Raw genomic sequence first — 288,358 nt, forward strand, 5'->3', positions numbered from 1 at the left:
AGCGCGATCTAATTGCGTGAAGTATTTAGGGCTGCTTCGGTGTGTCCATATTTGCGAGGCAAAGCACCGCTGTCGTTTACTAAAAGACTATTTCTGCAGCGATGCTTGATATAAATCATACTAAACCCATACACGACTAAGACAACGGCTGTGATTCTACAGTACGATCTCTTTCTGCCATGCGAGTATATATCATCCCGGACTGTTCTTTATGGAACAATTTTTGTCCAGAACGCAGCACGGGATATTACATACATGGTTGTTGTTAACCTCACATCGTTTCTTATTGAAATATTGGCTGGGAAACGTACTGTAGTACAATCGCCAGCGCTGCACTGCCGTGACGGTCTAGTTTCGGAATGCAAAACATAACGTAATTAAGAATCGAACGACAGGACACCTGTGAAACATTGTTAGGATACATCAGTATACTGGCACCTTACAAAATTGTGTGATGACAAACAACGATCAACGCCTGCAGCGCAATAAATACTCACAATCTCCGTTGCCTCCCATTGTTTTCTATGGGCGCACACTGCGGTTTAGGGCCTCCCAACATGGCGGCCCTAATGCACGCCTCTCCCCCATAAGCCCCTCTCCCATGCGCGATCCAGCCTTTATACATAGAGATCAGTGGGTGGGATTGAAATGGATACCTCTCGCAATCAGCAAAAGTGTGGATTGTTGGTGCAAATTTGATGAGCGCCACCTAGGGAGCGTAAGGCACGTCGGGAATTGTCGTCTGCTTCCGTGGTTGTACCCGAGATCAGTGGTTGTACCACTGATCTCGATTGTAAAAGGCTGGATCGCGGATAGGGAGCGCGATCGTGCGGCAACCGGCCGCCATCTTACTGTACCCAAAACAGTCGCCGCAGCGATCATGGCAACTTCTTGCAATTACGGTCGTACCAACCGTACCGGCAATGATACCGGGCCGAAATTTCTACAGGTGAGTCATTCTTTATCAAGGTATAAATAGGCGTCCATTCTGTACATTTATTTGACAATTATGAAGTGTTTTTTTTGTCCAAAACCAGCACTGGGTGCAAGTTGTTTGATCGCTCTTCCGAGGTTCAATCGAACCCACTTAAGTGGGTTCGATTGAACCTCGGAAGAGCGATCAAACAACTAACGGGTAAAATGTAATTACATTTTACCCGCCGGCAAATACAGTTTGAGTGCATAACATGCTGGAGATAACATGTTACACTACACTGATAGTGGTGTAATCAATATGTGCGAGCACTCGAGCGCTTTTCTGCATGCATTGCTAGCACGGTACCAAGTGTTCTCTACGGAAGCAAGTGCACAGTCATTTCTTTGAACCACCTTCGCGTATAAGTTCAGTATTACGTCATAATAAGACCAAGATAGTCACCCTTTTTCTTGTATTGGTATTATTTTGTGCCTGGTTTGATTTGTGACAAAGAATCCTACGTAACGGTGGTGTGGTGTGACTTGGATACCGCCTTTGTGTCTGAGCTATGTTGTCAGCTTGTTGCGATAATAAAGCGGTAACCGCATACGACGAATTCTCGACGGAAAAACGGCCAACTTCCCCACCAGCATGACAACTCGACGGAAAAACGGCGGGATGAACCGCATGCACAGATTTCCACTGCGGCGGAGGGTGGCGTCCTAGCGGGCGTTTCGTTACTCCGTGTTAAATTTTGACTTCAAATTTACAGATAAATATTTTGCTACACATAGAAAAGTTATAGTGACACACAGAAGAGTTCTTGCGGTCAATGCATATTCTCGAAGCAAGCGCTACAAAAGCGCCCTCAGACAGCAGCGAGCGGGCGACAGCATCCTTCCCACTTCCCAGGTTAGCCATACGGGCATCCGAAATTCCCGCCACTGGTCCTGCACGTCCGCTCGTGGAACGACAGCGCGTGGAGCGGTCCTATTGGCTGCCGTCGACCGGCCGCTTCCGCTCTTCGACGAATTTTTCTGTCCACCGCTGTCGTCGAGAAATCGGTGAAGTTCCCATTGCTCGCGCCGGCTCACCGGAAAAACGGTGACGGTGGCCGTTTTTCCGTCGAGAATTCGTCGTATGCGGTTAGCGCTTTATAATTTGTATCTTGTCGTGTTATTTGCAGCAGTGTGGTCCCTCAATACAGGTTTCCTCACGGGGGCTACCCGGAGGATCGTCTGTGTCATCGAGCATCACCTGTGTCATCGTCTGATGCGATCGAGCTTACAGATAAGTATCATGTTCCTCATTCACGGGTTCCTACTGTACGAGGAGGAACCACCCCAGTGCACGCACTGTGGTGATCCTCTCTCAATTTTGTACATTCTCTTTACATGTTCACATCATGGAACACATCACTTCAAAGAGCTTTATATACACCTTAGACCCCTTCACCCAGCATTGTGTCTTAGTGATGAAGCTATAATTTCTTTTACAACAGCGTTTAAACGTTGAAATTTTTAAAAGATATCAAGATTGTAAACCCTGTTTTAAACTGATGTTTTAAACATTTATGCGATGCTTTTACTAAACAACATATTTATTTTTAACTAGTTGCAACCTAACAAATGTTCTCTCCTTCACAGCTGCCTCGACATACGCAAGAAATGGGTGCAAAACCTGAGCAGTGCAAAACCTGAGCAGTGCCCACAAACTTCGATCACCGCAGCACCTCCAAAAAGTAAAAGCATATGTGTCACATGAGATTTTTAAAGATATTCATAGCAGTGAGGGCCAGTAGTTAACTACATGTAGTTAAACTACCTGATTGTAGTTAAAAAGTAGTTATCAACTACTTGCAGAAATGTAGTGTGCAACTACTAGTTAAACTACTATTTCGAGTAGTTGGCTACAGTAGTTAGGTTACTGCAGGCGCCAACTACTTCCGATTTTGCCGCAAGCTTTACGGCATGGCTGTGCTTCCGATTTTTACCTTGAGCTACTTGTTTGATGAGAACGGAGGTGCAGAGCAATTGTGCCGTGCATGTGTACTAAATTTTCACTTTTATCACTGCTTGTGATTCATATTTAGGGGTCTTAGAACGCTATAGAATGGGATTGGTGTTGATGGACAACATTAAGTAGTTATAGATGTAGTTAAACTACACTGCAGTAGTTAAAGAAGTAGTTTTAACTACCCTGCCTGAAAAGTAGTTGAACTACTAGTTAAACTACTCCATTGCAAAGTAGTTAGTAGTTATAGTAGAAGTACTTAGTGGCCATCACTGATTCATAGTATATAATACCTTGTATTAACTGTTGTAGATCTAACCCACCTCTACAGTGTACACCCTCAGGAATTAAAACTCGTTGCGGAACTGTGGTCATTGTTTCAGTTACTAGGCATGCACATATATGCTATAAGAAGAAAATTATTTCTTGAGAATGCACTACTGTTGATCAAACTCATGCAGCTGTAGGTTTACCTTCGGCCTCTTGGAACTCTCTGTAGTTGCCTTAGCTGCAGGAGGAGTGTCCTCCAGCATGTAAACTACTTGCAAAAATATTGACGTATTTAAGGTTATGACACAGTTTGAAGGGTTTCAATTCAGGAAATTTGCAGTGGCAGGGCCTGCCAGAGTGAAACCTACTGAATATTTATGGTGTCGAAGGGGCGGTTCCTTCAGGACAGGAATATCTTGGATGGGAGCAAAAAGCTTGAAATTAACAAAGTGTTGTTTGCATTACGTAATTTGTAATACACTGAACACATAGGCAGCAAAACAAAAATTTAAAATTCAGCATGTATGAAAATTGGGTGCAACAAATTTACATAGTGTACCTGTACGTTGTCATTTCTGTGATATATATTGTCATTGCAGGGAGGTCACAAAACAATAAATGTATTGTTTTGTCACTTCCCTGCGCATTCATTGTATCTTGAAATGCGTATATGCCAGAATAAATGTTGAACTTGAAAAATGTATATTTTCTTTATTCATAGAGCATAACATCACTTATCTTTACAAAAGCATATCGTGTTAATCTTTGTCACTCAGAATGCACAACCAAGAAAGCCATCTTCCACTAAACATCACGTTTGACAAGATTCAGTTGGTATCATTTCATACACAGGGAACACCAGGGCTCCAGTTTCAAGCTCCAAATCGTCATGTTGCAGTTGGGAAACCGTACATGTGTAGTGCAAGAGAGCCCTCGCACATGAAAATGTAAGATGGGAGTCACTGTTAATGCAAAGTGACTCCTATGAGAGAGACTGACGCTGAAGAAAAGTGTGCAAACTGCGGAAAGTGCCATAGAGGGTTTTCAGAAATCGTGCCTGGTTTCACAGCAGTGCTCTAATTGCGTGCAGTAATTGTTTGGGATGCTTCGGTGTGTTCATATTTGCGAGGCATTACATCGAAGACACCACTGTCGTTCACTAAAAGACCCTTTCTTGCTTGATATCAATCAAATTAAACGCATACGCCTGTTTGAAACAACGGCTGTGATTCTACGGGGCGATTTCTTTCTACCATGCGGGTATCCCTTCTGGGACCGTTCTTTGTGGAACAATTTTTGTCCAGAACGCAGCACGGGATATTATATACATGGTTGTTGTTAACCTCACATCGTTTCTTATTGAAATATTGGCTGGGAAACGTGCTGTAGTACAATTCCCAGCGCTGCACTGCAGTGACGGTCTAGTTTCGGAATGCAAAACATAACGTTATTAAGAATCGAAATGCAGGGCACCTGCGAAACACTGTTAGGATACATCAGTATACTGGCACCTTACAAAATCGCGTGACGACAAACAATGATCAACGCCTGTAGCGCAATAAATACTCACAATCTCTGTTGCCTCCCATTGTTTCCAATGGGCACACGCAGCGTTTTAGGGCCCACCAACATGGCGGCCCGAATGCGTGCCTCTCTCCCACGGGCCCCTCTCCCATACGCGATCCCGCCTTTATTGGCGACGTGAGCGGCCACTTGTGGCTCTGCTGTCGCGGCGCCTCTGACGTCACGGATAGGATCGGAGCGGTGGGTCTCTCCGTCTCTCCGTGCTGTTGGCGTCCCAGAATGGTTGTTTACTGCTGTGTTCCGCAATGTAATACGTATGCTGGGGAAAAAGATGTGAGTTTCCACTACTATCCAACTGACAAAAAGCTCCGGAAGGCGTGGCTAGTAAAGTTAAGGATGGGAAAAGGGATTTCCAAGACGTTTCGTGTTTGCAGCAAGCATTTCAAAGACGATGACTTCGACTACCCCGTCGGCAGCAAAATGTTCGGTGAGTGTTCGAATGGAGCCCTGGACACCGTCACAGTGGCCAGAATGTCGTATGGTCGTATATTAATTCATAGGGTGAAAGTCACGTCGGCTGGTACGAGGTGCCGTCCCCAGTAAGAACCTTCCTGTTCGTCCCATCGACGCCAAACGGCCGCAGTCGCAGCCTCGAGTGACACGACAAAGGATGGGTGAGTTCCTCGTACTTACACATCATCTAAGGCATATACATCGTGACGCAGTATTGGCGCACACGCCTGCTTCAACATAGGGCGGACTTCTGTTTGTTTGCAGAGACGACGCAGCCACTTCGGGAGATATTCTTGCCGGACTTCCGACACAACATGGACGCGACTGTAGTGTGTTCTACCACCCAAGGCACTGACCAAAGCTCCACTTCTGCCGTGGATGCAGCAGGGAAGAGCAGGGCTCCATGCACAAATGTAGCAGTGACGACCGAGAGCAGCTGCACTGATAATGCAGGCATATCCTCAGGCATGAGCGTAGCAGACCCCGAAGCAACATATTCTGATGAGACCAATTACGGTAAGTTACCTGTACTACGTCTCGCTACTTCTACAGCCTTTACTACCACTCTGTTATGTGCATGTGTGGTCTTGTTAGTCACTTTTAGTGATTTTAGCCACAGGCTTAAATGCTTTTAATGTGCAGTCTTATCAAATTTGGGGGACACTAATCAAATAATGCATATTCTCATCATGTTCCTTGTAGTGCTGCTTACAACACTTGTCTCATGCACCGTTTATTTATTCATTTATAATACCCTTGGGGCTGGCACAGCATTGTACAGTTCATTGTTTGTTCTCTTTCAGTGCCCCAGCACGTCGAAGCTGCAGCACGTTTCGAGTCCATTGAGCAGGTTCCATCACAGCAAAGTGAGTAGGGTTCTTCGTTTCTGGTTTTCTGATTTTTCAAATTCGTGTGTGTGTGGGGGGGGGGGGGGGGAATGGGCGCTATGATCCCTCTGGCAGCTTGTTACAAATTTTTTCTGCTTCTTGTGCTTACAGATTTACAGGAGGAACTTCAGAGCCTTAAGCAAGATGTAGCAGTACAGGCTAACACTATTGGTGAATTGAAGAAGCAACTGATAAGCATATCTACAGTGAAGGATGAACAAGCCCTGTTAGCCATCACTGGAATAGCACACTTCCAAGTATTTTACAACATCTGCGACCTCGTCACAACTGTTCGAATCAAGCAGTCTAGCAGGGACTTTTCCCTCAGCAACGAAGATGCTGTGTTGCTTACGTTCTTTAAGCTGTACCATAACGTCTCATTTGCACTGCTTGGTGTGTTATTTGGCATCCACAGAACGACGGCATCCAACATTTTTAAGGAAATAGTTCCAGTCCTGAGAACAGTGTTGCAACATGCAGTATTCTGGCCTAGGAAGGAAGCAGTTCTGCAGTGCTTGACAAAATATTTTGATAAGTACCGTCAGACGCGTTTGGTTCTGGACTGTACCGAAATAGAGATTGAACAACCAAAAGATCTAAAATCTCGCATCCTGACGTACAGTCATTACAAGAAAAAATACACTGCAAAAATCCTAGTGAGTGAGACACCGGGTGGCCTAATTAGCTACGTCAGCCAGGCCTATGGAGGTAAAGCCTCAGACACGTACATAACGCGTGAGAGCAAGATCCTCGAGAAGTGCCTCCCGCATATCGACAAGGTGATCTCTATGTATAAAGGCTGGATCGCGCATGGGAGAGGGGCTCGTGGGGGAGAGGCGTGCCTTCGGGCCGCCATGTTGGTGGGCCCTAAAGTGCTGTGTGTGCCCATAGAAAACAATGGGAGGCAACAGAGATTGTGAGTATTTATTGCCCTGCTAGCATTGATCGTTGTTTGTCATCACACAATTTTGTAAGGTGCCAGTATACTGATGTATCCTAACAGTGTTTCACAGGTTCGACGCCGTTCACCGTTCACCGACGCCGTTCACCGACGCCGTTCACGCCGTTCGATTCTTAATTACGTTACAGTGCCCTAGAAGAGTATAGTGGAAAGAGCGGAACCGGTTTCAGCCCGATAGCTGAGGAAGGACGAGCGGACGGCCGCTGCTGGATCTCCTGGCGCTGCTGTCGAATTCCCGAGGAGAAACTGTGAAGCGCCTATGTACGCTGCAGCGTTTTTGCTGTTTTTGCGTGGTTTCCGTGATGCTTTGGTGACTCCGAACGAAGGCGATGTGTGACGCTTCCTGTGTGTGAAGCTTCCTGTAAATTTTGCTGGTATTTGAGTGTGCTAGTCCTCGATGGAGAAGAAGAAAAAGAAGTTAGAGACACATTGTTTCGCGCCCCGTTGCAAGACTGGCTACCCGGGTAGCTTTCTGTCGAGCTTAAAGCAGCTGTGGGCTTAAGGGTCACCATTGCCACCACGATATCCCTGATGGACTACTTAACAGGGCACGTCGGGTATAAGTTCATCGTGACATCACGAAGTCAAGATCCGCTTGACAACGTTTTTGGCATCGTGAGGCAATCCTCAGGCTGTCACATCCAACACCACAACAGTTTTTGATAACTGTTTCTTGCCTTAGCTTTTATAGTATGGCAAAATCTGTTGCAAATGGAAATGCGGAGCCTGGTGTGTTAGATGCTCTGCTCAGTACAAACGGCATAGAGGAATACAAATGCGCAAAGCAGACTCTGATAGACAAGTTCATTGGAGATGGTGACCTCAGCAGCGCCGAACTTGTAATTGAAATGTCAACAGACCATGTCGCATATGTATCCTCAAGAAGCGACCAGAGACTAATTTTTTATATAGCTGGCTATGTTGCCAGAAAATTCCTGTCTAAATCAAAGTGTGACATGTGTAGAAAGTTGTTGCTTCGTGACAAGAATGATGTACAGAACCTGCAGGCAGCTCAGCTGACTCAGCTGAAAGATAAGGGGGGCCTGTTGTATCCATCAGGCTTTATGCTTAGGTTCGTGGAAAATTTGGAAAATGTGTTTACCAGCTGCTTCAGTACGCAGGAACTTCACCATGAAAGCATTATGGACGTCATTGCACTTCTTCATAGAACTCGACAGGATGCCATTGGTTGCACTGAACATAGCAAGCAATTGAATGCTGAAGTTATGGTATTTTATGTCACCACAAGGCTTCATTTTTTTGTTAAGTCGCTGAATCGAGCCAAAGCACAGAAACGCGACTGTGCAAAATATCCGAAGCTCAGTCGCTGCACAAAACTTGTCATTTTTACCTGCCAGTAATTAATTTTGTTCTTTACATTATGTGCATCCAGTGTTGCATTTAATTGCAGTTTCATTGTTTTTCTATATATTCATACTCTGTGGTCGTTATAATCTTGTGTCTTGTACTTATCAGCCAACTTTACATCGTCATAGCCTGCGATCATTCCATAACTAAAAGCTTAAACCTGTCTCTCTCATTGCGTGTGCTTCCTGTTTTATGTGGCATATGCCGGTAGAACTGTGTCGTGTAGTAAAAGTTTTTGAAAGAAGTAACAAGGAATAATTCACAGAGAGACACGCACACACAAATAACAATCATAGGAAGTGCGCACCTTGCGCACCAAAGCGTCTATTAGACGCTTTGCAAATTTCGCCCCGGACCAGCGCCATCTATGTGCAGGTAGCGGAAACTAGCCCCCGGCCGCCATTGTTGATGAGCGTCGCGGCGCGCCAATATCGTCTTGCGTTGTATTTCCTTCGTGGCTGTTCTCACATTTAGCTTTTCTCCGTTGGTCATCATGCCCGTAAACTGTTGTGTGCCACTGTGCACGCAGCATGGCCGACTTGACAAGTCTGGACAAAAGGTAAGAGTGTTTTTCCCTACAACCACGCTCTTTAATGCACTCATTCGTTATGCTTGGACTACAGAACTTGTTGCTGTTGAACTGTGACTGAACCGATTATTGTAATTTCCATTGTGCGCGCAGGTGACCTACCACCGATTTCCTAGAGATCTCGAGCTCCGGAAGAAGTGGATCGTTGCCATCAGGCGCGACGAAGGGACATTTTTTACCGTTTCCAATGCCACGAAGGTGTGCTCTCATCACTTCCTTGAAACGGACTTTCTTGCGAACGTGGCAAACGGCTACCGGCACCTACACCATTGTGCTGTGCCGTCTATTTTCCCGTTCTGCAAAACGAAGACATCAAGAAAGCCACCTCGTGAAAGGGAACCACCACCAGCTACACACCGGAAGCGAAGACGGCAGGATATTACAGACGAGGAGAACCTTGTTGAAGAAATTGCAGCACAGCGTGTTCAGGTACCTGAGCGGCAGTGTAATGAGGAATGTGACGTGCAAAGTGGTGGAGAACAAGCTGATCCGAATTGCAACGGTGATGATGAAATGCCAGCCGATGAAAACTTCACAGCAACAGTGGATAGTAGTTGTGCATGTGGTGAGGTTATTGCTCAACTGAGACAAGAGCTTGCTGCAAGTAGAGCATCAGAAATGGCAACTAAAGTGGAACTTGAACGACTTCAAGAGCAGCTGAAAAGCCAAACCAGTGAAATACACTTGCTTCGCTCTGAGCTTGCGATAGCACAGGCTGAAAACCAAGAGCTCGAACAGGTGACACCCTTCGGAATTGCCAAGTTTAAGAGCGACGACGACGACATCCAGTTCTACACAGGCCTTCCAAGTTACGGCCACTTCTGTGCTCTTCTGAGTTTCCTTGATCCAGGAGAAAATGGAAAGAATATTATAAGAAATGAAGGTACCAGACGTAGTGAACAGAGTGGCCGTCCACAAAAGGTCAGCGTGGAAAACCAGCTCTTTCTAGTGCTCGTGAAGCTGCGGCTTGGTCTGTTTCACAAGCACCTTGGAACCCTGTTTGGCATTTCTATCAGCACAGTGTCAAGAATATTTTCAACATGGATAGATTTTATGTACTTGCAGCTGGCGCAATTACCACTGTGGTTATCACGAGAGGCTGTGGACGAAGCGATGCCACCTGACTTTAGTGAGAAATACCCTTCGACACGTGTCATTCTGGACGCCACAGAAGTTAAATGTGATGTGCCAACCTCATTTGTAACGCAGTCTGGCCTGTACTCTCACTACAAGTCAGCGCACACGTTCAAAGGACTTGTCGGTATCGCCCCAAACGGACTGCTCACCTTTGTGTCCGAACTCTTTACAGGATGCACCTCTGACAAGGAATGCGTGATAAAAAGTGGATTCTTAGAACTGCCATTCGAGCCAGGGGACTCCGTAATGGCAGATAAAGGATTCAAGATCGATGACCTGCTCCAGAGCAAAGGTGTGGGACTCAACATTCCACCTTTTCTCAGAAAAGACCAATTCACCCCAGAAGAAGTGCAGGAAACACAGAATATTGCTGCACTTAGAATACACGTAGAAAGAAGGATTCAACGAATTAAGGGATTTCATATATTTGATCGCTCTATTCCCATATCATTAGCACCTTTGGCAAACCAGGTGTGGACTGTCTGTGCAATACTTACAAACTTCCAGTCGCCACTTATGAAAGACTGTTGTGACTAGTAAGGTATTGTGTCAATAATTGTTGCTGGCTTGCTGTATAAATAAACGTGTTGTATGTTACCCATATGATTTTGTAATAGGTACTCTATGGGAAGTAGCATAGCAGAAAGTACCATCAGATTTATAATTTATTGCAGTTATGTTTTCAGGGCATATAATACAGGGGGTTCAAAATTCCCACAAGTGCATATGTACAAACTAGTTTCATGAGGTCTACATAGTGGTTTCTAAGTATGGCAGCAGTGTGTCAAAATAAAAATAGTCCAGCGTTTCCTTCATGGTGGACCACTCGCTTTGGCTGAACTTCACCCGTTCAATCAGAATAAAATCCTTGCTGTAAACAACAAAGTCTCCCCAGCTTAGCCCTGATATGGCCATCTGTCCTATCAGCTGGGCATAGTACTGGTGGTCTCGTTTTAGCTTTGGTCCATTTTCATCCACCTCACAACAGAAATTGAGCCCTGGAAGGTTGCACGCTTGCTGGTCACGTAGCGAATACGGGCACTTGATCTCTACCACTCCATACGAATCCTCCACTGGATCAAACACGATCCGGTCAGGAGAAGCACCAAGCCAAGGGCAGGAGGGGCTGACTAGAAGCCCGCAGCTGCTGATGACCGCATCGTGGCCCATGTTGTGTAGAACCTCCTTGTACCTCTGTGCCGCAACGGGTTCGTTGGATATTCCGTACCTGGGCACACGAAATCTTGTCAGAAAATCTCAGTTCCATTATTATACTATTTCCGTTTGAAGTGTGCCAATACTAGAGTTTTAGTGTACCGTACGCAAAGGCGATAACGTACGATGCAGCGGTGGTTGTGCGCGCGCAAAGCAAAAGAAAGCATCTCGCAGTGCGCAGAACCACCACGCTATCCCTTACGTACGCAAAGGCGATAACGTACGATGCACTAAAACTCGCTACTCCTTATGATACACAAAAGGTAGTGTGCAACTCCAGATTCCCAGGTTAAAGGGTCAAGAATTCGTACTTGACTGCAGCCACTTTCGAAAGGTCCCTTTGCCTTGTCAAGTTCTCCAGTCCTTTCAGAGACCACTCTTTCCGGATTAGAACAGTGCCAAACTGTGAAGATGTTAAACGATGCCTCCGCTCTTCGTGCCACGTCGGGCTTTCAGATTGCTGGCGCGTGTTCCTCTCGATCGCTTCCGCTGTCACACGTGTGGTACATAGTTTCTGTAATATGGAAAAGCAAAACTAGGTGAAGCAAATTTCGCTATGCCAAGGCACGGACTATAATGTTATTGCAAAATGGCTAGCACAACACATATCAAAGTGCATGCAAACGACGTTGTGATATATTTAAAGGCCAAGTAAATAAAGAAATCCCTCGCAGCATCAAGTAGTTGTTGCAGCTGTTGCCGTCTGAAGATATAGTGATAAACCTCTGACCCGCACAATACTCTTTGCCTTGAGCTCCAGTGGAGGATCCCATGTTGCGCAGGCCTGAAAGAAGGTGACCAGTGGAACAGGTCTTGCAGTGGTCTGGCGAGCTGGTGAGATTCCAGACACTTGAGCTTTAAAACCATGGGGCAGAGTCGACTGCTGATAACTCATAACTGATGAGATTGAGGCTGGGCCAAATCTTGATCTCTTGTGCTGTGGCTGAAGTGTTAGAAGAAGGCCCCTAGCAAATTCATTCGTAGGGTCCATCATGAGCAGGTCATCTACAAGACTTCGCTTTGCACTTGCTTGTTCATGTTCATCCCTTGGATGTGCACGACACTCCTTTGGTCTTGTCACTTTTGGCAGCACTTTACCGCCTTCTCTCACCTTCCTCCAGTCCACGGACTGAATAGAGCCACCTTTAATCTTATTACCACGGGGCACCCTCCACTGCTGTGGTAGATCAGTGCAGGACAGCTGATCAGGTGCCTCCGAATACCCTTTTGACTGGAGAAGCAACACAGTCCTCAGGACTCCTACATCGTGGTTGCAGGCGAGCTTTCCTGCAGGGCATTCGCAGATTCCGTCAACAACTCCAACAGCCTTGTCCAGCGCAAACATGACAGGATAGGCACCTGCATTCTTCATCTTGCTCCTGAAGCACCCAGCCTTGATGAAGACAAGTCCACTATGTCGAGGAAATTAGGCGTTAACACAATATCATTTATGTACGCTCCATCGCCCGAGCAGCCTCTCGAAAAAGTACACGGCGACCACCGCGCTTAGTCTTCCACGTTTTCGCAAACAAGACATCGCAGGAGAAGGAACATGCTTTGTGTGGGGGGTAAAAGACTGACTGAGAAAAAGAGATCTCACCTTTTTTTGCATTTGTTTGTCCACAGTGTTTTCAGGTCGACGTAGGCTTCAACGAAGAAGTTATAACTTCGGTCGAAGCTTCGCTCCGTGCCCGACCTACTCATGTAAAAGTCCCGAATGATCTGTCGTGACAACGGGGGTATCACTGTAAGGTCCTTTTGCCATCCTAATATAGGAAAAACCACGGAACGCTGTGGACATTGCGCCATCGTCATGCCCACTGAAGCAACACCTTCCCGGACTCTCATCAACAATGGCGGCGATCGAACAGGGTTGCTCGACTGACCCGGCTTTGCACAGGGTTGGCGACTACATTTTGCAAAGCGCCTATACGCCGGCGCCAGTTTCTGCTCGGGGTAACTACGCCAGCGCCCCACAGCGGCATCCGCCTCAAGAGCCTCACAGAGGGAGCGTCGCATTTTCCACTACAATCTTCTAGGGCACTGTAATTACGTTATGTTTTGCATTCCGAAACTAGACCGTCACCGCAGTGCAGCGCTGGGGATTGTACTACAGCACGTTTCCCAGCCAATATTTCAATAAGAACCGACTTGAGGTTAACAACAACCATGTATATAATATCCCGTACTGGTTCTGGACAAAAATTGTTCCGTGAAAAGATATACTCGCATGGCAGAAAGAGATCGTTCTGTAGAATCACAGCCGTTGTTTTAGCCGTGTATGCGTTTAGTATGATTTATATCAAGCATCGCCTTAGAAAGAGCCTTTTAGTAAACGACAGCGGTGCTTTGCCTCGCAAATATGGACACACCGAAGCAGCGCAAATAATTACTTCACGGAATCACACTCGTTAGGACAGTTAATCAGGTAGTGATGTAAGCTTAATCAATTAAGTTACTTAAAAAGTGGTAACACCTCCTTGAGACACAGGACTTATCTCTTTTTGAAGTACAGCCCTTCTTTGTTTGCTTCTTCCTTTATTTGTTCTGATTATTTGCAGGCGCGGTTGTGCCAAACTGAATGTCCTTCTGCAGCACTCGCATGCTTTTGTTGAACACAACTGCAGCGTGAGAAAAGCTGCTTGGGGACGGGGTCCTGCTATCCAGTGCTCACTTTGTCATGCTTGTTATGTGGAGCATGTTCCAAAAAACGCAGCTCCACATATGGTCTTCAAGTTGCAACAGGACTATTTGGAGCTTGAAACAGTTGTGATTTTGTCATTTTGGCCCTCGTGTACCCAGTCTGTGAAACACAAAAAAAAAAGTCTAACACGGTATGGTTTTGTAATGAAGATCACTGATGATGAGTAAAGAGAATATACGAGTCCAAGTTTATTCAATATTTTATATCATTCATTATATTATTCAACATTTTATGTCAAGTTTATACAACATCAAGTTTATTCAAGTTCAAGATTTATTTCTTGCACTTATGCGTTTCAGGATACAATGAACGTGCAGGCAGGTCGCAAAAGACTACATTTATTGTTTTGTGACCTTGCTACAATGGCAATATATATTTTAGGAATGACAATGGTCAGGTACGCTCTCTAAATTTGTAGCACTCAATTTTAGGTTGGAATGAGCAATGAATAGCAACTTCCCTCCTGATATTTTCTCATATATGCTAAATTTTAAATTTAATGTGAATATGTGATAATATAATAATAATATATAAGAATATAATATGTGATAAATGAATGTGATCAACAGTAGATGTAAACAACATGAGTAGCCAGAGAAGTGTATTCACAATAAATAATTTTCTTCTTATAGCGTATGTGCATGCCTATTAACTGAAACAATTATCACAGTTCCCTGACAAGTTTTAATTTCTGAGAGTGTACTGTAGAGGCTGCTTAGATCTACAACAGTTCATACAAGGTATTATATACTGTGAATGCCTTTAAAAATCACATGTGACACATATGCCTTTACTTTCTGGAGGTGCTGTGGTAGTCAAAGTTTGTGGGCATTACGCAGGTTCTGAACCCATTTCTTGAGTATGTCGAGGCAGCTGTGAAGTAACCTGCATTGATGATGATTATTCCAATTTTTATGGTGCATCGACAACAAAAGAAATAATACATCAGAACATTGGTTTGGGTGCAACCAGTTAAAAATGAATATGTTGTTTAATAAATGCATTGGACAAATGTTAAAACATCAGTTTAAAACGTGGTTTACAATCCCTGTATTTTCGAAAAATTAAAAAGATTAAAAACTATTCTAAATTAACTATTCTAAAAAGAATATGGGGAACTCTTCTAAAAAGAATTATAATCTCTAATTATTATATTGCTGGGTGAAGGAGCCCAAAGTGTAAGGTGTGTTTCTGATGTGAACATGTAAGAAAATATGCAAAACTGAGAGAGGCTAACCACAGTGCGTGCACTGAGGTTGTTCCTTCCTGTAAAGTAGAAACCAGTGGATGAGGAACGTGATACATACCTGTACACCCAGCCGTATCACACTGCACAGATTATTCACTGGGTAGCCCTCATGACGAAACCTGTATTGAGAGACCACTTTTGCCTTAAAAACTGCTACAAATAGCACGACACGCTACAGATTATTACTATCGTAACAAGCCGACGATACAGCTCAGACACAAAGGCGTTATTCAAGTCGCGCCACACCACCGTTACGTAGGATTCTTTGTCACAAATCAAACCAAGGCACAAAACAATACCAATACATGAAAAAAGGTGACAATCTTGGTCTCATTATGACGTAATACCGAACATGTGCGCGAAGGTAATTCAAAGAAATGAATGTGGCACTTGCTTCCGCAGAGAACACCGTGTACCATGCTAGCAATGCATGCAAAAAAGCGCTCGAGTGCTTGCACATATATTGATGACAACACTACCTGTGTAGTGTAACATGTTCTTTCAAGCATATTATGCACTCAAACTGTATTTGCCGCCGGGTAAAATGCAAGTGTGCTCGATTGAACGTCGGAAGAGCGATCAAGCAACCTGCATCCAGTGCTCGTTTTGGGCAAAAAAACACTTCATAATGGTCAACTAAATATACAGAATGGACGCCTATTTATTCCTTGATGAAGAGTGACTCACCTGTATAAATTTAGGCCTTGTAACCTTGCCAGTACGGTTGGTACGACCGGAATTGCAAGAAGTTGCCATGATCGCTGCGGCGACTGTTGTGGGTACAGTAAGATGGCGGCCGGTTTCTTCACGCTCGCGCTCCCAATCCGCGATCCAGCCTTTTACAATCGAGATCAGTGGCCCCAATACATAGAGATCTGTGGGTTGTACCGCCGCCGGCAGAACCACCTGCTGGGACACATTCTGTTGTCGGTATGATTTTTAAACAAATCTCCATGAATAGTTGAAATATAAGAGGCAAGAATGTTTATATCCATGAAATCCAGCAATGAAATATAAGATTGTACAGCACAGCGCCGTTTTTGTTATGATTTCGTTGCGATCGCCGTGTTCACTAGGCCTAACACCGGCGACAAAACGTATTATTTTCAGTTAGATATCGATGGATGAGCATAAGTTGAAACGTATTTCCGAGAAACTTATATTAGGATGTACATTTGCAGCGTAAAATCAGGTTAGTCTGTGAAAAATTTTTGTCACGAAATCCCCGCTTCACTGCGTTTGTCTTCGTCGCCGCCATTTTGGGTGGCAGCATGGTGTCATGGCGACCCCCTTGGTAGAAAGCAAACCAATCAGAGGAGCGAAATTGTGATTGACAGGTCGAGCCTCTTTTTGTGACTCCTCCCGATGGCCAGACTCCCTTTTAATATACGGCTCTGACCACCCCCATCGTATAACAGAACTGTCTAAAAAATGAGTTAAACATTTCATTGTTATGGCATTTTTGCTCACTGTGTAGTTGTCAAATGCAAAACAAAAAGGTGGTGGTACTAAAGCAAAACAAAAAGTAAAAGCATCAGACAACTGGCTCACCAGCCGTCACAAAAATAATTCGGCGGCGGCCGAAAACCCGAAACGCGCTCTTGCCGGCGGCGGACACGCAAAGCACAATTTTCTTTTGTTTGTTTTTGTGCGTGTGGGATGTGCGCGTGTGTGTGCGGGAAGCGGGAAGTAGTGATGGGCGATAGTCATCCAAATGCTATCGATAGTACTATCGATGGTTGAGACGACTACTCATTTAACTATCGATAGTTTTGCTCAAAACTATCGATAGTTTGAACTATCGATAGTAAGCTGGACACAGTCCAAAGCCGCTTGCTGCGAAAATGTAGAAGTCACTGCTCCAAGTTGTATTATCAATCTAATCAAATGCCTTTATTTATAGTTGCACAGTATTGATATTTTTGAAATAGTTTCGGACCGTTAGCATGAAGAAACTGATTACATAAAACAGAGGAACTGTTCCGAAAACAGACGAGAACCTCTGTTGTGCACTACGCGTATAGTTAACATTGGGGCATTGGAGCATTAATCAGAGCTGTCGCATACGCTGTCAAACTATCATTAGTTTGTTACCGTCATGGTAATACGGGTTTTTGAGAATTAACGACCACTAATACCTGCTCAGAAACGCCCACTTTATAGCATTGTACATGTATAGTAATACTCCGATATTTCATATTTCATGAACTCAATAATTTATTTCCCATTATCATATTTCGTTCTTTCTTTCATTTTCTTTTTCTTCCCCACCCCCCCTCCCCCTTTGATAACCTGCAGGAGCGAAAAGCAAATTTAGAAGGTTTCGTTTTGGAAAGAAACGTGCTAACATTTTAAATTCGCAGTGAGCGAACTATCCCTTCGTGTTCCCTTGTCTCGGGGTTTTTACATTATGCATTATTGAAAGTTTGCAGGAGCGAAACGCGAATTCAGAAGGTTTCACTTTCAAAAGAAACATGCTGAAATTATAAATTCGGAGTGGATAAACTATGGATACTTTGCAGGAGCGAAACGCGAATTCAGAAGATATCGTCTTCAAAAGAAACATGCTAAAATTTAAATTTTTAGTGAACAAACTATTGGTAGTTTGGAGCAGCGAAACGCAAATTTCGCGGGAAGTTTCCCTTTCAAAGACAGAAGCTAAAATGTTAAATTCGGAGTGAATACAGGGTGGGTGCAATAAAAGGTCAGTCACATTTTCGCCTGTGGCGCTATATTTACTTGAGAGACAGACTTCTGCCACCACACAGTAAATAATTTGTGCCAGAGAAATGTACAAAAAAATCGTGGTTGCCATGCACTGTGCAAGAAAATTAATACGACCACGCAAACTTTCGTCTTCATGTATTTCCTATGCGCTATACCGATGGATTGGAACGAAAGTTTGCGTGGTCGTATTTATTTTCTTGCACAGTGCTTTGTAACCACGATTTTTCGTAGGTTTCTTGAGCATAACTTCTTTACTCTGAGGCAGTGGAAGTCTGTGCGTCAACGAGGTATCGGTCAAGGAAGCATCGCTTCACGCACGAAAATATGACTGACCTTTTAGAGCACCCACCCTGTATTTCGGAGTGAATTGGCAAATAAATAAATCTCAAACACATAAAAGTATCGATAGTGTGGTGTGCTGGATTGGCTTGGCTCAAGCGACGTGAAGCTCGGTGAAGTGCAGTCACGACACTACCGATAGTCCGAAAAACTATCGCGATACTATCGAAATTTCGGTTCACTCGATAGTTGAACAATCGATAGTCAAAAACTATCGATAGTATCGAATGTTTCGATAGTATCGCCCATCACTAGCGGGAAGGTTTGTTGTTGGAAGCCCTGCGTAAAAGGTGTCGTCTTCTGAGCCAAGTACAGCACTTTTAAGTCTAAGATTGTGATTTGGGTGTACCAATAGTTGTGACAACCTCTCTTGAAATCGACTGATTGCAACGTGTTTTTATGGTTAATGTGTGTGTTCGGATGACATAGATCTTGTTTGTGGATTTCAGTTGCTGTGGCGGGTATATATGTTAGTTTGAGATCATACACGTTCCTTGAAAACTCCCAGAAATGAGCAACAGAAGTCTTTCTGAATTGGGGAAGGCAGGACATAGAGAATATTAAGCCGTGCAGAGACGTCTGGATCAGATTCAGCATTCACTAGCGTCTGGCATTCAGAGCATTCCATGGCCTGTGAAAGGTGGCACATGCAGAGCGAATTGCTTGAATTTCAATGCATTGTCCTCATATTTAAACCTGGAATGCTTATAAGACTTCCAGTAATCTCATTTTTAACATTGTCTCACTGAGAACACACATAAACTAATAAGAACTGCGTAATGTGTGTCGTAATGCGTGTCATAATGAATGTATAATAACTGTGTGGCAATAGCCTCTTGCGTGTTCATTGAATGACATTTAGACATTGCTGCGTAGCAGTAAAGCGTGCAAGTTTCATGTCAAACTGAATGTCCATGTGTTTGCTACACGATGGAAAATTTTTGGAAGTGTGCGAGAAATTTATTTTCTGCAAAGTGCAAAAGATGCGCACATTCTTCAGATGGCTCTGAGTTGTCATATGTTCTGTAACTGCTGCCTATCATGTTTTTTGCAGAAATTTTGTAGTATGAATGGTGTTGGGGAATCCTTGTGTCTGTGTCTACTCAACGGAACCATATTTTTCTTGCCTTCTTGTAGGTCGTTCAGCTATGTGGATCTTGTTTCTGTACGCTGTGGCATTATAGTTGCTTCTTCAGTGTGTGGACATGATGTCTCTGTCAAGTTCTGGACGTATCCGTCAACACGGGAGCTGTTATCAGGTACTTGATATGACAATTCCGCTTTCTATGCCTGCTCATTTGGTGTAAATGTTTGTTGTGTTTCGTGGTACCTATAGGTACTGGAACAAGTGGCGTTGCCATGTTTCCTACTCCCAAAATGCACTACCAAAGGTACCATTGACCCCCACACCTCCCATGCCAGTGCGTAGAACATCACATATTCTAATATATGATTGTGGTTGCATGTAGTTCATACAAACATATCTGCTCCTTAAGTTTACTGAGTGATGGAGCATTGTTCATTCAATCATTTGTCACAACACTGCTGACATCACAAGATGACACACACTGGGGTGGAAACCACATACATACTGTAACAAAAACAAGGTGCCATGTCTATTTATTTTATTTAGAAATACTACTGGCTGCCCGTTGGAGGCCCAAGTAGGGTGTACAAAATATAGAGAAATTACAAACAGCAGTATTATACAAAGTTACAAGTTCAACATACATCTCGTGCGTACATATTTGGATACATCTTCAAGTACAAGTACAACATACATTTCATGGATTACCATGTAAGAGAACGTGAGCAACGTTGTTAACGAAGCAATTGCAGTAAAGCATGCAGATAGTAAGATAGCACAACTTCTTCTGGTAGGCTATTCCACTCTTGGACAGTGCGAAAAAAAAAAAGAATATTTGTCAGAATCATTTTTGGCTGGAACACATCTAACCTGGCGATTATGCGTAAATCGAGTACATCTCATAGTAATTGGTGTGACATAGTCTTCAGGCATTACCTTTAAGTTTCCATTGACCAGAACATAGAAAACTTTTAATCGATTTATGTTGCGTCTAGTCCTCGGTACACTTAGCCCTGATCTAGTCAACACTGTATCTAGGGGATCCTCCCTTCTGTACTTATTAAAAATAAAACGCAGTGCTTTCCTTTGTAATTTCTCAAGCCTATCTATGTTGATCTGTGTGTGGGGATCCTAAATAACGTCAGCATAATCAAGCAAAGGGCGTGTATACAGTGATTTCACGCGTATAAGCCGCAGGATTCGTTTTTAGGAACATTTCAAAAATTTTCGGGCAGATGAGCCGCAGTCGCAGATAACCCACAGCCAGTATGACGTGACTAGTTTGTGGGACAAAGGAGACCATACAGAAAGTCATAAACCCTGTGGTCCATACTCCGGGGTCGGCATGGTGTACAACAAAGGAGGTCAGTTCTAGTGCTCTACCAATATCGGAATGTGCCCTTGTTGTGTGTTTTTCATGGATCGACGGGTCAGTGGCCTTCCAGAAGACATGAATCACTGTCACCACTTTCGTTAAAGCTGCTTGGTTGAAGGCACTATGATAGGTCAATCTACTTGAATGTTGACGCGCCACTGTTACACATTGTTTGTGCATTGGAAGGGCGATGCTGTTCCATAGACACTGTCGGCCCTTTCGTTAAAACCAGCGTATGGTGAAAATGCAAAGGAAAAATAGTCATCAGATAAGCTGCAGAGCGTCCGTGAGAAAAAAAAATGTGCGTAAGCCGCGGCTAATACGCGTGAAATTACGGTAAGTCCTGTTGGCTGTTCATTTTGTTTTCCATGTTGCATGCCTTAGCTCACAATGTAAGTACCACAATTTCGATGAGGCATTCTGTGATATACGAGGGTGGTTCCATAAGTTTCCGGCCCGACCAACTTTTAATAGTCATAGAGACGAAACAAGTGCATCACTTTTCGACATAGTCACCTTTAACTTTGATGCACTTTTGACACCTTTCAACCAGCATTCTTATTCACTTGAAAAAAGAGTCCGAAGTTTTGTAAGCAAAATGCTGGAAAGCTGCCTCTTGCACCTCACTATCGTTTTGAAATCTCCATCCCCTGAGATCCCTCTTCAAGTTTGAGAACAGGAAGTAGTCACTCGGTGCCAAGTCTGGACCGTAGGGTGGGTGGTGGATTTCTTCGAAGCCGCACTCCTTCAGTGCAGCCTTGGCAACAGAAGCCGTGTGGACAGGGGCATTGTCCTGGAGCAACCAGGCACCTCGACTCAACCTGCCGCGCCTCTTTTCCTTGATGGCGTGTTGCAGTCTGTGCATAGTGAAGGATTGAAGTGCATAGTGCGCAGGAGTGAAGCATAATAATTCGCATTCACTGTGGTGTTCCTCTCTTTGAAGTTGATTAGGAGGATCCCGTGACAATCCCAAAATATTGTTGCCATGATCTTCTTTGTGGATTGTGTGACCTTGGCTTTTCTTGGGGGTGCTTCTCCTGGTTTGCGCCATTCCATCGACTCATTTTTCGAAAGGGGATCATAGTAGAGCACCATAGTCTCATCCTCTGTGACAATTGACTTCAATATTTCTTCTTCGTTCTCTTGACAGAGCTCCAAAAACTATTTGGCACAGACGACGCGCTGTTGCTTTTGAACTGACGAGAGAAGTCGTGGCACCCATCTCGCACTGACCTTTTCCATGTGAAGTCCCTCGCCGATGATGCGAAAAACGTCTGTTTTGCAAAGCCCCAGCCTTTCTGAAATTTCTTTCACCTTCAGACACCTGTTGCTCAGCACTTCCTCCTCGCCAAGAGACAAATTTTCTTGTGTCACCACTTCCACTGGACGACCATCGCGTGGATCATCTTCAATGGACTCTTGCCCCAGTCGAAACTGCTGAACCCAGTCTTTTACCGTTGTGTATGACGGAGAGGCTTCTCTGTACACGTTGTCCAGTCGCGCTTTAATTTCTGTAGGCGAAATTTCCTCTTTTGTCAAGAATTTTATCACAGCGCGGTACTTGATTTTTTCCATTTTAACTGACGAGTGCACCCTGGCTGTTTGAAATGCCGCTCTCCAACCGACAAAAGCATGAAGCACGGAGAGGGTTGAGTGTGGTGCTCTGGCCCTCTAACAGATGGCGCAACGCGTCCTTAATCGCATTTTCAAATTCGTGTGCATTTTCTACCTCGGGCCGGAAACTTATGGAACCACCCTCGTATATTCAGTATTATGTTCAGTATATATATTCAGTATGTATGTTCCAGCGCAGATCATTAGAAATGATAACTCCGAGATATTTGAAAGAGTCAACCTGTTGCAAGTGCTCACCATCAATATGATAACAAAAACTGTGGAGCATTATTTTCCTACTTGTGTTCATATAGGCACATTTCTTGATGTTCAGTTCCTTTTGCCAGTCCCTACACCATTTCTATATTTTCCCTAAGCAATCATTCAAAAGAAGTTGGTCGTCACTATTATATATAGTGATTATATATTATATTATATATAGTCATATAGAATTAGAGAGAACAATATACAGTCATCCGCAAACAGATGGAAATTTACCTCAATATTGGAAGATATATTATTAATATGGAGAAGGAACAAAAGTGGTCCCAGCACGGATCCCTGTGGAACTCCTGGATTAACAGTAACAGAGGGCAATCTGTCATCACCAACCTGTACAAACTGTTGTCTCATATGCGAATAATTCTCAAGCCATGTACATATTTTAGAATTTGGTATAACAGATCTTAATTTGTATAACAACTTTGTGTGGCAAACTTTATCAAACACTTGATAATGAGAGGACTGAAGTTCTGAGGCTGGAACAACATAGAAAGGACAAATACATACAAAGCCTAGCTCAATTTTTAGAGCCCTGGACCGGTAATCCAGAAGATGTGGGTTCGAGTCCTACATCTGGCTAACCTTTTCAGTGACTTCCATCTTTCATCGTTCACTTTTGATTAGTCCAGAAAAATCACGTCACCTTGACCCCTCGAGTTAATCACTTTTGCAAAGAAATCGGTGGTGTCCAACAACTGAGTAATAGTAGAAGTGCGCCGAAATCCGTGCTGGCTCGAATCGAGAAATGATGCACTTTCTTATGCTTGTTAATTGTCTTATTAAATGCTTTGACAAAATGTGCTCAAAAACCTCAGCACACGTGGATAACAATGTAACAGGGTGATAATTGCAAACATCAGTGGTAGGACCAGATTTATGAGTTGGAATCACTTCGCCCCAGATTTTTGGTAAATGAGGGCAAGGAACTTAGCTTAGCACCACATTCAGCGTGTCTTCCTAAGAACTCATTTGGTAAACCATCTGCTCCCGGTGCTTTCTTTGGATCAATATTTAACAACAGGGCAAAAGTACCAGTCTCTGCAAACTCAGCATCGGACAAGACCATTTTTCTAGGCAATGTGTAGTGTAGGAGAATTTCATTATGAAATGTAAAAACTGAAATGAAGTGTTCATTAAATATTTTGGCAATCCTTGTGTTGCCTAGTATAACTGTTCCATCCACACAGGTTTATCTGTTGAAAGGAACCTCCAAGACTTTGACGGACATTCCGTCATAAAATGTAGTAGGGTCTCATTATGGAATTTGAACTTCTCATTCCCTATCTCGTTCCTTAAAGCGACACTCCGGACCTCTGGAGGGCATTCGGATTGAGACTCCATTTGATCGTGCTCCACACGTATATCATCCACGTAAAGTAGAAAGGGTGAAAGCTTCCCCGTTTTAGAGGAAATGAATTAAATCCTACGGTTAACCCATATCTGGTTTCGGTATCTCCGTGACATCACTGTTGTTTTCGGCGTCACAATTGTGCAAGGCGACGTAACACTCAGCGCTTGTTTGAGGTGCAGAGTGAGATTTTCAGGTGAGACTTGACCCAATTGGGATTGGCAATTTGTTTTATACCTTATGTTATTCCTAACTACAGTGAACCCTCGTTAATATGACCCCCGATAATCTGACATACGCGCTTTACGACCATACTCCTGGGAAACGATGCAGTGGAACCTCTGCAAATCCCTACCCATTAATATGACATTTCCGCATTATGACCAAGATTTTTGGGAACGACCATGGTCATAATAACAAGAGTTCACTGTATGTAGCTTGTAACATTTTCTATGCAGGTGTTGGTGCTGTAACTCAGAGACGCGTGCCTGACAAATGTTTATGCTGTGTATAGGCCAAATCTGTGACGAGAATGAGGTCGAAACTCAACAACACTTACTTGTCTTTGCAAAAGGCATTGGTAGTGCACCGAGCTTTTATCCAGGACGGTGAATACTGGCTACCCCAACTGTTTTAGGGGTTCAGTCTCCGCAAACCCAAAAAATGACACGCACGTTGTTTTCATTCTTGTTCTCTCGATGCGCTAAGGAACCCCTATGCTTCATCGCTCAACATACACCGTCACATATACAGTAACCAGTCACTGTTAATAAAAAGCAGGAATGCCATGCGTATTGAAAGTACAGGAGCCAGGAAGTGCAACGCGCAAAGAACACACAGCCCGCTGAGAGGAGCCGAGCGGACGCCGCAAAGGCCGGAAGAGAACGCTCCTGGCGTCACGACTGTCCAAGTGCGGCTTTCAGTCAGGGGCAAATGATGCAAGTTGAAAGTTGCATTGCAAATTCTCTGAGCCGAATATAAACAAAGTATTTTGCATGGTGGCTCGGAAGGATATAAGGAATCATCTGATGAAGCCTATTTACTTCACATCTGGGCTCCAGATTATCTCTTTAAGGTGTGAGAGAAAGCGGACAGATATTGTTTATTGATGACTCTAGATGATGGCTGACACAAACATTTTATCTTCCACTTTAGTTGTAAAGTATTTCTGGTAATCCATCTGATTTCTCATAATTTCTGATGGTTTCTAGTAATCATTTTTTTTTTGTTTTCACTGATGAACGAAATCAACAAAATGAACCCATAGTACGTCAACCGACACATTAACATCATTATGCAATGAAAGAAAATGATAATAATTTAGTTAACTAAGCGGTCGAGTATACGTTCGTTAGAAGCACAATTAAAATCTGGAAAACGACCTGTGTCTCGCAAACCAGATCTGCCTAAGACCAATCTAGTCTCAAAAACAACCATACAATGGTCAGATATACTGGTCATGTATTACACAATTGTATTTTTGTCTCGAAACATCGTCAGACGCCATAACCAAATCTAGCACAGTACCCGAGCCAATGCTAGCGGTCTCGTAATATACTCTACTACTCGGTACATGTTTGTACTAAACAAGATGTCTAACATTCTTTCAGAGCACTCATCCCCAAATTTGTTAGTAGACAGAGTCGTCCAATCTATGTTCGGGAGATTAAAATCTCCAGCGACAATAACTGTATCATGTTTTTAAAGTCAACATAGAATTATGCAAAGTCTCTAGCACCATATTATCACTGCCCAGGGGCCTATGAAAGGCACCCAAAACAAGAAGGGGTGTTAAAGACAAAAATCTAACCCACACAGGTTCCGTGCCCGGTAAATCCGGCAGTTTAACATAATTCGTGTTGTGCTTCAACAAGATTGCCACTCCGCCCCCACGAGGGCCTCTACCTTTCCTGATAATTTTATACGAAGGTGGTGTAACCTCTGCGTCAAGTATGTGTTTGTGGAGCCAAGTTTCAGTTATGACAAGCGCATCAGGTTTTTGTTCAGTCAAGGCATTCTCTATTTCCACAATTTTATTGATCACACTGCATCCATTTAAGTTAATCTGAACTTTAGACTGGTTGGTTGAACAGGCGACTGTCACTCCACCGGTTTATCCGTCCTGGACACAAGTTCAATTCTGGCATCAGTGGCGGTATCCCAAACATAAAGCTTGTCATTGATCCTGATCTTGTTAAACTTGAGTGTTACACTTGTGCTGTCTGCAAGCATTAGTGTGCACAAATTTCAAAGCCAGCACATACTTTGTGAACACTTGTTGTGTCAGAAATAGAACTTGTTTAATAATTGTGCACACAGGGTAGTATATATCTACATATAAATAGAGTGAAACACTCAATTTTGCATTTGCAAGTCCTCGTGTAGGCACTCCAGATTATTCCTCACGAAGTGCACATGCATCCCTATGAGGTCATTCATGCGCATCTTGCTCTGTCACATGTAAAGTCACCTGCATGAGAATGGTATTTCATAGACCACCCCTGAACGGCAGTCCACATATTGTAATTAATGTCTTGTTCTAGCATTCTCTTTTGGCAAGTTTACCTATTTCTGCAGTATTGACAGCATGATGCATTGTCTAGTGAAATTTCAAATGTTACGGTAAGGTTAACTGATGTAATAATCTCAGTCAGAGAGCGGAACCGAAAATGTTACCGGTTCGGAATTGACCATAAGGGTTCAGTTCCGCCTCACCTTCATAGTATGTACTCGCCTCCATCAGAGTGTCGCTGTAGCTGGAATTAGCCGCAGTGCGTGTATTTCTATTCAGTTTTCTACAGTGGTCTGTGACTTAAGATTGCAATGCTCCTGGCAGATTTTTGGGACAGTTTCACATGGAGGGCAAGGAATGTGCACTGCTAAACCAGATGTTCTCCTCCTACCAGGATAAGAGTGAACTGCCACATAGAATGGTAGCATTGTTTCATCTGAGCTGTTGAGAACAAGGGCTGTACCATTATTTGACACTTTGCAGATATTTTAATTGTAAGTGGAAAGCGTACGCACTACATTCGTAGCAAATCACAAACATCACTTTCATTCTTCCATTTTGCACTAGCACCCCAATAACATGTAACTTTCACTTACTGTATTTTCTGGTGCATAGTGCATGCCCCTAAAAATGGGCTGCATTTGAAAGACAGTCCATGTATTGAACGGAAACATCTCCTTGAGTCTGAGGAGCAACGAAGGGGGGAACTAGACAGGACGGACCATCATCCGTCGCTACGTCCACGACATCATTCTCTTTGCATCCAATTCTTCCGTTTTAGAGAGACTGCTCCTCTACGCACAACATTCTTGCCCAGAACTCCATGTCACCGCGGAACATTCCACCCAAGGTACCCTAAGATTTCTGGACATTACCTTTTTAACTAGCCCATCCCCGTGCTGGGAATATGGCAGACAAAACCCCAAACCCCTGCTCCCTAAATATAGCTGCCACTTAAGTCAGTAAAGAATCGTCTAGTGAAAAATGTTTTAACCTTAGCCAGGAGGAAATCGTGCATCCACAAGATCCCTTCTGCTTTGTCACGCCAAATATCGCGGCTCGTCCAATCTGGCTGCCAGATAGACAGTATCCAAGGGCACTTATACAGTCTTCTTTGTCGCCAGAAAGCAAGACCGGAACAACCTAGGAAAAAGCACCCTATCATCCTCCCCTTCTTTCACTTTCCTTTTCGCACTTGCGAAAATTGCAGCTGCCCATGGCATCCGTGTCATTTTTTTCTGTCCAACATAAGCTGTCTCTTCTTACCCCTTTTTTGAACTCCGTTAGAGACCAAAATTGTACCACGAACCACACTACATAATTTGTCAATTGTAAGAAGTCTTGTGTATACAGCATTCCACTAACGTGTGGACGTGCCTATATAGGTCAGACAGGTCGCTGTCTCAACGACAGGATTAGAGAACATGCAAACAACGTTAAAACAAATTTAAACATTTTGCAACTCTGTGCGCATTTAAAGTCATGTGCGGGCTGCCATCCAGCTTTTAAAAAAGAGCCTTTTTTGCTGCAACAACCAGTTGGGAGGCCTCTTGCTGGAGGCTTCCCAAATTGCCACCACACCTTTGTGCGTCAGCCGACCTTCCGTTGCAGTCCCCAATGACCTACTCGCCCTACTTTACCCTGTGAGACCTGGCTAACCTCCCTCCTTCTCCTTATCGCTTCTTCCACTTTCTCTATGTTGAATAAAGTGCTCATTTGCTGGTTTTGAGTCGTCGTCGTCGGTTCTTGTCCTGTGTCTGTCCTGCCTAGTTCCCCCCTTCATTGTTCCTCAGACTCAAGGAGATGTTTCTGTTCAATCGTATACACCAGCTCGCTTGTCTACTCTACTTATGTTCAAAGTCCATGTATAATGTGCACTGGTGCATAAGGCGCATCGCACTGTTGCTTCAAGCTTCCGTACTGCCACCAGTCACAATAAACCGAGGCAGTGTATCATGTATGCATATGATTTATTTGAAACAAGGAGTCTGTGTCATACTATACTTCAGTCTCCTCTCTGCTTTCGGATTCGCGCCCCTTCTCAATCATGCCAGCCTTCTCAAATGAATTCAGGGTTATTCCCTGCTCAACAGCATCCTTAAGCAGCATCATTAACTTTTTATGAAGTCCAGTGCCCTTTCACAGGTTTTGTCAACAGACCCTAGATTTCGGAGGAAGTTACAGCACATCTTGGAAGAGGCTAGAAATTGTACATCACCGACCTGAAAACGAACTCTGCAGAAAAATATTTCCGTGTATAACATGCAGGACCTCTTCAGAGCACTTTTGTACTGTATAACGCGCATGTTATGCACCGGAATGCAGCATACATAGTGATTGGGCTGATCATACTAAATGGTGATACTCTGCTTACAACCCAACCAATGACAGAGACCACCACTATCTCCTCAAAATTAGCACCACATTCACCCTTGAGTTAAGAGAGAGTAGAAGGCGGCATCGACTACATTCTTCAGATGTTCTGAGTCATTGATTACTTATTATGATATTGTTCAGTCTCGGTTAGTTGAAGACTTTGGGGTGCATACCTTTTTGTAACACTGAATGTTTATGAGCAGCCACAAAGCTGGTCCTTTTGGGATCACAGTCACTGGCCCTGCATTTTGCGGGCAAAAAATAACTTTGCCACTTCAGGTGAGATCCCCCTTTCGGAGTATTTTTCCTTTTCTTGCGAAACACACAATAAGAAAACAAAAAGTAGTGATATGGGGAGTAACTGCAATTACTGCCCATTTTTTGTCCCCTGGGCCTCAAAGTTGCTCCCTAGCACTTCAAATAGTTACTAAACCTCTCAACTTGCTCAAGCAATGTGCTCTTTGCGAATTTGATGGAATTAGGCTATATAATTCACATTTTTTGCCCACAGAGTAAGAAATAGTGGTTTCTTTGCACGTTGTGTCTTATGGATGCCACAAGGTTTTATCTTACTCGATATATTACGGTTGACTTTTTAATACAGAGTATTTTCATTCATGCACATGGATTAAAGACTGTGAATGTAAAGTTTGAAATGCGGTCCCCATTCTGTGACATTCACTTAGCTCCATGCATTTAGTCCAGGAAAGGTCTAATGGTTGCGGCATTTCATTTAGTCCAAAAGAGAAGTAAATTCACTCGCACAGAGTAAAGTTGGTCTTGTATGCACCATCCTTTATGACACTCCTTTTTGATGCTACAGTATGGCATGTCGAAGTGGTTGGCATACATGGTCACACCCTACATAGTACAGACGGTTCAAAGAGTAAAGGAGGTGTGTCGTGCGCAATGGTGACAGAAAATATCACGAAAGTGCATCTCCTAAGCCAGGCTTTCTAAATTTTCAGTGCAGAGACCCTTGGTATTATTCCTGCATTACGTTGTATTCTTGAGAAACAAATCGAATCGTCTGTAATTTATACGAACTCTCTCAAGAGCTTGTATGTTGTCTGTGGCCTCCAACCAACAAAAAACTCCTTCGCCCAGCAGGCACGTAGCCTAGCAAGCACTGTACTCTGCAAGGGTCACAATTTGATTTCCTGCTGGGTACACAGCCATGTGGGTATAGCAGGGAACGAGAGTACTGACCGGGCTGCTGCGGCTGCTCTCGCAGGCTAGGTCGCTCCAGTCGACATCCCTTATCAGGACCTTAGACCTCTGGTGAAGAAAGCTATCAACTCTAAGTGGCAGGATTTCTGGTACACACAGAATAGTAACAAATTGCACATGATCAAACCGATCACAAAGAAATCACCACACAACTCCAACTGGTTATATGATGTTCTGTCATCTCGCTTCAGAATAGGACACACTATTTATAACACACGGTTTCCTGCTCAGGGGAGGAGATCCGCCTGAGTGTCCTCATTGTGAGGAACATCTTTCAAAACGCCTTATTCATAAGTGCTGCCATCTCGTGGCGGCGGCGCCATGTTTGAGTATTTGGGTGGTCGTGCTATGTGCTATTCCCTGGAACGGGACCAGCTGGACAGTCGGGAAACTTGCCATTTAAGCTTTTTAGGATGGCAGGCGAGCAGGAAGAATGCACAGCCAAGCTCACGAAGCTAACATTCTACTAACCTTTCTTTCTTCTACAATGAGCAAACAGCATCGCATAAGCGGCGTAGCTACAACTCCGTGGCTGAATCTCACGTCGAATTGCGCACTTTTAGGACCCTGTCGCTTTTGCACATATGACTACTCAAATACTTGCCCGAAGCTTACAGCAGAGTGTTCTGATGCGGTGTGTTACGCAGTTACGTAGCAGGTCCCTATATGCGCGTTTGTGCAGCATGGAGTGGTGATGGATCATCTTACTACAGGACTCTTTGCTTAGTTGCTGATCCCGTTCAGTAACTGAATAAAAAAAGCATTTGAGCACCTGTGACTAGACACATTTTGTGTACCTTCAGTAAAATATCAGATACTTGCACATGTAGCTGTTTGGTACCAGAACCCCAACAAAAAGTTAAACGGATGCATACTTTTTGAGATGGAAGCCATGTGGGGCTGACTGTTCACACAAAGAAAGAGGAAGAGCCCCTTTCTTGAAGGCACAGAAAACCAGACTTTCTGTGATGATTTGACGATTTCCTCGGATGTCATGCCGTTTTCTTTGTGATGCAAAGGCAACAGCACACCAGAAGGAGCACATTGCCTTTGCTCTGAAATCTGATGTGCCGTACTTGGTTATCTGCTTGGTGCACAGCTCCTTTTTAAAAGCAATTATAGCAACAATGTCCCAAACGGACATGTACCACTGAGAGAGACTGTGCACAATGCTCATTTTCTCAATCATCTTCTAAATGCTGGTCTGGCAGCACGCTTCCACTAGAAATTCAACAGTGCTGCACGTAAATGAAGTCCTCTGTAGCTTGCGCTTAGAATAGGCCTACTTCTGAAAGAAGCTGCCGTCCCGTGACACTCCAAACAGCCTCAATCACGTGTCACGTGCCTTTTTAATTATTTTAGAGGCAATAATAGCGAACTGAGGATTTACCTTCTCGGTATTCGGGCCAATATTGCCCTTTTAGGTGCACTGTGGCACGAGAAGTAATAGGGAGTTGCCAGTCAACCTCTCGGGGTGCCGCGTTGTTGGCGATAGGCGATGTGGCGGAAACCGAAACCACAGGCAGCTATACTCAAACATGGCGCGTAGACGTAGTCTCCGTCTCCGCACATAGATGGCGCGCACTTATGCATAAGGCGTATTGTGCACATTGTGTGTGCATGCCCCCTGTACAAGACCCAGCGCCAGAAACATTTTAGGAAATTTTATCGGTATTGTTTACGTCTTCACCCAGAACTTTTGCTGGGTGACAAGCCTTTTGAGAAGGTTTTTAGCTTTTCAAGTGAAATCAATGTTTTAAACAGTATTTAAGATCTTACGGTCAGTATAATCCATCTTAGTGCTTCAGTCACTAATATCACTACCAAGTAATCTAGCTGGATTCTTAACTTTTTGGGGTATGTTCTTCCCATTGTATTGGTTTTAATTTATATTAGTATTCATTTAAACTAATAAGTTCTTACCTTTGTATGGCGCTGCATGGCCAAAGTTGCTTTTGTGCCACAAAAATGCAATCATCATCATCATCACACTCTGCGTAGCACAACTTAAATTTGTCCCACAGTCGACAATTTGGACTGTTGTGAACCGTTATTTGAACGGTTACCAAAATCTTTTTAACGGTTCAGTTCCGATTCAGCTCCAAGATGGCGCAAGTGACTTCTGTTCAGTTCCAGTTGGGCCCAAAATAACTTTTCGATTTGGTTCAGCTCTCTGGTCATGGTTAGTATGCGCAGTACATCACATGCATATCGGTGGAGGCAGTGGATGCCAATAATCTAAGTAGCTGGAAGAAAGTCCATTAATATGACTGCTAATATTTCTGAGTCAAGCGTGCTTTGTATAGCTAGAGTAAATTATCAGTAGATCTCAAAAACCAACAGAGCTGGCTCATTTCTTTTTCAGGAAAGAACCATTTGTCTGCAGGAGGAGGGCATACACATGCAGGTTTCATACAGGTCCCTGACATCCTTGATTGCCCTTGATTAAAAAAAAAAAGCTTCTCAAGGGCCCTTAAACAGAGTCTGATTCCTTGTATTCACTGAAGCTATAGGCAGAGCTAGTTAGTCTGACCGAAATCAACACCCTCCTAGTGATACGAAACTCTAGAGCCTTTGTACAAAGGAGTGCTCCTTTTGCTGTTGTTTGCAATGAAGGGAATGAGGGTAGCACATTTTCGGTTATACACACACAGAGGCTTATGTGTCACGGTTCGTGTCTTGCTTCAACTTTCAATACGTCTCATAATTTGAAATCTGGTCTATGGAAATGCTGTGCAGATAGTGCAAGTTCCAGCCTGCCTGTCGAGGACTTGTACAGTATTGCTGCATGGTTGGACCAGACTAAGTAATCCCTGTCGAGCAAGGTGCATGAAGACTATCATCATCACGAAAGTGGATGAACCGTTGTTGAAATCATATGCGATGCTCAAAGCACATAACCTGAGCAGCGTCAGATGAAGGCTCAATAACAAACCAAAATTCAGCATTGGATATTTCAACACACGTGTGAGTTTTGGGATTTTTAAAATATTCAAAAGCTTTCAACAAGGATTGTCTCTCATTCTGCTACCTCATGTTTGCCCAAAATCCCCTAGTTAAAACTTCATTAATGAATTTTATGTGATTGGTTATCTTGTAGTTATACTCTGTTTGAGATGTCCATCTGGCCACATAACTCAACTGCAAAAGGCAGATGGTGTTGAACGTCTCAAAGATGCACGTTGCCTGCGATAATCTATTCTGTGGCCTGAGGGTCCTTGACCACAATCAAGACTCAATTATGTTCTGAAAGAACAACAACAACAACGAAAAATGATAAAAAGAACAAGGAATTATGAATAAAACTGGTTTCTCCGGCATTCTTTTTACCTTTGCCCGGCGTAGTGCTGCTCTAGTGAGGGAGAATATATATGTGAGCACTTCTTGTGGCTCATGAACCTCAGCCAGTTACGAACACAGGAACCTAGTCTTTGCATGTGCTTTTTAAGCTAGCACTATAACTATTGTGAGGATTAAGATGGGCTCACCTTGCTAACATGCAGAACCCGGTAGTACGAGGGGTGTTCAAGTCAAACCGGGGCTTTTCATCTTTTGCAAAAGTAAAATGAACTTACAGGTGAAAAATTTGTTTTATTTTTCAACGTTATCTCCAGCTGCACTAATGCCCTTGTCCCAGCGTTTCATGAGGGCTTGGAGTCCAGCAGCGTAGAAATCCTTACTGGCCCGTAGCAGCCATGATCGGACCGCATTCTTGATCTCGTCGTCGCAGCTGAAGTGGCAGCCCCCGAGGAACGCCTTCAGTGGCCCGAAGAGATGGAAATCGCTGGGGGCAATTTCTGGGCTGTAAGGGGGATGTGGCAGCACCTCCCAGCAAAGTTCCTGTAAGGTGCATGTCGTGAGATACGCGGTATGCGGGCATGCATTGTCCTGTTGGAGGAGGACTCCTTTGGTGATGAGGCCCTTTTGCTTCAGCGCCTTATGCACATCCCCATATGCACAACCTGACAGTAATATGCACTATTGATGGTGGTACCACAGGGCAGAAAATCAACATGAACAACGCCAGCCTTGTCCCAGAAAACCGTGGTCATGACCTTACCCGCAGACGGGGTGCTTCGGAACTTCTTGGGAGCTGGCGAGCCCGGATGCTTCCACTGTTTTGATGCGCAAACAGACTCAGGAGTGAAATTGGTTTACCCACGTTTCATCGCATGTGATGATCCGATCAAGGAATGGCTGTCCTTCAGTGTCGAAACGGTACCTTAGCTCGTGGGAGATTTTCAGTCTTTTCTGCCGGTCTAACACGGAGAGCTGCCTCGTTACCCAACGGGCACTAACTTTCCAAAACTGGAGGTGTTCATGAATGATAGTGTTCAACGTTCCCACAAAAAGGTCCGTCTTTCGAGCCAGTTCGAGACATGTTATCCGTCGATCCTTGAGGATCAGGCGCTCCACAAGTTGGATGTTCTCAGGAACTCTGACACTGGACTGTGAGCCGCCCCAGCCGGGATCGTCCTGCACTAATGTACTGCCGTCTCTGAACTGTTTGCACCACTCAAACGCTTTGCTGTGGCTAAGTATATTGTGGCCATACTGAGCCTGAAGTCTTCTGTGAATTTCAGATGACTTTACGCCTTCATTCACGAGAAAGTTCATGACAGTTCGCTGTTCGATGTGCGCGCTCACCTTGTTGTCGGCCATTTTGTCCAGCACGTGTCTTCTGTTTTGCGCAAACTTTGGACCACCACGTGGTGAACGTGGAGGCCTGTAGCATGTGAAAATGACGAAAAAGAAGTAGCGCGAGCCATTTGTACACTCAGGAGACAGAAAGTTCCTGTTTGACTTGAACACCCCTTGCAGTATATCGTCATGTTGTACTCTCAGCAAAAGACGGCGCAGTAAGGGACAACGACACAACTTTAAGCTCTCAACTTGTGCCTTCATTAACATATACACTTAAAGGTACCATGAAAGGATATATCACCACCCTACGACCATTTTCGGTTTTCGTTCCTGTATGCTAAAGCATTCACCTTGTGAAATATCAAGTTGGAAATCATTAAAATAGGGAAAATATTCTATACTAACCACAGCTGTGAACGGCAGCTGCTACTACCTACCTGCAAGGTGAATTGTCCGTGACGTTAAACACAGGATGTTGCCAATTGGTGGACAGTCTTTTGCGAGCACGCAGCAAAATTTGCAAGCAAACTTGCAACCTTCGTAATGAAATATGTTTTAACGTGACCTGGAGCTATGATCGTATCTAATTACTTACACAGAAGCCTGCTGGAAGTGTAATATAGCTGTTGATTGTCGGCATGGTTACTGGAGCATTTTTTGCTCTCTGAGCTGCTTCGTCAGAAAATGTCGTGTTGGTGGCCTCTTGGTAGCTGCTACATACGGAGCGATTCCTAGACGCTGTCTATGTCACATAATCTCTTCCTCCAATGTGTCAATCGGTTGGCTACTGACATATCCATTATCTCTATGTCTGTGACTAATTGGTCATGGTAGGCCGCTTCTATGGTGGTTTCATAGAACAAGGTACACAACCACGTGTTCTGCAACGCATTAGCAATTATTGTCCCATAATGTAGGATCCCATAACACGCGACAAGCAACACACTGTGTGAGCAACAATCCAATCCATTCACGAGGCGGCAGCAGTTAACGACAAGGCTACCTGCGAATGTAATCTGCATACTTTCTAATTGATTATGCGACATACCAGTCTCATTATCATAAAATATCAACAGGGAAATAAACACAGATAAATTTACACTACTGCATTTTTGTTATGATTATGTGTGTTTGTGGGGGGGGGGGCACTGTGTTGCCACACAATATGAAGGGACGTTGATCACATGTGGTAATAACAGCCAATGGGTGCTTCCCACCTGCAAACTCAAAATTACATTTTTATAAAATTGACTTGCCATGCATGCTATGCTGTTGCCCCACACCTCAGTTAGATATTGCAAAATCTAGTGGTTTTGGGCAGACCCCAGGCCATGGTCTTTGGCGACAAGAGACAAATATCTATGGGAGGTAGATACACAATTTGCATCCATGTCAGAGCTTACTTTTTGCTCAAGTGGTGGTGCCGCCACCATCAAATTTGTTGCTAGAAGCATGTTATGGAATACAGGCTTTACGGCTTTACTGTGTCATCTGTCTGTGTAGAGTGCTACATTAGGGCTCATCTTAATTCTGCCACTAGGTTAATTAGTGACATACAAAAAAGTAGGGACAGAACAATTATTTACATAGGCCATCGTGTTTTAATTTGTTAGGAGTCACATTAAAGAAGCAAACCCAGCCATCCATTATCAATAATGTCAGCTAGTTGCAGCTAGCGTTTTCTCTGTCTTTTTCCAAGTTGAAACTGTGAGCAAAGGCAACAGTACAGCGCATAAATAGAAGGTAATATCAAAGCTCCTGAACATTATCATAATCATTTATGAAGGGCTACATATTTTTCCCGCATCCTTTTTCATATTGTCAATACCCAATTTGGAAAGCAGCTTATTTATTTCTCTTGGTGTGTCAAGTGGGGCCTTTCCGTTATGAATTATGCGCACATCGTGCGACTCTACGATATCTACACCACACCTATATTGTTATTTTATGATATATTGGGGTATTCTATGGTGTTCTGTGGAGTGCTATGCAGCATGCTATTGCAAATTATTTTTAAAAAAATTGAAGTATTCCCATGGCGCAATGCCTTTGCTCTTGTTCCTGATACTTTCGTGCTCCTCTGCTCATATCAAACCTCGAGTTATTAATGATTCTTGGAGGAACGTTAACCATTAATGAATTGAATATAAGTACTATGTGCCTAATAGGAGATATGCGAAATAGTGCCATCTGTCGAGCGCGCCGCTCCCGACCGCCATGGCGCTGCTAGAGGGGGTTCTGCAAAAAACGAATCCACGGCCTAATTTTTGAAGCACAATTCCTCGGTGGAATACCGAACATTTCGGCGGAATGTACGAATGACAAACTGTTCACAACTCTAGCCTCAACAGCAGAAATAGTCCTACAGTTTTGCACTCGATTCCATTTTCAGCAATTCTCACACGGCATTTATCATCGATGTTCGGCATTTGTATTTACTTTGTTTTGTGCAATACTTCACTTTTTAGCTTTAGCTGCTGTTGCGATGATAAGATTAAATGAGATCCTGGTCTTATAAATCTTTGCATTTTACCACGTCACAGTAGGGGGCAATTTGATTTATTCTCCTAGGGGAATATTTTCTTAGAGGAGTTTTTCATACCATTTGCCACACTGTACCGAGCAGTTCCTTCATGACTTGAGATCCTCGAAACCACGCCACAATTGTAGTGCTGCTGCACTTGGTAGTTGTGATATATAATCAAACGATTTAGTACTAGGCTTCAGATTTAGATGTTGGAAGGTATCTGGTTCTATCATTGCTGCTTGTTACGACTTCACCCGTTTGCCGAGCATGTGACTTCATGACCAACATTTATTTATTCATGTTATTTAATAAATAAATATTCGATCAATATAAATGCTATGGTCCTTAACCAGAAATAAGCCTGGTTTTGTTCTATGTAGTTCAACTTCAAGAAGGGATTTTCCTTTTAACGGTGTGAGGCAGTTCACACACGCACACACAAATAAGATTTTAAAAAATATTCATAGATGAAGTCCTATCCTCATGTTCTGGCATATATAGTGGGTCGACTAATTCCTTCTCTTACTTTCCCTTGTGCACGAAGAATGGTTTTCTGAGGTGCGTGCGTGTGTGTAACATATGTGGAATATGCGTGGTCAAATATGACATGCAGAACACGATGGAAATTGATGTTCTGAGGCTGGAATACAGTAGAGAACACATTTAGAGACAGCTAATTATTGTGCCTTTGCTTATTTGGAGTAGGTTGTACGTCATGAGAGCAGCCTAGGTAAATCTGCAACACAATATTCCAATATATCACACTTGACAATTCACCTGACAGTTGTGACATAATTCACCATACGTTCAGTGATTTTACAAGGGAGTCAAATCAGGAACACTGATATCACATTAGGACCGTACCTCAGGTTCTGCATCAGTGGTGCATGAACGAGCGGCAAATGTCCGATTCTAAAGCGGCAGATATGAGAGACTGCATATTAATTCTGAATGAATTAAATTACTGGTTAAGCTTTAGGCTGCTCCGATAGTAGCTTCAACTACAGAATACTATTTCAGGCGCTTCCTAGTGTTCAGTTACAGCGATTCATGAATACGCACCTTTTTCTTGTTTTATTCCTCTCTGCTAGCACAATTTGACGCAGCAATGCGGTGGCACCTTGATCATCACTAAATAAAGTTGTGTTCTCTTTTCAGAGTTTCGATATACACAGCCCTCTTCATGGCAAAAAGTTGTGGTATTCAGACGATTCTTTACTAAGCAGAACAGAAAGCTTGCAGTGTCGTTTATACAAGGCTGCCGGCTGTTGCCTTGCTACACAACAAACCTTTACTAATGTAGTGGTAGATGAGGCACTTGCACATAGGACAAAACAACAGAAGCCCTAAAGAGCGGCGAGAAAGCAGGCGAGCTGGTGATAATTGATCTTCATAACGAACCCTGAAACGGGGGAAAAACACACTAAACAGGAGTCTCTTCAGAAGCCCTCTTCAACTGCCACTATTCAATCAGACTTACTCACGGGCAATGCAAACCGTGTACACTGAATAGCGGAACCATGTTTTCCATAGAGTTAATATATGAAGACTCTAGAGAACGTACTTGGAGCGCCGTCAGTGGGATTCTCCTATCCCCGAGCGTGACAGCCCGGGTGCAAGCCATCCCGGGCACAAGCCATCCCGGGCACAAGCCATCCGTTGGTCATGGACAGTGTTAGTGGACGAATTTCAGCCCCCTAGCTACAGCGGAGCTGCTCCGTTTGTTGCCAACCCTGTGCAGTCCCATGTGATGACATACGGGGGAATGAGCCGATGGACGCAACGGCGTCCACCGTAGAAAGCTAGGCCAGCCGTGTAATTGCGTTGGGTACGCACGAATCTTCGGGATACGTGCAGAATTGAGTAGTGCTATCGCAATCACAAGGTAAACGTTGCCATATCAAACGTGAATCATATTTCGTCTATGAGATTACCTGCGACACCTCCAACCCTTTGCTTTCCACTGACACAGATGAAGATGTTTACCGCCTATGATGTGTTGAAGTGGCATTTGTATGCTTTGCGAGCGAAATCAATAAATCGTTACCCATCGTAACAAATTTAGGCATGTATTTCCGAAGGCAACAGAATTCCAAAGATGAACACACACTGTAAACCGCCATTTTCATGCTGCTCTGCGAACCATGGAGGTACCGTAGGTTTCCTACCTTCATGCTGCGAACCAACGGGAACCGGAAATGGCAAAAACGAAACCACCCGCCATTTCATGCTCTGGTCTGTCGAGTTTCGTGATATTAAAGTGACGAACGAACTGCAGCACACAAGCAAGTGATGTACCCAGAAAATATTCACTCCTTATTTGTTTAACGAGTACATATGAGATATGGGCATTGCACGCCGAATTTAGATAGCAAGTGATGAATTTAGGAAAACGAGCACGTCAAATTTAGCGGAATGAAGCGGGGGGGAGGTGGTGATGTCTCAACTCTCCGATATGGTCGCCTAGGGCAGTGGTTCTCAACCTTTTTGCTTGCATGTGTACCCACTTGCCATTCATGAAAGCATTACTCCCCCATATAAAGTCCAAAGCAGTATGTGCATAAAAGTTGTTGGGGGTATTTTGTTGCTTGTTCAGAGTTTCTTTAACATATTTTTGTTTGCGGCATGCGACCTTACTGCTAGATTGCCCTTCCAGTACTGTGCACTCCCAGGAGCCATCGTGACATGCCGTCAAGGCATTCTTGTCAAGGGAGATGTCCTGTGGGTGGTATACTCCCAACAACACACTGTCGTCCCAGGTACATCCTAAGAGCATCATGCATGGACGGGGGTGACATCCTCAGGAGGGTGAATCTGATCCTAAAATCATCCTCAACATGTCATTTTGGCACTGTATAGCGTCCCCACAGTATCCTCACAGCAACCACAGATGCTACGTGAGGACAATTTTAGAACAGTGCTAGAGCACTCCTTGGATAAACCATTCTTTTATATTTATATCCCATTTTCAGTGTGCACACTTGTAAAATATCCTCCAATTAGTCAGAGTGGACAGTGAACCCATATCAATTTTTTTATTGCTTAAAAAACAGTTACATACTGATTCCAGATATCTTGGTTAACTGTCACAATAAAGTCTGGCTGTTCGTTTCTAGTACATTCCATAACATACAATGAGCACAGTGGTTTAAAAGAAAGCAGAGAGAAATCTAGAAGTCACAGAAAAAAGTCCAAGAAACCAACTCTGGGAGGCACTAGAATTCTCTTTCGAAGCGAAAACAGATACTGTTTATTGCTTATTATGCGACCCTCCGTAAATTCGATAGTAATACTTGCCTGCGACACAAAACGAAGGGTGAGCTGTCCATGTTTCTTTCAATTACCCAAAGAAAAATTCACAAAGCGAGGAATTGATTGAAGCATTAGCTCTATACCACTGCAAAGTCTATGTTTCTTACTCCTTTTGGTTTGAAACATTCAAGTAGGACTTTTGAAATTCAAAAGCAGTTCGATAGAATAGCGTGTTCCTGTCATTTCCACAAGAAATGCTCCATGTCAGTCATCCCTTTCGGAGGCAGTGAATTTTACGCTGGATCACCCTGTATTTCAGAAAAATGTCAATCTGGTTCAATGGTCGGACCAAAAAACAAAACAAAAATGTGTTTTGGGGGTGTGAGCATGTACACTAAACAAAGTAATATTTTTCATCCCACTAGCTATCCACAGGGACGGGCACAGGACGTATGTGAATGACCCTTCACGGACAGTTAGCGAGTGTCACCCTCACGACGTTCTGGGTATACACCTCGAAGGACAAGGACACGAAGACACTGTGGGGACATCCTGCGGACCGTGTGTGTGCTTGGGGCTATGGGAAGGGGCCTCAAACTCAAATCCAGTCATGGGCTGCATTGCCATTGGGCCACGTCATGGAGGGTCACACAGCAAAGAAATGGTGGTAATTACAATACCATTACTGCTATAAACACTGTCCTGTCTATAAATACCATAAAATAAAAAAAATATGCACAAAAAAAAAACAGGAGCGGCATAGTATTGTGCAGCCGGGACAGTGAATGCAGCAAACGTGGCAAAAACGTGGTAGCAGGCACCAAGTTCCATTTTGTTTAGTCAAGGAAATTTGCTTGCAGTAGTTAGTGAAAATGTAGAAAGTCTTGAAAAGTAAAAAAATTTGAAAGCAGTAATTCAGTGGACACCGTGTCCTAACCCTCACTCATTTTTAAGACGGTAGCTTAGTTCTCCTTTGGTGGTGAAGGGGCAACGGGTCACGTATTTGAGAGCCCTGTACAATGCAGAGCGCGCACAAGGGCCTATTGGAAAATTCCCCCATGGGGGAATTCCCCACCAGTTGAGAACCACGGCCTATAGGATCTGTGACAGGCGCCTTTTTATAGTAATTCCATATATACGTATGTAAAAAATAAACATCTTTGTGTCCAGCACGAGAAGGTACATGGAGCATTTTGTATTGGTGTGTTAACAGATTGCAAGATCAGGAACTCGCAGTGAGAAAGTCGCCCATCCTACTATTCTGCTTGCTGGACAACTGGGGTGACCTGCCACTGTGACTACTTTACCTGCATAAGGGCATCAACACTATCAGAAATGCAATAGCCTCACGATCTTCCTGGACAATGTGTTGCCTTACCTGAGTGTGCCTTCTTCTGTCAGCTACAGTTCAACCTGCAGGGCAAAGGTGTTTTCAGAGGCGAGGAGATTGCCAACATGCTGGGAAGCTTGCGATACCTGGGGATAGCTACGTGGTTGGTATTTATTATTATTACCTTTGGATCAGTCTCTCATGTCCCCCGTAGACAACAGAGCACTTGGGAAAGTTGTCAGCTGAGTGAATGTTCACAGATCCTAACGAGACGCACAACTATTGCCTTCTGCCAAAGGTTGCAAATGACAGGCTCTTTTTGATGCTACCCGAATGACTGAACACATGCATTTGAAGGAATTTTTTTTTAAAGGTGTTTATTCACAATTGTTCTTTACATAGCGGAAGTTGGAGATGCAAATACTGGCACTTGAAGGATTACTATACTTAATGAGCAAAGAGCATATCACAGCTAAGCAAGAAACACAATATTACAAAACCTTAATTAGTGCAAGCATTATAAGAAACAAATATGGCGTCAGTTAGACGGCTGACAGATAGACACACGTTAGATAGATAGACGGCGTCACAGAACTTTACAGTATTCTAAAGCATCTATCAAAATTTAGATAATTGGAAAACAAAAATAAATATCCGTACACTGCGTAACAGCACCTTAACAGCAGTACTACATCTCACATGCATCCATGCACCTTTACTTCATCGAAGTTGCAGTGATTGCATCCAGCTTAAATGGCGTGGGTGGTTTTGTGGCATTCCTCCAATGGGGAACGTTCACTGCGGCCTAGCTGTAACCAAAGCACCAGAAAACATGTGAAACAGGAGTGTTCATGATTGAAAGTGGTAAAAGCTGAATAAGCACAGCACTGAATCATTACCAACAAGCCCAGAATTTCACACTCACAGAGCGTTCTTTGCGAAGTGAAGGAAACTCAGCCCTGTTCTAGTTTAAAGGTCCCGTGAAGGGGTATTTGACAAGCCTACGATCATTTTCAATTCGTTCCTCTGTACCAAAGCATTCGCCCTGTGAAATACGAGGGTGGTTCCATAAGTTTCCGGCCCGACCAACTTTTAATAGTCATAGAGACGAAACAAGTGTATCACTTTTCGACATAGTCCCCCTTAACTTCGATGCACTTTTGACACCTTTCAACCAGCATTCTTATACCCTTGAAAAAATAGTCCGAAGTTTTGTCCGCAAAATGCTGGAAAACTGCCTCTTGCACCTCACTATCGTTTTGAAATCTCCGTCCTCTGAGATCTCTCTTCAAGTTTGAGAACAGGAAGTAGTCACTCGGTGCCAAGTCTGGACTGTAGTGTGGGTGGTGGATTTCATCGAAGCCGCACTCCTTCAGTGCAGCCTCTGCAACAGAAGCCGTGTGGATAGGGGCATTGTCCTGGAGCAACCGGACACCTCGACTCAACCTGTCGCGCCTCTTTTCCTTGATGGCGTCTCGCAGTCGGTGCAGGAGTGAAGCATAATAACTCACATTCACTGTGGTGTTCCTCTCTTTGAAGTCAATGAGGAGGATCCCGTGACAATCCCAAAATATTGTTGCCATGATCTTCTTTGTGGATTGTGTGACCTTGGCTTTTCTTGGGGGTGCTTCTCCTGGTTTGCGCCATTCCATCGACTCCTTTTTCGAAAGGGTATCATAGTAGAGCATCATAGTCTTATCCCCTGTGACAATTGACTTCAGTATTTCTTCATTCTCTTGACAGAGCTCCAAAGACTCTTTGGCACAGACGACGCGCTGTTGCTTTTGAACTGACGAGAGAAGTCGTGGCACCCGTCTTGCACTGACCTTTTTCACGTGAAGGCCCTCGCCGATGATGCGAAAAACGGTTGTTTTGGAAAGCCCCAGCCTTTCTGAGATTTCCATCACCTTCAGACGCCTGTCGCTCAGCACTTCCTCCTCGACAAGAGACAAATTTTCTTGTGTCACCACTTCCACTGGAAGACCATCACGTGGATCATCTTCAATGGACTCTCGGCCCAGTCGAAACTGCTTAGCCCAGTCTTTTACCATTGTGTACGACGGAGAGGCTTCCCTGTAGACGTTGTCCAGTCGCGGTTTAATTTCTTTAGGCGGAAGTCCCTCTTTTGTCAAGAATTTTATCGCAGCATCGTACTCGATTTTTTCCATTTTAACTGAAGAGTGCACCCTGGTTGTCTGAAATGCCGCTCTCCAACCGACAAAAGCATGGAGAGGGTTGAGGGTGGTGCTCCGGCCCTCCAACAGATGGTGCCGCTCGTCCTTAATCGCATTTTCAAATTCGCGCGCATTTTCTACCTCGGGCCGGAAACTTATGGAACCACCCTCAATAATTTTCCTTGTTTGCCTGTTTTGTACTTACGATAATCGCCATTGTAGATTTAGTATTTCATTTTTGCTAGTTGGCTGTTTTCCTCACTCCCAAAATAGGCATTGCTTCGGTTGTAATTAAATAGATTCCCACATTAGGACATCCGATCCATCCTCACGGAACGTAGCTGCTGAAAGAATCAAATTTTTACAAGACCATATAAATGTCGATAAATACCCCCTGAGTTTGCTAGGTAAATGCCGAAAACCACAAACCATGCGAATAATGAATGGTCACTGAGTGTAAAGCGGGAGCGGCCAGCAAATTTAAACACGTGCGGCACTGGCAATATTCCTCAATCAGCAGGAATTTGCGTCTGTCACCGATTTGCCACAGTGGCAGGGATAAATTTCAATTTCCAATTTTAACATACTCCAAATTCCACTCCAATTACTCCAAATTCCAATTTTCAATTCCAAGGAAGGGAAGACTGGTGTTTTCAACACCAGTTATTTTCTGCTAAGATGAACTGGTGTGCGAACATTATGTGCAGCAGATGACGTGTGTACAGAACTTTTAGCTCGATGATTTTGATAGAGCGTAGTAAAATAAATGACATGCAGATTGCAGAAATGGAGACGTTCACATTTACTATGAAACAGGACGCAGGTATCACATGAGTAGAATTTGCAGGAAAGATCATACTTCATTGTCGCGCCAAATGAATTGTAACCAGCGTTGCCTGCGGCCGTGCTTGTGCTGCCCTGCAGGGAAACGGTAAAATCTCATACTTCCCTTGGTTCTCGGAGCTGCCAATGACGCAGCAATCCGGGGTACCCGAAATGTGCTTGTCATTGCAAAAGTAAAGAAAAAAGACAACAACAAAATCAACAGCAGCTGCATACGGGAGGAAGGCGAGAGCGGATTCGCCCTCAGTGCGGTTTCGCACCTCCTTGCCGCTGGGGTGGCTTGGGGCACTGTCGTCGCCCCCTCGAAACACTAGCGCACGCTGCCTATTGGCTGAGGGGACTGGATGTTGATGACGTAAACCCTCTTCAAAGAGCTGTATCCAGTGGTCACGCCCCACTATTTTTGCGTCATAGCTGCACCCCTGCTGCACTGAATACAGTTAAAAGTTGACGTGTGTATGATGAGGGGATCACGAGAACCATTTCCGGCAGGATGCTCAGAATTCGCGAAAATCATTTCATGGTCCCTTTACTTAAGGCTTTGCCCTGTTTGAAGAGTTCACTGTGCTAAGACTGCTATCAGGTGTCACAGAAGAGTGCAAACATATCCATGTGGATCTTTCTTTTCTGTGGATGCTGAATTTCTTGTGTGCCTTCTTTTGTTGTATTTTCAGGTTTATGTTTGGAGATTCATTCACAAAATCAGTCATTTGTGGATCATGATAAAATGCTACTACTGACTGTTTATTTTTCAGTAAATATTACAAAATGGGACATTCCTTGACCATCCACTCTGCTCTCTCATGCAACATCTGTCAGTAACAACGACTTTTGCAGCAGTTGCATTGCATTGACAAAGGTTGTTTTGCTTTTAGCCATGTACCTATCAAATTTTTGTTTACGTTTATTGCATTGACATGCTGTAGAATTACATAGTACAAAGACCAGCTCCCGTGGCATAATGGTTAGGCTGATTGCTTTCCACGATTATTCTCAGAGGTGATGCGGGTTCGAATCCCCACGCCGACAGTGCTGTCAAAGGTTTTCAATGGGTTTTCCAGCAGACTTTCCAGACAAATGTTGGCACAGTTCCCCCTGAACTCGGGCCAGGGTGCATACTAATCCTCCTGTCCTCCACTCCTTCCTGCTGTCCTCTCTCCATCTGTTCACATCTGTACGCCGATCATAGCCGCAGATGCTTAGTGGTGCTAACACGGAGTAAAAAAAAAAACACACACACACAAGAAAAACACTGCACAAAGATAATGCCTCCTTGCTATAGACTTGTGTACAATTCGGCAGTTTCAGACTGAATTGTAAGATCGTGAGATCTCAATTGCTCATACGTATATCCAGTCCGTTCAGTATATCACCCAAACAAATCTATTATAGCATGATATTGTTGGTTGTGTATGACTGAGACACTCCAAATAATGTTGGGAATCTTTACTCATACATTTTTGGTCTGACAATGTCCTATCTTTTTCAGTGCTTCACGAGGGACAATCTAGTGAGGGTGACTGCGGACAACTTTTGAGAAGGAACAGTGTGGTGGCCTTTGGCGCTAGACATTCATCTTTGTGCTACATATATGTTGTGTTGTGTGTAATCGACGTAGAAGTTCTATGGCGGAATGGAAAGAAAACACCAGGTAAGTGCAAAATCCTCCTACCTTTAGTGTTCCAGGAAGCATTGTTTTCAATATGCAGCTGTCTTACCCAAGTTGTTTGCTAACCATAGAGGTGAGCTGTGAATGCAGCAGACTACTGTGACACAGCTGCTGTTACAGGGAGGTGGGGGGAAGTAAATTTTTTAATCGTAGCGTTGCATGTTTTAAACTTTGTGTTTTATGTGCTTATTATAAATAAGGCCACCCATTTTCTGCTGCGGCAGATCTTAAATTCCGTGGCAGGGGATCATGAATTCTGCGTTTTTCCGCGGCACATGCTCAATGGCGTTGAGTTCAATCAGAAAGCTCTTTATTGGGCCCCCAAGATACAGAAAAAAGCTACAGCATTAAAAAGCTGTTGTGGCTAAGCATGAGATGGTACTTCGTATTCTCATCTGACAGAGAATGACGTTTATCACTGACAATCATCTTATATCTGCTGAATGGTCTCTCTGCATCAACAGAGTTTATGGGTACACACAGGTGACTGCAATTGATGCCAGTGCCGGCGTCAGTGTTTTCATGCCATCCCAAAAGCCAATGATGTCAAAGGGCTGTGGCGGTGGGTCGACTTGCTTCGAGACAGATGGGGCCAGGTCACGGTCAGAAGACTCGCAGTCTTTTGCAGTGTTGATTTACAGCAACCACTCAGCTGCAAGGTTTCCAGCATCCCTTCCTATGCCCGAGATGTTCTCATAGTCACAAAATTCATGCGACATTGACTTTAGTTGCAGTGGGTCTAGGGCCCTCATACTCTTAAAAAAGTTTCCAGGTGTCACTTTTTCTCCCAAGAGCTCTTGTGCTTTGCGGGCAGCCTGGCACATTCCGCTTCTTATTTGTTTTCCTACATAAGCAGCTTCATCGTCTTGCACACCCTCTTGCCTCATAAGGGCTACGTAATCTTCCAAAGATGCTGCTTTGAGGTATCCCCAGAGTGCAAACAAGGCATTGTACACCTTGTGTGCAGCCACTTCCTGACCTTCTGCAGCCTTCAACAGGCTGGCCACCTTTTTGCCAAAAATGGCAATACACCGAGTGGTGTACTTCAGCTCTGTATATATTTCTTGCATCATGGAAACTAAACTGTCAGCATTGAACTGAACTGAAGCAACTCAACTGAAGCAACTGTCAGCAGCATTCCCATACCTTTCTTGTACTTTTTCCAAAAGAGAGGGGTAGTGCACGAAGTACTCCGAGTGGAGCTCCACAGCCTCAGTCCATGAATTCCATCTGGTTTTCACAGGGGCTGGTGGCGCCCTGGGGTTTTCCACGGCAAAAAAGCGGAATTCCGTGGAATTCCACGCGGAATCTTGTATTCCGTGGCAAAGTCGCAATTCCGCGCACTTTCGCGGAATCGCGGAAAACGGGTGGCCTTAATTATAAACAACTGTTCTGACCAGTAATGAGTTTGATGTCGATCGTATTGTCACAACCACTTCATCATTCGTTCTGCAAGTATAGCCTACACCACTGATCTCTATGTATAAAGGCTGGTTCGCGCATAGGAGATGGGCTCGTGGGAGAGAGGTGTGGCACCCGGCCGCCATGTTGGTGGGCCCTGTGGCGCTGTATGCTCCCCTAGGAAACAATGGGAAGCGATTCGATTTGGAGCATTTGTTGCACTTTAAACGCACCTCATTCCTTATTAGCACACATCTTTCTTAGGAATCAGTGTGCTGATGTATTCCAAACGTGCTTTAGTGGTGTTCCTGAAGTGTTTAATGGTAATTGCCTTCTTTCTCTTCTCCGCTGCCTGTACTCTGAATAGGGGGTTGTAAGTGTCGTGCACGGGGAGCATACACATGAAGAAATTCGGTGAATGTCAGCCTATAAAATTGATTCTTTTTGCTCAGAAAGGGTTCACACTGTTTGTTATTGTAAGGTAGTTCCATTATTTTTGTGTAGCTTTCACCTGTTGTTCGGTTTTCGTGTGGTGTTCTGTGGTTTTCGTTCATTATTGTGTGGTTTTCCTGTGTTGTTTGGTGTTGTGTGGTTCTCGTTTGGCGTTTTCCATTATCGTATTATGTTCTACGAGTCTGTGTGTGTGTGTTTTACAATAAAACCTTGTTCCTTATTGTGAAGGGGATCATTATTTTATTCACCACACCACCACCAGCAATGGGGTGGAGTATTGCCCCTGGCAATGAAGCTCCCCATTTGTTGTTACGAGTGTGTTACAGTTGTTCAGCTGTCAGCGCAGTTCATTACAGAAATTCGAAGCGCTGTGTACGAAGAGCATGCACATGCATGACTTATTACACATGCTGTAGGAGCGACTCTACTTACGAGGTTAACACAGCTGTTTATTTACTTCCACCCTACCTCACAAACTACAAGAAAAGTGGAACAAATTGGCATATTTAGCTTCGCATTGCTGCAAGCGATACTGAGATGAAATTGGATAAAACGGCACAGTAACATCACTGTAAGCATGACATGTAGAAATTAAAAATGAATATTGAAACACATGACTTCTACGTCCATGAGTCATCGTCATTGAATGTTGAATACTATGATTCGTGATAACTTCTTTCGTAGTCCTGGTCTGTCAGTCACGTTCTCTGTGTGCTCCTTTGCAAGATGGTGAAGTCGAATCTTGCCATAGCGGTTAGCTATAACCTTCATGAGGTGAATGACGTGGTTTTCTTCAGGAGGGCACTCAAACAGGTGCTCGTACAGGTCATGATGGATGTCAGTGGGCACAGCAGTGAAAACCTAGAAATTATTATTTTTCATTCATTCATTATTACCGTATTTTCTCGAATCTAAGACGCCCTCGAATCTAAGACGACCCACCACTTCAGGACATGCAAATTTGGAAAAAAATAAAAAGCAGTACAAGAGGGATAAAAATACGCAACACGTGACCAGCAAGTTGACAGTACAATGATAACTGTTTATTCATCATCGTCAGACTCACAGCAGCTGTTTTCCTTGTCACTGTCACCCCAGAGGAATTCATCCTCTGATCCATCCAGTGCGTTGGATATTGCGCACTTCTTGAACGCACGCACAACGATGTCGTCCGGCACATCCCTCCAAGCGTCCATCACCCACTGGGCCAAAAGGCTAAGGGGTGCACGTTTCAACCGTCCGGTAGGCGTGAGTTCATGATCCCCCTCGGCCATCCATTCCATGTACGCCTTTCGTATCCTGTCCTTCACAGGCTTGTTGATGCAAACGTCGAGGGGTTGCAGCTGGGATGTCATCCCTCCCGGGATAACAACAAGGTCGGAGTTGTTGGCGGCAAGCAGTGCCTTGCTGGTGTCAGTTGTGTGGCCCCTGAATGAGTCCACAACGAGCATAGAGCGGGGGCTTAGCAGCGCACCGGGTCGCCGAAACCACACTAGTCGGAGCCACTCATTGAACATGTCTGCAGTCATCCAGCCTTTGTCATTACAGCGAACGATCATCCCCGCTGGAAAACGCTCGTTCTTCGGTAGAGTATTTCTGTTGAAAACGACATACGGGGGAAACCGTTTGCCGTCCGCTGTGCACGCCAACATCGCTGTGATTCTCTGTTTCTCGTTGCCCGTCGTCCGCACCTTCACCTCCTTCGCACCGACAGAGTCAACTGTGGTGCTCATGGGCATGTCGAAGTCGACGGGCGTCTGGTCTGCGTTACCTATTTGACCGAGCACGTACCCGTGCTGCTGACGAAGCTTAATCACGTAGCGTTGAAAGGCCACCAGCTTCTCCTCGAAGTCGGCAGGCAGCCGCTGGCAAACCGACGTTCGGCGACGCAGTGAAAACCCAGCCCTCTTCATAAAACACTCGGCCCAACCTCTGCTTGCCTTGAAGGCCAAGTGGGGTATCCAACGCCGTCTTGCGACTTCTCTAGCTTTCGCTTGTATCGTTTCACACGTTACGGCGATGCACCTTCTTCGCTGCTCTTTGACGAACTCTTCAACTTCTGCTTCCACCTCCGGATGATGACCACGTTTCGGACCCGTAAATGGCCCATGGCCCTGCATTCTGCAATGCTGTCCCGTTGTTTCAGCCATCTTCTGACGTTCACTTCGGACACTTTGAATTTCCTGGCAGCTGCGGTGTTGTTGCTGGTTTCAAGTGCAAATGCTATCACTTGACGCTTAAACGCAGCAGTGTAATGCACACGCGTCGACGTCATGGCGAAACGTAGAGTGACAACCACACGATTTCGTTTCGTCTCAGCACAGCATGGTACAGGTTGCTCCGCCCACATGATGTCGTGGCCGTACCACCATTGGCGTCTTCCAGAAATGCCCCGCCCCTCGCACGCTTTCTGCTTCCTTCTCTCTCACTCGTGGCGCCAATTTCGAATCTAAGACGACCCCCGAGATTGAACTTGCCGATTTTGGAAAAAAAACTTGTCTTAGATTCAAGAAAATACTGTATTATTATTACTTTTTTTGCAGTGCATGAGAAACACATAACGAGCTATTATCTATTGTCTACATGTCCGAATATTACTCCACAGGACCCCGACCTTAGACTTCGACAATCTTGAATAATTAAATCGTGGACCTCACTTTGAAGGTTTAGGTAGTGAATGTAAAATTACATTGCGAGGAACCATAAAAGCAAAAAGCAGTGGTGTGTCAGTTCAGTCCAGCGAGTGCAATGTGATCGCGTTCCTAAAAAAAATGTATAATTCTCTGTGACTTTGCGCCCAGCCTATTCAAACCTCGTTTTACGGGATGCACAACTTCAGAGCTGTTGTAATCTCCACCAACTAAAATTGAGAAATTGTGGAACCTCAATATAACAAAATTTTGTTAGGAAGCTGTTTCTTTCATTGTCAGGAGCCTTACAAAAGATGACACATAGACTAGCAGGGAATGTAAATTATTTTGTACCATTAATTTTGTTGCATATAATTCTGCCATATGTATGTTGACTGATGATATACTTCTGAAGATTTGTAGTGAGCTTGTTGGATCAAGTACCACATCTAGAACTACCGCACATTTCCACAGGTACCCTAATTCCCTACCCAGCAAATTCTAATGTGTTACTATATTGTGTTTTCTTTTATGAGGTGCTGCGGAAAGTCAAACTTTATAGGCACAGCATCACTCTAGAGTCGCACAATTTGCCCTGTACGATCGAAACAGATCTCCTCAAAGTGTCTACTGCAGAGCACCGAAGATTTAGATGGGGCCCCAATTTTCGTGACCCAGGTTCTGCAACTGCTTCTTCGGCGCAGCTGAGCGACTGTGAGGGAACCTGTATAGCACAAGCACATTGTTTATAGAAAATACATGGTTTTGAGATTTATAATAGCAGCCAAACGCAATTTCTTACTACTTAATGGCACCATTGAAGTAGCAGTGCAAGCAAGTCCAAGTTGTCAGATGCATGCGATACGAATAAGCACGATTTTTCCTCAAAATGAAGAGCTTACCTGTGAAAGGTTATCCCCTTTCTCTGTCCGTGCATTAAGTGCTCCCAAAACTGCAACAACAAGCTGGCATGGCATGCCCTCTAACTTAAAGGAAATCTAAAAAAAACGCGGGCAGCCCCGCTTGAACTATAAATGCAGACGGCAGGATGCGTTGGGCCCGCCAATATGGCAGCCGATGACCATGCTGTGGCGCACCCTATGCGCGGTCCAGCCATCTATAGAGATCAGTGGCGTACACCTTGTTTGAGTCGGAATGGAATGGGCCTCGTGAGAATGGAAGTGCATAAACCTGACCTGTTGGATCAGAAGGCATTAAGCAGTAGTGATGTAGTTTATACACGTCCCTGATCCATCTGTATCTCTTATGGTGAAGGTCGATATGCCAATCTGATGCACTTTGTGGATACTTGAAAATTCTATATCATGAAACATTATACTGAGAACTACCATATTTTTGCAATAGTAAGGACTGCTTTTTTAAAAAATGAGGCTGTCAAGGTCAACAAAGTCCTGACTTTGGGAATTCAGATGGCTGATGCATACCATATTTTTTTTTTCAAATCTAAGTTTACCCCTGAGGTCGGGATACATGTACATGGAAAAAAGTAAACAGAGAGAGGGAAGCAGTATAACAGTTGGAAACAGTGTACAATATTATTATTCATCACCGCTTTCTTCCCCACTCTTTTCCTGGTCATGCCCACAGTTCATCGTCGCTCGTTCAGTCCATAGAGTTAGATAATCCACACTTTTTAAGAGAGAGCACGACAATTTCTTAAGTCACATCACACCACGCCTTCAAAATTCAGTGTGCTACAGGCTCAACAGTGTGTGTCTTATCCGGTCTGTTGGCATTAAGTTGTTGTCACGTTCCAACATCCATTCACTGTACAACTTGCACACGCGATCTTTCACTGGCTTATTCATGCATACGTTCAGCTACTGCAATTGAGAAGTTATGCCTCCGGGAATCACAACAGGATTGCAGTTGTTCTGTAACTGTTTTGCGTTGCAGCTGTCAGTCGTGTGTCCCTTGAAAGAGTCAACAAAAAGCATATAACTGGGACTAAGAAGGGCTTCTTGTTGCCGGGACGAAACAAGCCGAAGCCATTCATTAAACATGTCCACTTTCATGCCGCCCTACCCGTTGCAATGGATGATCATGCCTACAGGAAACTTTCATTCTTCGGCAATATTTCTCTGCAGAAAACTTTATATGGGGGTAGTCGCTGTCCTTCTGCCGTGCACGCTAGCGTGACACTTGCCCATTGCTTCTCATTCCCTGTGTTCTGTATCTTCACGTCCTTGGCCCGGCTCATCAGCATATCGAAATGATTTTCGATATGCTGATTTTCCGATAACCGATTTTCCTTGTCCAGAAAAATGTCTGAATAACACAGCAGTCCCGAAAACCTGACAATCACTAAATTCAACATTTTTCCACCACAGCTGCACTAAGGAAGTCTATAATTGTGCCCTGTCACATGCATGTCCCTGCATGTCACGATACAGTAGTAAACCCTCGTTAACTTGAGACCCCATAGTGACACTCTCAAAAACAAACTTTCGTGTGTGGCGATCTTGCCCATTAAAGCTTAATGGACCTCTACTCCAGTCTTAGTAATGACTGACGCACTGCCACCTCGTGAACCTCTATCACATCTGTATAATTGGTAACCCAAGGGTACAATCACATCATCACTTATTCCCTCGTGCAACCAAGTTTCCGTAATTACACAAATGTGGGGATCATGCAACAACAGTATTGTTTCAAGCTTTTCTACCTTGTCGACAACACTTCTTGCGTTTAGTGAAAGAAGGCAGAGTTGGCACGACTTTAAGCACTAGCTCTGAGGTGACGAGGGCCTACTCATCTCCATCAGTCTCCGAGAATTTGTCACCTCATCCCATGTGTACAGTCTGTTGTCAATATGAAGCCGGTCATGTACCAAGGACACATTTTTCCCACTTTCCCCGTCCGGCTTCGCCCCAGTCCAGAGTAGTTTGTCTGCGTGTCAAACTGCTGCAACCCTGACTCTGTTGTAAGGAAAAAGGCCTCTACGACGAAGAAAAATGTGATGTTAGCCTCATGTTTCCTTGACACTTGCTGTGCCCACTGAAGGCACTTGGATGTACCGTAGCTCTTCCTTTATAGGGATTGATGTTAAGAAAGAGGACGAGGGGCGGGGCATCCTGCTCGTGTATATGGCACAATAAACGTGCAGTTGTTCTGCAACCACGGTGACGATAGGCCACGTCTGATTACTCTTAAGTAACATTGGTGCCGAAACCCGGGAGATTGGCCCCTTCGTCTGCCCTCGTCGCAACGCCTGGACCTTCCACTTCGGCAACGAGGCAGCACGCCAGCCCGGGATTTCGCCTCTCGTCATCCGGAATTGAATTCCACAATGCCTGTGGACCACTTGGATGGCCTCCGGCGCAGCAGAGCAGGCGCAAGAGGCGCAGTGACCCGCGTCGTCAATCGTCTGCGAGATTGTCCTAGCGCAGAGGTCACAGCCGAGGGCATTGAAGTGGACCTCGACTTCTTGGTCGCACGAAAGGCCGCGCTTCACGACTTGGACCTCCAGATCTTGGCGCTCACGGAGGATGACAAGTACGACGACGAGGTGCAGGGCATACTCGACTGTGAGCAGCAGTTGGAGGCCGCCATCACAAGAGCGAAACGAATGCTACGAACCACGTCAGCGGCAACGGTGCCAGCGCCGGGCGCCTCCACGGTCGCGCAGGGCGACGCGGCGCGGAGCTGCCCAACGAGCCGAGCTGTATCGTTGCCAAAGCTGCAAATACCGAAGTTCGGGGGCAAGATGCAGGACTGGGCCCGCTTTTGGGAGCACTTTCAGGCGACCGTCCACGACAACCATTCATTGGCCGCGGTGGAGAAGTTTAAATATCTTCTATGCTACGTCACCGACGACGCCAAGCGTAGCATCGACGGGATCAGCCTAAGCGGTGCAAACTACAACGTGGCCGTCGAAGCTCTAAAGCAACGCTTCGGTCGCACAGATCTTCTGGCAGCGAATCACATCGATAAGCTACTTGCGCTTCGGGCGATCCACAGTAGTGATGTGATACAGCTCCGGCACTTATTAGATGAAGTTTTCCGCCACACACGTGCTCTGGAAGCGCTGGAAATTCCGCTGTCCAGTTATGAAGTGGTGCTGTACAGGGTCGTATCTCGATGCCTGCCTCCAGAGCTCTTCGTGCAGTTTCGGCAAAGGAGAAGGGAACTGGTCGCATCTGCCGACGCGAACGCTACGGCGCCGCCCACGGACGCGACGTCAGCCTCACCATCAGCAGCAACAGAGGTTAAGGCGCTGATGGACTTCTTGCGCGTTCACGTCGAAGCGCGAGAGGAGGCTGCGCTTCACCGACCACGGCCTTCCCATCAAGACCACGCGGATGATGAGGTGCCAAGCCCCTTGCCATCGGCCGCTGCACTCCCAACCGTAGTGAGCTCTGCCCCCGCCACCGTCGTTGCAAGCTCCTGAACCGCCAGCGTGCGCCCTTTGTCGGACCGCGGATCACCGCATTGCGGCTTGCTCAGCAGCTCTCACACCGGAGGAGAAGCGCCGGCGCCTCGCTTCAGAGCATCGCTGTTTCCGGTGCGCGAGGCGCAATCACATCGCCCGGCGTTGTCGTTCGGCTGGAAGCCTGAAGTGCGGTAAATGTCAGGGGAAACACCTGACGGTGCTCTGTGATATACAGCCTCAGGCGAGCGGTCGGAGCGCAGCAGCCGCGCCAGTGTCGGTGCCAGCAGTCCAGGCCACAGCAGCCTCAACGTCCTCAACCATTACGTTCTTGCAAACAGCCACAGCGATGATATCCGGTCCCGGTGGGTCTGCAGAGGTGCGAGTCTTGCTCGACACCGGGGGCCAAAGGACATTCGTCACCGAAGACCTACCGGGTCCGGATATCATCGCTGTGGCTGTTTGCAAGAACGTAATGGTTGAGGACGTTGAGGCTGCTGTGGCCTGGACTGCTGGCACCGACACTGGCGCGGCTGCTGCGCTCCGACCGCTCGCCTGAGGCTGTATATCACAGAGCACCGTCAGGTGTTTCCCCTGACGTTTACCGCACTTCAGGCTTCCAGCCGAACGACAACGCCGGGCGATGTGATTGCGCCTCGCACACCGGAAACAGCTATGCTCTGAAGCGAGGCGCCGGCGCTTCTCCTCTGGTGTGAGAGCTGCTGAGCAAGCCGCAATGCGGTGATCCGCGGTCCGACAAAGGGCGCACGCTGGCGGTTCAGGAGCTTGCGACGACGGCTCTGCGGCGACGACGGTGGCGGGGGCAGAGCTCACTACGGTCCGCTCCGTCAAGGACGCCCTGAAACGGTGTCTGGGAAGGCAGCGCCTTACCTTCGAAGAACTCACCACCGCCCTCTGCGAAGCTGAGTGCATAGTGAACTGCCGGCCACTCACTTACTTAACGTCCGAGACCGAAGACCTGAACCCTTTGACACCGGCGGACTTCCTCGTAGGAAAACACCTGACTCTCCTCCCAACGCCGGGCGAAGTCACCCCGCCACCGAGTGCCAAGGGGCTCCGGCAGCATCTGAAGGTCCAAAGGCGGCACCGCTCGCAGTTTTGGAGTAGATGGCGAAAGGAGTATCTCCTTCAGCTAAGATCGGCGCACATGACACGGCATAAGCCAGAGTCACAGCTACAAGTCGGTGATGTGGTGGTCATCCACGATAAAGGGCCCCCCCTGATGTGGAAACTCGGCCGCATCACACAAGCCTTTCCAGGGCGCCACGGCGTCGGTCGTGCCTGCGCGGTCGCGCTCGCCAAAAGAACTGTCCTCCACCGTCCAGTCCAGTTGCTACACCGCCTAGAAGGGGACGTGGAGCGACCGGCGGCCCGCGGAGGATGTTAAGAAAGAAGACGAGGGGCGGGGCATCCCGCTCGTGTATATGGCACAATAAACGTGCAGTTGTTCTGCAACCACGGTGGCGATAGGCCACGTCTGATTACTCTTAAGTAACAATTGAAGTTGTCAACGTCACGAACCCTCTGCCTGATAATAAAACCCGATTGTTGATCATCACAAGGCTGTTCACACTGAATACGTTGCTCATGTTAGACATGGCAGCGATCGGCGTGTCAGAATGTTGCAATCCTGACTCTGTTGAGGAGAAAAAGGCCTGTACGAGAAAGAAAAAACGTGATGTTAGCCTTATGTTTCCTTCACATTTTCTGTGCCCACTGACTAGACTGACTGGACTTTGGGGCTGGATTTAGCACTTTTAGTGGACTTGGTAGGGCATTCCATGTTTTCTTTCTTTTTTTTGCATTTACCATACTTTGTGAAGTTCTCGTGTCAACAGTGGTGTAAAAAGGGGAGTGGCGCCCACAGCCGATGTTGAAAGTGCTCCTCTGTCAAAGTACTTGAGCCAGGTTGATCAACGGTGTGGCAGATTCAGAGAGCAAAGTATAGTGCTGCGTAAGACGCCGAGCCCACTGTCGTGAACGATGGGGTACAAGGAAAGCGGTGAGGCCCAGGTGATCTTCGTTTATACATAGGGCCTCATGTTTTAGAGTTACACCCGATTTTGCCCGATATTCACCCCCTGATTCAAATAAGCAAACACGCAGTCTAACCTGGTATTTCCCGAAAACTGCTGAGCCAAGGGGATGCGAAGTCATTACAATTGACACAGGCCTTTGGAAATCACGTTGTAAGTGCATAAATATGCTCATACAAACTGTCAAAACAGACACCCTGCTGCCTTTTAGATGCATGGACTAAGTATCGATAGTCTGTGCCTGCTGGTGTGTCATGCGTATTATGCAGAATAAACAGAATATTTACACGTGATCCAATCTAATTAAACCAGAATTGGGTTGAATCAGGTTCAGTTCAACCCGATTACACCCGAATTATTGAGGCAAAATATAACCTGGTATGTGCCCCTGATGTTGCTGAAAAATATAACCCGAAAAAGTCGGGCCCTATCTATGGTATACATTATAAAGGCATGGTCAGGCAACACAGGAACAACTGACACTGGCGAGAAACCGTGGGCGAGAGCCACATGTGCTCCCTGGCCCCGCGATAAAGAAAAGGAACCTACAAATTGTGTCGCGTTACTTTGTCAATGCTACCTGAAAATGTAACAAATTCCTTATTAAGTCACTGAAACACAAAAGTAACAATTTAAGAGTGAATACCAGCTCCCTCTCCCATGTGCATTCTCTATGACGCGGGATTTAATGATTTTTTTTTTCAGCAATTAACCTGTGGTATCGTTGGAAAGAGGACGACAAGATCTGGGGCGTGTAGGGCCTAGAATTTTAGAATTTGTCATGGGCTTCTTGTGGATACCCACCAAACTTTGATTATAAAATGACTGAGAACAATTTGTAGAATTCCGAACCCCACACTTATTCTTGTTGTCCCCCTTTCCAGTGACACCACTCACATTAAAATCTGACCGCTGGTTACAGAGAAAAAGCTTCAAATGTACACCACACAGAATGCATGTGGGGAGAGGGAGCTGGTATGCCCTCTTAAGTTCCATGGTAAACGACCATGTGCGATGGGCAAAGGCTGAACATGCTTGCTCAGGCTTGTTTGCTATGGAGTTAGTCCACTGGTTTGCCTGCATTTATGCTGTTTTATCAGTATCCAGTTTTAAGTTAGAAAAAAAGTAGCTTAGTTACAGTACAAGTCACCATAAACACTGCTTGTAATGCAGTCAGACAGTTGCCTTCTTCTTTTCACACGTGCACCAGCTCCCGTGGCATATTGGTTAGAGTGATCGCTTTCCACGCAGAGACTGGGAGGTGACACGGGTTCGGATCCTGTCACCGGCTGTGCTGTCTGAGGTTTTCCCTGGGTTTTCCGAAGACTTTCCAGACGAATGTCGGCACAGTTCCCCCTGAAGTCGGGCCCAGGACGCATACTAACCCCCCTGTCTCCCACTCCTTCCTGCTGTCCTCTCTCCACCTGTCCACGTCTGTACGCCGCTCATAGCCACAGTTGCTTCACAGCGCTAACACGAAATTAAAAAAAAAAATTCACATGTGCACATATATTTTACACTGGTAGTATATTTATACATCATGCAGTGCTGTGAAGAGGCTCTGTCAGGTATTGCCCACATAAAAAAAGCACATTGAAATTTACGCCATGATGCCTTCCACATGCTCCAGCCGCCCGACGTGTATGCAGATTGAGGACAGGATGTAGAGCCAGTAGAGCGGGACATGCATTTCATGACATAAAAATTTCAATACAGTATGCAACTCATTCGTTGCCACATTTTGTTTAGCGAAGAAATTTGCTTTCATATTTCAAAACCACCCAAACGAAGTCTTTAAAGTGTCACTGAAATACAAAAACAAGTTCACCTCAAACTACTTTACACACTATGTTAATTTCGTACTTGTTATCATAGTTCAAAACTTCAATTCCGTTTCAGAGCTACAATCGAAATTATACCGGGCTCTTTCTTGCTTCGACGCTAACCAGTGAAAGTCATTTCAGCTCGTGCATCGGTGTTTTCAGTCCATAGTGCGGGCCACGCCATGGAGCAGTCCGGCGAAAAACATAGTGCGCGTTGCGAAGCAGACTGGCGTCACTGTCTGGACTTGAAGATAAATGGTATCAGTGGAACATTCGCGACACCTGTTGTGGAATACAGTTCAGTGAATCGGTACTGAAAAATGGAGCACTGCGCATCATGCCGTGCATATACAGAACACTACGATAGGACCCGTTCCAAATCCACATGCCCACGATAGGTATACGCACTCTTCTCCTGCTGTCTCATTGGATGCTGCCAATCTTTGCCCCCTGGGGATACCATTCGTTGCCGCCAAAGACGGCTCTGTTTTCATTGCGTTTTTCTTCTATAAGGTAGGACTCTGTGAATTAATTTTGCTTGCATCGCACTAATTGAAACACAGGCTTTCATTTGTGAGCAAGTTGTTTTTGCATTTTAGTGCCTCTTTAACACGTAAATTTTCAGGTAGGCTCAAGAAGATTCCTGTCATCTTCCTTACCTTTGATCAGTGCTCACACTTTCGTATGTTCCAGTACCAGCTGAGCACATGGGCGCTGTCACAAGTTTATACCACATGGAATGACTGATAGGAGACAAATGTCTTGGCGAATAGTTGTTTGCCTTTTCCCTTCTGATCACGGGAGCACCGAGCATCTGCAGTGATGCAGCCCTATGCTATACAATATTGCTGTACTTTGACAGTGGCATATAACTGAGAGCAACAACCCTGAACAGTTTCCACAGATACGCTTAGGAAAGGCATATTATCACATTATATTTCCTTGACATACTCTCAACCGACTTGTGGTCATACTGCCAAAGGTGCCGACAGATTTAAGCACTAACAATGTGCAGAAAAACGTAAACTGAGCCTTAGTAGAAACGGTCTTGGACCTGGCCATTGGTAGTTATTGACCATTTCACACATTAGTTGTTCTTTCTTTCCTGCACCGGCCACTCTAAAATCCTGCCCAATGACACTACTCTACTCTGCATGCTAAAAACATCAGCAGTGACATAAGTAACAGTGTGATGTGCATCAAAGCCAGCTTACTGCGTGCTGTTCCGAATTAACTTGATGAGATGCAGAAAGTCCGACATGAAATAGAGGAAACGAGTGGCTCTACAGTTCCATGGGGATATGTGGATTCCTGCTCCCCTATAACTGAGCGGTCTGTCTGCCGGTATGGCGACTTGTTGCTCGTTGTGACAGCGTGTCCTGGGCCAGCTTCAACGGGAACTGTGCCAACATTTGTCTTACAGTGTCTGAGGAAAGCCCAGGGAAAACACCCAGACGGCACAGCCGGTACCAGGATTCGAACCGGGGTCACCTCCCAGACTCTATGTGGAAAGCCACCATCCTAACCACTAAGCACGATTCTAGATGTTGCATCTAGATGTGAGGTTTTCCCTGGGTTTTCCAAAGACTTCGGCACAGTTCCTCCTGAAGTCTGCCCAGGACGTATACTAATCCCCCTGTCCTCCACTCCTCCCTGCTGTCCTCTCTCCGTCTGTCCACATCTGTACGCAGCTGATAGCCGCAGTTGCTTCGCGGCACTAACACGCAGTAATAATAAAAAAAAAATTCTAGATGTCACATCACTTCTACTCTTGGCCTTGAGGTTCAAAGCATCAATCGATTCCATGTACCACAATCGAGAGCTGAGAGAACTGCGGCCAGCTGTTTGGAGATCCATAGCATAGCAGAAGCCCAAGCTTGAGGTAACACAAAGAAGATGCAGTTCGTGTCGCATGCACTTTGTGTCGTTCTTCTTCGTGTTCTCTCAAGCTCGAGGTTTTGCTGTGCTATAAAAAAATGTCATAGTGTTAAAAGCACACACAATACTTTGCCACCAGTAATCTAGCTTTGACATTTTCTTTAACTGTTTTGCTTATATTTGGCACTGTAGCAGCAAAATATCAGGGCAAAAAATGACAAATGAGAAATTCTTCACAGTAATCTGTATTCTGTTCTGTATGATATTCCCATTTTGCTTTGCATTTGAAGCACTTTGTCACTGTTTGTAAATATTGCTGAAAATCTTGGTCTAAATTTTGTTAATACATTGTGAAGGCTGGCTGGCTGGATGACGGGGTGACATAACGAGAGAATGACTTTATTTTGTAGAAAGCACGACGCTTACACGGCAACGCGCCATGGTTAGACAGGGAACACACGAGGCCGCGCACATAGTTGCCAGACGCTCGAAAGAGAAAGGGTTAAAAGGAGCGTTTGCTCACATCCGACATCCTTCTACCCACCACGTCCCGTGGTGTACAAGGAGGTAACTGCTGCTACTACAGTTAAACCTCTATGTAACAAAGTCGGTGAACACATCGCAAAACTTCGCTATATGGAGAACTTCGTTATAGAGAACGTTAGGTAAATTTTAGTGGTTGTTACTACAGTTAAGTAGTCTGAAGTTCCCGGGAATATAACGCACGAAAAACAAGACTATGGAAGAGAAAGAAGCAATTTATTTGGCACAGAAATAGTCAGTTACTCGCTTTTGCACAGTCTTGAAGAACGTCGGTGTCACAGACCGTTCATAGTTTGCCAGCGCCGCCAGAGCGCCCTCCTGGTCCTTGTTCGATGCCGCGTATCGTCGAAGCACGCCAATAGTCGAGCACCTCCCTAACAGATGGCACACACATGTCCTCTTCAGTGTCGCTCTCGCTGTCCTCGTGTGTATCCTTACGCAGACCGGCGACGATGTTGGCCTCAGTAAGCTCCTCTGTGCATACTGCCGTTGAGTCGGCGTCCAAAAAGTCCTCCAGTGCAACATCATCCGGCACCCCACCTTGTTCTCGAAGTTCTTCCCATCCGAAGTTCTTCCCATTCTTGTCAGAAGTGTCTTCCAGAACGCTGGAATTCTACGGACAACGATTTCCGCTTGAGCACGTTTGCCATGGCGTCCACTTTACCCGCTCACACGCGTAACCAAAAGTGACAACTGACCGGCGGGTGTAAACTGTAGGAAGAGAGGAGGGGGCCTAATTCCTTCTCACTCGTCAAACGCTGGTTGCGCACGCCGGTTGTGCCGGTCACCGAACCACCGGTGCCCTCCTCTCACCACCTCTCCTTTGTACAGGCTTCTCCAACACAAGGACGACCAGGATATGATGCGTCCGGCATCCCGGATGGCCCTGAATTCCAGAAAGTTCGGAACGTCGCACTATTTCCGATAATCGGAGCGGTGTTCAGCGCGCGCGGAACTTCGTAACACAGAGAACGCGGGCAAACGCACTTCGCTGTACGGAAAACCCAAATACATGGGCTTCAATGGGACAAATGTACAAGCATTTGAAAAAGTTTGCTAAATAGAGAAATTCGCAGCATGGAGAGTTCGCTAAGGGAGGTTTAACTGTGCTAAAATTTAAAGGAAAACATGACATGAAGTGCACAATGCATGAACAATAAAAGCACCAAAAGTCACAACTGATGGTAGAAGGCAATACAGATGCAGTAACGGATAGTTAAATGTCATCAGTGAGATCGAAGTCCTGTAAGTGAGCCGGGAGCCGCCTGTTCCGCGCAGGCACTTGTGGGTGTACGATGTCAGGCGAGATAGGTGTCACGGAGCTTGGACCCGATGGGTTTGCAGGTGGAAGCTCAGGAGATCTCTGTGGGGGAATTTCTGCAGAAGTAGAAGCCGACTGCAATGTAGCATCGATGTATGGAGGCGTGAACCGTCTCATCTGACTACAGTGTACAAGCTTCGTCGGAGCAGGTACAGTGGACGGAGATAACTTGGCAACCAGATACGTTGTCGGCGCCTTCTGCGACAAAACTTTGTAGGCGCTCTTAAACGTCGGTGCTAACTTCGTGGCACCTGAGAGGACAGTTTCCTGCTGCTGGATCCAAACTGTCTGCCCGACTGTGAACTTTGAAGTTCGATGGTGGTTGTCATACCGTTGCTTCCTTTCTTCTCGAGCTGTTTCTGAGTGCTCTAAAGCCAGAGTACAAGCCTCAATGAGATCCAAAAGACGATTCTCCAGAGATGTGTTATCTGGATGGACGGTCTGTTGGTGAGGGAGTCGTGGAGTATAGCCATGAAGTAGTTCGAATGGAGAAGCCTTTAAGCTGGCATGAAAAGTAGTATTCACTGAGAATGCAGCCTTGTCCACATTCTTTACCCACGACTGACTGTCGGGGCTACACAACTTGCGTGGTACTGTCACCAGAGTTCCATTACTTCGTTCTACCAGGCCATAACTGGACGCCCGATATGCGATGGAGTAGTGAAGTGTCACACCGTGGTGGGACATAAAACGGCAAAATGCATGACTTTCGAAAGCACTGCCATGATCTGAGAGGCGATCGGTGGGGACTCCGAAGCGGTGAAACACAAGTGAGAAATGTCCAAGTCCACAAGTGAGAAATGACTTCTTGAGCTCCTGTGGAGGCGACAGCTTTCGGTACTACGTAACGGGTTGCGAAGTCGATGACGTTCAAGAGATAACGGTGAGGACCATCTGGCGACATCGTGATGTGGTCCATCGCGATTGTACTAAAGGGAATCTCTGTGGTTGGCATTAATCCCATAAGGCCAGCAGACTTTGAAACTGGTCTGTTGTTTACTTGGCAGGTTGTGCAAGCAGCAACATAAGATGTGACATCTGTTCGCATATGTGGCCACCAGAATCGTTGGCGAACTTTTTCATATGTGCGTAAGGCGTCCATATGCCTTGCATAGTCATGGGTCAATTCCAGGATGGACTGGCGCATTTTGGCCGGTATCACAAAAACATACGCGTGCGGAGACAGCTGCCGATACACAACATCGTTGATGAGGACAAAAGACTGACAGTCATTCTCTGGAGAGGACAACTTTCTGTGAAGAGATGCACAAAAGCCGTCTCGCGCCTGCAATTCTGCAAGCTGAGCCGGGGAGAACGTGGCACATGTATATCGAGAAAGCATATCTGCCACGACATTGGAGCGTCCAGGCTTGTGTTGTACCGAAAAGTCAAATTCTACCAGATTCATTAGCATGCTGACGAATCTGCGTGATGGCTTCAGTGATGATGTCAGACATGCGACAGTCCAATTGTTGGTAACCAAGATTAGCTGACGACCAATAAGGTAGTGTCGGAACTTTACAGTCACTGCCCAATGAACAGCAATGGCCTCCCATACATTGCTGTGAAGACGCTGCTCAGGCTCTGTCAGGGCGCGGCTTGCATATTCTACGACATGCTCTTTGCCATTGTGTTGTTGGGACAGTACTGCTCCGAGAGCTTTTGCCGACGCGTCTGTAGTGACGAGTGTAGGAGCAGACTCATCAAAGTGTGCTAAGACTGGAGGCGAGACGAGTGCTTCTCGAAGAGTAGTAAATGCTGCTTCACAAGCGAGGGACCACTCGTAGACACCACTTTTCATCATGGCCTGCAAGGGCTGTGCGATCTGGGCGAAGTTTTTTATGAACTTCCGGTAGAAACTCGCGGTTTGCAGCCAAGAAAGCACTGCTTTAGTTGTGGCGGGTGTAGGCATCTTGGCTATAGCTTCAATCTTTGCCGGGTTGGGTAACTTGCCATCTTTAGACAGTATGAAGCCCAAGAACTTGAGTGACTCCACAGCAAAGGTGCATTTCTCCAATGACACCTTAAAGCCTGCTTGTTGCAGAAGAGACAGGGTCTGGTCCAGGATGTGCAAAAATTCCTCAAAATTGGTAGCAAACGCCAAAACATCGTCGAGATATACGCGTACACTACATTTGGGGTGACCTGTTACAAGTTTGCTGAAAATGGTGTTCATGGCTTGCTGGAAGGTTGAGGGTGCATTCTTATGGCCAAAAGGCATACGGGTCCACTGATAAGTACCTTTGTGCGTGACAAATGATGTTTTTATCTGATCTTCCGGGCGGAGAGCAATTTGCCAGTAGGCAAATTTGAGGTCTAGGGAAGCAAAGATGCATGCGCCAGAGATGTCATCAATAATATCATCAATTCTGGGAAGAGGTTGCACGTCACTGACGGCCTGCTTGTTTAACGGCACATAGTTCACGCACAGTCGCTTTTTCTGTTCGTGTGAGACGACAACAACCGGGAACGCCCAAGGGCCAGAGGCTGGTGTAATTATGCCCTTGTCAAGCAATACACGTGTTTGTTCCTCCAGAAACGCTCGATCAGCTGCCGTATAGCGGTAAGGCTGCCTCCTGTATGACGTAGCATCAGGTAGCAAAGTAATGGAATGTTGAACACCCGTGTACAGTCCCAGGTCTTGGTCATCATTGGCAAACAAATTGACATGCTGAAGGAGCACATCCTCCACTTGCTGGGCCTCAACTGAAGAAAGCTGTACGCCTACCCGTGGTTTGTCAGGCAGGCATGGCTGCCTGAATGCTGATCAAGTGAATGCTGGTCAAAAAGTGTTGTGCTAACGTGCAGAGCTGACTGGGATGTTGTCTCCACTTCTGTAGGTACAGGCTGGTCTGGAAGGCTTTCAAAGACTGCCCATGCTGGAACTCTTGATGAAGTAATGGCTTGGTCTGAAGTCCGCCTTGCTGGAATGCGGCTTGCGCTTGTGCAAGAGCTGAGTTGTGCACAAACACTGCATGAGAGAACAGTGGAAGGAAGTGTTCAACACAAGTTATTGTGAATCCCGTGGGGCGATGGTAAAGTTCTGTGGCGAATGGTGGCTTCGCATGGAGTTCCATATGGGCTGTGGCCAACCAATCCTCACCCAGGATGAGGGGCACAGCATTCCTTGGAAGGACTGCCACGTGTACAGGGGCGCTGACAGCCTGTATCGATATCTGAAGCACAATCTGTCCCGATGGGTAAACTTTTTCTCCACCGACGACGACTAACGGAGCTTGGGTCCATGGGGAAAGTTGAAGATGTAATACGAGAGACTCCGAGAAGATAGAGAGCTTTGATCCACTATCGGGGAAGGCCACTACTGAGCCAACGTCTTCAGCTTGTGCTTGAATGACATTACACGAAATAAGAGATCCAGTGGTGGACTCTGAAGAGTGCAGACACGAGAAGGATGGCTGTACAGGTGGTCCGGCTGGCGGGGACGATGACACTAATTTTGGTTGTGGGGGGGGGGGGGCAATGCGCGGCGAGGTGACCTTTTCCTTTGCATTTGTAACAGACAGCGTCTGTAAGGTCTTGGCCAGTACGATATGCAGGTGCACCATACTTATTTGTGATAGCCTGGTAGCGTTCTTCTTTCTCAGCAGCTGTTCGAGGGGTGGCCCGGTTACGCGAAGCCAGGCTTTGAGGTTGGGATGCTGGTGGTGGAGGCTAGTGAGGATCTCGTGGAATTGGCATTGGCAATGGCACCACAGGGTCTTTAGTATGCATACTCTGCATATGAACGAAAGTTTTGTCCAGGTCTGTGCAAATGCTCAAAAATTCTTCCACTGTCGAAAGCCGCTGGGCTGCGATGGCCGTTGCTACGTTCTGACTTTTTAAGCCTTGTAGAAGGTACTCGATTTGTTGTACGTCTGAGAGCTGAAGCGGGCAGCGTTTGATAAAGCGAAGCTTTGCGAACGCATAGTTGCAAAGTGTCTGGTCCTTCAATTGTAAGACAGTCACCACCTTGGTTTGCCATTGAATAAGCGAAAGGTCCACGTCGAACTGTCGTAGAAAGGCTTTCCAAGCAGACCATGTTGAATGCGCATCGCCGGTTGCAAAATGCCAGTTTTTAGGAGTGCCGCGAAGCTTCCCAATGGCGATAAGACGTAACCTAGCGTCGCTCCATGATGCCAAGCTGCGAATGCGTTCCAAGTCTTCAATTCATGTGCGGGCCAGGATCCCTTTAGTCTCATCGAAAACGGGAACTGCGGCTGATAGATCAGGCAGAGTAGTCACTTGCACTGGAACTGACAACCCAGGTACAGCAGAAGTTGGGGCTGATGAGTCGGGTAGAGTCTGTTGTGCGTCTTGCATGCTCTGTGACGCAGCACTTGTTTGCGCGATTTTGGTTAGAAGGTGATTGATGAGGTCTTCTTTCGACCCGGATGGGTCTAATTGACGCCGGACAAGTTCTTCGCGGAGGAAGTCCGCAGTAAAGCCCGTTAGCTCACCGGGCGATGCTTCCGACCAGTTGATAAGTGGCATATTGGCGGGAAGAGAAAGTAGGCTTAGCTGTGGCGATGGCTTAGTCAGTTGCTCAAGGCGGAAGGCTGAGGTGAAGGGCTTACGCGTTCTTGAACAGGCTCTGAGTTGACTGCGCCATATGTGAAGGCTGGCTGGCTGGATGACGGGGTGACATAACGAGAGAATGAGTTTATTTTGTAGAAAGCACGACGCTTACACGGCAACGCGCCATGGTTAGACAGGGAACACATGAGGCCGCGCACATAGTTGCCAGACGCTCGAAAGAGAAAGGGTTAAAAGGAGCGTGTGCTCACAACGTGTAAGCTATGTACTTCAACTGATTGCACCCACTCAACAGTCGTCACAAGGAGTTGGCCTGGTGCTCCAAAATGGCTTGGGCCAGTCACATCACTGAATAAAAGAAACTACGAGAACAGCAAACGTCCTTTAAGGTCATTTTTCGAACACTAAAGGCTTGGTAGGACCAGGATATTTCCTTTTCGGAGGCGTTTATGTAGCCTAAGACCCTTGATGTGCAGCACTATCAAGTCAAGTAGCCACTATTGGCTGTAGGTGTATCCCTTCTGGGACTTCCTCATTGTGCTGTTGATACACTGGTGGACACACTCCTTCGCTTGACGTATCTCCATCATACCTTTTAAATGAAATACAATGAATCTCTGTTATAGTCAACTCGATCGTCATTCCGAATGAGTTTGGTATAACCCAAGTTCGTTATAATTGAAAATACACGGGAAATCGCTCGCGTAGCAGTTTAATTGAAAGTAGCTAGTAATTGCACTTTGCTTGTACAGAGTGGAGGCAATGACGGCGCTCTCCAGCTCACTTAAGTTGTCGATGTGGGACGCATCAAGTGCCCTTGTCTGCACAAACTGCCGCAGCAGTTGAGCACGTCTGCCATTGTGATAATGGCGGGCAAAGGCAGTACCTCATCCTCATCCTTAGCTTCTGACAGCTCACCACTGCTGTCGACACAGCGCGCACTTCGTCTACAATAGCTTGTTCGCAAATCTTGGACACACCTTGAGCATCGTCATCAGCTGTTGTGAAGTCATCGAAAGATTCACAGTCACCAGTCAGCTGAGCAACCACAGCCCTCTCACACAGAAGTTTGTTGCTCTCGCACCTCCCGAAGTCCTTGTGACAGTCGTCGCAGGTGCCACCATCTGGGGGAGCTAACCTAGCTTTCTTGAAGCAATTCTGGAGGGTCTCCCGCCGGATTTCCATCCAGGATGTTTTTATCGCGTGTACGACCATCGACAGTGGCAGTTTCATACCATGCAAAGCAGCTGCCGGCTGATCAGTGCTGAGTAGCAGCCGTTCCACCAGCTGACGGCGGTAGCATACCTTGAAGTTGCGGATTATCCCAAGGGCCAGTGTCTGTACCCGCGAAGTGGCATTCGGGGGCAGAAACAGCAAAGTGACCACTTGGAGAGGTGGAGTCACCTGATTGCGCCATACAGTTGTCCAGCAGAAGTTAGATTCTCCTGCCCTGTCGTGCAACATCGCGGTCCAGCTCCATCAGCCATTTACCAAACAGCTCACTCGTCATCAATGCTTTCGTATTGTGCGTATAGCAGACACGCACGTAATTGGTGAACCCACGTGGTTTCTTCGATTTACCAATCGCCAAGAGGAGGTGACGGTCACTTCCGTCCATATTACCCGGAGTTTACTGTGCTTTCCGCCAACGAACCTGTCACCCTTTACCGCGTGCATAGTCATGGCAACATGTGAAAAAAAAAAAAATTTAAAAAAACGAAAAAGAAAGCAACCAGTTTCATTGGTGTTATAAACGTCCCAAGCACTGTACTGGCTGATGACTTTGATGTGATCTTCAAGTGCCGGTCAACATTGGCCTCATTCACAGAAGCGGCCCCCCTGACGATGGCCTTGCAAATGACGTCATGGCGGGCCTTGAATCGGTGCAGCCACCCATCTTCTGGTTTGAAATCTGGGTAGTCCAGGAGGAAAATTTCAGTTGTTTGACAGAAATTATCGAGTATGAACAACACGTGAACACCCAGAGGAGCTTTACCTTTAAATCTACTACGTAGTTATCTCTCGAACAGGAAGCAGTATGTCACCGTAGCGGGCCATGGGTCCAGTTGCCTTAACATCAATGCTGGCATACCTCAGGGTTTCATTCTGGGACCTCTGCTGTTCCTCAGTTATATTAATGATTTGCCAAGCTTTCTTGCAGAGTCATGTCTGTTATATGCAGATGACAGTAATATCTTCATCGAAGCAAACTGCATTACGACTCTATATTCGAAAGGAAACACTGCTATGGAAAAATTTTATCATTGACTGTCGCTGAACAAACTAGCAGCTAACGTTCAAAAGACATCCTACATTATATTTCATACTCCTCAGAGTCACATAGACACGTGTAACCATCACCTCTTCTTCGGCAGCCACACCCTTAATCGTGTACAGAGCACAAAATTTCTCGACGTGATATTTCACACAAAGCAGACATGGCGCGATCACGTTCAGTTTATTCGTGGGAAAATTTCTTCTGGCCTGTATATCTTGGTGCATCTTCGGAACTTAGTTCCAATTAACATCCTCGTTGCAGTATACTACGCTTAGTATATTCTCAAGTCTCATACGCTAATGAGGTTTATGGTCTGACATACCATTCCATCATTAATCCACTTCTAATAGCACAAAAACGGGTGCTTCGAATAATACTGTCACATGGTCCTCAAGACTCCATCACTTATGCATTTTGCCTGTTAAAGGTGTTGTGACAGTTGGTTTCCAGCTTTCCCAGATAAATACGAAAAACCATTCCATCACCAGACATCACCCCATATTCAAGTTTTCAGGTCCATGACTTGAGCAGGTACGGAGAAAAATGGCCCTGAAGAAGCGACATCGGTGACGTCACACAGGAGCAGCGAGGGAAGAAGCGCGTCTCCCAAGCCAAATGGGGGCGAGGGGTCCGTGAGGTCACACCGTGGGTCGTCGTTTTGTGGCTGCGCCTATTTTCCGAACCAATTTAGCGACAGGAAAAATTCTTTTTTCCACGGTGTTCTCATAATGAGTACGATGCATATATATTATGCTTCAACACATCAGAGAGAGTGTCGCAACACCTTTAAGCATCTCTGATATCTATACCCTGATTAATTACAAGACTGTCGTTTTCATGCACTCGCTTTATCACAATATCACCGATAGACTTTCACTTTGCCAACACAGCACAAATTCTCCTTCAGGAGTGTGCTTGCAATCGCTGCTCCAACACCAAGAACAAACTATGGTCTCCACTCTCTTATTTACTTTGGTTCAAATATTTGGAATAGGTTGTCTCTTGATGTTAGAACTATTACTTGCTGTCGCTCATTTCAACTAAGAGCAAAACAATATCTTTTCAACGAGTAGTGACACCAATACATCAAGCGGTCATCCAAGCGAGTCCTGATTCTTACTTATTGCCTCTTGTGTGTGCCTTCCCTCTTTTCTTTTGGTGTTCTTTATAAGGCTTAACTACCTTTGTTTATATTGGTGTGCAGTGTTCATAGGCTATGTAGTTGGTGTTGCCAAACAGCGTAAATCACAAACTTCAGTGATTTATTGTGTACACATTGTTATATATATATATATTTTTTTTTTTCACATGTCCATTTATTTGCAGGACTGTGTTGCAGGCTTGCCCTTTCAGTCCAGATGTAACTGTGAAAGAAAAGAAAACTGATCATGAATTAAATTTATCATATCTGAGCAACACAAATTTTCAGTTGTGCAGCAATGACATTAGGTGTAAATATTTGAAATTACTCATGAAACAATCCAAAAGGCAATAACATTGTGCTGAAGGAACCGGATGCACACAGCATCGACTTGGCTTGGATCGTGAATTGTACCGCTTCGGGTGTTTATGTTTATTTGCTCAGAGGTGCTCGGACTCATATCGAATACATGACTCAACATGGCTGAAACACCAATACCATGCGAGAGCAAGCTACTTACCATAAAACACGAGCAGAAATTCACCAGTGAACTGATGCCGCAACAGCACACACTAAGTTACAAGACAGAGGTGAGATTACTAGCTCGAGCGGCTTACGTGAAGTAGCAACCTTTACGACCGCTGACACTGTTGCAAATCAGAAAACAACTTTCACAAGGAAGCTACGATGCTTACTCTCTTTTCATATGTACACTTGCCCAGGGTTCTGCTGAAGTGAAGTCGTTCTATCCAACTCGTAATGGCACGCATATTCCAGTTGACCTGAACCTAACCCTGCTACTGTTGCCAAATCTCATTCGTGGGGAGTCGCTAGTGCCATCCCATAAAGTTGCTAAAATTGAAGCTGAAAATCGATAAAAAAGTCGCTGCCACTACTTTGCTCTTACTTACCTTACCTTAGTTGTTCGTGTACCATGAAAACCCGAATCATCACCATCATCATCACCACTTTGCCCTTTTTGTGTGTTGCACGTTGCAAAACAATGTGGCGACAAACTTACCAGGGTGTTTCAGCGAATGAGGTTACTAGATGACCAAGAGAGGACATGACAACATGGGTCTGAGTGGATAAAAATGAGAAAAAGTAAAGGAAATTTGGAACCTTGAACATCTTCTGCAGAACTCTTTCTCAGTTTCTCATTGGAGGCGCCGAATGTGGTTTGTTTCTTGCCTTCAAAAGGTTCCGATGCCTTCTCGTCTTTTTGCGACCTACTATACTTCTTTATGTCTGATAACCTAGCATAAATTTCACACTTGCAATAGATACACAGGGCCCTTGTGTCAGTCTTTGACTGGACAAAGCTATCCCTTGAGTACTGGCAGCATCACCAAGCTCTTGTGATACTTCTGGTCTTACTTAGGAGGTATTTTGGAAAGCACATGCGTCTAGTCCACGTGGCACGTGCACCAAGGGGGCAAACTGGAAACAGCTCAAAGAAACTAGCGCTGCAAAGAAGACTAGGGGTTGTAGCTGGCGAAAGGTGACGCGATTTCATATTATTCTTCACCAGAGCTTGTCGTCCACCGAAATGTGACAGGAAAATTACAATTATTTCTGGTTTCATTCGTGTCGCTAAACAGTCGCTAAACATATAAGAAAGTCACCAAAAAATCCCCTTATCCCAAATACAAAATTTTGTCGCTAGACAGACCCCGAAGTCCGCTAAATTTTGCGAACTTGGCAACACTGAACCCACCCGTCCACCTCTGTCGTTATCATGGAGGAAAGGAGAAAAGGAGGCGCCCCAACGGCTCTTCGACAGAAATGAGAAGCGTGGGGCAAGTAACGTGAGGATAGGAGATGAGCTGTAGCTTCTTTGGAGGCATGCGAGGGTCACGTTACCAGAATCGCCCAATGAGGTCGCTTTGCACATGCCACTTTGGGGGCCACTTCAGCGCGCTACCACCACACCTCTCCAAGTATTCCGAAACTAATGCGTTCGGGGCTCTCATAGAGATGTACGTAACCGAAACCGGAAGGCGAGCGATGATGTCACTGAACTGGCCCCCGATCTCGAGGTGAATTTTGCCTCGAGATCGAGCAGCGTCGCCACCATGCGGCTGCTCCGTGAACTGCCTTTAGTGGGGACGCGCCGCTGGAGCCGGTGCTTTCGCTGTGGTCATCGTGCTCGAAAACGTGCTCGAAAGGATCAATTTCTGGACATTTGAGCTTTTAAGACCGCTTCAAAATGAGTGAAAATGACTTGGTGGAAACCTTTTTCAACTTCTCTAGTTCTCTGCACCAGCGTGATGAGCAGAGAATAAATCAACAGAGAGTGCATACGTTCCAGTATACGGATTCCACTCGGCCTTTGTTATGTTATATTTGTCACTGCTGTTCTCTGTGTCAAACAAAATGTACCAAGAGCTAAGGTCAACGTTGTAACAGTTTTTTTTAAAATCATGAGCATACAACTACGTCACAGTTATTTATAGAATGGCTTCTGTACTAGCGGTTCGAAATTACTTCATAATGCTGTGTTAGGATATTCTGCACGCTCTAAACACGAGTTGCATCGAATATATGGAATATATGAACGCATGAATATATATATATATATATATATATATATACTCATTGAACGATGCGACAGCACCAGAGGACACGTGTTTCGCCGTGTTTGCGGCTCGTCGGCTCTGGGTAGCTGCACATCGTTATATATATATATATATTTATGACACGGGTGTTTTTAAATGTGTGAATTTCAAGGTTTAGACTCATTTCATCTGACCGTATGACAGGCTAGACTTTTATCTTTCACATACGTAATCATCGAAACTCACACATTCAAGGTAAAATGCACCATCCCTGAACGTTCTATGTAAAACACGCGTGTTTTGGGGGGTATGAAGCACGTCTGCAACAGCGTGTTTCAGAATATACCCACCACTCGAACCAAAAACTCAGACATGTATTTAGTTCCTGACCGGTAGCACCTCACACAAAGTCAAGACCACCACACAGGTGTGGTCATCTGCTAACGTATTTTAGCACAATTTAATGAATGCCCGCATGCAAACGAATCAAACCTGGAACCTCTCCAGGACTCGCACGACCTGAATAACCACTGCTGTTATTCGACGAAAAAATTGTAGCGAAGGGCCCTTATGTTGGATTGGTGCACATTTGTACATTTAGATTCATTGTTATTGTTGATTACTGCATTGTACTTTGGGATCAGTAGAGACAGGAATTTTGAGTTATTTTATTTTTTAAATCCTTGTTGTCGCGATGTAAGATCAAAAGGTACAGGGAAAGACAGCTATACACAAGCGACGGATAAACATTCGAGCGATAGCAGCAAAAGACTAAAACAAAATCTCGCTTGGAACAAAGGAGGCAGTGTTTCCCTTCAAAAGCACACAGGAGATTTTCTTTTCACAACTTTGCGACTTGAGCGTTTCGCAGTGCAGCACTTTTGTCGACTTCCATACCATATCAGCATTCTAAATATGCATTTCAACACATCCACAAAATGTGAAGCACTGACAGCAGCATTTCATCCAGAAACACTGCGATATATGCGTAGAATAGCCACAGCCTGCTGCGTCCGATCATGCCGTATCCCCACTGGGGCATCCGTCGCAGCGCCACCAGGGGCGCGAAGCTGTAGTATAAATCTATTGTAGCTGAAAACTCACGTGACCTCCGGAGCTGGACCAATGACTGAGGACTAGCCACCCTATTTTTTTTTCTTTTTTGATTATGTCGGGAATGACGTAAATGACGTAAACGACTGACGATTGAAGTTTTGCACGTGCACATGCACTGAGATCCATAATGCTGTCTTGGTGAAGTTTCTTCCTGCTGAACAACAGTGTACATGTGTCCTCTAGTGTTTCCACAAATTTCTGCAGCACAGGTGATGGATAGGGCAGTCCTCGCCTGTCACAGTATCGTGTAAAACTTGTAAGCTGCTCATCAGCATCACAACGCGATATCAACAAAAGTCTGCAGCATATCCTGCATTTGCTGTCAATAATGTACTTCCTTGCAACACACCCAGCCATGTGGTGCATGATGCAAAAATCACTATGTTTATCTTCATATGCATGATCCACTCCCATCATGAGCTTCCAGCACTTCACAAGCATCCTCTAGCTGGCCACTGTCCAGCAAACTGTCCACGTGGTAAAGGCCACCTTTCCTGTCAACGACCTCATTCCTGTTGAGCAGAGATTGATTGATACCAAAGTCACAATTGCCAGTAGGCGGTGCCTTAGCCAGGTTGTAAAGGCTTAAAGGGAGACTCCGCACCAAAAGCATGTTGAGGTAATAGCGCGACATCAATCCATACCGCATGATATTTCAGTGAATACAATTTCTCGTCCCAGGTTGTTAAAAACTATAATATAATTATTCACCGGTAATTAGAAAATAAATATTTTCCGTTAAGTGATGAGGCGCTCCTTCATGGAAAAGCAGTACAGCAGCACTGGGCTTCACCTCACCAGTATTTCTCGTGTACGGCTTTCTGTAGATTTTGCTTTAATCACAGGTGAAAATTTTGGAATGAAATCAAGGAAGCAGATGGGTCGTCATCCATGTGGCACGAAGCAGTTACAAAGCACTGTTCAGGAACTTCTAAATGTTGGGGTAGCTGCACTGAACGTGGGTTTGAAACTGCGATGCCAGGCCTCGATGGAGTTGGGCTCCAGATTTAGAACAGTTCTGTAGTGGTTCCACAAGCATACCGGAAAGTGATGGGGCCTTCTGCTATTCATACTGAGCCTCCCGAGGAAGTTGTCTTCAAAATAGTCAAGGACAGACTGCAAACAGTCTGCTATCGCTAGTGACAGTTGTTCGAATCTGTGCAGAACATCCTCCTGTGGCACGAGGGTGAGTGCTGGAATCATGCGGCCGTGGATATTTACCTCCGGGTCGTCCTTGTACTGGTCTTTCAAACCATTTTCTTGAAGCTCCCCGTATACGCATTGCGCCAGATGAAAAAACAGCCCTACAGTTCCGTGCGCGGAGACACTTTCTTGAAACCACTGATGGCGACTTGCTCAAAATTCATAAGCATGGTCAACGGTTCTTGTGAAATTCCACATGAATGTTTTAGTGCTGTGAAAACTCGTTCATAGCTCGCCAAGGTTTTCGATGACATCAAGATGTATGCCACTGGTAGGACAGAGCCAGCTACAGAACAATGGATGGAGTGAAGTTGAAAAAATAATCCCGGTACGACCGTGAACGTGCCGTCAGCAAACCACTTCCTCTCGCCGAAGGACCTGAACCATTGCCAGTCTGGAGAAGACCAGAAATCAGTCATTGGACGACCACACGAGACTACCGGTGACGTCACACATGGTACGGGATGTAGGAGGGGAATCGTCAGAAGTTTCGGTCTCGTTTTGAGCTTCCCAGCTCTTTTCGCAACTAGCGAGACCCTGACTGCCAAACCAACTATTTCTCATTTCAGAAGGATGTATTGAACTTATTTACACAGCCACGATAATAGTTTCAGATTGTCCCGGAGTCTCCTTTTAAACAGTTGACTGTAACAAGGATCTGTGATGGTGCCGGGTGATTATTAAAAAGCGATAAAAACCTTATCGCTTACCTTAAAAACCTTAAATTTTATCGCTTTTAGGGTGATTATTGCTGCCAGAGAACTGTCTTATGATCCCAAAGAGCTTTTCTATGGAGTTTTGACTCACACATAATGTCAGTAGGGTCATTCCACGCCAAGCGTCCGAGTGAAAAATTTGACCATCGCAGATTTTGCTTCAAAAAATTAGGCGGTGTTGTTATGATAAGAAAACATCACTGATGAAGTTTGAACTCGTTAAAAAAATTTTCCGTCTTGAACTTTGAATTTGAAATTTACGAAATTGCGCAAAACCGCACCTTCAAAAACCTAATCGCGCTGCGTAATGGATAATGAAATAGCGCGCATTTTTAGACTGGATGGAAGCTGAAACGATAACACTTACACCTGAGAACTCAAAATGCACTCTGGACATGTTTCGTGCAATTTTAATGGCATGCGATACACCGCCAAAATTGCAAACTTTCCCATTTCATTGCACGCACATACTGAACAGAAGAACGCTGGAAATACTTCATCGGCAATATACTGTAGGGCTGTACAAGATTAAAAATTGCCGTCCAGAAAAGCGGAGAATAAGTTGGTGAAAAAAATACGTTAAGTTGTAATTTTTTCGCAAAAACGGTAAGCTTTGCTTGAAATATCAAAAATGGTGGGCCGCAGAAAAATATGAGGGAAGCTCACAGAGATAGTATCAGGTGCGTTGAACAAGCTGATAAAGTTTCAAAAAGGTATTGTGTTTTGTTTCTGAAAAAATAATTTTTGAAGGTTGGCACGTGGAGCGGCCTGTGCGGCCGAACGGCGGGAGACACGTAGCTCCTGCAAAGTGGGAACATTTACAGTGTTAATCTCGCGCATGAACTTTGGAAGTGACAGTTAAACTCGCCATAAACGGATAGGCCAAACTGAAATTACATTTCTGACTTTCGTGATATATAGCTATACTTTGGCAGACACTGTGCTAAATTTGTGCGAGGCAGAAATATTATGTGGAGCCCCGTCTGTTTTTAGTTGCGCTTGTGACAGTACCATGTGCTCTAAGTTCGATAAAACGATCGTAAACGCTGCGAAAAGTGGCTACAAGGAAAATATCTGTGCCAAAGAGATGTTAAAACTTGCCATCCCAGTGGTCATTCGCTGCAACAGGAACTTCTGGGGACGAAACTTCTCTGAAGGCATCCATAGCTGCCGAAACTGCATTACGAAGCCTACTTTCGTGTAGCAGACGACTCTTAGTGTAGCAGACGCAATTCCGTAAATTTCATATTCAAATTTCAAGTCGAAAAAAAATTTTAACGTGCAGAGACTTGATCAGTAATGTTTTCTTATCATAACAACACCGCCTGATTTTTTAAAACAATATCTGTGATGGTCAAATTTTTTACTCGGACGTTTGGCGTGGAATGACCCAGTAGGTAGTATTTGCCTTGGCTCCCATGTATTTTAGGAGGCCGAGCGTTGATTGCAGTGTTACACGCATCCCCTCAGCAGTGCTTGAGGAAAGAAATCCAAAATGTGATAAGCTCACATGTGATTCCCGTGCATCCAAATACCCCATGGCATTACAGATTGCCTCCTCCCCTTCAGAATTGAGCCGAAGCCCACATAGTGGGTTCTCGCTGTCAACAATCAGTTTTTGCATGAAATCTATTAACTTCGCAGTTGAGCCGCCGTCACCATATTTCTCCTGTACTTTATCTTGGTAGAAGTGAAGTCCATGAAGTGCCTGGCTGCTGAACAGATGAAAGACTTAATTTACCTACATTTTTCCGAAGTTATTCGGACACAAATGACTGTTTTTTTGTTTTTTTTTGCATAAGGGCATATCCCTCACTCTTTCCCTGTCTGTCTGCTAGCACGGTTTTTCATGTGCATAGCCAGAAAGGGGGTGGTTAGGTATTCAAACCATCACCTACTTTATTACACAGCGACCATGCCATTTTCCCAAACCCCGATGGAGTGGCTGTCCATGGAACCTCCTTGCAGTTTCCTCCTCTCATCGGCAAAACGTCCGCTTGGTGCGCTGCCCACATTCCTTAAGGTAGCTGCTCGCCGCATTGGAATCCACAACGAAAGAGCATTCGTTCTCTATTGTGTACAGGTTTCCGGCTTGTATGTTGATACAGGCAGGAGTGGGCAGTAATAGTAAAACTTTGTATTAATAATACTATTACAGTAAATTCCCGTTAACTCGAAGTCATAAAAACCGCCCAAAAATTCGAGATAAGCGGAGTTTTGAGATAAGCGATACATCGCGATTTTCAATACAGTAATGGGGTATTGCAAGTTTTTCTTGCTTTTACAAGCTTAGTTGAGGCAGATATAGTGAAACTTTCCCAGTGTGTGCGTTACTTACGGCGAGAAACACAACCCCAGTTTGCATAATCAAAGGTGGGAACTTTATACACAGCACTTTAAAAAAAACTAAGTTATCAGCGGCTGCTTTCGTGCTGTTGGCGCGAGGAAAGCATCCTCAAGATGCGTTACGCAAAGCATAAACGTTCTTCACCCCCGCTGCACTCAACCTTGTTCCGTAACAATCGGAGGAGTTCCCTTGTTTCAGTGAAAGTTGGGACATCCCGAGGCTCTTCGTGTGGTTCTCCCTCTTCGACGTCATCTGTCCCACACGAAGTACCGTCCGATGCCATTTCGATTATTTCACTGTCCGTCGTTTCTCCACATACCGGGACATCCTTCTCGTGCAGCGCGTACTGCTCGAGGACCATATCTACGTCTGCATCACTGCACCCATCACTGGTGAGTTGGAGTATTTCACGGCAGAGCTCATCACAGTCAGTGAACTGGTCGGCATCAGTTTGCGGGAAACTTGAGGTCCTGGAGAATCCTGCATGAGCGAAGCACTTCGCTATTAAGGACGGACGCACATTCCTCCAGGCATTGTCGATGATGTGAATGGCACCCAGAAGTCGATGGTCGATGTCATACCCTTTGTCGTTGTCATACGACAACAAAATCCGCCGGAGAAGATTCTTTCTATATATCTTCCTGGTCATCTCTATCACTCCCTGATCCGCCGGTTGTAAAACTGATGTTATGTTGGCAGCGAGAAACTCCACGGTGATGGCTTCGAGATTCGCAATTGTTCGATGTCCCGGGCAGTTATCAACAACGAAGAGAACCTTGCGTTTCTGCTTTGCCAGCTTTCGGTGAAGCGTGCGCACGTAATCTTCAAACACTGTAGCCGTCATCCAAGCGGTCTTGTTCGTCCTTTGGGAGCCTTGCGTTTCTAAAGCACGCTGGTTTCCTAGCTCTCCCAATGATTAAAAGTGGGAGCTTCTCTTCGCCGGTAGCGTTCGTTCTGAAAAGGACCGTCACTCTGTCTTTCCGCATGCAGCTTGGCTCCTTCGGAATCTTCTGATCTTGTTTCTCTTCAAGTTCCTCCTAAGTTTCTAAAATAAAACATCTAATTAATAGTAATCAAAACATCACGGTCATCACTCATACCTGCAAACATTGGCGACGTGCAGTCCGATTGGCGTTTCACAGTGCGTTCATGCCCCTACGCCGTTTACGTCTTCTTTGCGTCAAAACTCTTCCGGGAAATCGACAATGTGTTGTACAGAAACCATTGTCATCGCATTGTCTTAGAAAGCACACTAAAACAAACGCAAATACTGCACAGGAGATACACCATCCTTGCGACGGCAACTGAAGACAAAACCAACTTGCTGTGATGTCCAAGGTCCAACCAGGGGCGCGAAGCTGTAGTAGAAATCTATTGTAGCTGAAAACTCACGTGACCTCCGGAGCTGGACCAATGACTGAGGACTAGCCACCCTATATCTTTTTTTTTTTTTCATTATGTCGCGAATGACGTAAATGACATGTCATCCGTTTCTCTCGCTCACTACTTTCCTCCTCTTTGCTCTGTTTCCCGTCTTTTGTTGTTCCTTTTTTTCTTCCATTCACTGTTTTTTTTTTTTTTGGTTCGCGTTTGTCGTAATGCAGTGGGAGTTAGAGGAATATGACGGAGCCGTGATTGTTTTTGTCACATGAATTGTTTTATTTGGCAACATACGGTTATGCAAGCAAGACGTACACAGCATGACTACGGTAACAAAAACCACATGACATTAATACTGCTCCGGAATTTGATTGAAGAAGCCTGATAATTTCGGACTGCCTCTGACAAGGACTGCTACTAGGGACTGGAGCTCAGTGGCTGCAAGATGAAAATTAGTATCAGATAAACAGTTATGCATGTGAAAGTTGCAGTGTAAATACAAAGAATAAAGGTGCTATTGAACGCGAAAAATAAGAACGGTGGTAGGGTTGTGAGAAGCTCGCAGCCATGGGGTGTGATGAGCGACCTTAGTACAAGAGATACCTTTTAGTGCACTACTTTACAATGATATATTCAGGCTGAATAGCATGACAAACTTGGCTTTGGCGCTACGTACAGAACTGCTACTAAGTCAACGTCGCACGAAACTTGTCGAGCGAAAGCACCGAGCGTTAGACCTACAGTAGCGTCATACCTTAATACAGTACGACGTGAGCGGGTATTTAATCATAACATTCAGATGATGTTGTTTCACGAAAAGAAATATAGTCTACCATCGTACGTATCTGCAAAGCTACGCTGTCTGTCTCGGTCACAGCGTATTCCGGTACCGATTTACGGTGTTAAGCAACTTATTCACAATACACGAAGTGAATGCGGTCTTGTAAGGCAACAAGCAACGACAAATGACTTACCTGTCGGCAGTCGTTGACCGGGTATCGGGTACGAGGCGTTCGGACGCTCGAATAGTTTCGACACCAAGAAGCAGAGCAGAAATGTTGCGCAGGCATCTTCCCTGGCAGCTGTGACTGTTCGAGGACACTCACATGATACAGCTTGCGTTTTTAAACAGGAAAAATCAGAACTCATAGTCCAACCCAACCGCTACACAACACGTGCCGTGCGAAATGGACGCCAGCGACTCCGTGGATGCCGGTTCCAACCGGCACAGCCGCCGCCCTATCGCCTGTTTGATCGCTCGCGAACAAATTTGAAAACGGCCAATCATCGCTCAGAAAACGAATTCATCCTCATGGGAACCAATCAGTAATCACTTGCCACCGGGTGTCTCCATGACGTTCAATTTATGACGTTTTCTGACGTCCGATGACGTGAAACGCATGAAGCGCCTCACTTTATCCCGCAGAGGAACTGGCGAGTTTCGGGCCCTTGTTCCAACTGCCACTCTCGCCCTCTCCTCTCCCTCTCGGCTCTCGCCTTTTGTTGAAGCTTGAATTTGTAGCCGCCGTGGCATCTTCACATTGCATCAGCATCTGCAATTACATTTTCTTCTTTTTAGTTGTCTTTCTTCTAGTTATTTAGCGTAATTTTTGTTGTTGTTGAGATGTCAAAAAATACATTTCTCTGGTACTTAATATCTTGTGATGATATTCACCTTCAGATGAGAATATGTGCACAAATTGGAGTTACAGGGATACAGCATATATTTGATCGCAGGCGCGCACCTGGATAAACAGCAATAAAAAGAGATCACGCATGTGCTAAAATTGATCAGAGTAATAGATCAAACACAACCAGAACAATATATGCCAAGGGTGGACAAGATGAAACCTCAAAGGGCTGCGAAGCTGCCCAGGAGTCTCAAGTGACCATTCTGGGAGCAAAATGGTACCTGTCAGGCTCCAGCTGGAACTTCTGGAACTATCTGAGACCAGAGTGGTACCACTGATGTCACCAAAGTGGAACCAGCCACCCCACTTGGGAATCCAGCTGGGACCACCCGCATTCAACTGGAACCATTCCGGGACCATCAAAAATCCAACTGGAACCAGTCCACATTCAACTGGAACCATTAAGGGACCAGTGCGGATTTTCGCCTGGGCTGCAGGGGTCATCCTTCAAAGTAAACGTCCTGTTGGGCAGCATCTTATAAAAAAAGAGCAGCCGCGTCCAAGTTGAAGATGTCTTTTGTCGTCGTACAAGCTCTTCAACTCGACGAGCCGATGGCTGCGCCAACTGCACCATCAACGGCGCCCCTTTCGCCATGGACGATCTTGGACGACAGGTTGTGCCACTTCTTGAATCGGTAGAACCAGCAACACTGCAGCTGAAATCGGTGTAGCCCATCTGTAATGCCAGGGTGTCCACTTTCTCCATTAATAATGGGCCTGTCACTGACAAATTGGCAGCTCTTGCACTCTGTAGCCGGAGGAGTAGCGCTGCTTCGACATCAGGGAACTTGGAGTTTCAAGACTTTTTCCTCTTGCTCAAAAAAGTTTGTTTGAAAGTCCTCGTGCTCTATTCTTCAAGATTGTTGATAGCGTTGAGGAAGGAATGCCAAATTGTGGTGACTATGTCGAAAAGTGATACAATTGTTTCGTCTCTATGACTATTAAAAGTTGGTCGGGCCGGAAACTTATGGAACCACCCTCGTACATGTATCTTTCGATACTATCTTTCGATACACTTTGTGTATCGGTATTAGGTATCGCGTGCCAAAAATGAGAGTATCGGTATCGAAGACACATATTTAGTGTATCGTGTATTTTAACGATACTCGATACTAAAAAAGACGCAAATATTGAGGCTGTTGTGCGACTCGGGGTCGGCGGCGCTTGCTCATGCGGTAGTACAAAACAGGCCGCAGCAACGTAGGCATGTCGACCATAAATTCGCTCGAAGCTTACCTCCGCGCACGCGCACCACCGTTAAAGGAGCAGTCTAGAGGCCCACAACTTTCTGTTTTTGGTCAGTATGGAATGTTATTAGGCGGTCGAAAACAGTTTTCCCACAATTAGTGCAACCGTAGCGAAATTGGGACGCCTGCAATAGCTCCCCGAACCTCCCGTGCGCGAAACACCCTCCTTCGCCTTCACGGTAGGAACCTGATGAGCGCCACCACGTGCGTCACTATGTGACGCAAGTGGTGAGGACTCTCCTCGTTGGACCTGGGATCACATGATCGAGGTGAGCAACATCGCGCAGGCTGGAGCGTCTGCTACCGCTTCGGAGACGCCATGCGTTCTCCGGCTACGTGATGTCCCAAACGGAGGGCTTGAAGGCTGTCCACGACACAACCACGATTTTTTTGGGACCGCAGCCACCACGGAAAGAACGATTGGTGCAGCCCGAAATTAACTGCGCTTGTACAGCGAAAACCCCGTGCTTCCCGGCAGTGTGAAGCCTGTCCGACCGTTTTCACCGCGCAGTTGGTTCAGTGGCTAACAGGTGGCGGCACAATACCGCCGCCATCGCTTGCTTCCTGCTAAACTGTGAATTCTGAAGTTGCACAGAAGCCACGGATACATTACTCTTGTGATCGTAATCTTATTTTCTCAGGCTGCATATATGCTTTGTTTTTTTTTAGAAAACATGATATAAAGAATAAAAGTCAACAAGGGGGTGAGGGCGTGTCGTAGCTACTTGCCGTAGTTGGCCTAGCGAGACGCTGGCAACGTCACGACTGTCGCAGTGAGAAGAAAAGAAAAAAAAAAAGAGCTGACAATCAGTGCTCCTCGGCAGCGATGAGAGGAGGAAGGGATGTAGGGAGGCGTCCACGGAACAAACGGGCCGATTCAGGGCCAGAAAGGGGGGTAAGGGGAATTGGGAGTAGAAGAGCGTATTTGTGGTGGGGTGGGGATGGGGCTAGAGACGGAAGTGGGGGTGACTTTCTTTGAGGAAACAGGCTAGCTGATGTGTGCGTTGAGCACGTTCTGCAGGAGTTGGGCCATTGAAGAGCAAGTCGGCGAGGGACCACGTGGTGGCCATGAGCTGTGGGAGATGCTTGCTCCTGGCTGATTGATAGGCGGGGTTGTGGAAGAGAACGTGAGATATGGTCTCTTAAGGGTGTTGGCAGCGAGCACACTTGGGGGAGTCGGAGAGCTTGAAGCAGTAGAGCCAGCTGTTGGTAAAAGCTGTCCCAGTGCGGATGCGGTGGAGGGCAGTTGCCAAGGGACGATCTAGGGACCGGGATTGTAGGCGGCTCCGAGGATGGGTGTGTCCGAGTGCGCGCGCGCGATGCTGGGTGATGAGGTGGATGACCTGATCAGTCATGACCTGCGCGATGGTCATCGGGGACAGGAAAGGTGCGAGCTGGGGAGAAGGTGCGTCGGCGGTGCCGCGGTGTTGTCGGTAGGCACAGAGATGCTCGGGGAGGATGCACTTGGAGTCGACGAACCAGGTTAGTCGGCGTTGGACGAGGTGCTCAATGACCTTGCCGACGCAAGAGAGGAGGGCTATTGGCCGAAAGTTGCCGATGTCGGTGGGCGGCTTGCCGCGCTTGGGGATTGGCACGATCTTGGTTTCCATGCTGAAGGGATGCAGCCGGATGCCCATACTTGATTGTAGAGGCGAAGAAGTTGAGAGAGGGCAGATGTGGTTAGGTTGCAAAGCATCTGATAGCTGATGCCATCAGGACCTGAGGCACTCGCGTTTGCACCGTCTAAGAGCTTGTTGAAGTTCCGCAAGGGAGAAAGGGTCGTCTTCGGGACCGAGTGAAGAAGGGCTGGGAGTAGAAGGGTCGAGGGGTGGCTGAGAGGTAGGCACGGTGGTAGAAAGGAGGTCAGCAAATGCGCCTGCAAGCTGAGTAGGGGGTTCTCTTTGTGGCTAGTGCGAGGGATGCAAGTGGGCGCTTGGAAGAGGAGCAACCTTCGAGGGACTTAATTGTCTTCCAGATTTGAGCACCAGGGGTGTGAGGGGAGAGGGAGGCACAGAAAGCGCTCCATTGAGCCCGGCGAAGGCGGATGACGTAGCGCCTGTAAGCCGCAGCGATCTTGTTGTAGGCCACAAAGTCTCTGCGGGAAGAGGTTTTCTCTGCTTTCCTCTGAACTCGCCGTCGTGCAGCTCTGAGACGGAGTAGCTTGAGGTCAAGACGAGGCATGCTGGGAGAGGTGGTGACGTCTTGTCTGGAGAGGGTTGCTGCAGTTTTGATTGCGTCTAGAATGTCGCCGTTGGGGCCGGTGAGCTGTTCTACGTGGAACCTAAAGAGGTCCCAGTTTGTGACTTGGTACTTGCGAGATGAGGGTGGCATGCGGCGGGGGGGGGGGGATTGAGCACGATGGGATAATGGTCAGATGCCCAGATGTCAGCTTCGGTTTGCCAGTGTGTGGAGATAGTGACGTCAAGAGCACTGAGGTAGCTTGGAGGGCGGTGGTAAGTAGGGCTGCCATCGTTGAGGATGACTAAGTTAGAGTTTTCTAGCCATTGGGCAAAGCGGTTGCCGTTGAGACAGCAGCGTTGGTTGCCCCAGAGGGTATGTTTGGCGTTTAAATCTCCGCCTATGATGAGCGGACCGGGACTTAGTCGAAGTAGCTCGTTGAAGGCCTCGGTAGGAAAGGGTTTCTTGGCCCAGCGATAGAAGGAGACAAGAGTGATTTGTCTGTTGTGTACTTCGAGTTTGCAGGCGGCAAACCCAGCTGCAGGTGAGCATATATGCGAGAGATCAATCGGGCAGTGTGCAATGTTCCTGTTGACGAACACGGAGGCCCGGGGGCGACCGTCAGGTTGCGTGGGATGTGAGTGATGTCGTATGTAGGGAGACAGACGGAAGGAGTCACTGACGAGATTCTCCTGAATGAGGAAGGCGTCGTATGGGTATTTGAGTATTTCACTGCGAAGATCATGCACTTTGTTCGTGGGTTTGTTTGCGTTCCACTGGAGTATGTACGGAGAAAACGGCTGAGCCCTTGGTGTTAGGGAGGCAGAGGTGGGAGATGTTGTAGCACGGGTGGGAGTGGTTGTTAGAGAGCACTGTGATGCTGAGGAGGTGGCTGGATGAGCGTGGGGCGAAGCGTTTATGGAAGGCAGTTGAGGGTGAGGGGCTGGAGGGGAGGCAGGACTGAGAGGACGGAGCGAAGCCACGGGGGAAGGAAGTCGCACTGTATTATGGTGTTCAATACAGTGAAGGCGATGTGCACAAAATGGTGGAAGAGAGTGGGTTGCCCAGGAGAGGCCGAGTGAGGTGTGGCACTGGGGTGCGCGCTTGGCGAGAGGGCAGAAGGAGCAGTGTTCTTGCATGAGGGTGGCGTTGGAGCAGTGGTGGTGGGGTTACCGCTGGTTGGAGGGGCGAGGCCTGGGTCGAAGGAGGACATGACGTAGTGCCCTCGGTGTTGTTGTTCGAGCTTTGGAGAGCTTGGCTGTACGACTTGTGCTTAGGAGCAGCGATGAGAGTGGAAGGGCTGACAGTCGTTGCTGAGGTGGCGTTCTTTCCCTGTAAGGCATCGCTGTAAGATTTCCTGATGGGAGCATTGCTGAGAGGGAGGTGACTGGTGTCATCTGGAGCCTGAAGAGAGACCGGAGAGGCTGAACGTAGGGTGGGTGCCTTGGGAGGCTGAGCAAGCGAGGAGTGGCGGGTGGCAGAGCTGTTGGCAGTAGCGGTGGGTTGGGGTCGCAGCTGTTTGCGCGCCTCTCGGGTGGTTATTTTGTTCTTCACACTGTACCGCAGAACAGCAGTTTCATGCTGCTTGACAGCGCAACGGTGGTCAGTGGCAATGTGATCCTTGCCGCAGTTGACACACTTTGATGAGCTGTCGCCGGGGCAGTCGCTGACGTCGTGATCACCAGCACAACTGACGCAGCGGACGGTGTTGAAGCAGCCGGCACTGACGTGGCCGAAGCGGCCACACTTGCGGCACTGAGTGAGTTTGGCCTTGTAGGCGGTGACAGGGACCTTGACAATGCCAAGATGGACGAAGGCAGGGAGAGGGCCACGATCAAATGTCACTTTAACAAGATCACTGCGCGCACCGAGGCGGCAAACGCTGGTGACACGCACAGTGGCACTCTGACGCGCACTACACCAATGGTGGAGGCAGGATGGGAGGGTAGAAAGGCTCTGACCTGAAGAGAGCATAGGCGAACAAGGGCAAGCAGCTTGTTTACACTGTCGGCAGATTTAGCGTCGACGGCGATGAGGTTTTATGAGGTGTTGATACGGACCTCAGTGAGATCGTTGGGCACTTCGGTGGTGAGAAAATCATGTAGGCTTTTCAGCGAAAGGACACTATCACATTCACCCACGGTGGAAGGACGAAAGAGCACAGTGTGCCGAGGAGATCCGGATAGGCGGTCACTTATCACTGTGCCGCCGCTGGAAGTGCTGTCGCGACGTTCCTGGCGACGTTTGTGCTTGCGATGCTGACTAGGCACTTGGAAGTCGCCATCTGATGTTTGGGAGTCCCAGGAGTCGGTATCCGCAGACATGAAGGAGTCACCGTCGACGCGGGAGTCTTGCGCGAGCGAGGAGTCGGAGCCTGGTGGAGAACGATCAGCAGCAGGATCGGCGAGAAGGACGGCGTAATTGGCACAGGCCGAGCCGGGGGCTTCAGCGATGGGAGGAGTATCCATGGCAGGCAGGCAGAATTGCCAGAGGGAAGCGTAGAAAGACGGTAGGAGCCCTAAAAAGGGCTGTCAAAACCGTCTCCGGAAGCGCGAACGCCAAGAGTGTCCGACGAACGGAGCGCTCAGAGGCCGCGTAGGCACAGACGCACGGGAGAGCGGAGCGAGGAGAAAACACGTCTGCATTGCTCGGAGGGATATATTTCCTTTTTGGCCTTCATATATTTGCCCTCAATACGCAGTAATGCACGAGATTAATTGCAACACTGCTATTCTGTGATTATAGCCACCAATCAACACCAGCAAGTTACAGCATAACAATTTGGACAGGTAGAAATCCAGCGAACCAGTAAGGGAGTATGAATGGAAATGCCTCAAGACAAGAGCCGCCGATATTTCGAACAGAAACTGTTCTCCTTCCCAGAAGAACAGTCTCTGATTGAAATATTGGCGATGCTTGCCCTGAGGTTTAGGCATTTAGTATGGCAACAAGGTTTCATCTCTTTTATTGAATATGGGTTTCCACAACGCAGGTGCAAGGCCTTTGCAGGACAGTTGGTTGGCCCTGAAAAGTGCCGTTTTGCTGTGCTTTTTCCTTCATCTATAAATCCATGTGCTGGTGCGCTCACTTTACCTTCTCGACAAGCACCCTCACAGCAACACTTATGCTGCTGCACTTTGGTGACTTCTGGCTGTCTTGTATCTTGGCATTTATTTTCCGCAAGTAGAAACGCGGTCGCGTCCGAAGGTACTGATCAAAGAGCTTTGTGGCAATTCATGACGTTGTGGGAAGTTTGCAGCAATGCCAGCACTGAGGACACTGTCACGGAGTGCTCCCACATAGAAAGTGTTGTCAGGCGGTCCTCATACTTACGGAATAACTGCTCGCCTTGTGTCAACAGCTTAAACACATCTTCTGACGGTGTCACTAGTGGATTTTCACCAGAGGAGCGGTATGGCTTCAATGACAGCAGCGCTCCATGATGGTCCTCAGGGTCACCTCTCAGGAAGTATGTGCATGCCTCACGCAGGGTGTACTTCCTCACTACAGCCCTGGTGCTGTAGCCGGCCAGATAGCACAGAGACTCCTGCTCGGCGCTGTTCATGTCTTCCACTTCCGCGGCATCAGCTGGCAAGTCATCATCAGTAGCCGACGTAGCAGGTGGCTTTGAAGCAATAAACTCAAGCAGGTCAGCGCTGTCATCATGCTCATAACCGCTTTGGCGTCTTTGGCTGAAGAACTGGGAGAGGGTGATTAGGGCGGAATGTGAACTTGTACTCAAGGGGCATGGGATGCTTCCGACGAACGGTGGAGAACAAGTTTTCAAGTGCGTCCTGGCTCAGGCGGCTCAGAAGTACGAACTGGAATTTTTACTCCCCTAGCTGCTTTTTCTGGATGTGCAAAGCGCTTGCTGTTGTGATAATTACGCCAGCTTGAACAGGTTTAAACGCAGCGGCTTGCGCTTGCTTTTTGATGATCATCTTCTGGAACAAGCACATGAAATCTTGCAAAAAGATGACTGGCTCTTCATATTTGTTTTCTTTGGCTTTGCTCATTGCCACATTGAAGCTCCGAGAGCATATAAGTGTGAACCAGCGATGAATTCGCTGCAGGAACCACACAGTTGTCAGCGCTGTGTCAGGCAACTTCTTCGCGTCGACGAGGTACCTAATACCAGCAACAGCAGCATAATTCAATACATCAACAGGGGAAGAGGCATTCATTTTGTCATAATGGCTTCCGTCCAAATGCTTCTCCTTCAAGTGTGGAGCCAGTTTCAAGTCATGTCTTGAATCTTCCCTGACGAAATCCCGCAAAAATTTTAAACTTTTCACGCAAAACTGTGACAAAATATTCGGGAACACTGTTCGGCTCTACCTCATTAGTTGGAAGCTTGTGAAGAGCAACAACATCTTCTGGCAAGTAGAAGCACTGCCCCCGAACAAAGTGGCCTCGGATGTTTTTCAAAATGTGTGGAGCGTCAGCGATGAAATACAGCTGCCTGTTTGAGTTGCCAGCACAGGGATGAATGCAGGACGCTGTAGGTTCCCCATAGCGTGACGCTGTGATCCCACACATTCTCCACAAGCCCTTGTTGCATGGGCCCATGTCGGAAATTATGACATCCACAGTCAAACCTATCGCTTCACACTTGGCGATAGTTGTGAAGATCACTCCCTTCAACACACCAGCAATCGCCTGAAATTACATGATGATAGCAGTATGTCAGCATTTGACTCTGGAGTAGAGGCGCAGAATCATCCAAAATTTGAATGTCGATCATTCTTGATATTTGATGCAGGAAATGGATAATATCGGCTACGAACATTTGCTGCTCCTACTGTTATCACATACCCGTAAAATGGTACCCCACTGTCTGCTTCCATCTCGACGATAGCCCTGCTAGCATCAAGACCAATCCATGGGTGGCATGGGTGTCAGCAGTATTGCTGCCACCAGAAGACTTTTCCGACAAACGGATGCTGGAGTACCCGATGACAGTGTTTTTAGACGAGTCGTAGTCCAGTCCCGGAGTCAGTTGCATCTCGTCAACTAACAGGACAGCATGTCTTTCAGAAGGTGCCATGGTCTTAACCTTGCATTGAAGCGCAGGAAGGAGCTCCTCGAGTATTCCTGTAACAAAAACGGCGAAGAAAGCCTCAGTTATCTCAACTCAAAGATGCCTTCAATTCGTTTGAGAAGCGCCCGTTCACACCGAAGTGGCAGAGACTTGGAATCCCTCAGGAAGGCGGAACCGCCACGTCCTCAGTTTAGTCGAATCTGCAGGGCCTTTTTTATCGTTTGCTCTGACCACCTGTTGCCTCGCATATCTGTGTTTTGTATGCACACCAGCTGGTCCCTGGACAAGTGTCCCCTGGAATCACCTGAAAATAACGATCCTATGGCTGTTAGCGACACACTTAAGATACACAATTAAAGTAAACTAAAGGACCAATGTCAATGAAATCGAAATAGGAGTTGCTAGTCACCCATACAGCAAGCTCAAGACATATTAAACAATATTTGCTATAAGTAGGGTGGGTCCATTCCACTGATCTATTCAAACACGTGAGAATTCATGGAAAACCTGTGTTTGGTGCCAGCTGAATCTGGAGCTGCAGACAGCAGTGACGCTGTAAATTCGAGCCTCTCATCCTCAGACAGTGAAAAAACTTCTGGTACTGGTTCCACGTGATAGAACTTGGTAGCTGGCACTTGTCTGTCGTAACCAGTTCTACCTCCTTTTCTCTTCCAAGAGCATTCGAGGTCGGTTGAGCTCAGTGGCCTTAAGTTGTCCAGCCCGTTCCTGTTCATTGAAAACACAGAGCGAAACAAAAAATGCAGAGAATGAGAACGTTTCAGGACAACAGAGGTAAATAACCTAGGCGTCAGCTGCGCTTTCTCCATAAACTATGTATGATCACAAGCTTCTAAACTTACCTGTTGCAGTAAAGCAGTACAGCAACGATGTGTTTGCAACGTTCTGACAATCCAGCCTTGCACGAAAATTGGGCATTTGTGACGCGCAAACTCCGTCCTTCTTGGAAACTTAAGGTGATGCTCAGGGTGTGTGGATCACCTCTTAAAGCACACGTGGAGAGACATAAGTCAAATACATGAACGTCACTGTCCGTTCGCTGCGTTGTACCGCACGTAATGATGTGTCCTGCGTTCAGGACGCATTCCCCTTCAATAAAACTCCTGAAATTTGTAGAAATATCCACGGATTCTAATACCTTCGCCAAAGACAGCGTAGCCCCCACACAAACATCCCTCGACATTTCCGCCATCTTGGCTCGACCGGGCTGCCCCCTGTAGTTCGTTGGAGGCGCGAATAGGATCGTAAGGACAGAAACTCTTTACATAAAATGAAGGCGGATTGCGGAACGCAGCTCGAGGAAGACAAAAACTCAGACGACTTAAAGGGACCGAAAAGTGAATATAAACCTATCGAAACTTTATGTTCAGCGAAAAGCTTGAACCTTCAAAAGTTCAAATGTCAAAGAACTCCGTTGAAATCGCTCTAGATTTTCTGTAATCGAATTTTCCATAATCGCATGTCCAGGGACCTAGTAGGAAACCGAGCAGTCTGTCAACAATGGCATGACCCCGCGGCATCTGTCGAGGACACATGTAATACGCGCACTTCCGGGCGCTAATCCGGCGAAAACGAAAATGGCAGTGGGCATTTGTGACCGCCTTCTACGTCGAGAATGTCGAGCCTCTTGGACATAAGTGCGCTGGAATTCCGCATTCGAGAACTGTCACTCACACAGAACTGTTGTTCGTGCGTTAGCGTGCTGGAAAGTGTGTTCTTCGCAGCAGAAGATTCCTCGTCCAGAGATTAATCGGAGTCACATTCGTCCTCAGGAGTAGCTCACCGTGCCGTGAACATGGACTGCTTTGTGAAATTTCCATGTATCAGGGAGAAGCACTTATGTAAGCCGAAACAAGCGCTGTTTTTTCGTCGTGCAGGTGTTCATGTGTGAAATGCAAACCGACGGATACTACGGTGGATACTACGGTTTTTGCTGCCGAGAGGTAGAGAATGCGTGTGAAAAGCAGACAGACGATGGCATCAGAACTAACGAATATTTCGAAATACTGTGCCTTGACACCGAAGTACTGCCAGTGTCTTTTACATACATCCGAGAAACCGAAGAGCATGGCAACGTACACGGCAGCGCCATGTGGTCTTTACGCGCTACTTGAACGGCAAACTGGACCGAAAACCCTTATTTCTGCAGGAAATTCCGTTTTACTACCCGTTGACGATTCACAAGGATATGGGGTGCTCCGTGAAAATACAATAGAAAGTACTCCACTGGATCTCGATCTGCGTCATGCATGCTATTAGAGATGCTTTCCCATCAGTGCGCTGACCTGTAGAAATGTTGTCAGCACATTTTCATTTCTTGTTTGCTGCAAGTTTTTCTCATTGCTTTTTCTTTGCTGTCACAGCATATTATAATTACTAGTTTGTACCTGAAGGGTTAAGTAACCTGTGGGCAGAGATGTATTTGTAGGTTATACTCATGTCTCACTTGTATATGTGAGGAGTAAGTAAGACAATTTTCATCAATGTCATTCAGCTGAATTGTGTTCATAACCTTTTAGTATACTTCTTAGTGACCACGTTTCCAAATGTCAACTAATAATTGAACCAAGATTGGGATTTAACACTTAATTAACTCTGTTTTGCTAAACGGAGTACTTGTAACTGATTCATTATCACGTCACCAACTAACATTTGTAAAGAAGGACTTGAGGGCTGACTTCAACTATTATTAACCCTTAATCTGGGTTCAAAGTTAACAATGCACCATTGGTGTGCATAGTACTCCAAAATGGCTAAATAATTTATTGTGTAAGTTCTCTGTTACTGTAATTGAGATGTACTTTTGTAAAGTACTTTTGACAGCCCTGCAAATTGAAACTGGCTTCAGTGTACACTACAAATGCATCGTAACATTTAATTGAAATATAATATAAGAGCAGAAGCAACGTTTTGTCCCAATTCAAACTATATCGTTCTTTTTTATTGTCCAGGGATTCAGGAAATAGAGTAGGACTTCCTGCCCTCTGATGTTTTGACGTACTTGAACGTACAGTTGTAAAACCTACAACAAAATAAACAAGAGAAGCATAAACAGTTTCGTCTTCACTTTTGAACTTAACAAGCTAGTTATATTTTACCATTTGTTCACTTTTGTATTCTCTGTTGGTGGAAAGATTACAGGAAAAATGATGCTGCAGATCAAGCAATGACCTGTCATCTTGATGAAGATCAGAACATTTCTTCAGGCATGCTAAGTGAGACAAAAGAAATGTACAATGAAGGTTGTACAAAAACAGCAAATCTCCGTTGACTAAAACTTTATATATGTGGATGTTACCACATCGTGTAGTTTCCACCCAAAAGTAAGACTAGGCAAGGTTGTTTGGATGTTGATGTGCTATACCGTTAGAGCACATCAATATAGATGAGGGGGCAAACACAGTAGACAACGTAATAGCTGCAAACTCAAGTGAAGATTTATTCAACAGAACAAGAAACCGGAAGCATGAGCAGAGAAAGGCAGTGCCCATGCAGTGTATGGTGAACCATATTCATTTCTGAGAAGGTAGGATCGGAAGAGCAATAAAGAGAAATGACAGTTGCGTCCGAGATAGGGGACCAATATGATGTGGTAACCTTGCATGGCTCACTGCAGCTCTGACACACATTGAACAACTCCAGTAGTTGCGGCTTCAAAGACAACGAACGTTTGCTGTTGCACTGGGTATTCAAGTGTAGAGGATGCATCTCTAGAAAATTAATTAGTGTTCCTTAGTCATAAAGTCGTAACTCCATCTCAACAGGAACTATTCTCGTACCCTTCAAACAAGCTAGTAGTTCTCATCGGTTTCTTCTCCTCTTGAATGACGTCATACTAATGTTCTGCACCTGTCCAAAGACTAAAAAAAAAAAAATGTCACAAAGTCTGCAACACGTAACAAATCTAGTGCTTCCATCTGTGGACTTTGCATACCTGCTTTCAGTTATTTCTGTCATGTCAACTTGAGTGCCTGGATCACACATACGAAGCAGTCTTGCGCCACTTCAACACTGGAAGGCCCCTAAAATTAAATTTGTTGATGTTCACAAAGTTGAGTACGGGACAAGTAGGATAACATAAGTTAAATGGAATACGTCGGCGCTATATTATAATTTATACATGTGTGACGCCTGTACATACCTAAGACGTTGTGTTGAACTCGTCAGTCGTCACCTCGGTGAAGCAAAATCACTGGGTACTGAGCATCAATGTGCTTCGGACGTCTTCGCAATTCGCCTTCTACGGCATCTTCGTAGTCATCGGCAGGAAAATGAGCTCAGCACATACCACACGACTGCTACATCTAATAACCGAGTGCTTTGAACCATATTCGTTTTCGCGCAGTCTCCTATTGAATCTTGTGGTAGAAACTCCTGCCGCCGATGGTGAACGAACATGATTTTTGCATCCCCGAACACCAAAACCACACCACTCATATGTAGGTCTCTCGAATAATTGACACAACAACCACGAACATGTCATTCACTTCTCTTCGCGCGACCAACACGACCGCCCACGACGTAAACAATAAACGCGATAACACAGACGACCTTGCAGATGGCGCGGCGGATCGTAGCTCGTAGCGGCGAAGTAGCTGAATGCTTTATTAACGTAAAAGCTATGGAAGTGAGCGTCATTTTTAAAATAGTGTTTACCTGTAAGATAATGTGCGCCAGCTTCGTTCTCTACTAAATTAGTTCTCACGTGGTAAGGGTTGACCAATCCCTGGGAGCCCTGGACCTGAAACCCAAGTTGCTCTTTTTTGCCGTTCGCTGGCAGCACCGTCCATGTTCCGGCAATCTTCAAAATATTTATACGTAAAAAATATGCCGAATTGAGAAGTAATGCTTTCTGTGTCTCATCAAACAACGATGTTGTGCACGACAGTGGGCAAAAATATGGGGGTTATTTTTCACTTTTCGGTCCCTTTAAGAGAAATGAAGAATCAATAGATGAATGTACACAATTATAAGTAAACAAAGCATCAGCAATATTGCGTCGTGCATGCAGTGGGCGTAAGTTGAATTGCTTCAACAAACCATTGTAGTCATACAATTTAAAGGCCGGGATGCGCCGTAGAAAAAAGTAGTGAAGGACGTGAAGAGCTCTTTTCTGGACAGCTTCAAGGCGATTCACATCAGTGACGCACAGAGCCTTCCACACAACCGACGCATACTCGAGTCTTGGGAGGACATAAGATTTGTACAGCGTTATAAAGACAGTGGGTGAATCAAAAACTTTACATTTATAGGTTGTGGAAACCTAAGTTCCCACAACCTCGGGGCGTCAGCCCGTCCGTTCCGTGCGCGAAGGAACCAGCAGCACAACCAGAAATTCAAACCAACATACCGGCTTTATTCGCAAGAGAAAACAGAGCCAACGGTCCAGCCAACAATCAGCCACCAACTCAAGAAGAAGGGAGCTGTAAAAACTCAGACACAAAACACACACGCAAGCACACACACAAAGAACTAACAGCAATAAAGTCTAGCAACTAATATAAACTACGCAAGATGCGTGCCGCGTGTTCCCCGCCACGGAACAGACGAGCTCGGGCCCCACGTTGGGCGCCAGTTTTAGAAACCTAAGCATTTCGTTGTGCGGTTTTTGCTGGGTGCAAGCTGTTCTGAAGGTCAATAAACCTGGTATGTTTGATTGAATCTGTTCTGCTGCTTGCTTCCTCGCGCACGGAACGGACGGGCTGACGCCCCGAGGTTGTGGGAACTTAGGTTTCCACAAGGTTAAAAGGCCCAGAACGCGTAGTGCGGAAGCCCTGGCCGCATTGACATGTTCGTGGAAATGCAGTTTGGAGTCAAAAGTCACACCGAGATTACGAATTGTATTTACTTGGCATATCACACCATCGCACAAGTATGAAAAGATACTAACGTTCTTTTTGCGAGTGAATGAGACGACCTTAGTCTTTGTACTGTTAATTTTAAGCTTATTGACAGAAAACCAAGTAGTGATATGAGACACATCCTCTTGTAACAGAACACAATCAGAGGGACTAGATATCACTTTCATCAATTTAAGATCATCAGCATACTGTAGTAGCGCGGAGTGCTCAACACGTCATACAATGTCATTAACAAAAATGTTGAAGAGCAACGGTCCAAGATTGGACCCCTGGAGAACCCCAGACGTAGGGAAGTACACATTTGAGTGGACCCCATGGACACAAACAGATTGCATACGATTACGTAAGTACGATTCAAAAAAGCGAATTAGGGAGTCACAAATACCGTATGTGGCTAGCTTGCATAACAGGAGATCATTATTCATTAAATCAAACGCTTTAGAAACGTCAAAATAGATAACATCAACTTGACTGCGTGAATTCAGAGCGGGAGACACAAATGACATGAAAGATACCAAATTAGTGAGGGTCGACCTACCCTTAGTAAAGCCATGTTGAGTGTACGCAATTTTGCATTTGGAAAAGGAGGATAAATATACATATATAATTTGCTGAAACACTTTGGAAGATGCAGACAATATACTCAGTGGTGTGTAGTTATTCACAAGGTGTACGTTAGCAGATTTGTGGACGGGAACAATCACGGAAGACTTCCACAGAGTAGGAAATGTATTGCACCTGAGAGACAAGTTAAATATAAATGTTAACACAGGCGAGAAGATATCGCAATAAGCCTTAAGGAAGACAGCAGGAATGCCGTCAGGCCCTGGCCTACTGGTTGGCCTTAGCTTGCGTATAGCAGCGTTAACATCGCTTTCAGTTATAGTAAACGATGGTAAATTATCAACGCAAGAGGAGACTGGTAAATTAATGTCTGCAGCAGAACAGTTAGAGTCATCATATACAGAAGCGAAATGCGTGGCCAACAGGTTAGCGACCGTACAGGGGTCAGACTGCAGAGTATTGCCGTCTCTGTAGAGACAGCGTCACGCCATGTTCCCGATGTTCATGCTTATACCATTTCCAAAACTTTCATGGATTGTTGCGGAGGTCAGTCTGCACATCATTCAGGTACAATCTCCGGTCATTATCAATCACTTTTTTGAGAAGGGACCGGTAGGCTGCGAACTGGCTATAATCCAGCGTATTGCCATACTTTTTGAATCTTCTATGGAAGTAGTCTTTTTTCTTCAGGTAGAGACGGGTCTCATGCGAAAACCAAAAAGGAAATTTACGACGAGATGGCTTTCGGTGCGGAACGAACTGGCGGATGCTATTCACCACAATGTCGGTGAAGCGAGAAACAGCTATATTGGGGTCAGTACAGTTAAAAACCGATGAGAAATCGGTTGAAACAAGATGATGATATAACCCTACATAATCACCCTTATCTAACACCAGTTGCGGAGCCCCGACACGGGGTGCTGTGTACAGACACGCGGCAATAAAGTAAACAAAGTAGGGTGGTATGCATCAACAGGGAGCAGAATTGACGGAGGGTGCACAAAAGACACATCAAAATTAGAGAAACACAAGTCCAATGTAGAACCAAACTGATAAGGTAGATCATTGAATTGGGAGAGCCCGCGGAACTTAGTAAAATCAAGGAGCGCATGACCAAGGCGCGCCGAAGTACGTCCTAGCACCTCCTCATTCACAAAATCAACACCGGGTGCATTAAAGTCACCTACAGTTAGAATTTTGCATGAGCTATTGACAAGTTTGTTACCCAGGAGAAGAAAATGGTTTTCAAGGGAAGTCACATTATAAGCAGGGGGAAAACAATGCACACCGATCAAAATATTTTCATTACCACGAAGAGTGCACTCGATCCAAACGCATTCAGGGACCAGCTCGAGATCCGAACGGCGCACCACACGGATATGCGATCGGACAGCGATGAGTGACCCTCCGCCCCTCTGGGACTGCATCACACAACGATCGGACCGGAAGACAGCGTATGATGAAGGAAAAGATGAGGAGCTTGGGATCCCAGGCCATAGCCACGTTTCAGTAAAGCAAATGATGTCATAATCATGATCAGAAACAGCTCGAAGGCACGTTACATCTTTTGTGCGGAGACCACGAACGTTCTAGTAACATACACTGCAGTCATGCACATCTTGCAAGGAGTTATGTTGGCAGGACTGCATTGGATGGTTCGTCTTCCGACGCAGGGGATGGCCGATTTACTGGTGAAGGGTTGACACACATCATGGTGGGGCGCAGAATGCCAGCAAACTGTCGGAAAAGACAGTCAGCCGGCCAGAGATTCTCATTCAACAGTTTGTCGAAGTCTGCCTCCCCACAGGCAATTTGAAAAGTCGCGTACGGAGGATTGCGTGTCACCAACTGTGTGCGTACGGGCGAATCAGTTCCAACACACTCACGCAAAAAGCATTCCATTTCGGCAGGGGTCGTGGACGCGCAGAGGCGAGTAACAAAAAGGGCTTTGTCCTTGTTCTTGGTAACCGGTGAGATGCCTTTAAGTCGCGACAATGTTGGGGAAACGTTCGTCTGTGAGGCGGCACCTTCCACGATCTTGGCAGCGATCCGTTCTTGAAAATCCGTCATTTTCAAGTTGATCCGTACGATCCCCTTCTCTAACATTTCCTTCTCGCTCATCTTGGCTTTTCCTACATTGAACCGGATTGTGTCCGTTGCACTCACTGACGGTGGCAACGTAATGGGGTCTTCCCCGTCGATCTGGTACTTCTCCAAGACGAACCTCGCCTCGGGATCGGGAGTACGCCCCACGAAGAACTTGACCTACATGGCGTTCGATCCTGTCGACCGCGCCAAAAATGTAAAGTGCCTAGCCAAGGCCCGAGACAAAAGCGGCTGTTGGCCGTTCTCGTCCTAGAACGTTTTCAGAATGCCACTTTATTTTCCTCCACACGCGTCCGTGCCCCATCTTCGTTCTCCTTCTGCAATACTTTAGTGTATAAACAAGACCTAAAAAATGACTTCAGGGAGATCTGGGACTTTTCGACTTGTTCCTTGGCTTAGATCTTGACTTTCGCAGTTCAACTCACAAAAAACCGCTAACTTAACCCCTTGTTACCGTTGTTTCGTGGCAGTGATGAGAGTCCAAGGAACAAGAAGAAAAGTCCCAAGTCTTCCTGAAGTCATTTTTAAGGTCAGGCTTACACACTAAGCCTCACACGGCAAGCAGTATAAATGTGCCTATACACGTACGCTCGCCCACACTCTGAGAAAAAATGGTGTCGTGACAATTCCTTTAGGGGAGTAAATGGCCTGTCCCGTAGAACACTCCCATTTGGAGTAAAACTCCAGAAGGAGTTCCACTATACTCCATTTCCCAGGAGTAACCATGACACCAGTTACAGGCATCATGCTGACAGCATGAAACACATTTACGTCAGTGCCTCTGCAACTGCTTTGGAATCATCTGTGAAATTTCTGATTTCGGAATATCTGTGCATCCACTTATAAGCAACTGGCCATAGTACATACTCGTTGGGGATGCGAAAAGTTGTGCGTAAAAGAGGACGGGAAGTGATATGACAGCGTACAAAAGGTAGGGGCTGTGATATCTCCGTCTAAGAAATTCGGTAGTCCCACGGAACAACTCACTAGAAAAGAAAACATCCGAGCTTCCTTCAGTAACCTTCATTGGGAAATACTCTAGAACGCGGTAAGCTGCGGGATTAGCATTCGACATAATTAATGTGTCAGAAGGTGACATTTCACGATGTGCTCTCTCACGTTACGGTGAGAACTTCACCAACTGAGAGCCTTAGTGTAAAACGATGGAATATATAACAAAAATGATGCAATATATGGATGGCTGCGCTGTAGTACAGAAGATTATAACTCGAAAGTCGCTGTACGAGGAGGAGGGTGATGTCACACATCACTTGTCCAAAGTTGTCACAAAGTTGGCCGGCAAGGGGGAGTACCAATTTGTAGTGACGGAGTTACATGGTAAATGCAGGAAGAAAGAGGGAGTAAGCGACTGACAGGGGTAGTGGAAATGGAGTAAATGCAGGAAGTTACTCCCTCTTTTTTTCTGAGAGTGCAGCAGTGACACTACCCTATGGATCCCCATTAATGCTGTGAAATGGAATAGCAGTAATGCTCACTAGAGGAGTTGATAAAATGCCCTATGGCGATGTAACTGTCATGCCATGCAGAGCTTTTGGCTTACGTTTCGACAATGTTTGCGGACTGGTTTCTGCAAATTTCCCTCATTACATCTGTGTTAATTTACAAATTAAACTGATATCAGGCCAAATGACTAATTAATTGCAGATATCAGGCCCCACTCTAACCCCAGACATGGCTTGCTGCCCCTGAAAAAAATCCTTCCGGAGCCCCTGGAAAACTTGAAGCAAAATGTCTCCGCAATCACAGGGAGTATTAAGCATTGTCTGGACGGAGTAAGCAGTTTAGAGTCGGAGTAGAGTGGAGTGGGAATATAGTGCATGGGAGTGACTTCCAAGTGGGGAGGGTAACAGGAACAAAATGGAGTAGCCAACTTATAGAGGGAGCAACAATTCTAGGCAAAGGAGTAAGTTCTAGATGTGGGAAGTAACACAGCAAAATGGAATAAGAGGAGGAAGTAAGAATTCTGGGCGATGGGGTAAATTTCGAATGTGGGGAGTAACAGAAATTACATGGAGTAACTTGTAGGGAAGGGAGAGTAAAGCACTTATTCCCCCGTTACTCCCTTTTTTTTCAGAGTGCATGTTTCTCTGAAATAACCATCCCCCGTATGAAATATGACCAGTGATGGCCAGTAAGCTACATGTAGTGGCAACTACTAGTTAAACTACAATTTTAAGTAGTTAACTACAGTAGTTAGGTTACTGAAGGCGCGAACTACTTCCGAATGTGCCGCAAGCTTTACGGCACGATTGTGCTTCCGACTTTTACCTTGGGAACGGAGGTGCAGAGCAATTGTGTCGTACATGTGTACTAAATCTTCACTTTTAATGCTTGTCTAGTGAAGCCTCATTTGCTGTGAAATAATTCTGTAACTTAGTTTATCGCGTAGGCACAGAAGGAATTCCGCCGCAAGCTTTGTATTTGACGATCGTAGCAATTGCTTGAGCATAAGTTTATCATTGCTTGTGATTCATATTTGGGTGTCCAAGAGCACTACAAGGGTTTGGTGTTGATGGACAACGTTAAGTAGTTATAGATGTAGTTAAACTACTCAATCGCAAAGTAGTTAGTAGTTATAGTTAAACTACTGTAGAAGTAGTTAGTGGCCATCAATGAATATGACTATCAAAGGAACGTTATGCCTTACCTGAATAACCCAGTATGAGCTTTGTACACAACAGAAATGCCCGGAAAACTAAGGAACACCGCTGAAGCACGTTTGGAACACATCAGCACACTTATTCCTAAGAAAGACGTGTGCTAATCAGCAATGAGGAGCGTTTAAGGCGCAACAAATTCTCCAAATCAAATCCCTTTTTCCTATGGAAAATTCCATTGTTTCCTATGGGAGCAGCCTGCGCCATTGGGCCCTCCAATATGGCGGCCGGTAGTCGCACCTATGTCCCACGAGCCCCTCTCCTATGCGCGATCCAGCCTTTATACATAGAATTCAGTGTCGTTTCCCGTGCTCCGTACGGCTTCTGAATCCAAGCGCGCAGCAACCAGTCATGCTGCTTGCGTTCGCTTGACGGTTCTAGAAACTGTTTCCAAACAGGAAGCGCGACGCACGTGGAAGCAAGCTAGCGAAATAGCAAGAAACTGTGGTTCCACTGGCGTGTCAACAAAATGCCGCCGAGATGCAGATTATGTCCAATTGGAGGCGGCACTCTCAACGCTAACAAACGGCTGCCGGCATGTTGTCGGGGAAAAAGAATGCAATACTCTGAGCGAAGCTATCTAGTGACTCTAGAGAGCATGATAATACCTCAGGAGTTGTGCTGGTACACAATGGTAGGGCATTTTCGGCATTCCTTACCTCTATTTGCTAATAAAGACTTTGACTGGTTATCCATACAAAGCTTTCGAGAGACTGCATAACGTTCTTCTGCTAGATGGGGCAACTAGTACAAAGGGGGACAGAGCTGGTTGTGGGCATATGGGGAGAGTGTGGTCATCATTTGAACTTTTGCCGCTAGGAAATGGAGGCTCGCCGTGACATCAGACGAGTTATGACGAATGAAAGGCAAGCCGCGGCGGCGCGGGGAAATTTCGAGGCTGTCAAGGCAGTAACTGCGTAAGTAAATAACGGCACTGCACTTGGTGCCGTCGCCCATCGTGTGACATCAAATAAACTCTGAAACAGACTCCTCCCAATGGCAAAACTTGTAGAGGACGATGGTCCTCCACACGAGTCCCTATTGATCATGATGAAATATTGTGGAGAGCCTGATGGCATGGCTGCTGTCCAAGTGGGCATCAGTGGAACGATGATGCGCCTGCGCGCGTGGTCGTATTGAGCGTCGTCGTCGTCGTCCACGGCCGCCAGAGACTCTCACAATTAATGGCTGTGGAAGGGAAGACCTCACTGTTGGGCGCGTCTGACCCTGTGGGCGCACGCCACGTAGACACTCCACGGACGAATTTGTCTCTGGATAAGAGTTCTGAGCACTTGGTTATGAGAACCCCTTTATCGTTGCATTTTGCCGTACAATACACGAAGCCCAGTCGTGTAGTAGTCGGCAGCTAGCCTGCCCCCTTCAGTTGGGGAACGCGTTTGTCGTTCACAATGGGGGTGACTTTCGATGCTGACGACATCAGTACCCTCAACAATCACAAATAGGCGGGTTGCTGCTGAACGTAGCAACGTACAGCTGAGTGCAAAGGACTGCGCTTTGATGTTAGGACACGGTTGGTGCATTGTACCACCGCGTCCTATCAGAAATTAGCCTTTCAGGCCTGATGTGTTACCGGACCCCTCAGGCTGTGAGGACCTTTCAGGCCGGAGGGACCTCTTAGGCTCAGAGAACCTCCCAGACTGGGATAACCCCTCAGACTGGGAGTACCTCTCAGGAAGGCGACGTCAATACGGGCATGAAGGACCCGGGGGATGCATCTGGGTGGCATAGAAACTGCTTCCGATGCGCCGTTTTCCAATGGGCTCTGTTGGGATAGAGCGTGAGCAACAATGCTGCAACAGATGTTAGTGCTTCACACAAATTTATTTCCGTAAGTCATTGCACTTTTCGCTCAGGAACTTTCTAATGGAGCGGGATCTGGTGCTGGCCTCCCCTTGCGATATAGCATTTGGTCCCTGTGTCAGGCGCTGAATGAAGAAGGCTGCAATGGAAGTGGAAGGTGCCATGAGCTGAGAATGCAACACAGTGCCAGCATTTTCACTTGACATCATGCAAGTGTACATTGCTTCAACCTCGGACTGGATTGTAGTGACTCAGCTGTCCTGGAATTTCGCAACAAAAGCTAATCATCAACATGCTTTGCTGGGAGTACTAGAAGGAGCCTACATGTTGGTGATGAGCTTTTGTTGTGAAGTTTTGCTACCATTGCAGACAGGCTCCTGCATGACACAACCAGGTAAATGCTACAGCTGCAAGTAAAGTTACGCTGAACATTGTACGGATGCCTTGTTACACTACTGGTGTTACAGTACTGCAAAGTATGTGGCACAACTTACTGCGTAACGCATCCACCTTCACTGGAGTCAGGCATGGATAGGCCTCCGTTTTGCCAAGTTTCTTGGCCCGGTTTGATAAAGTGCCGGTGACGGACCTCGTCTTCAGAATATCTGTGCCCCAGATTGCTGTTGCCGCTTGCTTTACAAAGCGACTGTCCAGTGTCTCTGCAGACATCTTCGTCCATTTCGTCCTTGGAATTGTCACACCATTTCCAATGTCAATCTGCAAAAATAACATGTTTTGCTTTATAAGCATCCAACCTGCCACAACACAAGAACAGTTGCAGTTCATGCTTCTTTATGTTAATGCTGCCATTTTGCTTTTAGATTGGTAATCCTGCTAAAAATGTAGAAGCAACAGCTGCCCAAGCAAGCTTGGACTGAACTGAACTCCAGGAACTGAAGCTTGAGCTGAACGTATCAGTGCCAGTGCAACCTGTTCTTGAATTATGAGGAACAGAGATCGCGTTTGAGCTGTTGCGGCGACTGAACTTTTGAACTTTGAGCTGGTGGCTGAGCTGTCGAAATTCCAAGCGCCAGTTTCAATACTTCAGGATAACATTGTAAACTGCCAGTTAGTCAATGAGCTACCGTTGTTGAGTTGTGCAATGCGGCACGTGGCTCCTGCATTTTCAAGTGAAATTCACAGCTGTGTGTGTTGTTATGGGCATGAAAAACCTTGAAGCTTGCAGCAAACGTGGGGAAGTTTCCCCATACGTTCTATACTGCAGGTAGTGGAAGTGTGTGTCTGCCTGCTGAGCAGTAACGGTGTCATGAATATGCACTTCACGAGTGAATCAGTAGGGAGTGGGGTCACTGTACACGCCACCAAAATTTAATATACGTGTCGTCCCAGATAAATTCCCGAGTAGGATATTCAGACATGATCAGAGCAGGTGATAAAATTCTCCTTGGTTAGGCATCCCTATGCCCTAAGCCAGTGCACCCTGTGCAGGATGCGGCTCGCTGGCTTGCACCCAATAGTACATCGGAAGCCTTTGGGTCAAGTACCCTGTCTATCTCCATTTGCAATCACATTTAAGAAAAACAACAATGACTTAGTCATCCCTACAAGTAATTAACAAGGTCATTGGTTACATTTTTTTACACAGTACGATGGCAACATGCTGCTACAATCCTTCTTTCCAATTCCAATTTTACATTTGTCCGTTCAGTTCACAAATGGGGTATCAACAGGTAAACAGGCTTGCAGGTTGTTATCATATTGTCTTTCCTTTCGTTCCACAACATTTGCTGGATCTCCATCAAGTGTCCCTGATAACAGTGTTGTGGAAAGCTGCATATAACAGACAAAAGGAAAGCGAAGGAAGGAAGGAATTTCGTCTAAAGATGAAATCTATTCGCGGACCGTCTGCAAGACTGGATGTAAGCCGAAAGAACGAGTAGTTGCCAAGTCACATGCATTATTGGTTTGGTCTGATTCAGTATGTCTGCCATCATTGCATATCCCAGTCTGATAGCCTTATCTTCATTGCAAAACTTGCTACAAAACATGGACTTCAAGGGGCCAGAAATACACATTTACCACTGCTGTACTTTCTTCAAATTATCTGAGATTCGACAACGCTAAGATCTGGTTCTACTTTCCAAAGAAGTAGGAGATATCAAGGAAAAAACATCGATGTGGATACAAAAATCCGGTCCTTGATGACAATACTATACACAAACAGCATCTGGAATGCACCATGTCTTGTGAATACAGAATTGATGTTGGTCATGTGACGTTCATATAAAATGTTCACATAAACAAAAATTAAACAAGGTGAAGGTGATATGTACTGGATTATACAAATGCTGCATGCTTACCATGTCAATGCCAGTGGGCTGGCTAGCATCGCCATTTTGTTGGCTGTCTTCATCATGTCTTCAAGCGCGCACTGCGGTACTGGTACTTGTGGAGACTCCATGGATGACGCGTGAAGTGGAAATGCATCCAGGTTGTCCACTTCTAGCTGCTGTCTGGGTGGCGTGATGGGACATGATTGTTCACATCCACTAAGGGGCTGCAATAGTGCCTGCTCAACTTCATGCCAGGGGCTTCGCACTGTATGCTCCGTGGTATCGTTGTGGACGGGCGTTTGTTCGATGACATCCAGGTATATGAGGGGCAGTATACTGGCACAGAGCCAGTATACTGCTTCATAAGAAAAACCGAAAAGAAAAAGCACAATCATCATGCACATTGTACTCTGGGAGTCGATACATGATGTGCTGAAAGGAAGGCGAACAAAAAGCCTCACTGTAAAAAATTTCACCGTAAAAAAAAAAAAAAAACGGTAAAATCTACGCCAGCTGGCTAAGCAATCTTTTACCGTAATTTTACGGTCGGCTGTTTTCAGAAGAAACGGTGGTTGGCAGTTGCTTTCACAGGCTACATAATTAACTTGACGGGGAACCGATAGGGAACTTCTCCGTAAGATTACGGTATAGTCTACGAAGTGTAGAAATTCACTTTTGCGTGACGCAGGTGTGTCTTGCTTCTTTTAATCGTATTGTTGTTGTTTCAAGTTTATTTGACTGACTTCTTGACTAATTAATTGCTACGCGCGGCTAAAGGAGTTCTGTTAACTGTGTTGTACAATAAGTGCAAAGTGCAAATATGAACAACATCCACATATTTACAAGAACTGTGTGTGTGTCTTCGTGGTTGGGTGACACAGCAAGCACAATAGATGGTAGAAAGAATGAGCAATACATACAGGAAATGCCACTCAGTGTCCAATAATAATTAGTCTTGCATGCATTGCTCCCTCTGTATGTGTGTCTTGGTTTTTCTAGCTTCTATCAATGCATCCTTGCCTCATACATTTTGTTCCCTTTCGATTAATCCAGAAACATTTTCGTGATTGCAACTTATTTATTCTGTACACTCCATGTAGTGTTTTCATGGCAGCCTTTAGTGTCCTCTGTGCGTAGTGCCTGTGACCTGCACAAACAACAGAACTTTTCGTGAGCAATCAGTTAACCGAAAGAAAAGAGAGCTGGCAATGAAAACACGGCATAAGATGCAGGAAGAAGAAAATGACAATGAAAGAGCTTGGATTTTGAGTTCTGAACACATACATCACAAAAGCATTAAGGCACTACATGATGTGTATGTGATGTGCCACTTCTGCATGCAGTTGAAAGGCATTGACTAAAGGGAAAAATAATAATGTGGATGGAACAAAATAATTGTCCTGAGATCTTCTGATCAGAAACAGACCGATGTACTGTGTTTCTGCATTAGTATTCAAGACAACTGCAACAAATGATATTTAATAGACTGTTTACATGGACATCTCATCCCCATTAATACAGGCAATAAGTGCAGTGTAATTACTTACTTAAATATTCCACTCCTGCCCAGCGAGCTTCTCCACAAGTCGCAGAACCTTGGGATGGACTGATGTCCTCTTTTTTATCACTCCAGCTATAGGTCAGGGTTTATATCGCTGCTAAGCACCTGAAAGAATTAAACTGATAAATTGTGCAAACAAGAAAGATAAAACTAAAGTGAAATTCACATCCTTAATGTGACAGATAACAGAACAAGATGAAGAATTATGGCAGAAGGTACCCATCTTACCCTTGGATGAAGTCAAGTGTTGCCATCAACTGTTTGGGGTTGATGATATGAAGGCAATGGTACGTTGAAAACCACAAGGCCAGAGATGTCCAAAATGTCCAGACGCCATCAATGACAAGTTTTCCATCGATGCTTAGTTTGTATTCTGTTGATATCCACAAAGTTTCACCTAAAAATTTCGAAGCAATATTAGCAATATGGCATGACTAGAGGACCTAAGTTCGGCTACCAAAGGCCACAATGCACGGTGTCAGTGGCAGGTTCTTCTCAGCATCTGTGCGTGATGTGCACTCCTGTAAGAGCAATCAGTAATTTTAAATTTGTTCAGTAACTTTCAGTTTTAATTCCTCTTTTGTCAAGATGAAGTGATCTGCATAACTATGTAACGTATTGGAGGCAAAGGGGCACACTTTACATTGCCGCATCACGACAGATTGTAAGTAAACGCAGTAGTTACTGCAACCGCTGTGGTTATAATTCTACTTGGTGGCTACGTCCTGGCGCAACACTGAAAGATATGTGTCTGCTTCGCTCATATGTTCTAGAAAAGCACAAAACACTCCATTCACCTTGTGCGACCATTGGGTTCATCAGGGAGCGAATAGCTCCAGCAGTCCACGGCTAACCGCTGGTACCAGTCACCAGTGACCTCAGCAGTGATCTGAATAAGTAAAAGGATATTAAGAATACTTCATATTGACACATATCACTGGTCAATGCAGTAGCGAACAGAACTGACGGCTGAGACGTTATTTTGTTGTTGGTATTAGACGCTCAATACGACACTGAAAAATATGGGGCTGCTTCGAGGATATGTTCAAGGAAAGCATAAAGTACTCTGTTTACCTTGCATGAGCACGGGGTTCGTTCACAAGGAAAGAGGAAGGTCCAACCGCTCCACGCTCAGGTTACCACAGACCCTGGTGGTCTGAGCAATGGCCTGGATAACCAAAAGGCGTATTAGAAACAAGTAGAAACACTTTACAATTTATACGAATACAGGAAACGTATTACTGGCCAGCGCATTAGCAAACGCAACTGCAGTGGTTCGGACGCAACCTGACTGTCTCTGTTACACCGTTGACGCGACATTGTAAGATATGTTAGCTGCTGCAGAGATGCGTTCTGGAAGAGTACAAAACAGTCTATTTATCTTGCGGGAGGAAGGGGTTCGTTCCCAAACAATTAAGAAGGTCCAGCCGCTTCACGGAGTTACCGCAGCCACCGGTGGTCTGAACAATGGTCTGAATAACGAAAAGTATATTAGGACAAGTTGGGACACTTTGCAGTTCATATTAATACAGGACAACGTGCTACTGGCCAGTGCAATAGCAAACGCAACTGTAGTGGCTGGGACGCTACTTGATTGCAGCTGTTGCACAGTTGACACGACACTACAAGATACGTTAGCTGCATCAGACATGGGTTCTGGGGAAGCACAAAACACACTATTCACCTTGTGCAAGAAAGGAACTCGTTTGCAAGCAAACACTATGGTCCAACCGCTTCACACTGTTATCACCGTCACCGGTAGTCTGAGCAGTAATCTGAACAACGAAAAAGCACATTAGAGACAGGTAGGAACGAACATCGGGCAGCATATTAGAAGGCAAAATGCAGTCGCGAACGCGACGATCGGACGCTACATGGCTGTTGGTTTTAGGCTATTAACACAACACTGAGATATATATACGGCTGGTTCACATTGTTACGTCTCAATATTTGCAACAAAATATACTCGCACTCACCTTGTGTGCAAGAAAATAACTCTGCTCAAAATGATGGCAAAGGTCGTCCCGCGTCGCGTTCAACTGCTATCCGCTTTTTCGATGTCCAAGACTGTGGTGACAAATAATGCCGTTATAGATTCACTAAAGGTGAACACGGGTAAAAGATAACCGACTTAACTATGGAGAACGTGACAGACACCGCTTTGAATTCCGCCACTCGCACTTACATCTCACATGGCAGAAACCAAAGGTAGCACCCCGATTCGTCCAAATGTTTGTTTCGTCCAAGTATTCACAACGTCCAAGTACTCAGCACGTCCGAAAATAATTGGACATAGTGGGCATTGGACGAACTGAACCAAAGGGGGGGAAACTTGACCAACCCGTCCAAATAACCGCACCGTCCAAACGCTTGTTTCGTCTGAAAAGGGAGGGGGATCTCCGAATGCGAGTGAACAATTGCTCCGTTTATGATTGAAGATAGGATTTAAACATTCACACCGAAAGATGTCATGTCATACACCAAGTAAAACGAAAAACAAATGCTCAGCCTGCTCTGTTTATTTATTTTTCTTTCTTTTTTTTTTCATTCCAACAACTGACTTATTAGTTGAAGGTAAGATTTAAACATTCCCACTGAAAGATGTTATACACCGAGTAAAACGAGAAACAAATGCTCCGCCTGCTCCGTTTAGTTGTTTTTTTCATCTGAACAACTAACTTCTTAGTTAGCACGGCCCAGCAAGTGGGACAGGCGCTGCAGGTATGCCTTGATGACATGAACAAACTGCTCTGTTACGTCTGTGAAGGGTGCCTCGTTTCCCAGCATCATTTCCCCTGAGCTGTATTTTCCGTACGCCCATGAGAAGGAAGAGCGAGCCTCTTGTATCGTCGCGTTGTTCACCACGAAATTGCCTCGTCTCCTGCTTGGCGAAGCCCCGTTCAACAGCAGCCGAATGCGTACCTGCAAATGGCGGTAAGAAGCATGAATACAAAGAGAGCAAGCGAGGAAGTATATATGCTATATTCTATTAATTAATTATGTTCCCTGATTATGCCAATTTGTTGCTTACCTGGTTGTGCTGACATTGTGTATGGTTGACTCAAATTCGACGAGGAACTTCGAAAACGTCATGTGGGGTTGGCTCTTGAATTTCATACGCAGCGAATTATGCCACCCTTCGGCGTGATTGTTTGTGCGGAGATCGTCCTCATCCGCAAACTAATTCCAGAGATGAACGTTGGTAAGCCACTGCCGCTCGAGGTAGTCGACGTAAAGGCAAAGGGACGCAAGTTTCCTTTCAGATCCCTAGATGTTTCTAAGAAAGATCACTGACATTGGGAAACGCGGTACTTGGCGAGAGCACAGTTATAGAAAACAACACATCGTTAACTGGACTGTCACTGTAGGTCAGCGATCCTGTGAACGGGTTTGTGTTTTCTGTGATTCCCCGTTTGATCGATAATCCATTTGCTTCCATGAATACAATCACCTGCCATTCACCCAGTGTCAAAATGGCCTGTGCTTTCATGAATGCAGCCAGGCAGTCGCCTGCCGAAAGGAGCAGAGCCTTTAGGAATTCCCCCATTTGGACGAAATGGGCTATTGGACGGTACGGGTATTGGACGCGCTGGGCAAGTTTCTCCTCGCCTGTTCATTTCGTCCAAGTGTCCAGTACGTCCGATTTTTTCCGGACAAATTAAATATTTGGACGTTGTGAGTACTTGGACGAAATAAACGTTTGGACTAAGTGGGGCGTAACCGAAACCAAACGCCTGCAGAAGCATGCCCCAACGTGACACCAATGCATTCCACTCGAGTCACGCGCCGCAACCTCCTCACCTGTGGCGGCCCCTTCCTCGCCGTTCTGTTTCCTCCCTCCCCTTTTCTTCTGTTTCGCTGTATTCTAACGCTTCCATCACCGTTTTCTCAATTTACGGTCGCGCGACCGCATTTTTCGCGTGCGGTATACCGTAAAAATAACGGCAATTTTTTACAGTGCTTCTGACCAAACTTCAGCAGAAGACAAACAGCGTAATGTGTTTTTTCAAAGTTTTTTTTTGTGAACCTTTTATTTCGATTGCATGTCCGCTCCATTGGAGCTAGACCCTCGTTACAGAGCCAGTGTGCCCAACCCATCCATCCATCATACAAAAAAAAAAGCCATAAGGAAGTATGTTGGCCAAAGAAAAACAAAAGCACCCTGAATTAGGGTTGTAGATCACAATCTATTTTCTTGGTAAAAGACTCTGCAGATGTTAAGACCTACCTGCTTTTAAAATCTTGATGTGGAGAGCCTCCTGCAGTTTTGCATTTTGCTCGTGACACTTTGAAAGTTTTTGTTTGGTCTGCCTGAGCTCTTCGCACACATCCTCATAGAGTTTGGCAGGAACCATATCTGGGGCTTTGTGCAGGTAAGGCAGCATTTCCAGCTGACGCTGTTTTGCTGCATTCTGTGCATCTTTGCTTTTCGTCTAATTGAAATGACAAAATGCACATGGACCATGTAACAAATTTCAAGAAGTTGCAACTAGCACTGCCACAGCAGTTATCGATTTCTTGTGCACAAATCACAATACGTAAAAACAATACGTTGAGTGGCGTAACACTAAAAGTAATGCTTCCGCAAGCTGGAGTTACACTAGGATAACTGGAAATGGCGTTTACAGTTACAACAGCAGTAATGAAAATACGCAGTTGAAGTTAAAGCAGTTTCATTAGCTATTGGGCCTTCCAAGTTAGTTTGAAGCAAGAAGCGAAAGACACACGGCAGGACCAGCCTTTCTACAGGGTGTCCCAGAAAACGTGTAATTGAATTTTAATAAAAAAAACTATGCCACATAGAATCATGCAGTCAACGTCATTTGTTACTAGGTTTTTGCCAGTTCCTGATGTGCATAGGGGCTTAACAGGTCTTTATTTTTGCTGGTCATCTTTTAGCGATAGACTGGCATGTTGGCGGCAAAGTAGAATGGATGTTAAGCTCGGCTATCATGAAATCCATCGGCTGAAAGCCATGCGCTCCTGCGTTCCTCTTCATGCTGCGGAGCCCTGTACTACGCAGACCTATGCACACAAAACCTTGTAGTTCGTGTTACCGCTTAACTGGCATTTTCCTTTACACCGATGTAACTCCAGCCTTCTGTGCGCATTACTCTTTGCGGAATGCTAGCCACTGCGTAAAAACATGGGGAATACACAAAAGCTAGAAATTATGAGGCAGGAGTTCATACCTTCGACTTCTTGGTACTTGCGCGTGCATTTGTGGTGTTGCCCAGGGGCCTTGCCGCTTCCTAGCGTGGGTTTGGAGGCCAGGTTTTGTTACTGGAAGAAATAAGCAGGGAACTTGAAAGAGTGACGTGTTCAGCATGTAAAGTACAACGTTGATACTATATGCTGTTGTAGCAACCAACATATAGCACTAATAACTCTGGGTTTACGACGCGTGATAACTACAATTGCTAAGGCCACCGAATTGCTTGCCTCTTCACCCGGGCTCGAAGCCTTGACCTGGGGGACTAGAAAGTCGACATTCTACCAACCAATCCACCGAGGCGGCAGACAAAATATAGCAACGCCACCCCTGCACGTGTTAATCATGTTTGAATCTTCCTTTTTGCATTCATTTCTCACTTCTTATACAAGGGGATATGGTTAACTGTGGCCCATTTGACATGCTTCCTTCCGCCACTTTTGCCTTGGCCGCTGCCTTAGCGCTAACACCGGTCTTCAGAACTACGTAGTCCGGCGGTGCCCAGTGCATAATCGGAAATGCCACCGATAATTATCGTTTATTTTTGTACTTACCGCAGAGCCTGATGATCTGTGCTTCGTAAAAGCCTCCTTCTGTGGCGTCGTCCCCGGACCAAAATACATCGTAGATGATACCCGGGTTGAAGTCATTCTCGTCCACGGGATCGAAGTTTGTTATGTGCGAAACAGGCACAACCGACGTCGTCTTGTCAAAGCTGTACCTGACAAGCGCATACATCTCCCGCAACAAACGAACACAGAGCGTCAACAAAAGTACGAACAGTAATAACAAAAAAAATGAACAGAGAACAACTTAAACAACACGGAAGAGAGAATCAACGTGGCAGCAAGAACGACGACAAAACCAGTAATGGCGCTACGGTTTCAGCCTTACTGAAAAGGCTGTGTCTAGAGGTCCGTCGGACGGGTCCGATTCTTTATGCAGCGGGGTCCGTCGGATGGTCCGTGGTATGAGTAACTAGACCCTGTTTCCTAACCTAACCAACCTACACTAGAGCTGTACGAAGCAAACTTGTACTAACCTGACTGGAATAAACTAACCTAACCTCAAATAATTTGATCTAACACGACATTATGTTGAAAGCGGAGTGCCCCGACGGACTCCGTTGTATAAGCAATCGGGTCCGTCGGTCCGACGGACCCCGACGGACGCAGTGGAATCCGTCGGGGTCGTCCATGGTATGAGGAACTTGACTGTTTCCTAAACTAACCTAACCTAACCTAACCTAGAGCTGCACGAAGCTAACTTGCACTAACCTGACTACAATAAACTAACCTAACACTAACCTAACCTAAACTAACTTGATCTAACACGACATAATGTTGAGCCGACGGACCCCGACGTATAAACAACAAGGTATATGTAAAAAGGTAGCGATACTCCCATAAGGCCCTGCGTCTTCAAATCTACGCCATCTTTTGACGGTCAGCTCCATCCATCGGTTGTGCGGACAACTAAAATTGTGACGTCAATCATGACATCCGGTGACGTCACAGTGTATGTCTGTTGTGACGTTAGTTCACGTGTTCACGCACTTCCGTTTCCCTTCCCTTTACCCTCACCCCGCACGCGCTTCGTTTTGCTTTACTTCTGTCGAGACATCGAACAGTCGTTCGAAGGCTGATAGATCGCCTGTTGGACCATGGAAGTAGCCCACTGAAGAGAGCAATGAAATACGAGACAGAGAACACTTCATGTAAGAGTACACTCAGTGCACTGGTGGCAACTTTAATGACAAATTACACATGGTAACATATGACAACTTGGGAGAAGTTTTTGCCTGCCCTTTACAGGATCTGCAGTGAATGCACAGCATACGACATTGTGTGGCACAATATCAATATCATCTACCATCTCATAAGGTACTTGCTCCGACAGAAGTTTGCATTACAAGAAAGCTCCCAGGTACAAGTCAATTTCACAACCAAATGCATCACATGCTTCTAGTATGGCACGATACCACAGTGCAGTAACTTTCAATATACAAGCTGTATATCACCTGTAACTTTCACATGGAAATGACAAATGTTCGTAGGACACCACAAAGAAAAAATTGGAGATGGCACAGAGGGTTGCTTCATTTTGCACGTTCATGGATCGATAATTTTCTGTAGATTGCTTCACTTTTTTAAAGAGAGTTGGGTATTTAAGATAGCAATTCTCAGAGGCTGAGGGAAGGCAGAACGCAGCAAGTGAACATGCACATAACAGTTGACTTGAGGCATTAAAAAAAAAAACAATGTAAAGCACAACATTCCCATTAACAAGCACTAAGTCACGCTCCATTTGGCGTAAACAGCGACATTTGGTAAACGGCGACATTTGGGCCCGACTTTAGAAGGCGAGGGAGAGAGTTATTTCGCATGCCCTGCTTAACTTATGCTGCATAATCCTCGGATGACATAAAAACCACATTGGTTCGTATATAGAAGCAAGCACGCGCGAAAAGAGGACAAAAACCTGTGGTATGGTTTTCTCGCCTGGCACAAACTCTGACCTGCTCTAAAAACACATGGAATCAATATTTCGAGTTGGGACATACGGTACGATTAATCTGACAGTGTCCTCCACGCACCCTATTTTTTTAAAACATATTGGTGATGGTCGATTGACAACCTTGGACCATTCCCCGTGGAATGACCCTGCTCCCACCGGGACCTGCTCATTACATTACATACTTGTGGAACACTAACCGCGGAGGACCAGCAAAGGCGCGTGCGGGGCAGCACAATAAGTGACATGTGCATGCATGTTCCAAGGAACTGCTCCAGCTCTGGCTGGAAAGTACTCAGTGGCTTCGAGGGATTTCTCTGTATTGCATAGAGGTTCGACTGGTCGACCATGAGCGCGAGCAAGTCGTCGGTGAAGAAGTCGCGGAAGTAAGCTATTGGCTCTCTGATACATGTCGACGGCGGTAAAGACCCCAGCCACACTGGAGGCTCCCGCTGGCTGCTCTCTCCACGCACTGTCTTCCACAAGTGCCGTCCTGGCTTCTGGGCTCTGCATTCAGACTCCTCCTCCTCTTCTTCTGTCGATGCTGCTGACTCTGACAAAAAAGAAGAAACGTGTGCACCGGTACACTCTATTGTCATCGTGCATTGACCAGTTTGCGCTAACCTTCTTCACTTGCACTTGACACTTCTTTCCGCGTGACATAATCATCATCGTTTTCGTCGTCTGAGTCGAAAAGTAGCTCGTCGTTGCTTTCTCCGCCCGCTGGACAAATATCTCGACGCCTGATTCTCTTCCTTGCACCGTAAAATGAGGCTGCGTCCATGTCGAGGTCACCGGAAAACTTTCACACTGACTGTCCAAATGGACGAATTCGTTTACTTTTTGGAAAACCGACATCGGGCGAAAAATACTGACAACATCAGGTTGCTAAACATGTCACTGGAACACTGAAAGGTTTACTGAAACCCTCCAGCAAAATAATCGTTCACCGATCGCTCCGTTAAGAGATGCGAGCAACTATATTTACCTGATTTGATGCGTCGTAACTTCCAATCACGGAGGAGAAGTAAGGAGACCGAACTCCGCTGAAAAACGACGTCCCAATTTATCGAGTCAATTGTTGGCCGCGGCGCGGCGCTCGCGTTCCCTCCGGTACTAGCTCCGCGAAATCGCCTGCACGGCAATGCGCCGTTTGTGCTCGAATACTCTACTAAAAAGCGTTCAAAACGAATGTTTGTTTGATAAGCATAAACAACGGTGTCTCCAGTAACGAGTTAATATTTTCTGGTCAGCTACAATTATTTTTTCTTTTCTTTTTTGCGGTTTCTGCTACCTCGTTTTTGTCTCATAGATGGAAGCTACCTGTCCGATAAAAATGGAATCGGAAATAAGAAGGAAAAAAAAAAACGAAACTTTAATACGTAAGACAAACGTCTGACATTGTTAAGGTGTAGTGTCGAATGCCTCCGACGGAATCCTCTGTCTCTTCTCCCCGGCCGTCTCGGGTATCTGCCCTTCTCTCTGTGGTGCGCGCGTACTTTGACCGCTGCGCTAACACGCTAACTACCCCAAAGGAAGCAAACGTTGTTCCGAAAAGCCACATTTGAGTGGTATGGAGGAAAGAAAGTCAGGAGGGAAGAAAGAATGTTAGAAGCTGTGTAATCGAAAGTCGCCGGATGCGATCTTTCCGGAATCGCGCGTTATGTGGATCGTTGCATAAGCTGGGACTGAGAAAGTTTTATCTCCGTACGTGTCAAGCAGTTAAGGGACCTTTGTGTGTGTGAGTGCAAGGAGGGGCGGGACGCTCTGATGATGGGACACGGCGCGGTTCCGAAGGTTCTGGCACTTAGTTTCTTATATCTTGTCATGCATGCCAATCGCTCGCTTTTTGGGAACTGCAAAATAAAGTCGGGATCTAGTCTCTAATTTATGTTGACGAACACTGAAATCTTGAACAACACATTACTTCTACATTATACACTATCGCTTTGGTGTTCAGTTTCAAGTTACTTCTGTAGAAGCATGCTGCTCAAAGCGTTGCACCGGATATTTTACCACCACCACAAAAAAAAAAAAAAAAGGAACAGCACTGCAACACCACCAATATATACCTGCCAGAAAAGCTAAAAAGCCCTAATTCCAGTAGATATGGGATTTACCCCCCCCCCCCCCCCCCGGTACACCAAGATGAAAATCGTCTTCGAGAAACAGGAAGCGCATGCATTGAATCCTGTACCGTGCGTGTGCAAAACCTGCGACAGAAGTGCGTTCTGGTACCTTGGTATTAAATTCGTGTATGGTGGCATGCGAAGTATGTACTCTCTATCCCAGCGGATGCATCACAATTACGACAAAAGGCTCCTGTTTCCCAAAGCGTTGTGCATACGCGACAAAGCTCTCGTGCAACAGCTAGAATGCAAATGCGGATTAACCAGCCCAATGACATCATTACCCTACACTGCGAGGTGTTCCCGGGAACCAGTACTGATCAATGCAAACCATTATCAATGTACATCTCGTGGTCGTGCGTTGGCGGTGATGTAGATACGCGTACCATCCTGTGCGATGTCGGATAACAACCTTTGTGCTTCTTCGGGTGTCGTGTTTTATCGCAAATAAAGAAAGAAAAAAGAGAATAGCTTCTTGACTGCGAGTCACCACGCTTACGGAGACATTCAAGCCGGCCAGCCAACGCGGAGCCCCCTTCACGGCGGCTTCCCCGCATTCTAAAATAAAAGCTTCTCGCTTTGCACTAACAAAAACTGTAGGCGAAAAATTCACGGAGAGATCGTTCCTTGATACACGATCAGCGTGTTTACTTATCAAAATATTTTTTTCTGCTTCCACTCGACAGACAAGTACATCTGAAAGAGTGCATTATAGCAACCTTATTTCAGAGGAGCAAGTACCTGACGGAGTGCAAGCGCCGCGCCGCGGCCACAATTAGACTCGAGGAATCGAGACCACGCTTTCTCAACGGCGGCTCGGCAGAGTTCGTTCTCGTTACTTCTCCTCCGTGCTTGCAATGCCTGCCAGAACTGCCATTGAGCTTGAACTTCCAAGAATCACCGGCAGATGCCGCCACTTGGCTTACAGGCGTTCCGAAGCGTACCGAAAACGTTGCATCGGTCTTTTTTCGTTCAGTTCTGTTTCCGCTCCATAGGCGAAGTAATACTTGAAGGGTTACGAATTCGTTGCCGGTGTCCATTGAGGTTTAAGTCAGATTTGGGATTTCAAATCCATAACACTCGTCCGCACGGACCGCTCATAAAATTTGTCAACCCTGTGGTGCTCATAACCACGTAAGGAACCATCGCCATATGATCATGGATTCAATTCCCACCATCTCCATCTTCTTCCAAAACTGACTTTATCTATCAGAGTCAACTGCAACACTTTAGTGTAACACATCATCCAAATGCAGCACAAACGTTCCGGATTCTTTACTCGATTAAGAGATAGTAAACACTTGCGTGATCCGTTGTGTAACGTTAATGTATTTAAGAATTCTTTTTTTCCCTATTGGAACTCCCCCTCACGAATGGTAGTTCAATGTAACTCACGATCAGACTTCCTCAATAGAATGTGCCAATAGTTCATCTAGGTCGCTTTAACCGAAATTCACCTTGTCAAATCTGCAATGTCACACTCATTAATACTGGTGCGAGAAGAATTATTAAGTAAATAAAATAAATTAATGAATTCTAAGTAGTAAATGAATTCTATTCAGGAAAAAAAATAGCTACTCTTCCTCTAAATAAACTGAATGCGTATCAGGTGCCTCTGTGTGTAACAGAAAGGCGTAAGGTGTGAGAGACGCCCTGGTAAGATGAATCATCTAGTTCCATGACATTCGCACAAGTCTCGCGTCTGGGGAACTCCGTAAGACGCTCGGCCAATGATCATGTGGTCAAGTCCATCTGAGAGCTGAAATAAAAGCAGCTGTATTGTACAAGATATGGCTGATGAACTTGAAACATATGATATGCAGGTTTGGCAGGTTTGGTCATATAGCTGGCCCACGTGCAAGCTAGGAGCACAAGCAAAAGGACGTCAATGTTATGCGTTTGAGCCCTGGCTGGGAATGCCAGTTTCGTATCGCGCAGCACAAATTGTAATATCATCTTCGCGGTCAGTTCTATTCAGGAAATTCAATTCCCGAGGAAAAACAGATCTTCGAGCCTGTGCAGTATAATACGTTCAAGGACCTTGCATAAGCATCTGGTGAGGCTCACGGGTCGGAAAGACGCTAGATCAGAGGGTTGTTTCCCCGGTTTCAGGATGGGGACTACACGTGCCTCCTTCCACGCAGCAGGGACCTGCCCATCCCTCCATGACGTGTTATAAACCTCTAATAGCGCCAAAAGGAATGCGTCGTCCAAATTGCGGAGCGCCACGTAGGTGACCTTGTCTGGAGCCGGCGACGACTTCTTGTGGGAGAGTGCCAGCGCAGCCTTGAGCTCCGCAAACGTGAGGTCTGCGTCCATGTCAGGGTCAGACACCGACGGGGCTTGACTAATAGCATACTGCAGCTGCAATGCATGGCTCCGAAAGGCTGCACATTTAGCTGCCTCGGACCTTGCTGCCAGAATTTTGCAGAAGTCGTGGGCAACTTCCTTCTCAGGCCTACATACTGAGAGTGCCAGAGATCTGAGGGGTTCCTCGCGGGAGGAGCTTCGCGGAGACTCCGCGCAATCCGCCAGACCTTCGCAGTGCTTGAAAAGGGAGTCAGAGACGCGCAAAACTGACGCCATCTTTTTTTGTCAACAGCCTTCAAGGCTTTCTGTACCGATGCATTCGCACGACGCGCGACTTGTGTATCTGCAAGTTGGCCGGATCACCGAGCCTTCCGCTCTGCCCGTCTCCGAATGGCACGCAAACGCTCCACCTCCGGATCCGTACCTGCGTGGCCAGCGCTGATCTTTGCAGTCGTGGTGGCAGACGTCAGAGAGTTCACAATATGGCCGGTAAATTCGCCTGCGGTCATTCCCACGCGCACGTCCTTTTTGCACAGTTCACGAAAGGACTGCCAATTTGTTAGCCCATTCCCAGCTTTCGTGGACAGCGACGCCTTGCGCCCTCTCGCGACCATTGAATGATACTTGCCGCCAAGACACTAGAAATGTGCTGTAGCAGCTGTTCTATCCAATGTATCGTAATATTCCCGAGGATACACGTTCAGACATCTCTTCTAAGCTTATACAAACGAAAAATATCGCTATATATGAAATACATTTGGTTCCCCAGGCATCCCGCTTTTCGGACCGTGAATACATGGGAGGTATGGGGATTTTCACGCAGGAAGTTTGAAGTTTTAGTTCGATAAGGTACCTACTGTCGGAAACTTCTCACTCTGGGGGAAGCGGTTGGTTATAAGGGTTATGGATGTCGTGTTAAATGGTTCTTGGATATTACAGGTTGACAGCATGCATGGATGTCAATATTTCACTGTTGCCACAAGTCAATTCACAACGTCACTGTACTCTATAATCCAATTTGGCGATACATTTAATAGCGTCACTGCTATGCAATAGCGTCATGTGTAGTCAGTAGCTCATTTGACATATTCTTTTCTGCTTTTGACCTTATCTGCTGTTTCAGCTTCGTCCATCAAAGTGTTATAGATGTACTCCAGTAGGTGCGTTTTCTCTTCTACTGGCGCACACAAACTTCTGATCATTTGAATATTCGTCCCATGTCACACGATAACATTGTTATGCAATGGTGTGTCGTTATTTTCATGCAGGTAGCTAGCACACATGTATCCCCTACACTCATAGAAATCTTACGGCGAGAGGCTAGAAGGAAAGGCTTGGAGCAGGATTTGAGAGGAGCAAAGGACTTGAACGGGCTCTACCCTCTCTCAATGCATGCGCCCGGAGGCAGCCACATTGTATCAGTCGAGGGAACGTCGCATATTTTTAGCCAACGAAGACAGGCGCAATTCCAAAAACCGTTGGCAACGCTTGCTCCGCTGCTTCCGTTGGCTACGGATTTTGTCACTGTCCGCTCTTATCTACGCTCGTGGCCAAGGCTGTCGAGGCTGCGGCGGTGGCGGTATGAGGTGGTGTGGGCTGTGTCGTGTCTGGTTTTTTTCCCAACTTAGGGTTTCACTGATTGATCAGATCTGTGCGTTACTGCTAGAAAAACAGTTTTTTGCATTATATTTTGGTGCATGCTTATCGGGCTCTTTTGTTTAGTTTTTGCAAGCGGTACGTATACCTTCTCAACTCCCCATAAGACTGTTATGCGTAATGTACATGCGGGTTTGGTGTGTGTACCGTTTACCTATTTCATCTTTGAGCACAGGCCTTGTTTTTTAATAATTAGTGTACTGTGTGTTCCTTAATCGGGCTAAGCTTAGCGCCGCTAAGCTTAGCGGCGGAGCGGAGCGCAGCCGCGGTAACGCTGGCTGATTCAATATGGCGCTCCCCTCGCCCGTCCGTCCCAGTTTCGGAAGTTTCCTTCTAGCATACTGCTTAAGATTTCCATGCCTACACTTGTCGGTGACGTCCATTGATCCTATAGCGCAACATACCGCCGAATGAGCAGTCCAAGTGTTCGGGCATCGCTCCGCACGACGACCTGCATGCGACGATCCTGTGTTGCTGAATAGAAAATGGACCTTTTCACATACGCGTCGTATCCCAGCGTCTCTCCAGCGAACCACGCTCGGAGCGCGTCAAAACAAATCCACGTGGGTAGCACAAAGGGCCGATCCAGTCGGGAGTGGAACGGACGAGCACGCGCTGTTCCTTCGGTCTCCCTACTGGTTCCGACTTCTGTCGTTCCCATTATATGCCATCGAGAGAAGACTGAAATGACCATGTCAAGGACTCAAGGCAGGGATGGGCATGAATACAATTTTCGGGTATTTAAATATAAATACAAAATACGACATGTTTTCATGTATTTAAATACGGTAACTGCTTCTGTAAATACTTTCAGCCGTCCAGGCACATTATTCTTTTAAATTATATAATGAATAGAGCCACCTACGGATGCATCTCTGCTGCACACAATGCCCACATGTGATGATTTCAGCATCTTGCGTGGACCGACTTTCCATTGAACGGAAACATCTCCTTGAGTCTCAGGAGCAGCGAGTGGGGAATTAGGAAGGTAACGGGACAAAAACCGACGACGACTCAAAACCAGCTAATGAACTCGTTATCGCCTCTTCCATTTTCTCTATGTTGAATAAAGTGTTCATTTGCTGGTTTTGAGTCATCGTTGTCGGTTCTTGTCCCCTGTCCAGTCCTCCCCGTTGCTCTTCGGACTCAAGGAGATGTTTCCGTTCAATCGTATACACCAGCTTGCTTGTCTCCTTCGATTTTCCATCTTCCGCGACAACAGTGAAACACTCCCCGTCAAAAACTGTCTGGTGTGCTGCAGCCATTGTCCTGAGCCTGAGTTCCCAGTGAATGACTGAGTAGAATTGCCGCTAACAGTTGCATTTTAAGGGCTGCCTATAGACACCAGGCTTTGTCAAGTGACGCTTGAGGGTTACGAATCACATCTTTCACAAATTGGTGTTCTCATTTCTCTCCCCGCTTCCAAGACTGAAGCAACGGGTGTGGTGATGCCCTCGTTCGCACATTGTGCTGTTTTCTAGAAAAACGAAAATCCCCGAACACACGGGATGAGTGACCTGTCGCCTCTAACCAAGATACCCTTCATCCCTGGAGGCTAACAATGTGGAATGGAATGTGGAACAACAGGAGGATGAGATATGTGTATTTTAAGTGTATTTGAAATATAAATATGCCTAAAACGGTATTTAAATATAAATATAAGTGCATTTTTCTTGCCTGTATTTAAATACTATTTTAAATACAATGTATTTAAATACTGCCCATCCCTGACTCAAGGTCATACGCATGCTCATAGGCTGTTATGAAAAAGGTCCAGCCCAATGTCATCCCAGTCCTACGTGATTAAGGCAATACCATGGGTCGTACCTATAATGTGTCATCTTTGTTAAGGACACTGCGCCACAAACACACGGAAGCACTTATAGAGGCCCCCTACACTGCGCGGAACATGACTACGGAGAGAGAGAAAAGACGTGGTAATTAGCGATGTCACGAACCTGGCAAAGTTCCAGTTCGCAAAAGTTCGAAACTTTCGAACTTTTCTAGAAAAATTCGCGAAAGTTCGCAAAAGTTCGACTTAACTGCGCATGCAGTGGCGTGACCTGCCCGGAAACGTAAACAGGCCAACGTACGCCACTCAAGGCTTAATTAGTCTTAGTCACATCAGACAAAGTGTCCTCCTGTACGGTATGTACGATAAATCAGTTAGCTTTCCTTCGATGTGTACTTTTCTAGCAACAGAAACTTATACCTGCGCCTACCACGGTACCACCTAGCATTTCTACATACACCTTCGCAGAGTAAACAGACAGCCGGTAACAAAAACAAAGCACGCAAGGACAACGGCGCAAAACTGTTAGCAGTTAAATCCTAAACGTACAAACTACGTTTACCACGAAGCCAGAACACTAGTGGGCTATGGTCTGGGGCGGACTTTCGTCGCTTACCTCTTATCCAAGGCACCACACGAAGTTTTATAGCCAGCTGGCAATTATACCACCCTCTTCTAAGTCTTCTTGAATAACAGCAATATGAGAAATATCTATTTTATTGGCAAAGGAAACCGTTTTCTGCTTTCTGTGTTGTAGCTCACAGCATAAATAAATGCAACTATACCATCCGTCGATCGCAGCCTTGCTCATGTGGGGAGAAATATGTACCTCGCACAGGAGGGCGCACGTGACGGTTCATTATTGCTTGATTTTTTACTTTTCGTCCGTTTCGCTCAAGGTTAAAAAGCAGCTAAAAAATCAGCTAAATTCAGCTGCGAACGTTTGCGAAACTGACAAGACATTCGCAGGTTCGTCGAACCTTGCGAACCACCAGGTTCGTAGTCGAACCGCGAGTTCGCAAAAAGTTCGTGACATCACTAGTGGTAATGTATAGTAGGGTTACTGTCATGCCTGACAATGCGGTAGCTCCTACAACGTCTCCATACAATACACTCAATATTTCGAAGAGAGCGTTCATTATGAAGAAGGCACCGTGTTGTTGCACGGTATTGAAGGCAAAGTTAATTAAAATTGCATGCAAGTCTCAGTCAAATAAAGGTGCAGCGGACTCAAACGAAATGTATTACACTGTGCACACCCACGCTTTCCATTCGCATATCCTTCAGTTAGATACTACAGCATGCTGCCTAACCAATACCCTGCACAAAAATGCAGATGCAGCTGTAGCAGACAAAGATATGCTAAGACCCCTGTGTAGTCATGTCAGAAAACGTCAAGAGAAACCACAGTTGCTGCACGCATATCTTGCAATGATAAATCAAGACATCAATTGCAAGAACGCAATATATCATCAGCTGCTCATCATGCCACTAATCACGTACTACACAACACCAGAAAGAAAGTGAAGCTAAATTTTGTACTCCGATCAAACCCCGCTTTCTTAAACGCACAGAGCTTCACCCTGTCCTGTTTTCTCAAAACCTGCCACAGTCTTCATACCCCAGCTGTGTTGCTGCCTTCCGTGCATGTGAAGTGCGTGACGCGGCCACGGCATAGCTGTGTGATTCCATGTCCATCTCAACTCAGGCCAGGCCGTCGGGACGTCATCGACGATTTTCTCTAAAAAAATATGTGATGTAGGCAGCCACCAGCTAAGAACGGAACAGTAGTCTTTTTTTTTTCTAGGGACCATGGTTTCGAGTAAAAAAATCGAGAAAATATGGAGCGTGGCGCTGAGAAGCGTCACGTTTTCAGCAACAGGTATTTAAAATTTTATATCTCGTCAAGGCGTCCAGGCAATGCTCTCATGTTTTTACTTCAAAATGTCGGGGGTATACGCTTCTGTTGTAGCTAAATAGAATCGTGGTGCACATTTTTGTTTGGCAGAGAAAGATGAGCAAATTCGGCGTTCACGGCATTTTTCGCTTGCACTTCCGACGCTGTCGCAAGGCCTCTGTCTAGACCAGGAACGCGAAAATGATATCAACGTGTTCAGAAAAGAATGCTCTACATGCTGATGTCCGATTCATAGTCCTATAGTTAACTGAGCTCTGCCAAAGTGGCGTGAAATATACTTCACACGTCAGAAAACTGCAATTTTTGAGTCCCCATTGCTCGAACACCCCACCAGTATTGTTGTTGAAATTTTGCACGTATGTGGTCCTATCAATGCTCTTCGTAAGTCCACAGAATCCTTTGCTTTTCTCTGGCACAGCGCAACTAAGAGAGCTCTCCGTAGGAGCGGTAGACAGGTGCGAGACGGCGAGTGCAACGCGCCCGTTGCGCTGGAACGGCTCCACGCAATATTTCCCATTGAAACCAGAAACTAGGAAACTTTCTGTACAGTTTAAATAATTTATTAGAAAATCCTTTAAACAATTGACACAATATACCATGCATTTTATGTGTCCACCTGAATGTTTAGAGGAAAGGTCCAACCAAAACCACGATAGAGCACATTGGTTACTGACACATACGCATATGACTTCTATTTAGCATGCAATGTGTGCAAAGCTAAAAACACCTAATCAGCTAGTCTGGACATGTTGACCGTGACTTGTCCACTCGTGACCATAGCTGGGCGTCCTCACTCATGAGGACCCCCATGAAGGCGCCTCACCCTCACCTGACGACGATGAGGTGAGGGTGAGTGAGGCCAGACCACGCTGAACGTTCCTCACGAGGACAGTCGTGAGGCATTGTCTCTGATGAGGCCCACAGTGAGGACCCTGAGGCCAATCGTCGTGAGGGCATCAATACGTGAGGGTACAACATACTCCGTGAGGAGCCTCACTGATGAGGCCGTGAGGCCCTTTGTGAGGAACCTCACGGATGAGGCTGTGCGGCCTTTTGTGAGGTGCCTCAGGGATGAGGCCGTGAGGCCTTTCGTGAGGGGGCCTCACGGATGAGGTGATGGGTTTGGGCTTCTCTTTGCTGATGCCAAACACTAACGTTAAACCTCACTGTGATAGTAACAACTGTTACCAAATTTATCCAAGCACAGCACGAAACCCTATAAACCGTTTAATGCCGCGTAGTATCATTAGTACCAACCACCGACACAGTAGTTCAACGGCGAAGTGTCATGTGAACATGACGGGAAGTTCTTTTGAGGCTCATGTGCCTCCTAGTGAGACACGTCAGGCCATGAGGGTATTCACGAGGCGACCGCTCGTGAGCATGAGGGGTCGTGAGGCTATGAGGATTCTCATGAGGTGAGGACACGTGAGGATGAGGACCCTCATGAGGTGAAGATTCATGAGGCCATAAGGGTTGTGAATAGCCTCATGAGGTGAAGGTATGTGAGGATGCGGATGGTGAGGCCTTTCGGGATCCCGATGCCCTGAGACGAGGCTTGTGAGGGCAAAATTTAAAATGGAATGTGAGGGTGAGGGTGACTGAGGTTTAGTTACCGGTGAGGACAATGTGGTGGGGGTGAGTGAGGTCAATGAAGTCCGTGCTTCGTGAGGTGAGGATGAGTGAGGCCGCAGGAAAATGCCCACCTATGCTCGTGACTGTTATCTCCGACCACAAATGACAGGACTGGATTCCGGATGCTGGCAAAGACTTCCTCCCACTCGACTTTCTTCCGAGCACGGAAGGTATCAAGCTTGCTGCCCTCGAGATGTAGAAGCGTCGTCTTCTCAATTTCTGTAGAAGATAATATTGATACCATTGTGACAGCAGAGGCTATGAGAGCAGTCGCTGGAGACCTCAGATTGTGTATGGACGCAAACTGCTTCACCAGCCCCCTATTCCATCAGCTGCGCTCTTGCCGTGACCTGTCGCTGAAAATATCAGTTTCTTTACGTGCCTTTTTTGCTGGAATTCGTGCAGCTGGTAGGGGTTCTTGAAGTGGCTGGCTGCCCCATCTGATACGAATATTGCATCAGTGTAAACTGACAAATTTTCTTCAAGCCACTCCAAGTTTAGTGCCGCCAATGCGTGGGCAGCGTCATGCCATGTGTCGTCACTTATTACAGCGAAAGTGTTTGTCCCCTTTGATGTGGTGCTAACGCATGTGAAGATGGGTATCTGTCGATTGCGCCATTGATAACCCTGCACAGCGTCCGGAATGACCGCACTCCAGTTTTCTGCAAAATCAAAATGAAACACTGCTGTTCTCGTTGAAGCTGACAATTTTCCCTCAGCGATCGCTCTCCTTTAAAGGGACTATCGCATCCGGGAACGTATGTATGATACCGATAGGATAATGTTTGTCATCGTTTCAAAGTCAACTTTGCCAAATTTCTCTTCCGAAAACAGCTTACATATTAAGTAAACGAGTTTTAAAGGTCTGCAGCCAACACGATGATGACGTAAGCCAGGCACACGAATGGGAGCGCAGCGCAGGCAATTGTCTCCGAGATCGTCTGCTTGGCGTTCGCATCGCACTATACTATACTGAGTGAAAAGTCCTCGGTAAATACGCCGACTTTCGCTTACCAGTGTGAGTGCAGACGTAACCATGTTACGTGAAACACGACGTTACGCTCCTGACTGTACGAACACGTTCGACACTAACCAGAAACAACATTCCGCGAGCCGGTAACAGAGAAGACGCCGTGCCCTAGCATTCCGCCTCGCTCGCCCGCCCGCCTGTCGGTCGGTTGCCAAGGCTACCAAGGTCCCTCCGGCCGCTCCGTGATTGGTATTCTCCATGTCAAAGGGCGCGCAGTGATTGGCCTCGTCCGTGTGACGTTTCCAGAAAGGGAATCCCGGAATGCGTCGTCTGCTCTTGCGAAGTTTTATATCAAACTACACAGGAACAACGCTGCCAATTCGCGTCGGGTTTTCGGCATTATTATCAGTGATGAACGCGGAGTAAAACAGCACTGCAGTTTCAGAATCGACCGGGACGGATGCGATAGTCCCTTTAAACTTCGCGAATGTATTCGTGGGGAATGAACTTTCAAATAATATCCGTCACTTCTCTTAGGAACGCTGGGGCATTAAGTTCCTTCCGGATGAGGCCTCCTTTTTCCCACATTGTCAGCGTGACATCGTCGTCTTCGTCCAGACAAACATCACCCAACGTCGATCCACTCGAATGTGCGCAGTCTGTGCATTATCTCAGCATGCATCTCGCGGTTGGTGCACAACAAGGAAACAGTGCTTGTGCCGACTGCGTTGCGAAACACACTTCGGATTTGTTGTTAATTGCAGTCACACACAGCGCAGACTTCCCAGCGTCCCACTGTTGCTGCAGGGTTAGCGTCCCTGAGGGCTTTGTAGGTTTCTGTAATGGACCGTGTCATGTACCGCTTTGCACGGTACACCTTCTTCCTTCCACGTCTACGCTCATCACGTCCCGTTTGTCAGGACTTTGCATGCGGCAGCCAAGGTCATCATCTAAGTAATAGGTAAGGCTAAAGCAACGTCTTCATTCTTCAATGCATGGCCGGCGTAGGGATTCGGCCTCACGTACACACCAGTTCCTGTGTGGAGTTTTCTGGCCCTTTTTACTATGTGCTTTGTTGTCCCTGGTATGAGTTCAATAACTTCTTTCTTTGTTATATGTCAGCTCCCGGGCTACCTTGACTTATTGAAACTGTAATGATATTCTGGAAGTCCATATCGAACTGTGTATGAAACCACCATTGATTTCCAGAAAATAGTCCCATATTTTAAATAATTGTAAATTAACCATCCCGAAACACGCATGGGGCCGCCATTTTTATGACGATATCAGTGTTCGTCAAGACATCCCTCCCTCTCTACGGAGCATACGGGAACGTAAACAAGCGATACTGGCAGGGTGCGTCTCTTTTTCGACGTAAGATCCACGGCCTTTCTTCTTTAGGTCATTGTGAGACGGTAGAAGGCAACCTTTGAGCTGGGCTTCGCGAGCAGTTCCAATCGAGCTGATTCCAACTTTCTGTAGTGTTACCTCCAAATGTAGTGAATGTAGTTTTACAGAATGTGGAGGTGCAACCTCGCCATAAGCAATACAATATTCTCACTGGCGCCTATGTCAGGCATCTCTGGCTGTGGCAAGATCTTTCCTGTGTACACTTCAAAGTTATACACAATGCCGCATGCATCACAAAGCACAAATATCTTATACCCCCATTTTTTCGGCTTTTTGGGCAAATACTGTTTCAAAGACCTTCGTCCTCTGAAAGGCACAAGCTGTTCATCCACACACAGCTTCTGATTCTTGGGATTTTTTTTTTTTTGAACTTCTCGACCAGGTGGGCAAGAAGAGGTCGCACTTTGTATAAACGGTCCCGGTCGGGGTCGCTGGTGTCTGGAGCTTTCTGGTTGTCGTTGAAATGCAACGATTGTTTGATGAACTCCCAGCGATACCGTGTCATGACGTCTGCTATGTGGCTGACCCGAAATTTCTCAGACCAGTACATGCGAGCCTGGGGCAGCTTCACTATGGACATGCCGAGCAAGATACCAATGAATTGCTCAAGTTCTTTGACGTTCATTGCAAGCACTTTGTTGAGATTCTTTTGCGCACTGTAAAGACAGGACTGCTCGCAAATGTGCTTCAGAATTTCGTCATCAAAAAAACTTAGTGAAACGAAAGTAAGAGATAGGAGACTGAACGGGAGATGGGTGAGGTGAGGCATCCTTCCAGGCTGGTGCTGTTTTTCCGATGCTGTCACGAACAGTCCTCCATGTAGTCTTCTTTATTTTCGAAGATAAAGGGACGGCAGGGGAAGCTTCAGTGGGGCCACAAGCAGCAGAAAACGAACGGCTTGTGCTCGTGAAAGACAGATCCAGTTCATCACGATCATGCGCTGAAGTTACAAAAAATATAGAATATGTGAGAAGTGTCAAAACGGTATATATATATATTGTTAGGTCACGTGAGGGAGAAAGAAGAGGATAACCCTAGCCCTTCGCTGGTAGTGCATTCTCCGGCTGCCATTAAACTTGCGCCACGCCTTGCGCCTTATCACTTGGTGGAGGTGCGCTCCTTCCCTGCAGCATATAACCCTGGAGCTACGCTCTCTAGTCCTCACTGCCTCGTCAACTGCGATGCCGCAGAACCACGGGAACAACGCCTCGCAGGTGGCTGGAACGCCTATACCTGCGCCACGGCGCCTCGCTCGTTTGAGGGATCCGCCAACGTTCAGCGGCGTGGACGACACGGACGTCGACGACTGGCTTGTCCACTTTCACCGCGCGGCGACCCACAACAACTGGGACGACACCCTCTGCGTCTCCAACGTTGTCTTCTACCTCTCGGGAACGGCGCTGCATTGGTATGAGAATAACGAAAGCGCTTTGACGACTTGGGCGTCCTTCAAGGATAGCACAACGAAGGCCTTCCAGAAGGGAGACGACCGCAAGCTGAAGGCCCGCCACGCCCTCGACAGGCGCACCCAGACCCATGCTGAGTCATTTCAGTGTTACATGGAGGACGTGCTCTCGCTGTGTAGGAAAATAGACCCGCAGATGCCGGAGCAAACCAAAGTGACCCATCTTATCAAGGGCCTGTCGGAAAGTCTTTTTAACGCTGTGGCCGCTGGAGAGTACGCATCGGTGGACTCCCTTGCTGGTGCATGTTGACGTGTGCTGCGGCGCGCGCGTCCATTTTCCCAAACGTCTGCCGACGGACCTGGTTTGGACCAGCACACGCTCAGCAACCTAATCCGGCAAATTGTGCGCGAGGAGCTTGCCCTGCTGGAGACACCCCTCCCGCGCCCCCTGTTGATTTCCCACGGCTTGCTTCTGCCGCGCCTTCGTGGCCTCCTACCGACTCTTCCCTGCGCACCCTGGTCTAGAACGAAATAGCGCGAGTCGCTGATAGGGAAGTTGGTCCTCGCACCTACGCCGCTGTCTGTGCCAGCCGTCCTGTGACGCCTTCAGCGACTACTTGTGAGCCTGTACACGCCGTTGCGCCGGTGTTGTACCAACCGCAGCCCCGTTATCAGCGCCCGCCGACTTGCTATTATTGCGGCTTTGTCGGCCAAATTGCGCGCTTCTGTCGCCGGCGTCAAGCAGACAGACAAAGGCAACGCACCTGGTTCCCGTACAATGGTCAGAGTGGTCGCTATCCGCAGGAGTACCACGGAGATCGCCAACAACAATGGGGCGACTTCAGCGTGGATAACCAAGGGCAGCTAGGTCCGCAACGGTCAAGAGGGCAAGATTTCGCTGACCGTCGCAGCAGATCTCCTTCGCCAGCTGGCCGTAGTCGTTCGGTGTCGCCCATGCGGCCCGCTACTGTGAGAGCGGTGCCACTAGATTAGGTGCGGCAACCTGTGCACTGTCGGGAGGTCAGGTTGCGAACCAGAGTAGTACTACAAATCCTCCCGTTGCGCGGGATTGTTTGGATATATTATTGGATGGTGTTTCTGTTACTGGTCTCGTCGATACCGGCGCAACAGTCTCGTGCATTTCAGAGTCTTTCCGCCGTCGTCTGAAAAAAGTTATGACGCCGGTGACGCCTTCACAATGTATTCGTCTGGGGAATGGCGGTATTACTCCCATGCGCGACTACTGCACGGCACGGGTTTCTATATGTGACACCATATACGTTGTGGAGTTCGTTGTACTTGAAAGGTGTATTTCGGATGTTATTTTGGGCTTTGATTTTCTTCAGTGGACAGCGGCATTGATCAACTGCGCACAAGGAAGCCTGGAACTTGATGCTGTTTGCGCCTTCTCCCGGGATGACGGCTTCGACCATTCAAGACCTCCTGCTGAACTGACAGTTTTGCAGTTCACGTCAGTGCCCCCGTATGCCTGTGCGAAGGTTCCGTTGTGCCTTCCCACCAGTCCGGCTACTCCCAAGCTCACAGGGCTCTCCACCATGCACCGCCGTCACTTCCTTGAGCGCTCTTTATGCGCCCCCCATGCTCTGCTGGAAGTCGTTGACGGAGTCTCCTACGTGTGGGTGACTAATCTCACTGCCCAACCGCAACAGCTCGTCACCGGCACTAAGCTCGGCACCTTTGATACTGACTGTCCTGTTCTTTGTACTTTAGCTCCTGAAGACGCACCCACTGAACGCGAAACGCCCACAGTCACAGGCAATGAGCTTCTTGACAAATCACTCTCAAAGGACTTGACAGATACGGAACGTCAGCTTTTCGGGCACCTACTCCACAAGTATCAAGATCTCTTCGACTCGAGCAGGTCCCCACTGGGCAACTGTACCTTCGTCACGCACTCGATTCACACAGGGGATTCGCCGCCTGTCCACAGCCGGCCTCATCGTGTCTCCTACGAAGAAAGACGCGTTATCGCCGAACACGTCAACGATATGCTGGAGAAGGGCGTGATCCGGAACTCTGCAAGCCCGTGGTCCTCACCCGTAGTCCTAGTGAAGAAGAAGGACGGCTCCTGGCGATTTTGTGTAGATTATCGGAAATTTAACGCCGTCACAACAAAGGATGTATACCCATTACCAAGAATCGATGACACCCTAGACTGCCTGCACGGGGCACGCATTTTTTCTTCAATGGACCTACGCTCGGGATACTGGCAGCTCTCCGTGGACGAAGCTGACCGCGAGAAGACAGCCTTTATCACTCCAGATGGTCTATGCGAGTTTAATGTGATGCCATTCGGGCTCTGCAACGCCCCTGCGACCTTTCAACGGATGATAGATACACTACTTCGCTCATATCGGTGGTCCTTCTGCCTCTGCTACTTAGATGACGTTTTAATACATTCGTCTACCGTGGAAGAGCATTTGGACCGTCTTGAGAAGGTCTTGATGTGCTTCCGGTCCGCTGGCTTGCAGCTTAATGCCAAGAAATGCTCCTTCGGCGCCCGTAGCCTTCTTGTTTTAGGTCACGTCGTCGACCAGCACGGTATCCGTCCCGATCCAAGCAAGCTCTCTGCTATCCGTGAATTCCCAGTCCCTCGTGACCAAAAAGCCCTCCGCGCCTTCCTGGGCCTCGCTTCTTACTTTCGTCGGTTTATCCGAGGTTTTGCACACATCGCCGCCCCTTTACATGCTTTGCTACGTAAGGATGCCACCTTCGCTTGGGGCGATACCGAAGCTCAAGCCTTCGAAGATTTGAAGATGATGCTTTGCTCTCCACCAGTACTTTCGCATTTCGACCCGAGTGCCCCCACGGAGATCCACACGGATGCGAGCAGCTGTGGCGTAGGGGCTGTCCTCGTTCAGCGGGTCCTTGGAGAAGAACACGTCATCGCATACACAAGCAGGACTCTCACTCCTGCGGAGGGCAATTATGGCATAACAGAAAAGGAATGCCTGGCAGTGGTATGGGCAGTCTCCAAGTTCAGGCCATACCTCTACGGCCGCCCTTTTCGCGTCATAACTGATCACCACGCCCTCTGTTGGCTCTCCAACCTTCGAAACCCTATTGGTCGGCTTGCGCGATGGTCCCTAAAGCTGCAGGAGTATGACTTCACAGTTGTCTACAAGTCTGGGTTAAAACACTTGGATGCGGACTGCCTCTCCCGGTACCCTACCGCTGACGCCTCCTCGTTCGCAACTCAATGCGTATCGGTCATCGAGTCTCTCGACATCCGCAACGAACAGTTGAAAGACCCGTCACTTGTGAAGCTGTTGGAACAGCTGCGCCACTCAGACCCCACATCCTCTCACCACCCGGCAAACCTCCGACAGTTCACTGTCGTCGACGGGATTCTATACCGATACAACAACAGACCACAAGGTCAGAGCCTGTTGCTCGTCGTACCTCAGCACCTTCAGAAGGATATGATCGCTGCTGCTCATGACGACCTCACTTCCGGCCGTCTTGGTTTATATCAAACGTATAATCGCCTTCGAAAGCACTTTTATTGGGCTGGCATGCACAAGACTATCGACCGATACTTAAAAGCCTGTTCCCCTTGCCAACAACACAAGAGCTCTACTCTTGCCCCTGCCGGTCACCTCCAACCTCTCCAGCCCCCCGAGTCCCCGTTTGAGCGAGTGGGCATAGACTTCCTCGGACCGTTTCCACGCTCGGCATGAGGAAACCGGTGGATTCTCGTTGCCATTGATCACCTCACCCGTTACGCAGAGACCGCTTACGTCGCTACCGCAACAGCCCAGGAGGTTGCGTCTTTCCTGCTGACACACATCATTCTCCGTCATGGTGCGCCACGAGTCCTGTTAAGCGATCGTGGATCCCCGTTTCTTGCGGGAGTCGTGCGCAACGTTCTCGCCCTCACTAAAACTCTTCACAGCACCGCTACAGCTTATCACCCGCAAACGAATGGCCTGACGGAACAGCTGAACCACACGCTGGCCCAGATGATATCAATGTATGTCAGCGCGGATCACACGAACTGGGACCTCATACTTCCTTATGTGACATATGCTTACAACACCGCACAACAGTCGACCACAGGTTACTCTCCCTTCTACCTTTTGTACGGCACGGAGGCCACCTCGCTGCTTGACTGCCTCCTCCCGCCCGCTCACGATACGACCCTCGACGCTTTCGCTTCCGCGGCCGTTTCCCATGCCGAACACGCCAGGCAGATTGCGATGTGCCGCATAGTGGACTCCCAGGATGACCAGTACCGGAGGTACAACCTTCGCCGCCGCCATCTCACTTACAACGCGGGGGACCTCGTCTGGCTTTGGACCCCTGATCGACGTGTTGGTCGCGCAGAAAAATTCCCAGCTACACCGGGCCCTACCAGGTCTTGCGTCGCCTGTCGGACCTCACTTACGAGATCCAGCTCGCTACCCCCGCGTCTGGCCGGCGGAACTCCTCCCCAGTGACAGCCCACATCGTCCGCATGAAGAAGTACTTCCCGCCGTGAGGCCACGGCTTCCATCCCAGGGGGAGTGATTGTTAGGTCACGTGAGGGAGAAAGAAGAGGATAGCCCTAGCCCTTCGCTGGTAGTGCATTCTCCGGCTGCCATTAAACTCTTTTCTATTCGCCCCGCCTTGCGCCTTATCAATATATAGTTTCGCTACACTTCGCTGTACCTGAACACCGTGTATTGTCAGCCTCTTCGTCGCTCGACGATGACAGATCGGAGTCATAGCTGTACTCTGGCGGTGCTTTTGCTGCTTTTTTTCCGTAAAACGCACGTGTATCCATTCTTCCTAATAAAGAAATAATGTTTCTTACACAATACAGCAAGTATGAAACACACGCGCATTTCTTTATTCAGTTTGCTTAGAAGTGACGTTGGCCAGGTGTCACACACCACAAACATAGCATATCGCCTGTTGTTACCTGTAGGCAACAAATCTTTTATTACACGTACCTACCGAAATTTTGCACTCAAAAGGAAAGTACTGGACATCACGTCGCCAAAAACATTTGTTTTCATTACAGCACAAGGACAAGAAGAAGTGACCAACACGAACCTGTTTTGAGGACGACGAAGTTCACAGATGGCCGCCGCTCGCGAAGGCTCGAGTACACTGATCTATATGTATAAAGGCTGGATCGCGCATAGGGAGTGTGCGACAAACTGGTGGGGCCGCGATGCGGCCTCCGGAGAAAGTACCTTGCGTGACAGTCGCCGGGTTGCCAGCTTTGTTTACATGTGAAGTACGGGTGTCTTTTTTTTGCCACACTGGAACTGTCGCATTGCTAACTGTGCTAGTACCTAAAAGAACTCTTCATTAGCGACCTGATGTTTCATTTCTCGTGATTTCTATGCTTCCAATACCACCGAGGGCACTAGACTGGCAGCGAATAGCGTTTGTGACGCGCGTTCGGCCATTGCATGAGGTGTGCACAACATAGTCTATTTCTTTTGTTCTAGTTTCAATGAAACTGAATGAGGACCTGCAAAATGATCAATGATTTACAGTTGCCAATTTCGTGACTGGGAAACGCCGCTGGATCGTGATGCTGATTGGGGTGTTTCATCGCCAGTGCCCAGAGCCGATATTGCTCCGGGTAATCTGGTTGACCAGTCTCACAGTGAGAACGGAAGTTCTACGTTGTCCAAAAGGTTTAGTTTTAGTATTTACGCTCCAACCATTTCACAGCTGTCGTGCCGCACGCCTACGGCGGTAGCCGAGATAAAAGCTCATATAATTTCTCTGAGGATCTCTTTAGCGTTATTGTATCTGAAGATACTGGAAAAACCGCAGTACAAGTTCAGACAATAAGTTGTGACATCACGTGATTATTTGTATGGATAAAGCGGATGCACAATGTAGATTTCAGTGACGAATCTATGTGTGTGCAAAGAGGACCAAAGGAATACAAGACTCAGTCAAAAACATATTACAAGTGGCTGGAATCAGAGAAATAAACGTATATAGCCTTCGCTAGCAAGCCAGGATTCTGTGAGGCGTCAAATAACCATCCTCTCGACGTTATGAGTTGAGGCAGGGGAACAGTTTACTTTAACAATTTACTTAAAGAGTGCATATGGCTCGTGCTTAATACCTCGAGGCCGAGACGCTGATTCTCTCCTCGGCCGTCCGGAAACCTGAGAGAGCGCTAAGAGCGACCACATGTGTACAAAATACCGGACGCCTGTCGGCTCGCGTTATCTGATCCTTGCGTGCCGATTCTGTGTGCGTCTGTGTGAGCTATTTGGCTGAGTCCGTCGGTTGTACAATCTCACAACGTATCACTTACAGGTGTTTTGACCAGACAGACGCGAGTGGCTGTTCTCCTTCCGCACTGTTAGATACATTATAAATACGGTGGTTGCTTCTGTGCAGTTTGTCTCCATTCTCTTCATTCGCGCCCCAGAAAGGTTCCACATTATTTGCACTTCGAAAATTAGCCCTTGTAATTACGGCGGTCGCCACGCAAACTACAGTTCCACTGAGAATGCATAGAACGGGCGGCGTGGTATCACGTCGGATACTTCCAAGAACGCCACTGGCGGCGCTGTCGCGACGGAGCGCCCCCCCCCCCCTTTAGGTGTCGCACGGTCCCTATAGGAGACGGGCGCGTGGGAGAGAGGTGTGGGAACCGGCCGCCATGTTGGAGGGCCCACTGGCGCCGTCTGCTCCCATAGGAAACAATGGGAAGCGATTTGATTTGGAGTATTTATTGCGCTCTGAACGCTCCTCATTGCTGATTAGCACATTGCTGATCAGTGTGCTGATGTATTCCAAACGTGCTTCAGCCGTGTTCCTGTAGTTTTTAATGGTAATTACCATTAAAAACAACAGGAACACGTTCTTCTTCGTTCAGGAACACACCTTGTTTTTCTTCTCCGCTGCCTGTATTCCGAATAGGGGGTCGTAAGTGTCGTGCACAGGGAGCATACGCATGAAGGTGAATTCGGTGAATGTCAACCTATAAGATTAATTCGTTTTGCGCAGAAAGGTTTCTGGGAAATATGGGTGAAAGCCTCCCGGTCAACTTCAACCCTACCGTGGGTGCTCTAATATCCAAAAGCCGTTCCCTATTGTCAAACAAGAATGACTCGGACACAAGAGATGTGACTTAGATGGTTTAATCTTTGCCGCCAAAAAGGTCGCACACCACTATACACACCGACCTTCCAAGCCCGATTGTCTCTGTCCCGTTGTTTTCCCCCGCGTCCCTTCTCCTCCTGGGGTCCTCCCTTGACCTTGGGGACTTGCGGTCGCCCAAGGCCAATACGGAGTGCTAGCCTCCTACGAGGGTGCCAGGGAGGACCCCACACCTCCCCCCACCTAAGGCCCGGTCTTGGGGTCCAAGAACTTGAGGAGATCTTCATCCAGGGACGCAGGGCTCGGCTACGAGTCGACCGCCATACGGTCTTGGCACGTGGTCACAGGCACAAGTGGGGGATCAACCGGCTGTGGCGCTAGGATGGGCGCTGTCCCTCTGGGGTCCGTTCCGGCGATGAGGTCCGGGCGGAAGGCCCGGAGGATTTCGACCGCGGCTGCGACGGCCAGGTCCGCGGTGACCGCAGCAGGTGCCAGAAGCCCCTCAGGTGCGGGTGCTGCCGGCGTGGCGTCCGGGGTACCCTGCGTGGCTCCAGCGAGGGCAGCGACGGCGCTAGCGTGGCGGGGACCTAGTGACGTATGTAGGCAAGTTGATGACCAGGCCCCCGCACGTGGTGCACAGACGCACAGCCTCCTCGTCGCTGTAGACCGTGGCCGGCTCGCTGGGGTAGCGGTCTTGAAGAGTCATCCCCGGGAAGGTGGCAGCCACGCTGTCCGGATCTGCACCCCTTAGTGGCCTGGGCTGGTGGCGCAACCGCGTGTGGGACACGAAGCTGGCCGTCGTGTCCCCAACCTGCGCCGTCCAAGTTGCTGCCGACCGGCGTTGAGGAGGAGCGGGCTGGACTGGTCGCTTCAGCACCCGTCGGTCCCATGCGCTGCCTCGTCTACTCCCGGAACGGGAGCGGGGTGCACCATCCTTTGGTCGTGCTCTGCTGCCAAGAAACCTGCAAGCAGTTGTGCGGAAGCACGGCATGGTTAACGAACGCGCAAATTGTATGCATGCGACCGCAGTCCCGCTTCTCGTGCTCCGCCGCGGGTGAAAAAAACCGTCCTAGCACGCCGCCTCGGGTGTGAACTCCCCGAGTTCTGTTTCGGCTCTCTGGACACATCGTCGCCCTCAGAGTCAGCCCCCTGATCGCGTTCATGGTAGCGCTTTAAATCACCAACATGAACGGGACCAGCCTCCTCCCCCGTTTCCACACGGCGGATTCGATATGTCGGGCGGGATACCCAGGATACTACCCGAAATGGCCCCTCCCAACGCTGAGCCAACGATGCTGCAAAACCCATCGCAGCATTGCTCAGTGGATGCGTTCGCCTTAGGACCAAATCCCCGACTTCGTACGATAGGGCACGATGCCCCTTATCGTACTGAAGCGCCTGATCAGTGTGAGCGATGTCTAGGCTGTCTCTTGCGCAAGTCACCGCGTCCGAGAGCCGACTACGCAACTCGCTCGCTACTTCGACAGGCTACGAGCAATCAGCGTGGTCTGTCTCAGCACGTTCTCCATCGGAAAACTACTCTTTCCCGAAGTTCAGGTACGCAGGAGAAAACCCTGTCGACCTATTCACCGTCGTCCTGGTTGCAAAGCCCAACTCAGGTAGACGTTCATCCCAATCCTTATGCTTATCAGTTAACGCCACCAACATGCTCTTAAGGTTGCGGTTCACCCTTTCCGTGATATTCGACTGGGGATGATATGGAGTCGTTCTCTTGTGCCGGATCCCTAGGGCCGCACAGGAGTCGACGAACACCCTTCCTGTGAAGTAGGAAGCATTATCAGTAATCAGCTGGGACGGAAACCCGAACCATGAGAATGTCTCAAGCAGTTGGTCCCATATCCGTTCCGACACCAGCTTCCTAAGCGGGAATAGCTCCACCCACTTAGAGAAATGATCAGTGACCACCAACAGGTACTGGTTCCCGCGTGGACTTCTCGGAAATGGTCCCATCACGTCACGCTACGATATGCCAAGGGTAGCTACTAACTACCGGTTGCAACATGCCAGGAAACTTACCACCTCGAGGCTTTGCCTTCTGACATACCAGGCAGCTACGGGTAAAGCGCATGACATCCTGCCTCATACCCGGCCAAGTCACAACACGACATAACTTATGATAAGTCTTGCTGCCGCTGCCGTGACCCGCCAGAGCTGAGTCATGAAAGTACCGCATAAATACCTTTCGCAGTCTCCTTGGAACCTTGGAACTCCTTGTAACTTGAACACTCTCGTCCTCCTCGTCCAAGCCGGGTACGTATCGCAGCAAGAACCCGTCATCACTCAACAAGTATGAGTCCAGGCAGCCATCAAAATCCCTGTCAACGTTCACGGTGCCAGCTGCACTATTGTCCGCCAGCTTTCCAGACACCCGTTGACATAACCCGTCTGATCTCTGTGCCTCTAAGAGCTCTTCCCTGCTTACGACCGTTCCCCAAGCCGAGGAGTTACCCGCGGGATTCGAACCAATCGCCGCCACGAGATGTCCCCTCTCGGTCTGGCTTCTACAACTATTCGGGAGACTTACACACTTGCCTGTGCTACCAGTCTCTCTTTCACCCTCCTCGCTTACCGCAAGAGAGTCTGCTTGGCCCCCATGTACGGACTGTACGACCGGGCCAGCATCATACTCATCTCCGGGCATAGCTCTGCCCTCCCACTCGGATTCCTTCTGTGCATCAGAACAGTGGGAACCCAGTGGCGCACGAGACAATGCGTCTGCCACCTTGTTCGTGCTACCCTTCAGGTACTGTACCTGATACGAATAACCCTGGAGCGCTAACGCCCAGCGTGCTAACCTGCCAGACGGTTTCTTCAACCGCTGCAGCCATGCGAGTGCCTGGTGGTCCGTCTGAATGGTGAAAGTCGTCCCATCCAGATACATGTCAAACTTTTTCAATCCGAACATCACCGCCAAGCACTCCTTCTCCGTAACAGAATAATTCCCTTCCGCCGGAGTGAGTGTACGACTTGCAAAAGCGACAGGGCATAAATCTCCCTCATGCTCTTGCAGTAACACTGCTCCAACCCCGTAATCACTCGCGTCCGTCTGCATCACGAACGGCTTGTTCAAGTCCGGCAACCACAATCCAGCTGTATCCGCTATTGCTTGTGTTAAAGAGGAAAATGCCTCCTCCTGCCTAAGACCCCAAGACCACTGCATATTCTTCCGCAGCAGCTCGTAAAGTGGCTTAGCAAGAGTCGCACATCGCGGAGTGTACTGGCGATAGAAGCCGACCATTCCCAAGAACCTCTGCAAACTCTTGGTGTCAAGCGGACGAGGATAATCGATTATAGCTCTCAACTTTTCCTCGTTCGGACTCAGTGTGCCACGATCCACTGGGAGATCCACCTTAGGGGACGCAATCTGAACCTTCCCCGGATTAATTGTCAACCCGGCGTCTCTCATTCCACTGAGAACAGCACGCAAGTGAATGAGGTGCTCCCTGAACGACCTAGAAAATACCACTGCATCGTCCATGTAAGCCATGGCATAATTGAACTTCGCGTCACCCAGCACAACGTCCATTAGCCTCTGAAAACTAGCGGGCGAATTGGATAATCCAAACGGGAGCCTCGTAAATTCAAACAAGCCTCTATGACAAGTGAATGCCGTCTTTTCGACATCCTCCGCCGCTACCGGTATCTGTAGGAAACCCCGACTACAGTCCAAGATCGTGAACACTCTGGCATTCCCCAGCGCGTACATGATTGACTCGATAGACGGAAACGGATATGCGTCGCTCACCGTTAGGGCGTTCAGCTGGCGATAATCCACACACAGCCTTGCCGTCACATCCTTTTTCGGAGCTAACACCACCGGAAAAGCCCAGGGGCTCTGCGACCGCCTAACCGCACCTGTCGCAACCATCTCCTCTAGCGCCGCGTCAAGAATCTCCCTCTTACGCGCGCTAACCCTATTGAAAATTCCAGCAGGCTGCTGGACCACCAGCCCGTAATTTGGGACAGTCTCCATTAGCATGCCTGATGGACCAGTAGACAGCTTACTGGTCCACCAGAATGTCTGCTGGCCTGCTGGACCAGCAGGAAGCTTCATGGCTTACTGGACCAGCAGGGAGCTCAGTGTACTGGACCACCAGACAGCCTAATGATCTTCTGGACCAGTAGAAAGCCTAATGGAGTGTTGGACGAGCATATAATGGCCATGGACTGTTGTGTGTGTGACTGTTTTCTAGTAAAAAGAAGTAGGCATCCCAAATGCGATTTAGAAGACTATTATTCCTTATATATATTTCGTTTCTGCAACCTGCGGATGTCGGATATTTTCTGTGACAGGTAGTGGCGAACTTTCTTCTGCCTTGCTTTTTGTTCCTTGTCGTCTGCAGGCCCACCGTCTTCTCTGGTACCCAGTCTGTGGTCATACAAAGCTGAAACAAAGAGATAACAGCTTGTAATTTGAAGATATTTTTAGAAATGTAAGCGAGTCTTTTTGAAATCTGGTTCCTGCAAGTGAGGATAAAAGATACTTACAATACAAGGCATTCAACTTTCTTGGTGTCAAAGCTGGCTTGACTTCGACGATGCAGCTGGGAAACTTCTACAATTCTTACCAGTCATGTGCAGTATCCTGGCATCGTAATAATCACCAGATGTCTTGTCGTCTCCTGGCCAGTACACAGAATAAGACTCTGCTTCGTTGTAATCATGCACGTCCTCGGGATCGAAGCCTTTGATGTAGTCAGACGTCGTGACTGACCGCTTCTTGTCCATTTCAAATTCGACGTACACGAAGTACATTTTGACAGTGTTCGAAACTACAATACACAAAACCGAGAAAACAAAGTCACAGCCTGCAGCAAACAACGCTGCACAACACAACAGTCACATGTGACGAGACGCCGGCGCCGCCGGTAGTTTTCCATCCGCCGACAGCGCCGCCCACGATTGTTGACGCGCGTGGTCGGCACGCAAGTTTCCGCCGGTTGACCCGTGTAAACGTATTATAGCCAGTTAAAACAGCTGATGAGTGAAATGTTAGCAATAATATATAATATGAAAGCAACCAAACCTTTATTTTATTGATTTATCAAATCTTCAAAATAGCCACACATGCTTCATCGTACGAGCATGCATATATCCAGTATGCAATCCAAGCCAAGCAATTCTGTGATCCGGAGCAAAGTAAACTCGTGTTGCCCCGCGATTCTACTTTTATTCACTTTATTTGCCGTAATATATACACGCGACGTTCAGTCAGAAGTGTGGAAACAGTACACACCGATGAATCCGCCAAAGAAGCCTCGGGGCCCATACCGAGTATGGATAGAGCCCACTTCAGGAAGGAAAGTTCCTCCGAGACGGTCGTGGCACAACGACAAAATGAAATCCGCTGAGGTTAGTGTTTGCTTGTTTTTAACATGTGTTATCCAAAGTACTTTATGTGTTATTCTTCTGCATAGCTAACCTGAACAGTTAACTTTTTCTTTTAACGTTTAGGCCGGATCTAAGATGAATACGTTTTGTTGCAGGACTCGCAAACAGACGTAATCGGCACTGGTGCTGCCTGTGCATCTACATGTAACGCCACTGATTGCAACGAGGATGATGGGGCACAGGAAGGGGCCACGTCGTCTGCAGCCGGCCAGCAAGACTGTGACACGACTTCTGACGAATCCTTCCAGTGGAGTAACGAGGAACCAGAAGAAATAACGTGTTCTTCCAGTGAGGATTCTGGAGATGGAAGCGGTGACGAATTCCAGGAATTTTTACATGGCTGCGGTGCTGGTACATTACCGCATCAGAACACCACGATAGCACAGGCTGTCCTGCTAGTCCTCATGTACATTGTTACAGCCGGTCTCTCCTGGTCACAGGTAGATGGGCTTTTGATGCTCATTAACACTCTCTTTGGGCAAGATGTTCTACCGAGGTCGAAGTACATGCTGAGAAAAATCTAGAAAAATCGTCGAGAACAGCTTCTTCGTCTACAGTTCTTCTGCCCAACGTGTCTTGCACATCTTGGTGAACGTGCATTCTCTTCAAGGGGCAGTACATTCCAATGTGACATCTGTAACGTGACATTAAGACAGCAGAAGCTTGTATCTACAGGAAGTTTCTTCATCATGTTTGACTTGAAGAAGCAGCTCCAGTTTCTGTTCAAGCATGTTGGGGAAATCCTCTATCATCGCCTGAGACTGCTTCATGCCAGACCCCACACTGAAGGCATATACAGTGACATCACTGATGGTCAACTTTACAAGTCCGTTCGGCAGAAGCTACATCTTAGGTGGAGCGATATCACTGTGACCTTCAACAGTGATGGATCTCCGGCATTCCAGTCCAGCAAGGCTTCTGTGTGGCCGATCCAAGTCATGATTAATGAGCTTCCCGTCTGCACAAGGTGGAGCAATGTTCTTGTCTGTGGCTTGTGGTTTGCAAAGACACACCCACCAGTGCACCTATTCATCGGTTCATTTGTTGCTATGTTCAACAAAATCGGTGAAATCGTGTGGAAGGCTGCTGAAACAGTTGTGAAGTCTAAGGTCTACGCCTTGTGCTGCGTTGCAGACACTCCTGCTCGAGCTTCAATTTTAAACAGGAAGATGTTCAACGGCTACTATGGTTGCTCTTGGTGCCTCAAAAAAGGAGAGCTGGTTAATGGTATGTTTTAATATTTTCATCTTCTTTAGAGCACAATAGAGTAACAGGGTACTTCTTTCCCGCAATAGACTGCACATTTGACTTAGTTGTCTTTGTTTCCATAGGGACCCTAAAGTATGCAGCACATGCCACGGAGAAGCTTATACAGCGGACCCATCAGAGTGTGCTGCAGGCAATGAAGTTGGCAGTGCTAAGAGGCAAAGACATCGATGGCATGAAAGGCCCAAGCCCTGTGATAGAGCTCAGCGGACTCGACGTGGTATGGGGGGTGCCACCTGATTACATGCATTGCATCTTGCTTGGTGTGGCCAAGTTTGTGACAGAACTCTGGACGTCCTCAGCTGGAGAGCCATACTACATTGGCCGAAAGCTCAACATTGTGAACAAGCGACTGTGTGCCATTACTCCACCAGCAACCACCAGAAGGCTTACGCGGTCACTGCAAGAAGCTTCTTACAGGAAGGCTACCGAATGGAGAAATTGGATTTTGTATTATATGTTGCCCACATTGCATGGATTGTTGCCTTGGGAGTTCCTTCAACATGCATCCATGCTAACAGAGGGCCTCCTTTTGCTTCTCAAAAGCACTGTGACGGATCCAGACATTGCCAGAGCTGAGCGACTGTTGAAGCAGTTTGCATATGACACCACGAGTTTATACGGGGAAGTTGCTGTGCGGTTCAATGTCCACCAGTTGGTGCACATTGCACAGAGTGTACGGATGCTGGGACCCCTTTGGGGCACCTCGATGTTCCCCTTCGAGGGGGGTAACGGAAAAGTAATGAGGCTTGTGTCCGCTGCTAAAGGTGTGCCTCTACAAATAGCAGAACGGTTAGTCATGAGGGACATGTTGACAGACATGACAAAAATGACAGCCCTACGAGGAAGCTTGAAGATCTGCGCTGATAAACTAATGAACACACACGTTAGTAATGCAGGAACTCGTGGCCTTGGTGCTATGATATGCGAAAATCAAATATCGGATGTTGCTTCCCGGTTGCTGCTTGAAAAAGTGGGTCATAATGTGCCAGGTGAACAATACATGCGGGCTTGTGTTAAACGCATAACAGTGCATGCAGCTGACTACGCACGTGCTCAAAGAACATGCTCATCATACCCAGTGGAGAAGGTGGCTTTGTTATGCAAAAAGCTACTCATCACAGATTCATCAGTGGGTCATGCGTCCCACATTTACCCTTGTGAACGTCCTCCTGCTTCGGAGGGATTGTGCATGTACCTTGGCGAAGAAGTTGAGAGCCAGTTGGTGTTTGTGAAGGTTCGAGAAACAAAGTATGTCTGTGAACAGCCAAACAGGTCGGAAACTGATTGAGGGCATAGTGTGCTGTGACGCTTAGGACATTTTTGCACTTGCGTTGTACAGTTTGTGTTCTTGTCATGTAAAAATCTTTTGTAAATATGTTCCAGTGTTTGAGCTATATTGTTAGTGGGGACTTCACAGTTCGCTGCAATATATGAAGTGCAATATAATGGAAAACTCTCAATGTAAACGAAATGCACGTAGCAGAAATGAACTTATGTGTACTCCGTATCCGAGTGCTGCTGAGTTCTAGTAGAGAACTTAACCCTCCATAAGACATGCCTGTCACAGACGTTTACATCAAGTGAGACGGGGTTGTAGAAAATACTTCTACAAAAAAAAAAGTAATGTATGTTCATCGTGCATGCATGATGAACACATTATTATTTTTTATTTATTTTTTGTTAAAGGATGCAACCCCTAGGCCACATAAGACCCTCCAAATTGACCCAAGCAGGCTGCAGCAAAAGCATTTCATGTTTTGTTTTGCATGTTTGTTTTGGCATTATTGTGTTTGTTAGAACACATTGCTAATGTGCTGTACATACATGTATATGCAGAAATACCAGATGTGCATTATTCTTTGTATGGGTGTGGTAGTGTTTTCATCAAGGCCACAGAAAATGGAATAAACAAATTAAAATGTGTGTTCCAAGCTGGTGGTGTCAGGTTAAGGTTAAAAGCAGGCAAACATAATGCGAAGCCTTGCAAAACATCTCGGGGCCCAATCCAAGCGAGGAAGCCATTTAGATCAATGTATACCACAAGGTGAACGACGTGCGTGATATGCACTCTCGTTGTCTAGTCGAGACTGTGCTGATATAGTGATATGCTGGTGAACCCTGCTGGCCACTCGACCTTTCTGTCTCTGCTGGATCATTAAACATTTTTGGTGGACCAGTAGGCACGTCTGCTGGATCATTTAACATTTTTGGTGGACCAGTAGGCACGTCTGCTGGTCCACTCATAGGTGGGCATTTTGGTGAAACCTCACTCGCCCTCACCCTCACGGCCCTCAAGGGCACATGCCCTCACTCGCCCTCACCCTCACCGCCCTCACGAGCACATGCCCTCACTCGCCCTCGCCCTCACGGCCCTCACAGACACATGCCCTCACTCGCCCTCACCCTCACGGCACTCACAAACGCAAGCCCTGAGGGTCTTACCCTCATGAGACCTCCTGTGAGTGCACTCATGAGGTCTGAGGGGCGCCAGGTCTCTGTGAGTGAAGTCACTGCTGAGGCCTGAGGTATGTGAGGCCAGCATGAGGGCATTCAGAAATGAGGTCAAATGACGCATGATGTGGTTCCAGCGACACAACCACTGGCTTTGTACACTTTAAAGGGCTGGTGTGCACGTATTTAGCAATTTCGTCTACGTCGCGCTGGGAACACAGCGAAGCGTCCTGGGCTGACTGATTACTTGGTGATATAGTTCCAGCGATCCAACTGCAGGCAGGGTGCACTTTGAAGGGCTGGTGTGCCCGTTTTTACCAATTTCGTCTATGTTGCGCTGGGAAAACAGCAAAGCGTCATGAGCTGACGGATTACTTGGTGATATGGTTCCAGTGACGGAACTACCAGCAGGGTGCACTTTAAAGGGCTGGTGTGCCCGTTTTGAGCAGTTTCGTCTATGTCGCGCTGGGAACACAGCGAAGCCTCCTGAGCTGACTGATTACTTCGTGATATGGTTCCAGCGACCCAACTACCGAGAGCGTGCACTTTAAAGGGCAGGTGCGCCGGTTTTTAGCAATTTCGTCTATGTCGCGCTGGGAACACAACAAAGCCCAGTACACTTGGCTGTGTTCCCAGCGCGACGTAGACGAAATTGCTAAAAACGTGCACATCAGCCCTTTAAAGTGCACCCTGCAGGTAGTTGGATCGCTGGAACCATGTCACCAAGTAATCAGTCAGCCAAGACGCTTTGCTCTTTCCCAGCGCGACATATACGAAACTGCTAAAAACGGGCACGCCAGCCCTTTAAAGTGCACACTGCGTGTAGGTGGGTCGATGGAACCATATCACCAAGTAATCAATCAGCTCAGGAGGCTTTGCTGTGTTCCCAGCGCGATACAGACGAAATTGGTAAAAACGTGCTCACCAGCGCTTTAAAGTGCACCCTGCCTGTAGTCGAGTCGCTGGAACCATATCACCAAGTAATTAGTCAGCTCAGGACGCGTGGCTGTGTTCCCAGAGCGACGTAGACGAAATTGCTAAAAACGGGATCACCAGCCCTTTAAAGTGCACCCTGCCGGTAGGTGGGTCGCTGGAACCATATCAAGAAGTAATCAGTCAGCTCAGGAGGCTTTGTTGTGTTCCAAGCGCGACGTAGACGAAATTGCTAAAAACGTGCACTCGGGCCCTTTAAAGTGCACCATGCCTGTAGTTGGGTCGCTGGAACCATATCCCCAAGTAATCAGTCAACTCAGGACACGTGGGTGTGTTCCCAGCGCGACGTAGACGAAATTGCTAAAAACGGGCACACCAGCCCTTTAAAGTGCACCCTGCCGGTAGTTGGGTGGCTGGAACCATGTCACCAAGTAATCAGTCAGCCAAGACGCTTTGCTCTGTTCTCATCGCGACATATACGAAACTGCTAAAAACGGGCACACCAGCCCTTTAAAGTGCACACTGCATGTAGGTGGGTCGATGGAACCATATCACCAACTAATCCGTCAGTTCAGGGCGCTTGGCTGTGTTCCCAGCGCGACGTAGACGAAATTGCTAAAAATAGGAACACCAGCCCTTTAAAGTGCACTCTGCCGGTAGCTGGATCGCTGGAACCATATCACTACTGCCTTCATAATTTGCCCACGTCTCGTAAGCGTCATTTAACCCCATTTCTGAATGCACTCATACGGACCTCACACCCCTCAGGCCTCACCAGTGACTTCACTCACACAGACCTGGCGCCCCTCAGACCTCATGAGTGCACTCACAGGAGACCTCATGAGGGTAAGAACGTCATGAGTGCACTCACGGACGGCCTGATCGCGGGCTTGCCCTCACTCACCCTCACCTCAAAGGCGTGAGGTGAGGGTGAGGGGCACTCATGAGGGCCCTCATGAGTGAGTTCGCCCAGCTATGGTCACACCCGAAGCTAACCGCATGGGAATGTTGACCTTCCTGACGCGAACATTTCGTCCGCGGCAATCTGCGTATACGGCGTCTCCGATTAGTGAGAGCGTGGTGCCGGTATCCACCAAGCCCGTGTACTCTTTACCAGCTATGGTTACGCCTATATACGGAGCAGAAACGGGGACGGATCCCTGTACTCTGCAAGCTAATGGGGCCAACGCTAACCCGACCTCGGCAAAATCTTGCGGCGAGGTACGAGGAGGCATACACCCCAAGCTTTCACCTGTCGCCGACGACGGATCAGGGCTAACCCCAACTCCCGCCGCCGGCTCTACTTGTTTCCCTGCGCTAAGCGAGAGCTCCGCTGGCGGTGGGGACAGTTGCGCTTGTAATGACCCAACTTATTACACCCATAACACCTGGGCTGCGCGCGCCCGTGGTCCGCCGGTGGCAATCTGCTACTGGGGACTTCCCTAACCTCCCTTCCCTGTGTCTGCCGACTCTGTACCCTCCGGGCAGGGAGACAATTCCTCTCCCCACGCGGACCGTCGTGAGAGTTTTCACAAAATCCCGCACGACGCCTCTGCTCGAAGGAAAAGGGATCCAGCGCCCGAGGCAAAACGAAATCGTTCGCTCTCCCTCCCGTACGTCCGGCATCCGCCAACATGGATGCCACCTCCCTTCCCCTCGGAGCAGAATCCCGTACTCCACCCCACGCACATCCCGGTTCAACCGACTCTTCGGGTCGCGGCGGTGGACGGTACTGCAACTCAGACAAAAGATCTGCCTGATTTACACGAGCCTCTCGTGCGAGCACATCGAGAGAGTCAAACGTCCTTCCCCGGAGATAAGGGCGAAAACTAGGGTGGCTCTGCCGCATGACACGAGAGACCTTTTCCTCCGCTGGGACGGACAACAAAACAAACAAACAAACAAAAGTAAAATCTTTTGTTGACAGCATCTGTATATTCTTTTTGCAATCTCCTCTCCTCAACCCGGCCTCTGGATGTCAAATAAAGTACTCATTGCTGCTTCTTGTCGTGTTTCCTTCATCCTCGAGGAGTTGAGATGGTTTCACCGGAAATGTCAAAAGCACTCTTAAATGAAAAGCTAGTCGCTGAAGTGCACATCCGAAGGCCGCTATGGGATATGAGAAGTCGTGAATACAGGGACCCGAAGAAAAAACACCTCTTGTGGATTCAAGTTGCCGAAACGCTCAACTGGAACGCTAAATTCTAAGCTGCTTTCACTGAAAACGCAATGATAAATGCGAATCTGAAAATTTAATGCGGTTCAATTAATCACATTGCTTCCCATACGGTCACTGAAGTTCGATACAGATGGAAGAGCTTACGAGATGCATTCGCGAAACGACCCAAAGCGATATTGCAAAAGAAGAGGAGCGGCGCGGGCTCGGGAGATATAGAAGAAGTGGATGCAGACAGCGACGACTGGACACATTTTAAGCAGTTATTCTTCCTTAAAGACATATACAACTGTTATAACAATAATATTGTCGAAAAGGAATGAACTTGAATTCGCGTTTTGAGATGATTCCCAAAATCGGTGGGGATGCTGATTGCGATGTGGTTGTACACCACGTTACTCCGTTAAGCGCTCGGTCCCAAAGACTGAGAGGCTTATGCACTCGCCGGTCTACACTCGGCGGTTACTGACGGACAACTCAACACTCTAGCCAACCCACGATTCCCTCGACAATACTTAGTTCGACCCAGGGCGATCAGCACTTGTTAGAGCACGATGGTGTAATCGTCAAAGGAGTGACTCAGGGTACAACGATAACAATCCAACACATCGTTTTACTACAATCTTACAAAATTAAAAAGAAACAACCGGTGAATGCTCCAACACAGATATTAATTATAACTAAATAATACAAGGTGCAATGCTCATTAAGAAAACATTATCTACGTGGAAATGGCCTTAACACAGTTTCAACACGGTGACAGAGAATTTCAAAGAACACAGAAGGTCCGAACAAAGAACTTTGCACAGAAGGTCCGAATGTCCGTTGTCAGAAAGGTGCTGTGATGAGTCGGGTCAAGCAGCGGGGGTCCTTTTCGGTCTGTGGTCTCTGCGGTTTCTTGCACGACGCACCCAAACAAAGGAACTCGCCGACGTCTCCCCTAGAGGACTGACGCTGCCGCACACGCTTGTTTCCAAACCACGACTGACGTTTCTTGGTCTCGCTCCTGGTCTGGTTCACTGTTCGATTTGCTTGTTATGTTCTTTTTCTCAAGTCCCGGGAAGGAGGAATTCCAAACTTCCAGACGCACACACACTCGGTGGTGTCACATGACACCTGCGACCACACGGCCAGGGGTTCGCTGCCCTTCCCAATGTTCGGTCCCCAGACATAAACACTAACTGCTTTTCGCAGGAAAAAGGCCATTTCGACGTCTAGACAAAGTACATGATGTAAAAAACAAATGCAGCTCTCGGCTACCGTACTTTTGGCTACACAGTCCATGTTCGAGAAAGTTCCCGAAATGCGCCGGAATCACGGATTTGTGACAACAACACCAGGAGGTAAGCAACTAAGGCACTGTGGTCAGAGCTTTTTTACACTCCCCTTCTTGTCTTTTTTTTTTCTCTTTTCTTTTTCTAGTTTTCAACAGGGATGAGCAAAAATAAATTTTGATGGTTTTAAATACTTGTCATGCTTTGGAAGTGCATTTTAATGGAAAATGTGAATACATTATTTAACTACCCTAAATGGTGGTAGTGGTGGAGAGCTCGCCATTGTTGGCCTCACAAAGGTGGGCAACATCATGACTAACGTTCTTAGGGAATGTGCATCCTGGGCAGACTTCTAAGGGAACTGTGCCGACATATGTGTAAATACTTTCATAAATGCGTCGAATGAGCAAAAGATCAATTTGGACTGAGTAACTGTTAGTATTGGTATTCAAGGACCGTTACAAAGAAACAGCATTCCTGCATCATGGTGATTTAAATGATTAAATGATTCTGTCATCCATGCAGCTCCAGTTTGATCAGACAGTGTTGGTTTGCGAAACCTATAACATCGATGCTATTCGACTGCTGACATCATGCTTTCTATCCAGGACATCTGGAAATTTACAGATGTGTCCCCTGCCTGCATCTAATAGCAGTGAGACAGCACAGTCATTACTTGAGAGTATGGTGACAGAATCACACACAGGTTCTGTTTGCCTCTCGGGATTGACCCCTAGCTGCACATCACCACCTACAACATCCCTTTTGCTACCACATGCCCCACCTTCCCCAGTTGCTCAAGCTTCTCCTCATATACCATGTGAAGATGATGCGACACGACCCTGTGAGACCCAGCCTGTCACTGCACTTCGCCAACCTTTATCCTCCCAACCAAGAAGAAAACGTACCAGGAACGACCACGAAAGGCTTGATGCTGAACTGCGTCTCATTGATCGACAGCTGCAGGAAAGGCCCGACGAACATGACAGCCTTGGAAACATAATTGCAGAAGGTGCGCGACGCTGCCGACGCGAGTATTTGCATGGTTTGAGAATTGAATTGTTGGACGTTCTCCACAGGTATGAAGAAATGAGCAGGCAATAAATAGTAGTCTGTGCCGTGCAACCACATGTTATTTCACAAGTAGACAAAAAATGTACAACATGATACAGTATCAACAATGTATACAGCATAGTGGGTGTATTCCAAATACACAGTCAATGATACATCACAATAAGTGGAGAGCGTTACCACTATGTGTTCAAAAAAGGTTCGAGCTGCTGGTCACCTACACTGTAAAAAATTTCACCGTAGAAAAAACGGGCAACGCCTGGCAACAATGCTGCCAAGTTCTGCCCGTTTCTTCTACGGTGCCCCGTAAAAAGTGTCGCCCGTTAAAATGACGGTATTGCCTAGTTTTTTTTTACTGTCGTTTTCTTGTAGTGATTTACAGCGTATTACAGTAACTCAGAGCGCTTACTGCAGACGACCAGTAAATGATACTTTTTTTTTTGTGCCAACGCCACAAAGCAACTGTGACTATATAGTAAATGAAATATACGAGGCTATAACATTTTTAACATACAATGAACATAATTTGTTCTGACATGCAGCGAGATATATGTTGTGATAATAAAAATACCAGACAAAAACTGGCAAAAATAAGAGTCTATAATGCTTTCATTTTTGTGCAAACCTTTATTGTACAAAGGAATCCCCTGGAAAAAGCAGATCAGATGTATGACACTGTTATCTGAAATGGAGAATACAAAGGTTAATTTAGACCACAAAATAATGTCGGGCAATGTATAAACAAGAGCTTGAGTTTTGTGCTCTACGATTATATGATGCGCTTTCACTTCACTTCCATTTTGTAGCGAGAAGGGACAGAGACGAGGCACGCAAAACACTATATGCCCTTCAGAACACAGCAACATGCTTTTAATTGCAGATAAAGAGATGATGTTCCTGTGCCTTTTCTTCGTTCCCTATCCGTACAGAATAGCTTTTTTACCACGTGACAAAACAAATCTGCTACACTTCATTCTACTCGCTGATTTCATCATCAGCACAGGGTAAGTGGTCACGAGAGTTTCGAAGTTTGTTAATCTAGTCTCCCACAATGGCCTTGGAGCGCACTGAATGCACACAACAGTTACTTGTTTTTTTTTGTTTTTTTTTCTTCTTACTTCTGTCTCAAAGTCTGCTCAGTTATGATTATAGTACCCCTTTCTAGCTCGTGATATAAAACATGGTTATGTCCCCGCTTTCCGGGAACGCAAGTCTAGACGAGATCATGGCAACAGTATGGACATGTCCAACATACACAATATTTGAAAACCTACCTCGTCTGTGAGCAGATCTGTCGTAAACATGCCCCTGCTTCAAGAAACGCTCGGAAGATGCTGCAGGTAAAGTAGCAGTTTCAAACACAATATGACTGTACCACGATATCAACTTACCTGCTTAAAACAAAAAAGAAGGGGAGTTGATGCCAACACGTTGCACCGTCCTCATAATAAAGAATGCTGCAAGAAAAACACTTCATTATGACCAAGATACAACGCAAGAATTAACACTTACAGTTACCATGCTTAAATCATATATGGAAAATATCCACGTACGCATGGCACTACAAAAAATAAGTATTGAGTGTTCTGGAAGAAAAATAGTTCATTGGTGATCAAGCTATTTATTTACAGCACACAATAGCCAATTCAACAGATACTTAAATTTACCTTTGCTATAACAAAAGGAAACGACAAAAAACTGCACAATCGACCTGCTTCTATCGACCTGTGGGAAAATTTAAAAAAACAGACATGTCATTTTTTATCAAAACAGAATGGCGATTTCCACATACCTCAGTCAAAAAGCACAAATTAAATGTTGACACGAACATGGTACAGAAGTGTGTAATGTGCCCGTGAAAGGCCTGCAATAAACGTTCATTCCTATTACTATAAAGAAACAGGAATATATATATATATCAATATTTACCATGAAACATTACAGGTTCCATTCGAACCGTGAAAGCCGGTCCACAAGTCGGAGCACCTTTTTGTTAACGGGTGTTCGTGGGCGCTTCTCTGCTCTGTAGCCCCTGTCTGGGTTGATTCCGAGAAATGTCCTGCAATTCCAGTAATGTGGGGATACATGAAATACACATGGACCCGGTTTCAGCAACACTAACTTTTCAAACAAGATCAATGGTGTCCTATGCCTGAGGTTCGCCATCCGCTCATTTTAGGAACATTAGTTAGTAATTTAATGTGCACCCAAGTATCCTTAGCTGATATTGGCGCACGAGCTGAGTGGTCATTCCCGAACCAAACCTTAGATTAAATGTCACCCAACATTGGCAGAATAAGGTCATAGGTTAACATTACAAGTCTGATGGTTTACCGTTGCACGAATTCCAGAAATGCCCGAGTTTCTTCAGCATACACAAGATCAAGGGTATAATGAAGGGCGAACCAGAACCCAAGTGCCGTAATGAACTGTGGCACGTGATCCGCTATGACTAGTTGGTCCACAGTTATCATGAACGATGTGGCGCACCAGGGGGAGTCACCTGCAATATGTAAAAGCATCGAAAGTTAGCACTGATAGAATATACATGCAAAATGTTTGAACGAAACTCAAACCACACTTGGCATGCCACCAATACTGTATACATTCCAAAAATTTATCTTGCCAAGAGCAATAATCCGTGGACTGGCTGGAAGTGCAGACAGCTCGACATCCCGGGCTGTGCAGAACTCCTGCAACATATTTGTTATTGCATTTAATGCATACAAGTACAACTTTTATCATAATTTTTTTATTCCTAACCTTAAGGTAAAAAAAAAATGCGAGGAGACCTCAAATTAACCTATATAGATATTATAGTATATATATAGACATTTATACACAAGTCGTGTCACATATGAAACTTACGCTACGAACAAGCAGGACACCATCTTCGGCCTCATCCAGGTAGTGCAGCAGGAGGAGGGTCACCGCAAGTGCTTCACTCTGAGCAGCTGGACTTGGTGCTTCCTGTTGCTCTAGCAGTATTCGTGCAACAGTGTCTGTTTTCTGTGACTCTTGCTTGGAGAAGTTCAGTACGTTGGCTCCTTTCTCATTCAGAGATATAGGGAGCACGCACCCTATATCTACGCCTACAAGCAGTTGGAAGTGCGTAAACATTCCTTCTGGTGTGAACAAATACGGCCACTCCGACATAAGTTCACGCGTCGTCATTTTTGACTTGATCATTTTGCGCTGCAGTGGATAAGTCGACTTAAGTTCTTGAATGACTTTGTGCCCCTCGCCTTCACTGTTTGTGTACCAAGATTTTAGAATCTCTTTTTTTTCTGCCATACCCTCTTCATCAACTTCTTCAGTCGAAGCATCCCTGATGCAACCATACGGGCCTGATTTTTTCTGGCGTCCTTTTGTTTCGGGTGTGTCGCTCCTCGAACGGGTACAGTTCTCGGTTCTAAAAACAAGTTGGTTAAGCACGGAGTCATGCCCTGTGCCGACTACTGTGCCATCAAAAGCGTCCTGCAGGGATGATGGGTACTGTTGCACAATCCGACGAGCAATAATTTCGTAGTGCTTTCTCAAGGGGCGCTCACACATTCTCATGGCATGACTGACTATTATTCTGATCATTTCCCGCCGTAATCTACTTGAAGGGCGCTCCTTTTTCTTCAAAGCTAACATTAGAGCAGGAGGCATGCTGTTCCATGGAACGCGGAAATTTACGGCCCAATTTGGGTCAGTGTTGGAAGCAGTAACATTTGTTGAAGCTGCTTGCTCAGGAGATACTGAAGGGGTTTGACATTGTTGTTGCTGAGGGAGGTTGATTGACAAGCTTGGTGCAGGGAGAGAAGTGGTGGAGCAGGACTCCAGAGTGCTTGCAGATGAATTTGCCTCTGTAGCACAGTTGTCATCTGCAGGAATTTTCAGTGTAAACATTTATTAGAAATGGATAGCTATGCCGACTTGCTCTCTACAATACACTGCCTACAGCCATATAATGTGACCCCCTTTCACAAAAGGAATACTGTATTGTCGTTAAAGTGTAGGAAGGCGTTGCAAGATTGGGATATTAGGGGTATGTGCAAGGGGAGAGTATTTTCAGATAATTCATTTTTAAAACTTTTCACAGTTTGACACATTGAGCACAGAGACTCCCGGTTAGACAACTGAGAGGTTTGGTATTTAGGGCAATAGTTACATCAGAAATTCAAAAATGGTGCAAAACGGGTACGAAGTCTACTGGATGACAAAGCGCACACTGGGTCTTGACAGGGAGCATTGAACATGAGAGAACTGATGTTCTGAGGCTGTAACAACAAGAAGGACAAATTTGCAAAGGCATTTGACACGCTGCAAGAACAGTGAAAAAACAAAAAATGCAGAAAAAGTTGAATTGCTGCAGAATCAGCAATCCACTACCAGGGACACATTCAGTTTGAATATATCAATTTACAAAAACCCTAAGTGCAAATGCTTTTCAACTGTTTCTTGTTTGCAGTGAGAGCTACTTTTTACCTATCTCAAACTTTCAAAGATGCATAAAGGCCGTAATTGTGCAACATACGGTTCATGAAGAATAACACGTCAATGACAGGACATCAAACAGAATATTTTGAACACTTCGACACGTGCACAACTTTTATAATATATAAAAGAAAAATTGCAAATCATCCATACACTGCTAAGCACAAGGAATTTCAGCACATACTGCAAAAGTTATAGATTTTACACACTATATTTTATACATTTTACCTGTCCTTTTAACTGTAGACAAAAATCTTCGGATTTGAATTGGTCGCAGCACACCCTGAAGATCTTGTTCTTCGACAAACTTCAAATCACTTGGTGCTTCAACACCAAGCTCTCTCAATGTCCGAACTATAGTGCTAATCTGATTTTCTGAAAGTCCCGGCAGAGCCACGGAAACTTCAAGTTCAATCATGTCCATCTGTAAAAAATTGAAGCAAGGTTTATAACCTCGCATTCAACCAAATTGTGCCTCATCAGTACAAAGCACCAGCGAACTCCTGACAAAATTGAAACATGGCATTACATACCCTGTTAGTGCTCCCAGGACTGCTTTCGTAGAAGAAGCTGGAATGCAGCATTATTGAAATAATGCATTCTGTCGTAACATATGTCACTATACGACATCTTGACAGTACAAATGTGGACAAGGTATTCCATACATTACGAAGCTCTAGACATGTCGACCGCCAACTTATCGCATATTCACAGACACGGACTTAACGAGAATCAGTGTACTATCTGCATGTGGAGATTAGCGAACACAAGATATAAATGAAACTTCACTGTTTTTGTAGCACAGCATACGTGATAGAGCAGGACAAAGAAGCTACTTTATTTCTAGACGAAGTAGCTTGGCAGACACAAGAAAATCACTTCATGACAATGAAGTGCTTTGGGGATATGCACATTTTCCCACATAGTGCATACGACGGAAGAGGATGGAAATCAGCAAGCGATTTCACATTCACGCATTTGTACTCTGACAAATCGTGCACTGCATAGATGCCCAAATGCCACTGAAAAATGGCTTCATGCAGTTTCACAACAAAGAAAACATCAGTGCCTGCAGTACCAATTATCAGAACAATTCTTCCAAAAACAAGGTTTTCGCTGACTTTAACTGCAACGAACAAGCCTTCAGTGTACGCAGTTCCTTTGTAAGTCACTTCATTGGTTACAACACTGTTGAATTCGTCAATTCCGGAACCTACAATGCATGACTTAATGTACTCGCAGTAGGCTGACAAGTCTAGCTGTAGCCCTCCTTTGACAACAACAGTAGGCTCAAAGAATGTGTCACTGAGCAGGTATGCTTGCAGCATTTGGTGTCTACGTGCCAATGTCTTGCACAGGGATTTAAAGTTCTTCAATTTGCGGACACAGTGCTTAAAATATGAATGCTTGCTTTCGAAACGCATTGTCCATAAGTTGATCAGCGGTCCGAACTGAATGATCAGACGAGGATAGTGGAGCAGGTAGTGGTGTTTTGGCAGGAGTGGAGACAATTGAAAAAGCTCTTTTCTGTCATAGAGGTATTCTTCAATGAGCACTTGAAGATATGCTATGGTGCCCTTCTGTATGCAAGGTGAACAAATAATGTCTACTATCCTTCTCAAGCTTACCAATGCACACCAGACAGGGTCTTCAAAATCCTGCACGTACTGACCAACAAATATAGGCAAGAGCCGAAGCAATGTCCAAGTTGATGCGGCTGTTCCAGCTATTTTTTTGCCGTTGTCCAACACCTCATGAGGTTTGCTGTTTGAGTCAGAACCCCTGTACTCAAAATTCAAAATTATGGAATTCAGCTTCTGATACGAAAACCACTTACAGACCCTCACAAAGTGTCTGATGTAGAGTGCAAGATCGCTTGAAACAATACCTTCGAAGAGGTCATGTCCCAGACATGGGGGAAGCCCAGGGGCACACACATGAAAAAAGCGCGGCTCATTGAAGCAGCTGTTACCCTTTATGCCTTCAAACATGCTGCCGTCGGCGTCGACGTGTTGAAGCGATGTGTTATAGCTGTTGATAGTCCGCAGAACACCAAGCTTCTCAGGATTCCTCTGGAAATGGTCACGGCTAATGGTGCAGAAGCGACAAAAGTTAAGAGACCTGCTGAAGCTTTCCACAAAGCCACCAATAGTGTGTTGTCCCAGGTTGTCACCAATGATGCAGAAGAGACTGCCTTTGAAACACACCTCTCCAACAGAAATACCAATCTCTTCTAAGTCCTTTAGGTCATTTACAAGCGTTGCAAACACTTTTTCTGCTCCAAAGTCCTTCATGTGACATTCACGAAAGAGGAGTGCCAATTGGAGATGATCACGTGTAGACCGGAGATGCTTCGGGAAGTTACCAAGTGTAAAGTATACACCAACAATCTTATGCTTCTTTTTGGCTGGTCCCAGTGGATTCGCCACTTCGAATGCATCTTGATACAGCAATATCTCCAGATTCCTTGAACCATCCTCATTACGAAAGAACGGATTCGATTCATACACTGTTCCATCGGTTATGTCTTCAAGTTCGTCTCCATTTTTCTCCACTGGTTGTCTCACAGCTTCGAGAACAGTATGGTTTGAAAGTAGATGACAAAGCGTGTTTTTTATGGGAATATACTGTGCAAAGCACTGCTTCTGACTACTGTTACGGCCAAGCAAAATGTCTGCTGGCTCAACTAGAGGGAATTTTTCTTTTAAGTACACAGTGCGAGAATGTGTGGTAGCGAATGTTGTTGAATGCATCTCGCCGAATATGTCCCCACTTCTTATCGCTTCTAGGATGGAATGCCTTCCAACATTCTCTTCGTTCTGTAAGGTCTCTTCAACAGATGCAGAAATGCAGGACAAATTCAATTTGTGGACATTTTTCAACTCATCAACTATACACTGTATTGTGGAAGCTGGAACAAGTAGCTTTGCTTGCAATTTAAGGTAAAATAGTGCAATACTGTTTTCCACATTGCTTCGTAAGTCACTGATGACGTCCCTTGGAGCTCCCTCAGTGGAGCAACTCGGCTGACTTGAAGTTGGCAACCCTTCCTGCACGTCACAGCTGGTGCATGGTGGTGGATCCCCCACACATGTTGTGTTTACTGAGTCTGGGGCCCTTATCCCTTGCACAGATCTATGCTTTCTGCTAATATGAACAGAAAATGACGACAGAACACGAAATTTACTCTGGCAGTCATAATATGGACACTCGATTTCCTGTCCTTCGTGAATGTGCCGTTTCAAGTGCGATACAGTCTCTGCTGTTGTCTCGAACGAACGAGAACAAGAAAGCACACTGCAGACATTACTGCTTGCTGACAGCAGGTCAATACGAGGTTGTCGACCTGATAAAACACTTTTGTGACACCTCAAGATGTGGCATCTGAGCGCTAAGTAGGTCGTCGTCTTATACGAACATGAAATATGACAGCACGGTATATTCGTGGCTTCGTGTGCTTCTCTGCAGTGTTCAACGTAACGTACAATAGTCCCAAAGTCACAGGAACAGTGCTTGCAAGCAAACATCGCAAAACACACGAATGAAAAACCAAACCGACGGAGACGTACGAAAGAGACGCTTCACCAAATGCACAGCTAAAGTGTCGCTATTTTCGCGGCCTCGAGTGCTTCTCTACAGTAGTCAACATGACGCACAAAAACCCTGAACTCACAGGAACGTGTTTCAAAGCGAACATCGCAAAACACACGAGCGAACAATCATGCCAACGAGCAAGTACGGAGAGACGCGAATCAGGCACATCAGCAAAGACAGAGATACACTGTCACGGCGATTCACGGACTAGAGGACGTATACAACATTCCGTACGTCTCACACTGCACAAAAATAACGCTACAAGTAGTGAATATTCGTTCTATTTGTTGGCGTCTTACCTCCAAGTCTGTTGACTAATTCGAAACTATGCGCGGCACGGCAGGCGGGAACACTTTACGGGCTCCCAACAGTAACTCGCTGTGTTTCGCGGAGACGCCGTGTGGTGGCGCTCGGTTCCGCATTATTTTACAGCGATTTGGCCGTATTTGCGATTACGGAAATGTACCGTCGCAAAAAAATGATAATCCACTGTAGGAATCACCGCAATTTCTTACAGTGTATGCAACATATCTAGAGCACTGTGTATGTATATGGTATAGGAATATGTACCTATACACTGTAATTTTCCTCCTGTACAGATAGAAAAAAGCTGTACGTGGCAGCACTAATGCTATTTTTGCAGGTGGAAATCCTGTGGGAAAGCACATGCAACTACTGGGTTCACCTAAAACTCTACTATGTTGTAATTCCCCAAAAACATAAGCTGATTCATAAATTTTAGGTAATTAGTTGTCAAGTTATGCTTTCCAATAGGATGTCCATCAGACTTCTTTGTGCTAGGGCACCGAAACGGAAACAAAGCAGGAAATCAGGTGCAAATGAAAGGATTGATTATGAACTTAAGATAATCGATGCACAGCTTCAGAACAAACCAGACTAACATGACAGCTTTTTTATCGCTTTTAGGATGTACCACCAAACAGCCCGGTTTTTATCGCTTTTTAATAATGAATAACCATTCTAACATTACTGGTGAACTTCATATACAGTAGACTGGGTACTTTGAAAGATGCAGTTGATGACACACGACAAAAAGGTAGATTAGCAACAGTTTAAACTGAGAGCTTTCTATGGAAAAGGATTTCAACAGCAGCGCCTATTCACGAATAATTCATCAGGCGACGTTTGTAGAACAACCCCCACAACACACAAAATTTATACAATAGTAATATACAAAACATATAGTACAACACAGCCATATTCGCAGCCTGTAACCATTCACATTTGCTTTCATGTAACAAAAGGAGTCACTATTCATATGTACATTAGGGTTGCGACCTTCTCCATCAGCCAATGACATGGGGGGGGGGGGGGGCAACACAGTGGGCTTTGCATTTGAATTAATACGATGTATCAAAAGTTCTTTTAAGTAACTAAACGTTGCTTTAGTTATCTCAGAATACAGAAAACCAGTAGAAGTTGACGACAGCCTGGTCGCGCCGAAAGCCTAGATAAGCATTCAAGGTCTTGAGATACTTCCATAGATGTGGTTCATTACATCGTGGACACATTGCACTGCAGCTAAATGCAGGGGGGAAAAAGTTATTCTTCTGTGTGTTGTACTTAGTGAGATACAAGCCCTCAAGCACACTCCTGAGCAAAGCGCAGACGTCCCAGACCTCAGAGTTGCGTGGATTTTTATGGGCAGCTATAAGCACGTGACTTCTTGTGCGCTACCTCACTGGCGGCAGTGAGGTCTGTGATGACAGAGGCACATGCGTCTTGGTATCTGCGGTGCCTATTTTCTTTGCTTCTATTACCCTCCCAGCTGTGAAACTTTCAGTGCAGGTTCACATCAGTGCAAATACCATTTTTTATGTTTATCTGGGATGACCTGTCGCAACCCCTTTTTGGCCAGCTGGAATGCATAACGTTGCATTTTTATTGGTCGTGTCAATTTCATTTGCATTGTCCCAGTTCTGTGCGAGCTATCTCAAACTCTGCGCTCTATGGAGAGCTGCACCTGTCCACTGTACGCATTTCACCTTCACCCAGACACCAAAAGCAAGACTTGAATTCCATAACTGTTCGGGTGAAATCCGGAGAGGTGACAACCCTAATGTACATCTTTCATGAAGAAACTGCCCTTCATTGTGGTTGTACCCTTGCCCACTGCCATGACAACTCCCCAGCTGGACTACAGAAGTATTTAGTAAATGCTTCCCTGCTTGCAGCGGCATCCCTGCTGAAGTTTCTTGCATGGGTGCGATGCAGAGAACGCAACATTGAACAACCCTCCAGCTCCTGATGCCATCTTCCTTCAGTAATGTTGCAGTAGACATCCTGATTGTCGCCATAGCCCACAGTGTTATTGTTGTGAGTGCTCAGGAAATTGTGAAGCACACAAGCTGCCAACACCATCTGCATTTTCTGGTGTTAAGTTGATGGTCCTCAACAGGATCCTCCACCGTGCACAGAGAATGCCGAATGCGTTTTCAACGCAGTTCCTACATGCGATGTAAATGGCATGTATAAGAATATTTAGCTCATATAAGTGTGTAGAAAGACAACTAGGGAAAAAAAGGCAGAAAAGAGCAGAAAACATGAACATCAGGAACCGAAACACAGCTATATCGTTAGGAGGTTCTGCACAGACTTCAAACGAGACTTCTGTGGATGCAGCAACTCTTCAAGTTACAAAAATGACCATGTGGTTTTGTCTGCATGTTCTTATGCTATTTTTTGCTCAGTTCAACTTGAATGCCACAATTTTACCCCACACGTGTCTGTCCTGGCATATTACATTTCCATAACATGCAGTTTCATGCATAAAACACTTCTTTTAAATTAATGAAGATGCCCTAACGTTTACCCACATTTTCGTGTCAGTACCAGTAACTGTGTGGCTTGCAAAATGCTACGCAAATAATGCATAAGTATTCTACATGAAACAGTACAAAACCATACAACTGAGGTACTGCTACGCCGCCGTAAAAGTGCTAACAAGCAACATGTAAAAGTAATTGTATATCTAGAACTTTGCAAAAATACATGCATTACCTGGCACGGCTCAACCGTAAGTTGAAGACCCTCTTTTCTGTAGGCAGGCCGAGGCCTGGGTAGGGCCTCAGAAAATCGGGTCGTAGCTGGAATGCCTCATCCCCAATAAACACGTGGGGAGTCACCAGTTCGCTTCCAGGCAGTTTCTTCAACCCTGGGGTGTCCAAGGTGCCGCTTTCAAGGTGGTGGCCAATCCACCACTCGCGAAGAAACTGGCGCCGTCTGTTGGACGCGGAAGGAACTATAGTGCTCCCTTCGTCCGAGGGTGTTCGGTTAGAACGCTCTTGAAATACCGCAGCAGCTTGGTTGGTTTCTTGCCGTCTTGTTGACTGTTTCTTTGGGTGTTTGTCGTTCTGATCGACGAGAGTGAGAATTTCTGCCCATGATCGATGAGGACGGCATCCCGTTTTCGTTCTTGGAGTTCGGGTGGACAGTATTCTTTTCTTTTTTTTTTTTTGCATGCTCTCATCCAAGTTCTAACCAAACGCATTGGCCGCCTGGGAGCCTTGGCCCACACAAAAAGTATATAAATGGGTACTATGTCGTAGACAGTATCAGGGAGTTGAAGCACCGTCTAAGAAGGTCCCAGTCGTGAAGTGCGAAATGAATGTATATATTGTAACTTGTAGCGCATATAGCGAATGAGTATAATACATATAGCCTTAATGTCTTAGTCTTATTTGTGTAGTCTTAATATGTAGTAATGTATAGCGTGAGAATATAATGTATGTACCGAATGTATATAATGTGTTTAGTCAGTGCTTATAATGAATGTAAGTGCATATAGTGCCGGCCCCATACACTCTGTGTCTGTTTAATTCCTTCCCTGTGTCGTGTTAGGCCTCATTTATTCTTCTGAAAAACTAGGCTATTTCGAAATTATTAAGGTAACAGCATACATAAAATATCTGCTCAGCAATGTCCACCATACTGATGGGAAAGGCCCGATCAAGAATGTGAAATTCTTTCACACGTCGGATCACGCGTTCAACATGCACTCTTGCACTAGCAATTTCTCTTGTACTTTGGACACTCCTCTAGGATATTTGGGCTTCTCCTCTCGCACTACTTATAGTGGACTGTACACTTCAATTCCTTGGGAGAGACACGAAACATTGAAGCTCTTATCAACCAATATGGCATCACCAGCTTCGAGGTGACCTAACAATACTCTACTGCATTGTGTCCACATCAGATATGGACCAACCCCAAAGCCGGGAAACAAGGCTGATGTAACCTTCTGGGTCACAGTCAACAACTGATTTATGTGTTGTAATGTTGATAACGCGAAAAAGTTGGTCGCTGTGCCTCTGGATTGTGACTTCAGTCGCATCGAGTACTAATCTTGTGTTGGGAAGCTTGCGAAAAACTTTGGGCGAATTTGTTGTGTTTCCTGGACGGCTAGAAATGCTGTCATGTCTCGCAATTCTTTCTGTCTTTTCATAGCCCGAACCCATGATTCGGGTTTTTAAGGACATAACATATCGCACGGAAACCTAAAAAAAAAAAAAAACGCAACTTCTTGCCCTGCACATAATAATTCGTACAGCCGTAAAGCCTTGCAGCAGCGGCGAAATAGCGTTTGTTTTCCAGCCAGTTCGAAACCCGGCGGGAAGCACGAGGGAAAGGGGGATGTGCGCATGCGCCGTGTCTTTTTCGCAAGTGGCGGATTGGTGATGCCTTGAACACTCCAGAATCACTTTGTCGTCGCTCGGCGCTAACATCAATCAGGACAAACCTGTAGCGGCTGTCTACGACAGCCATCAGAACTATCGAAAATGTCCCCTAGAGGACAAGAATACCTTAATAAACATGCACACAAGTAGCAACAGAGCTATGTGACACAGCTATGACCTTCTGTATGTCATATTCAGAGAACAAAAAAAAAAGGGTTACATGACACATTACACTGCCTCGCAAAGAGATATACATGAACATCTGTTTTAATGTGTATGTAAATGACTTCAACGGATAGGATGTAGAAAGCACAATTTTCCAGTATGCGGATGACAAAGCAGAAATGATTATCGAGATACTGCATTGCACATTCGACATAACACGAGCCATGAAATGGTAGAATCTTACAAAATATTTGTTAACCTTTTGGTACAAGTTTTATATATGTTCTAGGAGTAAAAAAAAATGACAAAGAACATACTGTTGAGAACCACTGGTCTACTCCATAATGCAAGTTAAAAGTTTTTAACAATTATTGCCCGATATCTCATGGCTAACTGGTATGGCCAACAAGACAATAGGCTAATGCTGCATATGCTGAATATTGTAACATTTAAGTATCAATAAAAAATGCTATGTTACCTTGTAGTTGTAGTACTGGGACCCAGTTTTTTTTCGGTGCAACAATTCTGACGTGCTTACCGTCAACTGCCCCTAGACAGTTTGGAAACTGCCACCGTTCATCAAAGCCTCTCGCAATGTCTGCCCATTCGGCAGGACCTGGTGGCAAAATACTGGGTGTTGAGCAAAATACTCCAGTTATATTTGCGTTCTGTGTGCATGTGATTATGACTAGCTGCTGATCTATACCTTCATGTACAGGTCCCTCAGTCTTTCCCAGAGAACACTGCAAGTTAAGTGAATAGCCTCCCGTGCAGTTTCAAGTCCCACTCTGAAGGCCATTGTTACATCCTTAAAAATAAGCCGGATGACAAGTACCTGTGAAAGAGACAAAAAAAGTCATGAGATGCCAGTTCACTAGGCTTTGTTTGCTCATTCGACCTAAAAGCTTGAGAGTATAGTGAACCACTGCTGAGCGAATTAGTAATAATAATAATAACGCTTTTTTATTGTGTACCCAAAACAGCCTCAAGGGCTTTGGTGTTCGTGTACGCTCACAAAATTCTACATAATGCCTAAAGACGACACATGCCCAGGAAATAGAGAATACACGCGGAGCTTACGTAGCACACACATAGTTCACAGAACATATATGCAATAATGTTGGTGGATAGATTGCTTATATCTAAAATTACAGGCAGATCTTAAATAATATATTACACATTACAGATATGTGAAGCTAGGAGTAAATTAATAAATTATAAGTAAATGATTGTAGAAATTATATGCAACAAGAAAAACTGCAGGATGTCCGGGAGAAAAGTTGGATGCTTCCATAACGGTATGCATGAAATAGGAAAATGCAGAGATCCTAGCAACTGTGGGGCAGTCAACTTGTGAATGAATGCACTTGTATAAGAAAGTGGCATCGGTAACGTCTGAGTGGAAAGGGGAATGAGGCCAATGTGGCGGAGCAGTTATTCATAATTATACGACTGGAGTCTTTGGGTGTGACGGAAATATAGATAGTGCAAAATATGAACCGCTTTCTTTTTGACAGCTTCGGTGAGAGTCCAAATTATAGCACAGGAGATTATGTTACTTTTACGAGAGAAATACATAACCTTGGTTTTGGCTGCGTTAATTACAAAGTTATTCGAGGGCACCAGTGGATGCAGTTATCCTTATACATATGTTATGTGTGGAAGGGTACTATCACCCCTTCCTATTACCTTAGTGTAAATGCAAGTAGTTCAGCTGATGAAATCGGTTCCCTGCAGGGGTGGACTTTTGGCAGATCATCTTCGACCAACCTGTGCAGCATGTCGAAAATTTCGGGACACATGCGGAAGTACTTGTGGAAGTAGCTGCTGTCCCCGCTCTCTCTCAGTTTTCGCATCTGCAAAAGTAAAGCGCTTTATGTTGTGAACGTAACACGGTGTCACTGCACCTACAGTTACCATATACTACGCTTAGCGTAGCTTATACAGGGTGTCCCAGAAAACGTGTCATTGAATTATAATAAAAAACTACACCACCTAGAGTCATGCGGTCAATGGCCTTTGTTCTTACTGGGTTTTTGCCAGCTCCTCATGTGACTGTCGTGTAACGTAAGTTTAATTAAGTAAATTTTTGCGAGCTTAAGTCGGAAATTTGCCTAGTAAACGTCACTTTTTTACCCCACCAATGTGAAGAGCGTGTCTAATTTAGTCAAATTAATGATAATTGACAGGAATATTCAGGAGCTATCCCATCGGAAAAAATAGCCGAACATCATGCTGTACGGAGGTCGCACAGAATAGCGCACGATGAATTTTTCAGCGCAATCTTTGTCAGTCTGACGAAAGGAGGTTGGAAACCCAGCCCTCCCCGACGATTGTATCTCATTACGGCCGATGTCTCAATACGGCCGATAATCCTTTAATCCCCAAGTGTCTCATTACGGCCAAAGTCTCAATACGGCCGAAGGCAGTCTCATTACGGCCGAAGATGTCTCATAACGGCCAAATGTGAAAATTTGTATTGTAACCTGCATTGATATGCAATGTCGCAGCCAGGTATGGATATATATTCAGCAGGGTATAAGCTATGCACTGTGCCCTTAGGGCCCTTATCATATTTATATACACATATTGCGAGACAAATGGTATGTTATCATACCACAGCACAATGCAACATATTGTGTAATGTGTACTCCCACAAGGTAGTGTTGATGTTGCTGTGAAGCAGGCTACTATGTGGAGTTAGCTACTTGTAGAGAGCTAGATGAATATTGGCTTTGTTGTGACGCTTTCGGAGCCATCCTACAGTCACTGGCCATGACAGAACACCTATCTCAGTCGATGTCAGTTTATTTCCATTCGCCTTACAATGATACAATTCTTGCTTCTGGAATGAGTAAACCTGCAACAAGCGAAGAGCAACCATGAATAGGCTAGAATATTAAAAAAAAAAACAAGCATTTGTCTCTACATGGCTGGTTTTAATGTGCACAAGCTGCACACGTGTTGATACGTGTCTGTTATTTCATACAAGGTTAACATAAATCTTCATCTAGACAAAAGAATGACAAGCCTTAAAAATGAGACTTCCAGGTAAACACAGAGCATGACCATGATATGAATATAGGTTCCGTAGTTCATTCCCTTAATGGAAACATGTGAATATCAAATAGTAATACATTACAATTCATGAAATGATGCATGCATAACTTTCCATTTCTAGTTTCTTTTTTATAAAAGTAGTGCACGAATTAACATTCGTGCACTACTACAAAATTTCTCACTTCACAACGAGAACCTTATGATGATCTTAACAGCTCACCTCTTCGCCAGGACTCCCTGGGCAGCAACATCCTATTAGCCATGTTGTTGTTTTTCTTTTTCGGAATCCTCCGTGCAGCCACATACCATGCCTGGAATGGAAAACCAGCTATAAATAACAGTGTATTTGAATGACTTCCTCTTGAAGTATTTATTCTAATCAGATATGCTTTTGTGCCTAGTATGGTGCGCGAAAGCACATAAGTACAACATTTGCAGACGTTCGACGCAAGCAGTTCAAGGAGATCAATTCAAGTACGCCGACTTGCGCTTTTATTTTTGAAGAAATACGACGACGAATTTTAACAAATTAAATATGGCTCACAATGATACGAGTAAATGCTGCTGTAGGGTGATGCATTATCGGTATCTTATCGTCTTCGAATAAATTTGTTGTTCCTAAACGCGTAACCAACTAGAAACGGCGCAAACCTACGAACGGATACCGAGTTACATCTATTACAGGCACTTCGGCTGTTTTGATTAATTTAAATTACTCGTATGAGAATCCAACTATGTGTGGACAGCACACTACTAAGACAGACAATCTACGAAAGCGTTACTCACCAGAATTCCTGCTTGACTTGGTCTTGGTCAACACTGCGCGATATAAGTTGGGGCTGTGGCGATTCATTCAACTCGATTTTTACCGCAACAACAGGCGCTGCTCGAAAGACAACGACGGAAAATAGAGAGCCGCTATAAAGTCCGCTAATTTGCACATTACAGCGCTACAAATCGATATATGAACACGTCGTAAACAGCAACCACTGGCTCACACAAGAAACGAGGTACCCAACGTTGCTAGACACCATCCGAACTCCGAAGTGAGAGTAGCAAAACAATAAGATATCAAAACACGAAAGGAAGAGTATTGATCCCCCCTCCTGCTATAGCATGCAAAACGTGATTTGCGCTGAGATGAACATATATGCTCATGACGCGAGTAATTTTCACTTTTCACTGATCCAAAGGAGGTCATGTGGGATCTTGCGAAATTAACAGCAATGAAAATGGCGAAACGAAACTTGTGAATCGTGCATTTGCTCTTCATGGTAGCTGCCAGAAAATCGAATCAAACTTACGGGACACTGGATTACAGGTATGTTGGCATCTTTTTCATTCCTGCATATCATTTCACATTACACTATACGTGAATACATGGTCATGATGTCATGTCTCACGATGCTGGGGAAGTAGTTGCATGGGGAAGTGTGCATGGTTGTAGACTTTTAATTTTTGATCGCGTAATCGAAATATCGGCACCTCTCGCATTGTGGCTTGCATGTGACCAACCAAATGCTGTTCCCTTACTAGCGCTTCCTACAAACGACAAAACGAAACATGTGAGAATGTATATTTTTGATTACACATATATAACAAGAAAATGTATCGTTTTCAGGTTGCTGCCACTACTCTATGTGCCCGCAATTGTCTTGCGTGTATGATTACACTAACGGCGTCGCCCACCACGGCGGAAGTGTTTTGCGTACACGCATTTCAGCATGAAGCCTGCAGGTAACATCTGATGTTTACCCTTCGGATATTCTGAACTTACATATTGTAGCTTAGAGGAATTCCGAATGCACAGAGTGACACACACTTTTAACATTGTGACATCAGTGCAGTGGCATAAGCTCTAATGTAATGCCCCAGGAAAATGAACAAGGGGCAGTGGTTTATCCAGAATCCCAAGCACGAGAAGGGTGTTGGAAAAAATTGTTGGAATAGTTACGTCATTACAGCTTAACATATCATTAAAGACGTATCTGAAGCTGAAATCGCGAAATTGCAAAAAAAATATAGGGGGGTCTGGATAAAGCACTGATGAGGGGGGCTCCTCCACCCCATGTCAAGCCTCATAAACCACCTCCTGAAATATTTTCCTGGCTATGCAGCTGCATTATTATGACGTAATTGTCATTGTTGTCCATAATTATTGAATATGTTTTGAATATATGGAAAAAAGTCTGCTTGACAGCATATGTCTTATGGTCATCATCAAACAAGAGCATATGTCATTTTGTTCAGTGCCTTATGTACTTTTTTGTAAATTTCAGGTGGACGTAAATTGTAGAAGGCAGCTAGTGGGGGAGAAGATCATGGTCATAGGTCATGTGACTCCTGGAGCTCCCAGTGGGCTCCCTTGTGGAGTACTTTTCAGAACACACACACACACAGTTTAATCACAGAACCAACGAGTAGGATGTTGCTTGAATACTGAGAGAAAATGGCGTAACACATACAAATATCGTGTGACAATAAAAACATTTTTCACGAGGGATGCATGAAACACTGTCGCAATATTATGTGCATGAACCATTGTGTGTGACACAAGCCGTGAGGGCACACCGCCTCGGACACATTTTGGGAAGCATAAAACACAGTATATGCAGAGCTACTATGGTGGATGCTTCTTTTTTCTTTTTGGCTGTTATGAGACCTCTTCGGCCGTAATGAGACTACCTTCGGCCGTATTGAGACTTTGGCCGTAACGAGACACTTGGGGATTAAAGGATTTTCGGCCGTAATGAGACTTCGGCCGTAATGAGATGTTACCCTCCCCGACATCGCAGAAAGAGAAACGGGAACGGCTCATCACGTCCGACTTTCGCTGAGATAATGCTTTCCCCCTCCCAATTTTAGGAACTGTTACTTTTTCTACTATCACTCTGTGGGCTGGCTTCGGAACCTCCTTTCGTCGGACTGAGAGCGATTGCCCTCAAAAAGTCATCGCGCGCTATGGTTCGGTGCTCCGAAAAGCATGATATTCGGCTATTTTTTCCGATGGGATAGCTCGTGAATATCACTGCGAATTATTATGAATTGGAGTGAACTCGGCACGCTCTTCATATTGGTGGGGTAAAAAAGTGACCTTTACTTGGCAAATTTCCGAGTTAAGTTCGCAAATATTTACATAATTAAACTTTGAGTACATGACATTCACATTAGGAGGTGGCAAAAACCTAATAAGAACAAATGCTGTTGACCGCGTGATTCTAGGTGGCGTAGTTTTTTATTATAATTCAATGACACGTTTTCTGGGACACCCTGTATAGTGACTGCAACTGCACAGTGCAAGAACGCAAACGTACGCAAAGTGTACGCTCGCGTGAGCGCATACTGGCATCGAAGAATATCAAATGATACTCACTGCTGTGTGGAACTCACTTTCAGTCTTCCTATCTTCCCAAACAGGTCGAACCCACCAGTTCTTCTTGCGCAAAATCCCCTTCTTCTTAAGAAGTACTTTCTTTTCCAGAAGTAGCAACTTTCGGTGTTCGTACATCGCGGTGATAGCGGCAGTGAACAGAGAACGGAAGCGGAAACGCAAGCGAAACACGGCATCAAGGTTCGTGTTCATCGGCTCTTGTTGCCAAGTTATGTGTATGGAGTATTTTGTGCTACATTCTACACCTAAAACCATACTTCTCCGTCGCCTATGTCCTTCTTGTTAACTTTCGTGACTGAAAACTCCGCAAGGGGTTCCAAAGGCCAAGCCGCCGAACATAGCCGACGCCGCCCGAGGAACCGTCGTATGCGGGTGGACTCGGCGGTTGACCGTCCGGGTGACGTCACAACTGCGGAGTTGGGCGCTTTTCAGTCGAGAAAACCGTCGTATGCGGGTCCCGCTTAATAGCCAAAAGCCGTTCCCTATTGTTAAACAAGAATGACTCGGACACAAGAGATGTGACTTACATGGTTTAATCTTTGCCGCCAAAATGGTCGCACACCAATATACACACCGACCGTCCAAGCCCGATTGTCTCTGTCCCGTTGTTTTCCCCCACGTCCCTTCTCCTCCTGGGGTCCTCCCTTCACCTTGGGGACTTGCGGTCGCCCAAGGCCAATACGGAGTGCTAGCCTCCTACGAGGGTGCCAGGGAGGACACCACAGGTTTCACACTGTTTGTTATTGTAAAGAACTTCCGTTTTTATATTTTTTGTTTGTTTTCGTTTGTTGTTCGGTTTTCGTGTGGTGTTCCGCGGTTCTCGTTTGTTATTTGTGGTGTGGTGTTGTATGGTTCTCTTTTGACTTTTTCCATTATCGTATTATGTTCTACGAGTGTATCTGTGTGTGTTCTACAAAAAGACCTCGATCCTTATTGTGAAGGGGCTCATTATTTTATTCACCACATAACCACCAGCAGTGGGGTGGAGTATAGCCCATGGCGATCAAACTCCCCATTCCTCATCATAAAATAACGTTATTGTCACGAGTGCGTTGCATTTGTTCAGCTGTCAGCCTATGTCATTACAGAAATTCGAAGCGCTGTGCACGAAGAGCACGCACATGAATGACTTATCACACACGCTGTAGGAGCAACTGCACATACGAGGTTAACACAGCAGTTTATTTACTTCCCTCGTAGCTCACAAATTAAAAGAACAATGGAACAAATTGGCATATTGGCGCAGGTTCTGTATCCGCTTCTTCGGCGCAGCTGAGCGACTGTGAGGGGAACCTGTATAGCACAAGCGCATTGTTTATAGAAAATACATGGTTTTGAGATTGATAGGAGCAGCCACACATACTTTCTTAGTACGTAATGGCACCAGCGAAGTAGCAATGCAAGCAAGTCGATCCCAGTTGTCAGATGCATGCGATACGAATAAACAGATTTTTCCTCAAATAAAGAGCTTACCTGTGAAAAATTACCCATCTTTCTCTGTCCGTGTGAAGTGTACTCAAACTGCTACAAACTGGCATGACGTGCCCTTTAATTTAAAGGAAATTTTAAAAAATACGGGCCGCCCCGCTTGAACTAAATGCAGACGACAGGATGCGTGGGGCCCACCAATATGGCGGCCGGTGACCACGCTGTCGACCACCCTATGCGCGATCCAGCCTATACTATAGAGATCAGTGCTCGAGTCGCGCGCCACACTTGTTTGTTTCTTGCGATTGTTTGTGTATATTTGAAAGAGATGGCGTTGCAGGTCTGTCGGTGCGATGCTTCCAAACATCCCTGAATCAAGCAACTTGGGAAAACCGAAACTATGCATGAGAAAGAAACTGTTTTTTGGTGTGTTGCCTGCAGGCAGCATCGTGCGTTAAAGGGTTATACCCTAGTTACACTAGCTTTCTCAACCACGGTTGAGTCGACTTCCGTCGAATGGCTCAACCACGGTTGAGTGAACTGAGCAACAAAATCAGTTACACGGGCTTCTGTGAGCTCAGTTGAGAGTAGCGCTAGCAGCGGCGCCTGATGAGCAAACAGAGAAACCCCAAAACACATAACAATTTTAAATATTACGTCGTCAGAAAAAGATAACGCTTTGGACGCTTTCCAGAGGTGTATAATGCCCCAAGAATGTGTGTTACTGTGTATTGGAAGGATTTCGTACGCAACTCGACATTTTTACTACTGTTTCGCATTTCCAAATTTATATTTCAGCCGAATCGCGAAATATGTTCACAACACTAATTCTCACGAACGCTTCTGCTGTACTTCTGCGCTTTCGTGCGTCGCCGTGCATTTTTCTTATCCGCGTTATTTAGTCTTTTATTTTGTTGTACATGTCATTGTCCTCGTTGAGTTCTACATGTTTCGTGTAAATATTTCTTGTGCTGCCGTGTCTGTACTGTGCGTGTACGTTCTGTTGGACAAGCGATGTGTTTGAGCGAACCGAAGAACGACGTGGTGCGAGAGAGGGTCAGGAATGTTTTTCTGTACCTCCCCTACTTCCAGTCTCGACTGAGGAAAACAGTGTGAGCTGGATGCTGTGCGCGCGCGATAGATAAGCGACGAAAGCAGAAACCAGCACGGCAACAGGTGAAAATTGTGACAGCAACAGCCCTGCGATTGTGCACAAGGGAGAAGCAACTGCGCAGCTATCGACGGCCAGCGTCTTGGTCGGAAACCACACTGCCCAACCTCGCTGACGAGTTCTTTAAACCGAAACGGGACTATCGCGTCACCTGTGCAACGTTCAGCTACATGGTGGGCGTTTGTCAAAGCATAGCTAGGCGAGACACGGACATGAGGCAGGCTGTGCCTTTGCAAAAGAGTGGCAGGTGCCCTTTATCACCTATTAGCATCTGCAGAACAGCCGTTTTGGTGTCAGCAGGCATTTTGTGAATCATCTGTACTGGGAGTTTTTACTTAGTGATTGGACAAACTACAACCCCAGTTTGTGAAGCTCACAACACAAGCAGAGCCACCTACGTCGGTTTGACGGAGTAACAGGACCCTCTCAAGATTCTGGACGGATGCCACATTGAGATTTGCTCTCAAAGAACCAACGCTCAGACTATTACAACTACAAGGGCTGGTACATAGAGGCAATGCAAGGGTTCATCGTGGGTCTAGTCATCCTATGTGACCAAGCGTTTCCTTTGCAGCCGTATATGATGAAGCTATACTCTGACGGCAGTTTAATGCTTGACTGTCAGATGCAAGACACGTGGTTGAAAATGCCGTTGGGAGAGTGAAAGCACAACTCTGCATCCTTCTAAGGGGATTGAATGCGACATCAATAACTGTGACATGATAATCATGAAAATTAGAGGTTGCATTCTACATAACATGTGCAAAGGCATGAATGACACTGCAGGATTGAATGCAGGACTACCGCTATCATGTCAGGGAAATGCCACAACATTCGACACCAGTTTCCACTGAAGGTGGGGCACGTGTGCAGGATGCCATCGCATTGCACATTTATGGAGCAATGCCGTCATGAAGTCGACATCTAGTGCGTCACCCCCACACCAAAAAGGGCCTCGAAAAGGCCAACACAATTGCCTCCACCAAAGGACATCTCAGCATTAAACAAACCCTGCTTAAACTCTAAGCATTTGCTTGTGAAGTAAATTAATAAAATGCCCATAAACCAATTAGATTGATTAGCATAGCAAAACAGTGCAGTATTGAAAATTTTTGCGGTAGCAAATAATAATTATATTAAATGAGAGGTGCTGAGAGCGCCCATCATGCTTCAATAACATCGACGATTCCCCTCCCTCGTCAAGAAAAGGCACCCTAGCTCTACGAGTTGGGAGATTGTGTACGTGTACTTGTTAAAGTTGCAGCCAAGGGCAACTGTGTGTCCTGTTGTATGAGGTTCGGTCATGTCCGTTGCACTTAGCTGCAACTTTAGCAAGCAAAAACTGTCCATCATAAGAAAAAAAATGTTCACATTATCAAATGCAAAAAAATTGAAGAAAGCAACACCAATGACATTTTACAGTCTGTGTTCATTTGAACTGGACTTTCATTTCATTTACTGGACACATCCATCAGGTGGACCCTGTTTGTATTTTGTTTGTTTGTTTTGCATGGTTTTTCTTCTTTGCCTCTTCGTCATCTTGAGGTTGGTTTTTCTACTGTTTTCTATTCACGAGTTCTGCAGTAGCTGACCCGAACACCTCCATATTTTTTAAAATCTCAATCAATCAAACAACGTTTTACAACACTATGACAGCATATTTATTGCGGGCAAGTACATTTCTCTAAAGTGGATAATTTTACTGTCATGTTTCCTTATAAGTAGATTTTATAACTACGGTAATATGCTTATGCTTTCTTGTGTTTTTTTTTTTCACGCAATGACCCTTTTTCAGCTTAAGTAACAAAAGCCGAGAATCACTGACATAATACATTACATGTATACATTTAATCAGGCTTTGCAAGGACAACGCACTCTTATAAAGCTAAAAAACAAACTACGTATGCAAGATTTCTCTGTTATGGAAAAAAGAAAATTACTGTGGTGGCAATGATTGAAAATAAGTCTGCATCGAATGAAACATTTCTTTGAAGGAGGAAACATTTCCTTGAGTTTGAGGAACACACAATATGAACTGAAGGAAATGTTAGCTCTTTCCACAGTAGACCATCTCGCTTGTACCATTTTAATTTGCTCATCGAAGCATTTCGTGTTGCATTCTATTAACTCCTTCCTGCAGCCTCAGTACTTTTCTTTGAAACCTTCGTTCCTTTTTTCAGCTTTTGCAGCTCTCATTTCCACAGCTTTTTAGAGCTCTAGGACCTGCATCATCACAGTCTCGTGTTTGGGCTACTTTCTCTGTGAGGTCTGTGCAGGTTCCGAACTTGTCTCTTGTTGCTCAGTTGTTTGTTCTTCAGGCTGGGATGCTGCAACAATGGTTTCCATCTGGCTGTTCGTGTGCAATTGGAACCTTGAAGATACACAAGAATGTGTGAAGCATGCAGTGAGACGACATATTACTGAGGAAGATGCGTCGATGTTTCCTCTGCATTTTTTTATTTGTTTTGTCACTCCTTCGAAGTTTATCGGGACTACTTCCAACATAGCATGCTTATAGTGCATCACATACACATACACAGGGGATAAATAGCATGCATAACAAATGACATACAATACACACAAGCTACTGTTATTGTCTTGTTGCACATAAATTTCCTGACTATGGATCCCCACCCACTAGTTGCCTTGCTATGCTTAGTAGTAATATGCATATGATTACATGCAGCATTGCCAGCACTGGCACTGATTTCCAGCTTAGTAAATGCTCATCCATATTTATAATTTTAGTGACTTCAGAATTGTTGCTCTTACCACTTAATAATGCCTTTACAAACTATTACATGTTTTAAGCACATGCTTGGTTCACAAGAGTTCAGAACAAGCAGTGATATACTAACTGCAACACATATTCCAGCGAAGAGGACGTACCCACCCCATCTCGATATCCCCTCATCATCCTGAAGCAGATCAGTTAGATGCTGAGTTCCACACATCATATCAGCACACAGATTCAGATTGCAGCTGTGGTTATGCTCACCAATCATGACATCACTGTTTCTGAAGTAGTCGTTTTGTAGCAGTGCGAAACCGTGCAGTGTGGCTGTAGTTTTCATAGGTGAAGCTGGGAATTCAAGTATGACATGTCATCAGTTGTACCAAATAGTATGAAACATCGAAAAGGACACCAAACAGCATGTACATCATACGCGCTCGCAGGAACGCGACGAAAACGCCACTGATCGCACGGAATCATCTACCAGCATGTTGTGGTAGCTGGATAAAATAGGCGTAAGTAGCTATGACATACATAACAAATTATAGCCCTAGTTGCTCATGCGCCCTAAAAAACCCGAATCATCATACATAACAAAGCAACCAGAAACAAGAAATTAACTAACTGAGTTTCCTACCTGTATTCCATCGTCAGGTTTTCTATTTTAACCCGCACTTGCTTGCCGACGAAAACCGCAGTAGCTGTCTCGACGCGGTCGTAATCGGCGGCGTTTCCTTTCTGGCCTCTTTGGTCCCCGATACGGCTACACTGTCTTCCCAGAGGTTTATCAAGTGCATCGTCATGGCATCTGACCAAACGAAGTGTTGCTTCCGACGACACTACAGTAGCTAAAGTGGAGTCTGCCATCTTGCTTTTCAGTTGACCCGACCGTGGTTGAGGAGCTCGGTCGAAACTCAACCGTGGTTGTGCAGTCAACCACGGTTAGCGCTGCAGTGTAACACTCTCAACCACGGTTGAGTTCAACCGTGACGTTCACGGTTGAGTTCAAGCGCTAGTGTAACTAGGGTATTAAAAGCCTGCTGGTTGCTGGAGTCAACTTCAGCGGACTAGAATACAATGGAAGTTGTGGCATGTGATAACCTTAAATTACTACTTGAACACACAGCGCTCACAGACACAGCCCGGCCATTAAAAAGGAACAATAATGCTGCCATGTAAGTGGGACATGGAGCTTTTCCATGGTTGGGAAAAAACTAAGCGTGATCATACAGAAGTGAGTACAGATACAGAACGTCTCGAAACAGGACCCCTCAATTTCTTGCTGATTTCAGCTGTTGTGACTGTTTCATCTTCTCTGTGACCAGGCTCATGCTCCTTCATACTCGTGTAATTTCGCAACCAACTTCCCTGAGAAGCTGCACAGCTTTACATACAACCGCGGAATATTGTGCTCAGCAGCCCCACATTTGTCGTTCATATTCTGTTCAAGCCATAGTGCAAGTTCGTGCATACACTTACCTGCAACTTCGGTCCTCTGGTGGTATCCTCTTTGTCGTCGTCGAAGGAGGCAGGTGCCGCATCCCTTTTCAACGCGTTTTGGAGTCCAGCCGGCCGTCAGGTGAACGACCTCGTAACATTCTGATGCAAGGACACGCATTGATCTTGTTCTGTCGCGAGATCTTGGTCATTTTCAATTCTTTAACAGAAGCACGAAAACAACTAACTTCAGAGAAATACTCAGAAAAGGAAAAACATAACATCATATATCAAAACATATCTGCATATCAAGTAACTGAACTTACGAAGGCGAAGCGCTTTTACTACTGCAGGTTGAAAGTGAGGAGCCTTGAACAAGTCTCAGTCTCGTCGCTTCTAGGACGTCAAACTCCTCGAAGTCAATGAAATCGGTGACTGTGGCATCGAAAACCCGCGAAAATGATTATATGATGAGAAATTAACTTGCGCGATGCCGTAAAAGTATCGTTTGCAACTTGCCTGTACTATAAGGTCACTATTCACAAATTCTTTGAATGGGGATCCCAAAGGGCATTATTTATGTCATTCAGCATTCGTTGTCCTCTCACAACGATCTTTTTTTGCGAAGCTCCGTGTAGCACGACACACACAAGATTGTCACTGTCAGACATGCCCTGATTTGCACTACAAGAATTGGAATAAAAGTCAAAAGCAATTGCCATCATGGCGAATTGACGTTGTTCGATGAAGACATGTATTCCTGCTTCGGGTGCAGTTGTGGACAATGACGCGCCTGGTAAGCATTGTACAGGGTGTCAACGTTAAAGACACCCGGAAATCACTGTTAAACAACTGCGCTGAGACATTTTGGACTGTTTGGCAGCCTGCATATGCACTGTAACAGAAAGCGAAACCATATGGAAAGCAAGAAGGTATTTTTACCTGGAATAACGGCGAGCGAGACTTCGCTTCTTCTGCGACGCTCTAAATCATGACCACGTTGACAATCAGACCACTGGAGACAAACAATCAGCACCAAGAGCCAAGAAGTAACCGCTTGAGGCATCAGACGCAACGACGCACCTTGCGCGAGAAAACTCACGCAGGGAGACGCAGAGAGAAGTGGCTTGGCTTGACTTGGCCGGAATTGGTTACGACTTTGTTATTTGCACGGTTGAGAAGCTACCGTATCATTCAACTAAAAATAAAAGAACAGATAAAAACACATTACAAAACGATAAAAAGCTGTTCTGCCTTGAGCCTTTGTAAAGTTGTTTCGATCATTCATTCTTCTGCTCATCTCAGCCTCTCAAGCCGTAAACAAAATGGCTGCGCCTCGCTCGCAATGTGTTCCGGTGGCCAAAGTGCCCGTTCTTCGCAAGTACGCGGCAACGTGTGGCTACCCACTTGGCAAACATTTGCAGTAGTAAATCGAACTTTAACCCTTTCAGCCGTGATTTTTCTCTAATGGTCATATATTTTTTCATTGCCTGAATTGCGATTACTACCATGTAAGAACATCAGTATCATGCAGAAATCAAGCAGGTGAGCAGTACGTGTTTCATTTTGCTGGTGTCAATTGCCACCATCAGGTGTTAGTGGTAAATTTTGCATCAACTCCAGGTTAGTTCCTGTGGTACTTGACAAAACAGTTTTTGTCTTGCTCAAGCAGAGGTGCACTTTGCACTTCGAGCACTTGAACCGGGATCGTCCAACACAACTAAATTCCTTGCACCGTTGTTCTCGGCCACCGTCGTGTTCAGGCCAGTGCCCGACTGCGTCAAATCTGCCAATGACATCATCACAGTGTGCAGCGACACGAGGATTTCGGCTTGCCAAAGGCGAAGGGACAGGTGACGATGACGGCCTCCCCCTTTTTCTTGTAAAATTCTGGTCGATGTGAGCAAGGGTGAATGAAAGGTGGTCAAATTGCTTTGAGACTAGCACACCAAGTTTCGTTGCGTCACGTCGATACTCCATCCAACTGTTGATGGCAAGTTCATGAAGTGAAAGATCATGCGCAGCGTCCATTTCCTCGACATGATAAATGTACGATACAATTCGACAAGAAAGTCTGCTTTGTCAACACCACCCATTGACAGGTTATACTGACCAATGACTGCTGGCCTCTGTATCTCAGTGTAGGCTTTTTCCTTTTTGTTCCACCGGCGTACTACGTCCTGTGGCTCATCTGCTAGGAAATTCGAAGCCATCGTAACAGGACGGTTATCCAGCCACCTTGTCATGACAACACGGCCTTCCGACTGTACAAAATCTATTGCTCTCCTTCCCTGTGCATCCTTCCCAAGGGACATCCCCGGAGACGGTTTACGCGTACTGTTCCAGCAGCGCGAATTCCTCTGTCCAAGAGAGCTTCGAGGATAGGGATGGACGTGAAATAGTTATCAAAGAAGAGTCTGTGGTCCACATTAGACTCTATTCTTTGTGCCTGGTGCATAGCAGTCCCTCCTGTAGTGCCAATAGCTTCGACGAGGTGTGAAGATGCCTCGGTTGTGGATCCCTGGTACACGAGGAAATCGTATATCTTTCCACTGCTTCCACACAGCATGAATACCTTTATGCCCCAGGGCTTTGGTTTTCCTGGCATATATTGCTTTATGGAGAGGTTCCCCTTGAAGGGTACCATTTCTTCATCGATGCACACGTCCTGCTCTACTTTCAGCTCAAGGCAACGGGTACAGAACGACTGAAGTATTGGACGAACTTTCCACAGTCTGTCTCTGTCGTCGTGCTCGCCATTGACATCAGCAATGTGCAGGTTCGATCGAAGTTTCTCAAAACGATTCCTTGACATTTGGATGTCGGATACCAGTTGGGACGACGTGGCAGGATTCCAGTAGAGCCGCAGCCTTGGAAACTGAACAACGCCCATTATAATGTGTAGTGCTGTCAGTTTCATGATCTCCTCTGCCGTTGTTTTCAGTTCTACGCCTTCTCTGTACATGCCGTACATATTCGTCTTCTCAGCTAACTCCAAAAATATGCTCCTTGGTATGTAGCGGCTCAAAATAAGTGAACGGTGACTGTACTTCTGTATTCTCGTCCGAAGATTCTTCATATGCAGGCAGGTCAGGAGGTACCCACGGTGATCGGGACCACTTTGGCTTTCTCTTCTTCGAATTTTTCGAAGGAGGCGGCGTGGCGACTGCACTAGCCTCTGCGGCGTCGTTATCGCACTCGTCGTCGTATTCTTCTGTGTCGGAATTTCCGCTATACAGGGGCGCGTTCTTGGCCACGATCAGGCTCCCACAGCTCCCCATAGAGCCCATAGTTTGAGATAATTCAGGCAACACTGGACATGCAACCAATGAAAATGAACTATGATGCCTACCATTCGGCCAATCAGGAGTCTCTCAGTTTGGCTCGCTTTTCAGCCCGGTACTGGCTACCGCTGGCTACCATCGGCTTTTACTTTTACTGGTTTTCATGCCCGACGCTCGTTATTCCGTATTCCAGAACAACTAGGCAAATTTTTGACACAATACACATTTATTTGAAACATCGTACTGATTCAATAGTCTGACACAAATATTCACCGTGCGTACAGAGTCTGGTCCAAATCGTTGCGTTCGTTGACCAAGTTCGAACTCGAAAAATACACACACACTCTACTCCCAGAAGTGAGCGACGCTCACACGAGTGCATGCAATTTCACGGTGAGCATCTCATGCCCAGCAATTCGGGACAAAACGTAAAGCAGGCTTCACCTGATACTACTCCCATAGAAGCCATGTATTAGGAATAGAAAAGCGCGTGTAGCACGTTCCTTTGTTACCGCTTTGCATTCGTTCTCTAGTGGGACGTTCTCTGTGTCATAGCGAAACATATGGTGCAAGTTTCGTTAACGAATATTGGGGTCTTCGAGGTTCCATTTTGGTTCCAAATTTCTGACCTGTAAAGTAGGCTTCACCAGATGCACTGAAGCGCTGGTTGAAGCCCTCTACCTGGTGAGTTAGCGCAAATACTCCATGTACTTTGCAAGAAACGCGTGAGCAATTGAATGCTCTGTACGGCATCTCAAACACTCTGATAAGTTCGCATAATTTGTTGCGCATGCAAACAAGACGCAAAAAAATCTCTTGCTGTCACGAGGCTCTTGCTTCGATGCACGGAGCTTGTGAGGAGGTCTTAGGCCAGTGGCGCGCGCAGGCAAAGAATATCCTGGTATGAGCGGTGGTAAACAAGCACAGAGGCTGATATTAGAGCAACTTTTGCGGTGCGCTCGCACCTTCTGTGGTGCGATCGTACCGTTTCTTTTGTTGTGGGGTAGCAGAATTCGCTTGCGCGAATTCAACCTACCCTTGTTATTTAACCAACCAACAACAACAAGTTGATTCCTTTCGCATGGTAATAAGCAGGCATCATCTACCTACCGCCGCGGGATGCGCGTATTGAAAATCAAAGAGCGCGTGTAGTGTTGTTTTTGTTATGGTGATGCTTGTAAATGCATATTTGTGGGTGAATATGGTCAGGTTCTTTTGGGGTCTCTCCAGCGTCGACTCCTTCTCAATGTGGCTTTCACCCCACAATTCAAGTGCATGATCAAGTGCTGGCACACAAGCCTCTGCTTAACGTGCGGTGTCGTTGTGAACTCTCAGCACATTCTTATGGAATGTGCACTCTACTTCCCGCAAAGAACATACTGTGTGATGAGGTAGCCCCTATCAACAAGAGACCACTCAATTTAGCTGCATTCATTGTCCCCATGAAGATCGTGTGCTCCATCCATCTCGGGTTCTTCACATGGTCATGGACTTCCCGTCTTCCATTGAATGGACGCTCTCATTCTTTCTCGTATTTTCATCCTTCCTTCATCAGCTTCATATAATGTTCCACGTGCAATGGGTTAGGGTACTAAACCACCGCGGTGAAACACCCCATCTCATCGTCATCATCTATTGTTGGTGTTGTCCTTTGAGGTTCCAAACTGTTCCGCTCGGTTTGTTGAGGGAGCTTCACTTGGGAGCCCCAATGTGTGTGTGTGGGGGGGGGGGGGATTTTCTCTGCATACTTCCGCATATACTTCGCGTGCTCAACATTCCGCTTGCATGGATTCGAAATAAGGAACAGATCCAATGCTCCTACAACCCGAAGTCCTGAATAGCTGTGAAAAGAACAATGAAAATCAGGTGAGAAGATGGTGATATTCAGAGGGCGATGGTAACATCCCCTTTCTTTTTTTTTTTTTTTCTGCCAATAAATCCCCCCCCCCCTGCAACGAATATCTGTTTTCAAAGTCCCGAACGTACACACTCATCCTCGCCTCCTTTAATGTTCTCTATGATTAGTCCTTCAAGGAGCCATATTTGCGTATGAATGTCTTTATGTTTGCGCTACTTGGCTACGCGCGTTTCGGATCGTTTTTCCTCTGTTTGGTTGGTAACATGTGTCATGGTAACATCTATTTCTGTCATTTGTCATCCATTGTACATTCTCCCGTCTAATTTTTTACAAGCCAGACATTCTGCTGCTGCACGACAAAGAAAAGAAACGGAAGGAGCAAAGCTTTTCAGACATAGTATGCGGAAGCAGAATTGGCACAAGCGGAAGACCAGCTGTCCAGCACCGGATCAGAATCCGTAAAAGTGAAGCACAATTCACTTTGTTGAGTATGAGGTCATCGTAGTGCAGCGCACAGTTCAAGCAATTCCAAACAGTTCTAGCAATTCGTCGAAACATTTATCTACATAGAGGTGACATCACGGGCTTTTACAGCACCCTGCTGTGTGTGATCAAGAAACTCCAAGAGCGTATACAACGTGTTGCGATAGAACCGTGTCACCTTTGGTTCACCAGTAAAATATCAGTGAGAAAACATACAACGCCCTCGTACATTTATCGCTTATCGGTGCTTCAGAGAGATGTAAGAGGGAAGCAACGCTGCCTCTGAGACACCCAAAGCGCAGAATATCTTCTCTTTTTATCTTCAGATTGATCGAACCACAGTTAAAGCACACGGGTATCAAGCAATGGAAGCTATGTGAGCACCTGCTGTACAACGCCTGCGGTCTGTTTATCAGCATCGTGATCATACCATGTAAAGGTTTATTTTAAGCTCTGTACAAAGAGCGGCTGGAACTTCCGAGCATATTGCATGATAAGCCAATGGCCCTGTTTCTTTGAAGCGGGTGGCATCACACTGCTAAGCTTGGATATGAGAATTTATTTATCGTATCGTTTTCGTAGAGTTATTCCGATGTACTAAAACTCGCTATTAGCGAGGTTTAGCGAGAATTCTTCCAGTGTACTAAAACACACGATAACACGCGTTTTAGTGCATCGTACGCTATTGCCTTTGCATACCTAAGGGATAGTGTGGTGGTCCTGCGCAGCTCTCTAATGCGCGAAGCTCTGTTTTCCTCATGCGCAGAACCAGCAACGCTATCCTTTACGTGCGCAAAGGAGGTACCGTACGATGCACTAAAGCTCACTATCAGATAGTTTTAGTGCATCGTACGGTATCGCCTTTGCGTATGTAACTGATAGCGTTGTTGGTTCTGTGCACGCGTAAAACATAAAGCGATCTACAGAAGATACGCAGCCAGAGCCAAGGGACGACAAACCAACAACTGCACGCTTAGTAACAACTGACATAATTTCATGCAACAGAAAACAAGGAAAACACAAGCGGAAGTGATAGGAAAAACTGGCTTCTTAGTCACTATCTTCCTCTTCGGTGGTCTAACAGCGCCTGTCGTACAGGTAGCTAATCTCTTGTGGCGACAAGTCAATTGACCACCGATTGATTGATTGATTGATTGATTGATTGATTATGTGTTTAATGGCACAAAGGCAACAAAGGCCATAGAGCGCCAAAACTATGCTGAGTGTGTCGGAGACGATTATGGGAAAGATGATGTGAGAGAGAGTGTGGTAGTTAAAACCTATCTACAGGTATGAGCGATGATTGATTGACCAGGATAAGAGAGAGGGGGATGACGATAGCAAGCGAGCATGGCAGTTAAAAGCTATCTACAAGTGTGAAAATGAGATATTTACATGAGGAGTTCGGTGATAATGGATAAAAGCGGAGCAATGCTTATCATCTACATCTGACTAAGAAACCCACACGTGGTCAAAAATTTGATTACGTTATCAAACGGCACAAGAGGGGTGTCACCCAGTAGAAGGGCTGGGTGGAGTGGGACATGGTATCTGTAGAATGCGGTGAAATACTGTTGGCGTTGGTGTTCGAAGTGAGGGCAGGATGCCAGTACGTGCAAGACAGTCAAGCTGTCAGATGCGCACAAGCTGGCGGATCCTGACCTCTGAGTAGGTGGTGATGCGTGAGCCATGTGTGTCCAATCCTCAATCTCGCGTAAAGAACTTCGGATAATCTGTTGATGTGTTCAGTCCGATGCGGGGGAGAAACGTGTGGCTGTGTGAGGTGTAGCTTGTTATTTTCTTCCATGTCCCACTCCTGCTGCCACTGTGTGCAGACAGCTCTCTTTAACACTGGCAGGATGTCTTGGTAGGGTAGTCCTAGAGCTGACTCCTCTTGTGCCAACGCTCGCCGAGCCTCACGGTCGGCTCGTTCATTCCCCGGGATCCCAGTGTGGCTGGGGACCCAGCAGAGACAGATTGAAAAGCCTCGGGAACAAAGTTGGGTCGCAAGCGCTCGTACTCGCTTGACGAGGTGATTCTTGCTGTCATAGCATGAAAGCAGCGCACGCACAGAGCTTAGCGAATCGGAATAAATCACTGAATTTTGAAGGTCGTTTTGTTGAATGTGCCGCAGAGCCAGGAGAATCGCGTAAAGCTCTGCGGTGAAAACTGTGGCGTTCGTGTTCAGGCGTGCCGTCATAATAGAATCACCTTCAAGGGCAACGGCCGCCACACCATTGCTTACTTTAGTCCCATCAGTGTAGATTGCATGGTGGTTCCCGAAGTTATGGTGAATCTCCAGGAATTCCTGGAGAATGACAGTGTGTGCAGTGGATTGTTTGTCAAACTGTGTCATTTTTAAATTGGATTGTATTAGATGTCTCTGCCGAGGCGCAGCATCGAGGACTGCCTGCTGCAAGGGAACGCCAGAGGGGCTGAATCCCACACGGGAACTCGCCGCCTCCACACGAAGCGGGAACGAGGGTACAACAGAGGGCTTTGCAAGGAAGAGTCGCTCCAGAGCGGGGTTCACACTAGAGTGTACAACTGGGTCATCGCCCTGGCATCTGTACCTTAGCGCAGCCTTCACATGTTCAAATTGTCTCCGTCTCTCGAGCGACCATTCATTGCCCTCAACATACAAACTCTTCACAGGGGACGTCCGGAAGGCACCGGTGGCGAGTCGGATGCCTTCGTGGTGGATGGGGTCCAACACCTTCAATGCCGAAGGCCGCGCCGAGCCATACACGACACTCCCGTACTCAATTACTGATCGCACAACCGAGTCATAGACCCGCAACAGTGTGACTTTGTCGGCTCCCCACGATCGATGGGATAAAACTTTGAGTATGTTGGAGGATTTCAGGCACTTCTGTTTTATATAGTTTATGTGTGGCACAAAAGACAGCTTCTTGTCAAACACCACCCCCAGAAATTTTTGCTCATCAGAAACTGGTAGCCTGTTGCCACCGAGGAGCAGCGAGGGCTCAGCAAATGTGCCTCGCTTCCTAGTAAAGACAACACACGCTGTCTTTTGCGCGGAAAACCTGAAGCCGTTTTCATCAGCCCACTTAGATAGACGGTTGATCGTGAGCTGCACCTGCCTCTCAGCTGTTGAAAGATTTGATGCCGAGTAGGAAACCTGGACATCGTCTACGTACAGGGAGTACTGGACGCCAGGTGGGATGGCTCTGGCTATCGAGTTCATTTTCACAACGAATAGGGTAACGCTCAGCACAGACCCCTGTGGAACCCCGTTCTCTTGTACAAAGACGTTAGATAAAGTTGAGCCCAGACTGACACGAAACTTTCTATCTCTGAGGAAATTATCGATGCACCTGTACATGCACCCTGTGATACCACATGCGTGTAGATCTTGCAGAATCCCGAAGCGCCATGTGGTATCGTACGCCTTTTCGAGATCAAAAAACACGGATACGCAGAACTGCCCTCGAACAAAAGCCTCTCTGATTTGTGATTCTAGGTGGAGTAGGTTGTCCTGGGTGCTCCGGCCGGAACGAAAACCGAATTGACCACCGAACAGGAAGGTAATGACTAAGAAGACAACTTTACTTGTCACTTCTCTTTGGGTTTTACTCGTTTTCTGTTGCATTAAATTCGGTTAGTAAGCAGTTCTTGCGTGAAGTCTGTCGTCCCTTGTCTCTAGCTGCGTATCTTCTACAGCGATATGTTCCAGCAAAAGAGAGCTTCGCGCAGTGCGCATAACCACCACGCTATCCCTTTGCACTAAAACTAGCTGTTGGGGACTCCGGTAAATAAGGTACTTTTTACATTGACGCTTGAATGAATGATAACGAAAAGTAAAGTCAGCAAAAGGAAAAAAGAGCGTATAGTGCTGTTTTTGACACCCGGAGAAGTTGGCTAATTCGATTACAAACAGCTGAAGAAATATGTCTTCCACATAACACGAACAGCAACTTACCTGCCGAAGCGTGATGTAGAGTACGATCATGGCTTTTCGCTTTTATTTCTTTTTTTACGTGCGAGTGATCTGAAGCAGTCAGCACCGCATTATTGAGACTCCTCAGTTTGCACTTTGGTTTGATTAGGTAGGAAAACACAGAAATTTCAGTATGCAGAAGGCCACTAAGACAGAAAAGTACAAAAAAGTTTCAACAAGAAATGCAGCGGCGGCTCAAGGGCTGTTGCTCAACACACATCGTAATATTTGCCTGAGCTTCCTTATGTCCTTCGAGGTGTCACTATGACACCTCGCCTGATTTGCATCGAGCTCCGCGCGCAGTTCAGCGTACGTCATTGAACCTACGGATATGTGGTTCCATCAACCTGAAGATAAGAAAAAAAAAACGAAATAAGAAAAACGATATTGTGCGATTTGGAGGCGTCAGAGGCAGCGTTGCTTCCCTCTTAGGTGTCTCTGAAGTAGCGATAAGCGATAATTCTACCAGGGCGTTGTATATGTTTTCTGACTGATATTTTACTGGTGAAGTAAAGATAACGTGGTTTGATCACAACACGTTGCATACACTAGCTTCTTCATCGCATACAGCAGGATGCTGTAAAAGCGTCATGACGTTTGCGGAAATGTTTAAACGAAAATTGCTGGAACTGTGCGCTGCAGTGCGATACTCAGCAAGGGGAATTGACGTTCATTTTTACGAATTATGCTCCGCTGCTGGACAGTTAGTTGGTTTTCCGCTTGATGTGCTGCTTGGGACACCAGTTCACGGCACACCGTGGTGTTGCATTTCTCCATTGGAGCGACAGCCCAGCAACAAACCAGAGCGGACGCACACACACACTCAGAGAATAGCTGGTCACCCGTTTCTTATTCGATCTCCTCCTGATAGTTAGCAGAGCGCCGCTCCGATGAAGAAATACGTCAGCGCCGTGTTCCGTAAACGCTGTACCAATAGACCCCCCGCAGCGGCACGTCATACCAAGATATCATGAAACTGGGAAAGAGTGGATCTTTGGCAAAGCAAGCACACGTGCTTGTCGTCGTCGTTTAACGTCGTGGTTTTCGCGTTTTGGTGAGGTGAGGTCAGGGTAGTTCTGCCTCGCACATGAAGTTTTCCTTGGTATCTCCTTATTGCAATGGCATCCATTATCGGAAACAACTCATGTGGTCGGCAGCTGCCAACGCACGTCGCTTTATTTTGCCAACGACGGTCGCGACATTTGGCAGTGTGACGTAGACTGTTCGCAAACAGCGGGTAGTCTATTGCGCACATTCTATGTACGAAATGCTCTGCTTCTTTCTTTTCTTTTGCGGGTAGCAGGAGAATTCCCCCCCTGTGCAAAGAGAGACGCGATGATAAACACTGGACGACAAAGGACACAAACAATTGCTCTTTTTTAAGTTCAGTGTTAGCGCCGCGAAGCAAATGTAGCTATGAGCGGCGTACAGACGTGGACAGATGCAGAGAGGACAGCAGGAAGGATAGGGGGTTAGTATGCGTCTTCGGCAGATTTCAGCGAGAACTGTGCAGACATTCGTCTGGTAAGACTGCCCAAAAACCCAGAGAGAACCTCAGACAACACAGTCGGTGCCAGGACTCGAACCCGTGTCACCTCCCAGTCTCTGCGTGGAAATGAGTAATTCTAACCACTATGCCACGGTAGCTAGCACAGAAATATATATTGGGTAATGGGGCAAAATGAGACAGAAATTTGCAATTTAACGTGAAAGTTTTATTTTTCGTGTTTTTCAAGAAAACTAGCCATAGACACATTCTCCGGGTTCTACAACTTCTGACCTGTAAATGGAAAACGAATATAGCCGGTCTAGTATAATTACAGAACAAGAAATTTAAAAACGCAGATTGTCTCATCTTGCCCCAACCCTCTGGGCAAGACGAGGCATCGCGTGGGGCAAGATGAGACACGCCGTGGTAATGAACTACACAAATTAGTTTTTGCAATTCATGCAGACAAAGTGAAGCCCGTAGATCCCTACACAACCCCCTGAGCCCACCATAACCACATATCATGTCCAATAAAACCGCACCCAACCCGGTGCTATTTTGCAGAGTTGTGCCTAACTCGTTACAAGTAACTCGTTACTTGGTAACGGTTACATTTTTTGGTAACGAAGTAACGATTCAGTTACTTTTTAAAAAATGGTAATAGTAACGGAATCAGTTACAAAAATTGGTAACTCGTTATTGAGTTACTCGTTCCTTTTCTTCAGCGCGGGGGAGCACATTTCGGCACTCCGTGTGGCGCAATGCGTGGACCTGCGTGACACACGACCACGTGTGACTCAAAGTATTATTGCAGTCCCTCGTTGGATGTGTTGTTGACGTGCTGAATCGTCCTAAACGAAGGTCCTTGTCCTTTCTCTTGTTTCCGTAATCTCCGACCATCACTCCTTCCCAAGAATGGGTACCTATTGTGCTATGACTACAAAAAAAAAAAAAACGCGTTTCGGCTTCTAGCCTTTTCTTGTCTTTGCTAAGCTTCTGAGCGCCCTAAATTATGACGCAGCCCCTCGTCGGTTTTTGGGATCCGTTGGTGATCGGTGGCACGAAAACCGGTGTCTTTTCTTGTGTTTTCATAACCTCCGATCACCCCCACTTCGGCAGCAGATGTCATCACACGAAAGAGAACGAAGATCACTGATGTAAATTTCGAGTATCAGCTTCTTGTGAAGTGCAATTTCTCATTAATAATGAGTTGAAGGCAAGTGACGGCACGTTTGTTGGCAGTGGTAACGAAAAAGTAACTCGTTACTTGTGAGTAACGAGAACTCGTTACTTTTGTATGTTTGTAACGAGTAACGTATTTAGTTACTTTTTTCTGAAGTAACGGGTAACGGTATTTAGTTCCTATTTTTTGGTAACGGGCACAAGTCTGCTATTTTGCTCCACCGTTCTTTACAAACAGGGCACGGCCCGTCTGACGTGTCGCTGGTGACTCGCTTTTGTGTGCGCTTCTGCTTTGCTGGAAATATCCTAGGAAACAGGAAAATTTGCTGGAAAATACTACACAATATGCACAAAAGAAATCCCTGAGGAACAGGCATAAAGCCACCTAATAGTTGACTTATCAGTTTTTAAATCACATGAAATTGAAATTGCATTCAATTAAAATTACATTAAATTGTCGCGTCTTGCCCCGTGCATGTCATCGGACGCATTATTTTTTCTGTTCAACAGTGAATAACCAAGAGTGCCCATATTTTGTATATATCTAGAAGAATGAATAAAAAAAAACGGGATGTGAACTTCCATTGACAGAAAAGGCTGCGAAGCGCTGCCGCACTGATTGCAACAAACGGACTACAGAAAATCGCGCCTTTTTGTCGGGTCTTTACATTCCAGTCAGAAGTAACCGATATTTTTCTCCTAAACGCATACACCAGTACGTACAATTCTCACGTGCAATAAACCGGACATGTAGAGCCGCACATGAGTAAAGTTTCAAGAGCATGCAGCAACGCGTCTCTGAGACAGGCGGCGTCGAGTAAAGAATGTCGCGTCTTGGCCCGTGTCTCATCTTGCCCCACCTTACCCTATATGTTACCAATCAAAGTGAGAAAAAACGATCCGCAACACGCGTAGTCAAGTAGCGCGAACAAAAAATCATCTATACGCAAATATCGCTGCATAAATCAGCTGTTTCAAGGACGAATCATAAAGAAGAAAGATGGCAGATTCTGTACTTTCGAGACTTTCGAATCCGATGTTCGTAACTGGGATGTTACCATTATCGTTTGAATATATTGCATTATTTGCGCATTAAGATTATTAGCGGTATTTGGAGCACGCGAAGTTCATGCGGAATTGTGCAGAGGAACCAGCCAGATTGGGGCTCCCAAGTGAAGCTCCCTCAACAAGCCGAACTGGAAAGTTTGGAACCTCAAGGGACAACAACAACAACAATAAATGATGACGATGAGATGGGGTGTTTCACCGCGGCGGTGCGGTACCCTACCACATTGCACGTGAAACATTATATGAGGAGGATGAATGAAAATACGAGAAAGAATTAGAGCGACTGGAGCAATCCAGTGGACGACAGGAAGTCCATGAACAGGTGAAGAACCCGACGATGGAGCACAGGATCTTCACGGGGACAATGAGTGCAGCTAAATTCAGTGGTGTCTTGCTGATAGGGGCAAGCTCATCACACAGAATCCGCCTTTGCGGGCAGTAGAGTGCACGTTCCATAAGAATGTGCTCGGAGTTCACAACGACACCGCAGGTTGAGCAGAGGCTTGTGTTCCAGCATCTGATCATGCACTGGAATTGTGGGGTGAAAGCACCATTGAGGAGGAGTCGACGCAGGAGAGACCCCAAAGGAACCTGACAATATTCACCCGCAAATATGCATTTAGAAGCATCACTATAAGAAAAACAACTCACTACACGCGCTCTTTGATTTTTAATACGCGCATCCCGTGGCGGTAGGTAGATGATCCATGCTTTACCAGGCGAAAGGAATCAACTTAGTGCTCTAATGTTGGCATCTGTTCTTGTTTACCACCGCTCATACCACGATATTCCTTGCCTGCGCGCCACTGGCCTCAGACCTCCTCACAAGCTCCGTGCATCGAAGCAAGAGTCTCGTGACAGCAAGAGATTTTTTTGCTTGGTTGCATGCGCAACAAATTATGCGAACTTATCTGTCTTGTAGCGTGTTTGAAATGCCGTACAGAACGTTCAATTGCTCACGCGTTTCTTGCAAAGTACATGGAGTATTTGCGCTAACTCACCAGGTAGAGGGCTTCAACCAGCGCTTCAGTGCATCTGGTGAAGCCTACTTTACAGGTCAGAAATTTGGAACCAAAATGGAACCTCGAAGACCCCAATATTCGTTAACGAAACTTGCACCATATGTTTCGCTATGACACAGACAACGTCCCACTAGAGAACGAATGCAAAGCGGTAAGAACGGAACGTGCTGCACGCGCTTTTCTATTCCTAATACATGGCTTCTATGGGAGCAGTATCAGGTGAAGCCTGCTTTACGTTTTGTCCCGAATTGCTGGGCATGTCCTTTCGTTGGTTGCAGTGCGAAGGTTTCAACGAAGCGAGCAATGCTTGTCGCACGGACACCGAATCCTGTCTCCGTTGTGACTGCATTTGAAAATGCGACGGCGCTCACAAGTGTTCCTCAGGCGTCAGCTCACCACTGCATTCCAGTTCTGAACTCGAGAGACTGTTCGTACGTAGGATACTTGTGTCGGGAAACATCACAACACGCGCTGAGTCACTTTGACACACTAACAAATCTGCGACTTCTCTTTGAACAATACCGTCACACGGTGGTGTCAACTGACATCGTCGAGACGCCGCTGTCCGCTGCCACTTCTCTCCCTTCTCTTCTCGTAACTGCCCGCCGGACAGGCAGCCCGCGAAAGAATGCTCTTTTGAAACTTTGCCAACCAATAGCGGAGCGCGCAATGTCCTTCGGCCAATGGGTATCAACTATGATGCCTGACGGTGTAATACCACGTGTTTATGACGTGCAAACATTTTGTTAGAGCCGCGAAGAGGGGGAGCTATGGGGGCCTGGCCACGATCGCTTAGCGCAGCTCGTCACCGTTGCCAAGGCAACGGCGCGCGCACGTGACCCCTGTCGTCGCCTGCACGTGAAAGGCCGTTCTTGGCCATCCTCCAGCGCAGCTGCGCATCTCGGTAACCGTCATTTGGGCGACGGTGACAGACGACGGAAATCTTCGCGTCGTTCGTCCATCCGCCGGAAGCTGCCGTTTAGGCAATGGTTCAGGGAAAATGGCGGGCGCCCAAACCACGTGATCCCCAGGAGCCACTCACAGCGTCTCCGAGGTGCAGGTGGGAGAAAAACTAGGGCCCAGTGCGCATGCGCAGACCGACCTCCTTTCTCAACCTCCTCCCCCTTCTTTCCTCGGGTTTTTCGTCTCTCCTCTCGTCCCCCCTACCCCCCAGCCTCGTCCGTTTGGTTTGTCTTCGGCGCTAGCTGTAGAGCAACGATCATGCTGTCCCAAAGCAGACAATCAAAAAGCCATGGTATATGACAAATCAAGTTTATTTGTCCTCGGGAACTGCCTCGAAAAAGCTACAGTAGATATCTTTTTACGTCTTGTAGCATGCTTCACTGGAGCTCTAGGTGCTTCGACATCGAAGGGCAGTTCAGGAGCCAATCCTGAGCTATGTGCGTCGTTGTTGTCCATGGCTGCGGGAGAACTGAAAAAAAAAAAAAAATCTATTGATGATCCGTAACTCTGAACGAAAATCACTGCTATGATAGGTATGATAGGCAGTCGATCTTGATTTCGCATTTGAACACCAAAGCGCACTTGTCACAAATGTTCGTAGATCACAGTGAATGAACGGCTGCGACGTGCATGAGGGGCAACTAGCATAACCACACATAATTTGATTAGCGGCATATCAGAAACGTACAAGTTACGGCAATGCACTGCACAATGAAACGCCGCTAACGTACCGAGTGACTCGTAAGTGTTGTGCGTAATACACTTAACGTGATAAACCTGCATTACTTCCTTCGGTCACAAAAAGGTAATCATACTTGTCTTACCGTTCACCTGCAGTACGTCGGAAAGAGTGCAGACTTCCTCTCTGACGATTTCTGCGTCCTTTGGAGGTGCAAGGATTCCATGTCATGTTCGTTTTCCCGCTGTTGTGATGATCAGGTGGATGTGCCATTCCGTTCTCACATTAGCAGTTCGCCACAGTCTAAATCTAAAGCATTCAAAACCCTCAAACTACCCCTAGCGTCTGCGTGCACAACGGTTGCAGTCCGAGAGAACACGCGTGGCCGGACAGACGCGATGTCTCCTCTGTCGTTTTTCTTTCTCCTCCGTTCGACCGACCGTTTGGATACGCGCGCCTCAATCAAATGACTCTCGCGCAATCAGCGCGAAGGAAACTGACGCCAGTTTTTTAGACCAATGAGTATTCAAATATTTATACATATATTGCGCAGCCAATCAGAGATCTTCCGAGTACGCGCGCCGGTGGCGACAATATTTTGGAGGCGGTGCGTTTCGCTTTAGAGTCGGCGGCTGGTTCGTCCCCAGTCAGCGTCGTCTGCGAAGAAAACGTGACGGAACTCTACGCGTTCTTCGAGGATGTTGACATATGTGAGGACGAAGCAACTCGCGTATTTCGTTCAAACAGTGATGCGTTTGTTGTCCTGTCCAACGATGTCTTCATAAGGCACTTCCGGCTGTCCAAAGAAGAAGCTAAAGAGTTCTGCGAAGCTGTCACCGAAGACTTGAAGCGACGTATGTATTGCTTTTTGTTTATCGATGGGGAGGTGCTGCTATAGCGTTGCTTCTACGGGGTCTCCAACTCATTAAATATCGCTGGGGTTGGTAGAGCAATGCCGGAAAACTGCACTGTGGATATGAGATGCCCGTGTATTATATTTGAACTCGCATTCTTAACACTTGCAGCGCAGCAATGGCGATCCACAACGCTCACGGTTGAACAACGGGTGCTCATGCCTTTACGCTTCTACACGACTGGGGCCCTTCTTGGTAACATAGCTCACGTAGAGTACTTCGCCACGACCAAGGGACCGGTCTCGGAGTCGATACATGCCGTCAGCCTGGCTGTCATAAAAAATCTGGCCCCCAAGTGTCCTGCGCTTCCCGCAAACACCTGGGGAGAAGCTGGCCGTGAAACGTGGATTCTACGAGATTGCAGGGCTGCCTGGATGTCTTCGTATGTTATAAAAGTACGCTGAGTTACGTTTTACTACTACCTGTATGGCCTCTATTCACGCAGGTGCAGTGGAAGGCACAGCCGTTGCAATCATAGCGCCCACCAACATGGATTCACGTTTTACTGATCGCAACTACTACTGCCACAAAGGATACCATGCACTGAACGTGCTAGGGGTATGTAGTAGCAATATATACTTTTTGAAATGTATTATTGGTATTAATAAGTTTGCCAAGGGAAAGAAACAGTAACATACTTTACTCTGCACACTCTAAGAAAAAAGGGTTTGTCCTTACACCTTTTTGGGGAGTAAACGCTTGTCACATATACAACTCCCTTTTGGGGTATAGAGATCCACCCCTCAAAAAAGGTGTGCCATTACTCCCTAGACCTAGGGTACAGTAACTCCCTTTTGGGGTGTACGGATACACCCCTAAAAATGGCATGCCATTACTCTCCTGAAGTAGGGTGCAGTAACTCCCTAAAGGGGGTGTCTTAGTCACCAGGTTGGGTGTGCGCAATACACTCTGCGGGTGTAGCAGTACTCCTTCAGGGGTATGTGGTAACCCCTTGGGAGGGGAACCTTCACCCCTCAGGGATGTGCATGCATGCTGCAAGTGAAAGAATGCAAATGAGGTGATAACTCAATTGATTAAATGAGGAAATAGTGTCCGCGAAAGCATACATCAGCTCCGCGGTAGGTTTGAACAAGAAATCATTTTGACGATGCAGATGCTTATGATGCAGACAACGCAGTTGCAGCTCTCAGAGAAGGGGTGTTCAAGCGGATATGATTAATCCCCATCATATGTTCAAGATGAGCAAGTTTGCTGCAAAGGCGTGGCACATTTCATGTTACAAAATCGCTACACAGCTCATGACCTGCTACATTTTGTTTGTGCCAATTAGAATTGTAAGGGGTTGTAATTGTAGAAGTTGTAAAGGGCCATTATATTATACATACATTTTTGTTCCCCTTTCAGTTTCTTAATGTGCTCCTGCATACTCTTGACTTCATCCTTCAAAGTCCTTTTCTTTGCAGTATCCAACACTTTATGAGCACAAGTGTGTATGACCTGCAGTACTGCAGCGTCCGCATCAACACCAGTCAGTCTCTTGAACTCGTTCCGGATCTGAGACACAAGGAAAAGAGATTACTGTGTGTGTAATACATATGCTATGTTTGGAGGAAACTAGAGACGATATAAAGTGCTAACATGACATTTATTGTATTTTATTAGAGATTTTGCAGAAGACAGTAAGCGCGTCAGATTTCAGGGGGCTGTGTTCTGACATTTTACAGTTACAATATGCATGGTTCTTATACAGATTTTATGAAGGCTACCTAGACACAGTGTTCATACCCGCGTTTTACGCCCCAGCAGGCAACTTGTATGAAATACCCTGCGACCGTAATTACACTCATTACACAAAAGGCTTCATTTATGAACAGCCAACGTTTCTCAAAAATTGTTCACAAATTTCCAAATCGAGGAGGGTCATTCTACGCCTAACATACTGGGGGCGGCGCTCGACCCCCTAAGAAAAAAACAAATGTGTGGACTCCATTACGTATATGACATCGTCCAGAAATTCTTAGGCTGCGAATTGCTAACTGTCCAGATGTTGCAGCACTGTATCTTCATCCATGTCAACATATTTGTTGAAGTCTTGATCGAGTACCTGTAGTACATGCAAAGTTGTTATATGCGTAAGCAAAATAAACATCAGTATCTAGCATAAATCCTGAGCATGGCTATGTCACGTTATACGTGCCCCCTGATATGACAGCAATATGCCATGCAACACCTAATGCCATAATATAGTGAAGCATAACTTTACACCCCTGCGTTTGTGTCGCGTATAATACCCTGAACGGAAATTTGCCGTTATGTGCGGATGCAGCGGCAGCAACAACAACAAAAACACGCCATTTACTTCTTGATTGGCACCAGAAATGTTCCTTGTTACCTGCACCAGCAAGTCTTCCGTGACCAGCCCAGCAAAAGATGACTCTCTCGGTGAATCCAACACGTCCGTCAGTATTCGGTCACCACGAACCAGTATTTTCTTAGTGGAGACGCCGTAGCTTGCTAAACATAAAATGGTGTCGCCTTCCATGACCGAAGCTGCAACGACAGAAATGTTTTGCTGAAAGCCGTTCGTTTCCGCTACGAGGCAAAAGCCACAACCCTCACGCTTCGACATTTGCGATAGCTAAAGCAGTTGCTGTAACCACAAACCTACTTTTTATAGCCTTAGTTGCTCATGCGCCATAAAAACCCGAATCATCATCATCATCATCAACAAACCTACTTTCGACAGTTCCTAACGATGTACGTACAACGCTGCATTCTCCATTTTACATTCGCGTGACAACTTTTTGGAACACCACAAGGGAAAAAGATAAGGATATTTGGCGGACGCGCGTTTCACGGTAATGGTTGAGTTCTTCAGTCACCAACTATTTGTCGCGACACAAGACAAGCGAAAATAGACAGCTTACCTCCTAATACCGTTCTGTAAATTTCCAGGTGTTACAGACACCGCATACGAAGCAGACAAGGCACTGTGAACACTTGCACAAATAGCAAAACGCAAAAACACGAGGGACGGTGAACAGCGTCTATGTGCTCCCGAGGCATGGCGCATGGCATGCTAGGAGGAGAGGTGGAGCTGTTTGGTCCCGCAGTTTCCTGTAACATATATTTTATCAGTTTATATATTTGCTTGTGACATGTCACCTTCTGTGTACCATGATTCGAGGATTGTCCTAACCCTGGATATCCTCTGCAGGCTGGGGACAGATCTGCAAAACAGCACACTGTGTTACATAACAAGAGCAGTGTTTATCTTCGAGTGTTTTGTAAATAGATAGTGTCCTGTACTGTGTGCGATAAAGAGTGCGTGCTACACCAACAAAGTGTGCCTCTGCAACAATAAAATTCCGCCTTTTCTATTCGTATTTTTGTTCGTATTCGTACTCCTTAATAAATATGTACCACTTGCATGGTATGCTGGCACATGTACCAAGTGTAAGTACACCACATTCCGTTCAGTCCAAGAGAAGATGGACAAACGTTGCCGTGAGCACCCCTGGGTAGCACTTGGTGCAATTGCAACTGCATCGCTATGCAGAGAGTCGAAGCGAACCTGAACCCGAACCGAAAACCGTTATTAACCGTTATTTTTGGCCGAACCGGAACTGAACTGAACCGAAAGAGTTGACGCCATCTTGGAGCTGAACCGGAACCAAACCGGTAAAAAAATACCGGTTACCGGTTCAAATAACGGTTCACACGGAATTAAGCGTGGAACTTTGCATGTTGTGCATGAACGTAAAAACTATTTTTGCTTGCCGAAAAAGTCGTGCCTTGCTACAATGATCTGGATTTTCTCGAGTCACGAAGTAACAACAACAAAGATAGTAACTGAAAACTGTTAAGACTACTAATGTCTAAGGCATACACGAGAATCTATATATCTTTTTTGTCACAGGTTTTTATCACAACCTTTTCTGTCACAATTATGCCGGACATAATTGTAACAGAAAAGGCGTACGCCTACTGTTTTCAACAAATCAGGGGAGAGAACGGTGTCATTTGAGATGATGGTTGGTTAAGAGGTGAATTTACTGTCATTCCGTTTAATGAATTAAGTTTGCCGAGTGACTAGGGTATTAGAAAGTAAGGCGCCAGCCACCCTCATGCTGGTCAGAATGAAAAGAACATGCCAAGCTGGGTTTCTTTGTGGATTTGAAACAAAAGAAGCAAAAACAACCATATTGACATCGTATTTAAAAATCGGCAATGGGTCGAAAATTAGTCGAACCCTCTCTCTGTACTTGCTTTGTCTTTGTTCCACAGACACTTCACTCTAACCGCGACATTGTAGGACGGCGGCGGTCAGTGCTGACACATAACGTGCCTTTTACATAAAGACGCCGAGCTCAGGATCGCACCATTGCAGTCCAACTACGATGAAGCGTCGTTTTCTGATTAACGTGCATTCGCGACTCCGACTGGTGATGAATTATTTCTATCACTTCAATGACATAGGCCAAGGTAGCAGGCTTGGTTGACTGGCGAGATGTTCCTGGCGCCTGTTCCTGGCGAGATTCTGCGAACAACCCGGTGGGTGAGTTAACCCCCGCAATATGAGCTACGTGCGGGGACAGTCAACCCAAGGCCGTAATTCATGGCAATGCTCCTGTTGTAACCACTACAAATCTTGTATTTGATATCGCACAAAGTCTTTCAAAATCCTGAACGACCACTGACGCCTTCCTGTCCACTTCAAGCACTGTACCACACAAACGGAAGTTTGCTTTAACCTGCCTGTTGTGCCTCATTCGCACCCGTGGCCCCTGAACCGGTCCGTGAACCGAACCGTTTGGAAAGAACCGGTTTGAACCATTATAGTTGCCTTCTGGAGCTGAACCGGAACCGAACCCTTATTGTCGAACCTAAACCCGAACCGAACCGATAAACGTTTCGGTTCGACTCTCTGAATACATATTTTTTTTTTTTTTCGTGAGGTAAATGAAGCTGGTACGTATTTTTCATATCGTTTTTAACACTTTCAAACTTACTATTTCACAAAATCACTATACGTACCACTTCTGGGATGAGCGCCCCATCTTCTGCAAGGTTTGCACCCCCGGAAGCACCTGTCACTGTGTCCCAACCCAGTAGTGCCATAATACGGGACCCTGGAGCCCAGAAGCGACATCGACGACACGCGTTGTGCCCTCGTCTTCTTGCTCTGTCCCGTCGGTGACAGTTATGCCGCCACCTCCGCCGGTACTCAAAATGTTGGCGAGGTTCGCCTGTGCATTTCGGCGGACTCGGTAGCGCCAATTGCGCCACAACACCTGCCACCCGGCAGCTGTCGTGATCATGCCGCCTAGAGCATTTAGGGACGACGCTATGTCTTCCCATTTCTTGCGTCTGTCCTCCTTCGTTTTGCTTCGTTTGAACTCCCGGTTATTGCAAAGCACCGGGAACTCCTCCATGTAGGATAGGAGCTGCATTTTCTGCGCTTCTGACATTGCCATTTCGCTTGAGCTGGAAGCGCATACACACACATCACATTTTTCGTGTTTGCCGGTCGAAACAACCGCTATGTCACAGTAGTGGTACTTTCAAATATAATTAGCCAACTTACCTGGTGCAAATTATAAACTTGCTGCAAATGGTATCTGAAATGCGCGCGAGAACCGCCTCATAGAGATAGCAGACGATTCTTGGAACGTTCTCATTGGCTCAGGTGAAGTCACGGTTTTATAATACCGTAGTTATGATCTCAGCTCTTTGTCGGCGTGTAAAATGCAACAACATTTGACAAAAGTAGGAATCACATTCAGTTACCGCAACGAAAACCATCATATCGAAAAAAGTTTCTAATTTATGTAGCTAAAGCGTCGGGTTGCGAGAGTAGCGTTATGAGAGCGTCCCGGATGTGGGGAGCGGAAGCGCAGCAGACGACGACGTGTTTGAAGGGCGTTCTTGGCTACTCGGGCTGCGTTCCAATACCTCGCGCCCGCGAAGCCGCCTGACTAGGCAGCTGAGTAGACCCCCTTGCTTGTTACTATTGGGACAGGCTTGCCTAGCCAAGGCGCCTGTGGCGCCAACTCGTTGCTCACGCAATAAATGCGTACGGCGCAAGCGCAGCAGGACTCTAATGTGCTAAGTTTGTAGGACATCGTGCATAAACTGTCACCTTCACAACTAAACATGTGTTGCAACTCTCTACGCAGTTTTAAAAAACATACCACTATGTGTAACTTTACATTTAAAGCCAGCACAAACAGCGGGCACGCTGGTACCGTCAACGCGTGGCTCCATCCCGGCTGTCAGATGGTCAGGCGTATAACTAGATTGCATCGACGGGCACGAGGCGGTAGCCGACTGAATAGCGGACTTGGCGAGATTTGGAACGAGACTTAACATGGCGGCACTTCCGGTTAGACCGCTAGGCAGTCTACTAACCGGGATATTGGAACGCAGCCTCGGTGCATATCGTCATCTTCTCAGCGTGACGGTGACGAACAGCGTTGCACTGCGATGAGATGGCCAAGAACGCGCCCCTGGTAGTCATCGTCAGCATCAACTGTATTGTCAATGTCAGACCCGTTGGCGATGTCAGCAAACAGCTGATCAGCTGTCTCGAGCGGCACGGAGCGTGACAAACGCCTGTTTGTCGACCTTGTCGCACCGTAAAATGTCTTTGCATCCATTGAGGCTGCCATGAATGAAAAGACCTAGTTGACCTGAATGCCCACAACCCCTTGTGGGGCAGTTCAAAGGTAGATAGCCGGGGAAAAATGGTAGAAAAGTTATTCCTTTCACGACCAGTTTGTCTACTAAACACAGGATTACGTACATATATAAACTCCTCAACACAATGTTTTTCATCCTTGACATATCTCTTAGTAGTCCTTCCATTTATAATTGTATTGACTGGACGGTTGAACAGAACCCTCGTGGGAGTGACCACTTCCCCGTAGTCCTGACAATTCGTGGTTCCACAAACACATTTCTTACACGACCACCACGATGGAAACTTTCCAAGGCTGACTGGAACTTGTTTCAAAAGGAAGCCAGTCTTGTGGCATCATCCTTAGCTGGTAGGTCTGTTGAAGATGCAAACCGTTTTGTCACCGGGATAATTATAAATGCTGCTGAGCGATCTATCCCGCAGACATCTGGCCGTCTCCCCAAGTGTCCCAAACCTTGGTGGACAGATGAATGCGGGAAAACGCGGAAAGATCAAAATCGAGCATGGGGTATCTTTCGTAGGTACCCGACTCCAGACAACCTGATCCAATTTAAGAGAGCTCGAGCGAAAGCTAAGTGGACAAGTAAAGAAGCTAAACGTGCATCGTGGAGCAGCTTCTTGTCATCTTTAAACAGCAACACTTCTTCTAAAGTTGTTTGGGACAGAGTTAGAAAAATTAAGGGCGATTACACAGGATTCACAATACCACGCTTAGAAGTTAACGGAGTACCTTGCAAAAACATGAGTGAACAGGCCGATGTCCTTGGCGAGCACTTCCAAAACGTCTCCAGTTCGTCACATTACAATAGAGACTTCATAAAAATTAAACAAAGTGCTGAAAAAGCAACAATTCAAAGCAGTGGAGGTGATAGGTGCCTCTACAACATGCCTTTCACAATGATTGAACTCTTGAAAGCTCTGTCAATAACAAAGCAAACATCACCTGGACCAGATCGCATAACATATTCCATGCTCCAGCATTTGTCTAAAACTTCCCAAGAAGCACTACTATATTTCTTCAATTTGATTTGGCAAGAAGGGCACCTTCCTTCCAATTGGAAGATTGCAACAATCATACCGCTTTTGAAGCCAGGGAAAGAAGCTTCAAACCCAACAAGCTACAGGCCTGTAGCACTCACGAGTTGCTTAGGAAAGACATTCCAACAAATGGTCAACAGCCGCCTTGTTTATTACCTAGAACAACATAACCTGCTTGACAGATACCAGTGTGGATTCCGGGCTGGCTGTTCTACCACTGATCATCTTGTTCGTCTGGAAACCACTATTCGCGAAGCCTTCGTTAAAAAACAACTCTGTGTATCAATCTTTTTTGGCCTAGAAAAGGCATATGACACAACTTGGCGATACGGTATATTGCTTGATCTCAAATCGTGCGGAATACGCAGCCGCCTCTTCCAGTGCATTTCAGACTTCCTCAGTGGAAGAATGTTTAGGGTGAGACTTGGTACAACCCTTTCCCGCCCGTTTGTACAAGAGAATGGCGTTCCGCAGGGGTGTGTGCTGAGTGTCACCCTGTTTCTTCTCAAAATGAACTCTGTTGCCAAAGCGATACCCGCGACTATCACATACTCACTCTATGTCGACGATTTACAGATTTCATGTTCATCCACGAACTTGGCCACATGCGAAAGACAGTTGCAACTTGCCATTAACAAACTGAGGAAATGGTCCACTGAGAACGGCTTCAAGTTTTCAGCAGACAAAACTGTGTGTGTGCCTTTTTCAAGGCGGAGAGGGGTGCTTCCAGACCCATCTCTTTATATGAACGGGATATCTCTTGCCATCAGGCCGGAACACAAATTCTTGAGCCTGATTTTTGATAGTAAACTCACGTTCTTGCCACATATAAGTAGCCTGAAAGTGAAATGTACAAAATTTTTGGCTCTGTTAAAAGTCTCACACAGATCTTGGGAGCAGATCAACACACTCTTCACCGTATTTTCACCTCTGTTGTCCGATCAAGGCTAGACTATGGAAGCATCACCTACGGATCGGCACGGCCCTCCACATTGAAACGTCTGGACCCCATACACCACCAAGGGCTACGACTAGTCCTCGGGGCCTTCCGGACCTCACCAGTACAGAGCTTATATGTCGAATGTGATGAGATGTCCCTCGAGAGGCGACGTTCTTATCTCGCTATCCGTTATGCGTTGAGGACGAAAAGTTACACTCAACATGCGGCGCTTTCTTGTGTCAAAAGTACACGTCTTAGACAGCTGTTTCTTAACAGACCCTCTTCATCATGTCCCTTGTCCATGCGTATTGCACACCAGGTTCAATGTTATGATTTCAATGAATACAATTCCTTGGTATCCGAATCTGGCAAAGGTCTTCCTCCATGGTCAGCACCAACACAGTCCAACTGATCATTAACCAAGTACAGGAAAACCGATACTTCCTCAGTTGTGCTGCAACAAGAATTTCAACACCTCAGGAACAGTTTTGGTGATCATGTGGACCTTTACAGAGACGGATCAAAAACAAGCACAGGCGTATCGTGCGCAATGGTAACGACGACATCGACAAGGGCACATCGTCTACATCTGGTGATGTCGATATTCAGCGCTGAAGTTTATGTATTATTTTGGCGCTTAACTTTATCTTGCAGAACCATATCACATCATCAGTCATCTACATTGATTCTCTTAGTGCCTTGCAAGCGATATGTAGCTTCCACAAAACAAAAAAAAACTTCCTTATTCAACGTGCGAGACATTTAGCATCATTGATCACTAGCAAAGGGTACAAGCTAACCATTTGTTGGGTGCCCAGCCATGTGGGCAATGCAGGAAATGAATGTGCTGACCGGGCTGCAGCTGCCATCCTGCAGTCCGATGTGTTACTCCTTTTGATGTGCCGTTTGAGGATTTAGTTCGCGTGCTAAAATACAAAATGAAGGCAAAGTGGCAGCAATTTTGGGGAACTCAAGCCAATAATAAACTCCGCCTCATAAAAGGTAAAATTGGGAGGTGTACTTATCCTCTTGAAAACCGGCTTGAAGAGAGAACATGCTGCCGGCTAAGGATAGGACACACACATATTACACATGGGTTTCTACTTGAGGGAGAGGAGCCACCACATTGTATGAACTGCGACACACAACTTTCCATCATACACATTCTCATAGAATGCCCAGTGTACAACATTCATCGCCAACGGTACTTTCAACACTTCTATAAGAACTTTATTCCTTTTCACCCAACTCTTTTACTGGGTGATGAACCTCTTGTTCAATTTGAGAACGTTTTTAAGTTTTTTAGAGACGTAGGTATTCTCGACAAGTTGTAAATTTTGAATCCCGTCTGTTCTGATTCTAATTCCGTTATTTTATCTCTGCTACCTTGTGGTTTTAAATACATCATTACAGTTTTAACTTAAGTTACATTACATCACCAAGCTTGGCGCATTATGACCTTCGTCGTCGCTGCGCCAAAAAAAAAAACCCAATCATCATCATCATAGTTAGTGATCGGAGTCTTGTGCTTGCCACTTGTAGGTTCGAAGGTAATTCCGTCTTTTTCTCAGTCCATGGAAGACCGACTTCATACCTTTTGTCTTTAATTTCGATGGTTGCGTTGAATTGCTCCAGGACTCGTTTATTCTCTTCGTAGCACTCATTTGTAGATATACCAATGTGTTCAAGCGCCCAGCAGCTTCGGAGCTGCGAAGAAACATCGTTTTCATTGTTGTCCACAGTCAGTCCGAATACGCCTACGCTGGCGCAAAGGTTGCCGGACATCTCTGACGGTCCCTGAAGAGTTCACCCGAAGATGGTGTTGACCGCGAAGAGGTTGTCATCAATTCGTTGCGATTCGCCCGTCACAATACTCCAGTACAGATCTGAACCAACCAGGATGTGGATGTTGTCGCTGCTACGTACGTCAAACATGACAAGGTCGGCCACTGGCATCCCTTTCTCGTGTAGCGCTATGATCAGTTTACTGTCGGGGTCGTGCATTAGGTTTGCGGAAATTTCAGGTATCTCGAAAGCTTCTACAGATATCTCCTCGCGACTGTACTGACTGCGAAGCCAAACTCCTGCACGTCGACACTTCCTTCTTGAAGGCGTGCAGCCGAAGGAACATATCGACAAGTTTTTTTCCCCTACCGGTTCACATTGTAGATCGTGAGACAATGACTCTCGTATGAATGTTCTTTGGCTCCCACCGTCCAGTAGAATTCGTCTCCGCCCAGAGGCGAGCGGTCTGCAGAAGGATTGGACTCCGGACACGAGATGCTTCCAATTTGCGTGTCGTTGTTGAGGAGAGTACGTCAGAAAATGTATTGTTGGTGTTTCCGCTGGTCTTACTCTCGAGCTCTCTTTCGCAAAGAACCGTGAGATGGTGCCCGTAATAGCGGGTGCATCTGATTCGAGCCGCTGTTCGACACTCACGTGATCTGTGGTATCGTTTAGCACATTTGAAACAGCGTCCCTCTCGCGTAAGTGACGCTCTTTTTTCGTCGACACTGAGTGTGCTGCCACAACTCTCGATGTCATGATCTGTACTCTTGCAGATAACACATTATGTGCTTCTGTCGTGTGTCGAATAAGGGGCCGCCTATCCTTTGAGACTTTCAATCGAGATTCGCTCAGCCGTGCATCGACTGGGTATTCGCTCTTCTGACGACTTTCTATTTCACCTCTGAGAAAGCCAAGGAAGTTATTCAATTCGGTTTTGCCGGCTGGCGTTCCTTCCTGATATTTCCCATTGTAGTCCAGGACCACCTGTTTCGGTACAGATTTTCGCAGAACCGACAGAACCATGACGCCGTACTGGTTCTGTTCGACCTTCAGAGCTTGGAGGTCACGCTCTGTTACTTGAACTTCATCGTAAAGCTCTCGAAGATGGACATAATCGCGCGGATCGGCAACTGTCAGTAGATTGAGTAAACGATTCAGATGCTGGTCGACAATCTGCTGTCGCTGGTTGAAGCGTTGGTTAAGGATCTCAATTGCGGCATCGTAATTCTAGTTCGAAAGAGGAAGTCCGCTTATGGCCGCAGCGGCCTTGCCGGTCAGATAGCTTTGTAGATACTTGAACTTATCTACATTATGAAGAGTTTCATTCTTCTGAATTGTCGACTCAAACTGGTCCCAAAATGTCATCCAGTTCATTAGATCTCCGTTGAATTTCGGTATCTCAATCTTGGGAAGTTTCACTTTGGTGGCACCCTGATGTTGCATTGCTGGGACAAGCACAGCTCTTGTTGGAGAGTCGGGTCGAAGGGTTGTCCTTTGGATTTCCTTCAGTTTCTGACTGATTTGAGATATAGCTGTGCATATCTTTTCCTGTTACGACATAGCAACTTCAATCTCTACTTGAAAGGCTTCTTCGGAAACAAGAGATTCCATGGATCCATCTAATGCATCTTAAGGCGCAACACACACGGACAAGAAGGACACACACGCTCACGCCAACTAGTGTTGTTGCAGATCCATCTGACTGCAGCGTTTCCTCTTTGGACTTCAAAAGGTCAAGTTTTGTTTGAAGCTCACCGGCTGCAGGGCTTTGAACTCGTAGTAGTGCGTCGACGTCCGTGATGAGTTTCGTTACTGAGGCCCCTACAACGGCTCGTTTCTGCTTGAGGCGGTCCATCCTTGATGCTCAATTCACCTGTCGTCGTCACAGAAGTAATTCCCGGGTTTCAGCACCAAGATTGTGTTGAATATCTTGCTGGCCCGGAAAGTCAGAAGGGGTGAATTGACTTTAAGGCGTAAGACCGCTCCAACAAAAAAGGACTAACGTGTCCCGTTTATTCCAGAAAAGAACAACATGCTAATAACATCATCGTTTTCTACACGGAGCCACACGGCTTGCATGCCACTACAAACCAAATACGTAAAAACAACGAAGTTGCTGCAGTGCAGCTCTCTGCCTTGCATGGTTTCACAACAGGCGACCTCGTCTCCGTGGGGTCAACGCCCACCGGCTATAGTCCACCGGTAACACCACGCTGTGAAGGTCGTCAAGGGAATGAGCATTCTTGGCAGCCCGAATGTGAGCGCTGGGTTCGTCTCCATGAATGGTTGCAGCGATCAACAACAACAACAAAAAGAACAACAAAAGCAAACAACAGTAGGACCTGCGCCTGCATGTCATGATTGCCGGTCAGGTGCGATACTGAATTACGCGGGGCTGGTGTCCCGTTCTGTTTGTCCGTCTGTATGCTCCAGCCTCAGGACAGATACTTTCCAGCAAGTCTGTCAGAATCACGGACGCTGTTGCAACCAGCAAGATGAAACTCCCCATTCATCATCTTAAAAATAAAATAGCTGTTGTGGCAACCGCCGGGATCTCATGTGTCGATGGAGACTCATTATTCTGGGATAATGTTTCTCCACCAGGTCAGTCAGGCGGAGGAAGGGATCCTAGCAACGCTGATGGCCGTTCAGCGACTGCCACCACATCCAATCCAGGTGTCCCTGCAGCAGCGCTCGCGTCGTCGCTTTTCCTTTCCGCATGGCGTGTAGTTTCACTTTCGCCCAGAGGCTTTCGGTGCGATGGGTGTTGGTGCCGATTACGGGACACACAAAATTCACGCTGTGGCTCGAAATTCATGTGTGCCTCGTTGACCTCGCGCAGAATCTTATGCACCGATACGCCCGCCATTCGTCGGTCGCTACTTTTGTTCCCGGTGCAACGTTCCGTCAAATGAGTAGGCAAAGTGTCCTTGCGTCCCTTCGCTCCACGATTTTCATGCGAAGCTCGCCGGTGTTTGAAGACACAATCCCGACGACCCATGGTTCACGATCATCTCGGTCCCCGTAGTTTTTCGACCGAGGCAGGCTGTCGCCGCGCAGTGTCCTGCCCCTATTCTCTTTCCGCCTGCCACGAAACAGGGTTTTGTCTACTTGTACTTGCTCTCCTGCCCCCCCCCCCCCCATGCGTGTTCGTGTGGCCACTCGGCGCTGACCAGTTGCCGCATAAAGAAGACCCAGTTCACGAGCGCTTCGCCGTGGAGGACTATCGTAGGGAACGCCAACTGTGCCATAGCTTCCAGAGCCATGCCTTTGGCCATTGCATACAATAGCCAGAGAATGGCCTTCCTGGACATTTTCACGTTTGGCCGGTCGGAGTGGTCAACGTAACAACAACAACAACAAAAAAAAAACGACCTTGTCGTGTCTTGGTGGTGTGCCCACATGGCAGCTTATCTATTCAGCTGTGAGAGCTGCAGAGAATATATTAGGGAAATTTTACTCCAGATGTTCACTGCTAGACGGCACAGACTTAACTATGGGCGTACATGTAGGAGTTGAGATTGCACCCCCTCCAGGTTTTAGACGGGCAGATATGAAATGCTTCAGAATAAAAGCTCGATTACCTCAATGATCCAACAGCAACCAACTGGCATCATGACAATGTCAGCGAGGAATTTCAGCAAACTCAACGATACCGATTTTTGCCCACAATCCCAGCTATCAGGTGGTCTGGAACATTGTACACCATCTTGTACATCTTAAGCGCATATTAAACTTTCAAAAATTCCGTGTCATTGTATTGAGCGTTCTATACTACTCTCTTAGATCTGAATGGCACAGGCTTCCTACATGCTATACACCGGGTATAGCTACGTACCTGTTTTCTACAGGTGCCGCACCGGAACTGAGGTCTCCCGCCCCTCATCATGGTGACGACGGTACCTCGGCAGTCTGTCATGTGGGGATTAAATCCCAACTGGCCAAATGTCCCCCACACTGTCTAGGTAGGGGGACGTCGTCCAGTTCGTAAATCAGCGGCTGCGTCCTCCTGCGCTGGTGGCTTCGGTAGCAAACCATGCTCCCGACAAAACGCGTTGAGCCTTTGCGTGTTCACGCATATCGCCGTGATCTCGAAAATACTTGGATGTACCTGGGTGGCCATCCCTATAATTAAATATATACATGGGACGGCATTCGCTTGCACAAATTCAGTTGACATGACCACGTGTGGGGAAAGCGGTAACCAGAACAGTGAAACTTCTTCCGACATAATTAAACAGAACTCGACATCTCTGGTCTGACTGACGGAGACCACAGTTGAGGAAGGACGAAACATGTACGGGGTAAAGTAACAGGTAAATGGGTAAGCGCAAACTGCGCGATGTGTAAGAGCATTTACATGCCTCCAATACAAATAGATCGCTTTCTTTGATGGTCTACAATGCTGTGTGCTGTGTAAGTGTAATAACTAGCGTGAGACAAAAAGAACCGCGGTGTTCTTTTTGGCGCATTTTTCTGACACACAAGGTAGTAGGAATAATAATTATCATACGTAAAAAACAGCCAATGACCTCTCAGACGAGCGCGCGATCTGCGGGTGCTAGCTGTCAGTCTCCGCACTCTCCTTGTATTTCCCCCTCTCCTGTTCATTACGCGTCGCGAAAGACATACGAATAGATGAGGAATGCTACTACTCGTCTTGCGGACCAGCACCTCATTAGTATGGGAGAAGGGGCCACTGTGAATATGAGGTTATTTCGTCGCATCATTATTAATCGCAGCTTATCACGTGTCTGTCGTGAAAGCGAAGTAGGGTGTTTCGCGCACGGGAGATTCGGGGAGCTATTGCAGGCGTCCCAATTTCGCTAATCGTTGGAAAGCTGTTTTCGGGCGCCTAACATCCCATGCCGACCGAAAACAGAAACAAAGTTGTGTGCCCGTGGCCAAGCAAGAAATACTGGCGACATGACATGAGACCTTGTTGCTTGTAAATGCCATATATGGAACCATACGACCGACAACGCGCTCTAAATATTTTAAATTTGTTATGAAAAAATCGGCCTACTGCAGCGGCGCGGCGCCTGGTGTCAAACAGACCTCTGTGCAGCGGGCAACACTGCGTTAGGGATCTTTGTCGCGATTTGTTTCTTTTGGTGTTTATATTATTTCTTATTGTATATCCACACGAGTGCAGAAATTCCTGTTTAGCGCATTTTTTGCGAAATGAAATGAAAAAAGGATAACGCAGCGCTGTTCGACGGAGGCGCCACCTGAACCAACCTGCTCGCGGGCGCATCTTGCGTGTTGAGTCTTCTGATCATAATGCATAGCGCGTAGCACGAACTACTCATTTTAAATGTCCATGCTCGATGGCAAAGCCCTAGTTGGTGCACTCAAGGTACGCAGTGTTGTGTTTCGGTCTGCGGAGACGCTAAGTTATCTTGTACCACGTCGTATCAAGTTGAACGGCGAAGACGGGAATCACCTCGGTTGCTGGACATGGATTTGCAGTCAGACCATCGTGTGTGCTCGAAACACTTCACGTTGGACCCTGAAGAAGATTTCCCGCCTGGCCCACAACGTCGACGCTTGAAAAAGTCAGCGCGGCGCAAGTTCCAAGCAAAAGCACCGAGAGGAATCGCCGATGTTAGTGAGGTTCGTTGAGTTATTTATATATGAGTATTACATGCACAGTATCAGGTTGTTATTGTGTACTATAGTATTATCTTGCTGTCTTAAAGGGACTATGAAATGATTTTTTTCTCGCTTTAATCAGAATCTTCTCGCTTTAATCATTTTTCTGAGTCTAGAACCAAAATTTTACCTTCGTCATGCGAGGAGTATTCTCTGGAGCGAATTTAAACGAAGCGGCAAGGGGAGTACTGCTGGCGCGGCGCTGTGCCAAGCTGCCGCGCGGAAGCACAACGGGCAACTTGGCGGGGCCACAGCCGGATGCGCGACACGTCATTGTGACGTGTCGTGGTCCCGCCAGGAGCATGCGCCCTAGGATCCCGCGTATGCGTTCATCGGGAGTGGAAATCTCCATGACGCCAGCTTCTGCGCGATGGTCGCACTCTATCGCAGTCGCATCCTGTGGTTTTCGCCGACATGCCGAGACGATGTTGGATGGTTGGTTGCACTAATTCACGTCAATATTCGCCAGGTATCCAATGTCATATGGTTTCCAGTGAGGAGACGGACAGCTTTTGATACCACGAAGCAATTGGACCGCCGGAACGGAAAGACTGTGTGGTGCCATGGGTGCCATCGATTGCTTGTGTTTGTAGCGAACAGTTCCATGATTGCGATTACGAAGGGGACGCTGAATCTCTTCAACGTACTGGATAACGAGCTCAGTGTCGTTTGAATCAAGGTGTAGCACCATCACAATACGTGCCCACACCGAGGAAAGAACATCCACCTAAACGGCACAGAAGTGTGAGTACTTATTGTGGCTAACAAAGATCTCTTAGTCCGTGTGGTCCAAATGCTATCACAGATTTCAGGATTGCGTAAATGGGTTAATTCTCATCGGCGTGACTTGGAACCTTGTGGCCGCTTACGGCACACAAGAGGGAGGGAGCGAGTAAAAGAAAGACAAAATAGAAGTTACTGAATCTAGTCACTAAACTGAGGTGGTGCAGTGTTGATAAAAACAACAAGAACTTCATTTTGAGATGGAGAGTGGGGAGGTTCATCGCTAGAGGCGATACTCTACCCCATTGCTGATGGGAATAAAATAATGAGCCCCTTCACAATAACGATCGAAGTCCGATGGTGTCCAGAAATGTCAAAAGAGCTTTGAGCGCAGATCGTTGCTGGGCTGGTTGGGCCAGGGACCAAGCAATTTCGATAGGGAGAAGGGGCGAGAGTCCAGCTGACGAAGAGACTCGGAGAGTGCGGTTCGGGAACGTTGGTAGTGTGGGCAATGAAGAAGAATGTGCTCCAGATCCTCAAGAGTACCACAGTGGCAGCAGGTGGGAGAGTCAACTTGTCTCAAGCGGTAACGCCACTGAGCTCTAAAGGCCACATCGAGTCACATACGGTGGATTAAGGCAGCATCTTGACGAGAGGTGTTTCGTGGCATGCGGAAAGCGAGCGTTAGATCAACTCTGCTCAACATAGATGGGGGAGAATGTCAGTTGTCCATTCGCGGGAAGCCAGGGGTGTCACGAGGCGTCGCAGAATGGAACGGCGGTCTCCTCTCAGCAGAACAATACTGGTCCGTTTCCGATACGAGAGTGCTGGATCTGCGGTGCTGTCGGCCTGCTCGTTCCCCACGACACCACAATGGGCTGGAACCCACAGGAGAATTAGCCTGTGGCCTGCTGCGTAGACAGTGTGTTAAGCCATTAACACATCTGTGACTAGGGATGCGGATGGGCCTCGTATGCCGGAATTTTCAATAGCTTGAAGTGTTGATTTGGAGTCTGTGAAGACTGCCTATTCCCGCGGGGTAAAATCAGCGATGTGTTGTAGAAAGAAAAGGATGGCACAGAGTTCCGCAGCTGTTGAGGAGGTTGGATGTGAAAGGCGTCGTCCTTGCTCTGCGCCTTCGGATGGTATGACGAATGCTGAGGCCGACGTGTTGTTGCGGGATGCGCCATCTGTATATGCTGCCGTAAACGTAGAAAGTGGGCTCAGAGGACTTGAGTGGGGACCGGATCTCTTCTTTCCAGAAGCTTCAGATGGCCTTTGTCGCTTTTGCGCCAAAAAAACCCAATCGATCAATCAACCAGAAGGTTCGGAAGGCTTACGAAAGTCGACGGTACCGGCAGAGACCAGGGGGCTTCCGGCGGTATAATGTCCTTAGCTATGAAGCCAGTGAGAGTCCGGCGTGTCCTCTGCGCTACTCAATAGAAGTCGCTTTCAGGGCGGTATCGAATTTTCCTGTGGAGCGGGTGACGGGGAATGTGAGCACGCAAACGTAGGAAGTGCCGAGCTGTTTCACGTTCACGTAGAACCTCAACCGCATGTTCACCAGCTTCAGCCAGTACTTGCCGTGTTTCAGTCATGCTTGGAACTCCGAGGCAGCGACGAAGGCTTCGAGCAAACAGGGACCGAAGGGTATTTAATGATGATGTTGATATCCTGTGCAGAATAGGAAGGCTGTAAAGCACAGTCGCCCTCACCAACGCCGCGTGAACTGCGATGAGGGAACGCTGATCATAGCCCCATCCTGAGCAAGAAAGATGTTGAATTGCGGGGAGCCATCGCTGCACTTCAGTTTCAAGGTGTTTAATGTGGCGAGCCCAGCGCAAGTCCGAGTCGAGTACCACGCCAAGGAAGCGGTGGAAGCATACCGGCTCAAAGCTTCTTGGCACCAACCGAAAGAGGGAAATTGGTCATAGCTTTGCGCGTGAAAGGGAGCTAGACGCACTTTTCGGGTGAAAGGTCCATCCCAAAGTGCGTGAGTACATTATTTAAAGCTAGCTGCAGGCGGCACTGTATGGCTGGGCGTGATTTTCCTACTGTCCAAAGGGCGACGTCATCTGCATACACGGAAAACGACACTTTGCGAGGAATTACTGATTGTAGGCCGGCCATCACCACATTAAAGAGTGTCAGACTGAGAATAATTCCCTGGGGGACTCCTTGATGAACAGGATGCTGAGCGCTTTGGCCTTGGGACGTACGGACAGCAACAGTTCGGTCCGTGAGACACTCTTGTAGCCAGATGAAGAGCCGACCGGATATCCCAAACGAGCGCAAGGCGTGCATATGTATCATATGCGCGCTTGATGTCGAGGAAAACCGATAGGACGATCCGCCGATAGGCACGAGCATGTTGGACTGTAGAGACTAGGTCGAGAACTGGATCCATGGAGCTTCGGTGGCGACAAAATCCAGTCATTTCTTGAGGGAACGTTGTTTTTCAAACCACCAGTCGAGGCGATGCAAAACCATTCTCTCCATCAGTCACTGTTGATAAAAACAGACTTCGTTTAGCATGATCTTGGTAACCATACTTTAACAGAATATTTATGTAATATGCTGAACATATGTATCGATTCTTTTCTCTTCACTCATCTGCTTTCATGTTCATGTTTACAGGTAAGTTCCTCAGCGGAGCCTGAAACCCCAGAAGTGAGAGAGCATGATCACTGCAACCGACTATTCAGAGCAAACCATTGTTGTGCAGACTCCTTCCAGATTCCTGTTTGCAGCATTGTCTTGCCTACCATTCGGGCTCTGTGTGTTGTTCATAAGTTCTTTTTTTTATTATTTGATTTCAGTTTGCTTCATCATATATCATCAAATATGATATTGAGGGGGGCATTTTCTTGTTTACGCCTGGATAAGCTAGGATGCTTTTAAGAGGCGCACACTTTTGTTCCTTATCTTATAATCATTACTCAGGTGGATTACTACGTCCATTTAGATTGACCGGAACTGGAGTTACATAGTGTGTTATTCATTTTCTTCTCTCACACCAGGGCGGCCCATGTGTAACATGCCAGAACTCCAGTAAGTGCTCTACAGTTCACCTCTAAAATAAATAAACTGAAGTTTGGTGCACTATGTCCTCAGGAGATTTTGTTCCTGCTACAACTCTACAGTTGTTTTACATTACCAAAAATAACCTCACCAACCATTACCATACCAGTGGTGCTCTGTTGTGTTCAACCAGTTCAACATGCTCTGGGCATCCTGTGCAGCTACTTCAGCCTTTATTTGCTGGTAACGTTGGTGCCAATGCAGCTGTGTGACAGTGCTAACCAGGATATATCCTGTCTTTGCGTATGCATGAAAATTATGCATGTGTAGCAGATAATGTGTATATGTAAATGTTTCAGTTATTAGGTCTTACGTACTTTAGTTATGGTACTATTCGAACTAAATGCCGGCATTTCAGCTGTTTGAGCCTAGTGCCCTCATCCTTGACGCATATACAAGTGGAGCCTTAGTTGCTCATGCGCCATAAAAAACCCGAATCATATACAAGTGGGCCCACATCCTAGGTGGAGCCTACACAGCTGAGGACTCTGTCCAGGTGGCAAACTGAACAGTTCTTTTACAAAGAAGGCAGATTTCTGCCAGAAGACCAAAAAGCAGTTTATTTGAAATAGTACCAATTACTTCTCGTTTCTTTTAATTACAAAATATAGGGCATCTTACGTGACTACTGGGACTTTTTGCTTCATTTCAGGTACATCAACTCCCGGCGTCGGGAACTTGGCGCCCCCATCGCCCGGCAGCAGCCGCAGTAGCCCCCTCCTGCACTGACGATTGGGTCGCCGCAGGAGGGAGACCCCCACGTATGGCTGTGCGTGGCTTTCCCGTGTCTGGGGAATGGGGGATCCTGGCAGTTGAGTGGACTCGGAGGTTGGTTTGGACCCTTCGGGGCCCCTCCGGGAAAACAACACACTGCTTTGGCCCCTGCTTCCCATAGACGGGTGGTCCTGGAAGGCCCGGCCAGAACTATTCAGATAGTCGCCATCTCACTTTTCATTGCTTTCTCTTGATCTTCTCTCCTCCCTTCTCTCTTTCTCTTTTCACCTTCTTTGGCGGCAAGGGTCAACCTTGGGCAGTTCTTTCACCCTTCTGAAACTGCACTAGGGTATATTGCAGAGGAAAGTGTTAGCGTGCCGGGCACGCTCCCTTGGTTGGGCTCCATGGTGGGCGACACACCTGTGCACCGAATCACTCTTTTCCTTGTATGGATTCAGTACACTCCAAAAAACATGATCAGCGTCAAAAGGTAACCATCAAAGCAGGTTACCTGAACTGCCACGTGCGACCCTACGTTCCTAACCCGCGGCGTTGCTTCAAGTGTCAACGTTTCAGGCATGGATCACAGGTCTGCCGTGGACAGGAAACATGTCCAAAATGTTCAGGCAATGGTCACACACCAGAATCACATGAGAACACGGTGCGTTGCGCAAACTGCAAAGGTGACCACCCACTATACTCAAGATCTTGTCCCCGGTGGAAAGCAGAAAAAGAAATACTTCGCATCAAAGCAGAACAGAACATACCATATAAAGCAGCAAAAGCACAAGCAGAGTTTGCTAATAAAGGCACTTTCTCCGAGGCGGCGCGCAGGGGAGTCGCACCACTGAGGAAATCTGTAGAGACCCAGACTTCTGGGTGTCCACCCCAAACTCCCCAGCAGAAAGGTGGAGACACGAGTGTGTCTCTTCCTGCTCCTACGTCTCCTGGGAGCACCCTGGCTTGCCAGGCAAGCAGCAAGGAGATAGCCACAGTTTCCAGTGATGTTGATGGCACAATCTCAGTCTGGGACGGAACCATGCCGGAGCCATCCCAGACCATGTCACAAAACATGGAATTGGATGACGATGACTGCCTATCCCAGAAATCGTCATCCAGTTTGCCAGGTGTTCTCTCTCAGGGCAAAGAAAAGAGAGAGAAAACATCTGGTCGAGGTAGGGGCAGCAGAACAAAAGACATGCAGAAATTACCTCCACCAAGAATACCCCTCCTTGAATAAGAGATTCATGTACACACAGTCCATAGGGGTATGAACCTGCATCCAAGGCACGATTAAGATATTGCTCCTTCTCCTCTCTGTCTTCCTTCTCATGGGTCTAGGTAATATAATACAATGAAATTGTCGAGGTCTCTTTTCCAACCTCGATGACACTAATGATCTCTTAGAAGAACAAAAGGCAGTTTGCTGTTGCTTACAGGAAACATATCTACATGAGAACAGTGTAAATCCTTTTCGTCGACATAATGTATTTAGAAAAGACCGCACAGACAGCATCCGCGCATCTGGAGGTGTCGCTGTCATTGTCCCACAGTCCATACCTGCAACCCCCTTTCCTCTTGTCACAGACTTGGAAGCCGTGGCTGTACAAATATGCCTCGACAGGGTGATTACATTATGCTCACTGTACCTTCCACCTTCAATTTCAATTGAACAAAAATACTTTGAACATCTTTGTGACCAGCTTCCTCCGCCATTCATGATACTTGGGGATCTAAACGCTCACAATCATTTGTGGGGCAGTACAAGGCTGGATGGCCGAGGGAAAATGTTAGAGAGAGTTTTGATGTCAAGGCCTGTTTGCCTGCTTAACACAGGACAGCCTACATACATCAACTCTGCAACACAAAGCTTCTCTTGTCTAGACATTTCACTGTGCAGTCCCTCCCTCTTCGATTGTTTTGACTGGACAGTCCAGGAGAACCAAAGGGGAAGTGACCACTTTCCTGTCATCCTAAAATTTCGTGGTGTTGCGAACCTGCTTTCAACACGACCATAACGATGGAAATTATCTCAGGCTAATTGGGGTGAGTTTCGAATGAAAGCCAACCTCCATTTGTCATGTTTTGAAGATATGTCCATTGAAGAAGCAAACAGTGTCCTTACCAGTATGATCATAGATGCTGCTCACAAATCCATTCCACAGACATCAGGTCAGCTCCCCAAGCGTGCAAAACCTTGGTGGACTGACGAATGCGCGAAGACGAGAAAGGAACAAAATCGTGCATGGGGTATCTTTCGTAGATACCCAACACCACATAACCTCCTTGCATTCGAAAGAGGACGTGCCAAAGCGAGATGGACGCGAAAACAAGCAAAAAAGTATTCTTGGTGCAATTTCGTTTCTTCTCTGACATATAGAACACCGTCAAAGAAAGTATGGGACAGACTCCGGAAAATTAAAGGAGACTACCAGAGTTTCTCTGTTCCTTTTCTTCGTGTTAATGGAGTCCCCTGCCAGAGTTTAAAAGAACAGGCTGATCTCCTAGGTCAACATTTCCAAAGTGTGTCCAGTTCTGCTCATTACAACAGAAATTTCCTCTCTGTAAAGAATCGTGCTGAAAAACAAGCGATTTCAACCGTGGGTGGCGAAAATGACACATACAACCAGCCATTCACTATGGTAGAGCTCCGGCGAGCATTGGCCTCAGTGAAGGTCAGCGCTCCTGGCCCAGACGACGTGACGTACCCCATGATCACCCACCTATCAGAGGAATCCAAAGAATGTTTACTAGAACTTTTCAACAAAGTCTGGGATAAGGGGCAGATGCCAATGGCATGGAAGACAGCAACAGTCATTCCACTGCTGAAGCCTGGCAAAGATTCTTCAAATCCAACCAGCTAGAGGCCCATCGCTCTCACTAGCGGTTTGGGAAAGACTTTCGAAAGGATGGTTAATAATCGGCTGGTATACTTCCTTGAGGTGAATAACTGTCTTTGTAAATACCAGTGTGGATTCCGTGCAGGATGCTCAACAACTGATCACCTTATCCGCCTCGAAACCACAATTCGAGAAGCCTTTGTCAGGGGAAATCACTGTATTTCAGTGTTTTTTTATCTCGAAAAGGCATACGATACTGCCTGGCGGTATGGTATTGTTCGGGATCTTCACAGTGTTGGCATACGTGGGCGACTCCTTCGGTGTGTCATTGATTTTCTTAAAGGGAGAACTTTCAGAGTTCGACTAGGAACAACTCTGTCGCAATTATTTGTTCAAGAGAATGGAGTTCCCCAGGGCTCCGTACTGAGTGTCACTCTCTTTATAATGAAAATGAATTCTATTGCTAGTGCTATCCCTCCATCTATATCGCACTGCTTGTATGTCGATGATGTTCAGATTTCGTACTCATCAGCAAACTTGAGCACATGTGAGAGGCAGCTGCAGCTCACAATAAACAATCTCGTTAAATGGGCTGACCAGAACGGATTTAATTTTTCCGTGGAAAAAACAGTCTGTGTCCCATTTTCCAGGAGAAGAGGACTTTTTCCAAACCCTGCACTTTCTATAAATGGTCACAGCATGACTGTTAATGAGGAACACAGGTTTCTCGGTGTCATATTTGACAGAAAGCTCACTTTCTTGTCCTACATAAAGAATCTAAAAGCTATCTTCAAGCTTCAAAAGCTTCAAAAGCTGTCTTCAAGCTTCCAACATACTTAAAATCTTATCACATAACTCATGGGGTGCAGACCATCGTATATACACCTCCACGGTTCGTGTGAAGTTAAACTATGCAGGTTTCGTTTATGGATCAGCACGCCCTTCAGTTTTGAAGGCATTGGACTCTGTGCACCACCTAGGATTACGGTTGGTGCTTGGAGCCTTCAGGACCAGTCCGATAGAGAGCCTGTACGTTGAATCGAATGAATGGTCTTTACAAAGACGGCGTTCTTATCTTGGAACATCGTATGGTTTAAGGATTAGAGGTTACCCTCAACATCCTACATTGCCATGTGTAAAGGGCACTCGTTTCAAGCAGTTTTTCACAAACAAGCCCAAAGCTATACCATCTTTTAGCATTCGGCTTGAACGAGATATTGAATACTTTGGTTTTACACATTACGTCCACTCTTCCTTAGAGTCTAGCAAGATGATTTCTCCTTGGCAGCCGGCACCACAATACAATATTTCACTAACTAAGTTCAATAAACGAGAAAATGCTGTTGAAGAAATACGGCATGAATTTGAGCATCTTAGAGAAAGCCTTGGTGATCATGTTGAAATATACACTGATGCTTCGAAGACCAACATAGGAGTAAGATGCGCGATGATAAGCGGCACATGCACAAAATCACACCGCTAGAACAATGTATTGTCGATTTTCAGTGCAGAGATGTACGTTATGGTTGTCGTTCTTGATCATATTTTACAGACACGTATATCATCATCAGTCATCTACACAGACTCCCTGAGCTCTGTACGTGCCATATGTAGCCCACAACCGTGCAAGAATCTATTAGTGAGACGTGCTAGGTACCTGGCAGCTGTTATACAAGAAAAAGGGTACAGTTTGACACTTTGCTGGGTTCCTAATCACGTCGGTATAAGCGGCAACGAGAGGGCCGACCCCGAGGCGGCAGCCGCCCACGGCAATGACATCACACCCTTTGACACACCGTATGATGATTTGTTGCGAGATCTAAAAAAGATTATTAATGTAAAATGGCAAGATGTTTGGAAAGAACAAAGCAGTAACAAATTACACACTGTGAAGCCACACATAGGTAGAGTGGAACTGCAGTTTCAGAACAGACTACAGGAAGTATTCTCAAGCCGCTTAAGGCTGGGACACACTTACCTAACACATGGACATTTGCTACGGGGAGAAGATGCATCCCAGTGTGAACACTGTGGAAGAAACCTTACAGTTGTACATATACTCATTAGCTGCCCAGCTCTCGAACAACATCGCCAAAACTACTTCACTCAGTTATATAAATACTCTTTGCCTCTTCACCCAGCCCTATTGCTGGGGGATGAGGCCCTCATTCCTTTTGATAACATCGTTCAGTTTTTAAGGAATATAGGCATCATCAACGAATTGTAGTGTCTTATTTCCCCACTTTTATGTGTTTCACACCCTCTGAATTTGTTAACCCTGTTTTAAACTAATCAGCTTATTTTTAAGTTAAATGTCGTTTAAACTTCAACAGAGTCTTGGCGCATTATGATCCTCGTTGTCGTTGCGCCATGAAACCACTAATTATCATCAGGTACATCAACTGGTGACTTCAAGCTTATGTAACACAATTAGTATAAGTTGGCAACGAAGCAGGCGAGCTGGTGTCTTCAGTTTCTGGCCCTCAGTCTCGGGGTTATGGACGTATTAATAGTATTGGAAACCTGGTTGAACAATAAATTTATTAAAGAACAAACAGTTCTCACAAATAAATACGATGTGTAGAATACGCTGCAGTTGAGTTTCTGTAAGCATGGTTGTTGTTAATGCTAACTCTTCAGATTTACGACGTGCTCAGCATTGAATACCTCATAAAACACAAGTCCTTGCGTGAAACATATTCTTAGGCAAACAAGAAGTCCTTCGACGAAAGGGAATACAGCCAGCCCGTCCCGTCTGTAGACCACGAAATGCAGAGTAAATCAGAGTCGCTTGAAAGCGCGAAGCTGCTTTGAATAATAATAGCAATGATAACGAAGAACACGAGTCAGTCGAGTTGAAACACAGTAAAATAAAACATCACACTACCCAGTCTTGTACGATAATCCGTGCAAACAAATCTAGCAACAAAGGGGGATAGCTTCCAAATATCACAGTCGCACTCCACAACGCACTTGCTTTGTTATCACCGAACTCCTCATGTAAATATCTCATCCTGGATCACCTCATCGCTCACACTTGTAGATACTCACTTGTAATCGTCCGCCAAGCACGTTAGCCTGTTCACCCTCCTCTCTTTCTTATCCTGGTCCATCTCATCGCTCATACCTGTAGATAGCTTTTAACTACCACACACTCTCACATCATCTCTCCCATAAGCATCTCTCACACTCACCGTAGTTTTGGCGCACTATGGCCTTTGTTGCCTTTGTGCCATTAAAACCACAATCTCTCTCTCTCTCTCTCGCTCGCTTTGATATCAGATTGCCAACACGTAAGTATAACTGCAACTGACGTAAATATAATTGCAACGCCAGGCATCCACCAGACACTTTCCATTCGTGACGACGATACAACCAATACAACGTTGCGGTGAATCGCTAGAGGCCCACATAACCGTCAGCAGAAACCTCGTAGCCACGGAGATGCTTGCCTTCCTTGTTTTGAACGGCAGCCGTGCAGAAGACGATTACATTCGATGAAAAAGTGCAGTTCACATGTCATGCCTGCCAGCGCAAGTGCAGCAAACGATTCACACACAAAAGGTTGTTCATTATAGCCTGTTATCCGAACGTCAGAGCGCCTGCGACCAAGACCAATGTAAGGCTTTAGCCCTCAGACGCGGCCAGAGACTTTGTGACCTCCTTTTTAGGGAAATGTGAAGGAATGCCGAATGCTGTTGTAGCTGCTTAATAAAACAGTACTCTGTCTAACACTCAACATTTAATGCTACCATGTAGACTCAGATACATAATGCATGGGAAAAAACGAAAGAACTATAATTCGAGCGTCTGCTCGGTAGCGAGGTACAACCGTCTCTGTCTCTATCGCCAGTCACACACAGAACACCAAATTCCCCAAAGGAAACCCGATCCGGACCTTTCTCCAAAACACAGATGCGCGCAAACGGAGACTTGGCCCATAAACACCCCGCGCAGTAACGGTGTTGGGGGGAAGAAGTGACCTCTGCTGGCGGAACCACTGCCCTGTGTGTCTGGAGTTTGTCTCTCCCGGTTCGGATCTTCAACATCCTCCCCCCGGATGAGCTTAGCTCATTTCGAGAGGATAAATGTGTTGCACTGCCCTCTTTAGGTGTTGGCCGTGCGGCAGTTCTAACTTGCAGGACCTTATTTTATTGTCTCTTCCACGGTAAAGTTCAAGAATTCTCCCCATTTTCCAGTTCAGTTTAGGAGCCCTATCTTCATGAATGATTACAACATCTCCTACGTTCAAACTGGTAGATAGTTTCTGTCTGCCGTAGTGTGCGGACCTCAGTTGTAGCAAGTATTCACGGAGCCACCTTTTCCAATAGTGATTTACAATTTGCTGTCGGTGTGCTAGTCGGCGGGTCAAATCTTTTGCGTCCGCGGCTGGTGATGTGCGGTATGTTAAGGGTGGCAGCGCTGTCATCCTCCTTCCGATAAGGAAATGAGCCGGTGTGAGCGGCTCTATCTCGTCAACGTCAGACGTTAGGGTCGTCAGTGGTCGCGAGTTGACAAGCGGCTTCCACTTCATGGAGGACGGTTTCTAGTGCTTCGTATCCAAGCCGGGCCTTTCCCAGTGTCTTTCGAAGGCAACCCTTTACCGTCCGTACCATCCTTTCCCAAAATCCGCCCCACCAGGCGGCGCGTTCAACGATGAACCTCCACCTGATGTTGTGGGTGGAGCAGAAGTCTCTGACTGCGGCGCTGTTTATATGCTCCCATAGACCTCTGATGTCCTTAGCCGCTCGTCGAAAAGTCAAAGCATTGTCCGAGTAGATCAGTTCTGGCAGGCCCCTTCAGGGCGCAAAACGCCGGAACGCCAATAGAAAGTTCGTCGTCGATAAGCTGGATACAATTTCAAGATGCACAGCCCGAGTTACCGCGCATGTAAATAAAGCGATATAGCTCTTTGCGTCTCCGACGGCTGTCTTCACATACAAAGGTCCCGCGAAATCAATGCCCACGACGGCAAAGGGATGTGTGCGTGTGATTCGCTCACCGGGTAAAGGAGCCGTGGGAGCCGTCGCTGGCTTCAGTTTGTATCTGCAGCAGACTGTACATCTCCTCACTCTCTGTTTCACAACTTGTCGGCACCTAGGTATCCAATACATTTCTCTTAGCTCAGTCATAGTTTCCAACACTCCTCCGTGCAAAATGCGACAGTGTGCGCTCTGAACCACGAGCTCCGTGAAGCCATGTCGTGGAGGTAGAATGATGGGGTGCCGAACTGCTGGTTCCAACTGTCCTTGTTGGAGTCGTCCTGTCACTCGCAACATTCCCCGGTCGTCGAGGAAGGGGTTGATCTGGAACAGCTCTGATTCAGGACTAACTGAGCGCTGCTTACTGAGTGCGTGAATTTCCGGTTGGTATTGTTCATCTTGCGTGCGACGTATCCAGTACGTCTCCGCTGCTCTTATTTCTTCGGTGGTGAGTGGTCCGGTCGGTGTGTCCTCAGTTCGGCGGCATTTCGCCACAAACCTCATGACCCATGCGGTCACTCTCAATACCCTTGATAGCTTGCTGAAGCGCTCAAGTTGCAGTAGACGGCCTTCAGTATCTGCCACACCCAATATAAGATAAGGTGGTGGTGAGGACGCTCCCGCTCGTTCTTCATCGACAACGTTCGGTGCTCTGTCGTCAGGGGCCGTGTGAACGTAAGGCTCCGGCCAGCATACCTCTTCTCGCTGCAGCCATTCCGGTCCTCTCCACCACAACGAGCTCGAAACACAGATTTCAGCTGTGATGCCTCTTGTTACCAAGTCGGCCGGATTGCAGTGGCCGGGACAATGTCTCCACCTCGCTGGATCGGTGATGCCTTGGATTTCAGTAACCCTATTGCTCACAAATGGCTTCCATCCGTTCGCAGACGATCGGATCCAGCTAAGCGCTATTGTGGAGTCCGTCCACATGTGATATTCAGCTGCAGGCGCGTGGAGAATACGTGCCGCGTAGCTGAGTAGCCTAGCTCCAATCAGGGCCCCCATTAATTCAAGTCGTGGCAACGTGAGACGTTTGATGGGTGCTACTCGTGCCTTCGCAAGCATGAGGTTCACGTGCACTTGTCCAGTCTCAGTCCGCACTCGCAGGTACACAGCAGCTCCGTACGCGTGCGGACTGGCATCGGTGAAAACGTGAAGCTGGACAGTGTACCGAGTCTGCTCGCTGATAGGAATGAGACACCGCTGCGTATGTAGCAGGCTCAGCTTCGGAATATCTTGGCACCACGTGTCCCACTCTGAGCTGAGATCATCGGGTAGTTCACAGTCCCAATCGATTCCGAGTACCCAGAGCTTTTGAAACATTATCTTCACGCGGATCACGAATGGAGAGAGAAATGCCAAAGGGTCAAATATTCTAGCCGTTGCTTGGAGCAAAAATCGCTTCGTGTTCTTTCGACTCGTGAGGAACTCAACGATGGCAGAAGTGTCGAACTTGAACACGTCGTCTTCTCTCTTCCATACGACTCCAAGCACCTTTGTTTCAGCACTTGTTCCCAGTGCGCGGGTCACGTTTTTTGCGGTATGTTCCTCAAACACATCGTTTAGTGCCTTAGAGCTAGACGCCCATTTGCCCAGTTCCATCCCTGCCCTTTTGAAAATATCAGTTGATTCAGAACAGATGCGCAGCGCTTCCTCCAATGTTGCAGCTCCGGTAATCATGTCATCAACATACATGGAGCTCTCTAGCACTGTCGCAGTCTCAGGGAATTCCTCCTTCATAAGTCTGAGATGATGGGAGAGGGTTGCCGCCAGTAGAAACGGACTCGCTGCCGTCCCAAAAGGTACAGCAGTCATTCTCCATTCTTCCACAGGAGGCATCTCGTGGCCAGGGGTTGGCGGTGTAGAAAACCATAGGAAACGAAGAAAGTCTCTGTCCTCTTCCTTTATGCCAATCTGCAGGAATGCCTTCCGGACGTCCGCTGTTATGGCAATTCTGTGCAGTCGGAACCTCAAGAGAAGCCGGACAAGGTCAGGCACCATTTTTGGTCCCTTCTCGAGGCAGTCGTTCAGAGAAGGTGCACCGCTAGCGTGCGACGATGCATCGAAAACGACGCGCAGCTTAGTGGTGGCTGAAGACTCCCGAATCACAGGCCGGTGGGGCATGTAATACACCTGTCCTGTGTCTGCCTCATCAGACGCTGATTTAACCTTCTCAGCGTGTCCCTCCTCTAGGTACGTCCGGATGGCTTCATCGTACCTGGCGAGCATCTCTGGGCCTCGCGCCAGTCTCGTGCTCATGCGCTTCATGCGTTCGAGCGCTACCCCTCTGTTGCTCGGTAGGTCTACCCTGGGTTGTTGTTTAAAGGGTAGATTCACTCGATAGCGCCCGTCCTGGAACTCGATCGAGCCTTCAAAGCGCTCCATGAGTGCTTGGTCATCTTGGTCTGGTGTCAGGTTATCAGTAATTCCCAGATGCTCCAGGTCCCAGAAACGTCGCAATGCCAATGATGTGTCGTCCTCGATTTCGACGGCAGTGCGTAGAACGCAAATCAGGGTGTCGCTCTGCTCGGATACCGAGCTCCTGGTTTTGGTGGGCCCCTGAAAAGTCCATCCCAACGAGGTGTTGATGGCAGCCATCGCACTGTTGTTTTGGTCGTGTTGCACGTTCCCTTTTACGATCTTCCAAAGCTGGTCTGAGCCGATGAGCACCGATAGTCCTGTCTCTCAAGGAACGCTTGGAAACATGACTCTGTCGGCGATGTCCATTCCGCACTCCCTTAGCTGCGCGACCAACGAACACTGGGTCGGAATCTGTGCCATGTCCCTGCAGACGAACGGAATCTCGATAGCTTCGAGTGTCACCTCCGTTTGGTCGAACTGGCTTCTCAGCTTGAGTCGCACTACATTGCGACGCTGGCTTGGCGCTGGTGCATTGTCAGCGAAGGTGCTCAGTCGCAGGTCGATTTCTCTTAACACAGGCAGTTCCAGTTTTCGAGAGACGTCCTCCCTGACAAACGTTTTTTGACTGCCACCATCGATGACGCCTCGCAAATAGGCGCAGTCCGTGTCGGTCACAGCCCAAGCACGGAATGTCTGGAGGAGCACATCACAGTCCGTGTGGCGGGTTTTTCCTTCATTCGACGCATAGAGATGGACGCTTTCGACGCTATCGTCTTTCTGTGCCGTGGACTTCCGAGAAGGGTCACACATGGACGTCGCATGACGCCCGTTACAGGTTGCACAAGTAATCCTTCGACGACAGTCCCTTGCCCTGTGGCCTCTAAGCGTGCATATAAAACACCGCATGTCGCTCGACAGCCGTTTCCTCTTCTCCTCTATGGTTAAGGACGACCGACAGTTTTCCGCAGCATGCGTCGATGACTTGCAGAAGAAACACTGTGTTGCCATCTTAGTGCTGGTGTGGAGTACAACTGCTGCCGGGATCCTAGCCTTCGTCTTTTGTGCAGGGCGTGCGCCAGTTCCCTTTCGGGTCGTATCTCTCGCACTATCGTCAGTGAAACCACACCTCTCACGGCTCTCTATTTCAACGCAGAGATAATCCAGGATTTGTGTAAGCTCCACTTCCGAGTCGTCAGATCTTGCCTCAGAACCATCTGAGGATGCCGAAGAAGTCCGCGTTGCCTGCTTCGCACTTCTGTGATAGCCGACAACTATGTCCGCCGGCAAGGCCTTTAGGAGCACGTCGCACATCATAGAGGAATATGTCAGAGGGCTAACCCCGAGCGCCTTCAGTCCTCGGATATTGCCTTGTACGTGGTCGTAGAGGCGTCTCAAACTCCTTACATCGTTCGATGACTTGGCGGGAGTCAGCAGTCGGAGTTTAGATAGGTACAGCTGCTCTATTCGTTTCTTGTCACCGAACCGTTTCATCAGAATCTCAACTGCGTCGTTGTAACAGGCTTCTGTAGTTTGCAGGCCTGACACCGCCGCTGAAGCTTGTCCCGTCAACCGAGATCTGAGATAGTGGAATTTCTCTGACGGGGACAAGTTCGGGTTATCGTGAACGGCGCTGCAGTACTGCTCCCAGAACGGTTGCCAGGAAAGCAGGTCCCCATCGAACTTGTATAGGTCCAGTTTCTGGAGCTTTATACCCCCCGTGCCTGTGGAAAGCGCGGCACGTATATTGCTGGTCACCATAGGAGTTGCACCGTATTCTTCACCTGCTTCAGTTACATTTTGCGCAGCAGTCGGTATATGTCCGGCATTTAGCTTGTTGATCGCACACTTCAGTCGAGCAAGTGCGCTGAGAGCTTGATCTTCGTACTCCGCGATCACGGAATATTCTTCCTCTATCTCAGCGCTCGGTATTTGTGGATTTATCTCCTCATCTATCTTCTCTAACCTCTTGTTGCTGGCCATTAATCGTTCCATCAGAACGGTCAGCTCTTCTACAGTTACGTCAGTTTTCTGAAGGGCGGAACTCACCTCGTTGATTATTTTTGTGTTCCGCCCTCGCTGTGCAGTTCGCTTCGGCTTCAGCCTTTCGATGTCCTCCAAGCCTTCTGACGATGAGCTCATATCCACAGGCAGTCACCTTCACACAACACAGTTACTCAGTCCACTGAGTTCAGAGTACGCTGAGTCGCGTAAATCCCGGCTTTCGGCACCAATATTTTGTAGGGAAATGTGAAGGAATGCCGAATGCTGTTGTAGCTGCTTAATAAAACAGTACTCTGTCTAACACTCAACATTTAATACTACCATGTAGACTCAGATACATAATGCATGGGAAAAAACGAAAGAACTATAATTCGAGCGTCTGCTCGGTAGCGAGGTACAATCGTCTCTGTCTCTATCGCCAGTCACACACAGGACACCAAATTCCCCCCAAAACCCGATCCGGACCTTTCTCCAAAACACAGATGCGCGCAAACGGAGACTTGGCCCATAAGCACCCCGCGCAGTAACGGTGTTGGGGGGAAGAAGTGACCTCTGCTGGCGGAACCACTGCCCTGTGTGTCTGGAGTTTGTCTCTCCCGGTTCGGATCTTCAACACTCCTAGATGCGACTTGCAGGAGCCTGCAGCGGGCTCAGCTGCCTACGGCAAGCATCACTTGCCATTGCGCAACACCAGTGACGTAACGCCGGTCCGAAAACAATCCGTACAGTTGCTCAATATACAGGAGAAGGCGCGCGGGAGAGGAGGAATGCGGAAGGGAGACTTCGTGCGCGCACTTCTCACCGAGTAAAGTGATTTCGCCCGAAAAAAATTCCTACGTGTTAGTTTCTCGGCGGGAAGAAGAGTTTCCAGCAAAAAAAAACGGGGGCTTCGGGAAATTTCATAGTGCCTTTAATGCTATTTTAATGCCCTAGGAAAGTATAATGGTATCTGAGTCAACTGTGCTTTACAAAACTCGTTTTCAGGCCTGTATGCGAAAAGATTCAGAAGACGTTCATATTTCACAGGATGCAAGGCTACTGTTCCCACTGGTGCTCGAAACTGCTGAATTTCCTCGAATTTAAAAATGTCATTTTCAAGATTTAGAAGACACTGGTGTTTTACGCAGCCCTGGAAAACACCTGGTATGTCATCTTGGATACATGCTTAGGTACATTTTATAGTGCACTGTAGATGCACAGTGGCCCCTTACCAGCAGTTTTCCATCCCTCTCGCTTGGATTGTTTGGCTCGCGAGTGCCAACACGTCGAATGTTTTGAGACTGGTGATTTAGAACCAGTTGAAAATGAACTTTGAACTTTCAAAACGGCATTATTTTTCGTTTTGTTTTGAGATACTGGCATGTGAACTCCATATCATTGCAGGCCATGCATTGGCATAGTCTCGCCCAAAGAAGACCAAGTCATTCTGGAATTATCCCAACTGCATTACCTCTGCATATGCTGCAGTACAATATCAGTTAATCTATGGTTTTTCGTTTCATAGATGCCTAGGCAAACCTTCATGCTTGTACTCCTGGCATAAAATGTGGATCAGGTCATGGACGCTTTACCGAACATGTGTCGCTACTGTCACCCGTGAAGGACCCACCCCAATGTTTAGAACAGTGTGTGTGTAGCCGAGAAAGAAGTTAGTGACAGTGTATCCACATTTCAAAACATGGTACCCTTACGGAAAAAGTAGTCATTCTACAGAAAACCTGTGCACCTCCTGTGTCCCCGCACTGCAGCCTGTGTGTAACCTATGCGCAGACTTCCTACCATCCCCTTTGTCCTTCCTATAGGCAATTGGTACACACCTTTCTGTAGAAAAGCTGTGGTCAACTTGTGGCCCAGGGTGGCAGGAAATAGTAAGAAGTACACACACTGTCTACACTACAGGCCCTGCCATCCTGTGGCCGCAGAAAGGCTGCATTCGCTCTGCCCCTTTACAGACCAAAATTTTGGCTGCTGAAATAGCGATACAAAATCACAGGAGACAGATATGATATCAGGTGAGCTACTTTATTCGCTGGTGTTATGCTTTGTTTTCCTTTTTTTTTTTTTTTTTGACAATATAGCTCAGAGTCCTCTTTACCGGGCCTTCAGCACACTCGCAGACGCTGCACATGCGTTCTCGAAAAGGCAGAAGCTTTTGAGAAGTTTTCCTGCTCTTCCAGTTTTCGTTTTAGCTGCTCATTTTCGTTCTCAAGAGTCTCAATATCTGCTTTGTGGTTGCAGCATGTTGCCTGCACCTGCTTTTGCTGCATAAAAATTGCAGTAAATGGTATAAAATCATGGTCCAAACAAGACGATTGTGCTATGGTCTCCCAGTGAATAGACCAACAAATATACCTCTATACACATATGCCCACCACCCCCGGTAGTATGGGATGCTGGGCACCCCGTTGAGGTCGACCTCTAGTGCCTTTGCAACGTCGCAAGGGATCACACTGACATGATATTTTTTCCCTAACTTAAGTCGCATTTGAAAATACCCTTTCCGACATGCTTTCGGTTAAAACGGTGTAACAGGGGGTGCAGAAGGGTGTAAATCACTTCAGCGCCTTTTCTGATCCCATCATTAAACGCATTATATCTCTCTCCCCCCAGCATCTGGAGTTAAAAAGGGTGCTTTTTAAAAGCTCTTTTTTAAACACTGCCTGCCACACTCTTCATCATGGTCACTCGAGTAAAAAAATGTGTATATCACTTAAAACACCCTTTTTGTGTAGAAAAGGGTGTTTTTGGATTTACTGTGTAGCAACCACGGGAATTGACCACCAATCGTTTCCCAGAATCTTAGCAAGTCCCCATGGGGCAGTGAACTTGATAAACCGGAAAGAGAGCGGCATTCTGCCCTGACAGAGTTAGACATGTCAACGTTACTACTAGAATGTTTGATTGCGAGCTGTGCCAAAGTGCTACATACAACTGTTGACCTACCCATTCTCTGCAACATTAGAGTCTTTGTATGCTTCAAACATTGTTCAACAAGAAAGTCTACCTTTCTTATGCCCTTCCTAGCTAGAAAGTACCTTACAACATGGAAGTTCTGAAAACGAGGGTCAAGCATTGATGATACGACTTCTGTGTCAATCGTCAGAAATATGTGATCAAACTTTGCTCTCATACGTTTTTTAATCTTTGCACAAGGACATGGCCCTCATCTTTTTCTTCTAGACTCTCTTCTAGCACGCTGCGCATATTAAGAATCAAATTTAAAGTGCAGGATTTCTCCTGTAACAGGAGCTCCACTGATGTTTGCAAATTTTTCAAGAACTCTTACAAATTTATTTGATACACAATTTCTAAGGGGTAATAGCTCTAATTTCACTTGTGGATGCAAGCAGTGTTCGTAGATATTAACGGTTGTCAATTAAGCTGTTAGTCATCATTAGTATACTATACCATCTAGTGGAGCTATCACCCTTTAAGGGCACAGATTGATGGGGTAACCCTAAGGACGTGTATGAGTGATCGTCACTGATGGTGTGAATAATGGGATCATTTTCATTATCTTCTAGTTGTTATTATAGAAAGAAATGATCTGTAGGAAACGTTTTCGCAAATGTCGTTTTTTTTTTAACTAAGGCTCGACACTTGACTAGGAGATCGTGCAATTCCTCTACAGCAAACCCATCACGAAGCACAAGATTATGCAGGCCATGGGCAGGGCACAAATGATTGCTCGCACCATCAAGACTTACTGCTCGCTTAAAGATTGAGCCGGCGTCTGTTACGCAGCAAATGGCTTTTGATGAGATGTTGAACTCCTCAACGCATTTTGTATACCCGTCCAATATGACAGTCGCTGTGTGCCGCCCGAAGTGGTTCCGTGTGGAGAGCGTTACACATCTGAGTGCAGAGTCAGCTGAAATAAGAGCCTGAATGAGAACTCCGTAGCTGCAGCCAGTTAGGTCGATTTATTTGCCTATTATGACGGAATAAGTATTGAAAATTGCATATTAATATTCACAAATATGGCCACCGTGGCATGAAGGGTGAAGCTTGGGTGGAAGTTTTCAGTGGATACTTACCATCACAAATCTGGCCGGTGAATGCAATGAAACCCTTGCCATGGTCCATGAAATGGTAGCCATCGGTCTAGAGGTCAGACGTTAGGGCGCAAGAGCTTGCTCCGGACAGCAAATATTTCACCTTGGAACGTAGTTCACTGTAAAAACCGACAGGACACCCCTGGAGAGAGTCGTTCTGTAAGGTAGGTCCTCTGCTTTGTGAATAACATAATACTTCAGGAGGAAGTCCTGTGGAATAACATTGCAATATAATTTATTTGTAGTAACATGTCACATTAGAATTACGTACGGAAGATAAAGCCATGGTGCGTATGGAAGTCCTACATATCAACGGGCATATTCACGTGTGAGCTCTGGCGAGCCACGAGGCTGAATGGCAGGAGGTCCCTTGCAACCCATAAAAGGAAGTCCCATGCAAGAACACTTTTTTTTTTGGCTCCAGTGCTCGTTGTAGGAGGTCGTTGTGCGACCTTGAAAAAAAACATTTTAATCCAGAACGGAGGCACCTTGCTTTCAGATGTGCAGAGAGGTTGGAAGTGGCAGTTGACCTTGCGTAGTGTTGAATTTGAAACTTGAAGGCAACAAGAGATACTGACACGCAGTTGTCAAAATATCCAAGAGTACATATTCGTTAAAAGGAGTCTGTTCGTCTGTGACTATTGCCTTGTCAAGGCACTCTTGTACAAAAAGTATTTTCCTGGGATGCACACTATGGGTTTATGTTATGGGGTTTTGTTACGTTATGGGTTTATGTCGTATGTTACGATGCCAGCGAGCGCTGTAAGAGCTTACATCGTTTAGATTGTTGGTCACAAATAAATCAATTAATGAGGATGAATTTTCAGTTATTTGGGTAGGAGCACTAATAACATTGGAAAAACCAAAAGCATCAATTAAGTGTGACCGCTCATGTGATGATCTTGCTTGGTCAATAATATTTATGTTGAAATCACCACCCACGTGCAAGGTACACCTATTATGTGACACAAATCTAAACAGCGTTTCAACAAAAGACAGGAAGATGTAAACATCACCGGAAGGTGGTTTGTTGACAACAGTAAATACATGGGTATCAGATCTTACTGTCAGAATTTCAACATGCACGGTAACACGAGAAATGTTAGGTACCAGTTCACAAACTGTATGTCTCAGTACTTGAAGCGACCCCCCCCCCCCCCCACACACACACCGTCTCCTTATCTATTCAGAAAGAAGTGTTGGTAGTCCGGTAAACTGTACGTATCCAAGCCATCTGTGTACCATGTTTAAGAGAGCATTATGACATCAAATATAAATTGAAAGGACTGAAAGTAGATTGGTAACTCATCACTTTTATTCCGTGGGGACTGCGCGTTAACATGCAAGAAAGATAGAGAGATTTTCGTGGTTTTACAATATTCTCGGGAACCAAATACATGTGGCATGGCTGCCAAGAGGCAATGTATAAAAGTACCATAAATATACAACCTAGCCAGACACCTTGAACACGTCTTCCCTAGTATAAACCGGCAGAGAAAGATCGGATTTTTCTTGCATACATATGCTTTCACTTTTAACTAGCACCTTCCTTACGATTGTACGCATTATGGCCTTCGTCGCTCGTGCGCTGGGAAAACCCGAACCATCATCAACATATACTTTCCCACTACGTGTCCGCGCGTGCGCCAGCTCTGACTCTCTCTTGTTAGCTATAGTTAGACCAAGCACACACACACACACAAGCAGATGCATATGTTCGTTGATAAGAATCGGTGTTCTAGTAGTGAAGCCAAGGTCGACGGCTGTTAGGCGTTTTGCTCTTGCTTTTTGAATCACTTTATCCCGTTTGCTGCTATGTCTAAACTGAATGATGACCTTCTTTGGTTTGATGGGGACAATTGTCGGTTAGTTATCGGTTTCCCAATTAAGTTTCCAAGTTTAGATGCAAGTCTCTCGAATGTCTCTCAAAAGATCAGCAGGTATACACTCTTAACTCGGTACCCTTTATTGTAACTTTTAGCAATCTGTAACCTTTATATAGACGTAGATTTCCAAATATCGTAGAGGTTACACGTCCGATACCTCTATTTAGAGGTTAAACATGACTTGTAACGTGACACTGGAGGAGCAATAGAGGTTACTTCAGTGTTCAACGGAAATCCAATCGTCGTAACTTATAAATGTACCCTTTATAGGAACGTTGTAACTTCTAAAGGAATTCCGCGTTTGAATTTCCTTCGTTTGTTTTTCTTGTTTCTTTGAAAGGTAACCTGTATAAAAGGTACTGCTCAAAAGTCACTGTGTTCTCGTTCAAGCCGCACATTCAATCATTCAGTACGAGTCGGATCAGTGTGCGTTACGTTATTATGTCTCTGCGTCTGTACGAACTGCGGATCGTGTTCAGAATTGTGAAGAATGCACAAGTGTCAAGTGACGGAACTTTATCAGGGTTTTTCTACGGTATGTTCACTACAGAGTTTACGTCGTTACGTTTTTGCTGGACAGTCTAGGAACACTAATCATAGCACAGTCTGTCTCTCTAACACGGTTCAACAGTTCACAGTGTGTACGTGTGTGTCTTACGTCCGATATTTGCTTAGTCCTTTGTCATCCTTGTGTTTTACTTCTTCGTGTGCTTCTGATTAACCATAGCCGCGTCGCTGATGTGTCATTCTGACATATCAGAAAGGAATAGAAATGTTTTCGTCGTACCGGAGAGGAAATTGCAACAACGTGAGGACTGGAAAGAGTATACCTCGTTGAAACTGAATGTCGTTCACCACAGCTGAAGTGTTGGTATTGTGACGTCCTCGGTGCTCTTGCCTCAGCTGTAGTTCCAGGTTTGCCAATTAAATAATACATATGATCCAGTTGCAATTATTTATTTATTTCATTTGTTGTGCATGTGAATCTGTACATGTAGTGATCACTCAGTTTTTGCCACTGGATGCCCTTAGATGAATTACGTATATTATAGCCATATGTTCCGAATGACAGTATGCGTTCTGCACTGATTAGAGCTCATTTTGAGCATCATTTGTTCTGTATAGCGTCTGAGAAGAGGCGAGCGTCTTAGAGACAGCCACGCCTGGCGAAACTAACTTTTACGTCGGTGTGGCGATTAGGAGACAGTAACCTCCATTTATAGGTGATCTGTGTAACGTTTATAGAGGGTATTGCCTATAGGTTACAAGGTAACTTCTGAAATAGAGGGTAAAAATTTTGAAATTTTTACCCTTTACTAGAAGGTACCAGGTTTAGAGTGTACCTTTTATCTCTGCGTTTCTGTTAAGCATGTGCTGTTCACAATCAACTACCTTGATTTCTGTGTCTTTTAGACGTCTTTTAAATGTTGTTCGCTTCACGAAGATCGTTGTTTTCATATCTTAACTTCTGTTGGGCGATTCCACGCGAAATGATCCAGCGGACCTGCTCGGCCCTCACAAAACGATCGCGAATTTTTACGAAAAACATTTTTGCAGTCCCTAATAGTGCAAAACGACCCACCCCGAAACATTTCTTCCCAAATCTCAATGTGGCGGGTGCTAGACACGAGCAAAGTTACGCCGCTTCGAGGTTTTCACTGTCAGAACGAGAGAAAGGAAGTCTCCCGCGTGGATGAAGTTTGGTGACAGCTTTTTGCTTTTTCTTTTTTTGTGCTGACGGGAAATAACGTTTATTTCCTGGAAAATTGGCCTGATATATCGAGCATAGAAACTGAACCATTGCTGCGTGCCGTGGGAGAGGCGGATTTTTCGGATAGGATGCAGATGTCAAAAAGCTCATCCGCGCAGCGTTTTAGCTCACACGACAAGAAGTATTACTTAGACCTGCCGATCACCGCTAATCCCCAATCTCCGTTGCCGGCACCGTGCACACCGGAAACAATGCCATAAACTTGACCACCCAGGATTGCAATACGCGTGTTATGCTACAGAAGCAAAGATTATGATAACCTTGCAGAAGTCTGTGCCACAGCATATTCCTTGCTCATTAAAACCCAACCAGACCAGAGCAAAATTTAAAATAAAAATAATTAAAACAGGAGCCCAAGAAGCAAATATAGCACTCCACTGGATACATGCAACGTGGGTCACTGTGGTCTTAATACCCTGTACTACAAAAAAAATGTTTCTCCTGTATACGAAAAAACACCCTCGAGATTTTTTAATATGTTGTAGAGGAAGGCTCGTTCTATAAAACTGCGTTGGTTTCAGGCGTCTCTTCCGACCTCTTCATTGCGGGTTTTACGCTCGATTGTAGCGAATTTTGGAAAAATCGCATACTTTTTTTTTCCTGATATGACTATGAAAGTTCCGTGTCCTGCGATTTTCGTGTTGAAGTGTTCCACGAGGCCTCAGGGAAAAATATTCGTTAAATTGTTTGATTTTCCACACAAAAATCGCGAAGTAGGAGGAAAGTTGCGAAACTTCTGGCCTTTGTATACCAGCACCGATTACAGCACGACAACCGGGATTTGAACGCTATGTAAAGCATGGTTTCCTCTATACGCAAAAGAAAACCGCACAGTTCTAGGTGCTTTCTGTTCTAGGTGCTTTCTATGAGCCGCACCTGCCGTTCACGCCAGGCACGGTTTTTGCCGGCGCTGCGAACTTTGCTCGTGTCTAGCACCCGCCACATTGAGATTTGGGAAGAATTGTTTCGTGCTATGTGTCGTTTTGCGCTATTAGGGACTGCTAAAAAATGTTCGTAAAAATTCGCGATAGCCTTGTGAGGGCCGAGCAGGTCCACTGGATCATTTCGCGTGGAATCGCCCTGTTAGCTTCCTGACACGAGAGGATTGCTGATCATTTCAGAAATTATTAATTATTATTAAAATTATCTTTGAAATGTACCCCACGCACAATTTTAGGCTTTTCCTGTTTCTTCACACTGCTCGTTCCACCAGGGTTTGGGTCGCTTCCGCAAACGACCGGAAGTTTGAGGAATACATTGTGTTGCTGCGTCAAGGATGACGTTAGTAATGACGCGGTTTGCCTCGTCAGTCGTCACCCTATCAACTGGGATTAGCGACACGTTGCATTTTCTGAAAAAGTGTTCCAATCGGCTTGTTGACGTTTCGACCTAGGGGGACGCATTGTCAAAATATCTACTTGAGGCAGACATTTCAATACCGCTGGAAAGTGATCACTTCCCCATGGATTCTCTTGCACTGCCCATTCTAAAACCCCGAAAAGAGATACACAGCAGCGAGACAGATGTAACGCTGCGAAAGACTGCGTAGCGGAGTGTACATATGTAGGTGCCCCTGTATTGAAAAGACAGATGGATGATGATAGCTAGAATCTTTCTAACATTTTTAAAACATACTAACCCGACAGTCGGACCTTGTACTAAGGCGGTGCATCATAGCCGGCACTTCGTCGTCTACAGTCAAGGGATGGCGCAGCGAGCGAAATGGTTTGCGCAGTCACCGCTTCACAACATTATGGCGCTTGCTTGGATATGCAGTACCGCTGATGTAACGTCCTCTTTCTGTGTTATTTTCGTTTTCTCTTGGCGCGCGACGGGTCAAGCGAAATCTTGTGCAAACATATGACCGCTCGTGCTCACCCAAGTCCAATACTGTAAACACGCACATCGCGCTCGGCCAGACGGAACAATTAGTGGCGCGGCTTTTGAATGCGCACAGGCTGTCCAGCTGTCTCCTGAACTTCTTCGTCGATCTGCTGCTGTTCCGTGCTCTGTTGTTGTCGGGCGAAGGGTTAGTCACCAGTCGTTTCGTGTGATTTCTGCAATGCTTACGCATATAATAAACGAAATCTCTCGTAGCACAAAAAAACCTAGGTTGGACACGACGCGGTTGAAACAAGTTGGTGTCGGCATGTTATAGCCTACCGACATTACGCGGAAATTGCGAAACGAAACCGCAACCTGTTTTCTTTATTTCCTCTCACCCTGGGCTTACAAATTTCAGACCACGTTGTGGTGGTGCAAAAAGCTTCATTTACTTCCACAGTCAACGGAAATGAAATAAGACTGCAAAGAGGCTTGCTTAGAGATTCCCACATCCTTGGACATCAGTGGAGGAGGAGGCGGAGGAGAAAGGCAAAAGAGAAGACGAAAAGGGAAGAAAAGCAGGGTAGAGGACAAAAATATGTGTGCGTGGTCCATGCAGCTGCTTAGAACGTAAAGTGCGAATGGAGGTTTCCAGTTTGGTCGGGTATATAATTCGGGTCTGTTGTGCTCATCTTGGTCGTCACTAACCACGGCCCCACTCTTCGCCCAAGTACAGATCAGCTTTGTCCGCTGTACTTTATTGTACACTAAACGGTATGGACGTGTCTGAAATCTGCTCCAACCAGCTCCATCCACCGCCCGAAATTCCAAATGCTTAGAGTCTAGGGGACCGCACTTGATCCGCGCTCCTAACCACGTCATGGGACGAGGGGATTCCCAGTGCGGTTCAAATAACTATTGTAAAGTTGTCCCCCCTTCCCGTTGACATCCTACTGGATGAGTGCTAAAAGCGCTGTCATGTTTCCGGCATCCAGTATAAAAGAAAAGATTTCACTGTATAACCTATCCAGCGCCACTATTTTTTTTTTTTACAAGCATGATCCTTCCACATTTCTGTGGCTGCGACTGGGAATTCCAAGATAAATAAGTTTCATCTACTATCCCCCGAGAAAATGAGCATCGTTGAACAAACAAACAAAATTTGGAGCTGGGCTACGCTGCCCGTGCTCGTGCTCCCGCGTCATGGTCAACGTCGGCCTCGTCGTCTTCCGGCCACGTGCAGCGGTATTGCATTTCCAGCGGTCAAATTGTTGTTGCTTGTGACGACACACTCGATGGGAGATGGCAGCACTGCGCTGCCCATTCTGGAGCGGCGTACTCCACGGATGACCATACCTGACAAAAACTCGTGTGCCGAGCCAACGGCTTAACATAGATGAAATCTTTTTGTTGGTATTGGTTCTTGATATGTTTTACTAGTGCGTGATCGAGCCCGATTTTCGATTTTGGGCGGCTCTATTTTGTAAGAGAGCGGAATCTCGAATATAGCTTTTCCCAAGCCTTTCGACGACGATATAAACATTTCTGAGTCTAAAACGCAAAATCTGCTTCGATCACGCACTAGATCTAAGCATCGTCTTTCATTTAAAAGCAGTTGCACGGAGATCAACCAAGTTTTCGCGGCGCTACAGGAGTTGAAAAATGTATGGGGATTCCCATAGAGCGTCGGTGGTGATGCACCGCCGAAAATAATGAAAAGAGTTGGAGGAGGAGGAAGTTGGCTGCACAAATCCTCTATGTCGTTTTGTGTAATGGATGCTGTGGGATTATTATTATTATTATTACTCTGCTATTGGCGACAGACAAACTGAGCAGGCGTGACTATCCTATCGAGCCTCCATCTCTGTAATGAGGTTAACTGTCTTGACTGGAAGAGACGCTTGTGTGACAATCGCCACTGGATGCGCGATTTGTATCGTTTCGAACCTTTCGGAATATGTTGTGTGTACGTAAATGGGTTGGGGCGTTTGTATTCAAGTAAGTTTCCGCACGTGGAAGTGTCACCTAAGCCGGATCGCAGAGACCGCAAAGTTTTTGGACAATGAGAGTAATGACTTTTTTTTTTAATATCGTAGTGTACTGATGTCAAATACACGCGCTGTTGAAAATACTTGTTTAAAATGCTGTGGTCAAGTCCCGTCAATTTTCTCAATACGTTTACCAGTACCACAAAGCCTGCAGTCAGGGCTACGCAGTCGGTTCGCCGTAGAGTTTGGGGAACTCACTATAACACTTTCTACAGAGTGTCACTAAAAGATGCCATGTGACAGCACACAAATGCTAAAAGTGCTGCTAAATTAATATGTGTGACAGGGGTACTAACGTTGCCTACATATTCCAAACAAGAGTGGACCGTAGTAGGATGTGTTATACTTACTGCGAATTGCGTGAACCTTAAAGGGACTCTGACCAGAAGTTCGACAAATATTTCGTTTGCATCTATTACGAAGGTATAATATGCCTCCAAGCCACACGCAAAATATTTTGGCTGTGCGCGGAGGCAAAGTTAGCCAAACAGGGAGCTGAAAACCGGCTTCGCTTTTCCCCCTCAACTCGCGCAATCGGGGCCGAAATCTAGCCTCTTTGCAGTGGACATCCGCCAATTTCCGTGTGCGTGACGAAGTCACGAGGGCCACGTTTCATTGGGCGCCCGGACCGGAAGTTCTGTTGTTAGTGAGTTTGTGAGAGCGCCGGCATCCGTCCGGAAAGCGATCTTCAATATGGACGTCGAAGGCAGAAATGCAGAGACTTCGAGCCCGGAACTTCTTTCTGACCTTTCTGCGATCGAGACATCGAGAAGAAAATTCTGCGTGCTGAACAGCTCGGTAGGCTTTCGAAACGTCGCCGATGCCGCGAATGCGAGACGAAGTTAGAGCTCTACGAACATCAGTTACAGATGAAGCAAACAGCATCAGTCGCCTGTCTTCAGGTAAGCGATGAGCTTTTTAACGCACACTGTGATCGAACATGTAAACGTTCGCAGAAATTTCGTGTTCTGATATCTAATGCGCACTTGCTGTTCATGGTGCCGGTGTGGCTCGTGTGTCATAATGCCGAAGGAGATCGAATGCTTGTGCTGCAAGGAGCTCGAAAACACTGCCGAATGACTGCAGTATGAGTGCATTACAACCCACAAAGATTTCCAACTTCTATTCTTCAATATGACTGTCCTGAAGGTCGCATATTGAACTCCGTGGGCACGCGAACCTATGAGCAACTGTATTCACAAGTAAGTCATATGTGTCCTTGTCGAACGATGTTAAAATTTGGGCGCCCAAAACTGGTTTGGTCCTGCAATAGAGTCGTTAAAAACTCCAGTACAGGGCGCAGCACATAAAAAGGCTATACAGTACACGACTCTGAACTGGAGAAAACCAATATAGGCAATTTTGTAATTGTCAGTGTGCTGTGTCCTGAGTCACGTTTTTATGTATTGCCCTGTGCATAAGGTTTTAGCGTAGGTTTTTAGCGATATTGAGTGTTCTTGATTGTCGATTCAGTGAAAAGTAAAACAATTTTGGGTTCTAAAAGAACACAGCATGTGTTGTAATGTACAAGGTGTGGGCAGGTAAACTGCAGTTACTCTCAGGTACATGTAGAAATGACAATGCACGCACACTGTACTGTAACCGGTTACCTATTTGCCTAAACTATATTTTATGTACATCTGTGTAGACGATGCAGATACACTGCGTATCGCCAGTTTGCAAGGTGAGTATGGCACAGGCTTGGAAAAAACAAGATCATGGTCATCCCAGCCTGTGCAGTTAAGAGGGTCTGGCAAGCCTTTCCCACAGAAAATGCCACAGGCTTCAAGTACCCAAGATCCTAACTGGGGGTACCTCTTCGCACAGCTCGTCTATCACATTTAAAATAATTCAGCATCTGTATTTAGGATGATCTATAGCTCTCAGGATGATGCATGGTTCATGAGTTCAACATGTTGTGTTGAAACACAACACTAGTCCTTTTTAATGAGTCTTGCGGAATGATAGATGAGCACTCCTTTCGTGACATTGTGTACCATTGCTACAGTGAACAATTTCTTGAGCAAGACTGATGAACGACCAAAAAATAGAGTCTTGTCTTCCAAATATTTATGTTCCTTGTAACTTCCGTATTTGTTAAGTGACCCATGTTGATGTCCCCCCTCATGTAATGCCTGCAATGGCCTTTGAGATATATCCATAAATAAATAAATATCAAAACCGGAAAAAGATGTAACACGTATCCTCTCTTTGTGTGAATGATACATAGACATTCTCAGAAGATTTGTACATAGTCACACTTTGCCTCATTTTGCATAAAGCCTAGTTCCACCTCTTATATCATCTCCGCATCTTCAATCTCCAAAGCAGTACAAGGCTAAAGTAATCAGTTACTACATAAAAAGAAGGAGGGGAGGAAAACAAATGCTGGCACATCTAAAATTCGAAGAAACCCTGGTACTTTCACGGGGCTACTCACGGCTCAGTGCTGGATCAGATCCCGATGGAAAACAGCTTTTCTGAGCCTCAGTGATAGATTCCCTTGATTGCACTGACTGTGAGGCACATCTCATTGGCTTGGTGGCAAGTGGGCTTGCGTCTGATAGTAAGATTTGGAAGAAAGGGAGCAAGGAACATCTCTCTACGGTCTTAAGAAGGATATCAACGTTACCTGTCAAGGTACAGCATTTCATGTTGCTTTCAGTAAGTACAACACTCCTCATAGCAGTTACCATTCGTGTTGGGAAAGCATGCTGAAGTTAGCTCAGGGAGTGCATCCAGAACTGTGAATCGGGTTCATAGAGAGCACCTGGTGAGAGGGACAGCAACAGTGTCCAGTAAAGACTCTCCAGGAATTTTGTGCAGGTTTGGGGGTCACACCTTTTAATAGTGTTGATGGAAAGCAGGGTGTGTGAAACACTGACTTCTGGTAGATGAATTCTTGTTATTTATAACCAGGTACCCATGTTCTAGTAATCTAGAAAAAGCCTTGGCTCTCTTGGAGGAAATTGCTAATGAATCTGAGTGTCTTTTGTGGAAACAGGTCGTAACTGCCTTTCTATCCACCCTTCTTAGTTGCCCTAGCAAAAGCAAATATGTAATGCTGTGCACCATATCTGATGCTAGCACACTAATTGCTTTGAGTGTTCTCAGGCTTCTGAAATGGAGCTACCTCGTACATACGCTGTGCCATGTCGGCAAGAACAGAAATCAGACTGCATTTACTTTTTAAATTGGCCCTTCAGTGCTTCATGTGACTGCAAGAATGGCACCCCCAAAACAATAGGCAACAAGAATGATTTCTGCAATGTATTGAGCTTTGTAAAACAACAACTTTATTTGAAAATATATTCCAGAAGCCGGGTGACAACCTCATAATGTAGCGTCCTTTACTGCAAACACCGCTCAACACAACGAATAAAAACAGAGCGTGAACGTTTTGTCGCCTATCCGGGTGGCATCATCAGTACAACAGAGGCCAAAGATGAGCACATCAGCCTATCTAAGAGGGAATCTTACACATCCGATAGGGGGCCACGGTATGTATTACAGGCTGAAGCATCACGCCTGATAAAGCAGGATTCTAAGAACTTTCTAGGGTCCCATCGCTAGTCATGAGCAAAGGTTACTGCACCATCAAAATATATGTCCCATAGGACAGCAGTGGTAGACTGATTCGGTCCTGTTTAGTTAAGCTAAGCATTAGTAGCCCTGGCTCTTTTAGTCTTGTCCCACTTCCTTTGTCTATCTCGCCAATGTAGGTTGTATCAGATTCTATGCACTCAACTTGATATGCACAGTCAAAATGCCTGATGGGCACAGTGCCCTCCAAATAGCGTATGAAATACATTGGATGAAAGGAATGCGGACCACCGATTTGACTCCTTTGATGTTGTTTTTGATTGTTCTCTGTTGGAGGGATGATGCCACCTGGATAGGCAATGAAACGTTTACTCTCTTTATTCTTAATTGTTTTGTTAAGCCAGTGTTCTGAGTAAAGCATTTTACATTATGAACTTTGTTTGAATGATGATTAGTGGCGAGCTTCATACTCTGGGCCACTACTCTAACAATTGCTTGTGGTAGTGTGGCGAAATGGAATAACGAGCCTTGTAGACAATTTACTTGGCAATATATTTATTTCTCTCTCATAGGTTGAAGAACCCAGTGTGGTGTTACATAACGGAGGGGCACGTAATTATACAAGACCGATCACCAAAAGGCCTTGCTTTTGACTAGATTAAAATGTGAAGCGATTGTAATATAACAAATGCTGCATGGTGGCGATATGATAGGTTCTCCTCACGAGTTGTCGCCACAGTTACGGTTAGTTGAGAAACTGCATATCCAGGTAGCAGGATCAAATTTTGATTAGGCTACTTTGGCCAACACGCGAGCGTAGAGCACAGTGTCAAAAGCCCTTACAAAATAAAAAGAATACTACATCTACATGGACCTAGAAATCAAGACAGTTTGAAATGCTGTGAACGAATTCCACTACGTTAGTTTTGCCTGAATACCCTTTTCTAAAGCCATGCTGGAATTTAAAAAAAGAAATTGACAGAGTCAACTTGGTTGACAACGTGGTAGTACATGATGTGCTCCATTAGTTTACAGGGAACCCTAAAAAATGGAGCTGGTTAATAGATAGAAGGAGCATAGTTGTCACCTCTTCTGGAGACAGGAATAAGCTTGAGACCTATGTCCTCGACTCGCACACATACTAAGAACCTTTGACACAGATTAACGTATCTTCATTCCAGCTCTTTCACTTTCAGATGTTCATCTCTGTTGAGTGGTCTGTCATTCTTGTAATACAGATTGGAATTGAAATGCAGGTGCATAAGGGATGCTCTGAAAGAAAAAGTGTTTGGTTTTAGTCCTCTTAATGTTTCTGAAAACGAAAACAAACTTCACGGTGACTACTCTTCTGAAATTAGCAATTCCAGGATGACAGCAAAAAAAATATCTTGCCATATCATTATATCCACCTGGCACTTCCATTGAATAATGGCAGTTGAAGATGACGATGATTCAATTTAATGACGCATAAGCAACTCGGGCTATAGTGTGCCAAAACCATGGTAAAACTGTGACTTGTTAAATATCAGATGATTATACTAAAATAATATACTTTGTTGGTTGGTAAATTGAGATATAGACAAAAACATGATATGATAAAAATAAGCAATTGAAGAAAAGGCAATTGTTGGCTTTGTGTGACTGATGTCGAGTTTGCCACACTACGTGTTGAATAATAATGTACGCTGATACGCTGTAGCATATAAAGTACAATCATACACACGCTCAATATGTGGTGGATATGTGAAACCAATATACACATACTTACATTTCAAACTTTCTTGAAAAAGGCAGTCCAAGTCTGTCGGATTTGCCAGACTCTATACAAAGCCAGTAAGCACAGTGTGGAATGACTGATTCATCTTTCGAAGGCAGAAGGTGCAGCTACCGCGACGCTTCGTCATCTCAATGCTTCGGAGCGGCATAGCCTAGTAAGAAGCCATCAGAAGGATCTCGTAACGATAACGTGGTCGAAAAAGTGGAGGGTGTGGTGTCAGGACCACTAAGAAGAGACGACTGAGTCCGAAGAAGGTCGGGATGAGAATGAAGGTTTAATTCCGCGCTCTCGCGGTTGTCGAGCGGACGATACCGATGAGAATGCGGAGGATGAAGACGATGCGCTACAGGTGTCCCCCCGCCGTCAGATGCGACGGAGGCGCATCGATGGAGCTGGTCCCCAGGAAACGCGCTTGGGCTTAGGGGAAGAAGGCGAAATGTCGACGGTCTGGAGGGCAAGGGGGAAGGCTTCGTTTTCCACGAAGGCCGGCTTGACGCGGTCGGCCGAAACTGTGTCCTGGCGGCCGCCTATGTCAAGCACCATGGTCTTCTCGGACCGGGAGATGACACGGTAGGGTCCTGTGTAGGGGGGGTCTAGGGACTTGCGAGGGGTTGGAGCCCGGAGGAAAACGTGCGTAGCATCGGCGAGAGCGGCTGGAACGTAAGAGTTCCGGCCAGAAGGGAACCGTGGGGAAGCAGGCCTAAGGGTCTTGAAGACGTCACGGAGGAGCGAGAGGTACTCAGAGTGGCTTGTGGCTTGCGGCTGGGTTTCAGAAGAGGCGGGAGGTTGCTGGGTGACGAGGTCGGCCGGAAGGCGTAGGGGCGTGCCGAAAACGAGCTCGGCGGCAGAGCAGCCCAGGTCCGGCTTGAGGCAGGCTCGTACGTGCAGCAAAATGAGTGGGAGAGCGCTGGCCCACTTTTCGGGATGGCGAAGGGCACGGAAGCAGCTTTTCATCTGCCGGTGAAAACGTTCTACCAGACCATTGGCACAAGGATGGTAGGCAGTAGTGCGTGTGCGCGTCGTGCCAAGAAGACTGCAGAGCTCATGGAAGAGGGAAGACTCGAATTGAGCCCCGCGGTCGGTGACGATTTGGTCAGGGGTCCCGTATCGGCAGATCCAGGCGGCGAGAAGAGCGCGGGCAACGGTCTCGGCACGCATGTCGATGATGGGCACCGCTTCCGGCCATCTGGTGAAGCGATCCACCATGGTGAGGATGTAGCGGAATCCCGATGATTGAGGTAGAGGACCGACAAGGTCGATATGGATGATCTGGAATCTGCGGTCCGGCGGAAGGAACTTGCCGGGCGGCGAGCGCGTGTGCCGGGCGATCTTCGTTCGTTGGCAGGTGATACAGCGAGAGGTCCATACTTGGATGTCCTTGGCCATGCCCGGCCAGACGGAGCGGTCGCCGAGCCGGTGCGGTCGCCGATCAGGCGTCTGGTTGCACGAATACCAGGATGGGAAACGTCATGAAGGGCGTGGAAGGTTTGGCGGCGGAGACTGGATGGAACAAACGGCCGATGAACGCCGGTTGACACGTCGCATATGATGGTGGAGGCGGTGCCGGGAAGAGCGACCTCTTCCAACTGTAGCGATGTTTGCTTGGACGCACGAAGCGCTCTGAGCTCTGCGTCGGCGCGCTGTTCAGATGCGAGACGTTCAAGCGAAAAGACTTCGGGCGGAAAAGCGTTGATACGGCTGAATGCGTCAGCGGGTACGTTAGCCTGGCCGCTGATGTGGGCGAACGTCACTTGGAATTCCGCCAGGAAGGCTAGCTGCCGGATTTCCCGGAGTGAGTGGCTTTGACGGCTAGCTCGAAAGGCGTGGACGAGTGGCTTATGGTCCGTATAAAGTATAAAAGATCGGCCTTCCAGAAAGTAGCGGAAGTACTTCACGGCAGCGAACGCAGCGAGGAGTTCGCGACCGAAGGCACTGTAGCGTTGTTGGGCCGGCGAGAGTTTGACGGAAAAGAAGGAGATGGGTTGCCACTGCTGGTTGATGTGCTGCTGGAGCACGGCTCCGATGGCTGAGCCGGACGCATCCACCGCTAGTGAGGTGGGCGCATCATGCTGGGGGTAGATGAGCATGACGGCGTTGGCGAGTGCCTCCTTGGCAGCCAGGAAAGCGTCCTCGGCATGCGCCGTCCAAGCGAAACCGGCCGCATTGGGAGACTTCTTGGGAGAACGCAGGAGGGCTTCGAGCGGTGCCAACACAGACGCGCAGTTCGGAATAAAGCGCCGGTAGAAATTGAGTAGCCCAAGGTAGCGTCGAAGTTGGCGCAGTGTAGCCGGTCTTGGAAACTCGCGGACGGCCTGTACCTTCGAAGGAAGCGGTCTGATGCCGTTGCAATCGAGGTGATGGCCAAGGAATTCCAGGGACGCGGCTCCGAACTGGCACTTTTGCACATTGATTATGATGCCGTATTCTTCAAGGCGCGCGAAGAGCTGGCGTAAATGGAGGCGATGTTGTTCGGGGCTTTCGCTTGCGACGAGTAGATCATCCATATACGCAAAAACGAAGGGTAGTCCCCTTACCACCGAATCAATAAAACGCTGAAATGTTTGGGCTGCGTTTTTCAATCCAAAAGGCATCCTAACGAACTCGAAGAGGCCGAATGGAGTCGTTACTGCTGTTTTATGGATGTCTTCTGGAGCCATGGGAATCTGATGGTACGCCTTCGTTAAATCAATTTTGGAGAAGATGGTGGAGCCCTGGAGGTTAACGGCGAAGTCCTGAATGTTGGGGAGTGGGTAGCGGTCAGGTAGTGTGGTAAGGTTTAGCGCGCGGTAATCACCACATGGTCTCCAGTCCCCGGTCTTCTTGGGGACCATGTGTAACGGTGACGCCCAGTTGCTCGATGATGGCCTGACTACGCCGATGTCGATCATGTGTTGGAATTCGCTCTTGGCTATGGCCAGTTTTTCCGGGGCCAGTCGGCGGAACCGCGAGGAGACTGGTTGGCCAGAAGTTATGATCTTGTGGACGACATCATGCTTCACAGGCTGTGTAAGCGAAGTCCTTGAGGATGTCGGCGTACGGCGATGCAAGCGCAGACAGTGGCTCGGTGTGAAATTGAGGAGACGCGAAAGTGCCGATTCCGTGCACTGCGAGCGATGTCGCAGAGTCCACGAGGCGACGCCGAGCAAGGTCCACCATAAGGCCAAACTGCTCGAGAAAATCTGCGCCTAGGATGGGCTGGCTGACGGAGGCGATGGTAAACAACCATGTGAACTGCCTTCGCAGGCCGAGATCGAGGGTCAGAGATTTTTGGCCGAAAACGGGAATTCCGGTGTTATTCACCGCCGTCAGGAACCAGATAGGAGCTTGATGCCTGTGGGCCCCTGTTGCAGGAAGGACGCTCACGGCTGCACCCGTGTCGACGAGCATCTTCAACTTGGAGTTTCGATCTGTTATGTATAACAGGCGACTGGGTGCGTGGTTGAGGGTGTCGCCTGTCGCCGCTAGCGACGCCCCATGTCGTTTCCCGGCCATTGGCAAGGGGCGGTGCACTTGCGCGCCGAGGCACCGAAATTGTAATGGTAGAAACAATATGGGCAGCTCGCAGGTGGTGATGAAAGGCGACGCGTGCGAGGGGAGGACGGGCGGGGACTGCGCGGTCGAGGGCTTCGGAAGCGGGGTCGAGGTTGACGTCCTGCAGGTTGTGGAAAGGAAGACGGCTGCGAAACGCTGCATGCCAGACGATCGTCAATAAGCTGTCGGAGTTCCTGAACTTCCGAACGAAGAAGGGCAACTGGATCTGCAGGCGAAGGAGGCACAGGGTAGGAGGGTCGCTCGGTCGCTTGGGGAACGTGGCCAGAAGTGGAGGGCGGCACAACCTCAAAAGCAGGAGATGAGGTGGGAACGTGGGCAATTGTGCCTCGTGAAACCTCAATTACCCGGTCGGCAACTTCAGCGAGTGCCTCCGCGGAAGAGTCGGGAAGTGCCGCGAGTACCATTTGTGTCTGCTGAGGGAGCCGGCTCAGGAAAAGTTCTTTCAGGAGGGATCGGTCGAAGGCTGGAAGCCGAGAGCCGAGGAGGCTGTGCATACGTCGGAGCAGCTGACTGGGTCTGCGATCGCCGAGTTCTTCGGCTGCTAGCAGCTGGCGCAAGCGCTCGCGCTCCGACGTCATGATTCTGTACAGATGACGCTGCACATTAGTGCCTCAAATGAGGGCATAGTATTGCTTTGCCATTGCTCTGCCCAGCAGCCATCTGCACAGGCTCTACATGCCTGCATCCGTGCAATTATGCCAACCTAGCTGTTTTGTCACATGTAGATAATGTAGGTTACAAATGCCACATTGTAAATAGGGCTCCTTTTTTTAAGCACTATAATTGAAAAAGTACCTCTTTTTTAATGTATAACATTTTTAAAGTCCTTTTTGAATGTATTAAATGTTCTTGCATTGTATTAAAGCGTTTTGTAGCTCTTATTCTGCTGACAGTACGGTAGGGTGCCGGCTACCATGGTTAAGTTGTGCACTCAACAGTATCATGCTAGCATTGTCTGAGCGAACGACCACAGAAGGCGCCACGATTCCACAGCGGCTCAGGTATCATCGCCGTGCACCGGGGAGCGGGGAGGAGGAGGAAGAACATGAAGGAGATTAGACGTGTAAAATTCTCTCTGTAACGAACTTAAATGTAGTTTTGAATATTCCGTCAACCGGTGTGCGAATGCTCATCTCAATTCACTGATAATCAAAAGGGTTTCGGACATTTTGCGTCGCGGTGGTGAGTCACTTCGGGATCACCCTGCGCCACCCTATACTTGCACTTGTATCGGACAAAGGCTGTTTAAAAGCCACGCGGACTCCAGGCAAAGCGCACACGCGCGTTCTCCTGAGGGAACAACGGCGGCAGAGAACCCCTCCTGCTCCCCGCGACATGGTGCGAGGGAAGACCCCTAGGTGGCGCCCGTCGTAGTGCGTATAGCCACTTCCGGTCGAGGCGCACTACGTAGTGCGTATAGCATCGTTCATAAAAGTTATACGTGTGGGAGTCCGATGCAGGATATGGCCACCCTTGCATCAATGTTATTGCTGTTTACTTACAGGCAGCCTACCGCGATGATGCGCCTGCACACACGCTACGCACATGACACCAGACTTGAAAGCGTAAAAACACGCTGCTGACATGCCCCAGCGATCGAAAGGCTGTCTTGATCGTTGCAATTCACCACACAGGCCGCACAACAAACGATAAACAAGCGATGGTCTATGGAGGTGCAGTTATTATACGCAACCACAATCGATGATTGAACACTGACAAAAGTACAACGATCGCCTCCACGAGAATACGTACTCCTGCCTCTTCAATAACTTGACAAACGCTCTCTTTGTACATTGTTTTAGCGATCATATTACAAACACAAAGGCAGGCTTAACCGCCGGCTACCCACACACCATCACGCAACCACCTGTAGCAGCGCCGCCTGAACTTTTCTTTCTCAACCTCATAGCAAAAAGAAAAAAGAAAACGGGCATCTTCCTCTTCGCGGCCCTTCCGTCGTCTGCTAATTTCTCCCTCCCCTCAACCATCCCGTGACAATGTGAATAATGCTCATGCGTTGTGGTCAAAGGGCTTCAGAGCCGGAGAGATCACGTGACCAACTTAAACCAGACGCCACTAAACCAGTTGCTAGGTGTGACTGGTGAATACGGTCAAATGACTATTCTCATGATTTTGGTCATGACTTGCCTTCATGCGACTACGTTGCTCCATACAGTGTCATAAGTGTAAGTCTACAGATGGCCATTACGACACTCCAAGACATGGGAAGTAATGGACTGGAAAACCTTTCATTTGGACGTGCATGCTACGGACTGACAAGGGAAGAAAACTCTACATGGTCTGAAACTCTCATGAATGTCATTGTCTGTCCCAGTGAAGATAATGTCTAACACACATCTACTTACGTTGCCTCTCAGTTGTCTGATCAGAACTGGTATTATCTTTCTCAGTGTCCACTGTGGTGGGACTCCCTGCCAGGTAGAGCGAAGAATAATAAAGATGATTTCCCAACTCATAGCATATGTTGCCGAGATGAAAATACAAGGCTTCACTAGAAGGGCGACGCATGATTTGGAAGGCACCCTTTTGGGGTAAACGTTTTCAAAGTGAGCGTCCAAGTTCAGGTACTCAAACTCCGCACTTTGGTTTCCAATCCGTGTAACACGTAAATGGCCGGCGTGGTCTGAAGCCGCCACTCGTATTCCAAAAACAGGGAAGGTGCCAGCGTCACCTTTTTCAAGAGTAACATCATTTCCTTATTGTTCACCTCGTAATTGTACGTTTTCTTGTCGTTGGGTGCCGATATGAGTTTACATTCGTCGTTGTTTAACAGCAAAACGACGCGAATTTCGACGGCAGGTACCATCAGCTGTGGCTGTTGGAACAGGTTGGTATTGACCTGTCCGACCAGGTTAAAGTATGTTCCACCCTTCGTCGCTTCGAAGCGTTTTTTTTTTTTTTTTTTTGGCCCGCGAGACGAGACGTCGTAATTTTTTTTAAATGTTCGTCGTCCTCGACAAAGAGTTCAGCCACGTGCACGGTCTGTTGAGGCAGGGGCGTGGAATGAAGCACGACGTCCAAAATACTCCATTAGGCGTACAACTCGTTGGAACTGACGAGCTTGTTGTTCGCATAAACGGTGACCATCTCAAACATGCCGCTCAACAGATGGTTTATTGCGAAAACGACATCTTTCTCGTCCATTTCTTCTCCGTCCTCGCGAACAATGCGCGCGGTCAAAGACTCGAAGGTGCCGTAGAGATCCAAGTGTACTGTTTGCAAATTTTGAATAGAAAATTCGATCACTGTATTACCCTGTTGACCGGATAAAAGAGGTGGTACGAAGTATCTTCCACGCCGTATTGAATGTAAGGGGATTCGAATATCATCACGTCACTCATCAGACAGAGCGGCGACCGCTGCGACAGTTTTTTGTCTTTCGTTGACGTCATGGCTGGAGCGCACAGCGGATGTGTGACCCTCACGGTGAACCAAAGATATCTGCAGGTGCGTCGTGTGTCGGCGCCTTTTGATGTCTTTTGCGACGTTTCTTTCCATTGTTCTTTCCAGAGCCCTCCATGGAATCCAGCACATCTCTCCCGTTGGTATGGCCGTCTTTTTTACTGCGCTCGATAGACCTTCGCCGTCGGCCAAATTCCGCGCCAAGCGCTTCAACGTTTTGTTTGTTGCCAGATGGGAACGATAAACTTGGATATCTTGCTCATCACACCACCCCCTCGTTGGAAAAGGGGTCCCGTATACACGGGAACTATTTTGGGTGAATTACGGTACATATTTAAAATGCAACGTTAAATTAGTTCTACCTTTGGACCACAACGGTAAACTTCTTCCCGTTTCGTCCGCGAGAACAATCGTCACTGAGGGAATTTCGAATTGAGACAGGTTAAAATACTAGATGTTATCAAACGTGTAGGTGACAACGTGCTTGTCTTTCTCGTAATAAAAGGGCAGTATTTTTACTATCGTTTTTTTCCCGCTTCTCACGTACGTGGGTTGAAAGATATCCGTGTAGACGATTATGTTGTGAAACGGGGGTTCCAGGAGTACCTCGACGGAGCTCGTGGCATCCGTCTCTGTGAACACGGCGCGCGATTCAAAGCCCAAAAGCATGACCAGGTACTCGGAAAGTCTTAAGGTGGTGGTGCCCTCGGAAAGCCTAATTTGACATTTCTGTACGGTTCCGTCAAAGCTGAAGCGCGCGCGTTCGCCTACGCGCTGGTTTATCGCATCCATCGTGTCCCTCGACGGGTGTGAACTGTAGCAGCTTTAAAAGGGGTTGTGGAACGAGCAACTCTTTCGGTGTTTTCAGAGATTAGACGTTATCCGCGAATTCTAGCGAGGCGTCCAGCTTGTGCGACTTGGATATAAACTTGTGTGGTTGTAGTCGCGCACGATCTTGGGAAGCGCGGAAACGAAGTGGTATTTTCCGGTTACTCTAAAATAACTGAATATTCTGTCGCATAAAGTCCTTATGAAATACTTGTTGATATACATAGGGACAAATACATAGGGACGTGGTTTCCGAATTCAAGGTGACGTCCCTGAAAGCGACTGGTGTGGCGAGCTCCAATAAGACGGAGGTGGCTTCGCGTTCTCTCATCTTGGGAGGCTTCACCGCACGACCTGCTTCACGCGATGCCAGCGACGCGTCGAGTGCCTGTGCGAGCCGAGGGTGCAATTCCACGGCTTTCACGTCTACGCTTTATTGTACGCGAAAGAAACTCACATTCCGAAAGGGCTTTTCCCAAATCCCTCTCGACATCCGAGGTGACGCGAAAAGTTCTCCCAGCTTCGGCCATGTCCTCGAAAGAAACCTCGATTTTCGCATCTTGCCTTTCGCATCCGATATTTAAAAAATCGTTGTTTATGCTGATATCCATCAGATCGACTTTATAGCGATTCGAGAGCTGAAGTGGGCTGTTGAAAGCTACCGTGAAGGCATTGTGTTTATTCGAGGGAAACTTATCCATGCTGGCGTTCGAGAGGAGGTGAACTTTGATGTCTGATTTCATTTGCCAATCTTGACCACGTCGCTGCTCAGAACCCAACTGTCATGATCTTTGTCGTAACCGAACCAGCGAACCAAGGAGAAGCTCTGACCATTCACTTTCTTCTTTCTCAGCACTTTCGTTACTGGCCAAGGCTGATTGGCGTCTCGGGTTACGACGAGTACCTCCTCCGGGTAGAAAGATCCGTCCACTTCCTTACCCCGGTAATCTGCCAGATGCACGACGGGAGGGGAGATGTCTCTCAGGCGGTGAAAATCTGAGGCGACCAAGTCCCTTCCGAGCCCTTTTGAAAACCTTTTCTATGTAGTAGAATCCTCACTTTATCCCCGACTTTGATCTTCTTTTGCACGGAGGGTACGACGGGTTTCCCATTTATTTTATTGAACAGCTCCAATTCATTTTCGGGCGTGACTTCGGACAGGCTGATGCTTGCCCAACGTCCTGTGTTTGGTGGTGTTGCAGTCGCGCACGATCTTGGGAAGCGCGGAAACGAAGTGGTATTTTCCGGTTACTCTAAAATAACGGAATATTCTGTCGCATAAAGTCCTTATGAACCGTTCTGCCTGCGATGCTTTGATTACTGGAGAGAAGGTGGAATACATGTGGACATTCTTTCGAGAGAAATACTTCTTGACAGTCTTGTTATTGAATTCCCGTCCTCTGTCGCAAAAGATGCGTGTAGGTGTGTTACCTCCCCGGAAAAAAGTCTTATCATGGCCCTTTTCATTGTGGCGGGGCGTTTCGTCTTTAGCCAGAGGCTGCGCACAAAAAGGAAGAGGGAATCGATCAGCACGAGAATGTAGCGGTAAGCACCGTTGAACCTCTTGTCTTTTGAAAAGTCGGCGAAATCCATTTGCCACACATCGCTGATCTTGAGCGTGATAATGCATCTCCTATTAAACTTTCTTCTCACCGGATGGTGTAGCGTGTAGACGTCCAGCTTTCTGAGACTGGCGAGAGCCTTCTTTTTGCTCAAGTGACGCGCTTTTCTATAGCGGTACACTCCACCCAAACCACCCTCTGGTTTCTCATAACCCTCTATAAGTCGCCCATGCAATTGAGGCATGCTGCTGCTGCAGCTGGTGAGGTTCGCGAGATTTGGGCAGAGAAACCGGGCGCATTAGCTTCAGAGACTTTGGGGAACCAGGAAGGCTTCTTTCCCGTCTTGCGGTGCCTTTGTGCCATTCAACGCATAATCTCTCTCTCTCACGTTGCAACAAATAATTGACGAGTTCGTAAACGGAGGAGTGCCTGATGGGCTTGCCGACATGGAGACACAACCCTCACGATCCCAGGAAATAACCTTCTTTAATTCCGAGACGACCCTTTCCGCTTTCTCTTCGTCCACCTCTGGAGAGAGCAGCGAATAGTCAAAGTCATTTGTAGAGTCGGACGTCTTGTTTTTATTGTCGCAGGGATCGAATCCGTACTGCTTGAGAATGCGATACAGTGCTTGCAGTATGAGTTTCACTTTGACGTCGTCGCTCTCCTTCGAGGAAAGAATGTTTCTTGATGGGGCTGTTCACTTCAATTCTCTTGGCCATTGCCAAAAAGGTTCAACGCGGCGGAAAGCAGGACAGGAACCACCGACGAAAGAACGCCCTGCCCTCGCTGCTGAGACAGATAGCGCTTCAAACGTTGAGGATTCTTGTGAATCTTTTTGTAGGCGAGCCGACGTAAGAAACGCTTCTGCTTCTTCGAACACGCGAAGGTGTCTGCAGCCAGAGCCACCTTTCCGTTCAATACATTGAGACAAATTTCGGAGAGATGTTTCGTGTCGGACGAGGAAGAACGTCTCAAGACGTCGCGGAGGGGGTAGAGTGGAGAGCACTTTGAGTAAAGTGAGTTGAGGGCGGAGATTTATTTCGGAGCGTAGATATATTGACATTCTCCCGGAAAGATATTAATACGCAACCTGTGATCCTCGTGCGTATAGTTGTGAAGATGCACGAGTAGACAAGCATGGGGCGACGACAACGCTTGTTTATATGCGTCCAGAAAATACTCCAATATTTTTCTGCCATATAGCTGCTGCCCGAAACGTCCCATCTGGTGGACGCTGCGCACGGTGCGCCACAGGACGACGTAACTGGCTTTGTGGGATATAGTTCTAAAACGGCTACTGTTAAAAAAGATGTTTTGAACGAGTAAGAAGATCAAATACAGCGAAAAGGTTGGCGGTAACGAAAAGGTTCGGGGGAAGACATGCTGCGTGTGTACATGTTGCGCGAAGAAAAAGAAGAGACTCAGCCTCGTAGACAAATGCATCTCTTTTATCTACACGTCGTCCTCCAGCCTTCCTTATTCGGGGCCTCTTTCCCCTTCCATATTCCCTGTCACCATTAAGATCCGAAGTGCTCGCTGCCAGGGGGAGCATTTGTCTTGCTTCTTCATAAGTTCCTATTGAAGAACCGAACAGCAGCAGTTAGAAGTGTAGCTATGAGAGAATAGTAAATAAAAAGGCGTACCATAGGTTTCCATTTGCTCACAGTATAGGAACTGCCAGTGTGTACCAGGAGCCTTCTCTTTGCGAACATACAAGCCAACTTTTCTCTGCTTCTTTACTGGAGGCCAGAAACATGAGGTGTCGACAACCCAAGACGAAGGCACAACTGCAACCTGATTGTCTTCATTTGGAAACTTCACTATTGTGAACCTTCTGGGAGCTATTAGAGCAATTTGCGCTTCAGTGAGAGTGAGCAATAAAAATATGCCACATCAACGTCCTAAGAAACTTGGTGGTAAAATGCAACCCATCCAAGGACAAAGCTTGGTACATGTCGCCAATAATTTGTAAAGAAGAATAGTAGAGGTAAATGGCTGTGCAAATGAAAGACCATGAGCTGACAAAGAAAGCTACTTGAGGCAGATTTTCTGACACAGCGAAGAGAATCAACAAAAGGGAGCGCAGACTACCATATAACGGGGTCACGGAATGGTGAAGGGAAGCTTGTGCATGCGTATCTTCAAAAAACAATAACCAAAACCAATCTATGTCCAGATGTTCTAGGCAAAAATAAAAAAAAAAGAAAGTAGATCCAGAAATGTCAAAGTGGGTAACCCTCTTCATGATGGCACTATTCTTCGCCAGTGTGTGGCAGCGGAAATGCTACGTAGCAGTTAGTCCTGAACGGCAAAAGCATGCACTTTATTGTAACTGAAGTCAAGGGCCAGATTCGAACATGTGAAAGGCGTGATACGACATGGATGCCCAAAACAGAAGAAGCACACGGATACACGTACAAATCAACGGCTGACATAAACTTCCTCCCTGTGATCCATGGCTGCTGTGTTGAAGAACTACGGGCTACACCGCTGATTCTTATAAAGACACGTGCTGTCACTTGTATTACTTCGGCAGCCGCAGTAGCCCCCTCCTGCACTCACGGTTGAGTCGCCGCAGGAGGGAGACCCCCACGTATAGCTGTGCGGGGCTGTCCCGTGTCTCGGGAAAGGGGGATCCTGGTGGTTGAGTGGAACCAGAGGTTGTTTTGGACCCCTGGGGGCCCCGCTGGGAAAGCAATACACCACTTTGGCCTCTGCTTCCCATAGACGGGTGGTCCTGGAAGGCCCAGCCAGGACAATTCAGGTAGTCGCCATCTCTCTTTTCATTGCTTTCTCTTTCTCTAGTTCTTCAGCCTGTCCCTTTCCTTTTTCACCTTCTTTGGTGGCAATGGTCAACCGTGGGCAGTCTTTCACCCTCCAGAAGCTGCACTTGGGTATAGTGCACAGGCAAGTGTTAAAGTGTGGGACACGTTCCCTTGGTTGGGGTCGGTAGTGGCCGACGCACCCTTTGCACTGAATTCAACATTCACTCTTTATGGATAAATCAAATTTAAAAAAACTGATCGGCGCCCAAAGCGGCACCGCACCGAAGACATTGCAATGAGCTTCTTTGAAAGCGGTCAAGAGCCGTAGTTTCCTAAATTCCTAGTCATCCATGCAGTTCCCATTTCTTGTGGCTACGACACTCGAACAAGTAGTCGGGAAGTCTTACAACGCCAGGAAACTGAACACCGGAGATGTACAGGTCGAGGTACAAACTAGACAACAAAGTGCAGCACTCTCCATACTAAAGACCATTGGAGAAACCCCAGTTTCTGTCACAGTACGTCGTAGCTTGAACACAGTGAAAGGGGTCATACCTGCCAGTGAGCTGCTACCATGTTCTGACACAGAGATGACGGAGGGCTTAAAGGACCATGGGGTAATCAATGCTAAGAGGATCTTCATCCACAGAGAAGGACAAGAAATACCCACACCACATGTCGTTCTCACATTTGAACTCCATAAGCTGCCTTCAAGCATCAAATCAGGTTATGTCAGCTGCCCAGTGCGACCATACGTCCCCAACCCGAGACGCTGCTCTAAGTGTCAACGGTTTGGGCATGGTTACCAGGTCTGTCGTGGTCAGGCTGTCTGCCCAAAACGTGCAGAGACAAATCACACGTCTGACTCGTGCCAAAATGCCTTAAAGTGCGCAAACTGTCAGGGTGGGCATGCAGTCTACTCCAGGTCGTGCGCACGTTGGCAAGAGGAGAAACAAATCTTGAGAGTAAATGCAGAACAAAACATAGCATACAGGGCGGCGAAGGCACAGGTTGAATTTCAAAGAAAAGGTACTTTCTCTGAGGTGGTGCGCAGGGGGGTGGCACCACTCACAGTTTCAGTGGAGACTCAGACGTCTGAGCCTCCACCCCACACCCCCCAACACGAAAAGCAGGACACGGAAGAGTCCCTTCCAAGTTCCCTGGCTTGCCAGACGGGCAGCCAGGACACTGCCTCAGCTTCCTGTGAAGCTGACGGCACGCAGTCTATTTGGGACGGGGCCACATAGGCATCGTCTCAAGATACACAACAAAACATGGAGGTGGAGGACCACGGCTCTCTGTCGCAAAAGTCGTCCTCCAGCATGTCAGGTGTTTCCTATCTTGGAAAAGAACAAAGAGAGAAAACGGCTAGCAGAGTTAAGGACAAGAAAGTAAAAGAGACACCGAAAATGCCTCCACCGAGAATTACTCCTCCCTAATCTAAACTTTCATGCCCACACACTCCAAGTTACACGTCTAAGTTATGACAAAGTCGTTGCCACTTTTTTCCTCCCTTACCTTCCAATGGGTGCTGGCACCACACTTCAGTGGAATTGCCGATGTCTTTTTTCTAACTTGGATGACGTTAACGACTTGTTTCAGGAACACAATGCAACTTGTTTCTGTCTGCAGGAAACCTACTTAAATCCACAAAATTTCAACCCCTTTCGTAGGTGCCATATATTTCGAAAAGATCGTGTAGGCAGAGCACGTTCGTCGGGTGGTGTAGCCATTGCCCTTCCTCGCTCTGTACCTGCAATGAGTATTCCGCTTACAACAGACCTAGAAGCTGTTGCTGTCCGTGTGTGTCTTGAACAGACTATAACTGTCTGTTCATTATATATTCCTCAGCCCTTGATGATTTTAGGCGGCCTCAATGCGCATAATCCCTTTTGGGGCAGCGCAAAGGTTGATAGCCGTGGAAAGATGGTGGAGAGAGTTCTCTTTTCAAGGTCACTTTGCCTCCTAAACACAGGGTTTTCAAGTGGTACAGGTGATAGGTGTGCCTATAACCAGCCCTTTACAATGCAAGAATTGCTCAGAGCCTTGTGCTGCCGTAAAGTCGCAGCACCTGGCCCTGATCGTATCTCACTTACTCAATGCTCAGTCATCTATCCCCAACGACCTCTTTAGAAAGCCTTCTTCATTATTTCAATCTTGTCTGGCGAGAAGGATCCTTGCCTACCAGCTGGAAAATGGCGACCATCATCCCTCTTCTCAAACCTGGAAAGAAGCGTCGGATCCAGCGTGTTATAGGCCTATTGCCTTGACCAGCTGCCTTGAAAAAACCTTCGAGGGCATGGTCAATGCCCGGCTTAACCTGGAGGAAAATCAATGCCTTGACCAGTACCAGTGTGGGTTCAGATCCTCCCGTTCTACTTCAGATCACCTCCTGCGCTTAGAGACAACCATAAGAGAAGCATTTATTAGGAGGCAACACTGTGTTTCCATATTTTTCGATCTTGAAAAAGCCTACGATACAACGTGGCTGTACGGCATTCTAAGAGACCTGCACTCCCTGGGAATACGCGGCCGGTTGTTTCGTTGTACCTTCAACTTCCTTCAAGGACGTATGTTCAGAGTCCAACTGGGAGCTACGCTGTCTCGCCCATTCGTGCAGGAGAACGGGGACACACAAGGCTCCGTTCTCAGCGTTACACTGTTTTTAGTGAAAGTGAATTCCGTTGCGAGCGTTATTCCGCCATCAATCAAGTATTCCTTGTTCGTTGATGATCTGCAAATGTCATGCTCAGCTTCAGGTCTGGCTGTTTGTGAGCGACAGCTTCAACTGACTCTTAACAAGTTGGACAAGTGGTCGTGTGAAAACGGCTTTAAGTTTTCACCGAGCAAGACGGTCTGTATTCATTTTACAAGAATTAGGGGTCTATTCCCAGAACCCACACTCAAAATGAGCAGCCAGGATATTGCCGTTCGGGATGAACACAAGTTCTTGGGAGTAACTTTTGATAGAAAGCTCACCTTCTCAGCACATATCAAATACTTAAAAGCAAAGGGCCCCAAGTCTTTAAATATCCTGAAAATCGTGTCACACAGGTCTTGGGGTGCCGATCGTGAGGCCCTTCATCGCATATATACGAGCACTGTGCGCTCCAAGTTGGACTATGCATGTTTTGTTTATGGGTCAGCACGGCCTTCTGCCTTAAAATGTCTGGATACAGTGCACCACCTTGGCTTAAGTTTGGTGCTTGTAGCTTTCAGGACGTCCCCAGTTCAAAGTCTCTATATTGAAGCAAATGAGTGGTCTTTAGAAAGACGACGCTTTTATCTTGCAGCGTCGTATGGACTGAGAGTACGAGGATACCCTCGACACCCCGCTTTACCCTGTGTGGAGGGCACCTGTTCTGAACGGCTGTTTATTAACCAGCCCAGTGCTGTTGTGCCTTTCAGTCTGCGGTTACAACGCGACACCGAACACTACGCTTATCTGAGCTACAGCCTGCCTTCCTTGCAATGTAGCAAAATGCTCCCTCCCTGGCAACCTGCTATAGCATGCAATATCTCACTGTTGAAATTCAACACACGGGAAAGTCCTGGAAAGCCTACAGCACGAGTTTGAACTTCTCAAGGAGAGCTTCGGTGATCACACTGAAATTTACACTGATGCATCGAAGACCAGTTCAGCGCTATCATGTGCCATGGTGTCTGGTGTCTGCAGAAAATCCCATTGCCGTAGCAGTGTCTTGTCCATTTTCAGTGCAGAGATGTACGCTATTGTGGTGGCACTCAACCATATGTTACAAATGCGCATAATATCTTCTGTTATATATACGGACTCACTTAGTGCCGTGCATGCAATTAATACTATGAAAACTCACAAAAATCTTCTTGTGAGGCGTGCACAATACTTAGCGAGTGTCGTACAGGGTAGAGGTTACACTTTAACATTTTGCTGGGTACCTAGCCATGTCGGCATAAGTGGAAATGAGAAAGCTGACCGCGCAGCAGCCTCTGGCCAGGGAAGCGATTGTCACACCTTTTGAAGTTCCCTTATGTGATCTAGTCCGTCAGTTAAAGAGAGACATTAATACAAAATGGCAGTTGTTGCAAGTTGCACACCGTAAAAGCGCACATTGGGTAGGTGGAAACCTACGTTCCCACAACCTCGGGGCGTCAGCCCGTCCGTTCCGTGCGCGAAGGAACAAGCAGCACAACCAGAAATTCAAACGAACATACCAGGTTTGTTCACAGAATGGCAGGTCAACGCTCCAAGCAGCTACGCAACCACGACCAAAAAGGGCACCCCTTCTTTCCGCACCGCTTTTTAACCCATAGGGAACGCCCCCCACAGTCCCGACCGGTTCCCACAGGTGTCGCTATCTTCCGCCTGTCGGTGGAACCACTGCGATGTGGTTTCCACACTTCCCCAACCTGCAGAGGGACAGCAGGTCCTCCATTAGAGTGTCCTCGGGGGATACGGGCGCCTGCACTTGGGGTGGGAGCGTTGCCGGAGGTGGTGGCAGTGACTCTGCTAGTAGTTCCGGGTGGAGGCGTCGGAGTGTGCTGAGTGCAGCGGAGATGTCCTGGGAGGAACGTATGGCTTCGGTGCGGGCTTGATGTAGGGAGCCCCGTCGATGAGCTACTCTGTGTAACTCCGGGACCTGGCAGAGGGGGCAGAGGATCCTTCGTTCCTCCGTTGAAAGCGGCTGGAGAGGGTCGGAGGGGTGCCGCTCGGCGAGCGTGAGGCCGTGAAAACGAGCTGGCGTCTGTGTCAGGTCGTCTCCCCTCCGGTGACGAGGCTGACATGTCCATCGTAAGCGGGAAGCCCACGACACGGGCTGGCCGTTTGACACCACCGTCCAAGTCTCGACGGAGTGATGCTGTGGGACCTGCGCTTGGGCCCGGTCTGGAGGTCCGGGGAGGTTCGGGCGGCTTCCGCGGGAACGGGAGCGGGGTGCCGAGCGAGCGGGCTGCTGGTTGCGTCCCGTTTCTCCGGTCCGACGCATCTGAATGCGAGGAGAGAAAAAGGAAACACGGTAAGAGGGTATCTCCCAGCCGTCAGCGCCGGAAGGGCACTCCCTAGGACAAACAGCGGAAAACTGTGCAACAGAAATCGCACTAATAAAGCACTAAATCACAAGCACTATGCTTAGCGATGGATATGCTTAGCGCAGCAGCCTCTGGTCAGGGAAGCGATGTCACACCTTTTGAAGTTCCCTTATGTGATCTAGTCCGTCAGTTAAAGAGAGACATTAATAAAAAATGGCAGGACTTCTGGGAAGCACAAACCAGTCAACAAGTTGCACACCGTAAAACCGCACATTCGAAAGTGCGTGCAACACTTTCAGTGCCGACTGCACGAAGTTTTGTTTAGTCGGCTCAGATTGGGACATACTTTCTTGACCCATAAGCATTTGTTACAAGGAGAGGACCCACCAGCGCGCACAGAGTGTGGAACTGACCTGTCCATTTTGCATTTAATTATTAGCTGTCCTTTTCTCGAGGTACATCGTCAACGCCATTTTTCTTTCCTCTATGAACGCTTTGTACCTCTCCATCCAGCATTGCTGCTGAGTGATGAGGCCCTCGTTCCTTCTGAGAATGGTTTTAAGTTTTTTAGAGATGTAGGGATCACGAATGAGTTGTAGTGTCACAGTTACCCTTTTATGCAGAGATTTACACACCCTTTGAATACTTGAAAGTTTTTTTCCCCTTTAAAACAATCAGTATATTTTGAATTTATTATATTTATTTTACACATCAGAGTTTTGGCGCATTATGATCTTTGTTGTCGTTGCGCCACTAAACTCCCAATCATCATCATCATTGCGTTACTTCTGGAAGCGTCCTGGTGCAGTTACACGCCTATAAAGAGGCGGAACACATACCGGTGGAGCTGAGGCGCCCGGGGCTTCAAATGACAAGCACACATCACTCTCACGAGGAGGTCTTTCAGGGGGGATGCACCTCTGTTCAAAGATCCTATTGTGCAGCTGTTCGAGAGGCCTTTCAGGTTTGCGCAAGTACCTGTTTAATATCTGCATGAAGTTCTCAAAGGCAAATGCACTCCAGCAGTCTTGGGGACCGTGCTTTCGGACGTCGGCAACCAAGTGAGTCAGCCCATGAACATTGTGTGACACAGATTTCTGTTCATAAATGTCTGCATGCTTTCTCACAAAGTGGCGCAGGAGTTTCTCTGCGTAATCTGCGTGATCTTGAGAAAGAGTACGATTCACTAATACAGAAACTGCAACATGGAGCTCCAAGAAGTGCTTGTATTGAGCCCTGGGAAGAGAGGATGCCAGTGAAAGTGGTCCTGTATAGAGGAGGAACATGCGAAGCTCGGTGGCTTTCCACCTATCGAGTTCAGACATTGATCTAGGTTTTCGAGAAAAGTCAACAGGGACAAAAGAAGCCAGTGATACATGTTTCACCGAAACCGTTTCTCGTAGAGAAGGGCTTAGACGATGTCCCCTGGTTCCTTTAAACCACAGAGAAAGCAGTTTATTTTTAACGCCAAGCAGACAAGGTGCATATAATCTAATGGCACCTGCTGTACCAAATCAATTGGGAGTTCCTCTAATATAGATGAACCTTGTGGAAACCTGAGTTCCCACAACCTCGGGGCGTCAGCCCGTCCGTTCCGTGCGCGAAGGAACAAGCAGCACACACAGAAATTCAAGCGAACATACCAGGTTTATTCAGAGACAACTCGTATCCAGCCAACCCACTCAAGAAAAAGGAGCCCTCACTTCCCAAGCACCTCGCTTAAATATCTGATAACAGAGGGGTGGGGCACTTATCTTATACCGCAAGTGCCGTGTGAAGTGCCCTCAGACGGCGCTTCATACCTTAAAACATTGGCGTGGCCATACTCCCCCCCCCCCCCACCTAGAGTGCCATCAAGTCGTCGGTGAGGTCCAATATGGCATCCTCCGAGGTGCTGGGGATTGGGTGGGTGCCGAGGCAGGGAGCGACTCTCTCAAGAGTTCAGGGCGGAGGCGACGCAGCGTGGCCAGGGCGGTGGTGACGTCCGAAGAGGTACGGGCCGCATCGAGGCGGAACTGTGCAGGGATCCTTTACGGTGGGTGGCCCGGTGTATCTCTGGGTCATGGTACACCGGGCACAGCATCCTGCGTTCTTCATTTGTGAAAGGTTCAAGGGGGTCTGCCGGGTGCCTCTCGCCTAGGGTAAGACCCTTGAAGGGGACTGGAGTACGGGACGGATCATCTCCGCGAAGAGGGCGCGGCTGACCGCTCCAGCGGGAACGAGAAGCCCACGCCACTGGCAGGCCGTTAGCACCCACCGTCCAGGTGGCCACCGAGTGTTGTGGACGGGGGGCAGCCCGACTTGAAGGTGTGAGGGTCCGGGGTTGGCCACCTCGAGAACGGGACCGGGAGTCCGTACGGCCGGAGGGACCACGGGGCTCACGACGCCTGGGAGTTGCGCATGGGGGGCGCTGCATGATTCCTGCAATGATGGGGAAAAAGGGAATACGTTAAGAAGGCAGCCTCAAACCGTGGGCGCCTGAGAAGGCGTACCCCAAAACAGATAGCGGAAAACTGTGCAACAGAAATCACACTACTAAAGCACTAAATCACAAGCACTATGCTTAGCGATGGAGATAGTGGCAGCTACGTGCGCCGCCTGCGGGGACGCATGTTGTAGCGGCTGGACGCAGGTCCGGGAACGGGATCCGGGTCCAGGTCCTGGAGGGAGGCAGGTCGCAAATCGGGCTCCTCTCCGTCCGGGTCTCGGAGATGGTAAGACTTCAAGTCCGAGATGTGAACCGGCCCAGTCTCTTCGCCGGTGTCGCAGCGACGAAGCCTGTAAGTGAGGCCGGAGGAGCACGCACTTACCTCGAAGGGGCCATCCCACCTATCTGCGAGTGAAGCTGCAAAGCCTCGTGACGCATCACTTAGCGGGTGAGTCCGTCGAAGGACTAGGTCACCGACGCTGTAGGTGAGGTTCCGACGTCCGCGGTTGTACTGGCGAGCCTGGTCCAACCTTGCGACGTCCAGGTTCTCCCGAGCCGTCCGGGCTGCATCGTCCAGTCGACTCCGGAGGTCCTCCGCAAACCTTGAATAAGGAGGCCGGGTAGCACCATCCCGGAGGCCCAGAGCATTCTCCACTGGAAAAGGGGCCTCTCGTCCCAAGTTCAGGAACGCCGGGGTGAATCCTGTAGACCTATTGACCGTCGTCCGCGTAGCGAACGCCAGTTCTGCCAGGCGAAGATCCCAATCACGGTGGTGCTGGCTAGTAAAAGCAGCCAACATCATTTTCAGGTTCCGATTAACACGTTCGGTAATGTTAGCCTGAGGGTGATACGGGGAAGTCTTCTTATGCTGAATGCCTAAGACCGGTGCCTAGCGTTACCGGTGTCTATGCTATGCTGTAACACAGACGACTTACCCGGTTCTTCGGTAAAGATTCCGTCAAACTGCAGTACTTCTTCAAGCTGACGGCGTTGCTCCTCAGGACCATGGAATGACCCCAAGACAGTCGGCAGCCCAGACGTTTCAACGGACGCTGCCACAGCTTGCTGTGCTGTGCAGTGTTCCCGTGCTACGACGAAGCGGAAAAATCCCGACGACCCGTGGTACACGTATCCTCCATTGGGCAGGTCCAGCACCAATTTCTGCCGGATGATGAAATCTCTGCCCAGGATAACAGGAACTGCCAGGCCAGGAAGGTGCACCAAGCGCTGCTTTCGTCGTCTCCCATCCAAACGTACCCAGAGCACAACTGCTGCCTGTGCTGGAACGGCGTCATTGGAAGCAAGACGTAGAGTGACATCTGTGGATTGCAATTCCACATGCCGTGATACGCAATGTTCGTAAACACTATCCCCGATAAGGGAAAGCGTAGCTCCCGTGTCGACAAGGGCGATGTAATCTTTACCCAAAATTCGAATGGCGATATTTGGTTCCTTATCCTCGATGAAATCTCGGACAGAAAAAGCAAGAGGAGCCAAAGCATCTCTTTGCGTTATCTTACCGCTTGCAAAGCTAGTTTTTGACTGATCAAGGCCACGGATAGTAACCGTCTGCTCGCTTTCTTCGCAACTTGCCGACGTCGTTGAGCGAGCATTCATGGACGCCGGCTGTGACCGTTTCCCGATAGCACATTACGGGTGTTCGGTCTTTGTCGCGGGCATTCCCGACGAAAATGGGTAGGGCTGCCGCAATTCCAACAGCCGTTGGGGGCTCGTGGCTGCGGGGGCGCAGGATAATGCAGCTCCCGCTGCCGTGGGGTTTCGCTAGCTGAAATGCCAGGTTGACCGCGACCTCGGGGCGGGACTGGTCTGTCAAGCCTCGTTCCTGCGGGGATCGTCCTCTGGTCATAGAGGAAGGGATCTAGTGCTCGGTGGGATGACTCCGCATTGTATGAATTACGGGGGTTGTCACCCAAACCTGTTGCATGCAGGTGTTCGACGGAGGCAGCTCCTCCCGACCACGCGCAGCTCGGTTCCAACGCTAGCTCCGGGGGCGGAGGGGGCCGATATTCAAGCTCTTCCAGAAGGTCGCCTTGTATTGAACGAGCCTCCTGGGCCAACGCCTCAAGGGTTTTAAAGCGAATGACTCTTAAGTAGGGCCGGAAGTGCGGGTGGCACTGACGGATCGCCCGATGCGACGCGCTGCTCTTCCGTAGCAGTGGGATCCGCTCTGCTGTACAGATCCTGCAATGCCCGAACGAATTCAGATAAGCTTTCCTCAGGATGTTGAGTACGCTTATGCAATTCCTCTAAGACACGGTATTCGTAATCCGGGGGAAGAAATTCGTTTTTGAACCGCTCCTGGAAGTCCTGCAAGGACGTAAACTCTGATTGCAACCGAAGCCAGCGGGCGGCGTCTCCGACCAAAGCAGCCTGCAGGATGCGTTGGATTAGGACTTCGTCCGAAATTCCCATACCTGTCTGATAGGCAGTAAGGTCATTCAGGAAATCGGCAACAGACTTCTTATCGGTGTAACCTGAGAAGGTAGGCACAGGTAAGTTGAGTCGTAGAGGTGCGTGTGCCTGCGGCAGACCCGGCATCCAGGCGTTGAACCACCAACGAGCACAACTCCGTCATGCGTGACAGGAGTTCTGCTGTTGCAATGGCGTCAGACTGCGGCACTGCAGGTACCTCAGTCGACGTAGCTTGGAACGAAGGCACGGCATGTGCCTCCTTGCCCTCGGCTGGTCGTTTCGGCTCCGTTGGCGCCGAGGCGTTGGAGACCAGCCTTTCTTCCGAACGGGCCCGCTCCCGTCCAGGGGCCTCGGATCTGCTACGGAGCTCGTACCTGTGTAGCGGCGGTGAACGCTGCATCCGCTCCGGGACACAGGTAGCGGGCGGGAGCTGTAAAAAACTCAAAATGAAACAAAAAACACACGCAAGAACACACACACACAAAAAAAAAACTAACGGCAATAAAGTCTAGCAAGTACTAACTACGCGCAAACTACAACTACTACTAATAACTACTAACCGTGCCGCGTGTTCCCCGGCACGGAACAGACGAGCTCGGACCCCAAACGTTGGGCGCCAGTTGTGGAAACCTAAGTTCCCACAACCTCGGGGCGTCAGCCCGTTCGTTCCGTGCGCGAAGGAACAAGCAGCACACACAGAAATTCAAGCCAACATACCAGGTTTATTCAGAGACAACTCGTATCCAGCCAACCAACTCAAGAAAAAGGTCCCCTCACTTCCCAAGCACCTCGCTTAACTATCTGATAACAGAGGGGTGGGGCACTTATCTTATACCGGAAGTGCCGTGTGAAGTGCCCTCTGACGGCGCTTCATACCTTAAAACAATGGCGTGGCCATAACCTATATGGCGCTCCTCCAGCTCACGGTTACGGAAGCTTTCGTCAGACCGTAATGGGGCATCAATCTCCGGAAAACAAACCCTGTCGCCAACATACTCGCCTTCAACGGTGCTCTTTGAGCAGCTATAATAGCCAGAGTGGCCTTTGACTGCGAGTATGTACGCCTTGGCAGCTCCATCGCAGATAATTGCACATACCAGTACTGTGACTTTCTGCCTTGTACCTCCATGCCGTTGCTATACAGCTCACTGTACTGACTAACAAACGGGCTGAGGAATGTGTTCACGCACAACGCTTTTGACTGCCCATAGTAAACCCCAGCTGGAAAGGGTGCCATCCCCTTGTCGCTGTTCATCACTTTGCACAGAATGGGCCAAAACTGGTCCTTCGTGCTTTTTGTAAGCGGGAGGCGATCTACATTCACCTTTTAAAGAATGACATCTGGAACATTCTCTGCTGTGGCAAAAATGTACCCTAGTCCAGACCTCAGCCCGAAATGACAGTACTTCCCTTCGCCCATGCTTACTATATTGTTTTGTCGGGGGGTGTTCAGTAGCGATCGAGCACTTCCTGGAAGGTCCGCGTGACAGGCATGTGATTTCATTATCTTCAGTAATGCCGTCACGTGTTTCTGTTGGACTCCCGAAAGAGCTCACGTCCTCAATTGCGACAGCATTGGCATCATTTCTGAATTGGAAGTACGGTTGACCAACATACGAGGACTAGAATTCAAAACAGCCTCTGAAGACGATACAGCAATGTCGTCCAACGGACTATTCCGTGTGAGCACCGTTTGGGAGTCGTTCGACGAAGTTTCTGGATCGTGCTGTGGAGCATCCCTTTCGTTATGGCTAACACGCGCGTCTTCAACGGAATAAGCAGGTTCTGACACAGTGCCATCATTTGAGATATCATGTATCAACTGGCAGCTGTGCTCAACATCCCTGTTAACATGTCGGTAAAACGTTCTTTTGGAGACTTTCGGCATAGTGGAAACCCCGATGAGAGACGCACACCCGCGAGTCGTCAGACAATGCATACAATTTAAAACATATTATATGGCTTACGTGTGCCGGACATTCCGACAGAAGCAAAAGAAGTGGCTGCACAAGAGTAACTTCGGAGAACTGGCTTGAAAGAATCTGATCGTGGACTGTGGAGACTGCGAGACGCTTCACAACCTATGAAAACAAGGGCGAGCAAACTCAGCAAACCAAGAACCGCGCCAAAAGTGTTTAGGGCGGAAGCGGAAGCAGCCCCACTCAGCTCTGATCGGAAACGTAGAAAGAGAGGACATAAATTCATACTCTGTAAATACTCTGCACCTATCTATATATGCCCATACTCATTATGTACTGCGTTCCATACTGTACATAATCGCAGACATTTAGAGTGGTGGACTTAAGGGGTACTGCGTGTGTATGTGTGTGCGTGTATGTATGTAAGGGGTATGTCAACTAAGGTATGAAGTAGCTGTTCATATTCCGTTCTTGAGTTTAATAAATTTTCCTTTAGCAAAAACTTCCGTGGGAAATGCCCGCCGCTTTTTGACGGTGTGTCTGTAAACTGTAGCAACCTGTACTAACTGCTTTGTTGTCGGGAGCTTTGTTTTCAATACGCTTTTAGAGCTGTTTTGCCCAAGCCACATATGCTCATAGTGAACCCTTGCCAATTCGCCATCTCCACCTATGTTCAATGCATTCAGTTCCATGGGTTTGCCAATTAATTTGGCTGCGTCTAGCACACATTGCTGCAGTGCATTAAAGTTTTTGATTTCACTTTGGTAACTTGTAGCAATTATTTGGACTGTACTGCTTATTGCGTATTGGATTTTTAACTTGAGTAAGCTTTCTCAAGGGTACAGTCGTACACTTGAAGGACTGTGAGTGCATTTAAAGGGACTATCGCGTCCGCCCCGGTCGATTCCGAAACTGTAGTGCCGTTTTACTCCGCGTTCATCGCTGATAATAACGCCGAAAGCACGACGCGAATTGGTGGCGTTGTTCCTGTGCAGTTTGATAAAAAACTTGGCAAGAGCAGACGACGCATTCCGGGATTCCCTCTCTGGAAACATCACACGGACGAGGCTAATCGCTGCGCGCCCTTCGACGCGGAGGAGACCAATCATGGAGCGGCCGGAGGGACCTTGGTAGCCTTGGCGACCGACCGACAGGCGGGCGGGCGAGCCGGAATGCTAGGGGACGGCGTCTTCTCTGTGATCGGCTCGCGGAATGTTGTTTCTGATTAACGTTGGACGTGTTCGTTCAGCCAGGAGCGTAACAGCGTGTTTCACGCAACGTGGTTACGTCATGACCCACACTGGTAAGCGAGAGTCAGCGTATTTACCGAAGACTTTTCACTTAGTATATTGCGATGCAAACGCCAAGCAGACGACCTCGGAGACAATCGCCTGCGCTGCGCTCCCATTCGTGTGTCTTGCTTGCGTCATCATCGTGTTGACTACAGATGGAATGCGAACCTTTAAAATTCGTTTATTTAATATGTAAGCTGTTTCCGGAAGATAAATTTAGCCAAATTGACTCTGAAGCAGTGACGAACATTACCCTATCGGTATCATACATACGTTCCCGGATGCGATAGTCCCTTTAAGCAATCGTGGACAGCAAGGTACTTCTGGGAGTACTTGTACCTGACCTCAAATACTTCTACTCAATAGTACTTTCTTATACTTTACTTCTTCACTGTACTATCGGTATGTGTATTTCAAGTATACTTCTGTGCCCCTCACTGATTTAGCGCACAACAACCATCATTAGAGAGAAACTGATGTTCTGAGGCTGGAACACAAAGAAGGGACAGATACAAACAAAGCCTCAAAGCCTAAGAAATCAACGAAACAGCTCGCTAACCTTTTCAGTGACTTTCATCTTTCAACCATCATTAGCTCTAGTTCATCACTGCGGAATTCACAAAACTATCTCATCCTATTTGGCCAGTCCGAATCCCATCACAGAGGTTAAATGGGCATACTTAATGTGTTGTTCTGCACTGCAGTGTGCAGATTCCCTAGAGATAAGTTTGAGTTTTGTATTTCAATTTTTACCAAGTGTTGTCTTTCCCATGCAAGTCACTGTGGGTACCTGATGTCTCTATAGGTCAGCTAAGTTATAATAGACATTGTGTATCGGCAATATACGGTGTGTGTCAATATACAGGGTGGGTGCTCTAAATGTCAGTCACGTTTTCATGCATGACAAGATACTTCCTTGACCAATACCTCGTTGACGCACAGTCTTCCGCTGCCTCAGAGTAAATAATTTATGTCAGAAAAACCTGTACCAAGCACTGTGTAACAAAATAAGTACCACCACGCAAACTTTCGTCTCAATCCACTGGTATAGCGCATAGGAAATGCACGAAGACGAAAGTTTGCGTGGTCATATTTATTTATTTTTTTATGCTGTGCATGGCAACCACGATTTTTCCGTACGTTTCTCACTCACAAGTTATTTACTGTGTGGTAGCGGAAGCCTTTCTCTCAAGTAGATATACGAGGGCGCTTCCATAAGTTTCCGGCCCGAGGTAGAAAATGCGCTCGAATTTGAAAATGCGATTAAGGACGCCTGGCGCCATCTGTTGGAGGACCGTAGCACCACCCTCAACGCACTCCGTGCTTTTTTTGGTTAGAGAGCGGCATTTCAAACAGCCAGGGTGCACTCTTCAGTTGAAATGGAAAAAATCGAGTACCACGCTGTGATAAAATTCTTGACAAAAGAGGGACTGTCGCCTCAAGAAATTAAAGCGCGACTGGACGGCGTGTACAGGGAAGCCTCTCCGTCCTACACAACGGTAAAAGACTGGGCTAAGCAGTTTCGACTGGGGCGAGAGTCCATTGAAGATGATCCACGCGATGGTCGTCCAGTGGAAGCGGTGACACAAGAAAATTTGTCTCTTGTCGAGGAGGAAGTGCTGAGCGACAGGCGTCTGAAGGTGAAGGAAATCTCAGAAAGGCTGGGGCTTTCCAAAACAACCGTTTTTCGCATCATCGCCGAGAGCCTTCACATGAAAAAGGTCAGTGCGAGATGGGTGCCACGACTTCTCTCATCAGTTTAAAAGCAATAGCGCGTCGTCTGTGCCAAAGAGTTTTTGGAGCTCTATCAAGAGAACGAAGAAGAAATATTGAAGTCAATTGTCACAGGGGATGAGACTATGGTGCTCTACTACGATCCCCTTTCGAAAAAGGAGTCGATGGAATGGCGCAAACCAAGAGAAGCACCCGCAAGAAAAGCCAAGGTCAAACAATCCACAAAGAAGATCATGGCAACAATATTTTGGGATTGTCACGGGATCCTCCACATCGACTTCAAAGAGAGGAACACCACAGTGAATGCGACTTATTATGCTTCACTCCTGCACCGACTGCGAGACGCCATCAAGGAAAAGAGGCGAGGCAGGTTGAGTCGAGGTGTCCGGTTGCTCCAGGGCAATGCCCCTGTCCACATGGCTTCTGTTGCCAAGGCTGCAGTGAAGGAGTGCGGCTTCGAAGAAATCCACAACCCACCGTACAGTCCAGACTTGGCACCGAGTGACTACTTCCTGTTCTCAAACTTGAAGAGGGATCTCAGAGGACGGAGATTTCAAAACGATAGTGAGGTGCAAGAGGCAGTTTTCCAGCATTTTGCGGACAAAGTTTCGGACTATTTTTTCAAGGGTATAAGAATGCTGGTTGAAAGGTGTCAAAAGTGCATCGAAGTTAAGGGTGACTATGTCGAACAGTGATACAGTTGTTTCGTCTCTATGACTATTAAAAGTTGGTCGAGCCGGAAACGTATGGAACCACCCTCGTAGCATCACGCGCGAAAATGTGACTGACCTTTTAAAGCACCCGCCCTGTAGAGTCAAGAATCTTGACCTTTTCAATTTGTCAAAGGACTAATCAATATAGAGTGTCATCGTGCGTAAGTAAGGGTCATCGTTTGCAGCGAATTCTTCGGGTGCTCATACTCATTAATTCTCTAAGTAAATATGGGGCTGCTTGGAATGACTGCGAACCTGAAGAAATAAAAACATATAAAATAGCAAAGTATTCAAAGTAGTCAAGTCAAATGTCAAGCAAAGCAAAGTAGTCAAATGTCAAGTCAATGTTGCAGACATAGTGTACACTGTTTATTGAGATATTTATTTTTTAATATGGAGATCTCACTGCACTCACTTCCTTCACAATAATTATAAATTGCTATCTGTGTACATGTGTCTTCATGTGTTTTTAGTGCTGTTAATTTCCGCATGCATGTAATCTTGTGCAACCTACATGAGAAAGTTGGATTACTTTCTGTACTGGCATACCATATTGTTACTGTAATAGCTATTCTTACCACAATGTCTTTATTCCCGTTAGTGTGTGATTTACATGAGGATACAAAAATACCCCAAAACAGATCTCATGTGGAGAGAATGTGCATAATGTGATAACTACTTTTTAACTACAGTGTTGTACTTTAACTACATGTAGTTAACTACTGGCCACCACTGCCAAATACCAGTGAAAGCCAAAACTTTTCCGTCTTTGTTTTAGCTCCCGTCAGTTGCCTGACTTGATGTCTGATTTTGGTGTCAGTTCGAATGCTCAATACTCGTGCTTTACTATTAAAGGAAACTTTTCCGTGATTTCTGTGCAAGTTCTGTAGCCCCTGACGCAGATGGGGAAAATGACTCTTTAAATCCAGCGAGACCGTGACAAGCAGGAGCTTCTCCAGCAATACCTACGAGGCAGCTAAAATATTTGTCAATCGTATATCCAATATCAAAATTGATCCCGATGGTACGTAACCTATTTGTGGTTCTCAGCAAGTCTGTAAGGAGAGCTGCCTTTCGTTTTGCCTTATTCAGGTGGCTTGCTTGGGCTACTTTAAGGAGAAAAGTGTTTGACAGCTTTGATCTTTCTGTCAGATCAGTAGTAAGACGGGGACCGTGATACCAAGGTCCTTTTTCTAGTCCAACAGTACCCAATTCTAATCCAACAAAAGCCAGTTCTAAGCCCTCTGATTGGTGGCCCCACCTTGATTGACGGGCCCCTTTTTTGGCACCGCCGCTTCACGCTGATTGGTTCAAGCTCTCATTAATGGCCCCACATTGATTGACAGGCCCCGTTTTTGGCTCCACCCACTTCACGCTGATTGGTCCGCTCCAAACCTACTGATCACCGATTGGTCCATCCACTCGCTGATTGGCTCCTTCTAAGCTGATTGGCCACCCCAGCGGCCCCGCTGCGGCTCTATCTTAGACAGACAAAAGGAATGCATTTCAACGTTTATTGAGTACATGTTTGAGAAAAATCATGGCGGTCTTGGAGAGGTTGATTCCATTGATGTTGGGCGTGGTTCCTCGGCAGTGACGAATCATGTAGACGTCTTCGGGACAGCGGCTAAGAAAAATTTCGTCCTCCGTGAGTTTGCACTTCCACGTGCACTGGATATCTTCGTAGCTGTCGCTCACTTGAAGGCACGAGCGCAGCGGTCCAGTCGCGTTCTTGTCCAGCTTAATGCCAGACCGCATAGGTACCAATGCCACTCTCTGATAGCCAAAGATATCGCCAGTGCATTCCTGCGCGTAGGTATGCTTATCCTTCTCCAGCTTCATGCTCGCAGTACAGTTGCTGACGTACAGCGCCAGCGTGCACGAGACGAGCGAGAAGAAAACGAGGTGCCACATCGTTCCAGTGACACAGTCCAAATGACGCTACTACTTCTCATCATCTGCATTATCTGAGGGGGCAAAGAATGCCCGCTGAAATCCCGATATCTACGTCAGCCACTCAAGCTTACCATATTCGCAGCTTCTGTATGGGTAGGAGTCGACGTCATTGTAGAGGTATCGTCCGTCGTCGTACGCCATCAGACTTCTTTTCACATTTCTGATGGTGTACAAGCACTGGGATATACTTTAGCAACGATGCCGCGGCCTTTTCGAAGTGAAAGAAAAGCCAAAAAATTCTTCGTAGCAACTTTAAGACAATCTCGGAATTTACCAACCAAAGTTAGTTAAAAATATGCACCTTTTAAAATGTGTTTTACGAAAATGACTTTTTCAAAACTGATCACTACGGCTATCTGTATTCCAACACCATCCCACTACTTCAGCAGCACCAACAACGAACACGAAAATTGATAGAAATGCAAAACGAAATCCTAATACTTTACAGCCTTTTTTTGTGTGTATTACGAACGTAATTAATAAACGTACGGCAAACAACACAAACATTTCGCAGACAAAAAAGCTAAAATTATACGAAACAACGTAGCAGACGGCACATAAGTGTGCCCACGGACCCGACACAACTGTATCGTGGATCCACTCCAAAGATCTCCTACCGAACAACATGAACTGCCCCCGCTGCGGCCGTGAACTAAGCGTGAAACCGTCGCAGCGCACATTCGGACAATTCCGATGTCGGCACGGCCATGCCCAGCTCTCACAGTCTGTGGCTTTGGGACATGGTTCGAGAACGTGAGACTCGCAGCAGAACACGTCGTGATTCTTACGTACTGTTTCACAAAAAAAAAAAAAGACTTTTCAACAGGCCCTCGACGAGGCCTCCATATTTCCTGAGGTAAGTGTATCATGAGCTACCGTTGCAGACTGGTACTCGTAGTGCCGAGAAGTCTGCACGGACTCGCTGGCCAATGTACAAACGCAGAACATCGGCGGCCCGTCGTTCGTCGTTCGTTCGAAATTCGTCGGTTGTGGAAACCGACGAATGTAAAATTGGTTGCCGCAAATACCAACGTGGCCGTATCGTCGAAGGGACATGGATATTGGGGCTGATTGACGTCGACACTAAACAACTGTGCCTGGAAATATGCCCGCAAAACAAGAGAGACAAGGAGACACTCCTTGCCCTCATTGACAAGCACGTCGAAAAGGGCACAACGGGCACAACCCTTTACACTGACTGCTGGAAGGGGGGTACGCCGGTCAGTCAGCAGAAGGTTTCCAGCACATGACGGTCAATCACACATACGACTTTGTTGACCCAGACACCGGCGTGACCACCAACCACAATGAATCTCAGTGGAGACCACTACGGCATAGGTTGGCCAGGGGAGGTGTGACAAGTGAAAACATGGCACACCACCTCAGTGAGTACCTTTGGAGAACTGACTGTACCAACAAAAATGAGCAACCTTTTGAAAGGCTGCTCAATGACATCAACAGTCTCTACAGTCCTCAACAGGGCTCTTAAAGCTTTCCATGGACCTGCATGTACATATTTGTAAATATATTTCAACTACAACGACTCTCTTCGGCAAAACATATACTCATTCCTAGTTAGTACATACTCGAACTGTATACCTACTCTACATTGACCATTCCGCAACATGTGGAATAGCATCCTGGCCTAACCTAACCTCAGTGACTCCAGATGCAGAGTCTACGTCAGCCCACTCGACACATGGAATACGTAATCACCTGAACTAACCTAACCTCTGTCACCTCGGATGCACAGTCTACGTCAGCCCCCTCGACACATGGAATACGTATTCACCTGGCCTAACCTAACCTCAGTCACGTCGGATGCACAGTCTACGTCAGCCCCTCGACACATGGAATACGTATTCACCTGGCCTAACCCAACCTCAGTCACGCCGGATGCTCGTTCTACATGGACCCACTCTTCGACATGTGCAATACGTAATCACCTAACCTAACCTCAGTCATGCCGATTGCTCATTCTACATGGACCCACTCTGCGACATGTGCAATACGTAATCACCTAACCTAACCTAACCTAACCTAACCTCAGTCACGCCGGATGCTCATTCTACATAGACCCGCTCTTCAACATCAGTACCTAACCTGGGAAAAGATGCACTCTCTCCACATCCAGGTGTTGCGTTTTGCTTGAATTTGTAGCATTTGTTTCAATCTTCCAACATAAAAAGTTCCATTAAACAAAAACGACGCAACCCTACCATACCCAAAACGCTTCTCGTACGACTACATCCAATAGGGGTGATTTGATGGTACATTTTGGCTTTCAAGCATATTACCTCTCCGTACTCAATACGCGTCTCATGCGACTATATCGGATAGCAGACGACTATGCGACACATAGCCGATCGCCGAACACTCGCCCGTATGCACTCGTATCGTCTGGCAACAATGACAACGTGCCAAAATCGCCAAACGATTCCACACCTATCCGTCTGCCGTGGCATCGTTACTAAAGTACAGCCCAAGCACTGTTTCTTTTCCACTATTTTCATTAAAACCATAATCTCTCTCTCTCTCTCTCCCCACCATTTTCACCTGTTCCTGCGATACGTAGTGTGCATCAATAGGGCATCCTGGTGCGTATCATGGAGGAGGTGCGCACAATGTTCCTTTTGACTCCCTTGTCCCTTTAGCTCTTGCAATTTGTTTTCCCCCGGCTAATTTGATGGTACATTTTGGCTTTCAAGCATATTGCTTCTTCTATGGGTATGCTACCGGATTCACTTTTGAATGCGCGGAGCCTACCGCGATTTCTCTCGCTGTACAGCGGATAATCACAATCGAAGGAAGACAAGTCTAAATGGTCGTCGTCGATCGCACGTAACTGGTCTTCGTAGCCCCTGCAGACTAGGCGGAGGATCAGAGAATCCCTGTCAAAGTAACAAGTAATCAGCGGACAAGTGAGCTTACTCAGCAGGGTCTCGTAGTAGAACGAGTACATGGTTAATTTACTCAGCTCTAAAATCGGAAAGTCAATCTGCAGGGGGAAATCGCATCGCACTTTTCTTTTGCGCATTTTGTACATAACGCGATCGGGGGACAAAATTTCCATTCTCACGCATTTTGCCCGACTCCCAGGGCGACTCGCCGTCTTCTCATCGAAGGATACTCGAATATCCCTCATGCTCAATTTATTTAAGAGCGTTCTTCCGAAGACCGCATTATAAGAGATTTTCTTTCAAAAACTCCCGGACGTCGTGCCCGAGGCAACGCGTCTGGCGACATTGTCCTCGATGTAGGGACGCAGGAATGATGCCTGACGAAATTTTAGAATTCGGTGATGTTTTGTCACCCTCATGCCCAATCTACAATACAGTTCGAGCAGCGCGTAATGAACGACGTACTCGACCTTGTCCTTTTCACGTGAGGAGCAGCTTTGTGCTGTTAGCAGGCTGATTTATTCGAGGTGCCCTCGCTGGAATCGCAAAAGCCATTCCTTCGGAACGACGGCCTTCTCGGGAGCCAGGGGGAGCGAGTGGAGAGACTTTGTATACCCCATGTCGCACACATACAGGTACCCCATGTCCGAATCCGTGTGGTGACGCATAAAGTCCATTGAGCTAAAATCTTCGACCCATTCGAAATCGCCGACGGGGAGGTGCTTTATCATACTGAATCCGTAAAGACTGTTGCAATCTGTGTGATATGTACACCTCCTCTTTATCGAGATCATTGCCACCACACAGATGGTTGTTAGCCCGCAAATGCCGCCTGCTCGACTGACAGAGCCCGCCTCTAACACCCGATTCGATGGTACTGTATATGTCCTCGTCGATGATTAAGTCCAATTTTTCCTGCGTGTAATTTAGAGCGCACGAATAGGATGCCAGGGAAACGCAATGACGCACAGGCGTCGGAAGTGCTGCATTACGTCAGCATGTATTAGGGCATCCGTTTTTAGGTTCAATGCATTATAATCCCTCAAATTCGAGCATCTAAACGTTCAAATACTGGCAGCGCGTACTGTGTGAGAGTGGTCTTCGTCGCTTATATTTTCCCAGGTGAGATCGTTTTGGGAGGCGGATTTTGCCGGCAGAGCCAATTCGTCGTACACCGCGAAATAATTAACATGGCTGTACGGGAATACACCTTTACGAAGCAAAATTTCGTAGTGGTCTCCAAATACCTGCTTCTCCCGGCGACGACTTTAGGTACTGCAAGGTATCTCTGAATAGGAAAGTGCCAATTTCGAACGATCGAATATTTTTCCATGAAACTGGTCACGATGAAGGGAGTCCGCTTCTACCCGAGAAGATGAAATTCCCGCAGCAGTCCTGCCAGATTGTAGACCATGATCGGTAAGTTTTCTCTCGTCGTGCACGCCACGTTACAGGGGTTGCACAGCGTTGTCTTTTTGTCTCGTTGTCTTGCACGAAATTTGTCTCGCCGGCTGTACAACGCTTGGAATGGTCGTGATGCCAGACACAGGGCAGATCTTGCGCGAACTCCCGTTTACAATACGCGCAGTGGGTGACAGCTTTGTGCTCGGCCCGTTGCTCATCATTCAGCACCATTGTTGCGGAGCAGGCGTTCAGGGCAATCATCTCGTCCCGCATTGCCATCAAAGCTTTCACGCACTGCCACGCTGAATCTTCACCGCGGTGCGTCCTGATGCGCATCACTTTCGAGTCGTGAGTGCGCACGAGCACGACACAGAAGCTAGAGTGACGTGACGCTGCATGCCAACACCACTGGCCGCGAATACGCTCTCCCTGTCCAATGCGACGACGTAGTTGTACTGCTGCTTATACTGTATTTTATTAAATTATCCAAATTTTTGTCTAGTTCGCAAAATTCCAATAGCATTTCGTTCACTTCCGCGCACAGTCGACGATGTTTCACCATGATATTTTATTCGTTAAAAAAGTGCGTGTAACGTTCGCATACGGAACACCAATTCTCTCTCAGCACTAACCGTCCTCTTGGTTGAAATGGTCATGGACAAAATTGATATTGAACTGGTCTGGTACTGGTATGCTGCTACACAGTACAGATCATAACGTTTGAAATCTCTTAGTTGTGGGGAGAAAATTTCGATGACTCTCTTGACATTCATCTTTTCAAAACTGGAGGGGAAAATGTGCTTCCTAGAGACGCACGTCACAAGCTTGAACACCCCTTGTCGTTTTGTGATGATCGTATAGGGCCCGGACATACTTAGGACTGATGTATTCGCCATTATTGCTTAGCAATCGCTGCGATGACAGAAACTGGTTACGAAGGTTTTTGAGGATGTGGGAATGATTGAAGGCTAAATATAGGCTTCGTTGGTTTCCTATTGGGTGCCTATGGAAATGAAAAGCATAATAGTTCATGTTAACTCTTTTTCATGCTTACAAGTGGAATGTGACCTCACCTTGTGACAGGCCGATGCTTCCACCACCAGAAAGTAGCGAAAACATCTTGCGATTAGATGCATGATTGTCAGCAGAAAGGCACACAACTTCAAAGCCTACTTCCTCAACTGCATTAATGACTTTTACAGTGAACTGGTGCAGCTGATTTCCTGTAAAGCCTTTTGTGAAATAATATCCAACAGGGAGCCTGTGCAATAAATTGTATTTTTGTAAATACAACAAAGTATAATTGAGTGTAAATAGATGGACAAAAATATGAAAAAGGGTTAGATAAGCTATTTGTTACCTGAAATGTGTCGAAAGCCCAACGTAAACGAATGCTAGCAAGTGTGTTGAAATTTCATTCTCAAGACCACACTCGCTTTCAATGCCCCCAAGTTGCACGAATCCGTGAATTCTGTCGCTGACACGGTCATAACAGGTCTTTGGTGCTATAGACATCTCATCCACCACCAGTCATCCTTTCCGGGACTGTAAACAAAATGAGTTAAGGCCCAGTGCATTCTTGTATTGTTCAATGCACAATACTTTATTTCAAGTATGTAGTGCAGCCTCTTGTTGCAGATGTTCGTTCATTAGTTGGGAAACAGCCTTGGCTGAGCATGCTCCTACATATCTTGTGAGAGTCCTCCTACATGGCAGTGTGGCACAGTTGGATTCCCTGATGACATTGCAGCAGCATGATGACTTAGCATTCCAGAGAATGCAGTTTCGGATTGTTTATGGCGCATTATGATCTTTGTTGTCAATGCGCCATTAAACTCCCAATCTTCCTCAGCAGCAGCAGTTTCAGATTGTTCCTTCTGATCATTCATGGCGAGTCTTGCCAAGGCATACAAGCTGCTCAAGCAGGAAAGCAGCCTTGTCATCATTGTTGTCATGAAGCTCCTTGAACAAGAAAGCTTGGATGTGGCTACAATACATAAACTACAAAATGGCTTACACAATCATTTTATCGACCACACTCATGTTCTCTCTTGGCTAGTAACCCACAGCCACAAACGGCAGCAGTGTGTGCTGTACTTTGTTGATTTCTTTACCTTCCTCTCATGCCCCCAAGTTTGGGTAACCACACCTTTGCAACTTGTAATTAACTTGTTAGATATATTGGACAAATACCCTCGAGGGAAATTGCCTTTCCTGCCTCACTTGTCAAAACCACATACCAGGGTTTCTACAAGCCTATGTGTCCAGAACATGCTCCATAATCTTGTGACTTAGACAGGGCGTTGCATGGCTATGTTCATTACTTACACGTAAGAGCTGGAGGTCTGACCTGTAGAAATGAAACATTAATAGAGCTTAACGACATGTGGAATAAATTACACCCAAAGTTAGAAATTTCTGGCCAAATACAAACAGCCCCAGAGGATATTGCCTTTGCCGCTCCAGCTCGTGAATGCATATCATACCATTTCTACAAGTATGTGCTTCCCATTTTATTTCTGCTCAGCTTCATCATATTGTGTATACGTATATACTTACGCATGTAAGCAGCATGTCTGCCTGTTAAAGCACAACGTTATTAATGCTTACCAATATCTGCAGCATAACTTATATGCATGAAAGTTTATGCAGGACAGATGTCATACCTGAAGTGTTTGGATGTTTGTCTTGTCCACAACAGACTTCAGGTCCACTACATTTTTCCGTAGTTTTGCCAGTTCCATGCGAAGGGCCACATTTGATTGTTGCCACTTTCGGCATTTTCTGTGCAAGATTCGGATTTTCCTTGTCAGTCCATTTGTATGTTTTGAAGTTTTGGTAGTTTGCGCCGAGACACATCGTGTCGCAACGTCGTGAGTCAGTTCCCCTTCTTGGTAGGACCGCATCCGAAACTACCAGTCCCTGATCATCATCATTAAAATAAAGTTGTTGCAGTTTTCGCTATCGTTGGTGCGGTGTAGCAAAAGCGATACAGCACACGATACACCACACAGGATACGTCCAAATCCATGTTGACCTCACGATGGCATTGGTGTCCGCTCCCCCTCTTGGTAGGACCGCATCCGAAACTACTAGTCCCTGATCATCATCATTAAAATAAAGTTGTTGCAGTTTTTGCTATCCTTAGTGGGATGCAGCAAAAACGATACACCACAGGATACACCACACAGGATACGTCCAAATCCATGTGGACCTCACGATGGCATTGGTGTCCGTTCACCCTGTTGGTAGGACCACATCCTAAACTATAAGTCTCTGATCATCATCATTAAAATAAAGTTGTTGCAGTTTTTGCTATCCTTAGTGGGATGCAGCAAAAACGATACACCACAGGATACACCGCACAGGATACGTCCAAATCCATGTTGACCTCACGATGGCATTGGTGTCCGTTCCCCCTCTTGGTAGGACCGCATCCGAAACTACTAGTCCCTGATCATCATCATTAAAATAAAGTTGTTGCAGTTTTTGCTATCCTTAGTGGGATGCAGCAAAAACGATACACCACAGGATACACCACACACGATACGTCCAAATCCATGTTGACCTCACGATGGCATTGGTGTCCATTCCCCCTCTTGGTAGGACCGCATCCGAAACTACTAGTCCCTGATCATCATCATTAAAATAAAGTTGTTGCAGTTTTTGCTATCCTTAGTGGGATGCAGCAAAAACGATACACCACAGGATACACCACACAGGATACGTCCAAATCCATGTTGACCTCACGATGGCATTGGTGTCCGTTCCCCCTCTTGGTAGGACCGCATCCGAAACTACTAGTCCCTGATCATCATCATTAAAATAAAGTTGTTGCAGTTTTTGCTATCCTTAGTGGGACGCAGCAAAAACGATACACCACAGGATACACCACACAGGATACGTCCAAATCCATGTGGACCTCACGATGGCATTGGTGTCCGTTCCCCCTTTGGTAGGACCACATCCTAAACTATCAGTCTCTGATCATCATCATTAAAATAAAGTTGTTGTAGTTTTTGCTATCCTTAGTGGGATGCAGCAAAAACGATACACCACAGGATACACCACACGGGATACGTCCAAATCCATGTTGACCTCACGACGGCATTGGTGTCCGTTCCCCCTCTTGGTAGGACGCATCCGAAACTACTAGTCCCTGATCATCATCATTAAAATAAAGTTGTTGCAGTTTTTGCTATCCTTAGTGGGATGCAGCAAAAACGATACACCACAGGATACACCACACAGGATAGGTCCAAATCCATGTGGACCTCACGATGGCATTGGTGTCCGTTCCCCCTGTTGGTAGGACCACATCCTAAACTATCAGTCTGTGATCATCATCATTAAAATAAAGTTGTTGCAGTTTTTGCTATCCTTGGAAAGGTGCAGGAAAAACGATACACCACAAGATACACCACAATGGATAAGTCCAAATACATGTGGACCTCACGATGGCGTTGGTGTCAGTTCCCCCTCTTGGTAGGACCGCATCCGAAACTACCACTCCCTGATCATCATCATTAAAATAAAGTTGTTGCAGTTTTTACTATCGTTGGTGGGGTGTAGGAAAAAACGATACACCACAGAACACAACACAGGATACGTCCAAATCCATGTGGACCTCACGATGGCGTTGGTGTCAGTTCCCCCTATTGGTAGGACCGCGTCCGAAACTACCAGTCCCTGATCATCATCATTAAAATAAAGCTGTTGCAGTTTTCGCTATCGTTGGTGGGGTGTAGGAAAAACGATACAGCACACGATACACCACACAGGATACGTCCAAATCCATGTTGAGCTCACGATGGCATTGGTGTCAGTTCTCCCTCTTGGTAGGACCACATCCGAAACTTCCAGTTCCTGATCATCATGATCATTAAAATAAAGTTGTTGCAGTTTTTGCTATCCTTGGTGGGGTGCAGGAAAAACGATACACCACAGGATACACCACAATGGATACGTCCAAATACATGTGGACCTCACGATGGCATTGGTGTCAGTTCCCCCTCTTGGTAAGACCGCATCCGAAACTACTAGTCTCTGATCATCATCATTAAACTAAAGTTGTTGCAGCTTTTGCTATCCTTAGTGGGGTGCAGCAAAAATGATACAGCATACGATACACCACACAGGCTACGTCCAAATCCATGTTGATCTCACGATGGCATTGGTGTCAGTTCCCCCTCTTGGTAGGACCGCATCCGAAACTACTAGTCCCCGATCATCATCATTAAAATAAAGTTGTTGCAGTTTTTGCTATCCTTGGTGGGGTGCAGCAAAAACGATACACCGCAGGATACACCACACGGGATACGTCTAAATACATGTGGACCTCACGATGGCGTAGGTGTCAGTTTCCCCTCTTGGTATGACCGCCTCCGAAACTACCATTCCCTGATCATCATCATTAAAATAAAGTTGTTGCAGTTTTTGCTATCCTTAGTGGGATGCAGCAAAAACGATACACCACAGGATACACCACACAGGATACGTCCAAATCCATGTTGACCTCACGATGGCATTGGTGTCCGTTCCCCCTCTTGGTAGGACCGCATCCGAAACTACTAGTCCCTGATCATCATCATTAAAATAAAGTTGTTGCAGTTTTTGCTATCCTTAGTGGGATGCAGCAAAAACGATACACCACAGGATACACCACACAGGATACGTCCAAATCCATGTGGACCTCACGATGACATTGGTGTTCGTTCCCCCTGTTGGTAGGACCACATCCTAAACTATCAGTCTCTGATCATCATCATTAAAATAAAGTTGTTGCAGTTTTTGCTATCCTTAGTGGGATGCAGCAAAAACGATACACCACAGGATACACCACACACGATACGTCCAAATACATGTGGACCTCGCGATGGCACTGGTGTCAGTTCCCCCTCTTGGTAGGACCGCATCCGAAACTACCAGTCCCTGATCATCATCATTAAAATAAAGCTGTTGTTGTTGTTGCCATCCTTGGTGAGATGCAGGAAAAACGATACACCACAGGATACATAACACACGATACGTCCAAATACATGTGGACCTCGCGATGGCATTGGTGTCAGTTCCCCCTGTTGGTAGGACCGCATCCGAAACTACTGGTCCCTGATCATCATCATTAAAATAAAGTTGTTGCAGTTTTTGCTATCCTTAGTGGGATGCAGCAAAAACGATACACCACAGGATACACTACACAGGATACGTCCAAATCCATGTTGACCTCACGATGGCATTGGTGTCCGTTCCCCCTCTTGGTAGGACCGCATCCGAAACTACTAGTCCCTGATCATCATCATTAAAATAAAGTTGTTGCAGTTTTTGCTATCCTTAGTGGGATGCAGCAAAAACGATACACCACAGGATACACCACACAGGATACGTCCAAATCCATGTGGACCTCACGATGGCATTGGTGTTCGTTCCCCCTGTTGGTAGGACCACATCCTAAACTATCAGTCTCTGATCATCATCATTAAAATAAAGTTGTTGCAGTTTTTGCTATCCTTAGTGGGATGCAGCAAAAACGATACACCACACGCGATACGTCCAAATACATGTGGACCTCGCGATGGCACTGGTGTCAGTTCCCCCTCTTGGTAGGACCGCATCCGAAACTACCAGTCCCTGATCATCATCATTAAAATAAAGCTGTTGTTGTTGTTGCCACCCTTGGTGAGATGCAGGAAAAACGATACACCACAGGATACATAACACACGATACGTCCAAATACATGTGGACCTCGCGATGGCATTGGTGTCAGTTCCCCCTGTTGGTAGGACCGCATCCGAAACTACTGGTCCCTGATCATCATCATTAAAATAAAGTTGTTGCAGTTTTTGCTATCCTTAGTGGGATGCACCAAAAACGATACACCACAGGATACACCACACAGCATACGTCCAAATCCATGTGGACCTCACGATGGCATTGGTGTCCGTTCCCCCTGTTGGTAGGACCACATCCTAAACTATCAGTCTCTGATCATCATCATTAAAATAAAGTTCTTGCAGTTTTTGCTATCCTTAGTGGGATGCAGCAAAAACGATACACCACAGGATACGTCCAAATCCATGTTGACCTCACGATGGCATTGGTGTCCGTTCCCCCTCTTGGTAGGACCGCATCCGAAACTACTAGTCCCTGATCATCATCATTAAAATAAAGTTGTTGCAGTTTTTGCTATCCTTAGTGGGATGTAGCAAAAACGATACACCACAGGATACACCACACAGGATACGTGCAAATCCATGTTGACCTCACGATGGCATTGGTGTCCGTTCCCCCTCTTGGTAGGACCGCATCCGAAACTACTAGTCCCTGATCATCATCATTAAAATAAAGTTGTTGCAGTTTTTGCTATCCTTAGTGGGAAGCAGCAAAAACGATACACCACAGGATACACCACACAGGATACGTCCAAATCCATATGGACCTCACGATGGCATTGGTGTCCGTTCCCCCTGTTGGTAGGACCACATCCTAAACTATCAGTCTCTGATCATCATCATTAAAATAAAGTTGTTGCAGTTTTTGCTATCCTTAGTGGGATGCAGCAAAAACGATACACCACAGGACACACCACACAGGATACGTCCAAATCCATGTTGACCTCACGATGGCATTGGTGTCCGTTCCCCCTCTTGGTAGGACGCATCCTAAACTACCAGTCCCTGATCATCATCATTAAAATAAAGCTGTTGTTGTTGTTGCCACCCTTGGTGAGATGCAGGAAAAACGATACACCACAGGATACATAACACACGATACGTCCAAATACATGTGGACCTCGCGATGGCATTGGTGTCAGTTCCCCCTGTTGGTAGGACCGCATCCGAAACTACTGGTCCCTGATCATCATCATTAAAATAAAGTTGTTGCAGTTTTTGCTATCCTTAGTGGGATGCAGCAAAAACGATACACCACAGGATACACTACACAGGATACGTCCAAATCCATGTTGACCTCACGATGGCATTGGTGTCCGTTCCCCCTCTTGGTAGGACCGCATCCGAAACTACTAGTCCCTGATCATCATCATTAAAATAAAGTTGTTGCAGTTTTTGCTATCCTTAGTGGGATGCAGCAAAAACGATACACCACAGGATACACCACACAGGATACGTCCAAATCCATGTGGACCTCACGATGGCATTGGTGTTCGTTCCCCCTGTTGGTAGGACCACATCCTAAACTATCAGTCTCTGATCATCATCATTAAAATAAAGTTGTTGCAGTTTTTGCTATCCTTAGTGGGATGCAGCAAAAACGATACACCACAGGATACACCACACACGATACGTCCAAATACATGTGGACCTCGCGATGGCACTGGTGTCAGTTCCCCCTCTTGGTAGGACCGCATCCGAAACTACCAGTCCCTGATCATCATCATTAAAATAAAGCTGTTGTTGTTGTTGCCACCCTTGGTGAGATGCAGGAAAAACGATACACCACAGGATACATAACACACGATACGTCCAAATACATGTGGACCTCGCGATGGCATTGGTGTCAGTTCCCCTGTTGGTAGGACCGCATCCGAAACTACTGGTCCCTGATCATCATCATTAAAATAAAGTTGTTGCAGTTTTTGCTATCCTTAGTGGGATGCAGCAAAAACGATACACCACAGGATACACCACACAGGATACGTCCAAATCCATGTGGACCTCACGATGGCATTGGTGTCCGTTCCCCCTGTTGGTAGGACCACATCCTAAACTATCAGTCTCTGATCATCATCATTAAAATAAAGTTGTTGCAGTTTTTGCTATCCTTAGTGGGATGCAGCAAAAACGATACACCACAGGATACGTCCAAATCCATGTTGACCTCACGATGGCATTGGTGTCCATTCCCCCTCTTGGTAGGACCGCATCCGAAACTACTAGTCCCTGATCATCATCATTAAAATAAAGTTGTTGCAGTTTTTGCTATCCTTAGTGGGATGCAGCAAAAACGATACACCACAGGATACACCACACAGGATACGTCCAAATCCATGTTGACCTCACGATGGCATTGGTGTCCGTTCCCCCTCTTGGTAGGACCGCATCCGAAACTACTAGTCCCTGATCATCATCATTAAAATAAAGTTGTTGCAGTTTTTGCTATCCTTAGTGGGACGCAGCAAAAACGATACACCACAGGATACACCACACAGGATACGTCCAAATCCATGTGGACCTCACGATGGCATTGGTGTCCGTTCCCCCTTTGGTAGGACCACATCCTAAACTATCAGTCTCTGATCATCATCATTAAAATAAAGTTGTTGCAGTTTTTGCTATCCTTAGTGGGATGCAGCAAAAACGATACACCACAGGATACACCACACGGGATACGTCCAAATCCATGTTGACCTCACGACGGCATTGGTGTCCGTTCCCCCTCGTGGTAGGACGCATCCGAAACTACTAGTCCCTGATCATCATCATTAAAATAAAGTTGTTGCAGTTTTTGCTATCCTTAGTGGGATGCAGCAAAAACGATACACCACAGGATACACCACACAGGATAGGTCCAAATCCATGTGGACCTCACGATGGCATTGGTGTCCGTT

General features: G+C 46.7%; 7 protein-coding genes, 1 long non-coding RNA gene and 1 pseudogene across 8 annotated transcripts; 2 read left to right on the forward strand and 7 right to left on the reverse strand.

Moving 5' to 3' along the window:
- Positions 1-5,703: 5,703 nt before the first annotated feature.
- LOC135389378 (uncharacterized) lies at positions 5,704-10,715 on the forward strand. The gene is made up of 6 exons (XM_064619434.1): positions 5,704-5,752; positions 6,040-6,102; positions 6,235-6,913; positions 8,049-8,156; positions 8,927-9,011; positions 9,135-10,715. The coding sequence occupies exons 1-6, from the start codon at positions 5,704-5,706 to the stop codon at positions 10,713-10,715; spliced, it is 2,565 nt and encodes an 854-aa protein (XP_064475504.1).
- Positions 10,716-10,830: 115 nt separating this feature from the next.
- LOC135386925 (uncharacterized) lies at positions 10,831-13,246 on the reverse strand. The gene is made up of 3 exons (XM_064616410.1): positions 12,994-13,246; positions 11,705-11,907; positions 10,831-11,406 (listed from the first exon to the last, which is right to left on the reverse strand). Exons 1-3 carry the CDS (start codon positions 13,003-13,005, stop codon positions 10,929-10,931), a joined length of 693 nt encoding a protein of 230 aa, XP_064472480.1. The 5' UTR covers positions 13,006-13,246; the 3' UTR covers positions 10,831-10,928.
- A 3,379-nt stretch (positions 13,247-16,625) lies between these two features.
- LOC135389379 (uncharacterized) lies at positions 16,626-196,078 on the forward strand. The gene is made up of 6 exons (XM_064619435.1): positions 16,626-16,640; positions 18,668-18,702; positions 19,550-19,671; positions 46,496-46,657; positions 195,297-195,567; positions 195,631-196,078. The coding sequence occupies exons 1-6, from the start codon at positions 16,626-16,628 to the stop codon at positions 195,692-195,694; spliced, it is 669 nt and encodes a 222-aa protein (XP_064475505.1). The 3' UTR covers positions 195,695-196,078.
- LOC135386927 (uncharacterized) lies at positions 153,352-178,367 on the reverse strand. Its single transcript, XM_064616412.1, has 9 exons — positions 178,325-178,367; positions 154,992-155,992; positions 154,458-154,816; positions 154,053-154,182; positions 153,916-153,987; positions 153,791-153,848; positions 153,636-153,709; positions 153,515-153,580; positions 153,352-153,457 (listed from the first exon to the last, which is right to left on the reverse strand). The coding sequence occupies exons 2-3, from the start codon at positions 155,775-155,777 to the stop codon at positions 154,694-154,696; spliced, it is 909 nt and encodes a 302-aa protein (XP_064472482.1). The 5' UTR covers positions 155,778-155,992; positions 178,325-178,367; the 3' UTR covers positions 153,352-153,457; positions 153,515-153,580; positions 153,636-153,709; positions 153,791-153,848; positions 153,916-153,987; positions 154,053-154,182; positions 154,458-154,693.
- Positions 162,170-166,981, reverse strand: LOC135387662 (uncharacterized; annotated as a pseudogene).
- LOC135386926 (uncharacterized) lies at positions 167,852-168,937 on the reverse strand. The gene is made up of 3 exons (XR_010420717.1): positions 168,908-168,937; positions 168,342-168,432; positions 167,852-167,921 (listed from the first exon to the last, which is right to left on the reverse strand). It is a non-coding gene; the product is annotated as an uncharacterized LOC135386926 (long non-coding RNA).
- A 9,552-nt stretch (positions 196,079-205,630) lies between the features above and the next one.
- LOC135389380 (uncharacterized) lies at positions 205,631-207,467 on the reverse strand. The gene is made up of 3 exons (XM_064619436.1): positions 207,285-207,467; positions 206,921-207,160; positions 205,631-206,839 (listed from the first exon to the last, which is right to left on the reverse strand). The coding sequence occupies exons 1-3, from the start codon at positions 207,465-207,467 to the stop codon at positions 205,631-205,633; spliced, it is 1,632 nt and encodes a 543-aa protein (XP_064475506.1).
- A 15,639-nt stretch (positions 207,468-223,106) lies between these two features.
- On the reverse strand, positions 223,107-226,205 carry LOC135389381 (uncharacterized). Its single transcript, XM_064619437.1, has 2 exons — positions 223,738-226,205; positions 223,107-223,422 (listed from the first exon to the last, which is right to left on the reverse strand). The coding sequence occupies exons 1-2, from the start codon at positions 226,203-226,205 to the stop codon at positions 223,107-223,109; spliced, it is 2,784 nt and encodes a 927-aa protein (XP_064475507.1).
- A 22,129-nt stretch (positions 226,206-248,334) lies between these two features.
- On the reverse strand, positions 248,335-249,003 carry LOC135389382 (uncharacterized). Its single transcript, XM_064619438.1, has one exon. It carries the CDS (start codon positions 249,001-249,003, stop codon positions 248,335-248,337), a length of 669 nt encoding a protein of 222 aa, XP_064475508.1.
- Positions 249,004-288,358: the final 39,355 nt, after the last annotated feature.

The sequence above is a fragment of the Ornithodoros turicata genome, chromosome 3 (genome assembly GCF_037126465.1).
Source record: "Ornithodoros turicata isolate Travis chromosome 3, ASM3712646v1, whole genome shotgun sequence".
In the NCBI taxonomy this organism is placed as follows: Eukaryota; Metazoa; Arthropoda; class Arachnida; order Ixodida; family Argasidae; genus Ornithodoros; species Ornithodoros turicata.

What these genes read in the sequence shown, in the direction of transcription:
- LOC135386925 (XM_064616410.1), bottom strand. An exon ending in TCGAAAGTGGCTGCAGTCAA is followed by an intron (nt 11,407 to 11,704) that starts GTACGAATTCTT and finishes TCGTGTGCCCAG; the next exon opens with GTACGGAATATCCAACGAAC.
- LOC135389378 (XM_064619434.1), top strand. Translation starts at nt 5,704, where the DNA reads ATGAGCGTAGCAGACCCCGAAGCAACATATTCTGATGAGACCAATTAC. An exon ending in TTCTGATGAGACCAATTACG is followed by an intron (nt 5,753 to 6,039) that starts GTAAGTTACCTG and finishes GTTCTCTTTCAG; the next exon opens with TGCCCCAGCACGTCGAAGCT. An exon ending in ATCGACAAGGTGATCTCTAT is followed by an intron (nt 6,914 to 8,048) that starts GTATAAAGGCTG and finishes TGACATGTGTAG; the next exon opens with AAAGTTGTTGCTTCGTGACA.
- LOC135389380 (XM_064619436.1), bottom strand. Translation starts at nt 207,467, where the DNA reads ATGGACCGCCTCAAGCAGAAACGAGCCGTTGTAGGGGCCTCAGTAACG. An exon ending in CTGCAACAACACTAGTTGGC is followed by an intron (nt 207,161 to 207,284) that starts GTGAGCGTGTGT and finishes ATGTCGTAACAG; the next exon opens with GAAAAGATATGCACAGCTAT. An exon ending in AGAATGAAACTCTTCATAAT is followed by an intron (nt 206,840 to 206,920) that starts GTAGATAAGTTC and finishes CTTTCGAACTAG; the next exon opens with AATTACGATGCCGCAATTGA.
- LOC135389381 (XM_064619437.1), bottom strand. Translation starts at nt 226,205, where the DNA reads ATGGCTGCCATCAACACCTCGTTGGGATGGACTTTTCAGGGGCCCACC. An exon ending in ATGACTGAGCTAAGAGAAAT is followed by an intron (nt 223,423 to 223,737) that starts GTATTGGATACC and finishes TGCGCCCTGAAG; the next exon opens with GGGCCTGCCAGAACTGATCT.
- LOC135389379 (XM_064619435.1), top strand. An exon ending in TTGGAAGCCCTGCGTAAAAG is followed by an intron (nt 18,703 to 19,549) that starts GTGTCGTCTTCT and finishes GCCTTCTTGTAG; the next exon opens with GTCGTTCAGCTATGTGGATC. An exon ending in AACACGGGAGCTGTTATCAG is followed by an intron (nt 19,672 to 46,495) that starts GTACTTGATATG and finishes TATCTTTTTCAG; the next exon opens with TGCTTCACGAGGGACAATCT.
- LOC135389382 (XM_064619438.1), bottom strand. Translation starts at nt 249,003, where the DNA reads ATGACGTCGGAGCGCGAGCGCTTGCGCCAGCTGCTAGCAGCCGAAGAA.
- LOC135386927 (XM_064616412.1), bottom strand. Translation starts at nt 155,777, where the DNA reads ATGCCTCCTGCTCTAATGTTAGCTTTGAAGAAAAAGGAGCGCCCTTCA. An exon ending in GTGTCCTGCTTGTTCGTAGC is followed by an intron (nt 154,817 to 154,991) that starts GTAAGTTTCATA and finishes AATATGTTGCAG; the next exon opens with GAGTTCTGCACAGCCCGGGA.